General features: G+C 41.9%; 2 protein-coding genes across 8 annotated transcripts; one reads left to right on the top strand and one right to left on the bottom strand.

The window, feature by feature from the left end:
• The first annotated feature begins 37,786 nt into the window (after positions 1 to 37,786).
• Positions 37,787 to 160,782, top strand: LOC121433222 (lymphocyte antigen 75). 2 transcript variants are annotated; one of them, XM_041631570.1, is made up of 39 exons: positions 37,787 to 38,031; positions 44,310 to 44,681; positions 52,444 to 52,614; positions 54,959 to 55,123; positions 56,836 to 56,946; positions 58,160 to 58,300; positions 60,018 to 60,209; positions 61,053 to 61,210; positions 62,536 to 62,646; positions 63,221 to 63,309; positions 63,431 to 63,600; positions 65,995 to 66,194; positions 68,783 to 68,925; positions 75,788 to 75,869; positions 78,530 to 78,598; positions 82,329 to 82,443; positions 83,888 to 83,923; positions 84,612 to 84,787; positions 86,174 to 86,241; positions 86,498 to 86,577; positions 87,381 to 87,520; positions 89,081 to 89,186; positions 89,632 to 89,792; positions 92,135 to 92,264; positions 94,048 to 94,274; positions 97,267 to 97,435; positions 99,255 to 99,422; positions 101,586 to 101,702; positions 104,220 to 104,414; positions 105,551 to 105,777; positions 107,844 to 108,012; positions 110,838 to 110,987; positions 116,653 to 116,775; positions 118,273 to 118,440; positions 141,593 to 141,703; positions 153,175 to 153,291; positions 154,436 to 154,606; positions 156,592 to 156,618; positions 160,301 to 160,782. In XM_041631570.1, the coding sequence occupies exons 1-39, from the start codon at positions 37,938 to 37,940 to the stop codon at positions 160,495 to 160,497; spliced, it is 5,616 nt and encodes a 1,871-aa protein (XP_041487504.1). In that variant the 5' UTR covers positions 37,787 to 37,937; the 3' UTR covers positions 160,498 to 160,782. The 2 variants fall into 2 exon arrangements, with proteins under 2 accessions (XP_041487504.1, XP_041487503.1); XM_041631569.1 differs by lacking the exons at positions 37,787 to 38,031; positions 44,310 to 44,681; positions 52,444 to 52,614; ... (29 more) ...; positions 116,653 to 116,775; positions 118,273 to 118,440 and adding an exon at positions 129,251 to 129,490.
• A 1,918-nt stretch (positions 160,783 to 162,700) lies between these two features.
• On the bottom strand, positions 162,701 to 199,346 carry Marchf7 (membrane associated ring-CH-type finger 7). Of its 6 annotated transcripts, XM_041631517.1 has the most exons (11): positions 199,185 to 199,344; positions 180,239 to 180,403; positions 179,431 to 179,620; positions 177,105 to 177,272; positions 174,342 to 175,440; positions 172,466 to 172,635; positions 170,130 to 170,239; positions 168,035 to 168,148; positions 166,365 to 166,413; positions 164,356 to 164,380; positions 162,701 to 163,981 (listed from the first exon to the last, which is right to left on the bottom strand). In XM_041631517.1, exons 2-11 carry the CDS (start codon positions 180,389 to 180,391, stop codon positions 163,969 to 163,971), a joined length of 2,091 nt encoding a protein of 696 aa, XP_041487451.1. In that variant the 5' UTR covers positions 180,392 to 180,403; positions 199,185 to 199,344; the 3' UTR covers positions 162,701 to 163,968. The 6 variants fall into 6 exon arrangements, with proteins under 6 accessions (XP_041487451.1, XP_041487449.1, XP_041487450.1 ...); XM_041631515.1 differs by lacking the exon at positions 164,356 to 164,380 and having other exon boundaries at positions 199,185 to 199,341; XM_041631516.1 differs by lacking the exon at positions 164,356 to 164,380 and having other exon boundaries at positions 199,225 to 199,332.
• Between the last annotated feature and the right edge of the window lie 6,626 nt (positions 199,347 to 205,972).

Below are 205,972 nucleotides of genomic sequence, written 5' to 3'. Positions count from 1 at the left end.
GTGGATGCAGGGGTGCACATTTGTAACCCCAGCTCTGGGATGGGGTGGATGCAGGGGTGCACATCTGTAACCCCAGCTCTGGGATGGGGTGGGATGCAGGGTGCACACCTGTAACCCCAGCTCTGGGGTGGAGTGGGATGCAGGGGCGCACATCTGTAACCCCAGCTCTGGGAAGGGGTGGGATGCAGGGGTGCACACCTGTAACCCCGGCTCTGGGATGGGGCGGAACAAAACCAGGTGAATCCCTGAAGCTCATTTACCAGGCATCCTGGCCAAATTGATGAATTTCAGGTTCAGTGATGGACTTTGTCTCAAAAATTAATGTGGAAAAAGACACCTAATTGTCAACATCTTGCCTCTACATGCCCACACACAAATTAAAATTTTAACGTATACTTTCTGTAAATTAAAAAAGTCACAGGTATGATATTCCTTCATTAGTTTCTGATAAATAAAGGTGGCTCCATATTCAAGACTGAAAAGTTACTTCTCATATAAATGTTTACTGAGCATCCTATTAAGACAGATGTTCTGTTCTAGAATCGGTCCTGGGTGTGAGCGAGTCAGGGAGTCTCTATGCTCATGAGACTTTACCCCAGAAAGGCGATCTATACCCAGAAGACAGCAGTGGCTATGGAGAGTAAGTATAGTCCTGTGATAAACATGGGGTTTCTCCAGGCTTGCCTCTGTGCATATCAACCAGCACAATCAACTGCCTTGGTGCTAGTGGCCACTAGTCATAAGGGGGAGCTCTGAGAAAAAATATGAATGTGTTTCTGCACAGCAAACCGGGATCGTTAGCAATACAACACGAAGTTAATAGTCCCTGTGGACTATTAACAGTGAATACAGCTCCTAGCCATGGCTCTTTGCTACTTCTGTTGAGTAACTGACACACTGGGACAATCTACTTTCATTTTTTCTACATCTTAAGACTTTACTTGTAAAATCATTACATTATGTATCAGTTGTATATTTCTGACTCAAAAGAATAATTGTCTTAACTAACCAGAGGGTAGAAAAACTCAATTTAAAAATCTATCAAGTAAAATTAAAATTCCTTTCATTTGATGAAGCTGTAATCAGTTAACCTCCCAGGAAAAGTATATAGTCACACATAACAATGTGGCAAAGGTATGCCCTTGCAAAAGCAGTTTTGCTGAAAAAACTGACACCACTTGCCAAGGCTCTGCTTTTTGACGTTTAGTGTGACCCTCACCTGCAGAGTCTGTCCCCATAAACAAATCATGCATTCATTTCCATTGAAACTTCAGAAATAAACAGTAAGTGCTAAGACACCCTGCTTCTCCTACTATCAACACTCTAAAGTCTTCTGTACACATCTAATTTTCTTCTTTAATTTAAAAGCATTTTACACACAGTATATTTTGATCATATTCGTTCTCCTCCCCCAACTCTTCCCAGCTCCTCCCCATTTCCTTCCCCACCCACTATCATGTTCTCTCTCTCAACAATAAAATGAAAAGTAAAACAAACAAAAACCCCAGTAAGACTAAAAAACAAACAAACATACATGATCTTCATTTTGTGTTGGCAAACTGGCTGATATACCCAGAATTACGTCTTCCAGGAGGTGTCAATTGCAAATATCTTCTTGGTTAGGAGTGGAATATACATGTATTTTTTATCAGAACCTAATTTATTTTTTATTTATTTTATGTGCTTTGGTGTTTTGCCTGCATGTGTGTCTGTGTGAGGGTGTCAGATCCCCTAGAACTGCAGTTAGAGACCATTGTAAGCTGTCATGTGGATGCTAGGACTTGAAACAGATTCTTCGGAAGAGAGGCAGTGTTCTTATCTACTGAGTTATCTGTCCAGAGTCCAGAACTTAATTTCATAGCTACAGGATAAAATAAAATAATAAAATAAAATTAAGGTAGTAGGAGTACAAACTCACCCATGATTAATATACACCTCTTAAAATATATTATTTTGCTGACGGGCCCTTGACCCCGTGTTGCTCTAAAACTTAGTGGACATTGGGACCACTAAAAATTAAAATATGTATATATGCAATTTTTCCTGTGATTAACCTGAGTATCTTTATAGATTCCTAAGGACTGGAAAGTCTTGAATTTGTTTCAGTTAATAATCTCCTGAGTCCTTCCCATTCTAAATTGATGACTCTTCTCATTGGAAGCGCCACACTTGAACGATCTCTTTAGATGAATGTTTAGTCTTGATATCTCTTTATCTCTTTGAAATGGCCAAATTCATATATGGTAACTGCTGAATATCCAGGACAAATGACAATCACAGGAATGACATATATAATTACCTTGACATTGTGGTTAAATCCATTTAACGTCATTTTTTTTCTGGAGTGATTTCTAGTTGATACTGGAGTGAGTCAGAAGAGGCAAGTGCCTAGCCTTCAAACATGACTTCACATGAAAAACCTCAGCTTAATATCTATATCATGTCATGTGTTGACCAACATAACATATCCTGTAGTGTTCATAATTTTATAGGCAAAAAAATAGCAGCACACATCCTAAGAAACTAAAGGTAAGTAAAATTAGAAAGAGCATTTAAAAGTTCCGTGTATTTTAGAACTACGTAAATTCCATTTCCAATGGAACTCTGAGGCTCCTGGAGGGTGATTTATGAGAGTGCATGGCATTTATGTTTGTGTACGGTCTTACAATTCAACATAAGATAACCAAAATTCAGACTTGTCAATTGCTTATGTCGCAAAGCCCTGTTAAGCCTTCTGAATGTGGCTTTACAGATTCAGCTCAAAGAAAAATGCCAGTGCTGTAGGCATGTTGTAAATAAACACGTGGAACGTGTGTTTCATCTCCTAAGTCCATCTCATTGTTGCTATTGCACTTTCGTTGTCTTTAAAGAGTCAACAAAGGTGCCCAAACATGAAGTGCTAGATAAAGAAATGAAAATCCACACAGGCCTTTAATTCCTGATGAGGAATTCTAATTGCAGAAGAGAATATCTCACTAAAGCCACAAATTGAGCCCCACGTATGCCAGTGACCTTCTCTACTCAGAGTTAATTAACACAACCACTTGCTTCTTGCAAAGCACTTTGCTGTAATTTAGAACAAATTAAGAGAAAAATCATTCAAGTGCTGTTTTTCTTCGCACCATGAAGTAAGCGTGATGGATCAAATTTAATGGATTTAAAATATTATCATTCATTCCTTGTAATGGTGAATAGCAATAAATACCAATATCTTCTTTTAAAAACTATCCCAATCTGTTATTTTTAATGTTTCCTATTTATTAATGAATGTTGAGTTTCAAAATTAATAAATGTCTTTTCTATTGTTCCCATTAAAGTCTCTTATTTACATTTGATTCACCGTATGCATCCCTGGATATTTCTTAAATAATATGACAAATGGTTAAAGAATTATTTTGATTTTCTCTTGCCTCTTCCCCCGCTCCTGAAATTACAGCTTTATTATGGTTTCCACACGGTTTGTGTCTTAACTGGAGTTCCTCCCCCTGAATCACACCTTATGAGGTCCTATTTTCAGTGGCTGAACTTTAACCTCTTAATACGTAGGGCTAATCATGGACATGATTAGCTTTCTTAAGTAATCAATTAGTTAATGCTTGATTAATGATTAGTCCTCTTTCCCAGTAAACCCTGGAACCTCCCAGAGGAGATGTGGAGCAGAAGGAAAACCACCGAAAGACTCACAGGAAGGAGGGCAGAGCCAACAGGAAGTGTCACCTACGTGAGCTCCAATACAAGAAGCACTTCTGCAGAGGCCTGGGAGGAACCCATTGGCCACTGAGCGAGCTTCATACCAGTGATGTTTACTCAAGCCACCCTACTAGGAGTGCTTAAGCAAGATGCCTCTAATCCCTGCTCTAATTCCATTCTGCACTTCAGAGTAAACAAAAACTCCGAGTCTCCACACATTGAGCAGGAAAGAAGCTGTGCCTCTGAGCACAGGAAGGAAACTGAGAGCTTCCCGGAAATGAGACAACAGCAGAAACACCCTGACATTGATAGTGGATCTTGTACTAAACTTCCCAAGTGAAGAGTGGGGTGTGTGTGTGTGTGTGTGTGTGTGTGTGTGTGTGTGTGTGTGTGTAATCTACCTACCCTCCATAACCCACTAAATAAACTTTATACCCAAACTCTCTCTGCATGGCGTACCTATCTGACTCCTGCCATGGCCTCAGGTCCCATTGGGACCCTTGTGGGGCCGGCCTAGGGTCACCAGCATCATGAATGATAATGGGGGGAGCGGGGGATGGCATATAAAGAAAGCCGTTAGCCTGTAATGGCATATTAATGGTAAATTAATATTACAGTCTAATTATAACTTGTGTCTGTTACCTAATGAAATTTTACAGATGGCAGCCACTGAACTTATCACATGATTATTACTCCTACTGCATATGATGCAGTTATATAGGACTCAGCTGAGACCTCAAAGATCTTTCTTTTAAATCAGTTATAAGAAGGGAGTCATGAAAGTTAATAAACGCTTAACTTATACATGTATAAGAACACACCCAGATGTACTCACTCATCTTTTGGTATAAGAACAACACCATTCGTTTTGCTATTCTTTAGAGTAGATCCAATCAGGTTTCATCCGCAATCACCTTCTTTTCCATCCCTAGCAGGTGAAAATGTCCTGTAGATGCCCATGCACTGGTCTAAGTGCACACTCTAGATTTCTGTCATCTCTACCCGAATCCCAGATTCCCTTGTTCCATAACAGAAGGTTTAGATGCTCACGTTTTTAATTCTTAAAGTTAAGCAGTTAGCTTTGGGGGCTCTCAGTGTTTGAGGCTTTACTCTGGATTCAGAAAGGAGACTTTGCCCCAGAATTTAACTCGGAATCCTCTCTGGTTGGGTCTAAACATAAACAGCCCAGAAGAGAAGACAGCTCCGAGATAACCTGTCCAGAGGGTAACTTGATGAAACACCCCTGAAGAAGGAAGCGAGAAAATGCTGACGAAGCAGATGCCATGTCAGAGGAAGCAAGCCCCGACAGGGCATCCTCAGCAACCCAGGCGTCAGATCAGGGCGTCTGAAGGCAAAGCTCTTGTGGCATTTGAGACTTCAGATCTATAAGAACATCCTCTGGGGAGATGGATGATTTATCAGGCTATCTTTCCTTCTGCCATGAGCGTAATGACCTCATTTGTTCTATTTTCTTGCTCGCTAGAGTCACTAGTTAGAGAATTCGATCCTTGGGTTGGGCTTGCCTAATACTGAGAAAACATGTGATCTCCCAGTCTTTGATTCTTCGCGTCCTAGTCTTTGCTAAAAAACAAACCACCAGTAACAGCAAAAACCCACAAGGGCTTGTGGTTGCAATTTAATTTCCCAGGTAGCTTCAATAGAGGTATTGATGTGTAAAGTGGTGGTTCCCATCCTTCCTAATGCTGTAACCTTGAGCCCCTCAACCATAAAATTATTTCATTGCTACTATTATGAATTGTAATGTAATATCTAATATGCAGGATAACTGATATGCAACCCCCAAAGGAGTCTCAACCCACAGACTGAGAACCACCTATGTAAACATTCTAGACTTAAAAGTCTTTGAGTGTGTGTGTACATGTATGTATATGCCCATGTGCTTGTGGAGGCCCAGGTTAAATCTAAGAAGCTCCTCAGACATTGTCTTCTCTTTTCTGATGGGACCTCTCTCTGGCCTGGAACTCGCCATGTGGTATAGGCTGTTAGGCCAGAGAGAACCACCTGTCTCCATCTCCCCAGTTCTGGGATTACAAGAGTACAGTACATCACCACATCTTCCTCCTTGTCTTTTTTATTTTCATTTTTATTATTTTTGCACAGGTTCTGGGAATCAAACTCAAGTCTCTGTGTTTCCAAGACAAACGCTTTACCAACTGAACTATCTCCCCAGGCCTTGTCTGAGAATTCTGTTTATCAACCAATACAGTTGACATCATGGTGCCTTCCTCCGTCCTGTGTATGACTTTGTTGGGTCGTAGTAGTTCTGGCACATTGCTATAGAAGAAGATTGGTATAGGCGCTATAGTCTCACTGGGAAGGACATCTCGATCCCAGGAGCCTGTCCCAGTGCTGTGACTCCAGAAAAAGCATGCTCACTTAACCGGTCTAGCAGCCACAACTTGGTTTACTATGCCTACCTCAGCAGCTGCGGGTGCTTAAGTATAGTCAGCCAAGGTACCACACTTCCTTATCCCAGAAAACGGTCTGTTTCTATGACAATCAAGAAGCAATCCCTAAGAGCCCTGGCAGTCTCCGAGGTCCAGTCCATCTCTATTCTGACTCTCTTTCCTGGAAGAACAGTGAGGCTTCCTAATGGATCACTGGCTCTCATTCGAATGACTTCATGGCAGGGTTTAAAAGATCACAAACCTATTGCAAACATCATTTTATAGATGACAAGAGACAGAAACATTCTGTTTTGTAGGTGATACACCGTTGACCTGTAGTGAGGTTAGACTCCAAATACAATTCGTGATTCCCAGTCCTGTGCAGCTCTCATCAGTAGCTCGCGTTGCCTGCAGGATGTCTGACACCCAAAACATAGGGCAAAGGGGCGAGGTTGGAGGAAGTCACGGGAGACCTGGGACAGTCAAAGAGACCTTGTTATTTGACCAGGAAATCAGAGAAGGGCAAACAGTCTCCTTACTCAAACACACAGAGGGTGAAGCAGTTGCAGTTGTGCTTTGGAATGCCAGTTGGCATTCGGAACAGGGCAAGGAGGCCCAGCAAAGCTCTCAAACTGGGGAATTGAACAAGGAGGCTCAGGGAGGGTGGATCAGGAGCCCAGCGGAGCCTCACAGAACAATACAAACATGCAGAAGCAAAGTTACCCCAGTTATTTTTTCCTAATGAATCCTGCACATGGTGATACTTTCTCCAAGCTCAGCTGGCAGTGTTGAGATCTGGTTGTTTCTAGTTTTGGTCTGTGCTCCTAGAAACAGAGCCGTTCTCATGAAGGCAGGTGAGTTGCATTCCATGCAGACTACAGATGCAAGACAATCCCCTCTGAAAGTTATGCAACCCCAGGAAACTGAGAACTTTAAGGAAGTCTCTTTGGCTAGTAGAGAGAGGAGAGAGGAAAACAGCAACTAGAAATTGAGTTTTATTCTAATTGATCAGTTTTATAACAAATATGAAGAAGGGGTTTTTTTTTTTTGGCATCAAGGTTTTTAATTCATCCTTCTTAGCCTTGTGTGGACGGCCTTCTCTTCCTCCCATCTACAGACCACCCTTCCACACTTTAGGGAGCATGACCAGAAAGACCCCATTCAACCTGAATAAGTCAAATGGAGCCTTTGTTAACCACCCAAGCAGATTAGCAGATGTGTTCGTGACCTCCAGTTGGTTCCAGTTTTTAAGGGCAAATGCAATTGTGACACACACAGACCAGCATCTCCGGACGTCTGCAGCAAGCAGGCACGTTTGCAGAAGTGGAGAGAAAAGAGTTAATAGGCAGGCAGTTAACCTTAGCTCAGGGTCACACTGTACAGGAGCTTACAGCAGGGCCAGAGACCCTCAGGAAATGTATGACTGGTCTAAGTGACCAGAGACCAGTTTTACCCATGACAGTTTTAGTACTTAAAGTAGTCTTAGGAATGCTTTCATTAGATGTCATAACTATGGTTCATAAGCCCACTATGCCACGAGCCACAGTCGTAGCCCTTAGATGACCTTGTCTTGTAGCCTCAGTGGGGTCCAGCCCAATGCAGGCTAGGAAAGAAGAGTCAAGGACAAGCCAGAGAAGCAAAATTGGGCCTGTGGGTTTCCCAAATCCCTCCATGCCTCCTGCAGCCATGTGGAGGTGACTTCTTGCACTAGGCCTTCTATCTGTCACTTGGCTGTCCATCAGTTACAAAGCTGAAACATTTCCAGGTCCGAGACTACTTCTTCAGGCCTGGCCCGGGGAAAGCTCCCCAGTGCCTGAAGTTGGAGCTGAACTTTGACTTCACACCTTCACTAAGTTGTTTTCAATTACCACCCCCTGTGATCAGGCTTCTCCTGGGGAGCCCTAAGGACAAGCGTGAACCCCGCTTTGAATGTTGGGATGGTTACTACTGTTTAGCCGTCTGGACTCTCTGGGAGGGTGTTTCTTTCCTTTTTTTTTTTTTCCCCGTATGAAGCTTTTCCAACACAACATAAAATTCCAATTAAACACATGTTCAGCCCAACTGGCCTCCAAACGCAAGCCTGGTAAATCATCCCCCAGTAAACCATTTTTGAACTGAGTGGTCACTGTCGAGGGAGGAAAAGGTTATTATCAACTCAAACTGTTAAATTATACTTTCATGACTGAACACAACTGTAATCCATATTATTATTTTAAATTGCACTATAAAATGCAGTCATTTATCGCCTTTCCAAAACTGAAGGATAATGTATTACCAAATTATCAAGGGTCCTTTAATAAAGCTCTTGAATTTGATTCATACTGCATGATGGAGCTTATCCTTGAGAAAGAGCCACTAAAAGGTATTCCTCGTCTTAAACCTAGTGACATAAAATCTCCCTCTAATGAGCTGCCAGAAAGCTTCCGCTTCGATGCTTTGTTGATACTGTGTCAGCAGGACATTTAAACTTCAAGCTTTTTATGTTTGATCAAATACCAACATTACACTGAAGCAGAGAATTAATTCAGAGTGAAGCTTTCAAAACCCCCTATAGGCCTCCCCTTTCCTTCATCCCCACCACTGAAGAGGTCACTTGAATCAGAGTTTGGTGACAGAAGAGTCCGTGAGCGTTGGATATAAACAAAATTGCTGCAGAACCAAAGGGGAACCGTGCACCGACAGACTTCTCTAAAAACGTCAGTCACGTCTAAGACGGGAGGCTGGACCCTGTGCTGGGAAGGAAGAAGGTGGACTGGATTTTTCTTCATCTTCTAAAGAGAAGGGGGACACCAGAGGGGCCAAGAGGCTGCCCCAAGCTCTCAGCTAGTGTGTGGGAGGCTGGAATCAAGCACACACACACACACACACACACACACACACACACACACACACTGTGGGCCTTTCCTGAAGGAAATCCCTCAACAAACAAAAAAAAAAAGAGGAGGAGGAAGAGGAGGAGGAGGGGGAAGAAGGAGAAGGAGAAGGAGAAGGAGAAGGAGAAGGAGAAGGAGAAGAAGAAGAAGAAGAAGAAGAAGAAGAAGAAGAAACCTCCAATCTTAGAGGAAAATAATCATTTTCTCACCTAACTTTAACTTTTTCCCATTGCTTTCTAAAGCTTTCTGAGCCCTCTAAAAAGAAATTTTTATTGTGCTGCCATATTCACACACACACAAAAAAAAAAAACACCCAAAAGAACAGATTGAATTTTTCAGAGTCTCAGAAATCAACAGGAAAATGTCAACAAAATAAAAAATAGCGTTCTTGGGAAATAATGTACACACAGAGCCCAGACTACTTGACTGCCATCTATGCAGTTGGGATAAATGCTGAGCCGATAATCTTTTACCTGGTTCTCTCTCCTCCTTGAATACACGCACGCACACCCAAATGTGCATTGCTGTCGCCACAGTAAAGACCCTCTTCAGCCTCAGAAATGCCTCCCACCACCACCACTATGTCACTGACGAGACCTGTAAGATCCTAAAGATTATCCGGTAGGTTCTTTTTCTAAGAGCGTGATTGGGAAAATAAATATCACCTGCTACTTCAGGGTGAGAGGAGATGGGGGGTAAGATCACGGCTAACATAAGGGAGCACATGGGAATTGGGGAAGTGAACAGGTACGGGAAGGACCGCTTCGGTTTGTTGGGGGAAATTACATAGTAGGGAGTTGAAACTGGATTGTTCTCTTTCCACTGCCCAAGTTCTACCCACCATAACTTTTTGGTCAATGTGTGGCATCAAAGGGGTGAGAGGAGAGAGAAATGACGCTATAACCACATGTTATATAGGGAATTTAAAACCTAATTGAATTTCTCTTTTAGGATCCAGGGACAGACTTTCCTGCCATCGAAGAACACTTCTCCATGTTTGCATCCCATCCTCTATGTTTTGCTTTGTTTTCCCATTAACCAGAAGACAGAGGAACCATATTTTCAGATCAATGGGCTGACATGTCTCAAAATCTGGAGTATGAAACACTCAGCGTCAGATAACTTTAAAGAGCCTAGGAAGTTCATGATGTAGAAGCATGGGTTGCTTTTGCTATTGGTTTTGTTTTGGTGGTTTGGGTTGGGTTGGGTTTTTTGAGACAGGGTTTCTTGGTGTAGCCTTGGCTGTCCTGGAACTCACTCTGTAGACCAGGCCTGCCTTGAATTCACAGAGATCTGCCTGCCGCTGCCTCCCGGGTGGCATTAAAGACCAGTTGCAGATATCTGATGTGACTGGGAGCCCTATCATCTTCAAGCACTTTTTACTTCCCAGGATGCCTTGTGGTTCGTGAGTACTCGTGATCTAGGATCCACCAAGGAGATGTCCACATTTAAAACCTCAATTCAAAAGTGAAGAACACTGTGGCAGGCTTAATAACAGTCTCCAGAGATATACAAATATCACTTTATAGGGCGACATTTTGGCCAATGTGATACTTAGATAGGACAGTATCCTGCAATTATCCAGATGAGTAGTAGGTACCATAACACGAACCTTCTAAGAAGGGATAGAACGTCATTTGAGGGCAGAGGACGTACACACAACAAAGCAACATAAAGGCAGAATAAAGAGGGTTTGAAATGTGGTATTGGAAGGTTCTAGCCACCAGCAAAAGAAACCCAGTGTACCATATGTTGTACAAGAAAGGACGGATTCTCTCCTGGTGTTCCAGCCCAGTGGACTCGGTTCTGGGCATTCTGGTCTCTAGAACCGAGAAAGAATGCATTACTGATGTTTTAAACCACCCGGTTTATGGCAATTTGTTACACAATGAAAACTAATAACAACCTGAAGAAGTTGGCCCTGCACAGAATCCAGTCTGGAAGGGCAGTGGAGGGCACACAGGCTTCCACACAGAGACCGAGAGTGCAAGACTACTACCTTCCAGTCATGGTGAGTCGCCACCTCTGCCCAGAGGATGTGACCGTGGAGAACGCTGGGTGACTTGTGCTGAGCAGTCTATGACTCTGTCAACCATCTTTTGAGCTCTTACTTTTTACAAATGCCTCTTCTGTTGGAACTAGAGTGGGCTCTTTATTGTGCAACATGGAGCTCTGGTCATACAATTCCGGTTGCATTACCTCGGACATGCTGGGCTGTCCTGGAATGCAGCAGAACCCAGTTGCAATATTCTCTCTCCCATAAGTTCATCCATGAAAAATGTCGTTCAACTCAGATGTCTGAGTAACCGTGGAGCAGAGCTAAAAAGGTGGATTCAAAAGCATAACCATTATAATTCAAATAAACTCTCCATCGCCTAGTTAGCCATCAGAGTCAATCCCTGTTCATAAAGAGACAAAATGAAAATGTTAAAAATGGTAGCTCATTGAGTGTAACTGCTAAACAGGTCCTGCTGTGCACACCTATAATAACAGCCCGGGAAGCTCAGGCAGGAAGATTGCTGCAAAGTTGAGGCTTGTCTTGTCCACATAGCTAGTTCTAGGCCAGTTGGGGCTACATGGAAGATGCTGCTGCAGATAAATAGAAAGGTCTTGCCCCTGTGCATTAGAATAAGATTGAGCTTCTTTCGAGGGCAGTGGTTCTCAACCTTCCTAATGCTGCGACCCTTTAAGAAAGTTCCTCATTTTTGTTACTATTTCATAACTGTAATTTTGATACCTCTATGAATCATAATGTAGATGTCTAATATACGGGCTATCTGATATGTGACCCCTGTAAAAGGACCGTTTGAACCCCCAAGGGATCTTGAGCCACAGATTGAGGACCACTGCTCTAGGGATTTGCAAGCGTAGTCCGGGGAACTCAGTGTCACTCAAGAACTGGTTAGGAAGACTCTCAGGCCATCACTGAGAATTCCTGAGCCAGATCCTGCATTTCAGCAGGATGCTAATGCGATAATCCTTGTGTATACTGAAGGTCAAGCAGACCTTTCCAAGGAGACAAACTGGACCTTTCAGAGGGAAATGGCACTTGAGTTGTGTGGCTTGGGTTTAGTTACAGAGAAAGGCACCCCAGATAAAGAAAATATCCAGAGTAGCGTATAAAGATAGGGAAGCATAGGCCACCACAAGGGATTGTGCAGTGGTTTTCAACCCTAGATAACAGAGACACGAACAGGAGGTAGTTAGAATTAGGCCATGAGTGGTCAAATGGGAGAGTTTCCACATTAACCCAGGGGCACTGGAGCGACAGGAAAGGGCAGGTGAAATGGTGTGTACTCTAACCAAACGTGTCAAAGTTGATTCAGGAAAGAGCTAGAGATAGGGGACATATGGCAGTTGTTCAGACAAGAACAAAGTAGCAGCAGAAGGAGGAAAAGGAAGTGTCTGTGTTACAGGGCAGGAAAAATAAACAGAACACAGGACTGTTCGTTTGGCCAAGGATGTAAGGGATGGAGGAGTTTGAAATTTTATATTAAGAGTGTCCAGGAAGGAAGAGAGAAACTGATTATAAAGATGAAAGTTAATGAGCCTGGGTTAGTCTGGCTGATTTTGATGTCAGAATGTCATCCAGGGAATGTGTACTTGGTAATGGAGTCCTCGGGAGAGAAGGGGAAACCTACAAAAAGACTGGGAGAAATGGTGACAAGGGGAGGGCTGTTACCTGAGAATTAAGTGAGTTTTCCAAAGGCCAACATTAGGTAGAGATGGGCAGGCAAGAAGAGAACATACAGAATTCCTTCACTTAGAGGGGGAAAAAGACAGGGTGCTGGCCACATAACTTAGGGGCAAACCACAGCTCCCCAGCTCTGGTTCCCCTAGGCAGAAAAGGGATTTCTCCAGGAAATATTTCCGATTGTCCCATGCAAAAGTCTCAGGTGGACGGGACACCACTTGGGGCCTAGTACTTTAGCAGGAAGAGGAGGGGAGTAGAAGAAAATGGAAGGAAAAGAAAGGGAAGTGGGGAGGAGTGGAGAGAGAAGTTACTGCCCCCATCCAAACCCCATGGATTCTTCTACCTGCCTTCCCACCACATCCCAACTACTTCCTCAAACAGATGCAGGTCCGGAAGTTGACAAACATTCACTAAAGCAAGGAGGAAGGAAAGGCAGCAAAGAAATCGGTACTGCGGCCTCAGAGGAGAGAAGAGTGGTCACATGATCACTACACAGTCTGGCTGCAAAGGGTGGGTCACTAGTAGCCTTTGAAGTCGTGGCTCATCAGTTGGTCCGCAAATGAGGAAGTAAAAGCCAGACTTTGAGAAAATAATATAGAGACAGAGTGAGGTGACAACACAGTTCATACATAAACTACCTTTTTTATTAAATGTGGAGGGAAGTGTTAGGGGCGAGCCACCCTGCTAGGAGTTGATGGCCAGAAAAGTCCTTGAAGGACCCCCAATAATATAAGCCATTGCGAGTGACTTTGCCTGCCCACTAGCGGTGGGTCGTAAGACCTGACTGCTGAAAACACCTCAGAGTTTGGTCCCCCTCCCCCCCAGTAGAGAAATCAAGTTGAAGCTGCGCTGGGCGCTTCCTCCGTGCTGGGCAGCCCTGACACTGCTGGAAGCGGCTGTGCCGGCTGCAGGGGAGGAGACTTCCACTAACATTCAGCCATGCTCAGCTGTGGACTCCGTGGGCCATACTAGTGATGATCCGAGCAGCATGCGCACACTGGTGTAATAGCACGCTCTAGGGGTGCAACCACCTTCCTTCCGGTTGGATTTGAGGCCCGCTACACAGGAGGGAATTCATATCTGCTACTGCAAACCTGGGCATATCTGCTACTGTAAACCTGTGGTTAGGGAAGCCATATGCCCCAGCGTGGAATCGACTGCTGTCGTTTTACTAACTGGGGACGATGCGCTTCTCAAACTCGCCTTCTAAATATTGGGCTGTGCCCACATAGATTAGTGCTGCCGTCTGCTGTGGTAAGAGACGCTTGCTTTCTAAGTGGGCAGCGAATGTTGGGAGACCCATGACTGGTCAAGTGCTAAGAATTAAGATGACTGTGAAGTGCTGAGCCCTAAATGGGACATGGATATCAGTCTCCGAAAGACCCAGGGCACATGATGGAGGAGAGGATGGGAATCATGTAAGAACTGTGGAAGTGAGGGAGTGCTGTAGAATGAGATCATCCAGGCATGGCCTGGCACCGTGCTCTTGACCGCTCAGCATCCATGAGCGCATTAGGTGTGCATTAGGTGAGATTGAGCCTATGGCATACTGTCAAAGGGCAGATCATGAAGCTACCCCTCCCTGAGGATGTGAAGACAGCAGTGTTACTGAGGGACGAAAAGACATGGTCTTCCACGATACTACAGCCACAGGTAAAACATCCAAGCTTGTAAATATGTTCCCATAAGCAACCCCAATTAAACTCCATGGGTCGTAGTGGGGGGAGGGGGGAGGAGGCCAGTGGAAAGGTATCTTAGTTTCTTTTCTGTTTCTTTGATCAAATACACTGATAAAGCAACCTATGTGGGGAAGGGTTTATTTGGTCCACAGTTCTAGGGTACAGGGAAGTCAGAGAGGTGGGAGCTGGAGAGAACAGGTCACATGACATCCACAGTTACGATCAGAGGACAGTGTATTAATACAAGCATGCTACTGTTCAGCCTGTCATTCTCCATCTTATATAGTTCAGGACCCCTGTTCAGGGACTGTTCCCACCCACAATTAAGATGGGTCTTTTCAAAACAATTAATAAGACAATCCCACATATACATTCCGGTCTATTATAGGCTAAGGCCCACTTTCCCTGCCATTCTGGGGCACAAGGACATGGATTGAGTTTATCAGCTAAGCACAATTCCTTAGGATAACAGCGGCAGCCATCAGCCTACTTCTGTGGCAGGGCTTTGCCTGGGTCATATCTACTGCTTGCTGGGGTTCACTCTCAGAGCTGAATCCTCTGGCCTCCCAGCAATTCCACAAGTCTAGATACACCCGAATGCCTGCTTGCTGGTTGCCAAGCTGACAATACTACCATCACAAAGAGGAACAAGTTAGAAAGAAGAAGGGCAGTGGGAGAGGGAGTGGGGAAGAGACAAATAACTGGGGGCAAATATGGTGAAAACATATTATATACATGTATGAAAAGTCATGTTGAAACCCATTATTCTGCTTAGTGGAGATGAGCTATCTATTGCTTTAGAGTGTGGAGGGAAAGTCCAAGGAGAGAAGCACAAGAAAAGTTACTCATGATAAATGGACATTTGGAAGTATTTCAGACCAGTGTGCAGGACTCTGCAAAGACAACAGAAAGTTCCAGACGAAAGAGTAAAATCTGATCCTAGCCAACGCAGGAGGGGGGGGGGCACTAATTTAAAAAGAGACACGGGTAGAGGGGGTGGCTGTAAGGGGAAGGGCACAGGGACAAGCAAATCCTGGAGGGGTTCCTTGATTTAGTTTAACTGATGTGAAATATTATCCCGGGCAGGCAGGTATTTTGCTGGAAGCTGCGGCATGCCCAGACTGGAGCAGGGCAGGTCTCATGACTTCTGTGAGCTGATGAGCTAGGGCCCATTAGATTATATGAGTGCTAATGTTCATTCAGCCTTAAATGTGTTAGCACTTTAATATTTGAAACTGCAAACATCAATACAAACAAGTGAGAATTTAATAATGCCAAACAAGATGCACATTGTTATGGGAGTTTGGGACAGAAAGCAAATGCTTCTGGCTGCGGGGCTTCAAGGACAAGGCTGAATCCTGAAGGGCAAGGAGACAAGAAGGCAGGGAACATTTGTCTGAAACTTATCTGTCTCCATTTCTGTCTCTATCTCTCTGTCTTCCTCTCTCTCTCTCCCTCTCTCTCTCTCTCTCTCTCTCTCTCTCTCTCTCTCTCTCTCACACACACACACACACACACACACACACACACACACACATCGGGTATTAGAATAGACCTTTATATGACTTGGGGAAGTAACTCAGTGGTAAACAGCTTGTATAGTATGTAAAAGAGCCTGAGTTTAATTCTTGTTATAACAAAGAAAATAAATAAAATGGGTGTTTACTCATCTGCTTTCTCCCTTTCTTTGAGTTTTCTTCATGAAGAAGACAGAACCGCCTCTCTTACAAAGAGCTGAGTCTCAGAATTGAGCTCAGTGTTCACAATCCCTGCCACTTACATATAGGCACAGGAACACGGGTTAGGTTAATCTGTTAAGCACACTTTCCTGGGTTCAACAGTGGCAGTCACCGCGCTAGGCCTGTATCATATCTACTGCCTGCCAAGGTTCATCTCAGACTCTGGCTGTCTGTCCTTCCAGCCATTTACAAGTCTTCTGAAACTCTTTCAGTATATTTATTTGCATTTTTAAGCTACCTAGATTTTCTGGTGTTTGCATGCGGAGATCCTGATTCATACCAGTGTGGTCACAAGAAGCCCACATCCCAGCTTTGGGGAAGAAGCAGGCGAACGTTAGCCATAGATGGTTATGTCAGAGAAACAGAAACCTCGCTATCTGTGTCAAGCAAAAGAGGCATTTGATATAGGACATGAGAGGACTGCTCAATCTCCAGAAAGAACAGAGGAACCAAGGCCAGGGGATCCTCTGCTGAGATTTAAGAAGTTAAAGATTGCTGAAGGAGAGAGGAGGCCTGCTTTTGGTCCTCTCATTGGGGATAGTCATAGCACCCAAAGGTTGTATGAAAAGTTCTTAGTACAGCATCCACAATTAGTATGTGTGAACGAATGCAACCTGCTGGCACTCAGGCCCCAAACTCTAACATCTGCTGCTGAGCCTGGCCTACCCAGGCCTCCTCGGACTTCCGAGTTGATGAAGATTTTCTTTTTAGTTTTTAAAGTAGTCTTTTATTTCATCTCTTCAAGATGTTCCAAGCTGCTGACTCCTGTCCCGTAAACCCTGGATGCACAAGATGATCCACTTGGTTGTAAGAAGAAAGACTCAGCACCCCTACTGATCGAAAGATGTGGGTTTGCTTTGTGTATCACTCCTAAGAAGAAACCAGACTGCAGAGATGGCTTAGTGCACCAGGGCGCTTGTTGCCAAGGTTGAGACCATAACTCCACTCCCCAGGACCCACGTTATGGAAGGAGAAAGCCCTGATTTCTACAAGCTGCCCTCTGACCTCCATATGTGTGCTGTGGGACACACATTAATTAATTAATTAATTAAAACTATAAAAATAGAATGCAGGAAGAAGAGCAGAGCCAGGCATGGAGGCACGTGCCTATAATTTTAGCAATTGTCAAGCGGAGGGGAGAGCATCAAGTGTTCAAAACCAGTCTCAGTTACAGAGCAAGTCTGAGGCCAGCCTGGGCTACATGAGACCTTGTCTCTAAAAGGAGGAGAAGAAGCAGGAAGAGAAAATGATTGTATCTTTATCTAGATCTACAGATGACAATATGATTATTGTGACCAAGTTCTCATTTGGTAGCCACCGATAACGTCATTGTAACAGGTCCGTAACAAAATGGGGAAATAAACACCTTAGGGGAGGGAAAATACATTTTGTCCATGTCTAAATTGTTTTGTTAGTAATTACTATATGTATTGAAAATTTATGTATGTAACTCATAAGTTAATATACATATACTGATTGAACACAAAGTCTAACTGATTTAAACCATACCCCTGCAAGTGATGGTCTCTCGTGATTTTCTTCTTACACTCTGGCTTTTTATTTGTGGCTACCTTCATTTCTCCTCTGTGTTTCCCCTTTGTCTGACATGTAAGTATTCCCCCAACTTCTTCATTGTTTGGACATTCCTGTAATTTTACTTCCTCTGCAGGACTAGTGCTTCAGCCTCTGTCTTCAAGACAGACCTCCTCTTATTTCTGAAAGGATTAGTGATTCTTTTATTTTTCAGATTATAATACCATTATATTATTTCCCCATTTCTTGTCTTCCCTCCAAACCATCCCATATACCACCCCCTTGCATTTCAAATATATGGCCTCTTTTTTCATCAATTGTTGTTATATGCATAGATAGATAGATAGATAGATAGATAGATAGATAGATAGATAGATTTAGATATAGATATTCCTAAATAAAATCTGCTCAGTCTGTATAATGTTACCTGTATGTTTTAAGGCTGACCATTTGTATTGAATAACCAGCTGCTGTGCTCTATCCTGGAGAAGACTTATTTCTCCTACTTTCAGCATTCCTTAGCTGCCTGCAGTTCTTTGTGTAGGACTGAGGCCTCCTGGGCTTTCTCCTGTCCACTTTGGCATGTCCATCATTGTCCTTGCTGAGCTCCTGTTTAAGCAGTCATGTTGTTGAGACTTTATGTGTGTAACTTCTGCCATTATTAGAAGACACAATCTCACAGCAAACTTTCTGATACTCTTGGTTTCTCAAGACAGGGTTTCTCTGTAGCTTTAGTGCCTGTCCTGGAACTAGCTCCTGTAGACCAGGTTGGCCTCGAACTCACAGAGATCCGCCTGCCTCTGCTTCCCAAGTGCTGGGATTAAAAGCGTCCACCACCACCATGTGGCTTTTTGCAATATTTCTTATTCCTCTTTCACAATGTCCCCTGAGACTTAGGTGCAGGAGTTGAGACTGGGCTCTACATCACTGTATCTTGATTGGTGTAGTTTTCTGTAATGGTCTCTTTCTATAGCAAAGAGAAGTTCCCTTAATGAAGGGTACAGATTACATTCATTTGTGGATATAAGGACAAATTTTTAGAACACAGTTAGAGATTATGCTGGTTTAGTAAAGTAGAGGTTCTAGATTCTCCTTCAAGTTCTATGACTTCACTAGCTCTGGGCAGTTGACTAGGCTTCCAATGCCAGGCATGCTTTTTCTCTTGTTGATCAGGTCTTAAGTCCAAGCAGAGAGCTGTTGGTTACCACCAGGATAGAGTGGGCCACTATTGCACCCTTACAGTTATGATGCCATTCTGGTCATTGTTATGTAAATTCATAGGTGTTATTCCTGGGTAGGGCTCTTGATTGCTTTCCTCTTTTGGAAGCTTCCGTGTTTTCTGGTACCATGAAAGCTAGTTCTCAAGGAGACAGAATTCAGATCAGTTTCAGCTCAGCGCCCTGGGATGACATACATGGTGTCTTCAGCAGTAGAGAGCACTCTCAGGGGGCAAGCGAGTGATATTTTTTATTATCTATATGATGGGTACCTTAAATTCATCCACTTTGAAAAAGAGCTGATCCGCTCTTGCATCCTCCTTTCCTCCTGAATCCTTTGTCACAGCTAATGATGGCAGCATTTGCCAGTTGCTCACTTAGGAGCCTGGGATTAGCTTTCCCTTCCATGTGTTGATCGTTTCCCCGATTGCTGTAGAGTGTCACCTACTCTCCCTTTCCACTGCTACCATTCTCACTTGGGTGCCGGGTGACAGAGACAATATGTAATGTTTAAGAGCCAATGACTGAATCTACGATGTAAAATCTAAATGAAAAAATAATTTGCATCATTAGCTTACCATGCTAGAGTTACCAAGATCATCCAAATGGCCCCGAACAAAGACATCTGTTGTTGGGAAGTGTGTGCCAAAACTCAACACAATATTGTTTTAAGCCTATAATTACCTGGGATGTTGAATTGATTTTTCTTTTATCTTATAATTTGGTGTCTAGCGCCTTAAGTATCCAACTGTTAGAGAAAATCCCATTACGATTTGGCAAGCGATTCCAGACTGGATTGATTAGCCATGAAATGAATGCAAGCACTCTGTGCAGCTTAAATGTGCACTTAATAGTTTAAATATGAGATGACATTGACAGCTTTCCAAACAGTGCTGAAACTCTAATGAGCAACCCACAAGCATCTATCCACACGATCCTTACGTAGTAATATTTCACAATCATTTTTCCCCCTTTTCATTTGTATCTCGACTGCAATTTTGATTCTTCATCGTGACGTTTCTTGGGGACAACAGACGATCTCAAATACTAGTTAAGCTACAACAGCCAGCAAAAGATCACTGATTGTTCTCCTCTTCCAATGATTGCCACTTGAATGGAGACGATTCCTTTAGGTAGACGTGACAGCAAGTTGGGGCAACAACTGTGACAAGTTGAAGAGCCAAAAGTGTTGTCTGCACTCGGTGCAGAAACAACTATGTATCATTTGCAATCAGGAAGCAATATTATAAAATATGAAAGATATACACACTGGAAACAAATCCATGAACACAGCTTCAATGGAGAAAACACAACACGTATACAGATATGCATGTGTGCATGTATGCCTCGCCCCCCCCAAACACATAAAAGCCCCAGAAACCCACCCTTATCTCTGAAAGCAGCAGGAAGCTAAGACACATTTAATAACTTTAACAATGCCTCCTTAGCTTCCGTTAAGTCACAGAGAAAGTCTGACCACCCATGGGGCAGAAACCTACTACAGCTATTTGCAAGGTAGCAAAGATACACCTTTATTGATTACTGTCTTCTGCTTTTAGTTTTTGAATTGTTAAGTACATACCTTTCATTCTGCACACTGCACGAAGTAATCTGGTAAGTGATTCCTAGATTAAATTATTGTTCCACAAGATTAAAACACTTCAAATTTAATAGCTACATAGCTCACAGAGAGATATCACAATACCTCATCAACACTATAAAAAAAAGCCCAAACAATAAATGAAATCACAAAATACACGGGTGTCTTAGAAGGAAATGAGGTCAGAAATACTCTCCTGGTTTTCTTTCTGTTGCTGTGCTAAATGCCATGACCTAGCGGAAGTGGGGAAGAAAGGGTTCATTTCACCTTACGGGGCACAGTCGAGGAAGTCGGAGCAGAAACCTGGAGGCAGGAGATGAAGTAGAAACCGTGGAAGAATTCTGATTCTTGACTGGCTCGCTCCCTGGCTCATGTTCAGCTACCCTTCTTGTACACTCGGGCCTACCTGCCCAGATATCACTACTCAGAGAGGGCTGGGCCTCCGTGTATCAATCACCTGTCAATACGGTGCCCCACTGACATACCTCATGACTGATCAAGACAAGGTGTGTCCCGTTAACAACAAAACAAATGAGAATGGATTCCCCATAAAGGCTCTGCTTGGGTTCCGTGTGGTGACGTCATACAGCACAGGAGTCCAAGCGAACACCCAGAAGGGAAAGGAAAACCTAGTGTCCATGAGCGGAGCAGAGGAAGGCTTTTGTTCTTACTCCTATACTGTCGGCCATCATTGGCAGGCAGTGTTCTCTTCCTTACGGTTAAGAGTCATTGTGAGCTGCTGAGACAGCTCCGCTGGCAAGGGTGGTTGAGCGGAGACTGATGATCTGAGTTCAAACCCTGAGTCCCGCGTGGTGGAAGAAAAAAAGAGACTCCCTCAAGCTGTCCTCTGACCTCCACACACCGGCCATACCCTCCTACCACACACTGAATAAATTAATGTAATTTTTAAAATTAGTGATTGTGCCAGACAATAGTGGATAAAAATATAAGTCTGTGACAGCTACCACAGGGATTTATATACAAAAGAAACCCTGGAAGGCATCTTCATTTTAACTGATGGAATGAGAGTTGGCCTTAATGGAAGAGGTCTATTTGCACTTGGAGGTAAATTTAGATTTCCCGAAGATAAGGCCAGAAGCACGTTGGGACCACTTGGAGTCCTGGCCTCCACCTGCTCTTCCCTGCTAGAGATCTTTACTTTCCTTTTGATCTGAGTTACTGAAAGCTGTGTCAAAGTTGTTTACCAGCTCTGCTTCACGAGCACGTGTTGCCTTGGCCTTGAGGATCAGAGGATAAGGTTTTCACCTCTTGGTCCACCTGACTGTTGGGTATAGAAGCCTCCATGGTGCTATTGAATAAAGGGCTTCTTACCAGTGACTAGAGGTCCGTGTCTCTGTCTCTCTGTCTGTGTGTGTGTGTTTCAACCTCCAGCCCCTTGCCTGAAGCTCGCAAACTGCATGGTAGCGCATAGAGCGCAGACAGGTGATGTGCGCTGCAGAAGCAGGATGGCCTTATTCTAGTGAGAACCAGTTTGCTCAGCCACAGGTTAAGGCAAACCCTCCAAACCTTGGCATCTTTTTCTTTCATTCAACTTCCTTACAAGAGAAGCAGAAAGCCTGCTGGTGGCTTTTTCTAACAAAAGAGAGTATAATTAATTTCTGGAAGTTTCTGTGAGGTATTTTATTATTACCACCACTACCACTAACGTTCAGACTTCAGTCGTTTCCCTAGGCCCTTATAAGGTTCCCGATTGATCGCTCCATCAATCTCCAATCAAATTGCTACGGCTCTCAAACCAACACTATTCCTACATGGTTCTCATGAAGCCGCTCTTTCTACTCAAAAATCTAATGAGACTCAAACAATTACCAAATCAGGCACATATTCCCCCAGCTAAGCCTTCAGACTGATGCAAAAGCTGGCCAGAGTTAAAAAAAAAAAAAAAAAAGCAATGACATCTTCATGAATTCAGGAAAGAAACAACAGCGTGCTCCAAGTGCAGTCTCCCTTAAATTAAATACAGTCTCAACAAAGGCAAAGAGTTTTTCATTAAATTGACACTAACTTCAAAGTTCATAAACAGGAACAAGAAGGCAATAATATCCAAGATAATTATGAAAGGAAAAAATAAACCGGGTGAACCATCTTACCTTACTAGAAGTGAGATGATTTTTTTTTATAAAGATATAATGTGGGCCTGGGAAGATGACTGTGTAAGCATGAGGTGTTCATTTGAATCCATAGTCCCCACGTAATCAAGTCAGGCATGGCTGCTCCCAGTGTTAACTCCAAAACTGGACGGGGCAGAGATAAGATCTTTGGGGCTCACTGGCTGCCTGATTAATTTGAGGTTCAGCGAAAGATCCTGCCTCATCAAGGCAGCCATCAAACCGCACACACTAATAGTAGGAGACTTCAATACTCCTCTCTCACCAATGGACAGGTCAATCAGACAGAAACCTAACAGAGAAATTAGAGAATTAATGGAGGTAATGAATCAATTGGACTTAACAGACATCTATAGAATATTCCACCCAAAAAGGAAAGAATATACCTTCTTTCTGCAGCTCATGGAACCTTCTCGAAAATTGATCACATACTCGGTAACAAAGCTAACTTACACAGTTACAAAAAGATATTAGTAACCACCTGTGTCCTATCAGATCACCATGGATTAAAGTTAGAATTCAACAACAATGCTACCTCCAGAAAGCCTACAAACTCATGGAAACTGAACAGTCAACTACTGAACCATACCTGGATTAAGGAAGAAATAAAGAAAGAAATTAAAGTCTTCCTTGAATTCAATAAAAATAAAGAAACAACATACTCAAACTTATGGGACACTATGAAAGCAATCCTACTAAGAGGAAAGTTCATAGCACTAAATGCCAACTTAAAGAAAACAGAAAGCACACATTGGAGACTTAACAGCCCACCTGAAAGCTCTAGAAAAAAAAAGAAGCAGACTCACCTAGGAGGAGTAGAAGACTGGAAATAATCAAACTGAGGGCTGAAATCAACAAAATAGAAACACAGAAAACAATCCAAAGAATCAATGAAACAAAAAGCTGGTTCCTGGAGAAAATCAACAAGATTGATAGACCCCTATCCAAACTAATCAAACTGCAGAGAGAGAATATGCAAATTAATAAGATCAGAAATGAAAAGGGGGACATAACCACAGACACAGAGGAAATTCAGAGAATCATTAGATCTTACTACAAAAGTCTGTATGCCACAAAACTGGAAAATGTAAAAAAAATGTACACTTTTTTAGATAAATACCATGTACCAAAGTTAAACCAGGATCAGGTGAACAATCTAAATAGACCTGTTAGTCGCGAAGAATTAGAAGCAGTTATCAAAAGCCTCCCTACCAAAGAAGCCCAGGACCAGATGGTTTCAATGTGGAATTCTACCAGAACATCCAAGAAGACCTAATACCTATACTCCTTAATGTATTTCACAATATAGAAACAGAAGAGTCATTGCCAAATTCCTTTTATGAAGCTACAGTTACTCTGATACCAAACCCACACAAAGACTCAACAAAGAAAGAGAATTACAGGCCAGTCTCACTCATGAACATCGACGCAAAAATCCAACAAAATACTGGCAAACCGAATCCTAGAACACATTAGAAAAACTATCCATTATGATCAAGTAGGCTTCATCCCAGAGATGCAGGGCTGGTTCAACATACAAAAATCTATCAATGTAATCCAGCATATAAATAAACTGAAAGAAAAAAAACCATATGATCCTTTCATTAGATGCTGAAAAAGCATTTGACAAAATTCAACATCCCTTTATGATAAAAGTCTTGGAGAGATTAGGGATACAAGGGTCATACCTAAATATAATAAAAGCTATTTACAGCAAGCCGACAGCTAACATCAAATTAAACGGAAAGAAACTCAAAGCCATCCCACTAAAATCAAAACACAACAAGGCTGTCCACTCTCTCCATACCTCTTCAATATAGTGCTTGAAGTTCAAGCAATAGCAATAAGACACCATAAGGAGATCAAGGGGATTCAAATTGGAAAGGAAGAAGTTAAACTTTGGTTATTTGCAGAAGATATGATAGTGTACATAAGCGACCCCAAAAACTACACCAAAGAACTTTTACAGCTGATAAACACCTTTAGTAATGTGGCAGGATACAAGATCAACTCCAAAAAAATCAGTCGCCCGCTTATACACAAAGGATATGGAAGCAGAGAGGGAAATCAGAGAAGCTTCATCTTTCATGATAGCCACAAACAGCATACAATATCTTGGAGTAACTCTAACCAAGGAAGTGAAATATCTATTTGATAAGAACTTTAAGGCATTGAAGAAAGAAATTGAAGAGGATACCAGAAAATGGAAGGACCTCCCTTGCTCTTGGATTGGGAGGATCAACATAGTAAAAATGGCAATTCTACCAAAGGCAATTTATAGATTCAATGCAATCCCCATCAAGGTCCCATCAAAATTCTTCACAGATCTTGAGAGGACAATAATCAACTTTATACGGAAAAACAAAAAACCCAGGATAGCCAAAACAATCTTATACAATAAAGGATCTTCTGGAGGCATTACCATCCCTGACTTCAAACTCTATTACAGAGCTACAGTAATGAAAACAGTGTGGTACTGGCATAAAAACAGAGAAGTCGACCAATGGAATCGTATAGAAGACCCGGATTTTAACCCACAAACCTATGAACACCTCATTTTCGATAAAGGAGCTAAAAGTATACAATGGAAGAAAAAAAGCATCTTCAACAAATGGTGTACGCACAACTGGATGTCAACAGGTAGAAGAATGAAAATAGACCCATATCTATCACCATGCACAAAACTCAAGTCCAAATGGATCAAAGACCTCAATGTCAGTCCGAACACACTGAACCTGATAGAAGAGAAAGTGGGAAGTACCCTACAACAGATGGGCACAGGAGATCGCTTCCTATGTATAACCCCAGCAGCACAGACACTAAGGGCAATATTGAATAAATGGGACCTACTAAAACTGTGAAGCTTCTGTAAAGCAAAGGACACTGTCACTAAGACAAAAAGGCAACCTACTGACTGGGAGAAGATCTTCACCAACCCCGCAACTGACAAAGGTCTGATCTCCAAAATATATAGAGCACTCAAGAAACTAGACTTTAAAATGCTAAATAACCCAATTAAAAAATGGGGCACTGAACTGAACAGAGAATTCTCAACAGAAGAAGTTCAAATGGCCAAAAGACACTTAAGGTCATGCTCAACCTCCTTAGCGATCATGGAAATGCAAATCAAAACAACTTTAAGATATCATCTTACACCTGTCAGAATGGCTAAAATCAAAAACACCAATGATAGCCTTTGTTGGAGAGGTTGTGGAGGAAGGGGTACCCTCATCCACTGCTGGTGGGAATGCAAACTTGTGCAACCACTTTGGAAATCAGTGTGGCGGTTTCTCAGGAAATTTGGGATCAACCTACCACTGGACCCAGCAATACCACTCTTGGGAATATACCCAAGAGATGCCCTATCATATGACAAAAAGCATTTGTTCAACTATGTTCATAGCAGTATTATTTGTAGTAGCCAGAACCTGGAAACAACCTAGATGTCCTTCAATGGAAGAAAGGATGAAGAAAGTGTGGAATATATACACATTAGAGTACTACGCTGCGGTAAAAAACAATGACTTCTCGAATTTTGCATGAAAATGGATGGAAATAGAATACACTATCCTGAGTGAGGTAACCCAGACCCAAAAAGATGTACATGGGATGTACTCACTCATAATTGGTTTCTAGCCATAAATAAAGGTCACGGAGTCTATAATTGGTGATCCTAAAGAAGCTAAATAAGAAGGTGAACCCAAAGAAAAACATATAGTTATCCTCCTGGCTATGGGAAGTAGACAAAATTGCAGGGGAAAAAATTGGGATCTTGGGGGTGGGATGGGATGGGGGTAAGGGGAGAAGGGGAGAGAAAAGTGAGAAGGGGAGGATGGGGGAACTTGGGGAAACAGGATGATTGGGATAAAGGAAGGTTGGATAGGGGAGCAGGGAAGCACAAATCTTAGTTAAGGGAGCCACCTTAGGGTTGGCAAGAGACTTGAACCTAGAGAGGCTCCCAGGAGCCCAAGGCGATATCCCCAGTTAGTTCCTGGGGCAGCTGAGGATAGGGAACCTGAAATGACCCTATCCTGTAGTAATACTGACGAATATCTTGCATATCACCATAGAACCTTCATCTGGTGATGGATGGAAATAGAGACAGAGACCCACAATGGAGCACCGGACTGAGCTCCCAAGGTCCCAATGAGGAGCAGAAGGAGGGAGAACATGAGCAAGGAAGTCAGGACCCCGAGGGGTGCACCCACCCACTGGACAGTGGGGCTGATCTATTGGGAGCTCACCAAGGCCAGCTGGACTGTGACTGAAAAAGCATGGGATAAAACCGGTCTCTCTGAACATGGCAAACTATGAGGGCTGATGAGAAGCCAAGGACAATGGCACGGGGTTTTGATCCTACTTCATGTTCTGGCTTTGTGGGAGCCTAGCCAGTTTGGATGTTCACCTTCCTAGACATGGACGGAGCGGGGAGGACCTTGGACTTTCCACTGGGCAGGGAACTCTGACTGCTCTTTGGACTGGAGAGGGAGGGGGAGAGGAGTGGGGGGAGGGGGAGAAGGGTGGGAAGAGGGGGAGGGAAATGGGAGGCTGGGAGGAGGCAGAAACTTTTTTTTCTTTTTCTCAATAAAAAATTTAAAAAAAAAAGATCCTGCCTCAAAAGAATATAGCAGAGAGTGATATAGTAAGATACACACATCCTCCTCTGGCCTCTGTGTGTACGTGAGTGTGATTGAGTGTTCACCAATACACATACACACACACACACACACACACACACACACATGCATGTGCGTGCACACACACACCCTATACTACATAAGTGATGTTTCCACAGTAAGCTCAAAAGCATCCTGGGCCACATGAGACCCTTTCTCAAAAAGAAAAGCAATTTAAAAATAAAGATATAAGCTGGGTGGTGGTGGCACACACCTTTAATCCCAGCACTCAGGAGGCAGAGGCAGGAGAATCTCTGTTTTTGAGGCCAGCTTGGTCTACAGAGTGAGTTCCAGGACAGCCAGGGTACGTGAGAAATCCTGTCTCAAACAAAACAAAACAAAAACCACAAAAAACAAAAACAGAAAAAAGATATAATGTATAAAAATATTGTGTTACTATTGGTGCAAAGATGGGAAATTTTTTAGTGAAACTATATACAGATCCATATATTGTCCTGTAAATTATGGGTAAGTTTACATAACACAGGCGGTACTACTAGACAATATGGAAAGAATGAGTTTGGTATTCTTAACTAAAATAAAAATATTATTTCTGTTTCTCATCACATAGTCAAATATACGCTAGGCCCTAGAATCTAGAGGAAGTGAAAATCTAAATGCATAAAGGGATGGTCAAAATAAGGAGTCTCAGCTCACAAAGATGTAAATACAAGCAGGAAACGTGAGATGATGGACCAATGGCTGGCTTCAGTATAGGGTGATGCAAGCAGGGAACTTAAATTGGTATAATTCTGAGAACAGCAGCACTAACATGCAAATATCAAAGTATCTAGTTATTTCTTACCTACTTATATATTCCAGAAAAAAAACAAAACTTTTATATGTGGTCTCAAAGAGCCTTTTGGTCACCAGTTTCCTCGCAGGTCCATCAAATAATAGCTTACCTCCACTGTTTTGTATGATGTGGGCTTCCTCTACCCTCACCCCTTTGTGGGAGTGAAGGCAATGAGGTGTGCCATGGGAGTAAAAGGATTTTGAGCCCTCAAATTTGCCTCTGCGCATAAGCAAATAACTGTTATTGCTATTATCTATTCTTTTGCAAATGAAAAAAAATGACTTTAATTGAGTGTCTTGCTTACCAATATATCTAGAACACTGTAGAGTGAGCTAAAAGCCACATTTTTCTAACTTTAAAATCAACAATAGAAATAGGGACCAACTCAGCAAGAACGAATACGCCCATGCCTATTAGTGGTCTCTAACACTTTCTGCTAAAAAGCAAAGAAACCAAGAAATGGCCAATCTGGAGTCTGGGACAGGAAATGCACAGATGGTGGCTGAGACATCGTTATTCAGGTCACAAAGAAGCCTGAAAGACTCCTGCATCCGTGTCTCCTCTGAATGATCACGCGGCAGGAGCAGCATCAACTGCAGCAGCAGGAGCAAGGGATCCGAAACACATCACGTGTGTTTAAGTGATGAATAAAGTATTCAATCCCATTGTCTCTCTGGGACGCTGTGGGACCACCTCCCTACTTTCAAAATATATAAGTAAAGGGAAATAGGTAAGTAATTAGGTCTATAACCTCATAGATAAAAGCTTCCTTCCTAAAGAGAGATCGTTTCTCCTTAAAGAAGCATCCAGCTAATAAATGAAAAGTAATGGAATATCTCTATACGTTCCCATTTTTAACAGATTAATAGATTCAGGTCATTTCTCAGGGCTGCCAGCATCATCCGATGAGCGGGAATGATGTGTACATCCTGACAGGATGGCCCAAAACATATGAAATAGTATTGCTAAAAATAAATTGAATCTAAACCTCCAAAGCCCAACAGTAATTTGTGAGAAATATGAAGGTTAATGGAACATACTAAACACGACAACAGTGGGTGACCAAGATCCAAACTGCAGCGCCCTCCAAGAGTGGGATTCTTTTTCGCTCAATGATTGTAAAGGAGAATAAAATATAAAAAATTTTTAAAAGCCCAAAAAAGTCTCTGAAGATTCAATGATACTTAAGGGATATAGCAACTAGTCTTAATTTGTAAAAACTTGGCTTGAATTCTGATTCAAACAAACTGTGAACATTAAACAAGGCCCTTTTAAGGTAATTTGAGGTATACAAACATTGAATAGTTATTTAGCAGGACTAAGAACAAATAAGGAATTATTGCCAATAAGTTTAGGTGAATCACTCATTCAGGTTCTATTTTTAGAAGGCTTTAATGTGTATGTGTGCATATGTGTGTGTTACAGTGTATGTGAGCGTGTCTATGTGAGAGACTGTGTGTTAGATGTGTGTTTACATGTGTGAGCAAGTGTGTGTGAGCGTATGTGTAATTGTGTATGAGTTAGTAGTGTGAGAACGAGTGTGTGTATGAGTAGTGTGTGTATGAGTGGTGTGTTTGGGTTCATGTGTGCGTGTTCGTGTGTGTGTGAGTGATGTGTGTGAGTGGCATGTGTGTGTATGAGTGAGGTGTGTGTGTGTGTGTGTGTGTGGTGTGCTCCAGAGGCTGAGCTTCTTACTTGGTGTGTCATCGCTCTGCCATTGAACTGCACTCAGGCCCAGGCCTCTTCACATTGTGCCGATGCATTCTGACACATCTGCAGATGAAACACTGTACCTCTGCCATTGACTTTAAACTAACCTGTCAGGAACAGAGCACGGGGAGAAGAGAGGTGAAACAGTCTGCGTTTGTAGCTGCTGGCGGAGGGCTCTCGGAGCAGCGAATTCAGAACACTGTTTTCTCCAACTCTAGTGTAGTTCTAAAATTATACAGTAAAAGGCTAAAAATAAAAAGAATTTTAAGACATGCTTGACCTACGGCTGGAGAGGTCACGGGCCCTAGAGGAGAACCCACCACTGATGTTCTGCTAAGTGAATTGCTGTCAAACTGACTTCTAAATGTTTGTTTATGCTCAAACATTTGTGCTGCTCTTAGCCCTCATTGGAAAAGCCTTTTGCAGAGTGTGATGGAGAAGGTAGAAACTTATACCGGGTCGAAGTGCTGAGAACGAGTGACTGTTGGGGGGCTTGGCCCTTAATGGGACATCTGTGTCACTTCCCACCCCAAGGATCAACGAATGTTTCAGAAGAAGAGGAGAATATAGGAGCCAGAGGACACCAAGGAGCACAGGGGAATGCTGTATCTGGAAATGACACAGCCATTGTACATAGGAATTCACACAGCAGTGGCTGGCCATCTACACAAGAGCTGCATGACATTGGGCTTGCCAGCTAGCTATCATGGATGGGGCCCCTGCCTGAGATATAAAAGGCAGTTGAGTGCTGCTGAGTGTAGGAATGTGTGTGTGTGTGTGTGTGTGTGTGTGTGTGTGTGTGTCTTATACTCATCAAGGTAGTAATAAGTGAACAAAACCCAGTAGTGACGATGGCAAATACAGTGATGCCATAATATACTTCTTGATGCTAAAAATTTCCTAGTGGAACCTCACATCAAAAAGACAAAACTCGAGAACTCAGCTTTCTTACGCTTCCACTGACCTGAGAGGTTAGATGGTCTAACCTTGTCTCTGGGTTATGAGTCAGCTTTGGTAGAGGCTCACATCAAACTGACTCTCAATGTTTAAAATAAACTGCCTCTCTCTTGTGCTAAAGTTGGAAAGATATTTTTTTTAATGTTTTGCATGATCATTTTCCCTAAAGAACTAAGTCTCCTGGGATTTGGTTATTTATCCTCATAGCTGTTGTTTTCTTGGGATAGATTTTGATGATGACTGTAGTTAGTGATGAGCAAGGGTCTTCCAATTACCTATGTAAAAATCAAATGCGTCATCCAACTTTTAACTCCCTGCCAAAACAGAGAACATGTGTGTCTGTCAACATAAAATTGTCCCTTCAACACTTTTTTTCTATCCAGGATATGATCTGTACTTCTGAAATTACTGTATTATTATTTATTATTATCATCATCATCATCATCCATGGGTTGCAAGTGTGCTAAAACTGCTTCCTAGAGAACTGTCACCATTTGTGAGTTATTGCTCCATCCCGTACACATTCCTGACACTTGTAAGTCAGTCCCACAAACAAAAGCATTCCCTTGATCTGTGATCTACCCACACACCTCTATGCCCAGATTTCTCTCTTGTTCTGTTAGACAGTTGGCTCGAAGCTCCTCTCATCAGCATTTTTGGACTCTCGCTAGCCCTAGGAGTACATATCTAACCTCTGACGCTTCTTGTATTCACACTGGATACTGAATTCTCTAGGCCTCTCTTTCTTTGTCTCTAATCTACAATCCCTGGAGTCTCTGCGTGGTTAAGCTAACAAGGGAAGGAGTCAACCATATCCATTCTTTGTCCAGCCCTTTGTGTCTGTGTTCTTAACAAAAAGATTCTTCATTGGAAAATCCTACAGCTTAAAGCCTATTGAAGGAAGTTTGATTTATTTATTATTATTATTATTGTGTATGAACCTGTTTGAATTATACCCTCATACTGGCCCTCTGAGGTCCACCTACGTCTTGATTATAATCCCCAAGAGTTTAGTTATGACCAGGAATGAAAGCAGATCTTCATTACCATGATGCAGTGGGAATTGTTTAACATTTATTTTTAAACCAAGTCCTTATCTGAACCTCCGGAGTCTTGCTTACCACACCTGAGGCCATCTACGGGCGTCGCCGTCGCCATTGATGCCGTTCAGAGCAGCCCACATCGGCTCTCTCTGCAACACTTAGGCTGCTGGATATGCTTCGTGTTTAGTTTTTCTTTCTCACGTCTCCGTCTTGGATGCTGTCTCAGAAACCACTCTTTCCTACCTTGAAACAGCGTTGGGAAGGTCCAGTAAACCTTATTAAGATTCCACACTAAGTACTTCAATACATGAAAGGTAACATAAGGAAGTAACTCGCTACCGAAGTTTTCTGAACATGTGTTAAGGAAGCTCCCTAAAAAGCATCAGTGAGAAGAGGCTACCGTTATCCACTAGGGAAGCGGTGCTAGGATCCATGGCTATTCCGTGGGAGCTAGAACCCTGGAGACGGGACCACACAAAAAAGGAGCAAGAGACACGGCAAGAGCTGCCTGATGGAAACTTGAGTCAGAGAGTACAGATCCCAGATAGGAGCCACAGCCCCAAAGGGATAGTACAGCCCCTGGTAGGTGTCTTCCCAAAGAAGAAAGGAAAAAAATAACCTTTGCTTCTACTCAGCGCCCATTTCTTGTGAAGGACTCTCATTGGCTGAACCTAACCAATAGGCAATGGGCAAGGGAGTTTGGGAAATTCAGGGAAAAGCAGGGAACGACTCAGAGAAAACAGGCAAACAATCTGCCCAAGAACAGAGTGGGAGAATTCAAGCAGCCACTAAGCATAGGAAGTTATGTCCAATCTCATCTAGTAGTTAAGGAAGCACAGTTTTAACACAGGAGGGTTTAAATGCTGATGCCTGCGCTCAGGGATGGGAATGCTTATCCACAATAGCGACAGACCACGCTGGAGCATCATTGGCCCTGTCTGATGCACGGATGCTGAGCCACCTTGAGCTCTGGGAGCTCCGCGTCTAGGGATACGTCCTCAGGAGACAGCAACAACATGCATTAGGAGACAGCTGTGTTCGTGCTTTGGACACTACTCAAACGTCCGCCAGCAAGGCAGCGGGGTGCTGTGTACCTTATTCTTATAACAGAACATTAAAATAAGTGAACTACGGAGATACACCGTGAATCTCACAGCCATAATTATAAGAAAAAAGGAAGGCCTCAGAAGAACCTACCTCAAAATGCGATTTGTAGAATTTTTTTTAAAATTTATAAAATCAAAAGCACTATTTACAGGCTGAATCGTACATACACGGCAAGACTATAAAAACAAACAAACAAAAAACACTGGAGTAAATGAGATGGTTCAGAGGTTAAAGCCACTTGCTGCCAGCCTGATTATCGGAATTTAATTCCTGAAACCTAGAAACTGGAAGGAGAGAACCGACTCCCAAGACTTATGCTATGGCAAGCACATACACTTAGGTGCTCGTGTACACACACACACACACACACACACACACACACGTGCACATACATACACATTTAAATAAAAGTTATGAAAGAAAACCAACTACCAGGAAAGGAATGATCCACTGGGGTCTAAGGTCAGTGGTTGAACACATGCTGAGCATATTTAAGGACCTGAGTTCGAATCCCAACACTGAAAAGAGAGGACAAACGATTGATAAGTAGTTCAAAACAGTGACTATCTTGGCAGGAAAAAAAAAAAAGGCAGCAGCTATGACCAGGAAAAAAAAAACCTACAGCATATCAACTCTTGATTTTTAGGTACAGAATATTTTGTCACTAAAAGCAAGACTTCAGAAGCCCCAAGAGTTTATTTCATCCCCTCCTTAACTGTTACTGGGAACATTATTTTATTGTACTTATTAATTAAATGTTATCTCATCTGCTCACGCAGGTTCTTTACGGAGAGTGCCACTGATATCTTAGCTTGTGGTTATTAACCTCGACCCAGATATCCGTCCTCCATATGTTCTTATTTTCCACACCCACAAAGTGAAGGTACCGGGAATGCCTGTTTCATAGGGTGATTACTAAATTAGATTGAATATGAGAAATGTTTATTCCAGTAGTCTGGTACCCAGAGATCTGCAGAGGCCACTCCATCCCCACTGCTACCTCCCCACTGTCTTTTACAACTTAACGCAGCCATCTGAGGACATCCAGTCCAGTGTCTGAAGACCCCTCCTCTTGCCCAAGCCCATTTCTCCGTCTTCTAAACACATAAACTCCTACTGCCTGTACCATTTTATGAGGCATCTTCTATCGTTCGTTCATTCATTCATTCATTCATTCATCCAGGACCCCATGCCAGCTACTCCACACACAGAAGTCAGGAAACAGTCATTTCCCCCATGGAGCTGGCATTCTGGAGGGCAGAGGAGGAGAGAGAAGGGGATGGAGAGAAAAGAAGTGAGAAAGGAAGAAAATAGAAAGGGAAGGAGGGAGAGAGGGGGGACAAAGGAAGAAAGAGAGGGAAGGAGGGATGGAGGGATAGAGGAACTAAGGGAGGGGTGGAGGGACTGAGGGAAGTAGAAAGACAGTCCACAATTATCCGAGTTCTGTCAGAAAAGGGGTCGGGGTGTTTAGGAACCCTGCTGCAATGGGAGGTCATCTAGACCATTCAGTTCAGAAAGATTGATTTTTTTTTTAAAAAAAGTTGTCTTTATTGAGTTATATATTTTTTTCTGCTCCCCTCCCTTCCTCTCCCCTCCCCTCCTGCCCTCTCCCATGGTCCCCATGCTCCCAATTTCCTCAGGAGATCTTGTCTTTTTCTACTTCCCATGTAGATTAGATCCATGTATGTCTCTCTTAGGGTCCTCATTGTTGTCTAGGTTCTCTGGGATTGTAATTTGTAGGCTGCTTTTTTTTCTTTCTGTCTAAAAGTCATTTATGAGTGAGTGTTATGATATTTGTCTTTCTGGGTCTGGGTTACCTCACTCAATATGTTGTTTTCTAGATCCATCCATTTGCCCACAAATTTCAAGAGGTCATTTTTTTTCTGCGGTGTAGTACTCCATTGTGCAAATGTGCCACATTTTCCTTATCCATTCTTTGGCTGAAGGACATTTAGGTTGTTTCCAGTTTCCAGCAATGACAAACAATGCTACTATAACTATAGTTGAGCACATGTCTTTGTGGTATGATTGGGCATCCTTTGGGTATATACCCAAAAGTGGTATTGCTGGGTCTTGAGGTAGGTTGTTTCCTAATTTTCTGAAAAATCACCATACTGAAACCCAAAGCAGCTGTACCAGTTTGCACTCCCACCAGAAATGCAGAAGTGTTCCCTTTACCCCACAACCCCTCCACAATAAGTTGTCATCAGTGTTTTTGATCTTGGCCCCTCTTACAGCTGGAAAGACTGATCCCTTAACAAAGATGACAATGAAGGAGCCACATGAGAGATACACCATCTTTTGTTGTCACCACTAGCAATATTTGTCTAGGCTTTGTAGCCACAGCAGAGTATCCGTGCACATGGACCCAAAGGAACAAAGAACATCGGGGACAACAATGCTCAGTGACAAAGGCAGAGTGAACAGAGTGGACGGCGTTGTGCAGATGGAGGGGATTCTCCTGGGAGGCAGATGTAGATAAAATGTGAATTCCGGTAAGAAAGTTAAGGGAAGAATGGAAATAAGGCAGGGAGAGTCGGGGGGGCATCCTAGTCCTGTTGTGGAGCCACACATCCATAATCCCAGCACTTGGGAGTCTGATGTGGGGTTCCCCTCTGTATGTTAGGAATATGTTTTATTCCCATTGGTTAATAAAGAAACTATTTTACATTATGGCAGGGCAGAATATAGCTGGGCGGGGAAAACTAAACTGAATGCAGAGAAAAGGAAGGCCGAGTCAGGCAGATGCCATGTAGCCACCCAAGATGTGAGGTAACAAACCATGAGCCTTGTGGTAAAATATAAAATAATAGAAATGGATTATTTTGAGATGAAGAGCTAGCTGGAAATATGCCTGGGCCCTTGATCAAACCTTGTTGTAATTGATAAATTTGGTGTGGTTATTTGAGTCTGGGTGGCCAAAAAACGAAAGCACAGTCTCCATTTACAGGAGTCTAAGATGGGAGGTTTAGGGGTTCAAGGCCAGGCTGAACTGCATAGTAAGGTTTTGTATTTTTAAAAAGAAAAAAGAAAAAGCACTTTCGTTTTCTTTTACTAAAAACTTTTTTCATACAATGTATTTTGATTCTTTTCCTCTCCCGCAGCTCCTCTCAGCTCCTCCTCACTCTCATGCTCCCTGACTTCATGTTCTTTTTCTCTCTCTCTTTTTCTTTCAAGCAAAACAAAAAACAAGAAACAAAACCAAAATCCTCCAAAAAGAAACAACAACAAAAAAAAATCACAAAAATAAAAGTCGGCAGAGGCCTAATAAGAAAAGAAAAGAAAAGAAAAAAACGCCAAAGCAAAACGAAACAAAAAGAGCACAGAAGTACCACTGAGTTCATCTGGGGCTGGCCAACTCCTTCTGGGCACAGAGCCTGCCCTGGGTTCTGGTTGATAAACCCAGTGATACTTCTTTAGAGAAAACTGGTTTTTCCCTTTGCCAGCATGTGAAAATTGCAGCAAGCAGTGCTTTGGATATGAGTTTGGGCAGAAACTGAAAGATACAAGACCAGTTTCGACAGGTTGATGGAAACAGGAATATGCAGAAGGGTCACATCATAGAGGGACTCGCTTTATCTTAGAGGGAGTTTTCTTGGGGGCTGGGGGTGTCACTGCCTTCTTTGACACTCTCGTGAGAGTCTTGAACCCCTCTCCTACAGTAGAAAGTGTATTTGTCAAGACAGCCACCCGGTTCAAAGAGCTCCAAATCAGGGGCGAGCATACTGGAGCTGCAGCAGGTGTTGTACTAAGTCTGAGCCTTACAGGGAGAAAGCCATTCACAAACAAACACCATCTCCTGTTGTCCTTCCACTTAATCCCTCCCCGCCCCCCTTCCTTCCTCTCTCCCTCCCTCCCTACTCTGGACTTTGAACCCCACTTTGCATTCTTGTTCCTCTACCCCTGCTCTGTCACATTTTCCTCCCTTGGTCATCTTCCCATCTGTTTTTTAAGTCCCTGTTGATCAGTTGCCTTTCTTGCCTTTGTCTGATGTTCCAGTGCGTTTTGCCCTGAGGTACTGTGGAGGCTTCATCTCTCCCACAACTCCATAAACACCAGAAGGCTAAGATGCCGTTCTAGCATCCCTGCTCATGAAGTGCCTACTTACTGTGATAAGTGCCCTCTGTAGACACTAAATGCCAAGACCAGAGTCTGGGAGAAAGGGACGGAACCAGGATGGGTTTGGAGCCACATGGACAGTTGGAACCTGGAAAGTTGACCTGGATATATTCTGATGGTAATAGGCATTTTTCGGGAATAGGGATGTGGGCTATCTCAAGTATATACCCCCAATCAATAAGTATGAGTTCAAAATATAAAATGTCCACCTCTAGGGAAGTTAGTGCATTTGGAACTTGTCCTATTAGTGTTAGTGTTGTCCAATGCACAGAATAAGTAGGATTGAATTTCAGATTCTAGATACAGACTTCCACATTTCAACTGGGTTATTACTACTTGATTATCAAAGAAAAAAAGCTTTCAGAGAACAAATGGCTAAAATGCCTTAAAAAGTAGTATAGTGGCAGGAATAACTGTTACTTTCAATATTGTTTGACAACTTCAGGTCAACCTCCAAGGGCCTTTTTTTCTACCTTTGTTCATGTAACCAAAATGACTAAGATGTTGCTAAGTAAAACTGAGGTCTTTGGCTTGACCACAGACTCCACAGATCCAAGCATACAGTTCCCCAAGCCGGAGTGGGCAGGGTTGGGTGCGCATTTCCAGCCCTCCACGGTACGAAGTTCTCTCTCCCTGCCTTGTCTATCTGCCCCGAAGGGCAAGTCCTAGACGATCAGAGCCGCACTTCCCCAACTTTGTTGCAGAAGAGCGGGAGCCGGTACCCCATGCCCTGTGGTTTTCCTGAGCGCTCTTCCCGCCTTCTGGAGGTCCCAAACCCTCACAGACGTCTGCAGTGGGTGGGGGAATCCTGCGCCCCCGCTCGGTCCGGGACCCGAGGCGCAGCTCTGATTGGTGGAGGGCGGCGAGGGCGGGGCCTGCACGCTCCAGAGGTTGCCCCGGCGGCACCGTGAGCCCAGCGGGACTCACCTCAGGAGCCGGTGTGAGCAGCCGAGGCCTGGGACGGGAGATGGGGACTCGCTGGGCCACCCCGGGCCGTGCAGCGGGGCTGCTCGTGCTGTTGCTGCGATGCTTCGAGCTTGCGGAGCCTTCCGAGCTCTCAGGTAACCGGGCGGCCTCGACGCTGCTGCTCTGAGCGCTTGCCTCCTCAGGATCAGGTCACAGTCGCCTTGCTCTCTGTCTCTGGAGTAGACAAACGGGAAGGTCTGGCGTAGGAGAGCGGTCGGCAGGGGCCATGTGGTGCGAAGGAACGCTCTGCATAGAGGAAACCACAGTTTTCTCAGAGTCTTCTCTGCCCCTTGTGCCTCGGCTGTCCCCTAAAATCATGCTTCCCCGAGGTTCCCCATTTCTCCTTGCGTCCCTGTCTCCCTTTAGTTATCTTGGTCCCTTCATGATAAGGTTGAACCTTCACCCACACCGCATGGAATTCCCAGAGATCCTGACTTCATTGCGGGCACTGAACGCATTAAAGAGGAAGTCTGGTTCAACCATCGTCTTCAGAAGTCAGCCAAGAGACTTGGGATGCCTTTCCCTGTCACCTGAAGCAGCGGCCCTTCTAATTTTGTTATTATCTCCAAATATTCCCCACTCAGGCAGCTGACCCCAGATAGAAGTGCAGGTCACTTCCTGTCAGTGGGGAGAGGATGCCTTCTGTGAAGCTCAGGGTAGTGCCAGCGCCACCAATCCACTTAGATCTTGCAGTTAGATTTTGCTTTTATTTTCTTTTTGCTTCAGCAAAAGGTGTGCCACTGACCTTGTTACTTGATTGTGCTGTAGATAGGCTGTAAACATTAACCCACTGCTTCTGCTCTCTTGAGGAGGGTTAAGGTGGATTTGAGGGGTGTGGCTCTTGTTTTCTTTGGAGTTGAGTTTAGTTACTGTCTGATGTAGATTGCCCAGAGTTATGGGAAGTCTCCTGCAAGGGTGGGTGTCATCAACCTCTCTGCACCAAGAAAAGAACGTTTAATGCATCCTGTCTTGACTCACTCCTCTTGATTTTTCTTTGACCCTTTGCTCTGGAAATCGCCAAAGGAGATATTAATAGTAAAATAGTTTAGTGATATGAGAGTTCAATTCTGTCTGCTGCACAATCCAAGAAGAAAAATCAACCTGCAGCAATTTCCAGCGAAAGAGTGCTGACCTGCTGCCCTCCAGCCACGCCCCCTTCCATTCTCTTACCTTCCATCCTGAGTCCTGTTTCATTCCCTCACAAATTTTTACATTTCCTTAATTTTCCAATGGCCTGGTTGGGGTCTGTGTGTTTGTTGCCAGCTCAACACAAGCTACTGTGACCTAGGAAGAGGGGCCTTGATTGAGAAAGTTCCTCCATCAGACAGACTGTCCTATTGGCAAGCCTTTAGAGCAGCTTCCTATTCATGGTTAATAAGGGAGGGCCCGGCACACTGGGAGGTGGGCCATCCCTGAACAGGTGCTCCTGGATGGTAAAGCGGGCTGAGCAAGCCAAGCGGAGCAAGCCAGTAAGCAGCATTTCTCCATGGCCGCTGTTCCGGTTCCTGCCCTGAGTTCCTGCGCTGAGTGTGATATGCAAGATTAAACTGAAATAAGCCCTCTCTTCCCCATGTTGCTTTTGGTTGTGGTGTTAGTCATAACGATAGGAACACCACAGTCTCCATAGTCCCTATTCTGTCTCACTGACCCAAAGCAAAGAATTCTAGACTTACATCTGTTCCTCTGTACTGTATCCCTTCTTCTTCCCTTCTCACTGCTGCCCTGCTGGTTTTCTCTCATTTCCAGGCCAGAATTTGTGGCTTTATATTGGGGTGAACATACAGAGTCGTGTGTGATAGTGTGTGTGTGTGTGTGTGTATGTGCGCGCGCTCACACACATGTACACGCACATTCCAGAAAGCCAGTGAAGGATGTCCCATCCCCTGTTCTATCACTGTCTACCTTATACTCTTGAGACTGGGTCTCTCAATGAACCTTAAGTTCACCATTTTGTCAACCCTGGCCGCTCTCGAGTGCCTTGGATCTCTCTGCTTGTCTCCCCTTCAAGACTGTGGGGTTGCAGGGTTTCCTCTTTTCTTTTTTTCCTTACATTTAATAGAATGTGGGCACTGGGGATTCGAACTCGGGTCCTCATGCCTGACCAACAAGCGTTCTTATCCATTGAATCACGTCTCCAGCCCAGAACTGGAATTTGACCTTCCATCTGTTTTGTTAGTTTGTTTGGCAATGGGTAAGATTCAGGATGGCATACACTTGGTCACATGAACTCAGGAGGCTTGGGCAGCTGGTCCTGACCACTCAAATGCTGAAAGAGTATCTCTCTGTTCTTGGGGAGATGCCAAGTTTTTATTATTAGTATTATTATTTTGCTTCTTGGAGCGCTAACACCATGAAGTAATGTGATCCTTCAGGGATTTCTGAACATCTCGCCAGCCACACCGTCCAATCAGGGTTATCGGCTTTCTGACACCTAGCGTACTGCGATGGACCCCATTGTCCCTCCAGGGCTTGCTTTGAACTAGCAAACCCAGATGTGTGAGTCTCTCCGACATCTGTATGCTCTTTACACTCGACAGAGACCACAAAACACTTAGCAAAGAAAACTTCGACATTCCCTGAGAATGATCAATGCCACCAACTCTGGCCTCTCCTCTTCCCCACGCGTTTTTCCTTCCCGTGGGTCTGTGGTTATGATGGGTATTATAATGGGTATATGCTCACATCCAGCCTCCCTCCCAGGATATGCAGAGCCCTTTGTGCAGGGCCTAACAACAGGCCTCGTGACTAGACAACGAGAAAATGTTGAAAGCGGCGATTTTCTTTGCTAGAAATAATAATGCTAAAAAAAATATTATCAGTTATGACAGTGCTCTTTGACTATTCCCTTAAACCTCACCGAAGTCTTTATATAAAATGAAGCATATAAAAAAGACGCCAAGATGTAGTTAACATTTCTTGTCACCAACCTCTGCCCTTTAGATTTGTCCCAAACACAAATTTGGAGGGGAATATAAAAACTCCATTGAAGATCAGTGCAGAGATGGAAAGTGGACAGTGTGTACTATAAAGCTATGGGCAGAATCCCCTCTGGGGCTCCGGAAGACCTCAGTGCAAGGGCGCTCGCTAGCCTGCTCAAGGTTCTAGATCTGATGCATAGCACCAAAAAAATAGTCATTAAAAATTGCAGTTACCTTCACAAGATGGTAACTATTTCTCAAATAGTTTATATGACGTTGTAAAACATTTTTTCTAAATAAGAAATTATTTTTAGTTTATCGGTTTTCTTTTCCATTCTTCAATCCACAATCCCATAATGCCCCAAAACCGAGGCAGATTGAAGGGCTATCGCTTAAGGGTAAAAATAATATAAAAAAACTATTATGAGAGACTAAATCTCTCCCCCCAGGAAATATTTATTAGTACTTACACATACATTATATATGAAGGCTAATGATAAGTTTCCTAAAGCATTAATGATGAATCACTGTCCTTGGAAATCTCATTGATGTGTCAAGTGTTGGTCTTGATTACATTCTTCAATCCACAATCCCATAATGCCCCAAAACCGAGGCACTCGGTTCATGTAGTTATGACACACATAACTACATACATTCAAAAGCATGACTTACTTAAGATCCTTGGCAGCTTCCCCTTTGCTCCTCTCTGCTCCTCCATACCTGGCCTGTAGTCTGCTCCCTACCAAGTTGGTAAGCCCACAAGTGTCCTGGGAGTAGCTTAATTGTAGAAAATGAAAAGTGAAACTTACTTTCTCCTGGTACGTGTTGATAAAGCGGGACTTGTGTAACTCCACCCGTTCACTATAAATGACATGAGAATGACTTCAAACGCCACTAGCAGTGTAGCAGTGTGAGCTAGTAATGTAGACATCTGTGAGAAGAAGACGCAATGACCTTAGCAAAGGTTGGTGAGGCCTGGGGAGCTAGGGCGCTGGTACTTGGTGAAGGCGTGGGATGCTAGCTCTGCAATGGTTTACCTGTATTCCACAGCTTTTGTCTGATACTCAGAGATATGAGGACCGTGGGAGTGGGAAGTGGCTTCCGCGAATCTCCCAGGGGAAGAGAGTAGTGAAGGAAAAGGATAAGTCAGGTATCTGAGGGGCAACTGAATATGTTGGAGAAGCACATAAGAGAAAATCTTCCTTTTCACTCACTATCTTCCCAACCTGTGACCATCAAAGAAAAATGACAGAGGATGTCAAAGAAGAAAGAGTGGGGACAGATGCTGTTGCCCAAACCCACCTAACAGCAGCCCCGTGCAGTGTTTTATTTGTGTGTGTGTGTGTGTGTGTGTGTGTGTGTGTGTGTGTGTGTATGTGTGTGTGTATACATGCACACCACACACCAAATGCACTATAAAGGGAGATTGTTGGTCCCCACGTTCCACCTTATTTGAGACAGGTTTTCTTTGTTGTTCTGTTGTTTTGTGTTGGTAGGTTTGGTTTGGTTTTTGTCTGCTTGTTTGCTGTGTATGCCAGGCTAACTGACCCAAGAGCTGTCTGGGATCTCCTGTCTCTGCCTTCATTTCCTGTGGGAACACTAGAATTATGTATGCTCATGCTACAGGTCAGCTCTTAGGCGGATTTGATGTCCTCATACTTGTGTGGCAAGTGCTTTTAACCAGGGAGCCAGCACCCCAGCCTGTGATCTTTTTAAAATTCAAATTTGAAGGCGGAAATAACCACCGCGGTAAGGCTTTTTTTGTTGTTATTTCTCATTGTTTGTCTTGCTGCTGCTGTTACTTAAAGTGAAACAAAGCAAAATTCCACCCAAAGTCCACATGATCAGATAGAATTCTGTAGCTGTGGCTTACGTGATGAAATTTCCCCTCTAGCCAACAGTAATCATTTTTAAGTCTTTAACCCGTGACTTGAGGAACTTTTCAGGGTTGGTAAGCTGGGAAGCTGACCTCAGAATGAAAACACCTTTTGAGAACTGAAATTTTTCGTGCTGTTCTGCTGTACTCTGATTCGTTGACAATGACTTTTTAAGCTTCTCTAAAATAGTCTGACTTTAGGTTCATCACCGTGACCATCTATGCCATACTTTTTTCTCTTTGTAAAGGAACTGACCAAAGCATTTCACTGTGATTTGTTGTTGTAATCTCGTAAATCCTGGTCCTCAAACTCGGGTGTCTGAGAAACACCGAATCACTTTGTTTTTTAGAAAATCAGTTAGATTTGGTTCTGAGTTCCCAATCTACTAAGGTGAGAGAAATTTTTTTTTTCTTTTTGGTTTTTTCGAGACAAGGTTTCTCTGTAACTTTGGTGCCTGTCCTGGAATTAGCTTTTATAGACCAGGTTGGCCTGGAACTCACAGAGATCCACCTGCCTCTGCTTCCCAAGTGCTGGGATTAAAGGCGTGCGCCACCACCACACGGCTGAAAGAACTTTTATCTCCATCTCTGCTGAGGTTTGCCCCAGGTCCTGCAGAGTGCAGGGAGATCAGAGAGGCCCCATCACTTGTCTTCTGCTTCCACTGGTTACTGCTCATTTATTTTCTCTTGTGCACACATGCCAGATGTTGGAGCTGGTGGCTTGGGTTGTCCCTGAAGCCCAGTGTCTGGTGCTTTACTTGGTGAATCCCCAGCCTCTGTCTCTCCTGGCCACAGCCTCACCACCCTCAGAACCCAGATCCTCTATTTCCTTCCATTGCTTTACCCCAATTTTTCTACCCCTGCCTTCTCGGAAGCGTTCCCATCTCCACTGATGGACCTCAATGGACCAAGGCTTCCACGGAAAGCTTGGGAGAAGTGGTTTTCGAGTAGATTCCCCTTTGCATGACCACAGTAACTTGCCCTGAGCCAGAAGAACATAGATCCCGGCCTTCACAATTGGTGACGGGGAAGGAGCTGAAGTGAGAGCAAATTCCAATAGCGTGGTTGCTGTACTGTGGACACTAAAGCTGCAAGACAGAGGTGTGGTCCCAGGTAGATGCAGGATGCTTTTTCATTGGCCGCAGATGGCTTGTGGAGGAAAAGGGGACACTAAGGAGTTGCTGTGTAGGCAAAACTGGGAACCTTTCGCGGGATAGCAACATCAATTGCACACCCCACACCCTGCTGATGTGGGTCAGCTCTTTTCCTCATCCCCACGTCCACAGTGTGAAGTGGGTACAGCCTCACAAATGAGAAATTCGAAGGAGAAAAGCTAAACAATTTGCTCGGCTCCCATGGCAGAGCAGAGGCAAAGTATAAGGCCAAGCAGACTGGCTTGAGAGGCCCTGCCCTTCGCACACACTGACCCTCACGCCTCGAAAAACGCGTGCGTTTACCAGGCCCAAGGGTCAGCGCCATCCTGTGCTAATCACTCTCCTCCACAAACAAGCGGGATCAAGGTGCGCTGGTCATGTGACTCAGAATCCTGAAATGTCTTCCTTTGGCTGTCCTGACCCAGGTAACGATCCGTTCACCATCGTGGATGAAAACACCGGCAAATGCATCCGGCCACTGTCCGACTGGATAGTGGCGCAGGACTGCAGTGACACCGGAAGCTTGTTATGGAAGTGGGTGTCCCAGCACCGCCTCTTTCACCTGGAATCCCAAAAGTGCCTGGGCCTAGATATTACCAAAACCACCAACAACCTGCGCATGTTTCGCTGTGACTCCAGTGCCATGCTGTGGTGGAAATGTGAGCACCATTCCCTGTACAGTGCTGCCCAGTACAGGCTGGACCTGAAAGACGGCTATGCCATAGCCAGCACCAATTCGTCCGCTGTCTGGAAGAAGGGAGGCTCCAGGGAGAGTCTTTGTAAACAGCCTTACCATGGTGAGTACAGGAGAGGCATTTTGACCCTCTTGCTGGAATGGTTGTCTAATTTGGCATTAAATATCACACCCAGCACAGCTCGGACCTGGGAGCCTTACTGGGTTCAGTGAACTGTATGTAGTCTGATGGAGTGGTTCTCTCTACTGAAGCGACCCAGCACCTCAGTGCGTTTATTAGGAATAGTGCAGCGGGAAGGGCTGCCTAGCCCTGGCACGAGGTCTCTGTGGGCTAGCAGTCTCCAGCTTTAAACACCCACGAAAAAGAATCTGCAGTTGCTAGTTTTAGCACACACACCGGTCAATCATAGGTAATCACTTGTACTTGAACCACAGGAAAGCCTTGCCTTTCGCAGCCTGATCCATATGGAGAAGGCCCTTGGCGTGGCTGTCCCCAGGTCAACAATACACTTTTTACTCAGGCTTTCCTTGGTTCCCATGACTGAGTTTAAATGAAGTCACAGTGAGCAGGCACCGTGAGCTGCAGTGTTATGCACCTGTGAGGCTGCTGGGTACCTCACCCGTCCGTCCCCTTCATAGATAGAGCTACAAACGCTTACGTGTGTTATCAGGAGGCACACAAAGCCCAGTACTTGAATTCCTATGCCTCGTTTACTTCCTATGATGCCATTCTGAATGCTAGGAAGAAAGAAATGGTATATATACTGATAGGAAATACTTCATATAAGCTAAAGGCACGTAATCTAATAATATTGGTCTAATCCTAAATTTAAAAAGAAATTAAGAAAGAGCAAGAAGTGTTTTTGTTCCATGCCTGAGAAATTTAATATAATGGAAATATTTTGAAAGTCTCATGGGCTTTTATAATGTTTTCATCTTTGGCATAGGTATCACATGTTGCTCTTTGTCTTTATGATTTGACATTTTAAGTGTGAACTTTTCTTAGGTCGTTTCCAAAAACAACTATATGAATATGGCCTTGACATTTGCTCTAGATTGCAATGAGTCTTCGAGAATTTAATGCAACATATTTTGATCATTTTTACTTCCACCTCCTTCTCCAGATACTTCCCAGGCCCATCTCCCACTTACTTAGCTTCCAAATTTATATCCATTTTTTTTAAAATAATAACTCACTGTTTTTGCTGCTCATGTAGTCCCAGCTGTGAGACCTTCCTCTGGAATACAGTCAACCTATCTGTAACACATCCTTCAAGAAAACTGACTCTCCCTGCCACAGACGCCACCAACTGTCCATAGCTGCTCAGTTAGAGATAGGGGCTCAAGAACCCGTTTCTACCCCGTGCTAGAATGTCGACCGGCTTGACCTGGGCCACATCTTCTGCAGGCGATCACAGCAGCTGCACGTTCCTGAGTGCAGCAGGCCTGTCGTGTGCAGGAGACACTGTTGCGAGCCCATCCTCCCAGACCTCTGGCTCCGCTATCATCTTTCCATCCCTCCTCTGGGCTGTTCCCTAGGCCCTGAGAAGGGCTATGCTGTCAATGGTCCGCTTGCGGCTGAGCACTCCACTTGTTCTTGGCACTTGGCCAGTTTGAGCTTTTGTGTTGGCCCCCACCACGACGGCACAAAGAGACTGGCTGATGGGGTCGGAGAGCTGTGCTAAGCAACGGCTAGAGAGGTATAAATTTAAATGGAGGTTTTATATTATGCCCATTTCACAGACTAATAGTAGATCCTCCCTTGGACCTGTGAGCTTTCCAGCCAGAGGTTCTAGACCATATACACATGCCAGGCCTATGTTTCCTTCTATGGAGTGGGCCTTAAATCCAATCAGGCATTGACTGGCCACCCCATTACATTGTGCCACTGTCCTACTGATAGGCATTTTCTTGCCACACTGGTCATCACTGCAGCTCACAGGAGTTGTAGCTGGGTAAAACTGTTGGCTGACTCCCTCCCACTTCTGTCAGACTAGAAAACATCTTCCAGTACCATGGAAGCTATCCAGCAAGGTGAAAACTTCCTGCTCTGTGCCAACTTGATTTCTCCACGTCCTGTGACCAACATGTGTGGTATCTTCAGCAATAGGGTCTGACCATCAAGTTCTGTTGGGCAACAGAAAGCAGTGTCAGTAGCCTGATTGTTTGGGGATTTTGGGGACTCCTCTGACAAACAACAACACTTGACACTGGGCCTTTAATTTGCAACCTATGGCTTCTGTGTAGGGTAAGGTCAAGTAGATTCTTGCATATGAAAATATGTTGATATTCATTTATATGAAACTTCTACTTTAAAAGTAGGTTTTGTGTGGCTTTTTTTAAAGCTTCCTAATTGTTAATTATTCTTCTCTAAATCCCTCCTCCGCCCTAGACTCCCACTCCTCTCCCCACTTAATTCCCTCCTCCCATTATTTCTCTTTTCACCTCCATATCACCTGTGTTCTACTCTCCCCCTCAAGATATCTTTATTCCCTCATCCTCAGTCTGTGGCCATAGTCAACATCGATGAGTTTGAAGGGAAGATAAAGGACCCCTCTTAAACTTGGCCATAGACTTAGGATGGCAACTTAAGTCCCCATTCTAACCATGATCTGCTCAGGATTTTCCGCCTAGAGGATCTCTTCGTATTTCTTGTGAAGATCAAAATAAAAATAAAAATCCAGGCCTGTGTAGTTCTGCTCTTCATGAAGAAGTATTAGAGACTTGGAGATGTGTTTTCCTTTCCTTCAACTCCTAATCTTTGAATCACTAAATTGTTTCTCTTGGCCAGCTTCCTTTGGAACTTCAGGATTATTACCTGAGGGCCAGCTCAATGCAGAAAATGCTCACTGTGCAAGCATGAAGACCCAGAGTTTGACTCCTCAGCACCCATGGAAGTCTTGGGTGGGTGTGGCAGCCTGCTTATAATCTCACTGCCCCTGAGGTAGAGGCGAACAATCCCTGGCTAGCTAGTCTAAGCCAGTCAGCAAACTCTGGATTCAAGTGAATTGAAGAGTGATCAAGGAAGAAAACCAGTGTCAACACCTCACCTCACACACCTGCACACGAGTCTGTGCCCACACACATACAAACATAGAACCTCTAATGCGACAACCAAAAGAAAACACTAAACCCAAAAGAATGGCTCGTTTTGTTTGTTTGTTGGGGGATTAGGAAGGATCACTTCCCTGGCAGGACTTTGTATGTTCTCCTGCCCACGGGACTTTTGAGAGAACAGTTGGAATCTCAAACTCCCTCAGACCCTTAAGGGTCTTCATTTCACTGAAACTTGTTTTGTTTTCTTTCTTATTTTTTGTGTTTATTTATGTGTTAATAATATCCACATGACTGCTAACATGATCATCAGCGCAAAGATAAGGAGGGGGCCCTTAAACCCTTCACAACAGTGCCCAGGAGAGGGACAGAGCCAGGCCGGCTTTGTTTCTTTACCTTTCCAAATGTAATATTTGAAATGTTGAAAACTTTTTAGACCTGGAACTCAGGTTAGCCACCTAATTTAGATTCACATCAGATTTTAGTTGCACAGAGGCCAAGGCCAAAGCTGCCACCCTTCCCAGAGCTACTGAGTTTCTGCAAGTTGGGAATCTACAAGTTCCTCTTGAATTGTCCTGCTGTCTTATCCCACCGCTCAAATTTAACCAGATATTAAGTTCTAACTTAAATGCCAATTCTAACTTCTAAAATTTACCTGTGCCCCTTCCTATTTGAAAGTGAGGGATCTTTTCCAGGTCTCTCTCGCTTCCGATTCGGGTCCATGCCCAACCATGCTGTCTATCAAAATAGGAATAAGGAAAGAAGTCTCAACCAAGTAAAGTCCAAGGTCACCCAGCTTGTTGTAGCCAAGCTGGGGATCAAAATTAGGATTTGTTTCTCCAAATAACAGTGTCCTATTTCTCCCTTAGCTTTTGTAGCCTAATTTTTTTATATTGACTATATTAACATTTATTTCTCATTATGTTTTGTGTTTCCACAAACTTCATCATATGATTTAACTGTAAAAAATTTTAACTAACTATGATATAATAACAATTATATCATAAGATATCTTGACCCAACTGGCATGTTCACATCCCACATGTTCGTCAACTCACGCACAGGATGGACTAACTGTGAACTCTGTGCTCATGGTGACTCTTTGAAGCCTGCCAAACTCTTTAACTAGTTGCCTGGTGGCTAAGGCAGTTTGTTTTCCCTGATTCACAAATTTGTGTCAATGGCACATTCAGCTGCAAGCCTGAAGATGCTGTCACCTCAGACCCACACACCAGGAGAGGAGTCATGTCAGAAGAAGCTGTCTTACAGAGAAAACCCATGGGATGCGGGTGGTCCATCAACAGCAAGGAGCAAGTGTGAATACGATGCCTAATTAACAGAGAGCATCAGTTAGCTTCCTGTATCCAGCATGGCTGTTGTTTGCCTATTTGTTCACACGGCACTGTGTGACCCAGAGAACTGTATAATGACAGTCATCTTTGAGCCATGTGAAACTCGAAACCTGTAAAAGCCATCAGTGGTGTGGAGTTGTTGTTGCGTGTTGGTGAGCAGTCAAAGAGGCTGTCCTTGTCCAGTGCTTCGCGAAGAGCCACCAAATGTGTCCTTTTCCTCAAAAGTGGGAATTTCACCAATAACTCTGATCTCACAGGTTTGTGGTGAGGACCAAGTACAGAAATGTGTACTCGGAAAACACTTTGTGCAGGGAAATGAAAAGCCTGAGGGAAACTTGACACTCCCAGCAGCGGCAGCATTGCGTCACGTTCCGGGATTGTCCTCTCAGAATCGTAATAGGGAAGGAAGACTGATCATTTGCCTTGGGGAATTTTTTTCTTTTTCTTTTTCTTTTTTTGGTTTGGGTTTTTCAAAATGGGATTTCCCTATGTAGCTCTGTCTATTCTGGAACTTGCTCTGTAGACCAAGCTGACCTGGAACTCAGATAGCCACCTGCCTCTGCCTCCTGAGTGCTGGGATTAAAGGAATGCATGCCTCCCCGGAAATTTTTCATGTGGTCAAATCTGAAACATATGTGATGCACATGCTCTCTATAAAACAAAGGGCCACCACACTCCCTAGCAAAATTGTTCTCTGGAAAGCCATTTATGGGGCATAGGAAAACAAAATCAATGACCCGCAAAAGATTTACTTTTCTTCAGAAAGCATCTAGATGGTTCTCACTTCTTCTTTTTGTGTGTATGTGTGTGCTTATTTTTTTAAAAACCAACCTTTTTATTTTATATAACAATCCTAGCTCCCTCTCCCTTTCCTCCACCCGCTCCACCCCACCATTACCCTCATCCACTCCTCAGAGAAGGTGAGGCCTCCCATAGGGAGTAAACAAAGTCTGTCATATCACTTGAGGCCCTCCCCCACCCCACCCCAGAACCAGGTTGAGCAAGGTATTCCTCCATAGGCAATGGGCTCCAAAAACACAGTTCATACACTAGGGATAAATCCTGGTTCCACTGCCAATGGCCTCACAGACTGCCCAAGCCATGTAACTGTCATCCACATTCAGAGGGCCTAGTTTAGCCCCCATGCAAGTTCCCCAGCTGTCAGTCCAGAGTCAGTGAGCTCCCACTAGCTCAGGTCAGCTGTTTCTGTGAATTTTTCTCATCTTGGTCTTGACCCCTTTGCTCATATTATGGCTTCTCTTTCTCTACAACTGGATTCCAGGAGCTCGGCCTAGTGCTTAGCTGTGGATCTCTGCATCTGCTTCTGTCAGTTACTGGGTAAAGGTTCTATGATGACAATTAAGGTAGTCATCAATCTGATTACAGGGGAAGGCCAGTTCAGGCACCCTCTCCACTATTGCTTAGAGTCTTCGCTGTGGTCATCCTTGTGGATTCCTGGGAATTTTCTTAGTGCCAGGTTTTTTTGCTAACCCCATAATGGCTCTCTCGATCAAAATAACTCATCCCTTGCTCTCCCTCTCTGTCCTTTCCCCAGCTTGACCTTCCTGATCCCTCATGTTCTCCTCCCTCCTCCCTACCTGCCCTCCCCTCCTCCCCTCCCACCTTCCACCCCCCTACACATGCACACTGCTTATTCAGAAGATCTTGTTTATTTCCCCTTCCCGGGGGCTCTATGTATGTCTCTCTTAGGGTTCTCCTCATTCCTGGTTTCTCTGGAGTTGTGAACTGTAGGCTGGTTGTTCTTTGCTTTATGTCTAATATCCACTTATGAGTGAGTACATATCATGTTTGTCTTTCTGGGTCTGAGTTACCTCACTCAGAATGGTTTTTTCGAGTTCCATTCATTTGCCTGCAAATTTCATGATGTCATTGTTTTTTACCGCTGAGTAATACTCCTTTGTATAAATGTACCACATTTTCTTTATCCATTCTTCAGTTGAGAGGCATCTAGGTTGTTTCCAGGTTCTAGCTATTACGAATAATGCTGCTATGAACACAGTTGAACAAATGTCCTGTGGTTTGAGTGTGCATCCTTTGGGTATATGCCCAAGAGTGGTATTGCCGGGTCTTGAGGTAGATTGATTCCCAATTTTCTGAGAAACCGTCATACTGGTTTTCAAAGTGGTTGTACAAGTTTGCACTCCCACCAGCAGTGGATGAGTGTTCCCCTTACTCCACATCCTCTGCAGCATAAGTTTTCATTAGTGTTTTTTGATCTTAGTCATTCTGACTGGCTTAAGATGATATCACAGAGTTGTTTTGATTTGCATTTTTCTGATGGCTAAGGATACTGAGCAATTCTTTAAGTGCCTTTTGGCCATTTGAGATTCCTCTGTAGAGAATTCTCTGTTTAGATCTGTACCCCATTTTTGGTTCTCATTTCTTTTGTACTGCGGCCTGAAACCTTCCAAACTTCAGTCTCTGCTTCAGGCATGTGAGCACCGGGGAATGATAAAGGATGTAGGTGGGATCAAATGCTATCTTATGCATACTTTAAACCAATCCATGAGACTTTCTGAGGGACCCCAAAAGCCTGCTGAAGGTTAATGAGACTTGATGACTATACTCTCCCTAATGGCCATTCTTTCATTGGATAATAACCAGAGTTTTTGAAGAAATTGAAGCTAAAGAGAAACAGATGACAGATACATGGTTAGCTGCTCTGTAGGACATAGTTTCAAGATAACTATTATTGGCACAGTATTGAGCACTTCCTCTGGGGTCCCAGGCTTATCTAAATTGTGATCGTTTTCCAGTGCCTCTGTGGGGACCAGAGAAAATTATTAAAAGGAAAGCTAGGTCTGCCACCTCACCAGACACCAGCTTCTCCCATCACTGCCCTGTTAAGTCCAGTTCTTTTTCATAACCTGAATTACCATGTACTGACTCTCTCCAAATATCTACTCAGAAATTTAGCAGCTTTCTTCCTTTACTTCCTCAAAAGCCACAACCTGTTGAGCAGTGATGTCCTTTGTCCATCTGTTCAATTGCATAGTGGTTCCAGGTATTTCTTTGGCCCCACACTCACTGAAGAAATGGAGGAGAGTTGAATCTCCGTCAAAATAGCCATTTTGAAGAAGTAGCTGTCTCTGCCACCCATGCTAGACTCATTCTCTTCTGACTTGATCAAGCCAGGGTCTTTCAGTGCTTACATCACAGAAAGGGGATCTTACTCTGTCACCAGATACACAGTGGACAACCCTTGAGGTAAACACTGAGAGTCTCAATGCAGGAACTAAGCTTGTCTCTAGGCACAAAGGAGACCCCAGCTTGCAAAGTACAGTCAGAATCTATGCTGTTTCCACGGCCGATAGCCTGCTCAGTACTGTCAGCTCATACGTGAAACCTACTCTCTCTCTTTTACAAGTTTGAGAAAACAGCTATTCTAAGATGATTGTTCAGCTTCTAACTCCCCTCTGCTTCCTCCCCATCCCGCAGAGATATATACCAGAGATGGAAACTCCCACGGGAGACCTTGTGAGTTTCCATTCTTGGTTGGTGAGACGTGGCACCATGACTGCATCCTTGATGGAGACCATAATGGGCCCTGGTGTGCCACTACCCTAAATTATGAGTATGATGAAAAGTGGGGCATCTGCTTAAAAGCAGGTATGTATGGGCTGGTGAACTCCAATAGCAAGGAGAGAGAACCCTTTATATGAGGCAAAGGGGGAGAGGAGTTGTTGAAGATGACCTGAAAGTGTCTGCAACAGATGCTATCCTAAATGAGGAATGCGCCTTTGCAGGAAGGGGACAAAGTCATGTGCAGCTTGGAACTGGCCTTCAGACGCAGGTCAAGAAGAGAAGCAGGATGGTTTGGGTCATGGAAAACGAGGAGGGGGAGAATCGCAAAAGCTCATATACATCAGGGGAGAGCAGAAAGGGCATGAGCAGATGGGAAACTGCAGCATCCAAGAAAGCGGAATATAGGAGACTGTAGCTTGACTAAAAGGATGTCACCTTGGTGATCTCACAAATGGGCTGAAAAACCATATTTAGGATGGTGACTACATAAAGTGTATTGACGGCCTAAAGCCAAGTCTGGAAGAGAAGGAGACGCATATCTTGGACCCTCTCCAACTTAGTGAGAATGTTTGCTCTGCCATGCCCATGTGTTGATCCGAGTATATTGATCCAAGTATCTAGTTGCTTCTTAAGAAAAGCAGAGTATCCGGGATATACTAAAGCATTCACTCCTCTTTAGAGAGATGGTCAGATCAAAGGAGTGCTTGTGTTGTTGTCTGGTATATAACAGAGACAGTGTCTTAGCAAACAGATGAGAGTTACAAAGGACCACACTAGCTGGCGTGTGATAGACGGTTAGGAAGTATTAAACGCCAAGTGTGGTAGCTAACATTTTTCATCTCAGCGCTTGTGAGACTGAGACCGGAGAATGGAGAGCTTCAGGTCAGCCCGAGCTGTAGTAGTATGAGAACACTATCTCAAAAAAATTTATGGCAATAGGTGGAAAGCAGATGAGGTGTTCTGATTATACTTCCGCCACAGACACCTGTCGGTCTTTGTCCCCATCTTCACATTCAGCAACGGATATCTGAGAGCCTTTCCAGTGTAAAGGTCCATGAGTCCATCTGATGTGTAACTGGGGGTAGGGAAGTCCCTTGGAAACCCCTGGGTGGAGCTTAAGTCGTGTGATCTAGCCTGGATTGGCTTTTCCCTGTCTCTCTCTGGGACCACATAGGAAATTGAGTATATTTTTGAACCCGTTATCTTTTCTTTCTTTTTTTTTTTTCTTTTTTTGGATTTTCGAGACAGGGTTTCTCCGTAGCTTTTTGGTTCCTGTCCTGGAACTAGCTCTTGTAGACCAGGCTGGCCTCGAACTCACAGAGATCCGCCTGCCTCTGCCTCCCGAGTGCTGGGATTAAAGGCGTGCGCCACCACTGCCCAGCTGAACCCGTTATCTTAAGATCTATATTACTCAGGGTACAGTTTGCAGGTTCTTTATTTGAAACACACATTTCTATACCTGTAAAGAATATACCATGGGTCTGGAGGAGTAGCTAAGTGAGTAACAGTGCTTGCTATGTAAACATGAGACCTTGAATTCAAACCTCTGGCACTCAAGTTTAAAAACAGAAAGCCAGGCATGGCTGAGGATGCCTGTCGGTAACCCCAGTGCCATGGAGGGTGAAGACAAGAGGATTGCGGGGCTTGCCGGCTGCCAGCCTAGCTTCAGGTTAAGTGATAGATACTGTCTCAGGAAGATGGAGACTGACAGAGAGAGACCCCTGGGCCTCCCTCCTGCCTCTGCTTGAACATACACCCACTAGCACAGGCACCTGCAGGCACGAGCATGTACACATGTACCACATACACACAGAGATATATACTATGGATGCTTGATATTGTGCTTATTTATGTATAATATATGTTTCTATGCCTGTATGTACATCTGTCATATGAGTTCTATAATATCAATTCTATTCATGTATTCAACCTTCTATTTAAATATTAAGAAGAAATTTGGACTAAATTTCCAAAATAGAGGAGTCTCTATGCTCGATATATTTAAGCAGCATGTCTGCACCCACGCGGGCTTCCAGTTCTTTCTCTGCGGGCTGTAGACAAGCCTGTCGATATCTTTGCCAAGCTCTGGTAAGCATGTTTTTCTATTGGCTCAGCGTTCCACACCTGTATCTATTAGAGTCCCGTCTTCAGGCAAAAATGACACAGGAACTCTAGTGAAAATCTGGCATTGTAGTTAACAGGGGATTTAAGGAAGGTGGAAGAGCCCACCATCTGGAGTCATTCCATGTGCTCTGACTACCATTTCAGAGCAGACTGAGAGAACCAAAACACGGCCCATGCAATGACGGCCTCCGTTTTGGCACAGCCTAAGAAAGTGCAAACCGAATTGCAGTCTAGTAAGCACTCCAAGGAACAGAAAGCACTAGGCCCTCATTTGACAATCACTAATTTATCTTTTCATCAACAGAAAATGGCTGCAAGGGTAACTGGGAAAAGAACGAGCAGACTGGAAGTTGCTACCAGTTTAATAATCAGGAGGTTCTTTCTTGGAAAGAAGCTTACGTCTCCTGTCAGAACCAAGGAGCTGACTTGCTGAGCATCCACAGTGCTGCTGAACTGTTGTATATTACGGGTAGGCTTAACCTGCACGTGGTAGGGCCGATGGCTGGGACTGCAAAGGTGTTTGTCTTCTTCCTCTCCATTTCTTATCCAGGCGTGCTCTTTTGCTGATATCTTTTCTGGTCTCTCTTAAAACTTAGACCTTAGCACTGAAATCTGCACACACACCACACACACACACACAAACCCAAGATTGAATGTAAACATAATAATTCCATGTGTTGACTGCATTTTCAGATAGAAACTAGAGAGAAACTGATGTTTAGAAACTGAGTTCCCACCCCATGCTTATATCTGTATCCAGACTGCGGTCCTTCCCAACTCTCTAAAGCTCTTCCTTCTCCCCAGAATTTTTATGCCTTACTGGCCATTGTCTCACATTTTCATGGCTATCACCACACCGACTCCCCAACTGCCTGCACCCCCTGTGAACATTCAGCATTGAAGGTTTAGCTCCTGGGTCCTGGGAGTCTGCCTCCTTTCTTAACCCAGGTCCTTCGCAAATCCTGAAAAGTCCTGCTTTATGCATTTGGTTTCTACGGTATTCAGTGAGGGGATAATTGTATAAAACCAAAATGCCTCTTGAGAAGTCCTCCTAGTCTGGATATGTTTTCTCTCCGTGTAAACCCTGTAGTCTGTAATGCATACACATAGACACCTGCTAGGGACATAATGTAATAATATACGTATTCCCCTGGGGGTAATTAGAAAACAGTATTAAGTCATTTACAGCTGAAGAATACTCCAACAAATTTACAAAATTAATGTCTGTCAGCATCCCCTTTGTCGTTTATAGACCATTTTTCATCAATTGCTCTGTCTCTTCTATCGGGCCTTCAATTAATTTTTCAAATTCTTCCCTTGTGGTTTTGGTAAAGTCTTTCTTTCCAGGTTTATGACCTCCTACATGGTGGTAAGAATCCTTACAATCATTCTTGTATTCTTTCTGGGTTTTCTCCTGTCTATATGGACCCGCACAGGCATGGGCACATCCATATGTTGTGTGTACATCAGCTAGCATATGGGCAACTAGACTCACTGTGGAAATTATTTACACTTCCATGTCCTTGTCCCTTCTTTTGCTGATGGTCTTGATTATGAAATAATAAAATTGGATGATACATCTCCCTGGCAACAAGGGTGCGCGCGCGTGTGTGTGTGTGTGTGTGCGTGTGTGTGTATGTGTGTGCGTGTGTGTGTGTTTGTGTGTGTGTAAGTTCCAGAGGACTAGGGGGGTTGAATATATAGTGAATCTGCTGCTCTGAGAAAATTCTAGTACCTCAGAGGAGGGAGAACTAGACAAGCTATTTGGAGAGCAAAATTGAACAAATTTATTAGACTTTGGTCTTCTCAAAAGAACAACGTTTTGTTGTCTCTTAACATGGCCTACCTTTGTTACCTAGACATCCCATAGTGAGATTCCTGCTTCAGTCAAGACTGTCAATAGGAACATAGTCTGATTTATATAATCTCTATTAAAAATTATATAATTCCATGTGTCTCTGCATCTATATGTGTTTCTTGGCTCTTTTTCTTCTGTTTGTTTGCTTTGTCTTATTCTGGCATATTTTAATTTTATCATTATTATTATATTATATGGCTTTTTATGTGGATTTGGGTGGGTGTGGAAATGGGGAGGACCTGGGAGATGTTAGGGGAAATCATAATCATAATGTATTATATAAAGACCTATTTTTAATTTTAAAAAATATACAATTCCTACAGGAAAGGAAGACATTGCTCCAATTGTTTGGATCGGACTGAATCAGCTCTATTCTGCTAGAGGCTGGGAATGGTCAGACTTCAAGCCATTAAAATTTCTTAACTGGGATCCAGGTAAATGCTCTCTCCCTCAACAATATATACAGAGTAAAAGCTTCAAAAACGGAGAACTTTTTACTCATCTGGAGCCTTTAGAAGTTCATGTACAATCAGACCTCACGGTTGCTGTCTCAGAAGTTTTTCTAAGACATTCCTAACTGTGCTGTTGTTTTAGCCAAGTTGAACCACACCATGGGCAAAGGAGCTTTTCCTTTGGGGCTCTAGAGCAAGTACCCCTGGGGTTTGAAGAACAAAATGAGCCAGACTGTGCCGCAGGCCTTTAATCCCAGCACTGGAGGCAGGGGCAGGCGGGTCTCTGTGACTATGAGGCCAGCCTGGTCTACAGAGCCAATTTTAATACAGCTAGGGCTACACAGAGAAACTCTGTCTCAAAAAGAAAAAGAATGAACCCCACAACATGGCCAGGAACCATTCTATAGCCCATAGGGTCTCGACTGCCAGTGTTGGCTTAGTCTGCAGCTTGACTTTAAAGCAGGAATATCCCTTCCTTTTCACATTCTTAGGCTTCCCCCACTATGGCACCTAAACACTACGAGCACAGCAGCTGGACCTTAGTACACAGATGCTTACCTCAATGGAAACACCATTCTGCTTAGCCAGTAGCTCTTTCTGAAAAAGAAAAGACCAGGAATGTTTGAAAGCTGAAGTCTGATGACAGCCAAACTTAAATAGCATTCATAAAAGTGTCCTACCTACAGGGAGGAGAAATGGATTCAGTGCTATCAAAAGGCATGAGGTTTTCATTAACTAAATCTTTTTATTAGTAAACAAAGTAATACTCTATTATGTCAAAAATAGACTATTCTAGGCTCTGGCGCTGAGCTCCAGTCCCAGTCCTTAACGCAGTATTTAACGCCTTAAAGGTCAGTGTTTCATCTGGTTGTAAACATTCACAGAGAGTAACTTTAGTATAGACTCAGGGGTTCTGGCCACAGAGTGTGTCGTGGAAGGAGCGCTAAGGCAGAGGCTGATGTGTTTCTCTGCTGTGAGCCAGCTATCATGATCAGAGCGCTTCCCCTCCATCCAGCGTTCTAGACCGGGCATAAATGAGCATGTCGTCGTTCATCGCGGCTTGTCGCTTTTCAATTTAATCGAAAGTTTGAACCACACTGTGAGTCTCCATAGAGACATAAAATTATGAGTATTATTTTAGGCACCTCTCGGACCCTAACCTCCTTCCACCTCCTTGAAAATCTTCCTTCCTAAGGCACGCCCGTTGCGCCTATGATTGGCGGGTCAAGCTGCGCGAGAATGGACACCGAGTCAGGGCTGTGGCGAAGTGTTTCCTGCGAAGCCCAGCAGCCCTACGTCTGCAAAAAGCCGTTGAACAAGACGGTGTCGCTCCCAGGTGCCTTCCTCACTTCCTCATCCGTCCAAATAAGTCTGTGAAGTCCAGACACCCATTTTGACCTTTCCTTCACCGGATACCGCCAATGTTTTCCCCATCCCCAGAACCTACGCTAAAATGGGGAAAATCTGGGGGCTGGGGGTGCAGTCCTGGAGGATCCCGAGGCTTGACTGCCCAGCCATTCTAGCGTAATAGATGAGCTTTGGGTTAATGAAAGACTATCTCAAAATGATATGCCTGTCACTTTAATTTTGTGAAACTACGTGTTTGTGAAGACAAAAACTAGAATATGGCAGAGATTGTTTGAGTGCCTTTACATGTGACTTTTCTCTCTGTTCCGTTGCCATAACTGAACTGTCTCATAGTAATAAGGAATGTCATTTAGAGCCTAAGTTATTGATTTATCAGCTTGCAAGTATGAGACTAATTGAACCTAAATTTTATCAGTTTGCTTAAAAAATACTACAATTTTTTGCATTATTTATTTTTGATGTTTGTTTTTACATCCCAACCACAGTTCCCCCTCTCCTGCTAGAACACCCCTCCCATCTCTTCTCTTCAGAAAAGGGCAGGCCTGCCATGTATACCAACCACCATGGCATACCTAGTTTCAGTGAGACTAGGCACCTGGTAGGAGGAATGGGTCCCAAAAGCAGTCTGCAGAGTCAGAGGCAGCCCCAGCACCCATTGTTAGGAGTCCCACAAGAAGCCCACGCTATACAACTGTAACATATATGCAGAGGGCCTAGGTCTGTCACATGGAGGCTCGTGGTTGTTGGTTCAGTCTCTATGAGCCCCTGTGAGCCCAGGTTAGTTGATTCTGTGGACTTTCTTGTGGCGTCCTTGGCCCCTCTGGGTGCTACCATCCTTCCTCCCCCTCTTCCACAGGGTTCCCCCAGCTCCGCCTAATGTTTGCCTGTTGGTCTCTGCATCTGTTTCCATCAGTGATTGGAATACTCCACATTTTTAAGATGACTGAGTTTACTTGTAAAAGAAAAAGAAAGTCCCAGAAAGGATCTGGATACGTTGAATAGTTTCTAGTTTTGCTAACCAGAGTAGTGGCCCTATACCTCTGAAAGATTAGACTTCTCTGGGGGATTTCGTCACCACCAAGCTGAGGCTCACTGCTCTTTCAGAGCGGATGAAGGTGTATGAAGAAGCCATTTGTCCTTCCCTCCCCTCCTGTACCATCTGAGAGTACATAAGTACCACGTCCTGTTTCTTACCTCTCTGCTTGCCCTGTATTCAACAGTTAGTGTTAGCATGCAGTCAGTTGTTAAGCTGGTCACACAAGGAAAGAAAGCTTGACATGTGTCTGGGGGGGCGGGAGGGGGGGAGCTTCCAAATCTCAGAGCTAGGAAATGTTGTCAGTGTTTGGCTCACTCCACACCTGTCTTCCACCTCTTAGGACTAAAGTTGTTTCCTTCCCAGACCATGTCTATGCCCTTGAACAGTCTTGTTCATAGCCTGTGTCTCGCAGCAAGTGCATACATATCATAGCTGAATCTCTGCGAGAATTTTGATGATGTCAGACACACATAAAACACAGCATCAAATTCATGTCACCCTGATAGCTGACATCCTGTCTCCCAGTTTTCCAGAAGCATTGTGCTTCAAGAAAGAAAAATTCACAGTGTTGTTGATTCTAAACAGCTCTGTCTTTACTGGTAGATAAATCGCTGCTTCCTCCCTTCCCTTCCCCCCACCCCATCCCCAGATGTTTGGACGTATTCGGATACCCGCTGTGATGCGGGCTGGCTGCCAAATAATGGATTTTGCTATCTCCTGGCAAATGAAAGTGGCACCTGGGATGCGGCCCATTCCAAATGCAGCGCCTTCGGCAGTGACCTCATCAGCATTCACTCCTTAGCGGACCTCGAGGTGGTTGTCACAAAACTCCATAGTGGCGGTGAGACTTGTGGATTACTTTCTTTTGCTTTAAACCTCTTGCTTTAGTAGTTAAAGATGTTTCTTGTCTCCCTGTCTTCAGACTCTTGGTGGGAATGGGAGGCTTCCAGCCTGGCCCTGGATCAGCCCATCTGGGGGTGGGGCGGTCAGTGGAAATGGATTTGTCCTGGGCCTGCCTTGTCCAGCGCTGCAGCTACCACGTGGTTTTTGAACTCTTGAAAGGTGGTTAGGAAGAATGAGGAGCTGAACCATGACTTTCGTTTAATTTCCATCTCCTTGCGTTACAGTTCAAATAGCTACCGCCGCCCAGGAGCCACTGTGTGATCAGAAACTCTCCCCCTCCCACAGTAATGCTCAACCTTATTTAAGTTCTTCGGGAACTTGTCCTGATGATCATTCTGCTTTTGTAATTCTCTGGAACGAGACCGATAAACAAAGGCATCCTAGACCGCTTGTGTTCTGCCCTCTTCCTAGACTCAGGCTGAGGAGGTCCCTGTTCCGTGTCTGCACGGTGCTAATTGTTTCCCCTGTGGAGACAGCAGTCATTTCAGGGCAGCGTGGACACTCACTATTTCTAATCAGGATATCTATGGTTGGATTTACAGAGTTTCACCCATCCCCATAAAGCAGCATTTATACGGTAGGCCTGAGACACCCTCAGCTGGCCGATCCTAGCGCACCCTTCTCTCTAGGCACCTTGCCTCCGTGAGTCCAGGGCATCAAGACCCACCCTGTGTGCTCATCAACATATCTAAAACATATACCACAAAGCTCCTAACAGTAACACACGTGTTACAACACACAACGGAGCAAAACCGAACAAAGTCAAACGTTTTTCTTTCAGATGTCAAAGAAGAAATATGGACGGGCCTTACGAACACAAAGAGCCCCACTTTGTTCCAGTGGTCAGATGGTACGGAAGTTACTCTAACGCACTGGAATGGGAATGAGCCTAGCGTTCCCTACAATAAGACTCCCAACTGTGTTTCCTATTTAGGAAAGGTAGGAGCCTCCCGTGGCTTGTTTATAGTCTTTTTGTTAGAGCTATTAATAAGAACATTGTGCTAGGAATTTGTGTGCAAGCTGAGAAGGAAGAGGTAAAATCCTGCAGCTTGTCACTCTGAGAGCTACCGAGTGGAAGGTAAGTAAAGGCAGCTGCCGAGTAAGCAGTCTGAGCCTTCTAGAGACGATATATCAGATGCGGTAGAGCTCGTGTGTCAGACTGTCTCGGATAACCTGCTGTCTTCGAGGGCCTGAGTCTCCTCCATCGGCCTCTCTGCTCGTTATGACTGACGTTTGGCAGGCCAGCACAGGTTAGCCTGGAAGGTGCCATCTTTCCACGCTGCGCTTAAGTTTTGAATTCATCCTAACTTGAGGCTAATTGGAAAACACTTTCCAGTATTTCAGTTTTACATGGTTTCCAATAGTTTAATTTTTTAAATTTATATAAAATATTGCATTAGATTTGTCCATAAAGCTATCTTTTCCTGAAATGTAGCTTGCTAAACATTTGTTGAATGCACTCCAGTTAGGAGCCTAAAATAGGCTGAGTCTTGTCCAGAAGGACTTATGCATCTCTTTGGTTTCTGTTTGGATCGCTTTCCTATAGGCAGCTCTCTCCTGGTACTCAGGGTGACTGTCACCCAGACATCTAGAGAGGCTTTAAACGGAAGCAACACATTTAGAACTGTGTAGAACTGGTTCCGTGGTGGGGATGTGTTTGAGAAGGTGTCACACTCGGTGGCCTACTTTAAAAGCCAAGATGTCTCAGAACATTGTCAAAAGTGGAAGCAGCGAATGAACAGAAGGAGCGCTCCGCAGCCTGCCCGAATTCCACACTGACCCCCGTCACAGTCAAGCCACTAACATTTCACTTCGGGAAGCAATGCGACTTAGTCAGTTCAGCAAAATTAATTCTATGTAGCGTATTTGAAAGACAATTTTGATGTCTATACTGGAGTAGAATTAAAAGAATCTTTTGACCCTAGACCCCTAGTAGTAGCTCTCATAACCACCGTCTCCCTTATGCATCTGAGGAAATGTGACCAGACATTAGCTGATGTTTCCCAAAGAATTTTAATCTGTGAGCAAACTGCCCCCAGGTCACAGGGAAGCCACTAGAATCCTGGCCTCTTGGGGGGTACTTTTCTCTGTTCAACTAAATGTTCTTCAATAAGGTTTCCTTGTTAAGCTTGTAAGAAAAGGCGTGTGTATGACGGGTTGAGCCACTACCTTTCCTGGCCTCCCATAGTTATTGTGATTTAATTCTAACTATTTGGCAAATATTCTCTTTGGTAAGAAATATTTTTGTTTTCTTCTTTTAAAAGTTAGGTCAGTGGAAAGTCCAGTCCTGTGAAAAGAAGCTCAGATATGTGTGCAAGAAAAAGGGAGAGCTAACTAATGACACGCAGTCTGACAAGCTGTGTCCTCCAGAGGAGGTGAGTAATCCCCTTGTGAATTTCCCTGAGCGGAATGAGCCCTCCTTGGTTAAAGATGATATTTGAAGTTTAAACGATTCAGTCTTGGGAAGTAAAAACACTGGTTTCTGTTGATTTATTTGAGAGAAAGCGAGAAGGAAGAGAATCCTAACACACTGGTGTTCTTACAGTAAGAAAAGATGTACCTAGTCATGGGTTCCTCTCAGTTTACAAATATGGCTGCTCTCCTCATTGTTGATAGCTCTCCTCCAGTGACTGTGCTCTTTCTGAAAAACAGTTCAACTAGCAGCTTCAGTATAGGGTGATTCGGGTACCAAGGACAAAGAAAATGGGGCCTCGTCTCAGTCATGCGGAGGTGATTGGTGAAACTGAGTTCTAGCCACATCCAGGGAATAATCACGTCCTCCACCTCCTCTGATTGTACGAGTTTGTCGAGTAGCAGAATCCCGCTTATTTGGGGGGTGGGAAGGGCATCGTTAAGTCACAAACACTGGGATGATATTCCTCTTCTGATTTAGGGCTGGGGGCATCATTAAATCACAAACAGTGGGATGATATTCCTCTTCTTACTTAGGGCTGGAAGAGACATGGAGAAAACTGTTACAAAATCTATGGAGATGAGGTCCCTTTCGGAACGAACTGCAACCTGACCATCACCAGCAGGTGTGACCTTCAGTATGGGTGTATTAGGAAACTTTCAACTGAGTTTGCCTAAACAATTTGGGGGTGGGGGGGTTATTGCAAAACCTGTGAGACATTTGCGAGATTGGTCCATCTTTTGTAGATTTGAGCAGGAATACTTGAATGACATGATGAAGAAGTACGACAAGTCCCTTCAGAAGTACTTCTGGACCGGCCTGAGAGACACCAATGCCCGGGGGGAGTACAGTTGGGCGGTCACTGGTGGACTAAAGCAGGCTATGACCTTTTCCAACTGGAATTTTCTTGAACCAGGTAAGCGTTTGATTAAGGGTTGACAGCGCTTCAGGGCCGAGTTCACAAGGGCGGTGCGGGTGCAGCGCTGAGCCCAGGGCTTACACATTGCAACAGATTGGCAGTTGCTCGTTCCCCAGTCTGCAAAGCTTGCTTCTGTCTGTCTCTTTGGGGTTTCCCAGGAGACACAGGCAGTTAGAAGGCCGTGTGGCACTAGGGACAGAGACAAGCAGTCGCAGAAAGGTGATTCACAGGAGGCCGTAAATGAGCAGTGTGCCAAGTCCACCTGTGATTCTGTTTTTATGATTTTCTCTAAAGCTCGTTGTTCTAAGGTGAGAGGTGGAGTGAGGAGCTTGGGGAAGCAGAAGCTGTTCTCCTGCTTGGGATTCAATATCTCTTCTAAATGCTGACTTGTTAGAGATGATTACAATCATGCCAAATGGTTGTAGTGATGAGGTGGGGGTAAGACATTTGTAGAGAAAGATAAACGAGAGAGAGAAAGTTAAGGCCCAGGCACGGTGCACACACCTTCAATCCCAGCACTCAGAATGGAGAGGCAGATCTGTGAGTTCAAGGCCAACCTGGTCTACGTAGTGAGTTCCAGGTAGCCAGAGCTACATAGCCTATAGAGGAAAACAAAAGGGCACAGGCTCAGTTCAACCAAAATAAACAAACAAAGAAAATAGCAACAACAACAACAAAAAAAAAAAACCTATAAGAAATCTATGGCTAAACCAAAAGTATCAGCCTCAGTGAGTTCTGCAGGAAGCCCCTTGAATGGGCACCTTAGTATAACACTACCTCCTGACAAGGTCTGAGAGAGGAAGGGCCCCATCCCTGCTCTTTTAGCTTTAAGAGATTTAAAGGGGGTGTCATGGAGGATGCCAACAAAAGAATGCTAAGTGCAATACTCTAGTTTTGTGTTATGAAGATACTGCTTAATTTTTAAGAAACAAGGTGACAGACCAGGAAGCAGTGGAACACGATGTCCCTCCTAAGTACACCTGTCACCTGTGTTTGGGTATAAGGGAGTCGGTGATCTTCAGAACTGAAGTCTGTGAAGCCAGGAACAGAAATAGGCCTGCCCATCCCCCATCCAGTCCTCTCCATGAAGTCCAGAGCTTTACAAAGCCAATGTCTGCCTACCCAGAGCCAGCCTCAAGAGTGTGAGGGCTGGTTTTTGTTTGTTTGCTTGTTTGTTGTTACTTTGGGGTTTTGTTTGTTTTTTGGTGTGTGGGGGAGTGTTGACATTTTGTTTTCCATCTTTCTAATGTAAGTCTTAAATAAAATCTAGATGTTTCCTGTGAAGTATGTTACATTTTTCTCTCTCTGTCACCTAGCTTCATCTTGTAGAGTTAAAGGTTTATTTGTATTAGTCTCAGCGAGCAGAAATGAGGAAAGCAATGTAAGGTAGCATTTATTTCAAAAGTTAATTCATTTTTCTCCAAACAACCTCAAGCATTGGTCATGATTTGCTGTGGAAAATAGGATTTGATGTAGAAGGGCCTCGGAAGTCCCATCTGATTTTAGAGCTGAGAAAATAGAGGCTTCAGGGACTTGTTTAATAAAATATGCCTGGTTATTGAATTTAATAAAATCCAGATCTTTCTGATTTCCAAGCCAGTGTTGTTTAAATTTGGCTTTGAGTAAGTTAGAAATCCTAAGACACTCTACTTTTCTCTCTTCAAATGTTTGATATTTTCTTGCATGATCTTATGCAATGTGATCATTAAGGTATTTTTCTATAGCATGGAAATTGGACTATGTGGTCTTACAATAGAACAGTATTTTAAATGGAGAATCTCCACAAAATCTGTGATGCATGCTCATGACTACTGATGTAAGCATAATAATAACATATTCTATCTTAGAGAAGGCAGAATATAGGTGCTAATCCTGATTAATTATCACTTAAGCCAGAAATAGTCTAATGGGTAAAACATAGACTTCTTGGTGGCATATGTCTGTAATTCAGGCACTTAGGGCTGAATCAGGAAGACCTCAAGGTTGAAGGCAGCCTGGACTATCTAGCAAGAACTTGTTTATTTTTTTTTTAAGATTTATTTATTATACACACAGCGTCCTGCCTGCATGCAGGCCAGAAGAGGGCATCAGATCTCATTACAGATAGTTGTGAGCCACCATGTGGTTGGCTGGAAGTTGAACTCAGGACCTCTGGAAGAGCAATCAGTGCTCTTAACCTCTGAGCCAGCCCCTAGGTTTTGGTTTTTCATGACGCGATTTCTTTGCGTAGCCTTGGCTATCCTGTAATTTGCTCTATAGACCAGGTTGGCCTCGGACACAGATTTCTACCTGTTCTGCCTCCTGAGTGCCAGGATTAAAGGCGTGAGCCACCACCACGTGTCTGAACTTCCGAAATTTTAATTTTAATTCGCTTTTCCAATTCAACCCCAGCATCTCCAGGCGGGTGTGTGGCTATGTCTACCGGAAAGACTCTTGGCAGGTGGGAAGTGAAAAACTGCAAAAGCTTCCGAGCCCTTTCAATATGCAAGAAAACAAGTGGCCCCCAGGAGCCCGAGGAGGCAGCCCCAAAGCCTGATGAGCCCTGTCCTCAAGGCTGGCAGACTTTCCCCTCCAATCTCTCCTGTTTTAAGGTAAAGTAGCATCCGCATTCAGTCCTTCTGTGGAGTCATCCTCCTCCAGACCTGGTTTATTTTATTACACAAATTATGTGAGCACACAGAGCCTAACAAGTGCTTGGGAGTATGGGATCCTTAGCAAAGCATCATGGGACTCTTGTATCAGACAGCTCAACACACACCCTACCCATGTCCAGCCGTCAAAAGAAAGACCAAAGCCAGAGTGATCCCATGGTGTTGTGTGATGTTTTACTCTTTTGACTCTTTGACTCTTTTGACCCAGCTCCCAAATAAATCACACACAGAGGCTTGTTCTTAGTTAGGAATACCCAGCTTTAGCTTGGCTTGTTTCTTGCCAGCTTTTCTTATTTTAAATTAACCTGTCTTTCCATCGTACTCCGTGACTGGGTGGGTCACTGGTAGGTGGCCCCTGAAGTCCTCTTCTCCTTGTTCTCTCATTGTTCCTTCTTTCTCTCTCCTCCCAGATTTCTCTATTTATCCCCTCTGACTGCCAGCCCTGCCTATTCTTTCTCCTGCCTCACTATTGGCCATTCAGCACTTTATTAGACCATCAGGTGTCTTAGACAGGCAAAGAATCACAGCTGTAAAGAGTTAAAAAAGTGCAGTATAAACAATAGCAACACATCTTAAAATAATTTTCTGCAACACCTCAGTTCTTTCCTTCCGAGAAGCTGAGTGACGGGCAGCATGCTGACATCATGTGTAGATTCTCATAGGCCCCTCATCCTTCTTATTGAATTAAAATTCCTTCTTGTATAATGAAAGCCAGTTCTAACTGTGTTAAAAAAATAATAATTTGGGGTCTGTGTCTTAGGGTTTTCGTTGCTGTGAAGAGACACCATTACCATGGCAACTCTTAAAAAAAGAAAACATTTGGGCTGGAGAGATGGCTCAGAGGTTAAGAGCATTGCCTGCTCTTCCAAAGGCCCTGAGTTCAATTCCCAGCAACCACACGGTGGCTCACAACCATCTGTAATGGGGTCTGGTGCCCTCTTCTGGCCTGCAGGCATACACACAGACAGAATATTGTATACAGAAAGAAAAGAAAGAAAGGAAGGAAGGAAGGAAGGAAAAAAGAAAGAAAGAAAGAAAAGAAAGAAAATAAAACGTTTAATTGGAGTGACTTGCTTACAGTTTCGGAGGTCCAGTCCATTATCATGATGGTAGGGAGCATGGTGGCATGCAGGCAGACATGGTACTGGAGGAGTGGCTGAGAGTCCTATGTCTTGAAGGCAACAGTGTGGTAAGATACTGTGTGGTATCCTGAGCATAGGAAACCTCAAAGCCCATCCCCACAGTGAGACACTTCCTCCAACAAGGTCACACCCACTCCAACAAAGCCACACTCCTAATACTGCCACTCCCTGTGAGATTATGAGGGCCAATTACATTCAAACCACCACAGCCTGTAACATTCATCTAGTTCCATAAAACAAACCTTCCAATGCCACTCCCAAAATGCACGGTGATTACATTTAGTTTCACGTTCATAGACCTCTTGCTCTATGGTTTGACTGATTGGCTGTGAATTCTTCCAGCTGTTAGCTGTGCTGGGCTATAGACTATGACCTGGTGTCTGTTACCCTTCACTCTAGGGCTTAGGCTAAGGGATGCCAGCTATCAGACTTTTTTTTTCCTCATAGTAAATTTTTGGAGCCCAAGAAGGGAATCCCAACCAGGTTGGTGCATTTCAAGCCTCTGCTCACTTCACTGACACTAACCTCAGCATAGTACAGGGCCAAGCCCCTTGTAAAGGCAGAGAGAAGCATGTTCCTCCCTCTGTTTACATCTGCAGGCCAGAAGAGAGCACCAGATCTCATTACAAATGGCTGTGAGCCATCATGTGGTTGCTGGGAATTGAACTCAGGACCTCTGGAAGAACAGCCAGTGCTCTTAACCGCTGAGCCATCTCTCCAGCCCTGTTCCTCCCTCCTGGAGTCATGGCTAGAGTGTATGTACAGGGGACTGAAGAATCCACGCCAGCCATCAGACAACTGTGGCTCCATCTTCTCTGCCTGCTCCCACCGCTTCTTTCTCTTCTTTGAAATAGCTAGGGCTCTTTTGGCATAGAGTTAATCATCACAAATCAAAGAAACATTCAAAAGTGCCAGGTTTTGATTTGGCTCCATCTGTCGATGTTCACACACCCGTATAGATAGTTCTTTGATTGTTCTTAATCAGAAAAAGAGCCCTGTTCTTCTGCAAGCTTCCGCGTTTGGTGCTCAGAATTACACTGTTGGCACATTTCTTGGCAGAATATGTCTTCCAGAGGGTTCCTATGTACCCTGTTCAGCCTTGACCCTTGGTGCACTTTCTCTTCAAGGTCCTAGGAATGTACTTGTTGGAGCAATTCCCTGGCCTGGCTGGGGAAGGCCACTCACCTGGTGACAGTGGCCATCCCTATGTGGGTCTTCAGTTAGTTCATTCTGGGTAGGGCTTGCCCTGTTTGCTTTCTGTGCATTTAGTTATTCTCCCATTGCACCTGAAAGAATTCATGTCAGGAACCCACACCTTTGACTGAAACTGAACAAAGCTATAAATATTTTATGATTATTCCAGAACAACATTCTTTTTTCATTAAGGTATTCCATATAGAAAGGATTATAAGAAAGAGGACCTGGGAAGAAGCTGAAAGGTTCTGCCAAGCGCTTGGAGCGCACCTACCCAGCTTCAGTCATCTGGATGAAGTGAAGGACTTTGTTCATTTGTTGCAGGACCAGTTCAGGTAATATTTCTAGAATGAGTATTTTTCGACCTAAGCCTTTTGTCTGCTAGGTATTCAGGTTGTTGTGAGTTAGCATCTAGAAACAAGCCTCACACTCCAGCCTCGTCAAGCACCCTTACTGCAAAATACCGTGAGACCCAAAGTGGACCAAGTCCCCACCCCTTTGTGTAGCACCTACCAACTGCTTAAGAAAAGGGTGGCAAAAATATAGGGCAAAGATAAGGATGTAGCATAAATTCTGTTTGGTATTAATAATAAAAGCTGAAGGCTCAAAACAGCCAAGCAGCTTGCCAATAGAGAGTTCTTACTTTTGCCAATGCTTAGACCAAAGGGGCGATCCTGTGCTCAGACTGCATCTCCAGACTGAATCCTCAGAATGATGGCCTCAGACTGCACTGAGCTCCTGTCTCCTCCTGCTTTATATTCTTCTCTCTGCCCAGCCATATCACTCCTGTCTCCACCTCCCTAGTGCTGAAGTTAAAGGTGTGGGATCCCAAGTTCTGGGATCACCTTTGTGTGAGCTCTGTTCCTCTTTTAGACTGGATCAGTTTTGTGTAACCTAAGGTGGCCCTGAACTCACAGAGATCCTTCTGCCTCTGTCTCCAGAGTGCTGGCATTAAAGGTGTGCGCCACCTTTTTCTTTTCTGAAAAGAAAAATTTGGGTTAATCGTCAAGTCCTGGGAGAGGTAGCTGTATCATTTGTTGTCCAGTTTCCATGTAATAGGAAAGTGCAGGGCTTGTCTCAAGTCCCAGCAAGAGTAGTCTGTGAGGCTGGATCATCTCAGCTAGCCACCTTGAAATTGTTCTCAGAAGTTTGTATTCCAAAGCCAACCTTTAAGTGGTGTTTTTCAGCTTAGCAGTGTTATCATAGCCCTGGAGAAATCGTCATTGTGGGATCTCATCATTTTTTTGGAGACTTCAGAGATCACATTAGGTCAGATTTATTCCTTTTCTTGGTAATATTTTTCCAGGTTGTTCTCCCTTCTTCTTTGGATGCTAATTTGTCCAAAGGACTTAAATTCCTCAAGATAGTAAGGAACCAGATGGGGAGGAAGTAATTCTGGTGCAATCAGGGCAAATGTCATGAGAGGCTGAATCTTAGAAGGCAGACAGTATTTTGAAGGGTAAGATAGGAAAAGAAGCCAGAGAACCCACAATATAAGCAGGGGTATGAGAAGGAAATAGACAGCTGAGTACGAAAGAGCCATGCACAGAAAGTAGGAGTGTGTGGAAATGGAATATACTTGCTCATCAGCGAAGAAGTCTGATCTTAAGGAAAAGAAATTAAGCAAAGCTAGTCTCCAAATAAGTTAAATTGCAAAGAGGCTAGTTGTTATAAACCACCTGTTCCTGTGAACACACTTGTGCACAATCACACAGACAGGTCCAGAGCATGCTCACCTAGCATCTCTGAGGCTCCAAGTTCAATCCCCAGGGATACACAAGTAAATTATTAGGAATATGAAGAGCAAGTCTGTAGGTCTCAGGCAACTAACTAGTGAGAAAACTGCAACTACCCCCTGTGGAAAACCCCATGGAAGAAGAACAGGAAGGAAGGGAACTGGGAAGGTATCAAAGTGGCTACAGTCATTGTGGTTGTAGTGTTAGTGTGGAAGGCTCTTCTGATGTTCCTGATGTCCGTCAGGACAATATAGAAAAATATAGGTCATAAAATATGACACTTTCCATACAATCACAGGGATTAGGACCTTCAATGCCACAAAATTCCTTTTTCTTTACTTTTCTGAAGACAACAGGTATTTGGTTAATCAAGGTGTTCTAGGAGAAATGACTTTAAACACACGCACACATAAATACATCCTAGTGAATACTTTCTTTACGACTCTGAATCCAACTAAAGCCCTTTCCCTAAAATAAAAGTTTATTAGAAACTGAGGACAATCTAACTAGCCTTGTTCTTTAGGACATCATTAAATATAAAAGCTATGTGAAGACTGCCATCTAAAGCGTATTAAGTGGGAGATGCTTGGAACGTGGTTAGCTTCCACCTAACTTCACTTTTGAAGAGAATGATTTGAACAATGTAGCTTGCATCCTTTGGGGAAAAAAAAAACATGCCACGGACATACCTTGGCTCCTACGTGAATTTTAAAAAATGAAGAACACATAGAATAAGTAGTTTATTATAAAAGGAGCCAAAGCAAGAAATAGTATAACCCCACGTCCTGACCGTTAATTTAGTATGTCATTCTGAGACCAGAACAAAACGATCCTGAATCTTAAAGGAGAGGAACATACTAATGGAGCATTTCAGGGGCTGTGGCGCTGACTCCGCAGGTGAAAGCACTTGCCACGCATGCCCGATGATTTGCGTTCCAGCCCAGAAGCCCTTTAAAAAGCCAGATGCCATGAACACATCGCAGCTCTCCCGTGGGGAGATGGAAGGTAGAAACTGAGCAATGGCCTGGAGCTTGTAGCCCACCTAGTTCAGATATGCAATGTCCCAGAAACAAGAAAGACTCTGCCTCAAGAAGCTCAAAAGAAGGGCTGCGTCTTGAGCATGGTCCTCTGACGTACACACAGGCTTGTTTGTTTGTTTGTTTGTTTTTGTTTAAATCTTAAAAGGAATACTTTGTTAAATATCAGGTTTTAAACACTCTTTCTGAATAAAACCTGGAATGTAGAAACATAAACTAATTGTGAAAATATGAAGGCATAGTAAGTTATTTTATCTGGAAACTACATTTTAGAAGCACAGATATTATAAATATTAAAACTTAACATTCAGTAGAGCTTAAAAGTATGTGCCCATAAATCGGACGTAGAAAGGGAGGGAATCTGTGCAATATTCATGTGGAGAATTATAAAGAAATGAAATAACCAAAGATTAATCTAGCATAAAATAAGTTGGCAATGGCCCAATTTGTACATTATCAATTTTGATTAAGTCCAAGTCTACAAATTTGTTCAATAATGAAATCCAATTCTATTTTGCTAAAACATAGATGAAACAAATCTGGCCATTAGCGCTTGTCTAGCCTTCAGATTATGGTGCTTCCTTCGTGGGTGGAAAGAAGCACAAAATGCTTTAAAGTGGTGCATTTCGGTGATAGCCCTCTTTAAAGGGTAAGAGAAGCGGTGAGGCTTTGTGCACAGGGCACTGAGTAATGGCTCACGGACACGGGCATCACTCGGTTTGCCATGTCCCTGGCTTATTATGTTTTGCTCCTTTTGGCTTGCCTGTGCTGTCTATGTGGTTGTCCCATGTTAACACAAATAGAAGGAATTAACGACCACAAGCTTGAGATCTTGTGATTACAATAGGCACTAAAACCGCATCTAGAAAATCCCTAATTTATTTCTGGTTTAACATATAAATATATCAGATATTTATTAACATATAAATATATTTATTTGATGTGTTTAATTAATATATAAGTACTTATTAAACACACACACATGCATACTATCTAGTGAAGCGTTCTTGGAAAATATTTACAAAACAAGCTCACGATTCTATACAAGGAGTTATTATCTCCGACTAGAACAAGAAATGTCCTAGCCCTGTAAGAGAGACGCGGCCATTAAGAGCATCTGTGGGCGGAGTGGGTTCCTCGAGGAGGCAAAGGTGGCCACTTCTATTGATTAGTTTCCTCTTTAGTGCTATCGAATACCTTCCTTAAAAACTGATAGGAGTTCACGTGTGAAACCTAGAAAGTACTTTAAAAAGTAGAGAAAACGAAAACCGTTTCCGATATTACTTAGAGGCACCATTTTGTGAAAATATTTTCCATTTTCTTCCATTCCTGTACACATTTTCATAAAATTGTCTGAAGCATATACCACTTAAAAAATTTTTTTCTGTCTGCAAAAGTAATGCATATTGAAGTTGGAAAAGATGAATGTGTAGGAAGAAAAAAAACATCATAAACCCTTCATCCCCGGGAACTGAATTGTATTTGTACACACTTGCCAGCAGGCCAGCCAAGGGCTACCTCAGCAGACTGCTACCTGATTAATAGGCACGCCATTATAAAGCGATTGTTTGCCTGGGCTCTGCTTAGAAAGAGAGCGTACTTTAAAACCAAGATTGCCACAATAGTTTAAAGGAAAGGAAGGAAGCAGAATCATTTATGAAGTTCACCCCCGAATGTGCTGCTTTTGTTCCTGGAATTGACCTTCTCAGCAAGAAGCCTACTGTCCGCTGCAAATCCGCATCACGTGCTAGGCATTAAGACTGATGACCGCTCTATTTCTCACAGCCGAGGTTCTATATCTCTGTTTGTGTTTCAATACAAAGGGATCATGATACAGCAACTCATTAAAGCTCTTAGATCATTGCAACTCTTAATGGTATCCCAACGGGAAGCCATTGTGGAGTAGGAACAGTCCTGGGATTAGAGAAGAAAGCCTAGACAGCCACGGCTGCTGTGTACATCCCCTCCTGTGAAGAGGCGTGAATGGCTTTCGATATAAATCTCGGCTTTTTGGACTGAGAGCCCTCATTAAATAGTATTTATCTGGGGCTGTGCCTGAGGTACTGTTTTCCTTGGAAACCAAGTGCAGCAGGAAATTGCGTTGACAATGGGAATTTTAACACACGTACACTTACTAACCTTTCGCGCGGTGTCTCCTAAATAGCCTAACACCATGTGCTTAGGGGGCGGAGTAGAAACGGTTTAGGGAGGAAATAGGAAGGTTGCATTTTGATCTGACTCCCCAGTTATGGTCAGGACCGTTTGTGGTTTTTCTTTTTCTCCAGCATCCTTGAATTCTGCACTAGGGGTGTGCAGCGGACGATGTGGTTTCAGCCTGTTCTTTCCTTCGTCTGGCAGCAGCTAAGGAAGGTCAAGTTCAGAACAGGCTGTGATGTAGAGATTATTTTCTCCTCTATCCTTCCGTCTCTCTCTCTCTCTGTCTCTCACACACACACACACACACACACACACACACAGAGAGAGAGAGAGAGAGAGAGAGAGAGAGAGAGAGAACCTGCTCTTCTCTGTATTTATGACACTAGGGAACACTAAATTAAGGGTCAAAATGGAGTTCATTCTCTGAAAGGAGTGACGCTTAGAAATATTTTGGACAACTGAGCAAACCTTTCTTTAAGAAACCAAACCGCCCTCTGCACTTCAGCACAGGACTCAGGGATGAACTTAAAGCAGAGAAGTTTGTCAGTGGAAGGATAGGGAGCTGTTGGCTAAGAGGAGACTGATGAGAGCCCCCTAGGGAGCTAAGAAGGATTGGGCAGACCTCTGCAGAGGCTGGGGTATTGGGTAGCTGCCTGAGTCTCGGCAACAGGTGATCATCAAGTGAATAACAGACTGTTACTAATTAATAATTAAGATAAACATTTTAAAACACATGTTAGGGGAAAAATTTCCCACGCCCAAGCATGTAATAAACAAAGACTTGGAAGAAACAGTTACATCAACATATGAGTTTGAGGAAGGAAACTTAGCCCACCCTGTCTTAGCTACCTGTGTGCAGAAACTGTCTAGACCTCGTGGTTCAGGGAAGTGTGATACACAGCTGTGGGCCTAATAGACAGCTGAAAATGCAAATTCCTTATAGGCGCTGAATTTAAACTGGAATTAATTATCTCTGCTGGATTTAGCTAGTCTACAAATTAGTGGCTGTTCTCTACAAATATAACAATAGAACAGTGAAAATGTAAGTGGAGAAGTCTCATCGTCTCTAAATTAAACAAGTTGAAGTTGAACAGATGAGAAAACACTGACAGATACTAAACTTTGAGAATGTTGAGAAAAGGAGAGCATGTGTTTGTTTTTGCTGTTGGTTTGTTTTGTTTTTTTCCTATGACAGGGACTTGCTGTGGAACTCAGGCTGAACTAAAACAGGCTAAATAACTCAAGCTGGCTTCACAACCGCCCTCCTTCTGTTTCTGCTTCTAAGCACTAGATTTATACATGTGTGTTGTTTTGACCAGCGGCAATTATTTTATTAAAAACGTAAGAGGGTGGTGTAAAGTAAGGTTTGTACTTTAGGTCACTAAAACATTGTATATAGATATTCAGGCTGCTGGATGGTGGGGCGCATGCCTTTAATCCCAGCACTCAGGAAGCAGAGGCAGGCAGATCTCTCTGAGTTTGAGGTCAGCCTGGTCTACAGAGTAAGTTCCAGGACAGGCTCCAAAGCTACACAGAGAAACCTTGTCAAAAAAAAAAAAGCCCAAAGCAGAGTAGATTTTGCCTTTCATACACAGAAAATAACTTAAACTTTAGTTTTAAGCACAAGGTACCTTTTCTATGGTTGCTCTGGGCTAAGGTGTAGTAGTAGGAGCGGCGGGCTGCGTCCCTGGCACCCGGCCGCCCACATGGCTAGCTCTAGCTTATGCCCCGAAATAATTACACGGAAACTGTATTCTTTTAAGCACTGCTTGGCCCATTTCTATCTAGCCTCTTCTAGGCTAATTCTCACATATTAATTTAGCCCATTTCTAATCATCTGTGTTGCACCCCAAGGTGCGCTTACCGGGAAGATTCTAGCCTATGTCCATCCTGGGTTGGAGCTGAATCGCGTCTGTCTGGGAGAGCGGAGCATGGCGTCTCTGTCTGAGGCGTCTTATCTCACTTCCTCTTCCTCCCAGCATTCTGTTCTGTTTACTCCACCCACCTATGTTCTAAGCTATGAGCCCAAGCAGTTTGTCTATTACTTAACCAATGAAATCAACAGATTGATATATGACTCTCCCACATCACTAAGGGCTGGATTTCATTTCTTTCTTTGTGTTCCCTGAGGTCGTCTTTTCTGCTGGTGCCAAATCTGAATACACATATGTGTCTCAGTCACTTTAAACACGTGAATGCTAAATATTGTCGTTAGCAAGTGTTGTCGTAAACTTCTAACGTGGCCTCTTCCTTTTTTTCTAACGCAGTGGGCAGCGTTGGTTGTGGATTGGCCTGAATAAAAGAAGCCCTGACTTACAAGGGTCCTGGCAGTGGAGTGATCGGACACCAGTAAGTTAAAACTTCCTTGTTGGGAGAACAACATGGGAGGAATGTTTGTTTCAAAAGCAAGTAAGTTGGTGGTTTAAAACACCCACATCTAAAATGTGTGTTGAACTGCAGAAGGACCTGACTAGCCAACGAAGTCTGCAAGAGAAGAGCGACTCCGGGGATATAATTCTACCAACCTCTAATCATTTGATCTCAGAAGGTTGCAGGGACCAAAATAGCATGCTAGTATCAGAGAAAAGGAGAGAAAAAACAGAAATAAATAATGAACCAAGAGCCAACCTGTTGTGGGAGCTCCTTCCACTCCTTCAGCCAATAGCCACTTTTTTAAAGGGAGAGAGACCACGCCCCAATGGGCTGGTATCTCAACGGCTATTGGCTGAAGGAGCAGAAGGAGCTCCCACAACACCAACCGATTACTGACAAATTGCCAGGACACGCAAGAGGGAAAGGCAGGAAATCTGTGTACACACACACACCTATATGCACATCCATGAATAAAAGTGAACTCAAAATACACTGCAGACTTAAATGCAAACTATGCAGCCATTAGGGAAAGGGTAGCAGGAAATCGCATGGCATGATCTGGATAATGATTTCTGAATATGAACTCAAAAGTACAGAGGACAAAACCAAAAATAGACAGATGGGATTCCAGCCCAAAGCTCCTGCACAGTCCAGGATACTTGAGACCTTGTCTCAAAGCGAGAAATAAAATCACTGGTTTTGTGGTTCTTGGATTTTTACAGAGAGGCATAAAATCATGTGTTTTATAGAGATACATAAAGGCCTGTGATATGGCATTAAAATAGTAGCACAACTGTCTGGAAAAACAAGGGAGACCGACGAGAAGCATGGGGAGGAGGAAGGGTAGGGTAGGGAATGCGGGTGGAATATTTCAGTAGATATTATATACTGTATGAATGTGTCCCTATGTAACACAGCACCATGTACAATGAATACACACAAGAAGGAAAACAGGGAGAGGGGGAAATCGAACGGCAGTTACTAGGGACTGGGGCAGACTGAGGCAGAGATGATGTTTCTCAAAACGTACGAAACTTTAGGTAGATAAGCAATAAGTTCAAGAGATCCATCGTTGTGCAATGCGGGACCCTAGTGAACAACGCATTCTTCCCACTGCATCTATGTCTGCTGTGACCGGAAATGCAGATGCTCACTGGCTAGATTCAACTGTTCTCTGTGGGGACTTTAAAACGGCAGAGAGGCGTAAGCACTTCTACCTCCATTAGAAAGACAGGAGAATACATCTACATCGTTAGAGTCATTTACACACACATTTTGAGAAAGAGACTTACTGATATGATGCAGGAAAGAAAAAGCAAAGTATTCATCTTCTTCTATTCATTTTTGCTATTTTTGCATGTGTGCCTGCGGATGGCGCAGTGGAGGCTGCTGGACAACTTTCAGGAGTCAGTTCCTTCCTCCCAACATGGGGATGCTGGGAATTGAATTCAGGCCGTCAGCCTTGGCAGCCTTCACCCAAACTGAGCCTTCCCACTGACTCCATTTATTTTTACTTTTTAAAAACTTGTATATTTAGTCTCTCTATTTTTTTATTTTAAAAAAAAATGGAGGTATGCAGACACCATGGTAATCTTTGAAGAGCACAAATCATTTTTCCAGAGTTTTCATTTGTACTTACTTTGTGTTCATTTCTATTATCTATTGATAACAGAAAAGTATTTTTAGCCAGGCGGTGGTGGCGCACGTCTTTAATCCCAGCAATTGGGAGGCAGAGGCAGGCGGATCTCTGTGAGTTTGAGACCAGCCTGGTCTACAGAGCTAGTTCCAGGACAGGCTCCAAAGCCACAGAGAAACCCTGTCTCAAAAAACCAAAAAAAAAAAAAAAGAGAGAGAAAAGTATTTTTATCATCCAAAGACATTAATTATGTAAGGAAGAAAGTATCTGTATTAAGCAAAATAGGCGAACCTATTTTGAAAAGGTCCTTAGATAATACTTTTCATATTACTTCCTTCTAAAGAGAGGTACATGACTCTTCTAAGTGTCCATTTCCCAGACAGTCATGGTTTTCAGTTCAGAGTGTTACTTGGGTCAGTTCATTCTGTGTTCTTGCTAAACGTAAGTGTCCAGGCTTGTGTTTTCAAGTTGGAGGATATCTGAAATCAATTGATCAAGTACACCACTGATCAAATACACAAATACTGAATATGATTGGTCAAAATACTAAAAAGTCACCACTGGGTGTGGTGGCGCACGCCTTTAATCCCAGCACTCCAGAGGCAGAGGCAGGTGGATCTCTGTGAGTTCGAGGCCAGCCTGGTCTTCAGAGAAAGTTTTCAGGACAGCCAAGGACAGAGAAACCCTGTCCTGAAAAATGAAAACAAAACAAAACAAAACCTAAAAAGTCCTTTTCAGCTGTGGCTTCTGACGCGGAGGTGACCCTAACGCTCTGCTGACCGCACTTCTGAGACTGGGCGTTGGTGGGAAACGTAAGACCTTATTGCAGTTCCTGAGTCCTTTCCTGATGTAACATCCAGATCTTCCACAGAGTGAAGCACAAAACTGTTTTCTTTCAGAGGCAAATGGGCGTGCTTGAATTAGGAAAGCTGCCTAAGTTCTATGTAAGTAGCCAAAGTCCCATCAGACTCCCGTCCTCAAGGCAAGCATATCTTTCCAGGTGTCTACTGTGATCATGCATCAGGAGTTCCAGCAGGATTATGACATCAGAGACTGTGCTGCCATCAAGGTCAGTACCATACTGGAAAATCAGCATGAAAAGTAAAACCCAAGAACTGAGGTTGGAGCTCGATGATTGAGTTTCTGCTTACCTGTGTGAGGCCCTGGGCTAGTCCTCAACACCACACACAAATCTGACATCATCTATAGTCAGGCAGAACATCCATGGAACACCTTTTGTTCCTGGAGTGTGATGCCGGCGCAGTGAGCAACGTGCCCAGACAGTCTAACTTACACTAATTGAAGAAAATGAAATCCGTAGCTTTATCATCATTATGTAGGATGATGATGCTTCGGAAGAGTGGGCTGAAGGTAGCTGAAGAAAGGTCCAAAGAGGAAGCGATCTCTAAGACCTGTTCAGAAAGAGCTGGGGCTTGACCTTGGTCTCAAGGGAGAATAGAGTTTGCACAGGGGCAGTAGGGCAAGGCTTTCTAGTGGGCAATAGTGCAGGAAATGCAAGTGGATTCTGATGATGGGCAGCAGGAGAACAGGGTATTTCCGGAAGTATTATTTGGTTCTACATCAGAAACAATACTTGGGGGATGGGAGATGGCTCTTCCAGGGGACCTGGGTTTCCTTACGATGGCTCACAACCCTCCTAACTCCAGTTCCAGGGGATCCTCTGCCCTCTTCTGACCTCCCCAGGCACCAAGCACTCGGGTGCACAGATACATGCAGGCAGAACACTCTTATGCATATAATTGTACTTTTTTAATTTAAAAAACAACTATTGGGAAATTAGATTGCTGTCAAGTTAAGCTAGTACTCTTGAGTTTTTTGTTTGTTTTGGGCAGGCAGCAGGGTGTTTTTAAAATGGAGAAAGGGCAACGTGAACCAAGATTGTGACTGTGAGCCAAGAATGGGAAGAAACTTTATCTTGAGATGTATTTCGAGAATTGGCAGTTAAGACTGGAAAATATCGCAGACACATTAGGAATCTTGTGCAGAATCCGTTTGTTTATCCATTTTATGAACGATGAATCTGGAAGGTGCATAAAGGCACCAGAAGCTATCAATGACAGGCTGTGCTCTTCAGAAGAGCACAGCAATAGCTAGACAATGAATTAAGCCGCGGTACTATTGGGTACCAGTTGGGTTCCAATATGCAAAAGAGAAGGTGTATGCCATGAGGTGGTTATTATGAGAATGAAAACAGTAGTGGCGTTCTGGTGGCAGTATTGAATATACAGATTCTTTATGAGCCAGACACTGAGGTAGTCATGTTGTATACATTATTTCACCTAATATGTACACAACCTGTGAAGTGGGTGCTGTTACCATAATCATTAAGTTGAGAAAGAAATCTCAGCGTAGATGTGTCAGAAGTAACACTTCAGCCCACACACGAAATATCCAGCTCCAGGATATTTCGTTACTGTACTGTTTTGGCATGTCCTAGCGTATCCCCAGGGCTGGACCTGACCAGGGTGCTGAAGGAATGAAGAAAAGAGAGACACTGACATAGAAAAGCCGGCAGCAGGAGGACTGGGGTCTCTGCTGGCGAAACCACAGCACCCTGGGAGTTCACCATATTGATTATATAGAGTTCACCTGCAAGGTGGCGTTACTGCAGACAGCTGATCAAAGAGACGGGCTCAGCTCATCTCAGTAGGAGCAGTCTCAGTAGGCGAGTAGTCCTCAGGCTACAAATTTCCAGGGGAGAAAGCTATGGTACTCATTTCCACACTGTCGGCATCTATATTCTTAACCCCTGGGGAAGGTTTGGGGGTCCTTAACATGACTGTTCCACATCAACAGGACACATTCCTCTGGACTTCACTCGCTCATGGCTTTCTCGGCTTCCTATGTGATGAGCCTTTCCTAGAAACAGGCAGAAGAAGCAGTGTCTTTCACAGGCCGTGATATGTTACGGTTAAATATGATAGAGGTATAAGACATAGCCTACAGTAAGTCGCAATCTAGGAACTAGAAGTGAAAAGGGGGAATTGAATGTTTACGAAAGCAAAGGGTCAGAAGCAGTTTTGAGGGAACCACAGAAAGTAAAAGAAAAGCCAGGGGTGAGGAGAGTGTAGCTCCTTCACTCCAAAATCCAAAAGGCTCAGGAAGGTAAGGTGGATGCAAGTGAAAACGGGAAGAACGCAGTCTTCAGTGCAACTCTTTCCAGGGTCAGCATCATGACATCGTCCATTTTACAGGATTCACAACTCAGAGCAGGTAAAAAACTCAGAGAAGCTGATATAGTTTTCAGAATGGTCTAGAACACTGATGCAATGAACTGGATTTGAAAGGTACATAGATCTCCACGTATAAAGAGATTTTAAGCCTACCAGAAACAGAATAAATGAATAGAGGGGGTGCCAATACAACCAGTATCAGGAAGAACCTCGGCCAGGGCCGTGTTCTCCCATCTAGAGATGCATGCCTCTCCCACCACAGTAGCCATGAATTTGGCCCCAAGAGAAAAAGAATCATAAGAGAGACGAAGGTTCTTTGCAGCTCATGCCTTCAGCGTTCTTTACAATCCTGAACCATGAGCATAAATGGGTCATGCATCCTAGCAGGGGCACAGCAACACAGAGCCCGGGTGGCTGGGCCCGGGTGTCTCTGTCACTTTCTGCTCTGCTCTGCTATAGTCTGGCTTAGAGACCATCAAAACAAATACCCGTTTCTATTTAGTCTTTCCCAAACTTGAAAAGTGTGAGATGCTCAGCATATAATACACACTAGCATATAATATACACCAGCATATAATATATACCAGCATGTAATATACACCAGCATGTAATATACACCAGCATGTAATATACACCAGCATATAATATACACCAGCATATAATATACACCAGCATATAATATACACCAGCATATAATATACACCAGCATGTAATATACACCAGCATGTAATATACACCAGCATGTAATATACACCAGCATGTAATATACACCAGCATGTAATATACACCAGCATGTAATATACACCAGCATGTAATATACACCAGCATGTAATATACACCAGCATGTAATATACACCAGCATGTAATATACACCAGCATGTAATATACACCAGCATGTAATATACACCAGCATGTAATATACACCAGCATGTAATATACACCAGCATGTAATATACACCAGCATGTAATATACACCAGTATATAATATACACCAGCATATAATATACACCAGCATATAATATACACCAGCATGTAATATACACCAGCATGTAATATACACCAGCATGTAATATACACCAGCATGTAATATACACCAGCATATAATATACACCAGCATATAATATACACCAGCATATAATATACACCAGCATATAATATACACCAGTATATAATATACACAGCATATAATATACACTAGTATATAATATATTAGCATATAACATATATTAACATATAATATACACTAGTGTATAATATATATTAGCATAAAATCTTCTGCAACACAGTACAATAAATGCATACAAAAAGAAGTTTTTATTATAATTTTAAAAAGAAATGAAAAAAGTATAAAGTCTAAAGTTTTATGTCAACAACAAAAAAAGAGAACAATTAGCCTTTTGAACATAAACACAACTTTATGTTTCCTGTGTCACTTGAAAAATTCTTGCCCAAACTGCTACCGTTTAAACATTCCATGCCTTCATCTGTTAATTTTGCGAGTATGACAGGTGCTGGAAATAAAGTAGAGAAGGATACCCTAGCTTATAGTGTTTGCAAAGAGCTGCAACAGTTTCAGAATATTCTGCCATCCTCTTCCTCCTTTAGGTACTTGACAGTCCTTGGCTAAGAAGCTGGTATTTCTACGACGAGAGAAAATTTGTTTATTTGAAGCCTTTTGCCTGTGATGCGCAGCTTGACTGGGTGTGCCAGATTCCAAAAGGCAAGTGGTCCTTACTGCTTTTCTCCACTTTCAACCCTGCAAACACTGGACTAGGAGGCAATCTGGGGAGAATGAAGCAATGATAAAGAAACCAAAATCTAACAGATTCTTGTAAACTTTAGAAGCAATTTTCAGTGAACTCCAAGACGCTAATATTTTATGGAAATTAAAATTCGAGAAACTAGTTAAAATGACAGTAGAGCCTGCAATGACAGAGAGGTAGGGGCGGGGAGATCAGGCAGAGTGGTACACACTTATTGACTCCAGCACTCAGGGGCTGAGACAAGACAGCCAGACTTGCTGTCAGCCTGGGCTACATAGTAACACCCTATTATAAACAGGAAGCCATGTACAACTTTAACTGTCTTGTAGCACTATTGTGAAAAGTATCCAAAACCTGGAGTGCTGTCCCAAAGAGAAAAACTAAACACACATGTTGTGTAGGCAGCCTCTGAGGAAGGGCTTCTGGTGCTTTGGGGTTTCATAACCACATGAATTTTCAGACCACATCAAATGAGGCTCAACAAATTTACCCCGTAATTTCTAAGGTTAAGCAAATTATATATTTATTGCAATCAGTGTGACTGCGGCTGATATGCAAATGATGTGGGAAACCTCTGGAATCTGGTGAGGGCCATTGTCCTGGTGCCTCTTAGGCCCAATCCCAATCTTCCCCGCCTTTGTGAGTAGAAGCACTTGTTTACGGGAGTAGAAACTGGAGGCTCATGGAGTCAGGCCATCTCATCCAGAGCGTTGCAAAGATAAGGTGTGCGCGGGCTTGTGGATACTGACCTGGCTTTAATCCTGTGAAGCATACCATATTTCCTGCTTCCATCCCAGAATCCTGAGTGACTAACTTGGTTTCCTCCATTTTATTTAATCTTCTTAAAAGAGTCTCTAATACACCATTGTATATTTTTCCAATACCATCTTGGGAATTTGTAAAAATCCACCCCATGTTTACAGACTAGAGACTCAGGATCCTTTAGAACAGTGCCGGCTTTTTCCATACCTCCCTTGGTGCATTGTGTGATGGCTACAGAATCATCATTTGCTGTTTGTACTTTGTAATTGCTGGTCACGTGTTCTTTGTGACTTCCTTAATACAAAAGACTTTCTAAAAGACAGCCATCAAGTCTTTCTTTCTGTTCTTATAATGGGGATTGACCCCATGGCCTTGGACATGCTAGGCAAGTACTTTACCATTGAACTACATACTCAATGCTAGACTACTAGCAATACTTAATAAGTCTGCCTTTGTCGAAGATAAGCACGAAAGCATGCGTTCATATAAACCCTGAACTATTCCGTTCAGAAATTCCTAACTCAACATTCCAAAATAAAAGCCCCACAAGGCCTCATATCACTTCCATGACTCCATTTACAGGATGCATGCTTTATAAGCCAGAACTAACCATAAGCCATTGTTCTCTTCCTTATGCAGGTAGCACTCCCCAAATACCAGACTGGTACAATCCAGGTAAGCTGAGCGCCAAAATTTAGCCGGAGTTACTTCCATCTTTTTTGATCATGCGTGTTGTTTGTGGTTAATTGCTAATTTTTTTTCTCACATGCTCAAGTGAGATGCCGGCGGGCAGCAGAGGTGCATGAATGGTATGGGGTGAAGGAACAGAGATGGAGTTTCTTTCTCTGAGCACAGGGCAGTTGGTCTAGCGACAGGCTCAGAAGTCCTTATTTTGTTATGGACAGCACTTCCTCCGGTCAGAGAGCCAGAATCTTAGTGGGTTACGGGGTTAAATTAACTGAGATCATTACATTTTTTAAAAAAGGCTCCTTTTGTCTTAGAACTTTGAGGTTTCCGCTGGGAGCCAGCAGCACTTTGGCCTGTTGTGATACAGGATGTCCTGTGTCAGGGAGTCGGTGATATAATAAGCTGTTCGGTGGTGGACGGTGAAGGAGGAAAGGGAGGTACCAGGGTCACAGTGCTCCCTGTGAAGGCACTCTTCAGTATAACCAGACTTCCGACTAGGCCTTCCCTCTTAATGGGTCTTCCACCTACCAAAAGAATCCTGCCCTGGTCAACCAGCAGGCCTTCGAGGCACACTTATCTAAACAGTAGTAGCTACGACATAGGACCCATTTTGAACACACCCATGCTTAGCCATGTTGTTTGACCATCACGGTTGTAATTCCGTTTTTTTCTTTAGAGCGCGCTGGAATTCACGGGCCCCCCGTTATAATCGAAAGAAGCGAGTACTGGTTTGTTGACGACCCCCACTTAAACTACGAAGAAGCTGTCCTGTACTGTGCCAGCAATCACAGCTATCTTGCCACGATATCGTCTTTTGCAGAACTAAAAGCTATCAGAACCAAAATAGCAAATGTAATTGAAACAGATGCTTTTTTTTTTTGAGATTTTCTTTATTTTTCTGTTATGTGTTTGCCTAAATATGTCATTTCCACATTCGTGCAGTGCCTGCAGAGGCCAGAAGAGGGCGTCCCCTAGAACTGTAGTCACAGCCGGTGGTGAGCTCCAGTGTGGATACTGGGAATTGAACCTGGATCCTTATAAGAGCAACCAGTGCCATCTTTCTAGCACGTCAAATGCACTTTAATTTCTTATACTTACATTTATTTCACTGAAATATTTCTAAAGTCTATAAAACACAAATCTTAGCCATGCATGGTAATATATGTCTATAATCTTAGCACTTAGAAGGCTGGGACAGGAAAATTGTGAATTTGAGAACATACCAGTCTGAACTATATAGGTAGACAGATAAAGAGTTGGGGGAGAGATTGTAAGGGAGGAGGAAAGAATGGAAGAGGATGGGGAGAGAGATTAAATGCGCATTCAAAATACAATTTGATTTACAACATCCAAAACCATTGTTCCATGCTAGGAAGACTAAAGAGACTTGCTTAGTGTATTAAAATACACATGACTGATAATAAATATCAGCTTGGTAGATATCAGTAGAGAATGTAAATAATCCTTATTCTTTATTTATTATTTATTTATTCTCTCATCCTGACCACAGCTTCCCCCTCCCTTCTCTCCTCCCAGTCCACTCCACAGCTCCCTTCTCCCCAGATCCACTCCTCCTCCTTAGAAAAGGGCAGGCTTCCCAGGGATATCAACCAAACATGGCATATCACGTTTCAGTAAGATGAGGCACCTCCCCTCCTGTTAAGGCTGGATCAGGTAACCCAATAGGAGGAAAAGGGTCCCGAAAGTAGACAAAAGAGTCAGAGACAGTTCCCGCTCCTGCTGTTAGCAGTCCCACATGAACACCAAGCTACACAGCCATAACATGCAGGCAGAGGACATAGGTTACACTAATACAGGCTTCCTGATTGTCACTTCAGTCTCCACGAGCCTCTATGAGTCCTGTTTTGTTGACTAATCCTTATTCTTTATAATTTTTAAAAACTTGGTAGCTAATTTCTTGTTTCTACTAGTAGAAAATTAAATTAAGAAATAACATTAAATTGCAAAATAGCTTTGGGAGGGAAATTAGTATTTTAAAAAATTTATAATTACCCTAATCAAGATTCTATATGCCCAATTATTACATTGGTCCAAGTATATATGGCTATGCTTATAGCAATCATTTTCTGAATCTCAACAGAACCTATGAATATATAAAACAAGATAAATCCAATTATTTTTGCTGGAAGGTCCTGGTGTATATAATTTTTGAGACCAAACACTGGAGTCCCCCAGCATATCTAGCACATGTAAGGACGGTGTGTGATTGGTTTTCAGATATCTGGCGAGGAGCAGAAGTGGTGGGTGAAAACGAGCGTGAACCCCATGGACCGTTACTTCCTGAGGTACGTCACACCTTAGATACCAACTTCATCCACTGATCACAAAAGAAGCCGTCCTGCATGCCCTGTGCCAATGGATCGCTGTTCTAAACAGTTTTAAACACTAATCCAGACATTCGGGAAACCGAGTTCCTTTGCATGTTGGTATCAAAAAGTGGTATAAAAAATAATGTTACCATGAAACTGATAACCGCAATAATTTGGGGTAAAGAAGATGGATAGGACATTGGGAGTTGTCACCTCGCTTGCTTTCTTTCAGATCCCGACACTCGTGGCATCGTTTTTCCATACCTTTTGGAGATGAATGCTTGCGTATCTCAGCCAAGATGTGGTTTCTTGGTAAAGTCTATTCTTTTTGTTGTTGTTGTTTGCTTTTTGTTTGTTTTGTTTTTTGTTTTTCAAGACAGGGTTTCTCTGTGTAACAGCCCTAACTATCCTGAAACTAGTTCTGTGGACCAAGCTGGCCTCGAACTCACCTGCCTTTGCCTCCTGAGTGCTGGGATTAAAGGCGAGCACCACCACCGCCCCACCAGTAAGATCTTTTCTGATGCTTCAGCGTTGACCACATAGCATGTGAACTTCAAATCCAGTGGCTGCCTAATCTGTCTCCCTCTTTGATTGAAGGTTCAGTGGTTTCTTCATTTACCACTGATGACAGTCGCTCGGATTCCAAATAAAAGCTCCTCCCAATGTGGACATTTTCAGTTATTTTTATCCTCAAGTAGTTACTTCAGCCTAAGCTTAGCACGTTCATAATTGATAAGCAGATAGCTGAATTTGCAAGGCTGAGCAGGCAGTGGCTCTGCCCCCTTAGACAGCCCTGCCCACTCCCTTCCTGTCCCATGCCATCTTTCTTCGGGGACATGGCTGCTTTACCAGGTGTGTAATTTTTACAGACTATATCACTGTCCTATAACCTCTTGATATGATTATAGTACAGTCAGAAATAAGTAGAAAAGGCCCAGAATATAGTTTAACTATCATGAATGGCTGCTTTACAGAGCCTTAAAGGGGCTGAGGGTAGACTTCAGGCCATCCCTAGCACCAGAAACTGTATGATAAAATGAAGCCCATCTTTCTTATTATTAAAATGCACTGAACAAAAGAGTCTCGTCATCGCCATTCCGGCTCTCCTTTTCCAGACTTAAGTAAACTCTCAGACTGTAATGACAAGCTGCCGTTCGTCTGTGAAAAGCACAATGTGTCTTCATTAGAGAAATACAGTCCAGAACCTGCGGCTAAAGTCCGGTGTACTGGGGAATGGATTCCGTTTCAGAATAAGGTAAAAGGAAATTGCTGCACTGTGTAAGCCATGATTGCTTTCAATCTGCTTCTACGGCCTGTGGTAGAAGGGTAGCCCAGCCAGACACCTCTCTGAGAGGGGCCTCCAACATGCCTGGTACCAGAATCACAGGTGCTATCGATCTCCTCTCCCAAGTTAGGGGTGCCTATAGGTCTTTGTATTCTATCATTCCCAACACCAGAGTTGCTGAAGTTGCTCTGACAATGGCTCAGGTTCACTTAATGGTCTCAGCTAACCCCACTCCCTGAGGAAACTGACTTCAAGTTCACTTAATGGTCTCAGCTAACCCCACTCCCTGAGGAAACTGACTTCATTTAAGGCTGCTGTTTCCTTTTCTCCCTGAAGGAGAAAATCCAAGGAGCGTCGTCAGTCACCTTAGGTCATAGGGCACAGGTGTGTTACAAAGTGCGTATCTTTGATTTCACCCATGTGAGAGTTTAGTGATGAGCTAGGTTTGGGGAACGGTGAGTTCTCTGCCCGCCTCTTTGGGGCGTACATGCCACACTGCTGTCTCCATCCGTTACAAGATTATTGGGTTGCTAAGAAGAAATTGTCACCAAATGTGACCACTTTTTTTTTCTCTCTCTCTCTCTTTCTTGAAAGTTTAAAGGGGTTCAGGCCAGGCTGGTGCCAGAACTGCACAAAGCCATCAATGGCAACGAGGTCCTTGTTTCTTCTCTACCATCCTCAACGCGGGGTTTTTCTGTTGGAGCCCAGCATGGTCCTTCTGGGACTGTTTCTGGAAATCTCCAAGTGACTGCTTGTGGCTCAACTTGATTGAAGCAGCCAGTCTGTAAGAGAACTGAAGAAAACTGGGGAATGATTCAGGGAGCACTATTTGAAACAAACTACTCCTCCCTAAACTGTTCATCGTCTCAGAGAAAGGAAGAGATGTGTTTGGCAGCAGAAGCACCTGTAACGAAACTGGGACTATGTTGATGTCTGGATTAGTTGTAGGGTGGGGCAGCAGGCAGTGTAACTATCTCTGAGCTATGCTGCCAGCCACATTTTGAATTGAAAAAAAGAGGGGATAATCTTTTTAAGTCCCCCCAAGGTGCTGGCACTATGCTAATGTGCATAGTGGTATAAGCTTGCACTAGAATGTCTTACCCAGAAGAGAAGAGATTTGTTTACTATCTAGAGTGATGACTAAGAGCCCGGGTTTCGATGTCAGATGGCATAGGATCACAATGCCCATTTTACCACGCCGCAGTTACTTTGCTCACAGATCAAGTTGCTTCACTTTGCTGTGCCTCAGTTTCCTCATTTGTTTTGAGAACTAAATGAGATTGTGAGATGGTCAGCCGAGTACAAAAACTGCAACACAGTGAGACATCTTTTAAAGTACACGTACTAGCTCAAAGGTTGCCTGTCACATGTTTATATCAAAGGTATAAATTTGAAGTCGTGCGAGAGTGCTTTGTTGATTTCCATAGCTCACAGCTTGGTAGCAGTGCTCCAAAGGGTGAGGCAGTTTCTGTTCGTGCGGTTTTCTTGCGTCTGAATCTGAGAGTCTTTATGTGTGTCTCTTGTTTACAGTGCTTTTTAAAAGTCAACTCTGCGCGGGTTCCATTTTCTCAAGCAAGCAGCATCTGCCATACCTACGGTGGCACCCTTCCTTCTGTGCTGAGCAAGAGTGAACAAGGTACCAGGACTGCTGGGAAGGCGTGGCTTTTGTTTGTCTTTTTGTAACGCTGGGGACCAAGCCTAGGGCCCCAGCGCAGCTGAGCAAGTGCTATGTGCTGGGAACCTTGTTTCATTCCGGGTTGGGAGCCAAGTTAGTTTTAGGAGGCTGTGGGGAATTAAAATAAAGTTATATAATGAAACCATTTTTCCATAGAAAAGGTAAAAGGCTATCTTGATAGATAATCCAAATGCTTTTCTACTGTTTTTGAATTTTATTTGTGTGTGTATGTGTGCGCGCGTGCGTGTTCATGTGCATACATGTGAAAATCAGAGAACAGCGTGCACTAAGGAATCTGTCCTTCCTTCCTTTCCAACATGTGGGTTCTGAAAATCCAATTCAGGTCATCGGGGCTATCTATCTCTCTGGAACCAACTGCTTTTCTAAAAATTTCCTTTTTTAACAGATTTTATTACATCCTTGCTTCCGGAAATGGAAAGTAGTTTGTGGATTGGTCTGCGCTGGACTGCCTACGACAGAATTAGCAAGTGGACAGATGGCAGAAACCTTACCTACAGCAACTTCCACCCGCTGCTGGTCAGTCAGAGGCTGAGCATCCCAGCAAATGTGAGTTATGTTTCAGTCATCTGTGGACTGCTGGGGACACTTGCGTCTCCTGTAAATGACTAAATCAAGAGCAACAGTCCAGGGACTAGGGATAGAGCTCACTTGGTAGAGTGTTTGTCGAGCAGGCACAGATCCCTGGGTTTGATTCCCAGCACCACGTAAATCAGGCAACGTGGCACACGCCTGTAATCCTAGCACTCGGCAGATAGAGTCAGGGGGGGTCGGATGTTCAGTTGCCCTCATCTACATAGTAAGTTTGAGGCAGTCTGGGATATATGAAACCCTATCCCAAAACGTTTTTAATAATAATACTAAATGAATAGCCTGTTGCTTAGTTCCATTTCTATGGCATGATCCAAACAGGCAGATTAAGAAAGACGGCATAAAGAGTGGTTTCCAACAGCCAAGGAGGTTGCAAGGGGGATGCTGTGGGGGTACGAGGCTCCTTTTTAGAAAGCGAAAATCACCCAACACCGACTGAGGTGCTGGTTGCGCAGTTCTGCACGTACATTCAAAGGCACCGGCTGTGCGTGCTAACCAGGTGACCTACATCAAAACAGCTGTGAGCCCGCAGTCTTCAGGTGGGCGCCCTGGTTCTCACAGTGGCGCAGACTCCCTCACACACACCTCACAACTTTATAATTATCCGGAGACCAATGTAAATGTTTGACCTGAAGTGGGGGATGTGAGCACTCCACCTCCATCTCTCAAGAGGAAAAGACCAAACAATAACTGCTCGTCATTCCTCTCTCTCGTGAGGATGCCATAGGTTTGATTTCGGGTCGATGTTCTTGTTAATGGGAAATAAGGGAGGGGAAGGGGGGCCTAGACTGACAGCAGTGAAACAGATACCTTGAGATGGCCGCAACAGTGGAATCCCTGATGAGATTCTGCTAGATTTTAGGGGAAATCAGACACTTGTCAGTCACCCGAGTTGGGAATGTGGGAGACAGCATCTCATCATTTCTCATCTTCCTTTAGGTCATGGTGAAATGTTCCACCTTCCTTTTAAACCACTGACAATGGCAGGATTTTTTTTTTCTTGATTGTCTTACCGGTATTTAGAAAGATGTTGCCTGAGGATTTTTGTGTGATTCCCCCCCCCCATGGGCATCTGTATTAGTTAGGTACTTTTGAGTCAAGGTAACTGCAGCACCTGGACAGCTCAGCGGGAAAGGTCTATTGTGAACTGTGGTTTCAGGTTTCTGTCCACGGTGATGGGGACACGGTAATTCACAGCAGAGTACTGGGCAGGGAGCAGAGTGGGGAGGGCTGACGCTCCCTTCCACTTTCCCTGCCCTCCCCACCTTTTATAAGGTGTGGGTCCTCAGCCCATGGGTTAGCATCACCCACATTCAGGGTGAGTGTTTCTCCTTCAACTACTCCTCTCTGAAGCGGTCCTCACAGACACGCCCTGGGAGGCACCTTATCAGTATTCTGGTTCCTTTTTGTTTTTATTTTTCTAGACTAGGTTTCTCTGTGTGGCCCTGGCTGTCCTGGAACTCACTCTGTAGACCAGGTTAGCATTCAACTCAGTGATCTGCCCACCTCTGCTGGGATTAGGCAGGTGAATCTCTGTGAGTCTGAGGCCATCCTGGTCTACAGAACAAGGTCTAGGATGGGCTCCAAAGCTACAGAGAAACCCTGTCTTGAAAAACAAAACAATAGAAAAAAAATTGAAGAATTCCTGTAGTCATTTTTATCTTATTTCTAAGAGGTTTTCTTTGTTTGAAAATATGTGTATCTATGTTAACATTTTTTAATTTCTAAAGTTAATTCCATTATTTTTTAATGTCTTAAATGTTTGTCATGGTGTAGGCAGATTTTTCTGTCCCTTCTTCCAGCTTCCATATCACAACATGGAGACTAATATTAATTATAAAACCTCAGCTGATAGCTTAGGCTTGTTCCTAGCTAGTTGTTGTAACTTAAGTTAATCCATACCATATCTTTTGATCTACACTCTACCACCTCTATCTACACCTCTACCCCATTTTGTGTGTCTGACTCTTTCCGAATCTGGCTCCTGGCCTCTCTGCCCTTCTTCTTCCCAGTATTCTCTCTGCCCTGAAAATCCTGCTCAGCTGTTGACCATTCAGCTTTCTATAAACCAATCACAATGCCGCATCTTCACACAGTGTAAAGGAATATTCCACAACAGCATGGTTTTGCTATTGCTGTCATTTTGTCCTTTAGAAGTTTTACGGTAAGTTCTCTCAAGAGTTTTGGTTTGGTTTTGGCCTTGGCTCATTTGTTGGTTTGTAGGGGAAAGAAGAAACACCAAGATGCAAACTTTTCTTCACACTATTAGTCCCATAACTGTGCTACTATTTTCTTTTCAGTTCTTTGATGACGAGTCTCACTACCACTGTGCCCTGATTCTCAATCTCAAAAAGTCGCCGTACACTGGGACCTGGAATTTTACTTCCTGCTCCGACCTCCATTCTCTGTCTCTCTGTCAGAAGTACTCAGGTACCAGCTCTCACCTTGATATCTACCATACTTTATGCTGTTAGACAGGCTTCCTTGCTAAAGTCTTACGAATAAATTTATGTAATTTTATAGTTGTGTAGCTTACATTTTTAGCATAGACAAGTTCATATTGACACAGTGAAGCAGATTATCACTTATAGACTGTGTTTTTTTCAAGTATTATTACCACAGTTAAATATAAAATTAAATCTATAGTAGAACATGTTAATAGTTGTCTAATGAGAGTCATAGTTCAATATTCTAGTAAGCTGTGGTTGAATGTTCTTTCTACTTAGATATTTTGCAGATTTTTGTTTTTATCTGAGGAAAAATTCAGTACTGTACAAACACTGACTGCTAAATTTAGCTGACAGAAATTTGAGGAAACACTATGCATGAAGCCGTCTGTTTCTTCCCAAAGTCAAAATAATGTTAAATATGTATTTCAAAAGTAGGAACCACCCATGCTCGATGTAGTGGTATACCCCTCTGCACTGGGGAGGCACAGGCAACTGAATCTCTCTGTAAGCTCAAGGCCAGCCTGATCTACATAGTGAGTTCCAGGACGACCAGGGCTCCATAGTAAGAAGAAAAAAAAGTGAAATAGAAAGCACGCAGTTTTTTGAAAATGCATTGCATTATTTTTAATTGGCCATGATACATTTTTGACAAGTGTTTAAGGAAAAGTGTTTGCTGCACAATGAGAAGTTAAAGCACGAATTTCATGTACCTTAGCAAAGCTTTTCTCGCTAAATTCATCTTTGCCCCTGCCCACCCTCTCTAATGACTTCCTTATTCAGATAAGAACCCTAAGGCAGTAGCAAGTGGCTCTGCAAACTCCTCTTCAGGGTAGCTCTGCCACTTGAAATAAAGGAACACTTTTAAAAGTTAGTTTTATTGATTCTTTGAGAATTTCATGCAATGTATTTGGTACACACACACACACACACACACACACACACACACGCCCCCCAACTCCTTCCACACCCATCCATATCTCCCTACTCCCTCCCAAAACTTCAGTTCCTTTGTTTTGTTTCTCAATAGCCCCTTGACACGGCGTTCTGCGGCTTGTATAGTCCTGGCTGTGGAGCCAGCAGCCAGAGCCTGGTTAACCTACCGGTCCTACCGGTAGCCACAGTCTTAAAGATGCCTTCTGTCCACAGAGTCATCAGCTGTTCGTAGGGCTTCAGCTGGGGCTGGGACTGGTGACGCCCTTCCCAGGCCATGCTCAAAGAGTACCGGCTTGGTCTCGTGCAGTCTCCTTCAGGGACCCGAGCCGCTGGGAGTTTACAAGCGCTGCAATCCTGCCATGACCCAAAGACGCTGCTCCATTCCAATTCAGCCCAACCTCCGGCTCTTACAGTCTTTCTGTCCCCCCCTTTAGAAAGGGTCCCCGGCCGTTCAGGTGGTGGGGCTGATCAAGATGTTGTAAGGGGAGACTTTGAAATACTTTTCCTAGCAAAGCAGTTCACACAAAGGAGGTGTTTGTCACCAACGTGGAACAATAAACTTATTGCAGGTGACTTTTTTGTGTAGCTTTTCTTCTCCCAAATGAGAATAGCTAAACGGAAGTGTCCTGATTTCAGGAAGATGCAAGTCATATAAGTTTTCCTAAGCCATTCAGCAAGCTATAGCTTAATCTCTCAGTAAAATTCTGAACTAAGTAGGCAAGTGATGTCTGAAGTAAACCAGGAAGGGATGCGCTCTGGAAATCCGACAGGCCTCGATGACTTAGCAGAGTGCACAGAGGAACTCTTGTTATTGTTTTCTTCTACAATAGACGTTGAAGATGGACAGCCCTGGGAGACCAATTCAGAAACTGTAAAATATCTAAATAACCTGTACAAAATCATCTCGAAGCCTGTGACTTGGCACGGCGCTCTGAAGGAGTGTCTGAAAGAGAACATGCAGCTGGTGAGCATCACAGACCCTTACCAGCAGGCCTTCCTCTCCGTGCAGGCCACACTACGCAACAGCTCCTTCTGGATCGGACTCTCCAGTCAAGATGTAAGTTTGCCGTTCCTCCCGTTAGCTCCTCTTGTAGACCCAAAGAAAGCAGCGTGTTAAAACTGTATGCAGTTAATTCCATGGGTGTCTATTTTTATGCCAGTTGTCTTTTGACACAAAGTGGAAGATTGGGGTCTTCAGAAACCTTCTAGTGGGTATGGCTCACTGAGCGCTTCTTTTTGTTCGTCTTTGTTTGGCCGAGCTAGAATCAGAAGTTGTCAGGTCTCCTCAACCAAGATAAGAAAGGAAGAATTTAAAAGTCTGGTAGGGTTGGGTGTGGAGGAAGTATGGAGAGTTTTCCATCGCTTTCAGAGTTAGCAGAAAGATGTTAAGTCATAGAGGCAAACGAGAGACCCTTTCTTGGACAAGATAAAAGGTAAAGACTGTCGTCACCTGAGGCTGTCCTTAGACCTCCACACCCAAGTCATGGCACATATATACCAGTGTGTGCACACAAACACACACACACATACACAAACACACACACACACATTATACACAGAGACATACACATACAGCATACACACAAACATACACAGAGATATGCACACATTACATACATGCTGATATGCACATATCATACACACATATACACGTAAGATTTAAATTTTTAAACTATAATAAATTAAAAGAAGGAAAATTAAAATCACTTGTATTAAAATCACTGTTAGCGAAGTGTAATGCCAACACTTGGGAGGCTGAAGCAGGATTGTCATAAATTCAGGGCCAGCCTGGGCTTTAGGATGAGTTCCAGATTAGCCCAAGCTGCTGAGCAAGAGTCTCACTGTTTAATCAAAAGTCACTCGTACTAAAGTATCGGTAGTTTACCTGTGGGTTAGTATTTTGGTGTGTGTTCTTGAGTTACTGTATTTATGGGTTTATTTTTAAAGCAGTTGGAGTCGTGTTGCATAACTTTCCTCATTTCCCACTTGATGATTTTATTTTTCCTTAGTCTGTTTCCTATCATCTTTCTAGTGTGCGTGTGTGCACATGGTGTGAGATGGGGGCACACATGTGGAGATCAGAGGACCACTCTTTGCTGTCTTTTCTTTCCTTCCACCTTTGAATGGCTTGCTCTACCCACTGTGCCCTCTTGTGTTTTCAGTCTTGACCTGTGGGTCTCTTTTCCCTTCGCCCTTCATTTTACATATCCTGTGTACCTGTTGTCTGTGTGTCTCCACAAGCTGCCTTTAATCTTCGGAACTTGACAGTATAAGAAGATGTAACAGTGTGTATTGAAAGCAATTAAAAATTTTATAACAGAATAGAGATAATGTGAAACTTTTTATTCTAATAACATGACACTACCTAGGAAAGTATAGCGAGAACGGGAGCAGCATGGAGCCTGAGCTGTGGGGACAGTCGTTTTTATTTATTTACATTTTTAAAGAAAATAATGTTGACATGAAATAGAGCATGTTCACCGTATCTCAGGTACAGCAGTTCTGGGTTAAATGGAATCCAGAGCAGGTTACAACAGTGTGTCATTTGAGTATTGAAGACATCCAAAAGCCAGCGGTTGGGACAGAAGGGTGAAGCAAGGCTCAGGACACTGTAGTGAGTACCGGGAAGGAGCAGGGGACAGGGAACAAGTCCTCGTGTAAGACTCATGGCAGAGAGAGGCATGGAGCCTGGAACGGACAGCAAGGAATGTCGAAGGAGCGAATACCCACAGCCTGCCACTTACAATCCTTTGGTATCTAAGGACAAAAAAATGAACAGGCTTCCCGTGTGTAGCTAAAACAGATTGTTAGCTTAGAAAAACCAAGTTCAGATTAGATCAATGAAAGATTAAATGTTAGAAACTTTAGGTCTATAGTCTTGATCAGGAAGTTTCACATTCATTACGGATAGGGAGCGCAAGAGGATTTATCTGTGGTGGAAGGAAGCTCCAAAGGCCATTGGCAGGGGCTGGTGGCACAGAGGAAGACTGAGACAGTGTAGGCCAGAGCGTAGGTAAAATCAAGCCCACATTGGCTTTCCTGATTAACTGATGGAAGATTTCCTAGCAACCAGGAGACCCTGGATTTAACCCCCCCCCCCAGCACTACAAAAATAATGAAGCATTTAGTAGCACTAGGTTTGGCCGTTTCCTGATTTTGAAATAAGGAACCTGTGTGTGACCTTCCCTCAGGCCTCAGAAATGCTTAGCCCTGTCCTGCAGTTGGGCCAGCATTGGTTATTAAGGCCTAGTGCATTATTATTATTATTATTATTATTATTATTATTATTATTATTATTATTATTATTATTATTATGGCACAAATGGGAAGTGTCATAACTATCCCTCAAACTCCAATGTCAACAACATAAAGCCATTCTCAAGACAGGTGGGTGGTCAGGCCCTGTCAAGCTCTACAGACAAGTGTTTAGAGGCTTCCAGAATGACTTAAGTACTGTAAAGGAAGCTGCTTTGCCCCAGAGACCAGTGTAGCAGAGTGAGCTACACTGGCCTGAGTTGAGACTGAGGAAATGAACATTTTACACTTGGCTAGTCTTGGGTCACAGCCATCTCACAGATCGGGGGCTGGAAATTGGGAGGGTCGGGCTCACACATCAGAAGCTCATATGTGATTGCACTGCTGCGCACAGCCAACTTTCTGTCTTTCTAGTATGCCATGTTGCCGCCATTGTACCCCATGCACGTACTCTACACTCCGCGTTCGCTTTCTGGTCTCCAACTAACAGTTCTGATGATCTGTGGGTAGCAGAACATGATGGTTAGGACCCCAAAGTCTAGGATCTGAGAGCCTGAAGAGGGGTCCTAGCCCTGCACTCACCCCCAGTTCCCTGATTTGTTAAAGGGAGACAAGAGGGACCCTTTTGGATGCCCGTTCCATGAATTCAGCAAGCCAATATTTATCAAGCGTTTAAAATAGTGCTTAACACAATATAAAATACAACTGATAATTATCGGACCTCATGGGTTAAAATAATATGGAAGGGATGATGTGAATATTGTCTCTTTGAAATGGCTTTCTGCCCCTCCTAGGATGAGCTCAACTTTGGCTGGTCAGATGGGAAACATCTTCATTTTAGTAACTGGGCTGTCAACAATGAGAAGCTTGATGACTGTGTGATCTTAGACTCGGACGGGTTCTGGAAGACAGCTGACTGCGATGCTAACCAACCCGGCGCCATTTGCTACTACTACCCAGGAAGTATGTAGATCTCAAGTGCAGTAGAGTTCCGGGCATTTGGTTTTGCAAAATCTTATTTGGGGGTTATAAGGAAATCGCATCCTTTTTAAAAATTTATTTTCACCGCTTTATTGTGTGTGTGGGTGTTTTGGCAGTATGCGTGCGGGTGCACCTTGTGCGTGTCTAGTGTCCATGGAAGCCTCATTCCAGAACTGGAGTTACAGGTGTTCTAAGCTGCCGGGTAGATGTTGGGAATCTGCACTAGCTCCTCTGGGGAAACAGACATCTCTTAACCCTTGAACCATCTCCCACTCCATCATGTCAATTTTTTTCCCCAACAAAACTTGACGCAAACATTTGTACTCAAGAATTATTGATTATAAATTGTTTTGTAATTAGTTTTATTTTGGATTTTGTCTTTCTTATATCAGCTGACAATGCTGACTGACTTATGGAGCCCCATTGTCACTCATCCTCCTCTTACGTCTGTTTTTATTCAAATATATTTACAAAACTAACTCAGGGAAACGCTTTCTTAATTCATTCTTAACACTGACAACTAGCATCTTAAACCACGGTTAAAGCTCCCAGGCGTGGTGGCACACACTTTTAATCCCAACATTCAGGCGTAAAGCAGAAGATGGGCAAAGCCTAGCCAAGCCTGGGCTACAGGCAAACCCCCTGTCTCAAAAACAAAGACTCAGCTGATTGTAAGGAGCGGCAACACAGGCGAGGGAGCTTAAGTCACAAGGGCATTCTGACCACCACCTTACAAACAAGCGTAGGTCAGCCATCTGGAGAAGGAGCCTCAGAATCCCCGCACTTGGCACTCTGTGAGTTTGAGGCCAGCCTGGTTCACGTAGCAAACTCATGGTCTACGGGCCATCCAAAGCGGCATGGTAAGATCCTGTCTCAAAAAACAAAAATGAAACAAAGAAAAAAAATCCCGACACCAACAAGAAAACATAAAACCAGGACGTGCCATGTGCCTGTCCTTTCTGTTCCTCCGTTTTTTTCCACTCTGCGGGTAGAGGAACAGGGCTGCTCTGCTGCCTTCACTTCTGCCTGTGACCAAAGGTGAGTTAATGATTTCTGAATCCCACGTTTCCAACTCACAGGACCGAACAGGCTCAGCCTGAGCTGGCTATGAAATCTCCAACCCAATCGGGGGCCCACCTTTGTGTGTTTGTGGTAGAAAGTACACATTATTCTCTGAGACGAAGGGATTGGTCACAAAATGGAAGAAAAAAAATGCCCAATAGTCACTATGACATAGTAAATCTTTCTCAATTATTTTGAGTTCTACATTACTATATTTGGATCTTCTAGACTATATGACTTTTTCATAAAATGAAAAAGATTAAATATTCTAGAGGCCATGTTTTAAATGATATCTCTAATTTTGTTAAGGGAATAACTATTTCATTAAGTCATCTCATTAAAATTAGAGATATCAGTAAGAAGAACCGTGAGAGTGAATCTCACCATTAAAGTTAGATGCCTATTGTTAATTAATATGTTTATAGAGCTCCCCTAGGAGGATCCTGGCACTTGACATTTAATAATGCAGGAAGAAAAAAAACTCCTGTAACCTAAAAACACCTCATTTTTAACATTCCTGCACTCCACAGCAGGGGTAAGAAAATTATGTCAAATAATTTCCTCCCCGCGGAAAGCCAGCATTCTTTATGCTATATTCGAGTGTAAACAGAACCAGCCGCGCCAGGCTGCTACTTCCTCGCTTCCTGCATGTCTCCCACAAATCAAATCTAATGACTGTGAACAGGATCTAACATTCACATCCGGAATTAGATTTCTCACCGCTAACCCTTCTTCCTAGATGAGACGGAAAAAGAGGTCAAACCGTTCAGCAGCCTTAAGTGTCCGTCTACTGTGCAGAGCACACCATGGGTGCCGTTCCAGAACTCCTGCTACAACTTCATGATCACGAAGAATAGACATAAGACAATCACGCCGAGGGAGGTACACGCCACCTGCCAGACACTGCGTAAGCATCTTCTACTGCCCTCCAGTACTGGGACATGCTCACTTTGCGTGTCAGCCGTTACAAAGATTCCTGAGTAGCTCCGGTGACTGGCTCTCCTGATTTTCACGCGAGAGGGCAGAGAACTGGTTGTGGAGAGCCTAGACTGACTGACCTGAACTAGGTCACCCTGTGCGGGCGGGCGTGAAGTCCAGTTACACCACTCATCAGAACCAAGGTCAAAGGTAACCGACCCTGACCAGGTACCACCAGACCTGGAGCAATTCCCAGCTAAACCCTGAGGGTCTGTGACTTCTGAATAATGGAAAGAAAGAAACTATGAACTTTGTGCAGAGTTCCTATGAAAAGTATCAAGTCATTATACCTCAAAGTGTGCTGAGTCTTAAGAGCACGTGTTTTAAGAGAAGTTCTACAAAAAAAATTTTAAAAAAATTAAAGATAGAATAGGGGTGGAGAGACACTAGATTGTATACCCTCTGTGTCACAGTATATCAAGATATACTTTAAGAAATACTGGCATAGCGTATGAACTCACAGAGACTGAGGCAGCGTGCATAGAGCCCGATGGGGTCCTAGAACTGAAAGGCGAAGTGGACGCGCACGCACACCGCACACCGCACACCGCCGTCCCTAATCAAAAAGCTATGTCCAATTGATAACTACTTGCAAATGAAACTTTAGTTTTCCTCAAAGGAGTCTGAACCCCACCCCAGTCCCCTGCACAGCAGGAGCTCCCTCTTGGACCCTGGGTGAGGTGCAAACCACACCCAAAGACCTGTTTCCCCAGAGAGATCCTTTACTAAGTGGGGAAGAAAGGTTAGGCTGCTTTCTGACTCGGGCACCAATTAGCAGCAAATGACCTTGCAGGTGTAATTTTTAAGAGGAGAAAAAGGGGAGGTCTGGGTTAGAATGGGCTAGGATGTGGTGGTAGAGGACTTGGGACATAAGAGAAGGGGAAAGGGACAAGAGAGAGAGGGCAGGAGCATTTGTCCTGGGGGACAAAGGACTGTCTCTGGATAGAGAGGAGACAGACGTGGCACCTAGGCAAATGGGGGTTTATAAAGGTAAAATGGAAAACCCCATGTGAGGATGAGGTGTTTAATTTTAATTGGTCATGTTAATTAGATGAGCCAAAGGGGGCTTCCGATTGCTGGATTCCAATACTTTGATAGCTAGACCTTGGTAGTCAGCCTCAGGAGGAGGAAGTGGCCAAATAAATGACCAGTTTTAGGAATATAATCTAATGGTTTTTAGCAAGGCAGAGGGAATAGGGGTGGGGGCGAGACCTGCCAGAGCCACCTGCTTGCGTGGGCTCCTGTCCCTTCAGAGTCTCACTGGGGAAACGACTCTTAAGGGTGGACTGTGTGCCCAGGAGTGAATGGGCAACAGCAAACAGACTCAGTGGCGTCTTTGGAGGTTTCTTGCCTTATAATGTCACGACAGGGCTTTTTCTCTTTATTCCTTTTTAGTTATTGCAGATTTTATCTTTTTATTTCTTATTGTTATTTTGGCCCTACAGGTCTCATATATATATATATATATATATGATGATCTCTGGCCCTGTGTTTCTCTGGCATTCCTGAACATGTGCCTGAGTGGCCCTCTCCATCTATGTCTGCTTCTTGTACCTTTTCTTGGGTTCTTTCCTTTCTGTTTGTTTAAATCTTATTATGGCTTATTTTATTCTTACCCCCTAGATGCCTGTTTGTTTTCTAATGAGAGACAGAAAGTGTGGTGAATCCAGGTGGGAGGGGTGGTGGAGAGGAACTGGGGAAGTAGAAGGAGGGGCACCACAATTGGAATATATTGTATGAATAAAAAAAATTAATCTATTTTCAATAATTAAAACTATACTAAAGAAGCATTATTACAGGGTAGTCTTTAACAGTATCCCATTAATATTGTGTGGATTTGTGCCTTTGGAAAGTGACCTTTAAATGAAGGCAAAGAGAAGTGGGCATCTCAGTTCAGCTCCCAGATCCCTGTGTCCTGTGGGGGCCAGATGGACATGGGAATGTGTGAACACTGCACAGCCTGCCACCTTAGCTAGCTGATGGCCAGTTCAGAGCAGCTGCGTCTGGGAAGTAGGACTCCCTGGCTCTTTCAAGGGAAGACAAAGTATTCTGTACAAAGTAATTGCTAAAATTGGCCTTTTTGTTTTGACAGATTCAAAAGCCCAGATTCTGAGTATTCGGAATGAAGAGGAGAACGACTTTGTGGTTGAGCAGCTTCTGCACTTCAATTATATAGCTTCCTGGGTCATGCTAGGGATAACCTATGAAAGTAAGTGGGGGCTGTGGCTTTGTCACAGTGTAACAGCGCTAGCTGTCCTAGAACTCTGTAGACTAAGCTGGGCCTTGAACTCACGGAGCTCCACCTGCCCCTGCCTCCCAAGTGCTGGAATTAAAGGTGTGCGCCACCGTCGTCCAACTCCAAATGAAGGTCTTTGTGTCTCTGCTCTGCCACTACGCACACTCTTACCCCAATCTTAGATTTAAATGGTAGAGAGTAATTTCCCATCTCCACCCTTCCTTCTGGCAACTCAAGACTAATTAAAAATGACCACACTTCCATATATATCCCCAGTTTGCATTCCCGTTATAACTATGTGGAAAAAAACAAACACAAGATACATTTCTAATGATGCTGCCCCTTTGGGTTTATAGCATTACCTTGGATATAGTAAGCAACAGAAGGATAAGATTCTTAGACTAAGAGTGGGGAAGGATATTTGAAATTTGGATTAAACACCATGTCTCCAAAATACCACTGATACGAACAAACCCTAGAACCTGTGTCTCATAGAGAGCAAATAGACCAGTGTAGAAGGAAAATCGGAGGTATCCTGAAGTTCGCGGAGGTCTTGCAGTTAGGGAAGGAAATCCGTCATGTCATGGAGGAGTCTGGCGTTTCTTCTCATCTCTACCAGAGCAGTAGTCATGGCTCTTGAGCTCTGGAAAGAGGAAAGAGAAGAATCCAGATGGGACACAGTGATAGAGTTGCATTAGAGCAAGAATGGAAGCAATACAGCCGTGCGAAAAATTAGTTCCAGGCCTGATCCGAGCAGTCCATGCGCTCTGTTTCTCCTCTCCTTGTTAGGTTCTCTCTTGTGCTTCCCCTAGAGCGCACACTTCCAGGGAATGTCTGTGCTTTTCCAAGAAGACCATTTTACCCAGAGTTCAGTCTGTTTAAGTAGATATGTAAGATGCGAGAATCTGTATAAAAATATAAGCACTCCTAAAATTGAAAAGTAGTTTTCTAGAGGAAAGGGTCAGGGCACTCAGTGCATGCTCCCCTGGAAACGGTTTGTACGACGTGGAGGACCTCAAACTCAGGCACACAGATTTGAATCGTACCCGCTGGGAATGGAATGCATGAAACAGGAAAACAGAAAGGGACTGGGGAGGGAAAGCGACAAGAGTGAGGCAGGGGGACAGAATATATCAGGATGACATAAAATGAAGCCTTTGCCTTTGTCTAGAAATTTAGTAAAATTAAGTTATACCCTCTTACATACTTTGTCATAGTATTATCAAAAGCAACAATTTTTTTTTATTTTAATTGGTTTTTTGAGACAGGGTTTCTCTGTGTACCACTGGCTGTCCTGGAACTCACTCTGTAGACCAGGCTGGCCTCGAACTCACAGACATCCCCGTGCCTCCCACGTGCTGGGATTAAAGATGTGCGCCACCACCACCTGACTGAGTTAGTTTTTTATTGCGTTAACAGTAAGGAGCTCGGGCTGGAGAGATGGCTCAGAGGTTAAGAGCATTGCCTGTTCTTCCAAAGGTCCTGGGTTCAATTCCCAGCAACCACATGGTGGCTCACAACCATCAGTAATGAGGTCTGGTGCCCTCTTCTGGCCTTCAGGCATACACACAGACAGAATATTGTATACATAATAAATAAATATTTTAAAAAAACAGTAAGGAGCTCATATTCATAATTTTGTGTGTTAGTATCCAACTATTTAGCACAGTTTGTTGAGAAACTTGATCTCCACATTGAAATGAAGCGTGTTAAAATCTTTCAATCACGAGTATGCACAGTTGTGTCCAGAGAAAATAATTTCTTTCACTAATTTTATAAGATATCAATAATTTTTTAAAAAATAAAATAGTTATTATTGTTTATGTTGCAGTTGAAAGGAGAATGGATAGAATGAAAAGAGACAAATATGCTACTAAAGAGTGGAATTATAGCTTGGTGGTGGTGGCGCACGCCTTTAAACCCAGCACTCAGGAGGCAGAGGCAGGCGGATCTCTGTGAGTTTGAGGCCAACCTGGTTTACAGAACAAATTTTAGGACATCCAGAGCTACACAAAGAAACCTTATCTCAGAAACACACCACCCCCCCCCCAAGAAAAAGAAGGAATAGCATTCCAGTTAATTTTTTTCATATTTATAATTTACATTTTCTTTTTTTTTTGTTTGTTTGTGGTTTTTTTTTGTTTGTTTTTCGAGACAGGGTGTCTCTGTGGCTTTGGAGCCTGTCCTGGAACTAGCTCTGTAGACCAGGCTGGTCTCGAACTCACAGAGATCCGCCTGCCTCTGCCTCCCGAGTGCTGGGATTAAAGGCGTGCGCCACCATTGCCCGGCTATAATTTACATTTTCAAGTTAAAAAACAAGCATGATTTCCTGTTACAATTAGAAGACATTTTTTTTAAAAAGGTACCATTAACCTGACAGTCTTTTAGAAGGTAAGGAATGGAGGAAATAAACCAGTAGTCTGAAATACTAACCTTGAAACTGAAATCTTGATTTAACTCTCAGTCTAGAAACATGTGTTTCTTTCTTAGACAACTCTTTGATGTGGTTTGATAAGACCGCATTGTCATATGCACACTGGAGATCGGGAAGACCAGCTGTGAAAAACCACCAATTTTTGGCCGGTTTGAGTACTGATGGCTTCTGGGATATTCAGTCCTTCAATGTTATTGAGGAAACGCTTCATTTTTACCAACACAGTATTTTTGCTTGTAAAATTGAAATGGGTAAGAGTCATAGTGGCTTCTCTATTTCTAATGGTAGAACAGCCTGACAAGGCAACTTACGGGAGAAGGGGTTTGTTTGGGCTTGTGGTTCTCAGGGGGGATATGGTCTGTTGTGGTGGGCAAGTCATGGCAGCAGGCAGGGAGGGCATAATAGCCGGAACAAGAGGCCAGCTGGTCACACTGCCACACACTCGTGAAACCAAGAGGATGCAGGAAGTAGAGCAGGGCAGAAAAGTCTCAAGGCCCACCCCAGTGAACCACTTCTTCCAGAGAGGCTTTGCCTCCTGAAGGCTCCGCAATGTCCCCAGTGTCATCAGCCTGGGACATTTCATATTCAAACCACAACAGTAAGCAAGAGAAGTGTGGTCTCACCCCAGGGAAACAGGGTGTAAAGGCATTAGTTCCACTAGTGAGACTCGTGCCTGTCTGGAGAGCTAGCTCCCGTGATAGCCCACATGCGGAACCACAGAAACTGGCGGAGGACAGCAAAGCCCTGGCCCTTGGAGTCCTGGTCTCCATCTCTAGAAGGGAACCCTTGCTGCTGAGACAGCACTAACTCTTTTATCCTTGTAGAAAGCCTTAGATTATTTGGTAAACGGAAAGCTCAATCAGAATTAGGAGGTGGCAGTTGACTGAGTCTTGAAAGAGGGACTGAACTTTTATAAAAAGGAATGTTGGCATAGAATTTGACATTCCAGGCAAAACGCATGTCTTTCAGTCTTGTCTATTACTTACATAAGCCTATTTTGAAATGTAAATTTGTGTGTAAATTATTATCAGCTTGAAGATTGAGTAGTAACAGCCTGCTCTGGTAAGCCGAGTGCTTACCAGATGTGGGGCCCTATGTCCCCTACACTGCAGACCTGAATTTTTGTCCATCTTTCAGACTCCCCGAGTCCCTTACAGTCATCAATCTCACTTGGGTAATCATTTTGCCATCATGTCACAACAGCTGGGTGTGTGTGTGCGTGTGTGTGTGTGTGTGTGTGTGTGTGTGTGTGTGTGTGTGATTTAAGAGCCTTATATGTGCTGTGGAAATAGGAAAAACAAAGTTTATATTTGACCTGTTATTTTGTCCAAAGTAATGCATTTGAAACTATTTAAACTTAGCGGCCCTTTTGTTTTCGGTGTTACAGTCGACTACAAGCAAGAGCACAATAGTACCCTGCCAGAGTTCATCACGTATGAGGATGGCGTCTATAATGTTATTCAGAAAAAGGTGACATGGTACCAAGCGTTGAACATGTGCTCTCAAAGTGGGGGGCATTTAGCAAGTGTTCACAACCTAAACGAGCAGCTCTTCCTGGAAGACATCGTGAACCGTGATGGATTCCCTCTCTGGGTTGGGCTCTCGAGTCATGATGTAAGTCTCACTCTGTTTCCAGAAATTTCTAAAAAGCTGTGACTTTGAAAATCGGAGATTTTTAGCATAAGATATTAACCCAAAATATGATATCTGTGTAACCCCTGGTTGTTTCTTACCTTTTACAACGTGGAATAAATAAAATTGTAAAGTGCAAATATCCAGTGTCGGGGACCAGCCTCGACCAAAGACCTCTTGCCAGGGTAGAGGCATGGGGATTTTGAAATATAGTAAAGAATATGAAGATGTGAATGAAAATAATAAAACAGAGAAACGTATAGGATAGTATCAGGAGGGAATTCTAGAGAGTACTGAAATTTGCCTGCATTTAATTTTCAATTGCTTTAAATATCCCTAACCCCAAAAGGCAGGAGTAAGACAAAAAACTACATTAACATTATACAAGGAAATAAACAGACCAATTGAAAGTTGTGGGCTACAACCATAGTTAAACATCCTGCTGCTCCAACAAGTCATACTCACACCCTAGACCAAAACATTCTATAGGCAAACCACTCCCTGGGTGGAAACCAAAGTTATCTCCTTAATGGAATTGGACCCTCAGATGGATCTTTAGACTCTTGTTTCAGATAGGAACACGTCTCCTTCCCTATTCCTGGAGTACAAGGTTTGGCTATTAGCCACACCTGTTGACAATAACCTTGAGAGAGCAGAACTCTCGGGTGTCTGACTAGGCGAGACCTTCGTCTCAATAACCTTGAAGCACAACAACCCTGAAGGAATTAGAGAGAGATAAGTCAACTTGGAAATATTTTTGGGCCTCCACCGTCCAGGCCAACCCAAGGGTTCTGTGGGTTAATAACTCAACAAATTCTTGTAGTCTTTTGGTTTGGAGTTCTTTCTGTTGTGGGTGTAGTGATCAAGCCCCTGTGTTCCACATCTGAGCTCCATCCTTGGTCCCTGGAGCTTGTTTAGGAAGGACCAGTCGGAAAATTCCTATGAAGTAAATGACGTAGAATGAGAAAAGCCTTTCAGTACTGATGGCACATCTGTCACAGTAGTGCATGCATTATCTACCATTTGCAATCCTATCTCCTCATCGTAAAATCAGCTAGTAATATTTCCTTTCATATTTTAACACAAAAATACATATAGCCAGCAACCACAATTCTTAATATGGTCCAGACCTCTTGGGTTTGAGAGGGAGGACACAGGAGGCATTGGAGATTGTATGGGCAGGGGTGGAAATAATGTCAATACAGCACTTAATTGTGAAATTCTCAAAAAAAAAAAGATTAACTAAAGAAGATTAGTATATTGATATCACATCTTTGGTACCATCATTTGAATCCTATATCTCTACGCATGTGCCTCTAATAATGTCTGGCATATAAAAATAGCCATCCATTGAGAGTTGTAGGCCTCATTAAATAATATTTTGAGAAGAATGGAGAAAAAATGAAAGAAAGGAAGAAGGGAGAAAAGGTGCAGTAAGATTATGGATTAAAAAAAGATTATGGATTCAAGCAAAAGCTGAAAATAGCCTCCTCATGTCTAGCTCCTTGGGGAGAACTGCCTTTTCTAGCCTCTGCTGTATCATGGCCTCTGCAATGTTGCCAGACACAAACCACAAAGCTATGATGCTCAAAAAACAGCATTCGAGACCAGAATACAGCTCAGTGGTGAAGTACTTGCCTAGCATGTGTGAGCTCTCTAGGTTCACTTCCCAGCACCACTAACAATGAAAAGAATAGCACGAAAAATATTTCAGAGCAACACAGTGGTCGGAGTCTAAATCTTGAGTTATGGTAAAGAGGTAAATGGGAGCCATTTGCATGTGTTTTCCTAAATCCAGTCTTTGAGTAAATCCAGAGACAGAATATAATGACTCTGTTTCTAAATTTAAAGTGCTGCTTACATTCTGTCAGAGCAAATGCTCTAAATTCCTGGATGAAAAGCAAATCTCTGGCATTATAGCTAGGCCTAAACTTACAATATTTATAAGAAAATAATTATTACTTGTGTCTTACCATGCATGCATTCTTCTTCTATTCTTTCTGAAGTCACACACCTGAGCTCAGGGTCTCCATACTGTTCTTAAACAGGGAAGCGAATCAAGCTTCGAATGGGCCGATGGCAGTGCCTTTGACTACATCCCATGGAAAACCCAAGGGTCTCCTGGAAACTGTCTCATCCTAAATCCGAAAGGAATTTGGAAACATGAAAAGTGCCTGTCTGTTAAGGATGGTGCTATTTGTTACAAGCCTACAAAATGTAAGACTTGATTGTGAGCAACTATGTATTTACTAAAATTTGATATGAATGTACGCACATCATTACTTAATGAACATTTTTTATAGGTTTTAAATAAGGCTTGCCCGCAAATTCTATTAAAAAAAAAACACTTTCTGATATTTTGTGAATGGATGTATAATTGGTGGTTCTGTCAGGGAATTTGTTCCCAGGAGATTCATCATTCTATTGCTACATTTTCCTTTAGAATCTGAAGATTCTTGCTTCACATAGAAATGGATCTCAAGGGCTGTGGTGTTCCCTTAATATCATCATCAAAAGCCAGCTTCTCAAACATAGGAGGAAAGGAAATATTAAGGAAAACTGTTGGGATATATGTATAAAGCACACAGAGACAGAAAAAAAAATCCAAGAAAAGAGACGTCACAGGGTGGGGAATGGCCGTTCAAAATGCAAACAAAATATTATTGTATGACCCAGCAAGTCCATATCCAGGGTTAGACTAAAAAGAACTAAGAACAGATACTCAAACTGATATTTGTACAGCCATCTTTAAAGCAGCATGATTCATAACAGCCAAAGGCAGAGAGGACCCAGGCATCTTCCAATACATGAGTGGCTAAGTAGAATGTATGTGTGTAAAAATGTGTATAGATGTGCATATGTAAAATATACACAGGAGCACACTTAACCTTAAAAAGGAAGGAAATGCTAACATATGGCCAGATCTTAAAGACAATATGCTAAGCAAAATAAGCTGGTGATAAAAAGGAAAATTCTATATAATTTTCCTTATATGAAGCACCTTAGCAGGACATCTAAGGCTGGTCTCTCGGGATCTAAAGAGGGTAAGGTCTAGACAGGTACTGGGTACAGAGTGTCAGTTTGGCAAGATGAAAATGTTCTGCAGGTGGGTAGTAGTGATTGCTGTGCCGTGAGTAGGCTTATACCACTGAAGTGCACACTGAACCATGAGGAAGATGATGGTGTGTGTGCTGGTGCACACATGCAACCTAGCACTCAGGAGGAAAAAAAGTGAGCTCAGAGCCTGTCAGGGCTACATAGTGTGCTCTAGGGTAGCCTCAAGCTAGAGAAACAAAACCCTGTTTCAAAATAAAACAGAAAACGAACAAAGTTAAGGCGATGGTATATGTTATGTATGTTTTCCTGGTAGGATGAAAAATGGGGCCAGAGGCTGTACACAGGATCTAACTCCGTAGACCATTTACCTAGCATACAGAGAGCACAGGTCCTGTCCCAGCTCTCATAAGCTGGACCTGCTGATGCGTGGCTTATAATTCAACTCCTTGGAAGCTGGATGAGAAGTTCAAACTCATCTTGAACCAACCTGAGCTATATGAGATAACGTTTCAAAATCCATTAGATAATGTTCTTTCCCTGACCAGGAACCCAGCAGGGCTGGAATGTAGATCAGGGTTTAAGGGCTTGCCTAGCACTTGAGAGACCCTGTATTAGATTCTCAGTGTCAAACAACAAGAAAAAAGACAACAACGAACTTATCACGATGCAAGCCCTTAAAAAAAAACAACCAAGCATTGGAAACACAACTTCATAAAGATCAGGAAGGAAAGGAATATCGGCAACACAAGGCAGCCCAGCTGCAGATAGTTCTAGATGTTAAGAGGCCATATGCCCTGTGGTGCTGATGGGTGAACATCTACTTTTAGATGCAGAACACCACACAGCTGTGCCCACAATCACAGGGCAATACCCCTTTGGCCCATCAGCTACTTCCACAAAGTGGTAAAGGCACGAATTTGCTCGTCACAGCTCTGTCCTTCCACCAGTGAGGAATTTATGAGGATTTTAACAGTCGTGTTCATTCAGTCAGCCGCAGTTCGGAAACTCACCCGCTCCTCCAGCCGTTGAACTGACTGGCTGGGGAGTATGGTTGTGGGTCAGAAGTGCTCAAATAGGACGGTTAAGACCAACAACTGAAATTGGAAAGGATTGGTCCTGCCTCCTGTCAGAAGACAGAAGCAGAAGGGACGAGTCAACCCAAGGTTCTTGATAAAGGAAATGGCAGAAGCCATTTTCTTTTTCTGGAATCACAAAAGCCACAAATAAGAAAAGTTCTCCCCCACACACCCACCCCTGTGACCTGCAGAACCCACAGGGAGAGTTTAAGGGGGTACAGAATGCACGGTGAAGCTGAAGTCAGGACTGAGCTCACCACCTGGGACAAGGCCAGAAATTTGACTCAGATGAGCCGTGTTTAGCCTCTTTCCAGCTCTGTGCTCTTGAAAGGGAATTAATCACGAGTTCCAAGGGACCCAACCTTCCTCCATGGGCTTCTAGCATTACTCAGCACAGCTAAGACACCAACAAAACAGGGTAAGGAGAAACCAGAAGAACTTTTAAGAGCTTGAAAAGATAACATCTTTACTTTGAAAGAGATTGACAAATTGCCAATTTTTTTTTTACCTGTGTCTGCAATTTTTAAAGTCAACCTTTAAATGTTGGTTTCCATTTTCACAATAAAAGGAAAGCCAAGGGAACAAAATTTAATTATTGGTTCAGACAGGCCTGCCAAAGCCTGTTTTCTTCCTTTCCCAGTTTATCTGTCCGCTTGTACTAAGTTAAACTCCATCCTCACGGAGAAGTGTTTACCTCATCTACCAAGGAGGGTTGGAAATGGCATTCCAAACAGCTAGCCAGAAAGTATCTGTAGAATCCAGATGGTGGCTTTCGCTGGTGTATGGATTGTATGTATGGATTGTATGTACTGAGTTCCAGGACGCTTATCCAAACATTGAATGAGATTTGAGGGAAATACTGACCTTCCTCTGTGTGTTATGACAGCTGTATCTAACATTTTTTCACAGCTAAAGAACTGTCCCGACGTGCAGACTCATCAAAATGTCCAGTGGCCAAAAGGAATGGTTCCCAGTGGGTCCAGTACGGGGACCACTGTTACTCGGCGGAGCAGGCATTGTACAGCTTCTCAGAGGCCAAACAATTGTGTCAGGAACTCGGTAAGTTAAAAATTCACTTGGTTTCTTTTGAATAATTTAGCTCTTCAGAATTTCTTTCTCAAGGAAATAAAGGGGGAAATTACTTTATTTTAGACAGTGTTTTAAAAGCATTTTTGTTTTATAGTAGCATTATCGCCATATTGTCCAGTAGCAGGGAAATAGTTAAGTATTTAATGCATATGAGTGCAATGGAATATTGCAATCATCCATTAATAATGATTGCTGTAGAGTAAGGATATGGCTCATTTAGCATATCCACACTAACGCCTGGGCTTGAGCCCCAGGACCACATGTACTGGTGGCGCATGCTTATAATACCCATACCTATGAGGCCTGAGAATCAGAAATTAAAGGTCATCCACAGCAACATAGTTCTAGGCCAGCCTGGACCAGGTGGTTCCCATACACATAGGGAAAGGTTTAAAAATAAATAAAGGCAGACCCTGAAAATCAGCCAGGGCAGCCCTGAGCTTTCCTTTTCCGGTGGCAGGGTGCGGTGAGGAGCTCATACTTGCTGCTCGGCTCCACAGGGCCAACTGCAGTTTATGCAGGCCTTCAGACACAAGCAGCACAGCCGGGGCACACTGCAGAAGGGGAAAGGGGCTCATCTAGGTGACCAGACATCCCCTGGAGATGATCGAGCCACACACGCTGCAGTACAGGTTCCTGGACCCCGTTCTGCTTCGGGGCAAGGAGTTGATGTGGATATTTGGGTCCGTGTGAAGGGTCATGTGGCCCAAATTTATGCCATCCAGCAGTCCATCTCCAAAGTCCTGGTGGCTTATTACCAGAAGTATGTGGATGAGGCCTCCAAGAAAGAGAGCAAAGAGACCCTCGTTCTTTGAAGCATCGATTGACTGCCTCCCATGAGGGACCCAGGCACTGCCTCCAATCAGAATGTAAGATGACTTCTAAGAAAGCCACCTATGGTTGAAGTAATAAGAGCGGCGGGGGGCTGCGTCCCTGGCACCCCAGCCACCTGGCTAGCTTATGCCCCAAAATAATTACACAGACACTGTATTCTTTTAAGCACTGCTTGGCCCTTTAGCTCTAGCACTTACAGGCTAATTCTCACATCCCGATCAACCCATCTCTAATAATCTGTGAGAACCGGTCTTACCGGGAAGATTCTAGCCTAGTCCATCCTGGGTCAGAGCTTCATCCCGGGAGCGGGGCATGGCGTCTCTCTCAGGCGTCTGTTCCCAAGAGGAGAGCTGTGAGTCTCTGACCTCACTTCCTCTTCCTCCCAGCATTTTGTTCTGTTTACTCCTCCCACCTATCCTCTAACCAATAAAATGGGCCAGGGCAGTGCCTTTATTAGCCAATGACCTTCCTCCATCATTTCCCCTTTTTCGGTTTAAACAAAAAAAAGGCTTTAACATAGCAAAATTACATATAACAAAACAGTTATCAAGAAAAAGTTACAATAATCTTTATCATAACTAAGGAAAACTATAACTAACTATTCTTAACTCCATCAAAGACTCCAGAAAGATACACTACTACCTAAGCAAACAAGAAAAAAGCAACTTTCAAACTCTAGAAATGACAGAGACATCTCGCTGCCTGGACAGTCACCCAAAGTTCCTCTGTACCGTTGGGGCATCCATCTTCAGCCTTCAGGCCCATGGTATCCAGCAGACATTTCCATAATGCAGGAAAATTCAAAGTCAGTTCAGTCACTATTTGTTGTGTCCTGCAGAATGTCTTGCAGACTCTTTCATGAATCAGGAACCCCGAAAGATCATCTCACCTAAGGCAAGTTCAGTAGTCCTCTCTCTGCGGGTTCTCTGCGTCCAGTTTATGCAATAGTCCAGGCAAGAGCAGTTTCTTGCCCAAATGGCTATCAAACTCCATAAGGATCCTCTTCGATGCCCATCTTCCTCTTGAAGTAGATTGGTGCTGCCAGGAGCAGAGTGTCTCATTGTCATGAAAAGTCCTAAGTTATTAAAACATTAAATGTCCTATTCTGTAATCTTTGAAAGACATGAAGAATGTCTATCTAAAATATATCTCTATATATCTAGAAAATCTAACTAACATGACTACAAGCTTTACTATTATCGATGATTATCCATTAACAACCTATATTTCTTAATTATACAGTACATATTTAAATGAACTACACAATCACAATACCTTAATAAAGATCAGAAATACATATACATATAACAAAATTGACCTTAAATTTAAATCACTAAAACAAAATCCATATCAATGTAAATTATTCATATCTCTATCATATCCCCCTTTAAATGTAAAAGGACGTTTATAAACCATATTTGGGAATATGGGCGCAGTTTTTTCTCTCCAAACTGCTTCCTGCTGAATGGGGGCGTCGTTAATTAGGTCTTTCATGGTATAACCTGTGTGCTAGTTTCATCTCAGTTGGCAGTTGAGCAAAGCAATTTTCTGAAGGTGTTCACACCAACCCTTCAGGAGGGCGTGGTCCATCATACCAAATCGGAATAGAAGAAATGAACAGCGTCTCATCCTCTGTGAAAACAAAATAAGAAACTCCTTTCCAAAGTATCATGTCCTTAGATCCAAATTTCAAATTCAAGGCATCAAAATATCTATGTTGGATTAGTTCAGCAGCATTTATAAATAAATATCTTTTAGTAGCTTTTGCTCTTTCCTCAGCATTCAAACAATTCAAAGAGAGCATAATAGCATACAGTATCAAAATTCTCTGTGTATTTTCCATCTTTGTTCGTTTTATTTTAACCTCTATTTTGTTTATTTTTACTTTTAACTTTTTGCTTTTTGAGACAGTTTCTCTGTATCTTTGACCTGAAGTAACTCTGTAGACCAGGCTGTCTTTGAACTCTCAGAGATCCGCCTGTCTCTGCCTCCCAGGCATTCGGGATTAAAGGTGTACACTACTACACCTTGAACTCACAGAGATCTGTTTGTCTCTGCCTTCTAGGCACTGGGATTAAAGGCGTGTGCTACCACACACAACAACTCTCTTCCTTTTTTGTTTTTTACTTTAAGAACTTCAACTTTTAGTCTGCATATATTTTTAACACACTGTAAACCATTTAAAAATTTTCTTTGTCTTTGAATCTCTCTTTACTGTATATTTCTCTTTTTCTGACCACATGAGTCTTTAATTTACCATGCAATATCAGTAAGATTAAAGACGTGGCTTTGCCAGCTAGATCCATTCCATTCCTTAGCTTTCCAGCCTCATGGCGGATATACAGGCTGTAGCCATGTTTACTGCAACAACTGTATGACATTTCAAGGTCCCTGCCAGCAAGTGAGCTACAACAGACAACACTCAAGTCCTCTCTCGGTAGCCGGCCCTCCTGCCTCAAACAGTCAGAGTTTGCCCTGGCAGGATGGCCCAGAAAGCCGGCATTTTTAAACGGCGCAGCTTTTTTCCTGCTACGGCTGAAAACCGAAAAGCATGCGTTCAGCTTTTCGTCAACACCGTTTAAGTATTTCGTGGCAGGACCTCTTAATGAGCTGCAGGCTTTGCAGCTAAAGCTGAGTCAGGAAGCCTCTCTTAGATGAGGTGCTTGCTTGCCTCTGGCAAGCAGAGCAGACCCGAGAACACAGCGAGTCTAGTTGCCATCAAACTAATCGTAGCACTTTACTCCATTTATGCTCTAGTCAAAAGCTCTGTCTCCCTCAGGAGCCAGACAGAGATCTCAATGGCGACACAGCCCCAGGAAGTCGCGCTTTAAAATGACACAGCGTTTTTTCTGCTACTGTTGCCGAATCAGGGAATCTCTCTACAGCATGCCACCAACAAACAGCAAAAATCTGTGTTAAACTCTCTTTCCCTTATTTTTAAGCCTTCTCAGGTTTTTTAAGTGGGTTTAGTTGTCCACACGTCTGGGCGCCAACTGAAGTAATAAGAGCGGCGGGGGGCTGCGTCCCTGGCACCCCAGCCACCTGGCTAGCTTATGCCCCAAAATAATTACACAGACACTGTATTCTTTTAAGCACTGCTTGGCCCTTTAGCTCTAGCACTTACAGGCTAATTCTCACATCCCGATCAACCCATCTCTAATAATCTGTGAGAACCGGTCTTACCGGGAAGATTCTAGCCTAGTCCATCCTGGGTCAGAGCTTCATCCCGGGAGCGGGGCATGGCGTCTCTCTCAGGCGTCTGTTCCCAAGAGGAGAGCTGTGAGTCTCTGACCTCACTTCCTCTTCCTCCCAGCATTTTGTTCTGTTTACTCCTCCCACCTATCCTCTAACCAATAAAATGGGCCAGGGCAGTGCCTTTATTAGCCAATGACCTTCCTCCATCATATGGTATTTCAAAAATCAGAACGAGTTCATTTCATCCTCGGGGGCACTGTGTACCCAAGCAGATGGCATATAGCTCATTTATTTTGCTAACTATTGTGGAGGCAGTTGGCTGGTTAGGAAACATTTTAGTCACTGCTTAACTACATAACAGGAACATTGTGTGGGAACTTTGGTAAGCTCCACATGTCTAAACATGATGGGAACTATTATAAGATAGATCTATGCATTTACATATGTGTCTGTGCCTATTACTCCACGGGGAAAATGAGAGCATTGGCTGTACATGTAGCGTGTGGGCAGGTATAATGTTTAAGCTTTAGAGGCAGACAAGCTGAGTTCATTTCCCGACCTTTGGTCAAGTAGACTCACTGACACCATGGAAGTTACAGAATGGTTTCTCTTCTCTTCTCTTCTAACCAGTGAGAATGGAAACCTGGGAGTCTGGGATGCTTGGGGGTATCATAGGAATGACAAAGTGTGCACATGTAGTCCAGAACCCTGAAAACGGTCAACTCAGAAACATTCTTCCTTCAAAGGTTTCGATCACCTTTTTAACATCTCAAGCTGGCTGACTCTGAAAGCCCAAAGAAATTACTGCATCTTCTTGACTCTCAGCTTCCTGCTCTGTAAAAGGTGATAATATCTTAGGTATTATCTCCTGACTGCATGGTATTAAACACGGTCAATGCAGGGGCGAAGGCTTTCTTCCCTTTTAGGATGAATTTCCTAGCCTACTTATTATTTATTTCTATTCTATTTGACGTAACTTTTAACACTATTTTCTGTATGTGTTTAGAAACATACTAAGCTTAAAGAATATTCACTTCTCCACCCCCATGTCATCTTTATGAGGGTTGTGACCAACCACATTTCTGTGGACGATACGGTGGAAGGAGGGTGGGTGCTCCCTCAGGTCACAAGCCAGGCTTCTTCGAATTCTTTTTTGAGCATAAGCCAGTTTAAATCGAAGCAACACAAAAATACTTTTTTGAGGCAAGACTTAGAAATACACAGGTAGCATATACTCGTACAGTCACAAGCTCCAGTTATTAAAGCCAGCTGCTCAAACACAAGGGCCTCGCTGATTTGGCACTTCCAGAACCAAAAATATTGTCAGATACATGCTTTCAAAATTATGAAATTTTTTATGCAGATTTTTAATTTAAAAAATATTTCTGATTTCTTTGGAACTATTATTTGTGGAAGTACCTTTAATTTTTGACGTCAATGCCAAAAGTTTAAAGAGAGTCTCTGAATGAAGCTTGAATTTCTCAGTGGTCTTGTTCACAATAAATACTCTTTTTTTTTTTTTCCAAATGGGCTAGTTCAGGATAAAACCCTTGCTTTACATGGTTCACATGGAGTTAATTAGAAACAATTTGTTTCCCTTCAACAGATCATTCTGCGACTGTTGTCACGATAGCAGATGAAAATGAGAATAAATTCGTGAGCAGGTTGATGAGGGAGAATTATAATATAACCATGAGGGTTTGGCTTGGACTATCTCAGCATTCACTCGGTAAGTGACGTGTGTGTGTGTGTGTGTGTGTGTGTGTGTGTGTGTGTGTGTGCCCATGCCTGTTTTCCAACACTCCAAACAGTTTCATCATAGTTCAAAATTAAGTCTTACGAGTCTATTTTTCCCAATAAGCTCAGTTAAATCTAACAGGAGTTTGTGGGAGAATTTTTCAGTAAAGAACAGATAGAGGGTTTGAAAGATGAAGCTGGAATTGATAAAAAATGAATTAAGTGTATAAATTTAGTAATCTGTTTCAAACTTTATGCAAAATTGATTATTAAATAATTAAAATAAATGTCAGCTCTAAAGTATCAAGCCATTTTCAAAAAAATGAATGGATTCAATATTAGCTGTCTAAATGAATTATTAATGGTGTTTACACACTTATCATACGCTGAAAAACAATAATGGGGTGGGATGATCCCGAGCCCTCGTGGTCCCTAAATGTATTTATCGCAAGCAAGCATTCTGTACCTTTATCTAAACACATGTTTGGGTGTCTAAGAGAAATAAACGGCTTGGGGGCTAAGAGCACTTGCTGCTTTCCAGAGGTCCCTAGGATTTTCTCCAGTACCCACATCAGTTGACTCACAACTGTCTGTGACTCCAGCGCCTGGGGGAGCTGCATCCACAGACGCTGCACTCGAATGTATAGAAACACACACCTACACATAATTTAAAAGAATAAAAGTGCATTATTTTAGAAAGGAAGACCTTCTGTTAGTGGCCTCACTGACTACTAAGGCTTAAAGGCCTTTGCTAATTTTTAATGAATTTCACTGGGTGTATCCTTGTTCATTTGCATATATATATATATATATATTTGTATGTATAAATGGGTATACATTTGTGTGGCGGCTAGAGGTCACTGTCAGGTAGCTTCCTGAATTTCTCTCCACCTTATTTATTGTGTGTAGGTTAGAGGTCAACATCAGATATCTTTCTCAGTTGCTCCCCCGTCTTATTATTTGAGATAGAATTTTTCACTGAGCCTAGTGCTCACGGATTCAACTAGAATGACTGGCGAACAAAGCCCAGGGGTCCTGTCTGTACCTCACCACTGGGTTTATAGGCGTGTGCCGCGGTGTCTGGTTTCTTTATGTGGTGTCTAAGGGCTCAGGCTCCTGTCCCTGTGCTCTCCTGGCAAACACTCTACTGAATGAGCCATCTCTACAGCCTGTGAGCTTTAGTTTTAAACAATAGCATCGTATAAAACACCATCGGGCTGGAGAGATGGCTCAGCACCGGCTATTCTTCCAGAGGTCCTAAGTTCAGTTCCTAGCAACCACTTGGTGGATTACAACCATCTATAATAAGCTCTAACGTCCTTTTCTGGCGTGCAGACATACATGTAGACCACTCATACATTTAAAAGTAATTAATTAATTAATTTAATTACACCATGCTAAGAAAACGAGTTATTTCAACCTCATGCTTTTTTTTAAAGCTTTGCAATTAGTAGTCATAAATATAATTACATTTATTATCCTTCTTTAGATCAGTCTTGGAACTGGCTAGATGGATTAGATATGACATTTGTCAAATGGGAAAATAAAAGCAACAACGATGATGGAAAATGTAGCATTTTAATAGCTTCAAATGAAACCTGGAAAAAAGTCGAATGCTCCCGTGGTTATGCAAGAGTTGTCTGCAAAGTTCCTCTGAGTAAGTATGCAACCTGTCCTTAAGGGAATGTTGAGCAGAACAGGCTAAGGAATAAATACAGGGATGTTCTTGTAGCTCAGTGGGAGAGCCCTCACTTAGTGCTGCCAATGAGTAAATAAATAAATAAACAGCCCATCTATGTGCTTGGGTTTTTTCCACATAATTTTAAGTATTTATAAAGCATATCTCAAATATCATTAAATCACAGAGATTTTATATAAATATATAATACATCTAGAATTCCAAAATAAAGCTATTAACCTAAATTCTATATAAGTCTCTCCTAACTAAAAATGGAAACTGCCCTAGAATTGGGGAGGAAATTCCTCTGAGTATGTCCTCACAATGTATTTTATTCTCTATTTTCCCTGTGTAAAAGCTTGAAGGTCTGCTTTTGTGCCTAGTGTTTTAGTCACTGCTGGTTTCCTGTTGCTGCTTACAGAAGCAGCTTCTGGAAGAAAGGCTTTCTTTTGCCTTGAGCAGGAGGATAGAACCCCAGATGCTGGGAAAGGCATGGTAACAGGCAGGCGTGGCAGGGGGAGCAGGAAGTTTGGCTGATTCCATCGCCATCCTCACACAGGAGGCAAAGAGCAAGCAGGAATGGGGCAGGGCTGTAAACCCTCAAGCCTTCCCGCTGTGGCGTACTTCCTCCAGCTAGGCATATTTCTTCCTCCAGCTAGGCGTACTTCCTCCAGCTAGGCATACTTCCTCCAGCTAGGCACCACCTACTAAAGATTCATAACTTCCCCAAACAGGGGGACAAACTGGGACCAGGCATCCCAATTCATGAGACTTTTGGAAATATTTCTCATTCAAACGACCATAGTTAGTTTGCGTCTTTCTCTAGTTGCATAAAACTTTAATAATAAATTTTATTTTATTTTATTTTGTTGTTTTGGAATTTTTTTTTTCCAAGACAGGTTCTCACTATGTAGCCTTGTCTGTCCTGGAATCTCACTGTGGAGGCCAGGCTGCCGTCAAACTCACCTGCTTCTGCCTGCCAAGGGCGGGGATTAAAGGCGTGTGCCATTACACCTGGCCAAAAAGAATTTTAAGACCATCTAAAACTAGATCTAACTACTTAAAGTGCTCATGGTAGCTGTATAAAACTGAGACCTGAAGTTTAGTTTGTCATTAATTGATATATAAAAGAACCATAAAAATATTATTGAGCTTCATTTATGGAGAAAAGGCTCTAAACCTTACATTAATATTCTAAAACCACTGGCATAGGCTTTCCATGTGGGTGCTTTAAATATTAAAGGTAGAACTCCAGTTGCAGTACATGGTATATGTTTATACATGCATTGACGTGCGCCGCCCTCCTGTACATGTTTTGCATGCTGACATGCACCTGAACAAGGCAGACCAGCTACATGTCATCACAGACCGTCCAATTCCATGAGGAGATGGATTGGAGACAAACAAGACAAGAGTTTGGGTTTTTGTTTTTCAAGAAATACAAAGAGAGAGAAATAACAAATAGTTAGAAACTCTGTGTGCTGAAAACTAGGTGGGTGGTTGTTACATACTTTCTAGGAAGGGGTCTCTAGTGGAGGCGCTGAGGGCGAGCTCAGGAAGGTGAAACCAGCAAGTTCAGGAGACAGGCACAGCAGAGAGGAACCAGGCGGAGCGAATCCAATAGCAGAAGGAGCGCTGAAGCTCAAGGAAGAGCGGGATGCTAGGCAGACAGAGCCTTCTTAGTAGGGCTGCAAGCAATGGTCTGGGGTCCCTGGCTCTTTGCAGTTTGCATTTCAGGAAGCTACTAGAGCTTTTGTGGGGAGAGGGGACAGCACTGGTATGATAAAAATGACAGTTCTGGTCTTGACCATTTTGAGTTTGGGATATGGAAATCTATATGGGAACATCCAGTCTGCAGCTGAATACATGAGGGAGATGGATTGGCAGCTTAAGGATGACATTTGAAATCCTGAGCAAGTGGTAAGGATGTAGTTTGGTAGGGAGCTTGCCTTAGCATGTGCAAAGCCCTGACATCCACCCCATAAGGGAAGGGAGGGTAGAAAGTGCAATAATACACGTTAAGCTGTTCTCCTAAGGAGGGTGTTGAGTAAAAGGAAATAATGGCAAGTCTTTAATTTCTTTGGGAGAAAAATCTTGCAGCAATGAAAAGAATTTTGATGTAAAGAAAATCATTTATAGTTTAAAAAGAAAGGAAGGAAAAGAGAGAGTGAGGGAAAGAGAGAGGGAGGGAGGGAGGAAGGAAGGAAGGAAGGAAGGAAAAGAAAGGAAGGAAGGAAGGAAGAAAGAAAGAAAGAAAAAGAAAACAAGCAAGCAGTTTGGTGTTTAATGGTGGGTTTGGAATTCTGTCACAGCTATGAAACAATATTTAATCTGTACAGGATTTAGTATCTTACACACAGTTTACTGAATAGAATCAGAAACAATGGCAACTGGCCTGGAGAGATGGCTCAGTGGTTAAGAGCACTGACTGCTCTTTCAGAGGACCCGGGTTCAATTCCCAGCACCCACATGGCAGCTCACAACTGTCTGAAAATGCAGTTCCACGAGATCTGACACCTTCACACCAACGAACATAATAAAGTTAAATAAATCATTAAAAAAAAAAAAAAAGAAACAATGGCAACTGTCACATTTCTCTTACAATGTCACATTGGATTCCAGGCCCGGATTACAGAGGCATAGCCATCCTGTTTGCCGTGCTCAGCGCCTTAGCGCTCATCAGTGGACTCATTTGGTTCCTTGTGCAAAGAACCCATTTCCGCTGGACAGGCTTGTCCACTGTTCGCTATGAACATGGAGCCAATGAAGACGAGGTGATGCTCCCTTCATTCCACGACTAACTTCTTCCACGAGTTTGTTCACTGGCACCAATGTTCCAGAAGAAAGATGGGCCACTCAACATTGTCCGGCAATCAGTGTTTACTCTGTTGCAAAGTAGAAGTCTTAGGGCCACTTTTAGTTGGCGAGTTGCTCGGCTGAGGCGCCACGGTTATGTAACCCGCTAACCGCCATGCTAATTCCTCCAGTTACCAGAGCGGAGAGGACTTGGAGCCAAATGGACGTTCAGATTGTTTACAGGGGGATACATGTAACTAATGTGAATTTCCTCTGTAAGAATGTCGTTGCTAAATAGATATGTGCGTGTCTTAATAGCGTTTTAACAGTTTCACAGAAAACTAAAACTGTCAATATTACAAAGCTCCACATAGACCTTTTTAGTTTACATGAGCATCGCGCCAAATACAAACTTAGTACTTCAGGCACAAACGACTACAAATAAGATCAACGATGTTTCAAAGTAGCACTGGGGAAAAATACTTAGTAAGATATGCTTTTTGCACAGAAAATGGAACCTCTTGGAAGATGTGTCTTGTGTCTTATGTTATTTCAAAGATATTTATACCAATATTAATTAGTTGTAACATTTTCTGTTTATATATAATTATTCATATTCAGTGGGGTTTTTTTTTGAGGAAACAGTTTAATGTGGGGTGTTACTGTTAAATTGACCAGGCATGCTGTATCAGCATGTGTTTGATGATTTTCTTTTGTACAAGCACCCAACTACAGATGAGATTTAAACATTTACAGTTTATATATTTCACACAGCACATCAACTTTTGATGAATGTGTTATTTTGTTGCCTTTTTACCAAGCAAAATATACAAGCAGTCTTTGAAAGGTGGTGTTTGCTAACTTTGTATTTGTAAAATGACAGCTTCTATGATGTGCAACTTGAAACTTTGTGATTAATATGGAAATATTTAAAAACCCAAATGACTAGGGGAACATTCTTTTGTGGCTGTATTTTTATATTTTTTTTTTTTCGAGACAGGGTTTCTCTGTAGCTTTTGGTTCCTGTCCTGGAACTAGCTCTTGTAGACCAGGCTAGCCTCAAACTCACAGAGATCCGCCTGCCTCTGCCTCCCGAGTGCTGGGATTAAAGGTATGCGCCACCACCGCCCGGCCCAGAATATATTCTTACAAGCCGTGTCCACTAAATAGGGTGACTGTTTTATTCAGTGTTTAATTCATATTTATACTTTAGAATATTTTTGTACAAGATCCAGATTTATTTTGTTTGAGATGTTTATACTATCATAAAGTTGTAAATAATTTTCTAAGACTGTTTTAATATGGTCTATAAGTGTCCTAAATATTTTTATTGAGGCGCCTTTTAAAGGATCATTAAGAGTCTCTTCAAAGAATTAAACCAATGCAATGTGACTACAGGCCTTGCCAAGGCTGATGCCATAGTAAAGTTGTCTTGCCTTTTAAAAGTGTTGGAGTTGATCCTTGCATGCAACGCATCTCTGAATTGATTGTATACCATGTCTAGGACGATGAGAATGTGTCCCGCTATTACAAGTTGAGGTACTGAAGATTTTCAAGCACTATTTAGAGAATAAATCCCTATATCTCTAAATGATTTTATTCTCCTTGGCTCAGTGCTTCTCGTGTGTGTGTGTGTGTGTGTGTGTGTGTGTGTGTGTGTGTGTAGCACATGAGTGTATAGGTGCATGCTTCCATGTGCACTTGTACAGAGACCAGAGGGCATCAAGGGTTTTTCCTCTATTGCTGTCTGTCTGTTTGCTTACCTGGTAAACTGAAAGCTTGCCATTTTGTCAGAAAGCTCCAAGGATCCACTGGTCTCTGACCAGAAATGTTGGAGTCTCAGAACTCCAGCATGTACATCTCCTTACATGGCAGCTGGGGATTCGAACTCTGGTATTGAGGCTTGCACACTAAGTACTCCCACAGAGCCTTCTCTCAAGCCCTCATGTGTCTGTCATCATCTCTCAGCAGGGCTCCCTCTGCGTTATATTAATTTCTCATTGTTTGTGCTCCTCTTAGAGGAGCCTTCATACTTGTTCTCTCCAAGTTCAAATGCACAGTTCCAACGATGATCTATTGGATGATATACTGAAAACTCTTCTCAAAAAGTCTAGAACTGCCCCTTAGTGGTTCCTTTTCCCATTTCCCATTCCCAGATATCTCAAAAACTTAAGGCAACCCATCCCAGCGTTTTCTGGCTAACTAATTCTGTTACTACAGCAGGTCTGGTCAATTTTGTCTCTTTAAGCCAGACACCTAAAAAGGCAAGTCAGTGGCCCCAATAAATAAGCATAAGAAACAAATACAGAAGCGTTACCAGCATTCACTCCCTTCCTCCCATCCCTGTCCTCAGACATCTGCAAAGTTTCCCTAGTAAAGGGCTGCTGTATTGTTTTATTTTTGAGACAGGGTTTCTCTGTGTAGCCCTGGCTGTCCTGGAACTGTTTGAACATCAAGCTGGCCTCTAACTTAGATCTGCCTGCCTCTGCTTCCCAAGCCACCATGCCAAGCTAAAGAAAAAAAGATTTTGGTTTTTTTGTTTTGTTTTTTGTTTGTTTGTTTGTTTGTTTGTTTTGGCTATATTCTTAGTAAGCTCCATGCCTGACTCTTTGCTGAGATTCTTGTGGAGGATGTTGAGATCCCTATTCCTTCATCTCAGGCTTCTCTTAATGCTAAAACCCACCTGCAGAAGCAGAAACCCCATTGGTATTAATTAATGAAGAAACTGTATCTCACTTAGGAAGAGAAATTTGAATTAGTTCTCAAAAGAACACCTTTTCAAATTAAGCCTTCATGAAAACTCTGTGTCAGAAACATAGACAAACATGGTTGTGACAGTGCACAATGCCAAACTTCATTGACGATTAGATCACATCCATCCATCCATTCATCCCTCCATCCTTCCATACATACATACATATAGATAGATAAATAACACTATGTAATGTGTGATAGATGATCTACAAGCACTTTCAGTGACATGTCTGCTTCCTTCATAGTTCTGACGGAGGCAGACATGCGTTCATCCATTACAATCTCAATTTTTTAAAGATGCATTTTGTTTTTATTATGTGTATATGTGTTGGCATATGCAGGTGGCTGCTGAGGCTAGGATGGGGTCTTGGATTCTCTGGTTTGGGCACTACAGACACGGTGAGCTTCCCAACAGGTGCTGGGAGCCAACCTCGGGTCCTCTGGAAGAGTAGCACATAGCCTCTGAGCCATCTCTCCAGCCCCTGACATCTACTAACTTGTAGATCATCTATCACACATTACATAGTGTTATTTATCTATCTATATGTATGTATGTATGGAAGGATGAATGGATGGGTGGATGGATGGATGTTACAGAGTGGTTACAAAGGATCCAAGAGACAAGATGTTTCAAAAAGGCCTAAGAAACCAAAGCCCAGAAGCCAGGCAGATGATGCTGATCACATGTCCACCCAGTGCACAGTCATCCTCATCCTCAAAATAGTCCACAACTGCTTGTGAAATAGAGCCTCTGAGGTCAGAATACATCTGAGAAAACACTGCTTTACACAGTGTAGAGTGACTTAGAGGGGACCAGCCTGACCTCAACATAAAACCAATGATCGGTGCACTCAGCTCTAATTCCCTGAGTGTTTAATTAGAATGTATCTACACCTCAGAGAACTGAGTGTTCATACATTTCTCTTTCCCCCAACTAAGTTAATCACAAGCAGGATTTGAGAAACTAACCCATTCACAAGCCGTTATTACATTAATATTAATTAATATGGAGAAGGCATAATTTTTGTCTCTAAACTAGAAACCCGGAAGTCACCTGTAAAGCCTTTCTCATCTTCCCCAGTCCAGCAATTTTCTCAGTTTTGCCTGGACTTCTCACAAGAAGGGCAATTGCTGGACACCAACTATCATATTTCAGATCTTTGTCAATATCCCCCTGGACCTAATGCAGATTGATAATCATTACTGGCCAAGAAGTCTTTTAATAGAAGATAGCATCAAGTTGGTACTTAGGAAGCAGCAGAGAGAACTGTTAGCAATAGGAGAGTGTGGCCATTGGGAAACCCTTGTCCATCCTAGCTGGTGGAAAGCCCGCATCAGAGTGGAGCCAGAGTCCAGAGGGAGTGAGCAGAAAATAAAGAATTGGGAAATGGGAGAAATGGAGAAATATGATGAAAGTATGGAAGTATTCTGAGAGGATCTATTCTGAGGAAGTTGTTTACAAAATCTGGTGGAGATAGCCATAGAAGGAGAAGACTGGTCCATGGTAGGTTTAAGGGCTTCCTCCCTCCCTCCCTCCTTCCCTCCCTCCCTCCTTTCCTCCCTATTTTCCCCCCAAAAGAGATGAAAAATAAAGGTTTGTTTCTGTAATGATAAGGACAGAATACAGGGACTTAGCTGTGCATGCTACACAGATGTGTTGCTACTGACCTAGAAGCCTAGCCCTCAGTTCCTTTGGAAAGACTATCACTATGTGCCCCAGGTTGATCTCAAACTCCTTATCCCCCTGGTTCCTGAGTGTTCAAAGTACAAACATGCATCATCATGGCAGGTCCACGTGTTTAGAAGACAGGAGGAAGGAAAAACTCAGTTTCATAAAGCAGTGGGTGATGCAGAGGAGACAGGGGGAGTCATCAATGGAAGACAATTTTGGAGAAGAGGACGCAAGAGGGGCGGTTCTCAAATCACAGAAAGAGGAACTGGGCTGGCCTGTGATGAGGAACCACGTCTTCCTCTCTGAGGCTACAAGGGAAGTGCTGCAGATAAGCATTTAAAGATGTTTGTCTCTAGCTGAGAGTTGACGGCCTCCGATTTCTTGTTCAGCAGAAAGCACTACATTTTTAGGAGGAAGCAGACGAAACCAAGCTTGAAGATAGCAATAAAAATTTGTGTATGCAATAAGAGGGATGGGAGAAGACAGTGAACAAGGTAAAAAGAAAATGATTGCAGAAGAAGGATCTAGAACTCAGACGCACTGGAAATGACAAATGTTGGGAGGACTTGCTCTTGCAGTCCTTAGTTGTTGCAATATACCTGGCGGGGGTTAGGGAGATTGAAGACCAAAGAAGCTCCAGGCTGAGAGCTGGGTGATGCAGCAGAAGAATGGGGTGGAGACTGATGGGAATAAAAGGGAGAAGTGGAAGGGAGGAGAAGATAAACGGAATGAGACCAGAGAGGAGATAAGTTGGAGAGAAAAACGTTAAGGTGGGAGGTAGGATTAGAGCGGAAGATGCAGGAAGATGGTTTCCGTGGATTCGGCATCCTCCCACAAAGGCAATAAGTAATCAGTTTCATGTCTGAGCAAGAAAAGAGAGGCAGTGTGTACCAGAGTTGCCTGAGGGAAGAACATGCCTTTCTTTAGTTCAAATGATAAGGCAAAACCCCTGCTGAATAAGGTCACAGCTTAAATTAAACCAATTCATTGGATCGTCAATTCTAGTCCATATCTAAGATGTCTTTGAAAAATTAGCTGAATAGAAACTAATCCGCATTCATCAAAACGCTTTGGAGCCCAGGGTGGTAGTAAAGAGAACTTTCTCAGTTGCACGAGTCCATAGAACTGTTGGATAGTTAGTGGGCAAAAGAGCCAAACTCAAGATGTCTCCATATTTAAACACAGAATAGTTTTAGAAGGATTTGCTTTCAGTGTGAATTTAGTGCATGAACCCTTTATTAACTACTTACTAAGACTGAAAATAAATGAGACGCAAAGTCTTGACTCTGGGCAAAGAGGCTGAGCCTGGAGTGCTGGGAGTGAAGACCCGCCCACGCTGTCTCTAGAGCTTCGTGATGCCCCCTGTAGGTCCTTTGGTGAATTGCATTCTGTATGCATTCCCACCAGCAATGGGCTGCTGCTCCACATCTTCCCACCCGTGTGTCATCGTTCTTTGGGATTTGAGTCATTCAATAGGTATATGGTAGTATTTAGTTTTTGCTTTAATTGGCAGGCCATTTAATGCATTCTTTTCATCAGCTTGTTTTCTGTCTGCCCATTTCCCTGAGAAAGAAGTTTTCTCTCAACTTTGCCTGGTTTTCACTTAGGTTGCTTGTTTTCTTTGTATTGAGTTTGTCTTAATTTTGTACACCAGTGACGTGAGGCTTACCCATGAATCCTTGCTTGGTTCTAGTTCCTGTTTCTGGCTCCGGTTATAACCTCATCATTTATAAAAGCATAGTTTAAAGAATCTGCTTGTAATCCCAGCACTAAGGAAGTAGAGGCAAGGACCCTGGTTTGAATCCAGAATGGGATACATACATAGCGAGTCCTATCACAGACAAGCAAATGTACTTTAGAAAACGTTTTATTAATGCTTTGAGAATTTCATACAATGTGTTTTGATTATATTCATTCCCCCTCTCCCAATTCTTTTCATACCTACCCACTATTCCCTCCCCTCCCTTTCCACCCAATTTCCTTTATCTCACACCCACACCTCTGAGTCCAATTGGTGTTGCCCTACCATTCTTGGGAGCGAGGCCTGCCCTAGATTGTGGTTGACCAACTGGGGCGGGGGTCACATCATTAAAGAAAATGGACTGTCCCTTTCTCAGTACGTATGGACAAAGCAATAAGCCACTAGGAGTTACTTTAATACTATATTCATTTATCAGAAAAGCAGTATTGTGCTCTCCCTTAGGGCCTATAACCTATTTAGCCACAGGTTCTTGGCACAGTGCCAGGAATGGGTTCCATCTCATGGAAAGGGCCTTATATCCAACCGTAAAGTGGTTGGTTGCTTTCATAATCTTCATGCCACTATTGCAGCGTTAGGCATAGTTTGCTAGGCCCATCGTTGTAGCTGGCAGGATTTGTATCTGGATGAGATAGAGGTGTTACACGCACTACTTCTCCTCCAGTCATGTACAGAGCAGGCATCTCCCAGCACCGTGAAAGCTAACTGGTAAAGAAAAGGTTTCCAGGCTCGTACCACCTTGAGTTCCCCAAGTTTTGTGACTCTGGGATGTGGTGTCTTCAGCCAACAGTGGTTTACAAACAAGTTCTGAAGATAGTCAAGACTTAACTCATGGGGCTCTATGGGACCCCAATGGCAACAGTGAACCAGCTCACTACAATCACCTCCTTCCTAGTCTGTTGCTCAGGCCTCTAAAGGACAACAGGAATTTTCTGTTTTGGTAATACTGGATTTTTCCCTGAGTTGAAATCATTTGAAATGAGTTGAGCTGAACTCCAGAGCAATGCAGTTCTGAATCTGTCAACTCAAGAAGTAGCCCAGTCCTGGTATGGGATTTTTTATTTGCTAGGTGAGGTGTCTTTCTCTCTTGCAAGGTAACTCCATTAAAATCCCCCACCCCACCCCGCATAGTAGCCAGTTACCACCCCACACACACACAGCACTTCCTTCTAGCTCCCATTCCAATTAAGCCCTTCCTGTTCCATTATTCTGCTTTACTCTTGATGATAGTGCAACTAGCGATGAAGTCGTTATTTTCCTAAGAGACATAGTTTACTGGGAGGAGCTTGTGAAATAGGAGGTTCTGGCTGCCAACACCACCTTCAGCAAATGACCAAAGTACGTCACACCTTGTCCCTTCTGTGGGACACTTGCCAAAATGGCACAAACTGAGTTCTATCGAGAAGAAACATCAGACAAAACTCAAACTGAAGGACATTCTTCAGAGTGATCGAACGTTTCCGGGGCAATCATTTTTTTTTTTTTTTTTGCGTGGGGGGTAGGGAGATGGGGAGGGTGCTGAAAGGCAAAGAGTAGCGGAGGATAGTCCTCGACTAAAGACATTGAAGAGACATCACCTATGACCTAAAAATGTAACTTTTGTTCCTGGATTGGATCCTAGAACAGAGGCAACTGTCAAATGCCACAAGGTCTACTGTGTTCCACCATTGGTCGTTTCCCGGTTCTGATCATTGCCCCGATGTTATGTAAGATGCTAATATTTGGAGAAGCTGGCTGAAGGGGTTACAGGAATTTCATTTTGCAACATTTTAGAAAGTCTGCGATTATTCAGTCCAAATGAAAAGTTTATCTTTAAAAGAGAGAAGTTGGAGCCTGCAGCGCGCAGGCCGCTTGGGACTCTGGGCGACTCAGCTGTGCGACCCTGGCCTCCACTCCCCCGCCTCGAGTGGGAGGCGTCGCGGCGGAGCTCAGAGCTCCGCACGCCCGACAAGCGCCGCCCCCGGCCCGCTCTCGGCGCCGCGCAGTCATGCCCCACGCCGCGCTCTCCACGCTCCTGCTGCTGAGCCTCGCCACTGCCACCGTCGCGGGTAAGCCGCCCCTGCCGCGCCCCCGAGGGCGCAGACTTCCCGCTCCCACCCCGGCTGGTGTCTCACCGCCCCTCATGCCCTGCTCTCAGATCACCCCGCACCCATTTTTCTGGCTGGGTGCCTTCCGAGAGCCCGACCCGGGGCAAAGGCCAAGGCGGAGGACCTTCCTCGCGCTTCCACCGTGTCTGCATCGTCTGCTCCGACTCCCAAGACGGTTGGCTAGCTAGAGGGCAGAGGAACTTAGAGTCCTTGGATGGGTGGCAGCAGGGAAGAGATGAGGCCTGGGGGTGGAGGGAGAGAGGAAACAGGCCCTGTCCCTTGGCTGGTGGTCAAGTTGTTAAAACAGCTAAGTTCAGCCAAACAATCCCTCATCAAGAGAGAAAGCCACTACAAAAACTGAGTTAGAGAATCCTTTGGTCGGTTGGTATACCAGTGACATCTGAAAAAATTAGACCTAATTAGTTACTTGCAAAATAACTCCTGAGGAAGACAGACAGTTCCACCCACCACGTGTTTTTCTTTAGAGGAGCTTTCCGTGGAGGCATGTCGAAAGTATGTTAGTGGGGAAACTTTTTCCAAAAAACACTATCAATCGACCATTTCCGAGAATGAAAGAACAAAATAAACAAGCCCTAAGTGAAAGCGCGTGTGGGCTTCAAGAGCAGGATTGTGCGAGAGATTTTCGCCTCCTGGATTCCGCTGGACTTTTAAATGAGCTTCTATATGAAGCCTGCTGCCCGCGGGGAATGTTCTAAAGGCCCTGGCTGGTGGAGACCCAACTTGAGCTCGCCAAGCTCTTTTGCTGGGCTCCTGGGGATCAGCTCTTAGGACCACTTAGACCATCTGCCACCTAGCTGAGAAGCAGAAACAAGATGTGCAGTTTTACACCATCTGAGTGGCATACGTTAGTCCTGGCTAAGGCTGTACTAGGATTTCTGTGACGTCTGGGCCGATTCTGAGTCCTCCTTGGGCACCCCCTTGTTAAATCTAAGCCATCGGGAACCTCCCCCCCTTAGCTCACTCTCTACAGTTCCAGATCAAAAACAAAAAACTACTTTTATTTTCCACCTGTGAGATGGTACATGGGTAAATATGCTTGTTTTGCAAGCCTGGTGACCTGAGTTGATTCAATCCCACAAGCCATGTAAATGTAGGAGGAGAATAAGAACTCCACGAAGTTATTCTCTGACTTCCCCAAAGGTACACTGCACGCGCGTGCGCGCGCACACACACACACACACACACACACACACACACACGATGCTAACAAATTAAAAAGGAAAAAAAAACACATTCTCAGCCACTCTGGAAAGATACGGCGTTTCTAGATTTTGGTATCACCTGTGAAACTGTTTTGGACAGAGTCTGGTCTGGACAATTCAGGCTTGCCTAGAGCTTTAGGTATAGTCCATGGCGAATAAATTCACTCTGCTAGTCAGCTTTTCTCAGTCAGGCGACTTGAGCTATTAATGTAAAGATTAATGTAAAACCGAGCACGAGCACTTCGCTCACTAGTAAGCCAGCTTCTCTGGACGTCAGGAGACTGGAGATGACATCACTTCATAGAGCTGCTGTGTGTATCGAGGGAGAACCCTGTCTCATACCTAGTACCAACCTAGCGAAATCCTGGTCTCTTTCCTTTTGCTCTGATCATAAAGCATCAACGGAAAACATCCTAAGAGTGCCACGCTGTTGCTGTGTATGGTTACGAAGCACACTTCCACTCGTGATGGAGAGAGCTTATCAAGACTTAGAACTAGCCGAATGGCCAGACCTCGCCCCTAAAGGAACCTCAGTGATCCAGCATAAAGTCTAAACTTAATGCTGAAGTGGAAATCATTCTTATTTTCTCTGTTACGCTGGAGTGTATCAGTGAAAGTGAGCTTGTTGGTTTTCGATATTAGCTCAGAATTCACAGTGGCTAAAACATTGCTTTACTTGCAAAGGTTCCGAGGCAGACCTTGATGGAGCTTCTCTGGCTTGGGTTTGTTTGTTTGTTTTACGTGAACACTGCTGGGTATCCAAGCACAAGTTCTTCACCCACCGGGCCACCTCTCCACATATGGAGCCTCTCCGTAACTGTACATTTGCACACAGGGATGTGCCTGGGACTACCGGGTCAGTGATTTCCCATGAGTGAGATGGGAGGAGTGAGCATAAGTCACCCTCTGTGCTCATCATGTGGGTCAGAATCTCGGTCTCTGATTTCGAGCCGCTGCCGCCTACAAGCGGTGGTTTGGGGGCCCTGCCTTCCATCTGATGCTATCTCACTACCCTCCCTGCTCTCCACTGAGTTTCTCCACACTGACCTGGTGGGAACTTCAACCTTCTGTTTCTTCTATAGAGGCTGCTTACCCCCCTGTTGTTGGCACGGTCATTCCGTCCCCTACCATTTAGACCTGTGTTATTATGTCATATCCTAAGGCCTTCCCCCAACACCTACTCTTTGTTACGGTGTTTTCTCTTCAAAGCTTTTCCGAGTGTACTTTGTCTGTCTGTGTTCTTGGCCATCACTCTCTTCCCAGGAACAAACTATTCAACAGCAGGAAACTTACTGTCTGGATGGGGTTTGTTTTATTTTTATGTCTCTTGAAACTTTATCTTGTAATAAGATGATGAAAATTGGATGATTGAAAAAGTATGGGGGAAGCCAGGCGGTGGTGGCGCACGCCTTTAATCCCAGCACTCGGGAGGCAGAGGTAGGTGGATCTCTGTGAGTTCGAGGCCAGCCTGGTCTACAAGAGCTAGTTCCAGGATAGGTTCTAAAGCTACAGAGAAACCCTGTCTCAAAAAACAAAACAAAACAAAACAAAACAAAGTATGGAGGATTAGCTGCATTGTGGTTTCTTTCCATCTGTGTGGCTTCTGCCTGAACTTGTAACTGGATTCAAAACATTTGCAACCCGTAAATCTATAAAGGCCACTTTTCTCAACATCGTAGATGGAGCAGTTCTATTTCAGAGGAAATTATCTCAGATTAAATATAAGAATATTTTTATGAGGACTGGAGAAATGGCTTAGCAGTTAAGAGCACTGGCTGCTATTCAGAGGACGCAGGTTCAATTCCCAGCACACATATGGCAGCTCACGACTGCTTGTAACTCCAGTTCCAAGGGACCAGACATTCATGGCAAAACACAATAAACATAAGATAAAAATAAATTAAAAACAAAGAGATTTGTTTAAAAAAAAAGAATGTTTCTATAAATTTTAGTTTTAGTTTTGCCAACAAGAAGTTAAATTCTCAAATAGTTATTATTTTAGGATTTCTTTCATTGTTGAGAAGCCTTTGAGAATTTGCTGCTGTGTTAAAAATCAATGCTGCCACTCAAGGCATGTGTTCCACTCTGTGTGGCTGGGTAAGAATCTAGACCAAACCCAGATGCCTGATATGTTTGATGGCTGAAAACTCCTATAGATGGCTTCCGGCACAATACCTCACAAATCCACCCAGACGATAGAAGCCGAGTTTGGCTTAAAATAAGATCAAGAAAGAACAATTTGTGCATCATCCATGTCAGGCATGTGATGGATATCCATGATATCTAAAATATTTGGATTTTGAGGAAAAACCAGGAGATTTAATCCATTAAAAAAATGGACCGATGTTGCCCAGTGAGAAAGATACAGATGACACACGTCTTCTGTGGGTAAATGTCATAGCAGTTCTTTGAGGATGGGCGTGGTGGCAAAGGCTATGGTTAATTGAACATTCGGGCCTCCAGGACTCACATGCATGTAATAGGCAGCGCCCTCTTGCCTTGCTGAAGTTGGCCTGCGGTGGGTGAGTGAGCGTTAATGCGAGAGCAGATAGGTCCTCACGCTTGCCTTGGTCATACAAAATCCACTGTGGGGACAGCTTTTCATTCTTCTATGTAGGTAAGTAAGGCAAGGGATGGATGGATAGATAGATAGATAGATTGATTGATTGATTTATATAGATAGAGGATAGGTAGATATATAGATTTATATAGAGAGATGATAGATATGTAAATAGATACATAGATACAAGCATAGACACATACATAAATAGATAGAGAGATAGATAGATAAATACATACATACATACATACATACATACATACATAGAGAGATAGTTGGCAAAATTTTCTTATATGGGTGCTGGCTCCCTGGAAGATTCTAATACAATAGCCAGTAGGATATTCCAGAAATGAGGGAGTGTGACAACCAAGACTGCATTCTGCGAAGCTTGTCACTTCTGCCTTGCACCACGAATCCCTCACTCTTGGGAAGCCATCTGCTTGCTTACCTTTCTCATTGCTGGAACCTAATATCTAGCAAGAACAACTTAGCGAGGAAGGATTTGGGCTCCCAGTCTGAGAATAAAGTCCATCACGATGGCAGGAGTGTGAAGTTGCTGCCCCTCGTGTCTCAGTAGACCAGAAGACAGAGAAAAGACAAAACTCAACCCACTTCTTGCAGCTAGGCACCACTTCTAAAGGTTCCACAACTCTCCAAAACAGAGCCCCGGCTGGGGACTGAGTCTTAAAACACATATGCTCAAACCAGGGCATTCATACTTGGTTTCCGTAGGCTGGTGGCCATCTCATAATGCAAAATGCACTCAGCCCAACTTCTAGCTTCCTCACAGATTCACATTCCCAATGCTGTTCTTGAGATAAACTCTTGGCTTTGAGTCCCTGTGGTATAGAAAAACAATCCTATGTTTTCAGTATACAGAAGCACCGAATAGCTCTCATTTTTAGATGAAAGGTAGCAAGGAAATGCTGGACTAAAACCATACTGAACCCCAACAGGGTAGGTACCAAATCTGCAGCTCCATGTCTGGCATCTGGAAATCCAACATCATGGCAACAACTGGTTTCCAACAAGCTTGGGCAGCCCTGTCCCTCCAGCCTACAGCGCATGTGACCAATCCCTTGCAGCAGCTGCACTCAGTGTCAGCAGCTTTTGTTGGCAGATGTGCTGTAGGCACCTCCAATAGCCTAAGATGGCAAGCGCAACCTAGGCTCCACCTTCATAGCTACATACAGAAGCTCCAAGCTCCATGCACGGACTCTGACCTTATCACACATTTCCTGGCTCTGGTAGCTTCCTGAAATACTGGCACAATCCTCCATGACTCTCTCTTCGGCTTGTGTCTTTTATGTCTACAAAAACAGCACCATAGAGGCCATGGCAAATTCTACAGCCAGATGAGAGCCTGGCCCTCTTTGACCACAATCTACAGTAGCCTTTCTGTATCTCCTGGGCTGAACAGAACAGAATACTTCTCCAGGCAGCTTGGCTGCCCAGAATGTTTTTTTGTTCAGAAACACTGTTTCAAGTGAAAGTTCTTAAAATGGATTTGCACTGTTATAGCCTGGTGCTCTCAAGGGATTGACTCTTGCTTTTAGGGTACCTTTCCTACTGACTCCATGAAAAGTGGGTGGGTGGGAAGGGCTCCTTGTTAACACTGACCTCATTAGCCGTTACTGGTTCTATATCCACATCTGCCTTGGCCCAGCTTCTACCTCCGCCCCTTTCCATTATTGAACTGCACATTTTCCATACCCGTGGGCTTCACTTCCTGCCCACTGTCACTGGAAGTCTAGCCAAGAGCATTAGCGGTATGGCTACACCACAACCTGAACGCCATGTCGTCCTGAAATTTTTCCTACCAAACAAATCAGTCTTCTGCTTTTTAATTTCCCCTAAATCAAGTTTTCAGGATGGAGGCAAAATAAGGCCATTTTCTTTGTCAGACTATATAGCACTATTGGTCTCTGAAACCACATGATCACAACCTTCCTGTCTGTACTTCCTTCATCATCCTTTCTGTCTATCTGTACTTCCTTCATCATCCTTCCTTTCTGCCTGTACTTCCTTCATCATCCTTCCTTCCTGTCTGTACTTCCTTCATCCTTCCCTACTCTGACTGGAATCACCCCTTAAGCACTGCTTAAAGCATTCTAGGGCTTCTCTAGCCTCTAGCTTCAAATTTCTCCACTTTTCCTCCTAAAAACCTAAGAAATATGGTCAGGTTTCTCCCAGGAGCAACCACGACCCCAATTCTCATTATCAATTTTATGTATTAGTTACTATTCTCACAGCTATGACCAAACACCTGTTTAGTGCAAGCTAGGGGAGAATTCGTTTGGTGCAGTTTGAGAGTCGAGTCCAGCATGACAGGAAAGGCATGGTGTAAGGATGGCTCGTGACTCCAGGAGCAGGAGTGTTTGGATGCTTGCTCATTTCTCTGTCCAGAAAGCATAGAGAAGACAGGACAGGAAAGATCCACACAAAACAATGCCACTTGCTTGAGGATTAAATGGTCGAACACATGAATCCATAGGGGCCATTTCACATTCAAATCAAGATATATAGAGCCTCCTCTACACTGCTGTGGTGAGAAACTGAGGTCTCCAAGCCACACCAACTCACCATTCATAGGAATCTGCCTTCTCAGGACCGGTATTCCAGCGTAGTTGAGTGTTGAGAAGACAGCTGCCCTAACCAACACCTTGACTGTGTCTGCATGGGAAAACCCCAGCCTGACAACCCAAGTAAGCCGCTGCTTCCAGTTTTTAAGCAGAGACACTAGCTGAGGTGCTGTTTCTTGCTTTAAGCTGATCATTTGTTACACAGAGGAAGATTGCTAATACACCACCTTACACAGTTAGCTCCAGTTTGACATAAGATAGAATTACATGGGATAGGGCATCTGGGGATTATCTCGATTGTATTAATTGGGGTAGGGAGATTTACATCTATTGTGGGTGGTCCCATTGGTTCCTACTAGGACTGTAGAAGTTAAGAAAGGCTAAGAGGTAGCAGACGTTGATGGCTCTCTGCTTTCTGACTTATGGGGGCCTTGAGTACTAGCCACGACACCCTCTCAGGGCTCAGAATAGGACATCTATGGCAAGTAAGGATCTGAGGGCAAAAAAATTAACTCAAGCACGTTACCTCTGCTTGTTCTTTATTTTTCAGGCGAGGGGAAAAAGTGAAGAGAAACAGCGATCTCCACGAGGTTTTTAGTTTTTACAGATGCAGTTGGAAAGATTCCATAGGCAAAGACAATATCACATGCATTTTAGGCTCACGAAAAGGGGCAGGTGAACCTGACGAAGCAACACTCCGGAACAGGTGACACCAGCCAGGGAAGAGCCAGCATCCAAGGGGAAATATCTGTCATCCCAAGCCATTAGATAAAGTTACTAAACGTCCCTGAAACTGGATTTCACCCACACCCAGACCTGTCTGTCTGGTAAGGGTGAGGCAGGCTACCTTCTTGCTCAGTGCCCGTCTTCTATAGGAATTTCTTTGTGGTGTGTTAGCACATAATTTTGTGGGATTGACTCTGTGTAAACTTGACTGTTAGCACAAAGGAGTGAATGTATCGCTCTAAGGCCCCATGGTGTGGGGGAAAGGAACTGGGGCAGAGGACAGCCTAAGTGTAGACCAGAGATCCTGTTGGAGTCAGACTTTTCTCCACCACCTAATTTGCTTGCCCAGAGCCATGCACCGCCTCACTCCTCCGTGTGTTTTTCTGGGTTGTGCTCCACACAGCACAGTACTTGTTACTTAGAATATAATTAGATTTAAGGCCGGATCCCTACTGACTCACAGTCAATAATCAACCGAGGAAATAGATAACTACAATAGAAACCAATACTGAATGTGTTCAAGACGTCAGGTGGTAGCGCAGCCTCTTTTGAATAAGGATGGCTAGCTATGGGTCCTGGTTGTCTGACCCAGTCTTACGTAGGCCTGGCAGGCTAGGACCCGCCAAACCTCTTGTAGCTTGTGTGCTTTTACCTCTTACTAGTGTTAAAACAGCAATAAAATTTCAACTGATTTGGGAGGAGACATTGTAACTATAGCATTCTCCAATCCAGCGCTTCCTAGAGTGAACCATGTAGGACGGTGAGCCATGCAGAGGAGGCTCAGAAAGACATTGCTTGTTATTGCTGTAAGGCTGTAAGCAGGAAGCTAGCAGCACGTTCACCAGTGAAACGATGCACACATTGTATAACAATGAGAGATGATAACCCACAGATACAAACTACAAAACAAGTGACTCTCATAAAAGTGATATTTGTCAGAAGGAGCTAGACACAAAAGTACATTGTGCCATGCCTGATTTTATGACTGTAAAGCCCAAAACAAGCAAAATGGACCTATGGTATTCAAAGTTAGGGGAAATGATTTCGTTTAGAGAAGGGGTGATAACCAAAAGAGGATAATGTTGTGTTTCTTCATTTTGCTGATATTTGGGTGAGTGTGTTCTGTTTTTGAAAATTTACCAAGCTGCATGGTTATGGCTTGTGCCTTTTTGTGTACGCTGTGTTCGATGAGAAGTTTCCTTTTTTAAAAGAGTAGTACTATATAGTACTGGCCAGTAAGGTTGATTGAGTTGAATTTGGAGCTAGGAGGAACTAGCTCCAAACGGAGTATGTGTAAAGTAAAGCCTCCGAAGACGGAAATAAATTGGTATGTGAAGGTGAAGAAGAGTATGTCTGCACTCAGCCAAGCGTTTCAAGTTCTTACTGTAGGTCCCTGTCCAAGGAAGGAAGACATCAAAAGTGACCATGTTTGATGAAAGCTACACGTTATGAAAATCTTGCCTCAGACTTTGTGCTTGGGTGGCTTGCACACTTTATCTAACGTTAACAACAATAATCCGACTGTCTTAGCTAGGGTTTCTGTGAAAAGACACCATGACCACAGCAACTCTTATAAAGGGAAATGATTTAATTAGGGCTGGCTTATAGTTCAGAGGTTTAGTCATTATTGTCACAGTGGGAAGCATGGTGTCACACAGGCAGATGTGTGCTAGAGAACTAACTGAGAGTTCTGCATCCAGATCCAAAGGCATCGGGAAGAGAGAGAGACCTGGGCTTGGCTTGAGCATCTGAGGCCTCAAAAGATAACCCTCGTGACACACTCCCTCTAAGAAAACCATACTTACTCCAACAAGGCCACACATTCTAATAGCGCCGTAGTGCCCCTCCCTATCGGTCTATGGGGGCATTTTCATTCAAACCACCATACAACTAGGTAGACATCCATCCTTTTTATCCCCCAGAAAGCACAGGAAACCGGAAAAGCAGTCCAAGATGAAATCCTTTCTGTTCTGACGTCTAATGCTTGTTCTGTTTGCTCATTTGCACTGACAACAAATGGGGGCTTAGGAGAGAAAGAACTGTGTGGTGAAATTGCAGGTGAAAGCTGGAAGAAACTGCGCTGCTGACATCTCAAAGAAGGCTATCCAGAAAAAGGGTCTGGTCCTCCCAGGATGAAAAGATGCTGAAAATGGTTCACGGCCTGAAAATAGATTTAAAGGCATTAAAGTCTTTCTTTTTTAAAAAGGCCAGATGTTCACAGAAGGAGCAGAGACACAGGGTGAAGCAGAGGTGGCTGAGCTCGGCTTCGCAGGAAGAGAGGGCTCCTGGCTGCTCCAGGACAGCCTTCCACTAAGTGCCTTGTTTTCAGGCCCCTCGGCTTTCCTCCTGTCCTTATCTGTCATCTCCAGACCCTCAGTCTTTCTGGATGTTATTGCTTTGTTCATGCCGCCAGGTCGTCACAGTGTGTAATGCAAGTGTTTATAAAACAGGCGAAGACTGGCAAGATGGCTCAGTGGGTAAAGAAAGGTACCTGCCACGGAGCCTGAAAACCCAAGTTTGATATTATGAACCCACATGGTGGAAGCAGAAACCTGACCCCTTCAAGCTGTCCTGTGACCTCCACTTATACACTGTGGTGTGTGCGCATGGGTTTGTGCGTGTGTCTTCCAGCACACACACACACACACACACACACACACACACACACACTGATAAAAATGTAGTTAGTTTTTTTTTAAAGAAAAAAAAAAGATATCCAGGCATGGTAGCACACGCCTTTAATCCAAGCACTTGAAAGGTAGAGGCAAGAAGATCTCTGAGTTCAAGGCCAGCCTGGTCTACAGAGTGAGTTTCAGGACAGTGAGGGCTACGTAGTGAGATCCTGTCTCGGGGGGAAAAAAAAACAGAAAACAAAAATAAGCAAACAAAAGATAATAGGAAGAAGAGCTATTTATATATAAAATGAATTGTGTCTTAGGATACTTCCTCGTCCTAGAATACTTTGGATAAATTTACTATTAAAAGATGCAACAGTGCTGGGCAGTGGTGGTGCACGCCTTTAATCCCAGCACTCGGGAGGCAGAGGCAGGCAGATCTCTGTGAGTTTGAGGCCAGCCTGGTCTACAAGAGCTAGTTCCAGGACAGGCTCCAAAGCTACAGAGAAACCCTGTCTCGAAAAACACAAATAAATAGATAGATAGATAGATAGATAGATAGATAGATAGATAGATAGATAGCAACATGCAACTCACACCTGGGGTGATGATTTAAATTGAAATAGGCATGAGTTTGTCCTAACTGACATATGAGTGGCCTGAATTAATGGATCAATCCAATATGAGTATGACGCATCCGTCTTGTTCCTCTGGCGTCCTAGGGTGCTTCCTTTGGCCACATGGTAGCTAATATCATCTAGCCAGCAGGTAAAGGAAAATATGGTGCAAGGAGAAATCTTGACTGATTTCTGCTCCCCCCTCATCCTCTAGAAAACTGGCAAATAATCTGTTTTGGTGGCAGGGAGCTCTGTTCCGTCAGAGGCCGAGGTTAAGTATCAGGGGTTTTTGAGGTCATAGTTTGACCTCAGTAAAATCAAGAATGTTGACTTAATTGAGTGCACTGATTACTCAACTGTGACCTTCATAGGAATGCTTCCTTCTATTCCTCTATATTAGATTGTAATACATACAGAACTTAAAGCTGTATAGGTGAGATCTTGCTGATTTTATGTAAACTTGCAAGAATATGTAAGCTTAATATTTTTTGTTCTGTTGTCCACTAAAATTAATAAATCCTTTTGTATACTTCCAATTTGTTTCCGTGAAATCAAGTTCTTTCTTGCATGATGATCTTTTGGGTCCTAGGCTAAGTTCTATATCCTCATAATGAACAAAAGAAACTAAGGTAGAGATAGGGACAGCCTTGCTAAATAGCGGGAACAGAAATGCTAAGGTTCAGCTTCATAGAGCTATACAATCCCTATCAATAAAATAACTAAATTAAGAGCATACAGGGCAAGCCACATGGTGGTGGCACACACCTTTAATCCCAGCACTCAGGAGGCAGAGGCAGGTGGATCTCTGTGAGTTCAAGACTAACCTGGTCTACAGAGAGAGCTCCAGGACAGCCAGGGCTGTTACACAGATAAACCCTGTCTTGAAAAACAAAACAAACTAAACAAAAACAAGCAAACAGAAAAGAACATACAGGGCTTGAAAAATATGGCTTAGTGGGAGAGCACATGACCAAATGTACGTGAAACCCTAAGTTCAATTCCTAACCCCACCCCTCACACACACAATACACACACTCAGGAAGAAAATGAAAGAAAAAGAAATTGAGCATTAGTCTTATTTGCTTGCACAGCACCAAAATTGCCTGGATATTCATAATCTAGATACTATCTTTTGTTCTTGCAAGTAGAATTCTGCAAAAGATTTTGCAGAACTCTTAAGACTTTAAAAACTATTGTTATATATGACAGAGATAGACTTCAGAGAGGCTTTAAGGTCTGACTTTGATTTCTTTGATAGCCGGTTGGTTTGGCGATGACACCTAATTTGCATGTCTGAATTGCTAAACAGTCAACATGCCTGTAACTGCCCTGTAAAGTCAGAAGCGAATCATCGGCACATTTTTTCCTTCATGTAAAATGGCAAAAAAATGAATTCCTTTTACCCTGGTTGATTTCTTGTTTTAACAAAGGAAATGACGTGTGTGTGTGTGTGTGTGTGTGTGTGTGAACTTTTAATATGCAATATCCTTAGCATCAAGAACTCAGATTAGGGGGCTGGAGAGATGGCTCAGAGGTTAAGAGCATTGCCTGCTCTTCCAAAGGTCCTGAGTTCAATTTCCAGCAACCACATAGGGGCTCACAGGCATCTGTAATGGGGTCTGGTGCAGTCTTCTGGCCTGCAGGCATACACACAGACAAAATATTGTATACATAATAAATAAATAAATATTTTTTTAAAAAAAGAACTCAGATTAATGTTATTTTTCTTTTCCCAATTAGACTGCCCTTCATCTGCCTGGGTTCAGTTCCAAGGCAGCTGCTACACTTTTCTTCGAGTTACCGTCAACGTGGAAAGCATAGAAGATGTCAGGAACCAGTGCATTGGCCACGGTAAGGAACTACTTTAAAAATAGTAGTGATCCTACTGTCTTTTAACTGTGCTCCTAGAGCTGATGTGCGGATGGTGGAATTGGCCATGCAGTTTCCCCTGAGTTGGAAGACAGTTGTTGGATAGCACTGCTCACGTTGGAGCATCAGGACCATAACGACATTGATATCTAGTCAGTGTGGAAACCATGAGATCTTTGTGTGAAAGGCACTGACTCTTAGAGTTAGATGACAGAGACCAGTGGTCCTCCACCTTCCAGATGCTGTCACCCTTTAATACCGTTCCCCATGTTGTGGTGACCCCCACCCATCAAATTATTTTCGCTGCTACTTCATAACTGTAATTTTGCTACTGTTATGAACCATAAAATAATTATCTGCATTTCTCTGATGGTCTTGGGTGACCCCTGTGAAAGAGGTCGCGACCCACAGGTTGAGAACCACTGGCCTAAGCCGGGCGGTGATGGCGCACGCCTTTAATCCCAGCACTCGGGAGGCAGAGGCAGGCGGATCTCTGTGAGTTCGAGACCAGCCTGGTCTACAAGAGCTAGTTCCAGGACAGGCTCCAAAGCCACAGAGAAACCCTGTCTCGAAAAATCAAAAAAAAAAAAAAGAGAACCACTGGCCTAGCGCAAGCCTCTGTAGCCTCTGTCCACTTCTCTCTGGCAGAAGAGAGACCTCAGGATTTATTGCACAGCATGCCAAGTATGGCATGGGAAGGAATGAGGAACTTTTTCTTAAAGAACCTTTACCAGAGTTTTACAAATTGCTTTTTTGTTGGGCAGTGGTGGCACACACCTTTAACCCCAGCACTCACGAGGAGGCAGAGGTATCCTGATCTCTGTGATCTCTGATTGCTGATCTCTGTGAGTTCAAGGTCAGCGTGATCTACAAGAGCTAGTTCCAACGAAAAACTTAAAAAAAAAAAAAAAAGAAAAGAAAAGAAAAACAAGTTGCTTTTTTGATTTCTCCTGGCCCAGAGCATACCGTTTCTCAACAATGATATTAGAGCCAATCATGCTCTCCTCTCTCTCTCTCTCTCTCTCTCTCTCTCTCTCTCTCACACACACACACACACACACACACACACACACCTTTTCTGGTTAGGAACATGGAAGAGAGAGGTAGGGGAAATGTCTAAAATCAGAGCTCTCCGTTCAACTTAGCTTATAAAAGTTGATGACATGCGGAGTCCATGGCACAATAAGATTGATTACACCTTTTAATACTTTGTGGGTATTAATATTTTGCCTGTATGGGTACAAATGAACCACATGTGTGCCTGGTGCCTGAGGAGATCAAAAGCTGCTGTCAGATCCCCAGGAATTGGAGTTACATATGGTTTATGAGCTACCCTGTGGTTGCTGGGACTTGAACCCCACTCCTCTGTAAGAGTAGCAAGTGTTCTAACCCCTGAGCCTTCCCTCTGGCCCCTATATTACTTCCTTAAAGGAAAGTTTAATTTAAACAAGCTGAGCGCTCTGCATGTAAACAGACTGAGTACGTGGTTTTAGATGACCTCAAGGTGTATGATGAACTTGGTTACAAGGCTGAGTGAAAGCTCAGTTAGTCAAAGCCAACTACAAAATGTATTTTCCGGAAAATTCATTCCCACGGTGTCCTGTGCCTGGACCCTTAAGCACTTCACAGTTTTCGTGGTTTGACCTATCGAGTGTATATTTATTCTTCTTTATCAAAATTAAATTCATAGTTTGTTCAAAAACCACACAGATTAATAATAACAGAAGCCAAGATTAGGACCTAGGCCTGGTGCTCGTGTTTGCATGCAAAGTGCTCGTTTGTGTGTCCCGTCCCCTCCCCACCCCCACCCCCCATCCCCCCCACCCCCCCCCGTCCCCCCACTCCCCCATCCCCCCACCCCCCCACCCCCCCACCCCCGTCTTCTCTTACCCAGGATCTGACAATGTGAGTCTTCGAAGACAATTGCCAACAATGTTTCTTCCTGATTACTCAGTTATACCTCTCAGTCTCTTTGCCCTCCCCATGATTCTAGGCTGGTTGTTGTGACTTGCTTGCAACTCATGTGACATACTTGAACACCCATGGTCTAGACCGTACAAAGACTAGTAAATTTTCTGGCATCCAAGAGAAGAAATTGATTCACGGAAGAGAGAGTAACTAGCTGTGTCAAGGCTGTGACCGGCTCAGCGGGGTGGGGGTCAAGAACTCATCTTCGGATGCACGGGTGTGGATGTCAGTTATGATGTACACAGAAATCTCTCTGCACCTCAGAACAAATTCCCAACGGAAATGGATTCAAGGAAAAAAGCAGGAAGGAAGGTTGGGCAGATGAATATCCGTAATTCATTCCCTCAGTGAAGAATCCGGGGACACGAGAGCAACAGCTGTAGAACAATGTTACGCAGCAGGAATGAGTTTTATGGTGGCAGAAATAACATCAGCTTGTCTGAATCCTATAATATGGTTCTGGTTCTTAATGTTCACCTATAATTTACTGACAATATCAACTCACTCTAAAACAAACAAACAAAAACCCGTGGGATTCCTAAAAGCAAAGTTAATGCTTGTTACATATCTTGGCAAATTATCTTCTTTGTATTCCAACTCCATAATGTGTAACAAGTTAGCATTATTTATTTTATAGAGTAACAGCAAACAAAAAGCCCCCCAAACCCACAGCCGGCTCAGTTGTTCATGTGTGTGAGTCTGGGCAAATGCAGAAGACTACTTCTGGTGTGGGTCCTCGCCTTCCATCTTGTTTGACAGGGTCTCTTGACCTGTGGGCTTCTGGAGGGTCTGTCTCTAGCTGCTGTCTAGCCCTGGGAATCCTGTGGTTCTATACATGTGCTACGGTATCAGCGATGCTGAGTTCTGGGGATCCGAACTCGGGTCCTGATGCTTGTGGGGCAAGCACTTCATCCACTGAGCCATCTCCTTATATGGTTCAAATTTAACAAGTAAGTTGAGACAGGCTCTCACGATTTACACAGGCAGGTGTCACCCTTCTTTGTAGCGGGGGCTACAGCATGCCCCACACTCTCAGCAAAATGCTTTTTTTTTTTAAGACAGATTTTCATTGTGCACCTTGTCCAGGCTGTCCTCAACCTCCTGCCTCGGTCTCTTGAGTAGATAGGATTACAGGCATTTGCCATAGGACCCCAGCAACATTTGTGTTGTTTTGAGTATCCCGCAGATCCCCTGGGTGTGGGTATCGAGCCCAGGTCCTCACACGGGCAGACTATATGTGTTCCTGCTCCACCAGGAAACTGTCCTGCCAATCTTCTTTGGTTAAAGGTGTGCTTGCTGTAATGACAGCTTATGTACTCGGCTCTTTGTCCCCAAAGACATGCTTCTGTTAAGCGCCTTGTTGTTTGGGGATTCTTTGGTGAAATCTAAAATCACACAGCCTTAGGTGAAATATGAGTTGGTGGTGTTGGTCTTTAGTTCTTTAAAAGTACTGTTACTCCCCTGGTAAACCTAAAAATCCACTTGATCATCTCATCACACGTTTCTCTCGGTCAAACTCCTAACTCCATTTCTTAGCAATGCCCTGCCTACCTTTAATTCTGGCATTTGGGAGGCAGAGTCGGACAGATCTCTGTGAGTTCCAGGCCAGCTAAGGGATACATAGTGAAGAGGGGTGGAGGGATGGGGGGAGACAAGGAAGTATCTGGGTATGGTGATGCCCCCCTATAATCAGGAGGCAGAAACAGGATGCTCAGGGGTTCAAACCAGCTTCCCTTACATAGTGAAACATTCTTTCAAACAATAAAGACTGGGGGCATATTTGCATGGTTGAAGCACTTGCCTCGCACGTACAAGACTCTGAGTTCAATCCCTAGGGCCAATGAGGGCAGCTAGTGTAAACACAGAAACAGAAGCAGACCATGGTGGCAAATTCGGGTTATCAAGTTGACTGGATTGAGGGATGCTTAGAGATTCGATGAATGACTTCTGAGGATGTTCATGAGAGTGTTCTCTGGGGAGGAAGGCCTACGGATCCACACACTCTCTATGGAAGACCCTGCTCTGGGAGTGGGTCGGTGCCGGCTAGTCAGCTGGGGAGCAATGAAGCTGAGAAGACAGAGTGACAAAGCACCCTCCCTCTTGTCCTTCCTTCAAAAGCAGGCGTATGGTCCACTGCTACAACCCTTGGACCTGGTTCCAGGTTCCGCAGCCTTTGACCCTGGAGTTCAAACTGCTTCGGGGCGTATATTGGACCTTTGGGCCGAGATGTAGGACCTGGGCTAAAGCGTCTTTTCTTGTTCTAAGGTATCCTGGACTTAGCCACCATAGCTTCCCTTGGCTCTCCACTGTGCTAATGGCCATTATGAAATTTCATAACCAATTTGATCATGTAAGCCAATATAATAAATCCTCTCACATAAAAAATAAAATAAAAACTGCAGTTTTTGAAAGCCTACTAGTACAACATTTTGGAAGGCTATAAAATTATACTAAGTATATTTAATTAAAATCATATTCATTGCAGAAGGAATAAGTGGAAATATACTTTTAGTGATTCTGTTGAAGGACCACAGAATTCTGTGTGTTTTGACAGGCCCTCATTGTGTACATAGGCTGGCCTGGAATGTCTGATCCTCTTGTTTCTGCCTCTTGAGTCTTGGGATTACAAGTGCATGCCAAGACTGCCTGGCCACATTGTACATAAACACATTTATTTCCCCTTGAAAAGTTTATAGCTGTTAAATGGTGTTGACATGTTGGCTTTTAGGAGGGGGAAAACACAATTTCTAATATGCCTATATGGGTTTATTTCAAGGCAGTGGGTAGAACAGCAATTTTTTTGAGTCTTAAGAGATTTTTAAAATGAGATTTTTTTTTCAAAAACCATTTTTAAAACAAGGCCATACCACATAGTCTATGTGGAAAGCCCAAGCTGGCTTCCTGCTTCCTCACTTCTCCTGCCTGTGCCTCCCAAGTCTGAGGCTACAGGCATTCACAGCCATGCCTGATGGCTTCCTCTTTCTCAACAATTCATAGTTCTTATATTTAGATGCAAATGTAGATTTCAGCAGCATGAACTATATTGGAGGCTTCAAGCCATGAAAAGACATGATCCTATATTAGCTCATTGTCAAGACTTTTCCCCCCTTCTATTGAAAATACAGCCTTTATATGTATCAGGTAAGCAACTGTTTATTGTACACAAGCAAAAACCCCTTCCTGGATTCCTCTATGAGGCAAATATATTTTCTTGAGCAAAGCAGATAAAACTGAATTTAAAACACTGAACAGTTTTGTAGCCGGATTCCCATTGCTTGTTCTGAACTCTTGTTGGCCTTCTGTTGAAGTAAGGAACCTATCTGGGAATTTTTAAATTGCTCTTGGGTAGAAATGATACCCTTTTCTGAATTAAAAGTGTGTTCAAGGATGTAGTGTGAGGTTTTCAGTTTAATCTCCAGCACCCACCCCATCCTTAAAACATAAAGTCCTACTGATTTGATTTCTTAAAACTCTTTATGCGTTTCTAATAATCCTATGTGTTTTGTTTAAAAAGCTCATTATTTCCACCCTACAAATTCCCACTTAATACATGAATTAGAAATCTAACAATATCAGCATTCCTACTCTGGGCCCTGGTGGTGTTTTGTTTAGAATCATAGCTCATCATGCTAATTTGGGAAAATAGTACTCTCACACCAAAGTCATATCTTAAACCTGTTACTGGGGTTTATAGAAAGTACGTGACATTTACTTTAGGGGCTGTAGAGAGCTATATCTGCAGTCTGCCCAGGGCTTAGGCTCATTTACTTGGTTTATACTGGTGTTACGTTCAGTGGAATGAGCAAGTGGTAAAGGGAAAGGCTGGTGAGATAGAGCAACAGGAAAAACACTGACTGCGTGCAGGCCTGACGACCCGAACTCAATCCCCAAGGCTCATGGCTCTCACGGTGGAAAGGCACAAGCAATTCCAGAGTTGTCCCTACTCCACGTGTGTGCTGTGGCCCATGTGCATATGCTCTCACGGATCTCTCTCTCTCTCTCTCTCTCTCTCTCTCTCTCTCTCTCTCACACACACACACACACACACACACACACACACACACACACATTAAACTGATTAAATAAAAAATGGTAGGCCAGGCGTGGTGGTACACACCTTTTGTCCCAGCACTTGGGAGGCAGAACCAGGTGGATCTCTGTAAGTTTGAGGCTAGCCTGGTCTGCAAGCAAGTTCCAGGACAGCTAGGGCTGTTACACAGAGAAATCCTGTCTTGAAAAAAAACAAAAACAAAACAAAACAAACAAACAAACAGTGATCAACACTTCAAACTAAGCTGCCTATTGTAACAAATGCTTTCAATTTACTTTTTGTGAGAAAAGACCTGCGTCAGAAAAAGAGCAAAACTATCAGATTAAATCTCATTAGGTGGTATTGCTGCTAGTAATGTGCTGTTAAAAAAATATTTTGCCTGAGCACATATATTCATTGGGGATTCAAGATGTCATTTAAGAGAAGGAAAGTGTCTTATTTGCCAAATACAATAATTTAAGTCTTTATAATAATTAATTAGGTCACAGTGCTTAAAATATTAAAGTTCCATTGGCTGCAGAAAGATCAAAGAAAAGGTAGGGGAAAAAACTCATTACTGAATACTGAAGAACCAGCCTGCTTCCATCTTAGGCTCAAAAGACATCTTATATTAAAGACAAAGTTCATTCCTGTTTATAATTAAACCTCTGTTTTTCAACGATTGGGCTATGCCCCATCTGTAACCTCAACTACAAATGGTTCTGTACTGCCTATTCTAGAAAATGGCAACCATGTCTTTGTTCCAAAAGTTGTTTTTAACCATATTGCAACCCGACCTTTGTTTCAAAAGGTTGTTAATGACTGTCTGTTTTTATGACTTCCTTGCAACCATGTCTTTCTTTCAAGAGGGACTAACTTGATGTGCTTATGTTCTGCTCCTGGAACCCGGACTATTTTTCCCATCCAATCCCCCTGAACTCTAAAAACCTTGTCTTCCTCACATCCAATGCTGACCTCTTGAACCCTGCCTTAGGAGGAGGCAGCCCATGTACATGAATTAAAAGGCTTGCTTTAATTAATTTGGCCATGATGATTTGGGTAAGTGGTCTTTTTCCTCCCATCTTTGAGATTAACAATCTCAAAGTACCTTTTGTACTGGCAGTTTTATGTCAGCTAGACAAAACTAAAATCATCAGAGTATAGAAGAGAACCTCAGTTAAGAAAATGCCTCCAGCCGGGCTGTGGTGGCGCACGCCTTTAATCCCAGCACTCGGGAGGCAGAGGCAGGCGGATCTCTGTGAGTTCGAGACCAGCCTGGTCTACAAGAGCTAGTTCCAGGACAGGCTCCAAAACCACAGAGAAACCCTGTCTCGAAAAACCAAAAAAAAAAAAAAAAAAAAAAAAAAAAAGAAAGAAAGAAAAAGGAAAAAGAAAATGCCTCCATAAAATCTGATTGTAAGGCATTTTCTTAATTAGTGATCAAGTGCAAAGGGCCCTGCTGATTGTGGGTAGTGCCATCCCTGGACTAGTGGTGCTGGGTTCTATTTTTTAAAAAAGCAGGTTGAGAAAGCCACGAGAAGCAAGGCAGTAAGCAGCACCCCTTCATGACCTCTGTATCAGCTCCTGCCTTCAGGTTCCTGCCCAGCTTGAGTTCCTGTCCTGACTTCCTTCGATGATGAACTGTGATATGGAAGTGGAAACCCAATAAACGCTCTCCTCCCCAACTTGCTTTTTGGTCATAGTGTTTTATTGTAACAATAGAAACCTAACTAAGACACTTCTATATGTTGAATATTTCTCCCAACGATTTTTCTAGAATAGCAGTTTGGTTGCACCTCACCATTAAGTACTAAAATATATCATTAAAAGTACACATGACATTTAACACACAGGAGGTGATAGCATCAGCTGGCACTTATTTAAAAAACTATAATTTTATAACACATATTAGAATATTGCTATGGGTTAATAGAAATAGCAAAGGACCAAAGAATTAAAGTGCAAAACATGTAAAAATCCCAGCTAAAATCCAGAAGTGTCTAATGTATTCATCCAGTAGCGTAACTAAAAGTCAAAGAAAGACACAATACTACACATAATAAAGTACTGAAAAAACAGTTGGCAATTTTCAGTTATGAAAACTGTTGATTTCATCTTTTCTACCCTTTATTAATCGAGAAAAAGCTTTCTGAATGTTATATAATATACATATACAGCAAGATATAAAAATGCATTATAAACTTATAACAACAGCTGAAAACATAATACATGCTTCTCATAGACAATATACCGGTAGGATGTTGTGGTTTGAATGGGATTGGCCCCAACAGGCTCCTCATATATTTGGATATCTGGTTCCCAGTTAGAAATTATTAGGAGACGTGGCTTTGTTGGAAGAGATGTGTCACTAGGGGCGTGGGCTTTGAGGTTTCAAGTGCTCATTCCACTCCCAGGCACCTTTCTCTGCCTCTTGCTTGTGGATCAAGCTCTCAACTGCTACTCAAGCGCCATGCCTGCCACGCATTCCCCGCCCCCATGATTGTCCTGGACTCTAACCTTCTGGAACCATGGGCCCCAAATTAAACTCTTTTTAAAAACACTTTTTTTCATAAGTTGCCTTGGTCATGGAGTTCCGGCACAGATATTGAGGAGTAACTAAGATGTTTCCTCTTCCTGGCTGCCACAGCTTGTGGTCATATCATAATGCAAATTACACTTAATCCAGCTTCAAAAGTCCCAGAGTCTTTCAACATGGTTTCAAAGTCCAAAGTCTATTCTGAGACTCAGGAAAATCTCTTTATTGTAAGTCCCTGTAAAATCAAAAGGCAAATTACATACTTCCAACCTACAATAGGGCAGACTATGCGTTTTCCTTCCAAAGGGAAGAGATGGGACACACCGAGGACATTGTGGACCAATGTTAAGACCAAAACCAAGCAAGGCAAACTCCTATAGTTCCGTGTCCGATTTCAAAGGGTTGAGCAGCTCGGCCCTTCCTGCTTCTGCTGCCGGCAACACACTTCTCTCCTTCTCTCCGTTGGGCTGGCACCACTCCCTATATGCAGCGCTCTTTGACAGACCGCCGCAGCTCTGGCACCGCCAATATCCTGGGGTCTCCAATACAGTCCAGGCTTCATGTCACAGCTAAAAGCAGTGACCTCTTCAGGCCTTCATATAGGGACTCCCTTGCCACACACTTGGCCTCATCGGCTCTTCTTAGCTGTGGAAGAAGTACAAACCCCTTGTCTTGAGTGTCTTTCAGAACTCAAGACAGAACCACACTGCTGCCTGCTTGGGATGGGGCCTGGACCTCTCCTTGAATCACATTTGCATAAGCTTTGACTTCTTGTTGCTCTTTGGGAGAAGAAAATCCCCCAGGCCTCCAAGTTGAAGGTCGGCTGGGTAGCAGCACCTCAGCCTGAGTAAACTACTACTCTCTTTTACCCCGTTTTATTTTAGGCCTATGCTTATGTCTTTCAGCACAATCCTTGCCTCCAACATTAAATTTCCTGGTGGCGTTTTTCTCCTCAAACTGTATGTTTCTATTTCTTTCTGCCCTGCTTGCTCCTTTCCATGGAAGCCCTGCGTAAGAGTGATGACTGATAACACCGCAGAAGTCAGTGTTAGACTGCCTTGACATCCCCTCTGCTAATGAAATCACTCCAAAACATCTCAATTTAACCTCTGGCATATTCTTAGGACAAGTTAGGAGGGAAAGAAGCCACATTCTTTGTCAAAATATCACACAAATGGTCTCTAGCCCAGTTGGTAATATTGTTCACCTCTAAAATCTCTTGAGCTGGACCACTATAGTCCAAATTGCTCTTAACACTACTGTCTTCCAAGGCCCTCCTAGGGTGGCCCCGTAAGCCCCTTTTAGAGCATTCAACTGCTTTCCTAGTCCAAAGTTCCAAGTCTTGCACATTTTCCAAATGAAACAAAACAAAACAAAACAAACAAAAAAAACCTCCACATGGTCAGGACTATCACAACGATAGCCCATTCTCTGATATGTTCTTAGCAGTGGGACAAAATATCATGACCAAGGCAACTACAAAAGAAAGGTTTTAATTTGGGGCTCATGGTTCCAGAGGGTTAGAGTCTATGACGATCGTGGGGGAGAACATAGCAGCAGGCAGGCATAACTCTGGCGTAGTAGCTGAAAGTTTACATCTTTATCCACAAGATAAAGCAAGAGGTAGAGAGCTAACTGGGAATGCTATGGGCTTTTGAAACCTCAAAGCCCACCCCCAGTAACACATCTCTTCCAACAAAGCCACACCCTCTAATCCTTCTCAAATAGTTCTACCAACTGGGGACCAAGAATTCAAATATATGAGTTTGCGGGGGCAGGAGGGGAGTTTTCAGTCTAACGACCATAGTTATGGTATGCATAGCATGAAAGGCCCACGAGATTAAAACGGTGGACTTGGAAAGCCATGCTGCATTCTGACTTCAATGTGTAGTGAAGGTCAGACTTCTTTTTTCAGTTTAAAAGCCTTTTCATAATCACACAATTAATTATCATCAAATATCATTTAGAAAAACATATGTAAATAGGTTAAAAAAAAACAAAGCCTAAATTGGACCACCCTGAGATAATCATTGCTAACATTCTGGTAACTGTGGCCCTAATCTTTCAATGTCATAAAAAAAAGCTGTAATGATTATGCCCGGGAAAAGCAATCAGTGTACAGTTCAATGTGTGATTAATCATTGTGCCTGTTTGGAGTGGACAGGCTGGGATTAACACAGAATATGCTATTACGGATTGCTCAAGGTGCTTTAGGTTTTCTGATATGTCTCACCAAATTTTCCCAGAGGAAGTTGTTCTTCTCATTTTTACTGATTGTCCATCTATCAGTTCGTTTTCTACAATAAATGCTGAACGGGCTAGTCTGCAGATCTGGTAGTTTCACTTTTCTCTCTTTGCAAAATTGTCACTTTTGTGTGGATGTATGTTCATGGGAGCACATGCACCTGTGTTTGGAGGACAACTTTTGGGAGTTGGTTAGTTCTTGCCTTCCCCCTTACTGAGGCAGGGTCTTTCTCATTTCTGCTGCTGTACTTCATACTACCGGCTCAGTTCTCCTGTGTGCACCCCTATTTCTACATAAGCATGCAGGGATTACAGATATGTGTAACTACATCGGACTTTTTATGTGCAGGGATTGAGCTCGGGGTCAGGCTTGCAGGGCCAGCTAGCGCTTTACCTGCTGAGCTCCCAGATCCCAAATTTCATCTATTTTTATAACCAGTGATAACTTTTCACACATTTCTAGTGACATATGACTTTTTTTTTTTTTTTGAGACAGGGTTTCTCTGTAGCTTTGGTGCCTGTCCTGGAACTAGCTCTTGTGGACCACGCTGGCCTCAAACTCACAGAGATTTGCTTCTGCCTCCCAAGTTCTAGGATTAACGATGTGTGCCACCACCCCCTGACTTTTTTTTTTCATTGATTCTTGACATTGGTTTTCTTTTCAAATTATTTCAGGAGCAGATATGATAAGTATACACAACGAAGAAGAAAATGCTTTTATACTGGACACTTTACAAAAGCAATGGAAAGGCCCGGATGACCTCCTGCTAGGCATGTTTTATGACACCGATGGTAAGTGGTATTTACCCTGTGAGACATGATTAACTGTTAGTGAGACTTAGGATGTTTGGTTCCTTAATTCTCTACATTAGTGGTTCTCAACCTTTCTACTGCTTTAAAACAATTCCTCATGCTGTGGAGACCCCAACCACACAAATATTTTCATTGCTACTTCATAGCTCTCACTTTACTGCTGTTATGAATCAAACATCAATAAATATCTGTGTTTTCCGATGGTCTAAAGCAACCTGTAAAAAGACTGTGTCCCTCTCCCCTAGGAGTCATGACCCACACGTTGAGAACCACTGCTCCCGATGAAATGCATGTCTCTGGCATTGCATTTTCCAATGTGCACCAGAGACTAGTGTCCACAGTGTTTCCCCAAGTCACTCCAAGTGCTTCACAAATGGGAAACACACTTGATCCTCTTACTTGAATCAAAGTGTCATTAGAGGGTTAGTATTTTCTTAAGATGCCGTGGACTACAAGAAGTGTTAAGTGTTTTCTGTTAATAGGGTAGAGATAAATTATCTTTTCCAGGTTACATAATAGGAATGTAAATTTTATTAGTATGCAACACTATAAAGCATATGTATCTAATAGTGTATAATATATAATTTATATATTATAATATAATATACAAATATATAAAGCATGTATGTACTTGTATACAGAGGTATTAGTCACATACTTTAAAAAAGATTTTATTATGTATGCAATGTTCTGCCTGCATGTTTGCCTGCATGCCAAAAGAGGGCACCAGATCTCATTATGGATGGTTGTGAACCACCATTTAGTTGCTGGGAACTGAACTCAGGACCTCCGGAAGGGCAACTAGTGTTCTTAACCTCTGAGCCACCTCCCCAGCCCCATTAGTCACATTGTTAAATGTCATGAAATGACTGAGGTTATTAATGTTATTAACTATTTTTAAATTATTTCACCAAAACGTTTTTCTTCACAAAAACAACACCTTTTCCAGAATTCTCTTTAATTCACCTTTTGATAGGATAGTGTTCCTTCTACAACTTTTACTCCTACAACCAAAAATTAGATCATAAATATGTAAGTTTCTACCTTGAATCTAAATCTTTTCCTTTGCGTCTTAACACCTTTGAAAACTGCTATAATGTTGAAACTATTTCTCAATTGACAGATGCAAGTTTCAAGTGGTTTGATAACTCAAATATGACCTTTGACAAGTGGGCAGATCAAGATGGCGAGGACCTGGTTGACACCTGCGGTTTCCTGTACACCAAGACAGGCGAGTGGAAAAAAGGAAACTGTGAAATTTCTTCTGTGGAGGGGACACTCTGCAAAGCTGCAAGTAAGTGAGACTACCTTTTTCCACTCTAGGAAGATAAGGCACACAGTTCTGGAATACCTTTCTTAGACATAGTATGTCTCACAAGTCAAGGGATTGACTTTTGAATACTGCTTGATGGAAGTCAGCAATCCTTACATTTCAGGAGTGGAGCTGGATCATGGGAACCAGACATACTTTATTCTGTGTGCCTATTCTTAGGAGGTCCTAATAGTCCATAAATTTCTTGTTTTTCAAACAAATTTCCATATCCTCTTTGCCTGTGATCTGACTGAGAAGTGGTAAAGAATAATATTGAATAATCTTAAAATTCTAACATTAAGGAATTAGATTCCCTACAAAACTAATACCTTTTGTTTAGGCAAACAAAATGACATATTAAAACTGCATCATATTTCATGATTTATTCTGTATTAAAATATACTTTCTGATCTATTAAAGTTTAACAAACAAAATTAAAATGTTCCACAATGTTTTCATGTTATTTGTTAAACCGTGAGGATAATTTGTTCTAAAATTCTGAGTATTTTTTCAGTCAGCAAATGAAAAATGAGAACTATAAATGGTATGGTCTGCTTAAAATGTTTCCCAGCTCAGCTCCTTTTGTTTTGTTTTGTTTTTCAAGACAGGGTTTCTCTGAAAAGTCTTGGCTGTCCTGGAGCTCGCTCTGTCAACCAGGCTGGCCTTCAACTCACAGAGATCAGCCTCTGCCTCCCCGAGTACAGGGATTAAAAACCACCATACCTGGCCCCAAATCCAATCCTAAATAATCTTTCCTTAACTATGAATCAAAGTGTCCCTCTGGCTCTGAGTTTTCCCCTTTCTGGAGTCTACTCTTACTTTACCAGGCTCAGTCCTGGTTGTGGTTTTATAGGAGTGGCATCCCAACTTCAAGCATTTTGTTTTGTTTTCCCCTACGTGTGTGGATGTTGTGAGCTGAGTCTGGAGAGAGATGACTCAGTGGCTAAGATTGCGGGCTGGAGAGATGGCTCAGAGGTTAAGATCACTGACTGCTCTTCCAGAGGACCCTCGATTAATTCCCAGCATCCACGTAGCAGCTCACAACTGTCTGCAACTCCAGGAGCACCAGGCACACACATGGTGCAGAGACATGCATACAGGCAAAACACTCATTTACATAAAAATAAAAATTTAAAAATCACTGTCTTTTTAGCCTCCAGATGGTGGTAGGCAAATACCCACCCCCTTCAACTACCTCCATGCACACACACGCAGATTGGCTCCTTTCACCTACTGAGTTTGAGGGCACCATTACATAAAACAAACACTAGTTAAAAATACCAGAAGAGAGCTGAAGAGATAGCTCAGAGATTAAGAGCACTTGTGGCTCTTGCAGAAAACCAGGATTTAGTTCCCAGCACATACTCGGCCAGTTCCAGTTCTGAAGCCTCTTCTGACCTCCATGGGCATTAGGTATGGGATGGATTGCACATGTGTACATGCAAAACACTCAGATGCATGGAATGTAAAACTATTAACTAAATCAATAAGAAGCACTGAGCAAGTCCACAGCTGATTAATTTTTATGTTTTCTAAAGACTCTCAAATCAGAATTATTTTATTTCTATCATCTACTACTATTTTTTATAAAGCTCCTTTATTCTTTTTCCAGCAACCAAGTCAGTATGCATTTTGTCCAGCTTAGGTATTTAATTTCAAAAAATTAAATTTGACATCGGGCAGTGGTGGTACACACTCTTAATCCCAGCGTTCAGGAGGCAGAATTAGGTGGATCTTTGAGTATGACATCTACAGAGTGAATTCCAGGACAGCCAGGATACACTGAGAAACCCTGTCTCAAAACAAGGAAAATAAAAAACTATATTCAAAACAGGTAAGATAGATACTTGATGAAGCAGTAAAGATGGGAATATTAACCTCATAGAGTATCCATTTTAAGCAACTGTATATAAAATAAATCTTAAGGCATCCTTAAATGTTTAATTTTCATTTCTTTTGTATTTTAGTTCCATATGACAAGAAATATTTATCAGGTAAGTTAGCATTCTGGTCTTAAATTTTTCCATACATTAAAATATATATTTAAATTCTGGTATGTTAAGAGACTACTGTTAATCCATTTAAAAATATTATGTTGGTGCATGCCTTTAATTCCAGTACTTGAGAGGAAGGCAGATCTCAGAGTTGGAGGCCAGCGTGGTCTACAGAGTGAGTTACAGTAGAGCCTGTCTCGAAAAATAAAAAAGACAGAATAACTATGTAACATAAAAACCTTTTATCAGAATATAGAAAGGTCTAAATAAAGCATCACATTAGGGGCTGGGGTGATGGTTCCATGGCTAAGGCCATTGGCTGCTCTTCCAGAAATCCCAGGTTTGTCTACCCAGCACCACAATGATGATTCATGTCCGTCTGTAACTCCAGATCCAGATTTGATCCTGTCTTCTGGCCTCCACGGGCATCAGGCATGTGCACGGGTCAAAACACCCATATACATAAAGTAAAAAATTAAATTTAAAAAAGACCTGACATTTAAAGTAACACATACATGAAAGGACCCCCTTTTAACATTTTTTTCTGTGGAGTGCTTATGATTTTTATGGAAAAGAACTACATACTGTTTAAAGGTTAGACCCCATAGTCGTAAGTACAGTTCATAAAACATGTCTTATGCATTTTTAAAGAGGGGCAAGTATTATATGATTTGAATTTAAAACTATATAAGGCAAGCATGGGACCCATCTACCTTACTGTAGTTTACCCTTACTGGACACCATCCTACCCATTTCTGTAACTTTTTTTTTTTCTTCGAGACAGGGTTTCTCCGTAGCTTTTGGTTCCTGTCCTGGCACTAGCTCTTTCTAGACCAGGCTGGCCTCGAACTCACAGAGATCTGACTGCCTCTGCCTCCGAGTGCTGGGATTAAAGGCATGTGCCACCACCGCCCGGCTTCTGTAACGTTTTTTAAGATGGAGAAGTAGGCAACGGGTAGGGGTCAGGGGCTGAGAGGGGAGTAATGCAAACATGATTTACTTTGCCCTCCTTATTAATAGCTTGGTGATCTTTTTCATTTCCCTTCCTATATATAAACTGGTCTGCATTCCCTGCCAGTATGTACATAAACACTAACCAGTGTGCAACTTGCATTTGATCCTTTCCATATATTTACTATTATGAACAGTGGTTCAATAAACACATCACCTAGCACAAGTGTATGTTTATCTAGAGACTGCAAAGCTGAAAATGAAATCTATAACTGATCAGTATTGGTCTTGGTATGGAGTTGTACTATTTTGTATTCCCAGTAGCAATAAGTATCCATGGTAAAAGTTTCAGATTTTCATCAATTAGTAACTTTTAACCTGTACATCATTGGGTATAATAGGGCAATGTGCACTCTTATGTTTATGTATCCACCAGTAGAACTGTCAAGTCACGATAGTTAACATCACCACCACCCATGTTCTCACCCTTCCGTTTAAAGGCCTACGTCACAACCCAACCACTGGGCTCTATTAACACATCAGCTGGACAGCTGTTGCATCATTTCTATACCTGCATATTGCTCGTTGATTACAAGTACTCCAGGCACTCCTATTAGTCACTCTTCCATAACCCCCATCAATACAATATTGTCTGGCTAATTTCACTAAACACTTCCTCTCCATCCCAGTGCCTAACAGAAGAGTTCTTCATGAATTTCACTGTGGTCTACAGTATGTGGATTTGTTGCTGTTGCTTTTTGTTTTGATGAGACAGCCTGGAACTCAGTATAATCAAGCTGGCCATGAACTCACATTGGTCCACTTTCCTTTCCTCCTCAGTTACTTTATATATTACTCTGGCTTCTTCCACTCTGAAACTTTGCATATACTTATTTTTTCCTACTGCTTAGCTGTATTAAAACATTTTACTCTTGCTTCCTAATGGTTTAATTTCTACTTTGAAATGAACAGGAATAGAGCAACCTACATTCTCTTTTCTTGACCAACATTCTTAAATATATCCTCCAAAATACCTTGTAACACAATAGTTCTGTTAGAAACCATGTACCGGTTCAGTGGTAAAACTGGGTCGCACTGCCACTAGTGAGGCACTGGGAGCTTGATGTGCTTTATACTTACATGATAATAGTGCCCATTTCTGATTTTGGTCATTCATGTAGGTGTATAACTTACTGATTTTTCATTTTCCTGATGCCAGGCACTTCTAGGTGTGGTAAGCACATGGAAGTTAGTCTACCCGAGGATGCATGAAAGTATACTATAGAAGAATCAGGTTAGCTGATCACAAAAAATTAAAGTATATTACAGAGGAGACAAAGGCTATCCTAGTGTGTACAACCAAATGCTTGGAGCTTTTGCTATTGCCTATTTAATGGATTTAGGAAACTTGTTTGAATCATGCCCAGAATAAATTGTGCAGTTGATAATAACTTGAAATTTAGCAGTTTTAAATGATGGACTGTGGCTTTGGCCTCAATGACACTGTAACTTTGGTAAGAAGACGGCACATTTTACCTAGTCAACAGAAAGTCTTGCAACTCACTCACAGGCTACTTGAATAACATGTGAATACACACATACTGTGTCCCATCAATCTTGGCTGCTGTCCCACAAGTAAATCAAAAGGTCTTTTGAATCTGTAAATATGTATCTCTACACAACCCTAGATTATCATGCTGTTCTTTCAGCCTAAAATGTTTTGCTACATTTCTGTATGTTATCACTAAAATATATATTCCTATGTTATTGTACATCAACACTCAATGTGTTCATGTGGGTAGAGTCAAAAGTCAAACATTTTAAGACTGTAACATTTAAGGTAACTATAAAAATTATCATTTGAATTAACAATTCATGTCTTGGCTTTTTTTGAGGCACAAGTTGACCTCAAACTCTCTGAGAATAACCTTAATGTTTTTATGATTTCCTGACCTTAAGACATTTGGCCAGAGCTAGCAAACTCATCTCTAATCTTTTAGGTCACACTTTAAGAAGCACTAGTTAAAATATTTAGCATATTTAAGTAAAAATCCATCTGCAATGAAGTTGTAATTTGTAATCCTTCATTATGTATAACGCATCTGCCATCCCAGTTACTAAATGTTAAACTGCATTCTTAGAGAAAGATCAAGTTTTGACTAGGCAACAACTGAAAGGCCGCACACATCTGTAAACCAGGGGATCCACACACACAGTATTATATGAAGAGAAACAAAAATGCGGATACTGTAGCTTTTAGTGTTATTTCTGTGAGGCAAATTATAAATATCAAAGGCAGATAGACCATCAGGCCCCACTAGATCCTCAAGAGAACAGTATGTGTGAATTCCAAAATTTTGAAGGGAAAAAGAGACTTAAGTCATAGACAATGATACTCAGTAGAGCATAAAACTATAATGCTTTAATTCAAATTATTTAAAACGGTCTCACTTTTATTGTGTATACACAAGTGCGGACCATGACATGCACATGGAGGTCAGTTGGCGCCCCTCCACCTTGTGGGCCTAGGGAACAAATTCAGGTTATCAGTCTTACCCACTGAACCATTCTGCCTACCTAGAAGGACCAATCTCTAGTAAAGAACGTGTAACTTTTTTCTAATCAGTTGGGAAATTGTACATGTAAATACATAGGATGAAATGACTGCTCCAAATGAAATATTTCCAACTTGTATTCTGACTGCCTGTAATCTTTCTTTTTTCCCTTCTAGATAACCACATTTTAATATCAACTCTGGTGATTGCTGGCACGGTAACTCTGACAGTTTTGGGAGCAATTATTTGGTTCCTCTATAAAAGGAATGCTTGCTCTGGCTTCAGTGTCTTCTCAACCACACTGCAATCACCTTACAATGACGACTGCGCTTTGGTAATTGCAGATGATGACTGTGCTGTCCAGCTGGACTGAGACTTCAATATTATCAAACCATCGTATCAAATACCCTTAATGATGTCCTGTGCAAGGCTTTGATATAAAAGTTACCACAGAAAACTGAAGCTTTTTTTCCCTTTATTTTCGTAATATTTTCATGTACTCGCTGTAACAAAATAGTAATGTTTTGGTTCATTTTTTCTTAAAAAGCAGGTTTTAGAAAAGAAACTATAGATCTAACTTCAAAGTTTTCTTAGGTAATTTTCATTTGAGTAAATGAAACCTCTGTGTACAATAAAGCTGCTAAAATGCTGGCTCTTATTACTCTGTCCATTAAGTTCCATTTTATCCTGCAACGACTCTACTTACTGATAGCACCAGGAAGAAGCTGTACAAAGCCTGCCCTTTAATAGTGGTCTCACTGGCTATGGTGACAATGGTGACAATCAACTCCTTTGTTTCTCTTAAAGAGGAAGACATTTTACAGATTCTGATACTCCACACTTGTTTATTGTTTTTATAGAACATTTGGGACAAGCAGTATTTAATTATAATCAAATAATTATGTTACAGATTCTTCCAAAGAAAATACAGCTCTAGCTAAGAGGTCATGGAGATGGTAGCCAGCTGGTTTAACCTCTATGTCTCTTGAGCAAAGATTTCCTAGACCACCCTATCTTTCACTACACAGGGTAGATCAGGGTAGATCCTTCTCCAACACTATGAGGAAATTACATATTTTGATGACACGAAAACCATGCACGCCAGATCTGAGGGAAAACAAGTACAACCCAAGAGATAATATTCAGTTTTTGGTATCCCTAACATAGTTTTTAAAGAGTCATCATCGGCCGGGCAATGGTGGCGCATCCTTTAATCCCAGCACTCGGGAGGCAGAGGCAGGCCGATCTCTGTGAGTTCAAGACCAGCGTGGTCTACAGAGCTAGTTCCAGGACAGGCTCCAAAGTCACAGAGAAACCCTGACTCGAAAAACCAAAATAAAATAAAATAAAGAGGCATCATCAGTATAAAAATAGAAGAAAGCTCAAGTAATTCTGATTTCCTTTAGAAGTTTTATTACTTCAGAGATAGTACTAATGGCACTCCTAACCACAAACTGGTGATAACTTACCAAGAGTCATGTGACTAAAGCAGCAAGTGTTATAGCAGATCACACTAGCTGTAGCATTCTGTAAAGGATCAACCGTATTGTCAGCTATTCAGAGTGCTAACAGGGAATATTAGCTGGTCGTTGTCCCCTCCTTTTTTCTTTTTTTTTTAAATATTTATTTATTATGTATACAATATTCTGTCTGTGTGTATGCTGCAGGCCAGAAGAGGGCACCAGACCCCATTACAGATGGTTGTGAGCCACCATGTGGTTGCTGGGAATTGAACTCAGGACCTTTGGAAGAGCAGGCAATGCTCTTAACCTCTGAGCCATCTCTCCAGCCCTCCCCTCCATTTCTTACTATTCTTTTAAGGACTGGTATCAATCCTATTACCTCCTGTAAGCTGATGATAGCCTAAGAATATCCACTTAGCTACTATATATGTATGTGGCTATTTAAGTTAAAATTAAATGCAGTTTAAAATCATCCACTCAATTATATTAGCTGCATTTTAAGTGTTCAAATCACACATGGCTTGTTATTATCATATGAGAACCCTGTCTCAAAACAAACAAAAAGTGTTTTTTACTTAAGACAATATATTGATAAGAAAAGTTTAGAGGGGACTGGAGAGATGGCTCAAAAGTTAAGAGCATTGTCTACTCTTTCAAAGGTCCTGAGTTCAATTCCCAGCAACCACATGGTGGCTCACAACAATCTGTAATAGGGTCTGGTGCCCTCTTCTGGCCTGCAGCCATACAGACGGACAGAATATTGCATACATAATAAATAAATAAATAAATAAATATATTTTTTAAGTTTAGAGTGTGTTCAGGGGCTGCAGAGATGGGTCAGGGCTAAGACTATGTGCTCTTTTTGCAGAGGACTTGACTCCCATTATCAGCACTTTCGTGGCAGCCCACAACCGTCTCTAATTACAGTTCTAGGAGATCCAAAACCTACTCTGACTTCTGGAGATAATGCATGGACATGCAGCAGTCATATGTGCAGGCAAAACACTCACACACATAAAATAAAAAAGCTGAGGAACTAGTTTAAAGTCATTGCATGAAACAGTTGAAATTTCTCATTGGAGACCAGTTTAAAAGGAAAAAGTTCAAACTAAATCAATCAGTATCACTTTATTTCAAGCCAAGGTTTTACATTAATACCAACAAACTAAGCGTAGACAAACTGCTCATTCACATTTGAGAAATTACATGGTTTCTATTTAGATGTTGAAAAAGTTGTCGCCACAACACTGGACTAATCTGAAACCACCAGAAAGTATAAATGTGTATCCTAAGGGTGCTGACAGTGGAAACTGTTATGGAAGTTTATATGACCATGACCACAGTGCAAACTCATTCATGTTGAATAAGTAATTCATCTGTTTTTGCAAAGGTCGTGAAAAATATTAACAATCATCAAAGAAATGCTCAGAATTACCAAGGACCCAAACAGGTTCTATATATTCTATTCCTCTATAAAGAGGTGACAACACTACAAACACAGTGAAAACCAGTGTTTTAAACTTTGAATGTGGGCTTTAAAAAAATATTCTGTTAACTTGAGATTTTCATTAATTTTTAACCAAATATCATTTGACTGGCAATTCTGATATAATTTACAGCTGTAATATTCCTGAAAGGAATACCTACATACCATGGCCTATCAAATATAATCTGCATTTTTGCAAATCAATATAAAAGTTATCCATCATTTCTATATCTTTTACATACTTTTTTCTTAAAAATTAGATTTTATTGCTAAGTGAATTTAGAATTCAAATTAAATTTGGAAACCTAATATAATTATGCTCTTCAAACTTCCTGTTCTTTAAAAAAAATTAAACACTGGAAGAAAATGATTATCAAAATGTGGCTGTAACTTAAGGCATTTAAAAAGGAAAACTAATTAGGTGCCATTGGCATTTTATTTCAAAAGTACATTTTATCTGAGTTTTCTCACTAGCAAGAGACTAATACACAAACATTTTCCCCCATAAATATGACTACAGTAATTGTAACACAGAGAAAAAGTTGATGAGCATTGCTTAGATATTAAAAGGAAGGGAGATGCTTTACCATTCACCTAAAAGAAAACAATGCTTCTGATTACATATTATAAACATGAGATTTGCTGGCCAATGTTAAAAAGTCCAGCTGAAGAATTTCAATTCAGCAACACTTGAGAATGAATATATATTTACATTTATACATGTATGTATATATATTCATTTTATATATAGTCAATATTTCTAATAGACATTCCCCCACAAAATTATTCATACTTAATTGCCACTATTAATAAACATGTTTAAGGAGCATCCATTTGTCTTAAATGAAGTTAGGCAATATCAAATGTTCTGGTATGGTCTCCATCTTCTTCAGACTCATCCTCTGAAGCTGTTGAGAGAAAACAGGATTATCAAGAATGATTTTAAGGGTGACAAGAATGTGACTTGTAAACATGAAGCCAGAACAGCAATGACTTGTAAAAACAAAAATCCCAATTTAGTATACTGTTTGATCAAAATGGTAAGTTATCATGATAGTGTTAGGGTGGCTTGTTGTGGGTGATGCCCATTCACAATGTTCCCACCCCCACATCTTTACTGTGATGCTAGATAATTTCCATATAATGAAAATGCTTAAAAATGTGGTTTAAGAGCATTTTTCAAAAATGTTTCTGAGACCAGCTTGTGTTCACAGTAGCTAATGATATGTATATAAACATACACCAGAGGAAAAGTGAATTTAAGGCAAGTGCTCTCACACACCTGAGTAGAATCTGGCTTATTACCGCTGCATGTTTGATGCATCCGATGAGAATGAAAAAAAATGTACATAGAATAATAGGTTATGGATGTTCTTGCAATTTACATCACAGCTATGTCTATACAATGCCAAAAAAAAGCTCTATTGAATAAGTAAAGCTTTATATAGACACAGCCTAACTTAAAATAATTGGCTTCAGAAAAAACAAACCAAAACCAGTAACAACAAAAAACCTGCTGCTGAGATTATCCCCATGTCTCCAAATTCTCAGAAACATTGTTTTTATAATATCTCCTACCTCAATTTACTCAATGGCCATTATTTAATATAAAACATCCTGGAATGTCTTTGGGATAGCCAAGGCAAGAAGAAGCTATGCAATACGTAATCTGATTTATAAGTTCTTTAAGATAAACATCAACTAATCTCTTTACTATTATCAAGAGCAAAAAAGCTTAATGAATGCTCTCTAGGACACTAGATCAACCCAAACTAAGAGCTGGAAAAATGTTAACATTTATGGATAAAATCTACTTAAAATAAGTGCTATCCAGCTCATGACTGACATAAACCCTGTTGTGATGCTCTATGTTTACATATCACACTGCTTCATTGTGTTTAGGGAGTATCATGTTTCTAGTGACTGATTCCACAGGAAGATACAACTTGGCTAGTTTTCAGAATGTAGCAATACTCCAGTCATTTGAGATTCATTTGAGGCCGCACCATCTTCCACTGTCAGCTAAAGTTGTCTATATTTTACTTCTAGCTTTTTCTTCTCTCTTGCATACAGAAAAAAGACCATGTTATGCTTAGGAAATTATGTTTTAAATGAAAATACTTTTTTCAAAGTGAGAAAGCTTGGGGAAAAAACACTGAAACAAATGACCACAACAGTAGCCTACCAAAACAGAAATTAAAATTTTCAGAAAAAAGCTGAACTTTTGTATTAGTCAATGAGCTATTTTTTATTAATATTATAAAGAAAAAATTCACAGTAAGCAGTAATTCCAACTAGCTCCTTTACTTTCACGTATGCTAATAAAAATACCTAAGAATGTGCTGTCTGATTTTCTCTTAAATCCTGTTAAAACCTAAAATTAGTACAGGCATAAAAACTTATAAAGGCTAGATCTTAGAATATTTAAAGAAGTAAAAGGTTTTTATGAGGACAGATCCTTCTCACATTATCTTCAAAGGATGCCAGGCTTTCTTCTAGATAAGAGGTATTCTAAAGGTGGAAGTGCCTTTCAACATGAAAACACACATTTCAAACAACGGAGACCGCACTGGGAGGGAAACCTATTGCTGAGGGTGAAAAGCAAACAGGCAGGGATCGGATGGGTTTAATTTTCCCCACAAGTAGTTCTAAAGCCAATTTTGCCCTCGCCTGGCATGAAGCACCACAAACGTGCTATAATACATTAGAAGATAGACAGCAGGTTGTGGAAATGCCTGTAAGATTTGGGATTAGGTGTCTTCACCTAACGAGAATGACAAAATGACCCTAAGAAATTTGAGCTGCCTGAAATTAAAGGTCCACAAAGAAATACCTATAAGTAAACAAAGAACAAGCAAAACCATTTTGTTATGGGCTCAAGCCTCTTTTCCTTATTTTCCTGGAACCAAACACAAACCTAAAGAATTCCTTCTATGATCTGGAATTTAATTAAAAAGTAATTTTTTTCATATATTAAAAATAAAAACCCTTAACAGATAGGACTTAATTTTATGTTTTCCTTTTAATCACATATAGTAAAATCAAAGTGGTTTACTGAAAATTAATGATTAAAATTACCTCCTTTCACATATTAAACATAACTTAAAAAAATACGTTCAAAAAACTAGAGCCTATTTTCCAACCCATAGTATTCAAATAAGTTAACTGTGGTAGTATTAGGCCTATAACCAAAACTCAATTTGGTAAAAAAGAGTACATTAAGGTTTTGTTCTGTGGGTTTAATTTGCAAAAGTAAATTCAACAAATCTGGGGAGGGGAAATTCCACCTACTTTCGAGATCTTCCATATGTGCCTGAAGAGTTCTTGCAAGGTTAATAAACTAGAAACAATGCAGAAAGAAATACAGTAGTTTAAATGTTGCAAATGGATCTAAAGAGAATCACTACAGGACATTTATTTCTACTTAAAAAGCCAAACACCGTTCTAATCCTTTAAACAGGGGTCTTTCTTCCCCAACGACATAAATTAACATTAAGGGTATTATGTTACATGTCTTACATAATCAGTTTTAATTAATCATGGGGAAACCAGTATCATGAATAGGAGCAGATATAATCAAATAATCATTTCCAATAATACTGTCTTCCTAACACTTTCAAAAAACTTATGAAATCAAATGGGGAAACAAAAAATTAGTTTTCTGGGCCTAAATGAACTAATGTTTGCCTGCCTAAACTTGATAGCTAACTCAAAGCTTGTATTCTTTTTTTTTAAATATTTATTTATTATGTATAATTTATTTATTTATTATGTATACAATATTCTGTCTGTATGCTTGAAGGCCAGAAGAGGGCGCCAGACCTCTTTACAGATGGTTGTGAGCCACCATGTGGTTGCTGGGAACTGAACTCAGGACCTTTGGAAGAGCAGGCAATGCTCTTAACTACTGAGCCATCTCTCCAGCCCCCTCAAAGCTTGTATTCTTAACATTTTTTTTTAAAAGAAAGGCTGAATAGACCTTACTTATATATGCTTTGTATGTTCTTCATTCACTAGAGTTAACAGCAAACCATTTTAGAAATCATTTTATAGTATTAAGTCCAGTTGGGGCATTGACTTCTGAAGTACTTAAAAATTAACAGTAAAGTGAAGAGCATTCAAATTGATAGCTTTCTTTATTCTTAATGCAAGTAATTATTAATTGGGTCACTTAAATATCTATATAAAAATGAAGCAGAATAGTAATTTAGAAATAACATGTATTTTGAACTATACATTTTATCATTTTCAGATAAAGAGGTTACATTAACACAAACTCAAATTTTATATACTTAAAAATTATAAAAATGGTTAATTTTACACATATTTTATTGTGTTACGGACACATTTCAATATAGGAAGAATTAAGAATGTTGAATTAAAAATGTTGCAATAAGACTGACACACAAAATGGCCAAAGCAACAGGATATAAGTGTCTTTTGACTCACTGAGATAAAGAGCATTGACTATATATATCTCACAAAAAGCTAGCTTAAATGTACAGCTAATATTAAAAATTATTTATTGCAACTAGTTCCTTCCTCAGTTGGTAATCTATTAGTTCAAGGGTAGCCCTTTACAGGATAACATCAGGTAGTAAATCTTCCATATTCTTTTGGCCTCTGGAACTCAATTTTATGTTTCTAAGATGTAATGCTAATAAGGTCTTTTTTCCACAAATTCAAAATAACAAATTTTTTGGGTGTCCAATTCTCCCTGAAATAATTCACTTACAAGAGCTGAAAAATCACTTCTTTCTCTAAACAAACTATGACAAATTTAGGATATCTGTTGTAGAAGATAGCACTTCCCTTTAAATAGACTATTTTTATTGCTAAGAAACATTTACTCCCCGCCACAAAAGGAATTAGGATTTGAACACATGAGTCAATTGGCTTTCCAAGACTAATTCTTGTAGCATTGTCTCCCTCCCTCCTTCCCCAATACTAATAGTACTTACTCGAACACGAGTGCTTGGTTCAATTGTATTTCCCATCATATCAGAAAAGCTTTGCTCACACAAGTGCAGTAAGACAACGAGGTAGAGACCAGAGCTGATAAACTCATACTCAGCCTTAAAGGGAAAGCACAGAAAAGAAACAAAGAATTAATACTAGGATTGTAACTGATGGTCACTGTTTATCGGCAAACTAAAGAAATGTAGTCCAACATAGCTCCTAGAAAGGTATACAGTCAGCTACTGCCTTACACAGGTGTGATCTTTCCTCATTCTATCTCTCTAATTATTTATAACAAAGTTTACCTTTTAAATCATTTGGTGAGATAACACATATTTTGGTTTTCTGTAAAGCTCCTAACAGATTTCCTTTTACAAATAAAAATTATCTCAGTCTTCTTTAAAATAACCTAAATCTATAACATGCACTATAATTTATACTGAAAATGATAACACTAGTGGTTTGGTTTTTTTTTTAAATCCTGTTAAAGGTAACACACTGATATTAGCATGGTTTTTTTTAGTCATGTTGGAAATGGAAGACTCAGAAATTCTAAATAGTTTCAAAATTGTTATGAGCACCCTCCTCCTTTATCTTTTTGTTTTCATGATCTTGGGGAATGAACTCAGGGTCCCAGAAAGACCAGGCTAGCATTGTACCAATATAAGTACAGCTTCGAACACAAATTAGGATATAGAGATTAAAAAGCCAATCTGTCCCTTTAAATTTTACAGTGAAAAGGTCAATGTACCTGCTTTGGATGATAAACAAATTTAAAATTAAGAATTGCATGCTAATATTAATTTTAGAAACTATTCATCAAATTCTACCTATCATTAAGAATTTGAAGTGAGCTGGGTGGTGGTGGCACATGACTTTAATCCCAGCACTCGGGAGGCAGAGGCAGGCGGATCTCTGTGAGTTCAAAGCTAGCCTGGTCTACAAGAGCTAGTTCTAGGACAGACTGTTACACAGAGAAACCCTGTCTCAAAAAAACAAAACAAAAAAAGATATTATTTGAAATGAAATCTTTAAATATTTAATAATTTTGACATTATTTGAACTATTATCGGAAGTCATGTATCCAAGAAAGTGGTTTATATTATTTTACTTTACATAGTTATAATGGCTGTATCAGGCATGGTGGCAAACTTTTAATCCCAGCACTGAGGGTTTGGGACGGGAGGGTAGAGACAGGAAGATCTGAGTTTTAAGGCTAGCCTGATTGATATAGCAAGTTCCAAGTCAGCCTGAGATACGCTGTAAGTCCCTGTTTCAAAACAAAACAACCCAGTAACAAAAATGGTTATCACCTAGCAAAAGATAAAATTATTAAAAAAAATAAAATTATATTGAACCAATCACTTAAAATTTAGGATAACTCTAGCCACTAGAATCCATGATTCATATAAGATAAAGCCAAGACTATCATTGTCTTTACAATGACTATACCTAGTATCTTCTAATACTTCTTTATTATGAAGAATGCAGGTCATTAAAATGATTAAATAAAAATCAAAACCCTTTTTAATGAAAATATGTGACTTAATTTTGAGAGAAAGAATGTACTTCGAAAGGTAGCAAGAGAAAATAACTCTTTAGTCTAAGACAACAATATGCTGTAAGTCCATAGAGTTCATCACAGACTTTCAATGTGCATGTATATAAATTTGTATGTAGGTATATGCATGTGAGTTTAAGCATTCTCAGATGCCAGAGTTATGAGCCATCCAACATTAGTGGGAGGAGAACTCAGGTCTTCAAAAAAGAAACCTTTTATTATATGATTTCATCAACATATATTATCCCAAGCTGGTCAAGCTATAAAATATAATAGAGTGTAAGGTGGTGGCTGCCTACTTTGTGCCCAATTTCCTAAACTTTTATTAATTTTTAGGCTTACTTACAAAATCTGACAGTTTATCTTAAATTAGTCTTTTATTTAAAGGGAAATTTTTATGAAATTATAAACTCATATATTAATTATGGTAAGAATATTACTAATGTAGGTTTTCTGACCATGACTTAATCTTTTCTTCAAGAGCTGTCCTTTAAGCACAGATCAGACACTTACCAAACTAGGCAAAATATACTAACTTGTTCATTTGCATGAGCTCTATGTAGTTCATGAATATCAAAATCCTCCAGGTTAAGTTGCAACTTCTCTTTACAGAGTTCACAGGTGGTTACAGCTTCTAAGGAAGAACCTGACCCCCCCCAAAAAAGAAAAAAAAAAAGTTAACCAGTAACTAGTACAGTTTTTCTGTCCTAAGATCAAGTTTAAATACTGGAGGTAGACAAGCATGAAAGATATTGCATGGTATTGCAATAAACACATAATGCATACAAAATTAATGAATGTGCACGTCATGGTCTGTATTGTAACATTTATGCCTTCACCCATCATTTGGATGCCTTTTTTAATCCTACACACTCACACATCCTGTAATTATGGGATGCTGACAATGAGGCAAAGGAATGTCACCTGTACTTACTCCTTCTTCCTGAAGTACGTTGGCAAGTTACAAAAACAATGTTTAATGGCATAGCATCTTAAATAGTAGTTAAGGGCCAGTATTTTTGGTACCACAGCATACATATGTAGACCTTGTATGTGATCTAAGCAATGTGCCTACCCTGCTGAGTCAAAGAGGAAAAAAAGAGATCCACCTTTGTCCAGATAAAAGCAGCTCATTTCAGCCAATTAGTAGAATTAAGTCCTCATATATTTTATAACATGGCTCAACCCAAGATACACTAATAAAGAAGATGTTAATGGTGCCAGCAGTATACACAGCAACAGGCTCAACACTATCATGGTCTGGGAAGAGGATGAAGTGCAGAGTTACAGCTTACTGACTACAAACTTTCTATGTTGGGTGATGGAAAAGTTTTCAAAGTAACTACTCAAAGTTACACATTGAAAAACAATCAAAGTGGTTAATTTTCCTCACAGTATTTTTGGTATATTTTTTTTTTTTTTGGAAAACAGAAAACAAAACACTTTTGTTCTGTCACACCCACTTCACTTTAGCAGGTGGTCATGTCTAATGACATATGTGGGCCCTTCCAATATTTGGGGATTATTAGATATGGCTACCAATTGAAAACTGTCCTCAAATAAGTTTTATGAGTATCAGTGAACAGATCCAACCCCTCTTACATTTTTTGAGTGAACTTGTACCAATCTACAACTAGAGACTGTGCAGACTGGGAAGAGTAAGAACATCATCAAACTCGTTTAAAAGATAGTCTAAAGGAAGTGTATGCAGTAAAGAATCTGCCAACATCACCACTCCATTATTAGTGGGGAGGGCTTTACTTTTTTTACTTGAGTAAGAGAGAGAAAATAAACAGAGGCATCTGGAGGAGTCCAAAGCAAAGAGAGAAAGAAGTAGACTGGACACGGTCAGCAGACTGAACATGGCCGGGGCTATCTGCAAGAGGGGAGAAGAGCAGGGGAAAGACCATAGAGAAAGCATAGTAAAAGTACAATAGCAGGGGGAAAGCCTTGCCATTGTGAAGAGAGGAGAGAACCAGCATACTGAGGGGCGGCTTTGAGATGATAACCCGTATTTGTGACACTGAAGGAGCTTGGAGGCCAGCATGCACTTTGATGAGCAAACCACAGGTTGCTGAGTGAATCAGACCCACTTTTACACAATTATTTCAGCTTACACAAAGTATAAACTTCTCTCACTTTCTTATCACCATTCTGACCGGAGGTCTGGTCTTACCCTAAAATCTCTTCTCCAAAACAGCCAATAAAAATAAGAACATTTCAATTCTGCCCCCTTCAGTGGCTTCCCATCATACTTAGATAAAAACTTAAGCTCTAGTCTCTACCTTTACAAGTCTTGCATGAACTACTACTCTTTCTTATCCCAACTGCATCTACCAAACCTTTACCCAACTATTAATTGATACTAGTCATACCATACACCATTCAGTTCCTCAAATACACCTAAGTCTTTCTTATGAGCTCTACTCTGCTAAAATGTTCCTTTTCTTTTGAAAGGCAGTTCTGTATATCAAGGTCTAAAATTAAATGGTGTTTCCTAAGAAAGGTGCTCTCTTAATGACAGTAAGATGGGAACAGGTGCTTTTTATGTCTTGTGTACCACACTCTAAACCCCACTTCTGGAACTGTACCGGACTCTCCTACCAGTACACACAAAGGAACTCCCTGACAACCAACTAAATGACACAGGCAATAACTCTATCTCAATACACATAGCTGCTATATGGTGAGTATGCTTGACTCAAAGGATTGTATATGCCATAACCACTGGTTAATTAAATTATATGGATTAAACAAGTATGAATACATTTAATAATACATTAGAAAAAGATTGTTAGCCAAAATGCCTACAGTATGTGTTATCTCTTGGGAAATGATTTGAAAACAAAGTATCTAAAAGGATGAATCTTACCAGAATTAATTTTGGCCTGTAACCACTTTTTCATACACTCTTGATGGACATACTGCAGACTCCCTGTGCATTTGCATGGCTCTATCAGTAAATTAGATGACGATGCAGCTGCCATTTGACAAATTCTACATAAGTCTCCTTCTTCTTCTTCAGAGTCCTCTAAAAGGAGGCTGAAACATAAGCCCAGACTTCAGAGATGTCTTAATTCCCCCTAGCAGGACATCCTCATTACAGAGAATCCAGTCTTCCATTTGTACTCATACTGAGTACAAAAAAGTAAACAGTAAGAATAAAGCAACAATAGTAACAATGAATAAAAACTGTTATATAAGACCAGTCATACTGTAACTCAGCTTCAAACAGTTTACCTTTTCTCTTTGATAACACCCTTTAAGTTCACCTTTTTCACAATCACTAAGATTTTAATTACTGAAGTCTTCTAGATTATTTTAAATACAATAGTATAAGGGTAACATACATATCACTCTGTCCATTTTATCAATTGCAAAAGAATTCTGAAAATACCTCAATTAAGAACAGTGTAGTTTCTCACTGACACGTTATCAAAACTGACAAACTATTTGTATTCATTGAATCAAAAATTTAAAAATAAAAGACTTAAAAATTCTCTAGAACTATACTCTCAACAATCTTATTAAATCATTTTAGTATACATATGTTTTAAAACATGCAACATTTTCTATTATCCTCTCTGTCTTCTATTTAACAGGCTAGCATGTACTATTCATATGAATTCACTTTATTACAAGCAAAGTTTCCTTCGCTTTGTATTTTGTTAGTTCACTGATAGCACATGAAAGAAGACTCAGTACACTGATAGTATTGAATGACGAACTGCTACTGAAACATAACCTGGGCAGTATGAGTCAATTTAGCAAGACATTTACTGAAAGAGACACACCGACAATAAGGTGACTTTTTGTCCTAGTTTAATCAAAAACATGATATCAAGCACAAACTATTCAGAAAAGCTGAACATTTTGCCCTGTATTAAATGTTCTTCCCTTCATAATTTCAATTACTTTTTAATAAGTAGATCCAATTTTTCTGTTTATTAAGTGGTCAAGTTTTAAATTCTCATATATAAGGCAAAATACAATAAACACACAAATACACATACTACAAACTCTGTAGAAATGAATGCTCATTTAAAACTACAGAAGTAGGATCTGGTATGGTACATTTCTTTAATACAAGCACATGGGAAACAGAAGCAAGTAAGTCTCTATCAGTTCCAGGTCAACCAGGGCTACATAATGAGATTCTGTCTCAAACAAAACAAAACATCAAAAACCAAAATTAAACCTAACTAGATAGAATAGTAAAGAATTATAGACCAGTCAAGATCAATAAATAAAACTATCTTTGAAGGTTAGAACTCTAAGTTATTCTTTAGATAGCTTACAATCAGAGGGAATTGCTACAATGAGTAAGTATTAAAGCTAATATTACTAGGGGAGAGGAAAATTTAAAATCAGGAAAATAGCCCACGGCAAAATATATAAAAAAAGGAAAACTGAGACATACAAAAATCAGTGGTAAACCAGTTAATTTATTTTAGGCTAATTGAGATTGGTGATGCTTTATCATTTGGTTCCTCTCCCCAATTAAATTCCATTTAGCAGCAGTCTAACTATAGAATTAAGGAATTAATTAATGTCTGTGTGTATCAAGATAAATTAAGATACCTTAAGTTGTTTCTTGATAAAATTCATACCCTAGAACCTACCTTATTATTATCATCACCATTTGCTTGTAAGTCTCAGTAACACCATGTTTAAAGAAGCAGATGAGAGCCATTTTAAAACTTTAAACTGATCTAGCTTTACAATGTACAATGAATATTCAAATTTACCTTTCTTTTATTTTTTGCAGTTTCTCTGGGTCTCTTGAAGGTGCACTTTTAGCTTTATCACTTTTCCCATCAGCTGCGTTCCAGCCTGAAGGAATAATATCTACAGTAATCATGACATTGTCGGTCAGACTGCTTCCCAGTGTTGGTGGGACTGCAAACCGGAATAGGGAACCAGGAAGAATCCCTGCTAGTCCTGTACTTCTTCCACCCTGAGGCAAATCTGGTGTGGGGCCACCTGCAGAAACACTGCTTGCTGCTCCAGATGCTTGTGGTCTGTTGGCAGCAGCCCCAAGGGGATCACTCGGTGCTTCAAGGTGAACCACTTCATTTGATTCTCTTCTAAAAAGATGAGATCTAGGTGGGACATCTGACACAGATATCCTTGAAGATTCTTCTCTTCCCTCTCGCCTCCTCCTAGAGAACAAAGGCGTGCATCTATTTCTAAGGGAGGAAGACAACCACGGTCCTGTACTTCTACCTTCTGATTCTTGATTAAAATTTTCCGCATCTGGTTCAGAGCTATGATTTTGGCTAAGAGATGACAAACCCCACCTTCGCCTAAGGAATCTAAATCCCTGAGAAGCTTCAGATGTCCTGCTATCACTGACTTCAGAAGACGAAGCTCCATTACTCCGAGACTGTGAAGTCAAGGTTCTTGGAGAAATATAATTATCAGAACTCAATGATCTTGTATTCAAGGAATCTTGACCAGATCTTCGTGAAAAAAAAGTTGATGACATGCTAGAAGCTATCCGTGACAGCAATCTTCTAGTAGTACGCCTACCTTCATTGTCAGAAGATTCTTGAAATGGTCTCCGAGATGAACTAACCCTTTCTGAATTGCTTATAACTGGGGTTTCATCTCTACTTGAAAGATATGAAAATGTGGGATGTGAAGCATTTCGAAAAGATTCTGATTGTCTTGGAGAAAAATGTGATCTGAAAGAATTTCTGCTAGAGTCCCTAGAACTTGATATTGTTTGATGTTCAGAAGGCAATTGGTGATTGGTAGATGATGAATTCAACTGTAAATTGCTCACTGAATTCTCTTTTGGTCTTGCTCCCTGTGAATATGAAGAAGGAACTCTTTCTTGAACATCTATTTTTGAAAGAAGGGAAGGCAACCAAATATGAAATAATTTAATTATTATTAAATGTACATTTATTGACTACTGCCAGACTGAAAGACTAGGTTTGAAATGAATACTGCTATCTATAACAGCTTAACTATTATAGGAAAAATTTATTTCTGAAGTATTCCCAAGTAAACTCAATACTACAAATTCACATCAAAGTATGAAAGCTTATAAAAATAAGTTGCTGAAGCAAGTTGAATACATTAATGAGAGACCAATACAATAGAAGACGCTCAAGAATTGACACAGAACATTAGTCCAATTAAAACAGTGCAATGATAAAAAAGCAAAACCATCCCAGAGAAATAGTTTTGGAGATTCTTATTCTATGCAAAAAGTTATTTTATGTGAATGCTATTGCCTTATATTTTTATAATATTCTTGCTATTAACAGGTAAGGATTTCTTTAATTTTGGTTACTCATCAGGCACACCTCAGCCCTTTAATGCAGGTTTGGAACTGTGAGTCAATACAGGTCACTGCTAACAGCTATCTGGGGCAGGGAGGAGGATCACAGAATTCCAGGCCTGGCTGGCTAAGTTTGACCTTGTCTAAAGATCAACACAAGATAAAGACAGAACTCCTCAAGGGGAGGTTTCAATCTGAGTGGAGATGAGAAACATTATTACTCTTTTGTGAAGAATACTCCCTATAACCCTTGTATAACAGGTACATTTATTATTGGGCTTATATATGGAGACCACAGAAAGGATAAACTACAACAGGTTGAATCTATTCCTGTTCTGTAATTTGACTAAAACAAGCATAAACCCACTTCTGCATGATCCTTTTGTTAACTCTGATTAGTGTTCTTTTCCTTCTGTTACTTAGGCTTCTGAAAAGCTTAAGTCTACATACAGAGACAAAACTATATGTGCTTGAAATTTTAATAAAATCAAAACAACCATACAGTTCCAAATAATCCTTAAAATGGTTAATTTGGGAGCCAGAAAGATAGCCCAGCAGTTAAGAGCACTAGCTTTATCAGAGGACTTGGGTTCCATTCCCCAAACCCACATGGTGGCTCTCAGCCATTTTTAACTTAATTCTAGAGAATCTGTCATGTTCTTCTGGCCTCCCTGTGCACCAGGCAAACAAGTAGAGCATAGACATACACGTGGGCAAATACAGCTATACACATAAAATAATTGATAAAAATGGTGCAATAAACAGTTACTTCATAATTGAGTTACAAGTACACATTAAAACTGTTGTAGACAAGCAATACTGTAATATGGAAGAATTATCTAGTTTTACTTTATTAACATATATAATTTTTTTCATGTATAAAAATTTTGAAAGCAGACAGAATCTGACTACTCAAGAACATCTGTTTTTAAACTATTTTTTATTTTTATTGTTTTTTTGAGGCATCAGCTTTGTAGCCTGTCCTTCTTGAAACTCATGTTAGAGACCATGCTAGCCTCAAACTCAGAGACCTGCCTCCCGAGTGATGGGATTAAAAGCATATGCCACCACTGCCCAGCTACATTGCTTATATTATTTTTCAAGTAAATCAAGATGCTAAAAAATTAGACAGTTCTGATATGGCCGTATTGTTATCAATGTCACAGAGATCATGTGTACTAACATATAAGCTATACTTAACAAAGTAGTTTATACATACATGATGAAGTTGTGAAATCACCACTTCGGTGATTATAATCCATAAGATTGCTAATGGAGGAATCTGTTCTCCTCTCCAAATCTCTCCTTTCTCTAATCAGGTCTGTTCCAAATGAACCAAGTACCATTGATGAAGATCTGGGAACTTGACTATGCCTCCAAGAAGAATCTTAAAGTAATGCAAGAAATTTTATTTCAGAGAAGGCTTTCAAGTTTCATATATCTTTAATACAGTAAAGATAACTATCATTATAGCTATACCCAGTTATATAGCCAAGTTTAGCAAAAAAAAAAAAAAATTACCACTAATGAACTAATCATCTCTTAATTACCTTCCTGTTCAAACATTCTTTTTTGATACTGGGGACTAAACCCAGGACCTTAGATAAGGTAAATCTATGTATGTTAAACATTAGATCCTGTACACTACAAATCTATTTTCATACATAACTTAAATGTCTCATTCTCTATTACATCTGCCCATGTATGATGTAACATTATGTTAAAATAATGAGTCAAAACTGAAAATCTGCCAATGATACAGAACACTTCATTAAAAGTCAAAGTGATGATGGAAAACTACCCAAACCAGAACCAAAGTCAGGCATGGTGGCTTAATCTTAACACTAGGAGGCAGAAGCAGAAACAGGCAGCCAGGCTTCTGTGAATTCAAGGCCAGCCTGATACATAGAGTGAATTCTAGGCCAGGACTACAATAGGAGACTCAGTTTCAAAATAAATAAAAATTAAAACCAAGCTATTTTGATATGGTAATTCAATTATAGAATCAAATACAATTTTATCAGGAAAAAAAACTTTTCCCTATGTGGAGAACTGGACTTAAACATTTAGATACTCTAAACATATATCCTATCAACCTCAGAAATATTTTTACTGTCATATTTCAGTCTTTACAGTAAGAATTAGTGTATATTTTGCGATGATACTCCAAATTTTATTAGATATGATTTCATTACATAGTAAACTAAAATTAATTTTCAAACCTATTTTGTTTCTTCCTTTCTTAGCTTTAATGATTCTTCTACATTGTAGGAAATTACCCAGTGAGTTTAATGTTATACCTTCACATAGGATAAGAGAACAAAATTGGTTCTGCAAAGTAATGTGTGTCTACAAAGGTCAGTCTGCTCTTACCCAGTTCACTACTCTTAGTGCCCTTCCGAAGTGCAATGCCTTTGCTTTGGAGGTTCTAGCTATTCAAACTGAAAGGAGTCACTTACACTTATTTAGTTGGTAATAATATACAAGCATTTTATCTCTGTGCTATCTGTGCTTTAACTGTGCTATCACAAGTTTTGTCTCCTTTTACAGCTTTAGGGGTTGCCTACCATTTTACTGGAGGAGTTTCAGAAGGAGGAAATCTGCTTTCCTAGCAAAGACTGTTAGAACAACACGAATACATAAACCTAAGTATAAAATATAGGTGGCGCACACCTTTAATTCCAGCACTCGAGGCAGAGGCAGATGGATCTCTGTGAGTTCGAGGCCAGCCTGGGCTACAGAGCAAGTTCCAAGACAGGCTCCAAAGCTACACAGAGAAACCCTGTTTTTATAAACCAAAAATTAAAAAAAAAACCAGTATATACATATACATACATACATATATATATATATATATATATATATATATATATATATATATGGAAGCTCAGAGCTATATGGATAAATCATGCAAATCCCACGGTGGTTAGGTAATATGTTCAATGTCATTCTTGTATAGTTATGTAGAGCTCTTAATTTCCAACTTTTTTATTTAAGAGTTTTGATATTTTCTGAAAAGTATCATATACTATGTTTATCAGTTGAACGACACATGATGAGGAAATATTTAATGTTTATCAGACGTGGCTTATGCAGTATCACTTTAAAAACCTCTCATAATAACCAACAGACCACTCATGACTTTCACCAACTTGAACTTCATACTAATACATAGTAATGTTAGAGTCGAGCATGGTGGCACATGCCTTTAATCCATATACTCTGTATATTCTGTGCTAGGCAAGGCTATGCAATGAGACTCTGTGTCCAAAAAGCAAACCAAAGACAAAACAGTTATTCTACCTAATTAATAACCTACTAACATTCTCTGTTTTGTAAAGCAAAAAGGCAAAATGATTAGTCAACTCAGATTCACCACCAATTTAAGGTAAAATTTTGGAAACTAATTGCATTTCCAGATCCACTATTACATATAAACTATTTTATTAAAAATATTAAGATATTAAGAATCTCAGAGAGGGAAAAGACTTTGATCCAAAACATTTCATAAAGTGGCTTTTAACAGAAACTGAATAACTTCTTACCTGACACTGTATTTAAGCCACCTCCAGTATTTCTCCCAGCTGAGGCAGATGTACAGTTTGCACAAGAAAGTTTAGGTCTTTTTGAATCATGATCCCGTTGTGGATTCTGTACTCTCGATCGTGCTCCCTGAGTTATCTCAGATTCACTATACCATGTAGACTGAAATGGTGATGCAGATGCTGATGCAGACTGTAAAATAATTAAGAAAAACTACCTTTTAAATTACTCAGTTTCAAAGAAAATACTAATATTCAAAAAAAATCAAACTAAAATCAAGCTAATGGTTGTTGGTAATGTGGATTGTAAAAGGCAGGCGATTAGGAGGTAGTGAGAGGGCTGTGCTGGGGACTGACCAAACCATGGGTTCTGGGATACTAGGTACACACTACTACTGAGAGAAACCCTGAGACACACTGATCAATCAACCAACAACAAAAGCACAAGTATTTACCAGCTGTATTGTTATTTTACCCACTGCTTTGTACATATATAGTTAAATTAATAAGTATTTTCACTGGAAGAAATATTTATCCACAGATAAAGCCATCCACCAACACCTACCACTTCAGCTAAAATTTATTTTAATTAATGAAAGTTTCCTAATTTTAGAAAGCATTTTATAAAGACGATACTCTTAGCCACAATTCAGAAGCCCCACAAATAATTAGCTATTAATTTTATCTTTATTTTAATAATTTAAGGTTGTTAAGATGCCTCGGGTACAGTTTTTTTTAAAAAAAAAATTAATAAATGTGCCCAAAGCCTTTTGAATTTGACTGTACATATTTATTCAAGTTAAAATACTACCTGATATTCAGAATCCAGTCTAAAGGAAGAGTCTCTTGAGTGATAGGGATCATTTAAACTAGCTCCTCTGTTTCCAGACACCATCCTAGAACTTAAAGAGCCAGAGGGTTGAACAGAAATTCTTCTTGGAATCCTGGAAGGTTTAGACTCCATGCTCAAGGTTTCCTGTGAAATGCAAATTTGTGTTAATTTTATTTTGGAAGACAAGCAAGCACTTACCTCCCACCCCCAACTATATACAGCAACATTTACTCTAAAATATTCATTTAGTTTGAGACACAATTCAGGTGTCATAACAGAAAAGGAGCCATTGAAGAACTGGCCCAGCCAGCTCAAATTAGCAGGTAAAGGTACTGTTAGCCTTGCAAGCCTGGCCTGAGAGCAGAGTTCCATCTCCAGAGGAGGCAGAGACAAGAATCCCCAATTCACCAAGAAGTTCTCACATCAGCTAATCTGGAGTAAACAATCACCTGGGAGACAGATGAAATTCTGCCTCCACAGGGAGGGAGGAAAGAACTGACTCCAGAGAACTGTCCTCTGCCCTCTGCACACGCACATACAAAATAAATTTTAAAATTAAAAAGCCTCAGATAGTCAAATCAACTATTTTCAACAATATTAAACTATGAAACTCTTACCACCCTTCTCCTTGAAGGCAGAGGTTTGGTAACATCCAGTCAAGGTTTCCTAATGCCCATTTAAGAGATATGGAAAGATGTTCTACACAACACACAGATCTGTCTTGCAATGCCTCAACTTCTTCCTCACATACATTTATCCTTGACTCTTGTGCCATCCTTTGTAATGTCCATGCCTCTTACACTACTTTCACATCCTTTAACAAATTTACTCTCACAACCCTTTATACAACTGGGAAGCCTCAATATTCCTTATCTAATTTCTGCCCATCAGAGTAAATCTTTATCCTGTATAATTCCACTTTTCACACATTTTTCTTAAGACACCACAGCCTGTTATTTGCTTATCACTTTATTTCCCTTTCTCAACAATGAATTTCTTTAGGTCAGGATCATTTGAAGTACTTCTAAACCACAGCTTAGATAATGTACTGGCAGGAATTTTCTAAGGATAGACCTTTGTGACCCGCCTCCTTTTGGCTATCAGCCTGTTAAGACTGTAACAAACCTAACAAACTGGAATGTCTCCAGGCCTGGGTCTGTCGTCTCCCCCCCCCCCCCCCCAGAAGATTTCACACAGTCCCGACGTGCTGATAAACTACCTGGCAGGAGAGACTAGAGCACAGACAATGATTGGTCAGAGATGGTAAGGACCACACTTTCATCATGACTGCTTAGTTATGCAAACCTCTTGCCTTTTACTGAAATCTAAAGCTAGAGGCAGGAGAGATGGGTTCAGCAGTTAAGAACACTTGCCGCTTGCTCTTGCAAAAGGCCAGAGATCCCAGCACCCACAAAAGAAAGCTTACAACCACCTTTAACTCCAGCTCCAGTGTATCCATCCTCCTCTTTTGGCATCATGGGCAAGTGCATACACACATAAATAAGTAAAATAAATGAACCCAAACTTATGTTGTATGTTGAGAATGGAGTGTGTGTGTGTGTGTGTGTGTGTCTTCTTTGTTTCTATTACTTCTCTGTGTAATTGGTCTGTTAGGACAGGTGGTTGAGCCTAGCTTATTAGAGCTGCCAGAATCTGACTCAAACAATGTGGGAAAACAGGTACTCAAAACATACAAGTTGAAAATCATAAAAAGAATAAATATAAAACAGGATGTAACACACCCCATGCCTGAACCCTAGCATTCCAGAGCCTGAGGCAGAACTTTGAGAGGCTAGCCTGAACTACATAGGGAAAACATGTCTCCAAAATAAGTATTTTCCTTTTATTTACCACTGATATGCTCTCTTAACTCTAACATAGATAAAAGTAATAGCTGGCATTTACCAAACACCATGTGAGGGTAAGGAACCACTGATTACTCATTAGTCGTCGGCAAAGCAATCCTGTGAGTAAGTGCTCTTCTAGTGCTCCTTTGTAACTTACTTGGAATATCGGAAAGGAAAGATCTATAAAATATATAAACCAGAGATGGAACTAATTATATGGTAATTTACCAGCTCAGCTGGTAAGGTACTTGTTGGGCAGCAAGCATAAAAACCTAACTTCACTCACATATAACTAAGCATATATTATACTTAAAGAGGCTATGGATTCAGTTCCCAGCCCCCACACCGGACAGTTCACAACTGCATATCAAGTCCTCCAGCTACAGGGTATGTCTCTGGCTCTCTCTCTCACTTGCATATACCAAGACCCAACAATTCAAACTAAGAATTGTTAAAAATAAAAATATTTTAAAAAGTTAAAAACTTAAAAAAAAAATTTCCCTCGGGGTAGGAAGACAGGGTTTCTCTGCATAGTCCTGGCTATCCTGGAACTCACTCTGTAGACCAGGCTATCTTCTGCCTCCCAAGGGCTAGCCCTGTTCTTATGCCTGTCCACTTTATAAACTAAGCCTAGTCATGGGATCCTTGCCTAGACTTCACACTAACCTGTCATTTAATTACTTGTGGTGATTGACATTAGTATCAGCCTACACCTTCACCATCATTACTGGCCACTTTAACCCTTTCTTGGGTTTTCTGTATTTATTGTGTATCATGGGATGCATGACCAGGTTTGTTAACAGATATTACTAATTAAGACTGGAATATAATAAAGTACTTGTGAAATCAATGGTAATCAGCAAAGTAAAACCAATAAAGCCTAAGTAGCTTGTGGATTTGTTATTAAATAAATTTTGACACTGTGAAAGAATACAAACATATCAGTCTGTTTCTGGCAAATATTAGATAACTTATAAGTCTGTAGTAAGTAAGAAAACATGTCAAGTGTCTTATTATGTAACTAAGAAATTTTCAGCAAATGAGAAATAAGACTGAAAGCAATACGGGTGTGGTTAAAGCAACCATATCAGGAACTACTGAGAACAGGCTACCTTCTATCTTCGGTCCTTTTGCTCACCTTTCAAGGCCTCATAAATGTAATCGAAGACTTAAATAAAAAAAAAAAAAAACACTGAGGGGGAGCTGAAGTAGGACAGGTCCAGAAACTCAGCAAAGGATGGTGTTATGATCTAGGGACCAGAAAGATATAAGAACTAGAAACAAAGTATTTAACCTTATCATCACAGAACAAAAATTTGTCACTAAAGCAAGAGTAAGTGAATCCAAGACTTAAACCATTAAAAAAAAAAGGGAAGAAAAAGAAAAGACATCATAGCAAAATACAATTTTTATAGAAACAGTAATGACAATTCCTCAAAGATAAAAACAGAATTATCAGAGAACACAGTAACTCCATTTTTGGGCATCAACCAAACCAAACCAACCCAACCTAACCAACTGAAAATAAGGGTCTTGAAATTATATGTACATTCCCAAAACAGCAATATTTTTCACAACAGAGCTCAAATGTTACCGATAAATGGGTAAATGGCTAAGTAAAATGTAGTGCATACATATAACTCATATCAACCAGCCTAAAAAGGGAGGGAGGGCCAAGCAAGGTGACTTAGCAGGTAAAGGTATCTGGTGCCTTGCTGGACAATCTGAGCTGGATCTCTGGAATCTACAAGGTTGAAAATCAACTGCTACAAACTCGTCTCTGACTTCCACGCATATGCTATGGCACACACACACCCATGAACATACACATCACTCACCTACCAAAATAAGCTGGGTGTGGTGGTGTATACCTTTAATCCCATTACTAATGAGGCAGAGGCAAACAGACGTCTGAGTTCAAAGCCAGCCTGGTTTACACAGTGAGTTTCAGGACAGTCAGAAATACACAGAAAGACCCTATTCTCAAAAATCCAAAAATAAAATGATACACAGAAAGACCCAATTCTCAAAAATCCAAAAATAAAATAAACGTAATATTAAAAAAGCTTAAAGGGGCATTCTGACCCATGATAGACTATTAATCAGTCTTGAAGAAATTATACTTAAACAAGTCAGTCACAGACAACTATTACATGATTTCACCTATTTAACATAGTCAAAAATCTTAAGGACAAAAAAAAAAAAAAACAGAAGGGCAGTTACCAAGAGGAGCCAAGATTTACCACTTAAAGTGTGTATAGTCTTAATATTATGAAAAGAACTATGGAGATGGGTAGTAATAATGGTTATATGTCAAATAAATATATCTAATAAAATCAATTGTACACTTAAACACAATTAGGATGATAAATTCTACATAATGCCATTTTACTACAATCAATAAATTATGGAGAGAAAAGAAGATGACGCATGGGGCTAAAAATTCCATTAGTTAAAAACGTTTATTTGGAGAGGGCTAGGGAGACAAATCAGGCAGCAAAGTACTGAAGTAAGTCACGTGATTTAAATTCAATCCTTAGTAGCTACACAAAAAGGCAATGGGGTGACATGTGCTTTTAATCTCAGCCATGAGGAGTTGGACTAAGTCTGGTTAGCTAACCTAGCCTGCCTGCCAAGTTCCAAGTCCAGTGGCAGACTTAACTGACTCTCACTGACTCTCTCTCTCTGCTTCCCCCCCATGAAAAATGTTGTTAGGAGAATTATAATTTTTTATTCTTAAATCACTAAGAAACACAAGAGGTCAGGACAGAAAAGATGGCTTAGCAGTTAAGACCGCAGAGATCTGGGTTCCATTCCCAGCACCTACATGACAACTCTCAACCACCTGCAGGTGTATACATGGTGCACATATATACATTAAGGGAAAATAATTATACATATAAAACAAACCTAAAAAGATTTTAAACAGAAACAAACAAAAAATCAGAGGTAAGATTTCCAAATAATAACATTTGGCATATTCTCAAAAAAATTATAGCTCAAAGTAAGAGTACTTTGTGGGGCTGAAGTGATGGCTCAGCCAAGACTAGGATCACAACCAAACATGTAAGAGTGCTCTCACTGGCATGCATGCAAGACGCCCTGGTTTGATTCCTAGCGCAGGGAGAGGGAGGGAGGGAGGGAAGGAGGCGGGCAGGGCAGGCAGACAGGCGGGGGGGGGGGGGGGACACACGACACACACGGACGATGACAACCTAACTCACCAGAATTATTCTACCCCCCCCAAGACCGCTATTTATCAACTATCTAATTTGCTTTTTCCTAGTAACAAACATCAAGCACAACAAAACTAAATACTCAAATGAATTGATATTATATAAAAGACAAATCAAATAATGACAATAAAGAGATGATACAAGAAAGAAATTGGGGAGAAAAAGTTTGATTATCGTCCTCAAAGGTATCAAAATAAAGATGTTTGAGAATATGCAACCAGGATCGTAAGAGTTGTGGAGTTTCTAAATGAAATACACGTAAAAAATGAGAAAGATTGGAATGGTCAAAGCATAAAAACTGAAATAAACCAAGGAAACCTCAGAAAAGGAAAAAATAAACTTAACCATGAAAAGAATTGTTCAAAAGGATTACCATTTGATTGTGGTCTAACAAGAAGAACACTGCCAGGGATTACCGTAGCTGAAACACACCAACCTCCACAATGAAATGAAGCAAGCGAGATCCAAGAGAGTAACAGCAGCATCGTAAGCAACACCATTTTAACACTGCACTGCTTTTCTCACTGCTGTGGCCAAAAATTAAACAACAAAAAAACCACGAACCAGAAGCAACTGAAGAGAGGAGGAAGGAAGCCGCTCTTCTGCCTGCCAGTTCAAGGGATACAGCCCACCAGAGTGAGAACAGCAGGGCAGCGGGGCATGAAGCAGTGACACAAAAGCATTAGCAGTAAGACAGCAATAGAAAAGGTAAGTGAGGCTAATGTATGGAACCAAAGGGCTCACTCCCGTGACCCACTGCCTCCAGCAAGGCTCCACTTCCTAGAGGTTCCACAGCCTTTCAACACAGCTCTAGCTGGGGACCAAATGTTTTATCTAACACATGAGCCTACAGAGGACATTTCACATTCAAACCACAACCATTTCAGTGTGAAATTTCAGAAACAGAAACAAAGCGAAGATCCTACAGTCTGCCACAGTAGGAAAGTGGCCCCACAAAGGGAAATCTGGCAATATTCAACTATTAAACAAAGCATGAAGTACTGAAAAGCATGTATAAAGCCATGAATTCTAATCCATGACTGTGAGCTAAAGAACAAAACATTTGATTGGTTAAATCAAAGAACAAAAGGACTGAGGGCATATCTCAGCACTCTCACAGAGAAAGCCCCACCACAGTAGCTCAAGTGAAGACTATGTCCTACCAAAGTAAACATGCGAAGCATGAAACAACCACATAAAGAACCTAGGAAGCTGTGACAAAGGGGAGCATTCAAGAGAACAGCAACAGGAAAGCTTAGGGAACAACGGGTCACACTGGAGTGAGGAAAAGGAAGGAGAGGTTCTAAGAAATAAAGCACCATGTGGAAACTATATTTCATGAACAGTGTGGAAGAAATGATGGGCGGGTACAATTGGAAAACCGTGTACCTATAACAAAAAGTCATCTTTTTATTTTAATGAGAAAATTATTAGTATTAAAAAACCAACCTCATACTAATCAGGCAGCCATAAAATTAAACAATGACTACTGCAGAATATCAAACCTATAATAAAAAGAAATCTCAAGAAAACTCACTATGATATGAGCATTGTGGCAAAATATTATACATTCCAGTACCGTATTATCAAGCAAAATATATTTGCATTACTGGGTCCAGGAAAAAATGGCATTGCATATAGTTTAGGGAAAATTCAACTGCAACAAATATCTATCATTATAATAAATATCCAACAAAGCAGCACTAATTCCAAATCCTGCTTACCAACCCAAAATACAATAAACCCAGCATAAACATGGTTTATTGATTTTTTTCTGATATTCTAAGGACAAACTGAGGCTAGTTTGTTTTGACATGAGAGCAACTATTGGAAAACTTACTCTCACTGTCAGGTGCACAGTGCCTGACCCTCCTTTCCCACCTCCAATAACCAGCTTAAAAGATCTTTTTTTCTTAAATTTTTATTTGTTTGTTTGTTTGTTTTGAGGCAAGGTTTCTCTGTGTGTTTCCCTGGTTCACCTGGAACTCGCTCTATAGACCAGGCTGACCCCAAACTCAGAGATCTGCCTGCCTCTATCTCCCAAGAGCTGGGATTAAAAACATGCACTGCCTGGCCCAAAAGATCTTCTTAAAAGTTATTTTTGTAGGACCAGTGAGATGGTTTAGTGGGCAAAGACACCTTATGCAAATCCTTACAACCTGAGTTTGATCCTTGGGACTCATATAATAGAGAGACCCAACTCTCTCAAGTTGCTCTGACCATATACATGCATACTCATACACACAAAATAAATTTATAATATTTTTAAAAGGCAGCTGGGTAGTGGTGGTACATGCCTTGAAACCCAGCACTCGGGAGGCAGAGGCAGGCAGATCTCTTGTGAGTTCAAGGATATCCTGGTCTACACAGTGACAAACTCTGTCTCAAAAAAAAAAAGTAAAAAAAATTTAAGGGCAATTTTGTTAATCTGGGAGAGAAGGTATTCTTCTATTTGAATGACTGCTAATATTTAGTCAGAATTGTATAAACAGGCTACTCAATTTTATTATGCTATAAAGAGGAGAAATTAAAGAGACAAAGATAATGATAACCAAAAAGAATTGCATGAAAAAAATCCTGAACAGCACACACAAATCTTTTAGAAATATGAAGATAAACAAATCCTAGGACAAACAGCAAAAAACCAACCAACCAATCACCAGAATGGGGTAAAAATGAAACAAAATGACTGATTTCCTGCTAAGTAGGATGCACAGACTTCAATTACCTAGAAAAGTCTAAGTTTATAATCTGTAGGATCCTAGTTTAGGATTACCATACCACGATAAATTCGTCTCAAGACAAGGGTCACACTATGTAGACCAGGCTGGCCTGGAACTTACAGAGATCTGCCTGATTCTACTTTATAAATGCTGGGATTAAAGGCTCATAGCAACATACCTATTTCCCAGGATAATTAACAACAGTGCCTATACTGTTTTAGAAACTGCAGATGTTAGCTAACCGAGGATACGGTCTCCTAACTCAGAAATCTCCCTAACTTGCTTTTTCTCATCTATATAACGTATTTGTTAAGTCCATAAAAAACTGTTCATTAGAAAGAAGTGAAATTTTGCACTGGAAATCCTAGCTCTTTCTTGTACAAAGTAACTTAGTAGGATGTCTGTTCAGAATAAACCTCTGGAGAGGAGGCAGAGAGGCAGAGTCCTTCGAGAGATAGAATTTGATACTGTATGAAGCTATTTTTGGCAATGCTACTACATAAACTGATTGAATTTTGACAATGTAAGTGTTATATGAAAACTTACATAATTTGGTTGCATAAGTTGTAGGTCAAAAGTACAAAAAATAGCAAGAAATAAAATGTAATCCTTGAAAAATGTCTACCAAACAAAGATCTAGAAGGCATTTATTAAAAGCTCATCCACTTAATAGAATTTTACGGGATGATTACTATGTGCTGAGCAATTAATTTTAAAGAAAGGAATGATTAAGTTGAGCAGAAAAGAATATTAAGAAGCTGTAGTCTGGTGGAGAATAAACTATAAGAACAGCTAAACACCATGAGAAAAGGAGAGGCATAAGCAAGAATAAGAGGTAGAACACAGAGCGCTGCATTTGTATATAGTTACTTGAGACTGAAATGCAATTTTCATTACACTGAACTGTATTTTGAGGCTTACAAGAAATCCCCAGTCTCGAAAATATGGAATTCTATGCTCCTGTCCCTCAAGAACAAGCAAGCACTGACCGGTACAAGGAACTGCATTTTCTGATCTCTAGGAATTGTTCTGAATGCAGAAAGAACATAATGAGCCACAAAATCATTACAATTTCAATAAGGGTTTGAACCTGTCATTCTACTGAACTCTCAACTCCCAAGATAAAGTCTCTGTAATTATTACTATTTACTGAATCATTGTATTTTTAATGTATCCTCCCTCACCATAAAGCATTTTTTCAGATTTTTAAAAATTTATTTTAGGTCAGGTGTGGTGGTGAACACCTTTAATTTCAGCATTCAGGAGGCAGAGACAGGAGCATCTCTGTGTGTTTGAGGCAGCCTGGTCTACACAGTAAGTTTCCAGACAGCCAGGGCTACACAGAGAAACCCTGTCTCAAAAACTAAAAATAAGTAACTAAATAAAATTTATTTATTCTAAGATTTAAAGTCATTTTAATAGAGACTGACAAATGCACCAAGAGTTATGTGCACCAATTCCCACATTGGTGTACTCAGTAGCTACTAAAAAAGATGACTTCCTCTTGCTGTGGATAATTTCATTCATCTGAGAATCCTAGGAAGCCCTTCAGAGTTTTCTCTACAATTAGTTCATGCTTTTGGTGGTCTGTTACACACTACCAAAAGTGTATTTACAGACACACACACACACACACTCTCAAATAGCATTAAATGTATTTACATCTATTCCACGGAAATAATCTTTAAGTTTTCTTTCATGTAAATTCCCAAAGAAATCTATGTCATCACCAGTTGTTAAAATCTGAAAATTAAGTCTCCATCTGATGTTAAGTGCCATCTACCAAGTTGCCTGTTAAACACAAGTCTCATTAATAAAACAGTATACACCTACTTTGTGATAGTTTTTTAACAGCATTAATCATGTAGGCAAAGCCAAGTACACATAAGAAGAGAATCTTGAGAACCCTAGCCAACTTCCAAACCCTTCAAAAGAACATGATGGAAATCAGCTGTTGTTAAGGAAAGGCTAAGAAACTGCATTTCCTGCAAAGATTCTGTATTGATATAGGGCAGAAAGGTCTGTGGACACTGGAGAGGGTTATGAAACCCACTCAGCTATCCCGTCTGCCAATTAAAGGCAGAGATCAGCTGGCACAAAGGACAGGGGCTTACATAAAATCTGACTGCACTCTAGTCTCCAGAATGGGCAGAAGACAGGAAGGGGAGTAGAAACTGAGAAACTCTCACCTTTCAAGAGAATCAGGCAGAGAGAGCCCGCCTAAGACAGAAGCACTAACAGGATAAAACAAAAATGCTTCCCTAAATTGGATTTTGCTAAGTAAAATGCAAAAGTAGTCTGCTGAGAAAGGTACAAAATGCCCGAGACCCCTTTATGGGATAAGGCCTTCAAAACCAACCAACCAAAACTGAGCTTGGGGCCAACAAGATGGCACTGGCACACTTCCAAGTCTAGTATCTGAGTTTGACCCTTTGGACCCACGTGGTTCAAGGAAGAGAACCAATTCCCACAATCTTCTACCTGACCTTCAGATGAAGTCTGTGGCTCACTTGCACCACACACACAAAATAAAATGCAAAACAACAAAAAAAAAATTCCCATGGTTGATGCAGTAATACTGAGAAGACACCACACAGGCTTCTAGGTCTCTAAGGACAAAGCAGTGGCAATCTATTTTAGTGGTTTTAGACAAACAAGCAGTATTACAGTTTAGACTCAACTACAAATTAAACCAATGCTACTCATTACACTTACACTCCGGCAGAAATAGAGCACACAAATACGAACTAGGATAATTAATATCACACCTACATAGAAGGACGAAAATAATGATTACAAAACCCTCAAAATGTGGGCCAGTGAGAAGACTGTTCAATCCCCAGAATTCACATGGTAAAAGGAAAGAAATGATTCCCACAAGATGTCCTCTTACACAAACACAAAATAAAAGTCTCAAAAAAGAAAAAAAAAACATTAACCTCAAAATGTTATGGAAATACCAAAGCGCCAAAAGTTCCTAAAAAGATTGAAGACAACTTTACAGGTAGTATTTGAAATGACTTGTTGATGAAATGAAAAAAGGTACACAAAGATATTAAAGCATTTCTTAAGAATAAAAGCGAGAAAATCCGAAGGGTGTGTTTCAAAGCACAGAATAGAATCCATTAAGAGTTCTGAAAGTAATAAGTGCAAAAAGCAGATTATTCCAAACAGTAAAAGCACTGGTATCCTCTGTTCAGGTGTAAGTATGCAGAATCTCTCACTCCAAGGCTCTTCAGAGATGAAATAATTAGTATCCAACAGAATTTTTATCTGGTTAGCATTAATCCGTTCACTTACAACTTCTGTACTTTTTGTGCCACTAAAGGGACTTAAAAGTTAGTTTTCCTGCCTTTGTGGAAGACCAACCCCAGTTTACAAGTCAATGCTATCAAGTTAAGCAGTTACTCAAGATTCTGAAACAACCTCAGTTAAAAACAAACAAAAACCCCCCAAAGAAGGATAAGCAACCAGGTAAGATACAAGAAGATAACTGGCTCCAAGACAATGTTGAGGACCCAAAGAAAAGAAATGAAATGGACAGAAGGCAGACTTAATACATACTTCCAAAGAAGAAAACAAATGACCTAATAACTAGAGGGAGAAAAAAGCAATTACTCAGAATACAAATGGACTAAATGAATCTTAATGCTTTCCTTTTTTGCTGTTTTGTTTTTTTTTCGAGATTGAGAGCAAGGAGCAATGAAGTACAAGGTCAGACAGTTCAAGGAATGGGGGCAGAGAAAGACAGTTGCTCAGTAGTGCATAATATTCTTGCAGCAGACACAAATTTGCTTCCCAGCATCCATATTCAGTGTGAAGGAGCAGAACAAACTCCATTTTGAAAAAAAACTCCATTTTTGACAGGACCTAACTAGGGGAGTGAATAAAGCCTGGCAAAGTCATAAACACTTCCAAGAAACTATGTCAGCCCTGATCAAAGTGACCCACCAGGGTGTCCAAACAACACCTGCTTGTTTCAAACATCCTTGTGGGTATCTGATGAACTGTTGTTCTGAAATTCTTGTTTGCTGACAGTCACTATTTTAAAATTCCCCTATACCCCAACCAACAAATTCAGAAGTTGTATACTTTTACCCAATTACAAAATGCCAAGGCTTGTGCCACTCTGCTTGCGGGATTTTCCCTTTAAAAATCCCTTAACCTGAAGCCTCGAGTGGTTCTCCCCCACCCACTGTGCCAGAGGGTTAGCTAACTTGTAATTAATAAACCCTAGTGTGTTTGCATCAGATACCAGCTCTGTGGTAGTCTTGTTTGGTGGTCCCTTGATATGGGCGTAACAGGTGGCTCACAACTGTCTATAACTCCAATTTCAGGGAAAAATACCCCTTTTGGCTTACACAGGCAATTGACAAGGTACACAATTATAGACATGCCCAATACATTTAATAGGAAGAGAAAGCTGTTGGCAGCACCTATGAAATAGCTCTTTGTATTAAAAATACCTGCTGCCAAGCCTCATAATCTTGAGTTTGATCCCCAGAAATCACCTGGTGGAAGAGAAAACTAACTTTAAATTATTAAGCTATTCTCTGGCTTCTACAAGTGCCCATATACAGTACACAAAATATATAAAATACAATTTTTTAATTGAATAAATAACAGCTAGATGTCATGATGCACCCCTTTAATTCCAGCACTCAGGAGGCAGAGGCAGATAGACCTAAGTTCAAAGCCAGCCTGGTCTACATAGCAAGTTCCAGAGAGACCCTGTCTCAAAACAAAGAAAAATAAGTAAGTAGTATGAAATGACTAAAAGTCCAGAGGTTGTTGTTAATGAAGCTCTGAAAGCATAGTAGGGCATTGTGGGCTGATTAGCAGATTTTTAATCATGCCCATTTTTACTCTTTGACCAGCATTATCCCTTTGTTTTCTGTCTGTACTGTACCTTTTACTTGGTCAGCCTTAGCACGATTCTTCCAACTTATCTTTAACAGTAAAAATGGAGTATAACTAAAGCTTTGAATGATAATGCATGTCTACAATCCCAGCACTCAGGTTGAGGCAGGAAGATTATGTGTTCCATGCTAGCATGGGCAACACAGCAAGACATTCTATCAAAAATCAAAACAGAAGATGGGGAGATGGCTCAGCAGTTAACTTGCTGCTTAAAGGCTGGAATCCAGAAACCCACTCAATGAAGGGCAGCTCACAAATGCTTTAACTCTAGCTCCAAGGAACACTCTCCAACAGCTTCTGGAATCTGCAGATATATGCAGGCACACACAGGCACAGACACACACACACATTTGTTTTATAAGTTAATGGAAAACACTTGAAGCAAGAAAGTTCTCTTACCTGATTATGAGGACAATTTTGTTTGACCCCTACCACAAGTTGCCTGTCAATGTAAAACTTGGATTTTCACTTAACCAAATTTGAAAAGCTAACAAGTTATAAAGCAGAGAAGTAATCATAAAACCCAGAAGCAGTTATTTTCCTTTTTTTTTTTTTGTAGTATTAGAGACTAAACTTGGGGCCTCTCACATGCCAGGCAAGTGCTGTATCACTGAGATATAGCCTTAAACTGTAATTTAAAAAATTATTTTAGTCAAGCACAGGTGGCTCATGCCTTTAATCCCAGCAATCAGGAGGCAGAGGCAGGCTGACTTCTGATTTCAAGGTTAAATTCATCTGCACAGTTAGCTCCATGCCAGTCAGAGCTATAGAGAATTTTTTTTTCTATTTTTGGTTTTGAGACTGATCACACCAAATTACCCAGAATGGCTTTGCAACTGTGATCTCCTACTTCAGCCCCCATAGTGGAATTACAAGCTGTGTCACACTAAACCTGACCAAGTTCTGATTCTGCTTTGTCTCCTATCATAACACTGCAGATGACTGTCCTATTTACTTAATAATGGTTTTCATTATTCAGATTGTCCAGTTACACTGTAATGTAGTAGACACAAACCACACTATGAGACTAACAAAAAAGATCCAGCCTATCCATATCAACCGATATTGTTTCCCAAACCTAATGTATTTTAATACATTTCTTAACAAACGTATATAACACATTTACTAGTAAAATTCACCTACCACTTTACATAACAAGACACTGTAAGTTTTGTAGGAAATAAACTGACTACTACCTAATTTTCAGCACAAGCCAACTTCAGACAATTTGTAGAAAAAAGATAAAATATAAGATGTGAAATCACTATAAATGGTATGATTATTTAATCTCTAACGCTTAGGCTTTTTACCTACAAAATGGCGATACTACTTTCAAAGTGTATTGTGAGATTTGATGACACTGTACATATTGAACAAATGCTATTATAAAACACCACCAGAGTTAGAAATTTCACATAAATAGCTCAGAAAATCCATTGGCTTTTTTATTATCTGAAATTTGTCTTTATCATATAATAAACATATTTTAAGACTCAGGTTTATACACAAGCCATTCTCTGCAAAGAGCCTTCTATAAGCTTAGTTATCTTAACAGTCAGTATCTTTGAACTAAGAATAATTCACTTGGGGCTGGAGATGACTCTGCAATGAAATTGCTTACTGCTCTTGACAGAGGACTGGGTTTGGTTTCCAGCACCAACACGGCAGTTAACAATCTGCCCTCAGTTCCAGAGGATCTGATGTCCCCTTTGACCTCACTGGACTCCTATACGCATTTGGTAGACGTATATACATGCATATACATAAAATAAACAAACCTAAATACCCATCTCAGCCCAAGTCCTGCTAGCTGTGAAGACTTCTAAATTGGGGGGTCAGAGCTAGAGATACATAGCTCAGGTGGCAGAATACTTACTTGCCTAGCATGCAGAAATACATACAACTGGATGTGGTTGAGGCTTTCTGCAATCCTAGTTTATAATATCAGCATCTAGTAGAGGCATGAGTAACAGAAAGTCAAGGTCATCCTCAAATATTTAAACCCAGTTTAGGCTAAAAACCCTATGTCAAAAAATAAGTAAGAGACGGAGAAATTTCTTGATGGGTAAAACGTTTTCTGCTCAGAAAGAAGGTCTGTAGCGCCCACATATAAAGCAAAATGTGGTAATGCACAGCTGTGCTGTGAAACAAAGACAGAAGATTCCAGGGGCTCACGGCTAACCAATCTCCCATCATCAGTGAGTTCCAGTTCATTTAGAGACTGTAAAGACTTTATTTCAAAAAACAAGGTGGAAGGTGATAGAGGAAGACACTAAGATACCAGATATTCATCTCTGGTTTTCATCCACAAACAGATGAGTTTGAGAACCCACATACATATGCAAACACAACACACACAAAATACAAATAGCTCTTTATACCTTTACCATCTGCACAGAAAGTGCTGCAATTATAACTACTAAGATGAGGTCATAGTCACAAACAAAAGAGTTTAGATCATGGGGTGTGTAAGACTTAAGTTTTCTATTAAATTCTTAAGCATACAAAAAGGAAAAATTAACTTCCACATACCAATCAACAATGTTTAACAAATTATCATTGTGTGACCAAACTTATTTAAGTACCATTTCTTCTTTTTTTTTTTTTTGTTTTTTTTTTTGGTTTTTCGAGTCAGGGTTTCTGTGTGGTTTTGGAGCCTGTCCTGGAACTAGCTCTTGTAGACCAGGCTGGTCTCGAACTCACAGAGATCCGCCTGCCTCTGCCTCCCGAGTGCTGGGATTAAAGGCATGCGCCACCACCGCCCGGCCATTTCTTCTATTAATTATTTTAAAGCAATTGCAATTTTGGCATTTTAAAGAATGTGTATTCTGAGCTGGAGAGAGATGGCTCAGTGGTTAAGAGCATTGCCCAGCAACCACATGGTGACTCACAACCATCTGTAATAAGGTCTAGTGCCCTCTTCTGGCCTGCAGATATACACACAGAATATTGTATACATAATAAAGAAATATTTTTTTAAAAAAGAATGTGTATTCTTAAAATGATTTAAATCTTCAGTGGATCATAAAATACAGCTACAAATTTCTCCCATGTCCCAGTAAGAACACATGTTGGAAATGCCACGTGCTCTGGGACTGGACAGAACACGGCCAACTTTTACTTTTCTATCCCTTGAATGCAGAGGTGTACTCAAGTGATACTGTATGATCTAAAAAAATCTTAAGAGGTCGTGTAGCTTCTATTTTCATTCTTCAGATGCTATCCTAAAACATCATACCGTAAATCACTCAGAATAGCAAGATCCAAGGATCAACCAACACCACCTAAGAGCAGGGAAGCTAACTAAATATGGCCGAATAAGGGAAGCTCTTTGACACACAAAACTTCTAGAGCCTTTTAGAAAAATCTTTCTTGAAACTTAGCTATCACAGACTTAAGATAGTCCTAATATTTTTAAGGTTTTGTTAAATACTTTTAAAGGTAAAAATTTAGCAGCAGCATCAAAAAATCTGTGATACTGTCTATCAGTACTACAACCCTTAAAGATACAACCTATTCTCTTTGAAGTGGTTTGCTGTTGAGACGTCACAATTCAATCTTCATACAGCATTTTAGAGTTCTTTTTTACAAGCCTACCCTCCTTTTAGAGCTGTGGAAAAATGGGTGCAAAGGATTAGGTGATTTTAAAACCAGACTTTCAAACTTATCTAGCCTACCCAGTAGTCACAGGTAAGGCCAGCTTTGACCACAATAAGGTTCATCTCGGTGTAGAAAACTAAAATTAAAATCAAAATTAACATCAAATCTCAGTCACCTCTTAAATTATATAAAGCAATGTTATCACTTCTGCTCAGTCCTTTTGGGTTCACTCCCAGTAACTTTACTAATGATACAAGTTTAATCAAAAACAGGAAAACAGAAAAGATAAACTCAAATGAAATTATCTTTTTCAGTGATTCATCAACTTTAGTAGGAACTTGTTCAACTTAAATTGTTATCTAATTTGGCCCACTGTTGATCTAATAGTTTAATAGCTCATTACTTAATACTTAATTTGTTACTTAAAAACCATTACTTGATACAAGCTTATACATTTTACATAAGTCTTCCCAGGTTTCTGACACACAGAAAACAATCTGCCAACAAAGATAATCTTTAGATCAATTTTATTGGATACAACAGTTCTTCATTCCACAGCACAGGGCACTAAACTTCCTAATGTATTACAGAAAGTTTCCATGCCAACCTCTAACCTCCCTTCATTTCACCTTTGAGCCACTGTCACCTTCTAAAACCACATCACCACAAGCAGGTCCTAGCCACCCCTCAGCTGAGTGCAAGCATTTCTCCCTTCAACACTTCCCAAGCCTACACATACCATACACATACACTTCTGCACAGTGTTTACAGCAAGGTACAGACAGCAAGTGTTTACACATCTGTCTGATGACTAAACTGTGAGTTGTGGAAAGATAGAGCACCAAGCTCATTGTTGCAAAGGGAAACCCTAATCTAGTAACCAAGCAGTGCTTTATACCACTGGATACATTTTCCACAGTTAAGATTACCTTCTTGAAATATATTAAAATGTGGACAACTCTTTATCATATAACAGATGAAAGAGGTGTGAGATGGATATGGAATTGACTAAGCGTTGTCTACATAAATACTATGGATGGCTTATGTATAAGGTGATTATCCAACACCTTCATGTAGAACAGAGGAAAATTTTGCAATTACGCAGGAAAACAAACCTCCATATTCCAGACACCTGATCTGGGTTTGGGGTTATAGTTTGGTCAGAGTAAATGCTTACTTAGTATACCTGAGACCCCACATTGCATAAGACATCTGACCCCATGAAACTGAAAATAAGATAATGGGGGGGGGGGGTGAGGGCGACAGTAAATTCCAACATATATGACTGTCAATGAATAAAATCTATAGGTGTGTGGGGGGAAAGGCAATGGTGTACCATTTAGGGCAAAACTAGAGCTGTGTAGTGGTATTGGATCTGATGGCACATGCCAGCAATGCCAGAAAGCTTAGGCAAGAGTATCTTAAATTAGAGGTCAGTCTGGGCAGCATTGTAAATTCAATGCCAGCATGAAATACAACGTAAACAAAATAAACCCATATATACGTGAACCTATGTGGATACAACTCACAAAGTCCAATTTTAAGCTTTTCCTGAGCATAATACTTGGTTATAGACCCGTGGTAAATTCTGTTTACAGTCATTACAAATTCACACTGCAAGTATTTTATGCCTTGTAGAGTGTTTGCTGACTGCTCCACACACTAGCTCAGCCCATTAAAAACACATCTCAGGAGCAGGGGAACTCATCTCAACCAAGAAATCTGAAGATAACTACGGTCATGAGTGACCAGGGCCTCTGATTCTACTGCTACCCCTCACGGCCACAGCATGTCGGCTGCTTCCCACTCACGGGAGCTGGAAACGAAACACTGACCCCATTTCTGGTTATCTTGTGAAAATACCAAGAAAGAATCTTCCTTCTTAGTGATACTACTGCTGTTGGGTTTGTAAATCAGAGATTTATCTCTATGCTCACCTACATTATGTAGCTTCATTCTGCATACAAAAAGGAGTAGAAGGGAGCAAGAAATAAGGACATTTAAAACATTAAACAGAGTACTTAAAAACTACAAAAAACGGTGTGTGAACCGAGGCCGGCCGACTCTTATTAAATTGTTTTCACACTGGTCTTGAGGATGTGTTTATTACCCACACGGATCCCCCCCTCCCCATATACTAACATCTATTTTGTGGTAAAGGAGTGTTCATTGTAGTGATTTCGATGTGTGTGTGTGTGTGCACACGCTCTTCGTCTTCGCGACGCAGTTTCAAGATGAGGAAGCATTTTATTACTCACACCTTGCGTGTCTAGAGTCGGTCATTTACACCTCTCGCCCCGGTTTGGCTCTCAAGAGCCATCTTTTGCTACTCATGCCAGTGTCACGCAACTCACGGCGCGGGGCCACGCAGAGGCCTACCGTCACCGACCCCGAGGGGCTCGACCCCGACCGAAATTCCAGGTGGGGTTACCAAGCGCGATCCCGTACTCCCGCAGCACGGCGCCACAGGCCGCCGCGGGTCCCCAAGGAACACGCACCGCCCGCCCTCCCCCGCTCCCAGCGCCCGGGGGGTGGGGGTGGGGGTGGGGGTGAGCGCACGCCAATGCTCCCCTCCCCCACCGCTGCTGCCGCTCTTTACCCTCTTCCAGCTGGCACACCGCAGGGAGCGTGGGGCTCACCGCAGCCACAGGGCCTCCTCCTCCTCCTCCTCTCCCGGTGCTCTCGGTCTCAGGCCACGGGGACAGCAGAGCAGTCGGCGACGAAGCACAATGGCGGCCACCCCTCCGGATACGGCGCACAAGTGGCCGCCGCCGTTGGCAGCCCCGCCCTTCCTCCTCCCCCGCCCCCTTGCGCGCTCTCGCCCGCCCGCTTCTCGCGAGACTGGCGGCGTTGCGGGGGAGCCGAGAGCTGCGGGCTGGCTAGACGTGCCCCGCCGCGGGGTGGTGCTCTGACTGCGGCAGCCGTTGAGGGCCGCTTCGGGGGAAGGTGCCAGGCGCCACGGTAAGCGGCCGTGGCTGGTCGGCGACGTGCGGGCGTGCGGGCGCCGGGAGCGGCGCGGGAGGCCGGGCGGGCTGGTCACCGCCCGGGGTGCGAGGGGCACGGTGCTCGCCTCGCTCCCGCGCCCGCCGCGGGCCCCAGTAGGCCCGCCGCTCCGGGTCCCGCCGGCTGGTTGCGTGGGTGGATTTTGTTTCTTTGCGCTTGGCAAGTGGCGCAGTGACAGTTGACGGAATCGAGTCAAACACTTGCCTTCTCCCACTTCCCTTTCGAGCCTCCCCTGGCGCGTCCCTGCCCACCTTGTAGGGTTTGACAGCGCTCCCTCCATCTACAGCCTCCTGATTGATTCCGACAGTCCCTTTCTCGTAGTTTCCTTGGAGTCGATAAGTTTTTAGTATTTTTTACGGTCACTTCTATCTTAAAATTATGCTGTTAAGCTTTGAGAGCGCAGCTACAGGTTTTGCAGCAAACATTCACTTATGTAGAAAGACCGAGGAAATTCTGTGACGTAGTCTGGTGTATATGAGTGGAAACTTTCAAAGCCGCTCTCAATGTGGTAAACTAAGATGTAAATGAGAACTAATAAATACGAAGGAGTGTGGGAAAGCCGCAAATGATGGGGAGTTTGACCGATGTCCCAAGCACCAATTGTTTGACGGTAAATTCTTACTGAAATTTGGAAGCGTGGTGAAGACACGAGATTTTATGAGTGACGTTTGATTTGATTTAGCTTTTTGTTTGCTTGTTTTAAAGAATCCCTTGGATCCAAATAATTCCACGAAGTGAAATGCCACATATGTATGTGTGTGTGTGTGTGTGTGTATTTGGATTTGTCATTTCATATGAACAAAGTGGAGTATCAGTCGGCAACCATCCCTGTTTCGTTGGTCTGCGGTCATCACTATAATAAATTTTAGCTACTACAAACTTCAGGGATTTTTGTTTGCCTTTTGTTGACACCCACTCCTCAGCCTTTTAGGATGTTGAAATGTAGACAAAGTATCTGGTAGGAAATATAATTAAATACAGATTACTTTTAATTTGTCCTTTTAAGAAAATTAATTGTTCCATTATGTTTGATCTACCCTTAAGAATTCTTGGGTTCAAATGTCAGCCCTGCTTCTTACTACCTTTATCTTCAGCAATTGTTTAAATTTGCTAAGAATTCCTTAATCCGTGCTTGTTCCCGTGGATTAGGGACCTAAATCCACAATACTGCCCAAACGTCATCATGGTGTTGTTGAAAGGATTAACTGAGGTGATACATCATCAATTCTTAGAACATAGCAAGCATTCCATAATTGTTCATAGTTACCTGTCTTAAACCACCCCTTTGCCTTTCTAGAACTTAACATTGTATAGATCCCTAAACATCTTTCTGAGTGTGTTCTGTGTTTCCCTGAGTTATAGTAGTCAAACCTGGTAGTGGGAACTTTTCTCTGGAAGCCCTAAATCTGGCAAGGATCGCATGTGGATTTTGGCAGATTATGGCTTCGTCTCCTCCCAGTACTGAGGATTTTATTACGAGAGGTGAGTGTGGTACCAGATTTCTATTTCACTGAGATTCCAGATGTTAATTTTTATTTATTTAATGTGTGTATGGGGGAGGGCACTCACACCGAGAGCATGTGTGAGGTCAGAGAGCGACTTTTGGGAGTGGGTGTCCTCCACCATGTGCGCACTGGAGATCGAACTCAGGCCATCAGGCTTGGCAGCAGGTGACTCTCCCTGTTGAGTCATCGCTCAGGCTCCAGGTTCCAGTTTGTAGTTAATGCTAGGTAACATCTAAAAACCACTGCCTCCCTTTTTTTTTTTGTGAATGGTTGGGGGGGTGGAGAATTGATTTACTCCCTACTGTGTATTTTTAATGATATTTATCATTACCAACAAATAATTACTGAAATTTTGCTGTGTTAAAGACATTTTATGTTTCACTTGAAATTATGGATTTAAGTAGATATAATAGTGTCTGTATGTTACCAAACGATAATCAGAGCAAATGATTGGATAGGCAAGCATCTAAAATCAGAGCTCTTCTAAACAAGCTAGACTCAATCCCCTTTCATTTGTACATTGGCCCATCTTTGATAATCTATCCTCTCTGACTGTGGCTCGTTTCTGAATTAGTGTCTCTTATTCTAGTTATTCTGAATTAGTTGACTCCTGCCAACACTGTTCTTATTAATTTCCATCTCTTTACTTCTCCAAGGCAGTGTCTCACTGGCTTTTACTGACTTCATTCCTCTGCTTTATAGACTTGTCTATCAATCTAGCCATGGCCATACAGTCCTTTATCCTTAGGCTTAATTATTCATTGGATTACTTAGAATTCTCTTTCAGATGTTACATTTCAAGTTACCTTTTCTCTTGTCATCGTTGGACCATATAACCTTTGTAGAAGCTCCCCTATGTGAAAAGCAATCATAAAGATATTCTTTACTGCTGAGAAGATAAGGCACTATTACTATTAGCTTTTTGCAAATTGATTGTTTTCAGTTTTTCAGTTATAGATTATCTTAATCTTTTGAGAAGCCTGTTTCTCCACCATGAGTGCTTTTTGGGGGATACCAGTTTCTTCTCAAATGAAAATCTTATTAATCCCTAGGCTAGAGAAGGGAATCTGGGGCCATCAACTAACTTGACAATCTACTATTTAAATTTATAGGTAGTGCCTGTCATGGTGGTGCACACCTGTAATCCCAGCACTGGAACTCAGGAATCGGAGGCAGGAGGATTACAAGTTCAAGGCCAGCCTGGGCTACAGAGTTCCTAGCCAGCCTGGGCTATGAGACTCTGACTCAAATAAACAAAAAATAATAATAAAAATAAACTCATAGGTAGGTCCCATTTTCTAAATTAAAGATCCCTATTTGCAATAAATGTTATGAAAGTCTTGTACTGTACGTCTTTGACAAAAAAGAATTCCTTTTGTTCCTAAAATTGTAACTCTTGTGTTTAATATTTCATAATTTTTTAATTTTCCTTAACAACTATTATTGAAAACATGCAAAATTTAATAAATGAATATCTAAAACGTTCCTTTAATTGACTTCTGCTTTTTTTGGCAGGAAAATTTTAATCTCCAAAGGTAATAATTAAAAGCATAAGAACATGTGAAAATAATGCCAAAACATTAGAGATCACATTCACTCATACTTGTTCCAGACTGTCTGTTCTAGCAAGGATGATTTCCAAGTCGGGGGCACAATTTCCACTACATGTGTGACATACCTTTTTCAGTGCTTAAACCCTAGAATGTGGAGCTAGAGAGATGACTCCATGGTTAAGAGAGCTTGGAGTGCCCAGTATCCATATCCAATGTCTCACAACTGCCTGTACTTCTAGCTGCAGGGCGTCTGATACTCAGGCCTTCGAGGGCCCTGAATTCATATGCACAAACCCTCATACTGACACACACATCCATACCTAATTAAAAATTTAAATCTCAAACTAAAACGAGCTTAGTGAAAACAGCTATCTTTTATTAATGATACAACTAGGGTTCAGGAAAACCCAGGCTAGATCTTATCCACCAGCTGTTACTGTAAATAGTTTTAATGGAACAGTCATGCCCATTAGTTTATGTATTGTCTATGCATTAGTCAAGGTTCTCCAGAGAAGCATGGGCAGTCGTCTACCACACATTACCTGTCACTTACCAGGAGATTTACTTTAAGGGTTGGCTAATACAATTGTGGTGGCTGACAAGTCGGAAATTTATAAGGCAGGCTGGCACTTACATTCAGGAGTCTGACAGTCTTGAGGGAGAATTCCCTCGTTCCTAGGAAACCTCAGGTCTTCTGAGCCTGGTTGGACAGGGCTCATGTACAGTTTTGAGAGCCATCTTCCCTTCCAGTTAACAGGTGTAGGTGTTATCCACAACTACAGAACTCCACCACAGCATTTACATTTACCGGATGAGTGCGGATTGTCTTAACTGGGTACTCAAGTCTTGTCTACACAGTAAAGTTAGCATCACTTGGTGTAGTAGTGAGGAGGAGTGGGCCACTTCTCACCGCCCAACTGGCTTACACCTGGGCTGGCAGGCTGCTTGTCATCCCGGCCACCTGGCTAGCTTATGCCCGAAATAATCACACAGAAATATGTATTAATTAAATCATTACCTGGGCATTAGCTCTGGCCTCCTATTGGCTAATTCTTACATCTTAACTCAACCCATTTCTGTTATAATCTGTGTATTATAGAAAGTCGTGGCTTACCGGGAAAGACTCAGCATGTCTGACTCTGGCGACCCCTTCTTTCTCTCAGAATTCTATTCTCTTTTCCCTACCTATCTAAGTTCTGCCCTATCAAAAGGCCAAGGCAGTTTCTTTATTCAACCAATGAAAGAAACACATAGAAGAACCTCCCACACCAACTTGGCTGTGATTATTGTCTTCCTACAGAGCCAGAATTGAGAACCTAAGGCAGTATGACTGAGAAACACTAAAATATTCACTATCTTGTCCTGTATCTGTTACTTTTCTCGCTGCAGTGATAACATACTGGACAAAAGTAACTTCAGGAAAGAAAGGCTTGTGCTGACTGCTTTTATGTCAATTTGACAGAAACTAGGGTGATTTTGTGTTGTAATAGGAGTGGAGGGGCTGCGTCCCCAGCACCCCGGCCGCCTGCTAGCTTATGCCCCGAAATAATTACACGGACACTTTTAAACACTGCTTGGCCCATTATATCTAGCCTCTTCTTGGCTAACTCTTGCACCTGGACTAGCCCATTTCTAATAATGTGTGTAGCATCCCAAGGTGCGCTTACCGGGAAGATTCTAGCCTACGTCCATCCTGGGTGGGAGCTTCATCGTGTGTGCCTTAGAGAGCAGAGCTATAGCGTCTGCCCGGGAGAGGGCAGCATGGCATCTCTCAGCTCACTTCCTCTTTCTCCCACCATTCTGTTCTGTTTACTCCACCCACCTATGTTCTAACCAATAAAATGGGCCAAGGCAGTTTCTTTATTTTTTAACCAATGACCTTCTTCCATCAATTTTGGAGAGGGAACATCAACTAATCAAACATTTCCTACCAGACTGGTGATTGGCCTGTGGGCAAGCCTGCATTTTCTTAACTGATGATTGATGTAGAAAAGGCCTATCTCAGTGTAGGTAGTGCCACCCCTGGACTGGTGTCCTGGGTGCTCTAAGAAGGCAAGGTGAGCAAGCTAGTAAGCAGTGTTCCTCCGTACCTTCTGCATCAGTTTCAACCTCTGACTATGACTTCCTCAGTGACAGAGTGTATTGAGGAACCATAAACTAAAGTCCTTTCCCAAGTTCCTTTTGGTCATGGTGCTTTCTCCCAGGAATAGAAGTCCTAAGATAGTATAATTTGTGTCACAGTTTGGGGTGGGACTCCTTCATGGGAGGGAAGACATGATGGCGGGGCTGTGAGTTGGCTGGTCACATTGCATCTGCAGCCAGGAAGCAGATATACAGTATAGAACTCTGCTCAATTTATTTAGTCTGGGAACTCTCCCCCATTGAATGATGATAGATAGCTACATTCAGGATGGGTCCTCAATCCATCTGGTAAATGCCTTCACAGGTACACCCAGAGGTTTGTCTCTTTGTCAAATGACACCAAACTAACAAGGAAGATTAGCCATCACAGTTTACCGAAAGTTTACAGACTTCTGCAGTGAACCATAAACTTAATTGTTGTTAAAATTAGATTAAACTAATTACTTTTCCTGTCATATAGTCTAGACACACACACATTCTTGAGCACACATAACACACACAGCTTTTGCTGTGATAATAAGAACTACACTTAATCTCCATTGCCTCTATATTTCAAGAGGCTGAAAGCAGAAGTGGCTACAGATTGAGATTCTGTAGGTACTCCCTCTGACAGATTTGGTTGTGTCCCCCTTCTTACATTCTTATATGTCTGTATGTACGATTAATTTTGATTATCAACTTGATACAGTCTCAAATCCCCTGGAAATGCGATCTCAGGTATTGTCTAGATTAGGGTGGCCTGTGGGCATGCCTGGAAAAAATTTTCTTAATTGAGCTTATTTGGGTGGGAAAACCTACACTAAATATGGACTGGGCTCTGGTTTGGATGAAAGAGAGCTGGCTGAGCAGCAGCATATGTGTGATTTCTTGCTGTCTGCTCTTGACTGCGTGTAAATCCAGCTCTTGCCACTGTGACTTCCCTGCCATGATGGTCTGTAACTTGAAACTGAGCCAAATGAGCCCTCTCTTCATTAGGTTGTGTTTGTTAAAGACATCTGTGTCCATTTGTATATAGATATAGTGCTTTTGTTGGGGGGGTCTCTTTTTTCTTTCCTTCCTCACTCTACCTTCAGCTTTTTAATTTTGCTCTCCTGCCTCTACTGCTTCACAAGCATCCTTTGCGACCACACTGAGAAGCTACTGTGTGTCCTTTCACTTCTCTGTGCATGGCCATGCAGCCATAA

Source organism: Microtus oregoni, unplaced genomic scaffold, assembly GCF_018167655.1.
Source record: "Microtus oregoni isolate MIOR12 unplaced genomic scaffold, Mior012 000037F_ref0000500, whole genome shotgun sequence".
NCBI lineage: Eukaryota > Metazoa > Chordata > Mammalia > Rodentia > Cricetidae > Microtus > Microtus oregoni.
This window is presented reverse-complemented; position numbering and strand designations above follow the sequence as displayed.

Excerpts from the sequence above, each read along its gene's own strand:
- LOC121433222 (XM_041631570.1), top strand. The coding sequence starts at position 37,938 with ATGGGGACTCGCTGGGCCACCCCGGGCCGTGCAGCGGGGCTGCTCGTG. Across the intron at positions 104,415-105,550 it reads TGCTTGTAAAATTGAAATGG|TCGACTACAAGCAAGAGCAC; the intron begins GTAAGAGTCATA and ends TCGGTGTTACAG. Across the intron at positions 105,778-107,843 it reads TTGGGCTCTCGAGTCATGAT|GGAAGCGAATCAAGCTTCGA; the intron begins GTAAGTCTCACT and ends GTTCTTAAACAG.
- Marchf7 (XM_041631515.1), bottom strand. The coding sequence starts at position 180,391 with ATGGAGTCTAAACCTTCCAGGATTCCAAGAAGAATTTCTGTTCAACCC. Across the intron at positions 179,621-180,238 it reads GACTGGATTCTGAATATCAG|TCTGCATCAGCATCTGCATC; the intron begins GTAGTATTTTAA and ends ATTATTTTACAG. Across the intron at positions 168,149-170,129 it reads GAGCTCATGCAAATGAACAA|GCTGAGTATGAGTTTATCAG; the intron begins GTTAGTATATTT and ends TTTCCCTTTAAG.